A 288,358-nucleotide genomic window follows, 5' to 3' on the forward strand; every position below is an offset into this window, starting at 1 on the left:
TGTCAATTCCGTTCAGCTGTTCTTCCAGGTCCTTTGCTGTCGCTGACAATGTCATCGACGAACCTCAAAGTTTTTATTTCTTCTACATGGATTTTAATACCTACTCCGAACTTTTCTTTTGTTTCCTTCACTGTTTGCTCAATATACAGATTGAATAACATCGGGGACAGGCTACAACACTGTCTCACTCCCTTCCCAACCACTGCTTCCCTTTCATGCCCCTCGACTTTTATAACTACCATCTGGTTTCCGTACAAATTGTAAATAGCCTTTCGCTCCCTGTATTTTAGCCCTGCCACCTTCAGGATTTGAAAGAGAGTATTCCAGTCAACATTGTCAGAAAAGTCTACAAATGCTAGAAACGTAGATTTGCCTTTTGTTAATCTATTTTCTAAGATAAGTCGTAGGGTCAGTATTGCCTAACGTTTCCAACATTCCTACGGAATCCAAACTGATCTTCCCCGAGGTTGGCTTCTACCAGATTTTACATTCGACTGTAAAGAATGTCTTGAACTACACGGTTTCCGAACCACCCTATGGTCTTCCTCAGGGGTCAAGCTATCTCCATACGAAATTTAATCGAAATAAGTTCGGAAGATTAGTCGTAAAAACGTGACAGACAGTTATTTTTGCGTTTATAATATTAGTACGGTTGAAACTTACAGTTACAATATTTTTAATGATTCAGTTTTAATGAAATAAAGCCTATACGGTGCCCGAAGCAATGCTCATCTCACATGTGAAAAACTCCACGAAACAGATTAGCGTGTTCAGGCAGACAGACAGATAAACATATACAACGGGCTTAGATAAAACTCAAAAACACATTATCTTTTTTACCATCACCAAATTTTGATAAAATAGTGGCTTTGCGGTGTGCCAAGCTATACTCAGTTTTCCTGTGAAAACCCACGAAAATTCGTCTAGTTGTTATGGGGAAGCATTTTCAGACAGACAAACACAGACGACAGTTTTACGGATTCATTACCAGTACAGATAATCAAATCACATTCCAAGTCCATCAATCGCTCGTTAATCTGCACTACAATTTGTTTCTTAACTGTAACTCGCGAGAAACGCGTCGACTGATTGATAATTTCGCTGTGGATGACTGTTTGTACGTTTGGTTTACGGCTCATGATAATGCCGATGAATAGCGCATCGTCTACAAAAGTGCAGGCTCGAGTCCATGGTGTACGGCGAGAACGTCCAATACTTGTATGAATCTTGATGTTTGGTTGAAGAAAGAGAACGTTCAGAATGTCTAGTTATCACCACCTTCATGTGGGAATCTTGATGTTTGGTTGAAGAAAGAGAACGTTCAGAATGACTAGTTATCACCACCTTCATGTTGGGATCTTGATGTTTGGTTGAAGAAAGAGAACGTTCAGAATGTCTAGCTATCACCACCTTCATGTGGGAATCTTGATGTTTGGTTGAAGAAAGAGAACGTTCAGAATGTCTAGTTATCACCACCTTCATGTGGGAATCTTGATGTTTGGTTGAAGAAAGAGAACGTTCAGAATGTCTAGTTATCACCACCTTCATGTGGGAATCTTGATGTTTGGTTGAAGAAAGAGAACGTTCAGAATGTCTAGTTATCACCACCTTCATGTGGGAATCTTGATGTTTGGTTGAAGAAAGAGAACGTTCAGAATGTCTAGTTATCACCACCTTCATGTGGGAATCTTGATGTTTGGTTGAAGAAAGAGAACGTTCAGAATGTCTAGCTATCACCACCTTCATGTGGCAATCTTGATGTTTGGTTGAAGAAAGAGAACGTTCAGAATGTCTAGTTATCACCACCTTCATGTGGGAATCTTGATGTTTGGTTGAAGAAAGAGAACGTTCAAAATGTCTAGCTATCACCACCTTCATGTGGGAATCTTGATGTTTGGTTGAAGAAAGAGAACGTTCAGAATGTGTAGTTATCACCACCTTCATGTGGGAATCTTGATGTTTGGTTGAAGAAAGAGAACGTTGAGAATGTCCAGCTATCACCACCTTCATGTGGGCTGAGTATTTTCGACACCACTGCACTAGTTCTCAAACGGCGATGAGACCGTGAAAGGCATACGTGCGTTCTCTATACGGCTAGTTCGAAAAATGCAGGAAGTCTTTCACCAACTTGCGTAGTCAAGAAATCTACAACTATTGGTCATATTGACTTTACGGAAATAAACATCTGGGCACCAGACAGGTCCCGACATCCACTGCGGCTGACTGGAACAAGTGAGGTTCGCATGAAATGTGCTGGTTACCATGGATATGCAAATGATCGTTCCAGTGCAAATATAACCACTACACAGCAGAGTTCTCATGCAGAAATCGTATTTGAATGCCTGTTGTGCTAAGATCCTGTCATACCACGTGTAAGAAGTAGGAGCATCTACCAGCGACTGTAGTATTTTGACCCGCATCGCATACCGCGTCCAGCACTATACACTATCTGATCAAAAGTACCCGGGTACTGCTATGTAAGGTTTAATTGGCTGCTAGATGTCACGAGAGGCGGATTCACGGGCGCGCCAAAATAAAATGAGGCGAGGACTACTGTGTTGTCAGTGGAAAAGCAGTAACAGCCGAATGGGTTGGTAATGGAAGCTCAGTGACCTGGAACGTGGACCAGTAATTAGATGTCACCTCAAGAATAAATCCATTGGTGACATTGCAACCCTTCTGAAGCTGCTCGTGTCGACTGTTGGTGTTGTGATTCTGAAGTGAATCTAAACCAAGACCAGATAGACCTCATGTACTGGCGGAAAGAACCGTCGAAAAACGCCAAAGTCGGTCGTAAAAAAAGTGGCATGAAATCAGCAGAAGCAGTAACTCGTGAATTTCGAGGTGCTACCCGCGGGACAACTCATCGTAAGCCATACATTTCTGGGTTTCCAGCATGCTGAGTTAATAACAGGACAGCAAAATGTGTTAACTAGTTTGATGTAGAAAGCAGCCAAAGCTGCTAAATTGATGACAATGGATTCTGATACCTGAGACCGGTCATTTGTTGAATAAAAAGAACTGAACTTCGCAATTTTGGCTGTTTTCTACGTCGAACGACCCGTGCATATCTGGTAATCAGTGTTCAGTGACGCTTGAAGTGATGTAGAAACCAACGCCACTGGAAAGCAGTTGATTGGGAACGAGTGACTTGGAGTGCTGAATCACGCTGCAACCTATGGTAAAAACAAATACAAAAATGGAAACGAGCGTATGGCATTTTTAGCCTGGATGCTCCGTTTGGAGAAGTGTGGTCGCCAAGTGCAAATCTTATTTCGGCCGACGCCACATAGGGCGACTTGTGCGTCGGTGATGACGATGAGATGATGATGATGAGGACAACACGAGACCCAGTCCACAACCGAAGGAAATCTCCAACTCGGACGGGAATCGAACCCGGGCCCGCTGCACGGGCGCAAGCACGTTACCACCGAGACAAGCAAGTGTACGCAACCTATGGTAGTCCGTTGGGAGGGTTTGGGTTTGGTTAATGTCTGGAAATGTAATGTTACCAATGAAGTACAAAGGAGGTGGCGGTACAGTAAAAGGTTGTTTTTCGTGACTATGGATAATTCCAATCCCAAAGAAAGCAGGTGTTCACAGATGTGAAAATTAACCGAACTATCAGTTTAATAAGTCATGGTTGAAAACCACTAACGCAAATTCATAACAGACGAACGGAAAAACTGTTAGAAATCGACCTTAGGAAAGATCAGTTTGGATTCCGTAGAAATGTTGGAACACGTGAGGCAATAATGACCCTATGGCTTATCTTAGAAGAAATATTAAGGAAAGGCTAATATACGTCTTTAGCATTTGTAGACTTAGAGAAAATCTTTTGACAATGTTAAGTGGAATACTCTTTCAAATTCTGAAGGTGGCAGGGGTAAAATACTGGGAGCGAAAGGCTATTTACAATTTGTACAGAAAACAGATGGCAGTTATAAAGAGTTGAGGGGCATGAAAAGGAAGCAGTGGTTGGGAAGGGAGTGAGAGAGGGTTGTAGCCTATCCAGGATGTTATTCAATCTGTATATTGGGCAAGCAGTAAATTAAACAAAAGAAAAATTCGGAGTAGGAATTAAAATCCATGGAGAAAAAATAAAAACTTTGAGGTTCACCGATGACATTGTAATTCTGTCAGAGGCAGCAAAGGACCTGGAAGAGCAGTTGAACGGAATTGACAGTGTCTTGAAAGGAGGATATAAGATGAACATCAACAAAAGCAAAACGAGGATAATGGAATGCAGTCGAATTAAGTCGGGCGATGCTGAGGGAATTTGATTAGGAAATGAGACACTTAAGTGTAGATGAGTTTTACTATTTGGAGAGCAAAATAACTGATGATGGCCGAAGTAGACAGGATATAAAATGTAGACTAGCGATGGCAAAGAAAGTGTTTCAGAAGAAAAGAAATTTGTTAACATCTAGTATAGATTTAAGTGTCAGGAAGTCGATTTCTGAAAGTATTTGTATGGAGTGTAGCCATGTATGCAAGTGAAACATGGACGATAAATAGTTTGGACAAGAAGAAAATAGAAGCTTTCGAAATGTGGTGCTACAGAAGAATGCTCTAGATTAGATGGGTAGATCACATAACTAATGAGGAGGTATTGAACAGAACTGGGGAGAAGAGGAGTTTGTGGCACAAGTTGACTAGAGGAAGGGATCGATTGGTAGGACATGTTCTAAGGCATCAAGGCATCACCAATTTAGTACTGGAGAGCAGCGTGGAGGATAAAAATCGTAGAGGGAGACCAAGAGATGAATACACTAAACAGATTCAGAAGGATGTAGGTTGGAGTAGGTACTGGGAGATGAAGAAGCTTGCACAGGATAGAGTAGCATGGAGAGCTGCATCAAACCAGTCTCTGGACTGAAGACCACAACAACGGTGCTGTCCTCTTATTGCGTTTAAGAAACGTTTAATGCGGACTGATGTGAACATATTTTACGGCATTGTGTGCTTCGGTGCTTCGTACAGCGGAGGAACGGTATGGAGACGATGATGGTATCGGTATGAAAATACGCCCTGTCGTAAAGCAGCATCAGTGAAGCAATGGTTTGTGGACAATATCAGTCCTAAAATGGAGTGGCCTTTGTCCCGGCCTAAACCCACTGGAGCACCTTTGAAACAAGTTAAAATGTCGAGTGCGCTCCAGATCACAGAATCCAATATCGCTACCTTCTATGGTTTCGGCTCTTGGGGAAGAACTTGTTGCCATTTCTAGACAGCCACTGACACAGCTCATTGAAACTGTCCTCAGCAGCGTTCAAGCCGTCTTAAAGGTGAAGAGTGGGCACACGCTGTGTTAATGTCAGTTAATTGGGTCCGTACACTTTCGCTAAGATAGTGTATTCACACTGACTACCGACATTCATTACAGCACTGTCACGCCGATTAGCTGCTGTACGGAAGACGGGAAAAGAACGTGTGCAGTGACTGCATAGGGTACACCATGGAGGTCATTAGATACGTGCGGACATGTCGCTCTATGATGTTGAAATATCAGAGTTACATTATTTGCAGCAACAGCTAGCACAGAGCTAGTTTGAAACTGACTGGTACTGAGTAGATTGTATGCGGACAGCACTTCAGACTGTTGTAGCAACAGCCTGGGGCAGGGGTAAAAGCTAGCACACAGCTAGTTTGAAACTGATTGGTCATGAGTAGACTGTACGCGGACAGCACTTCAGTCTGTTGCAGCAACAGACTGGGGGAGGGGTGCTGTGCAGGCGACAGCGCGGAGAATCTGCCTCGTGCCCGGAGACTTGCTTCAGTGTCTGGGAACCGCACGGAACGTGAGCTGTGGTGTCTGGCAGGAAGCATCGATTCAGGTACGGTACATCAGCAAAATGATGTTCTTAGTTCAGTATTTCACTGCATTTGTACGTCCAGAACACATCGACTAAGGAAATTTTGTGTCTCTGTGACCATCATATGCCAGTTCATTTACATCTACGTCTACATCTACATCTACGTGGTTACTCTGCAATTCACACTTTAGTGCCTGGCAGAGGGTTCATCGATCCATTTTTATACTACTTCTCTACCAATCCACTCTCGAATGGCGAGTGAGAAAAAGGAACACCTATATCTTTCCGTTCGAGCTCTGATTTCTTTTATTTTATTATGATGATCATTTCTCCGTACGTAGGTGAGTGCCAACAAAATATTTTCGCACTCGGAAGAGAAAGTTGGTGATTGAAATTTCGTAACTAGATCTCACTGCAAAGAAAACCGTCTTTGTTTCAGTGACTGCCACCCTAACTCGCATATCATATCAGTGACACTCTCACCCCTATTGCGCGATAACACGAAATGAGCTGCCCTTCTTTGCACTTTTTCGATGTCCTCCGTCAACCCTACCTGGTAAGTATCCCATACCGCGCAGCAATATTCCACCAGAGGACGGACAAGTGTAATGTAGGCTGTTTCTTTGTTAGGACTAATAATACTCACTTCTACACCACCAACTGAACAAGATATGTCATCTAGCCGCCGGCCGCGGTGGTCTCGCGGTTCTAGGCGCGCAGTCCGGAACCGTGCGACTGCTACGGTCGCAGGTTCGAATCCTGCCTCAGGCATGGGTGTGTGTGATGTCCTTAGGTTAGTTAGGTTTAAGTAGTGCTAAGTTCTAGGGGACTGATGACCACAGCAGTTGAGTCCCATAACAGCAGTTGAATCCCATAGTGATTAGAGCCATTTTTGTCATCTAGCCTGCTCTTACAGACGAATTATGTTCTGCTACTCCTCACGAGCTTTCTACGTTTTGTTTTGATGAGCGACAGAACATAAATTACCCATAATAAGAAGCTACGTGACATGGCTTTCCAACGGTATAAGGTAAAGTGTCAGTTACAAAGAATAGCAAAAATGTCGCATTGTCAATCGCATATGGGCAGCTAATGTCACACATTTAAAGGTATCCAGTGCGAGGTTTTTCTTTAAATAAGATTTTAGGAAATCGTTATATGAATCTATATTCTCTGTCGTGATGTTTTCGTACCTGAAGATGATTTGAAAGACCGAAATTAGTTGTGGGATAAAATAGCTATAGAATAAAAGCAGTTCTCCTAGTAACTGTTAGTGTGTCTATAAGTTATGAGTTGCGTACATTACGAAACTTCCTGGCAGATTAAAACTGTGTGCCGGACCGAGACTCGAACTCGGGACCTTTGCCTTGGTGGAGCACTTGCCTGCGAAGTTTCATATCAGCGCACACTCCGCTGCAGAGTGAAAATCTCATTCTGCGTACAGTACAATGTGAAACGCCACTTAGAAAAAATATGAGTTGTCCCAGCCCTATCTATAAAACTGCTTAAAATTATGTTTAGAGCTTGATCTCATTCTCTAATACTGGGCGAATATAGTCTGGGGAATTTGCGCGCAGCGAGTTACTCTGCCTCGAGACACATACGACGTTTCTAACTTTAATACTTTAGCGCGACAAACCTTCAACGTAAGATTGTTTGTCGTAATGACTAGACTCTGGGAGCATTTGAAATTTTTAATTTCGGTCAATAAGTATATACAATACTGAAAATCGAAAGTTTTGTTGTCCCTGGAAGCTGTTCGTCAGGCAACCTGCTACTAGGTAAAAAAATAATGAAGGTGCAGTACACTCGTAATCGATTTTGTATAAACATAAACAATTCCATTTGCACATTCTCTAGGCTCTCATACCTTTTCTGTAGTATGAATTTACCCAAAATCAAATAAAAAATACTTATGCACTTCAGAAAGTAAGCTACACATGTCGTCCAATGCAGACCGATAGTGGACAGTTTTAGTCGTTTATTAATGTATATATAGCAATTAAAACCGTTTTGTGTAAAATTACACAAATTCTTAGGTTGAAGGTTTAGACGGAACAGCAGCTGACAAGTGTAACGGGAACAGCTGTGGGCTTTTTTCAAAATAGATGTTTTTCTGCGAATATGTACATACAGTTACTCTGTGGAACAACTTTCTTATCATTTCTCCACCTTTCCACTCTCGAATTGCACGTGATAGAAATGAACACTAAATCTGATTTCTCTTACTTTTCCTATTGTGGCGAAATAAATAAAAAAATTAAATTTATTGGTTTTTGGAAAAGAGGAGAAATTATGGACATGGAACTGTAACTTTAGAATTTTGAAACGCTTTTTACGGACTGTATTGACCGGCTTGAATGCGGACAAATTCAGTGCTGCGTGAAATATGCCTGTAATATAATTTTACCACTCCGATTAATTACATTTTGAATTCTACGTCATTGTTGACTTAATCAGAGTTCTCACCTTAGGTGTAGAATTAGTCCTTCTGTCACAGTATTAATGCATTAGTCGGTATCGGTGTTCTTCTCTTTGTTGACCGTGTGTATCTTCCTGAGTCGGCATCGGTTCACTTCACGAAGACTGTTGAAACCAAGGAATACAATGCTACGTCGCTTTAAATAACTCTCGTAAAACTCAGATACTTCTCACTATTTTTTATTCACAATACAATAACTTTTGCTGTGCTCGTCGCACAAACCATAATTACTAACTATATGGCTGCCTTTCCGCACACTCCAAAAATTACGTCCATCCTCCACAAGGCAACAATCGAAAGTGTCCCTTAGCTCCTTCTTGGAGTATGAAACAAAAGAGAATCCAATGTGAACATTACAAAGATTATAATCTACATGCCTCTCAATTTAATCTTTGGCGCAGCTTTTAAGATATTGTATGTCTCTGCGTCGGAATGTGTCATTACAGTATCTAGAAGGAAATCAGCAAAGAATTTTGGCATTCGAAGGAGATAGTTGATAATTGTAATTTCGTGGAAAGATCTCGCCGCAACGAAAAAGCCTTAGTTTTAATGACACAACTCGTTTATAATATCTCTGACCCTCTCTCTCCTACTTGGTAATAAAACAAAACGATCTGCCCTTTGGAGTTTTTCCATATCCTCCGTCAATCCTATCTAGTAAGGACCCCATACCGCACAGCAATACTCCAGAGGAGAACGAATGAACTCAGTGTAGGACGTCTCTCCAGCAGATTTCTTGTCTATATCATTTTGTAATCCGTTTTGATCTGACGGCTTTATTAGATGGTAAACGGCAGCGTCATCTGTAGACAATAGAAGAGAACTACTTGTATGGTCTGCTAAATCGTTTGTGTGGATTGAGAATAGCATAAGGCCTATACATATAATTATAAAATTTGAGTCGTGCACTTTGTGTAGACATTAAAAGCAACCTAGAACAGTTCCCATAGTCGTTAATGTAAGCAGATTGACGCCAGTGATAGTTTATTATTAATATACCCTACACAAGTAGTCTGCAGTGGCTGCTTCTGTCACATAATGCTTAATATGAGTCGCCACACGTCCCTGAAGTCTCTTCTTCATTCCTTTACGACAGTATTTATGAACCACGATACGTGAGTAAGTGAATAAATTAATTAAATAATTTTTCTTTATTTGGAATTAGCTGCTGATATTCTTAGTTCTCTCTGCATGTAACTGAATAATCATTTGATACGTCATTACTTAGGCGCGACTGCACTACTAGGTAACAACAAGCCTATGATGTCTCATGGTTGATAATGTACGGCTTGCAGTCACGTGACATTGTGTCTACAGGTACTTGGACATTGTCACATTGGTGCTAATACTAGCAAACATCGTTAAATGTGCTTGCCATCAAGGCCGAAATATCACATTAATTCGAGATTAACTTTTGTACGTCGAAGATGGATAGGTTCCTGCTCTCTGAGTAGTTAAAAATAGACTGACATCGCTAAATCAATAAGGCATTGTGATTTCAAGGTAAGAGAGCTCCATAAAGTTTCTTAGGTTATCTCCTCTTTCTTTTTCTTTTCATTTTTTTACATTACAGATACTTGCTTACTTCTTCGTACAGCGAACGGAAAAGACCTCCGAATGTTCGTCGTAGTTTTGCATTTAAATAGGAAAGAAACAGAGGTAATCAAAAGACAAGTATATCTCTGCAGATTTATGATTATTTTCCCAAGTTTTTGACTCCAAGTGGTATTGTCTACGTTCTCGCTTGAAGCGCACTAGCGACAGCAGCCAGACAGCTTTCGCCCGTCTGCGTTATTCGTCGTGGCTGTCCACGTCTTCCTCTGCCGATTTCTCTGTGTGACTTCGCTCCCTCTGATTTCTCCGTTTCTTATACTGTCCAGGCAAGTTACTCAGCGTGACTTCTATTGATCACGGCTCATGGTTGACATGACCGCCCCGATAGCTGAATAGTCAGCGTGTCAGATTGCCGTCTTACGGGCTCGGGTTCGATTCTCGGCTGGGTCGGGGATTTTCTCCGCTCAGGAACTGGGTGTTGTGCTGTCTTCCTCATCATTTCATCCCCATCCGGCGCGCAGGTCGCCCAATGTGGCGCCCAATGCAATAAGACCTGCACCAAGGCGGCCGGACATGTCCCGTAAGGGGCCTCCAGCCAATGACGCAAAACGCTCCTTTCCATTTTTCCATTGTTGATATCTGGCTTGTATTCCTAGCAGTACCAGGTTCATCAACTGTTTGTTCTGAAGCTTCTTCTCACATTTCTTTCGAGCTATAAACAAATTAACAAGTATAACACATACAAATGGTAATAATATCTGTGGAGAAAACAAGAATTTAGTGAAGTACATCTTCAAATGATTACTCGATCTGTCTATATATAGTATGCCTTACACTACTAAAAAGTTCTTGTACAGTGTTTCAAGGCCATTACTTGTGGGATTTTGAGCTAATACGGAAGTCTTTAAACCCTCTCCAGTCTAACAATGAGAAAGACACAGTTCCCCTAAGATCTACATTCTAGTTACATTCGACCGGTGCGCCAAGTTTTATTTTGAATGTGAAGACTGTCTTAATGCAAAACACTAGTTTATTTACTCTCACCCAGACGTTTCGCTATCGTTCTGGCATGGTCAGTGTGTTGTCGTTTTATTGCCCTTACACTACCCTCAGATGAAAAAGAAATACTTTTTTTTAAATAAATCTGGCTCACTACAATTAAATCCACATTTTGCATGAGACGGCTCTAAGATTCGACTTGCTGGTATGTGCAAAGACAGAGAAAAGCTGTGAGTACTACTACAGCTGTTCACGACGACCTCAGTGTTCTTTATTTTTATAAATGGTGAGCATTAAGTTTACTTGTTCTAAGTATTTTCCTGTGTGAATACGATAAAGATCAGTAGTGGCAAGCGAGGTACAGACGCTTGTTGATAATTGGTACTTGGAGCAAACAATGAATGAAGCAGATCTGCGTCACATTTTTGGAGTACTACTGACTCTCTCAGAACAACCCACGCTGTTTGGTTTTATTTAAATGTTTAATGAAGCAATAATGAGTTCTTATAGCAAAGTGTAAAGCAGAAGTGTGACAGGACAGAATATGTGAAAGAATTATGATTGTATCCTTATTTGCATGGTTTGAATCGCGAAATAAAGAAATAGAGACACCTGACAACGAGAAGATTTCGTGTTATAATGGCGTCCTGAAGAGAATGTTAGATGTGATCCTCCTTCCATGAATACCACTAAAGTATGTTGCACGCATTTGTGTCTGGGAAACTGCCCGTTATAAATCGTCGCAGAACACTATGACAACACAGTTTCAGCGACAAAACAGGTGAAGCAGTACTTCGTACCTTTCTGCTACATCCCATTTCATTTCTCTTAAGCAAAGCTTTCCTGAGCCAAAAGTTGATTAATAGTGCACTAACTAGGCTGGTTGACAATTGAAACTGTATTTTGTAACAAATCAAAAAAATATTTCGTCCACAATATTTTTCCTCCAGATATTCGTTCTTCGTAACGGATGAGAATATATAAATCAGCATTGTCCTCTTATTTGAAGCTTCGTAAGTCAGTTCCAGTTATGCTACATTCTTCTGATAACGTAATTTCTCTATGTGATTATTCGTCACCTATTTACTTATTTATTTCTCTATGGCTGTTGTATTGGACTAATGTATGAATCAGTACAATTGTTCTCTTTTATGCCTCCATCTTTTGGTATTACCATTTTTAACACGGAAATAGCTATGTTTATGAGAAAATTTCCAACAATGTGATGGGTTACGAAGAACTAATGGAAGCAGAAGAGCGGAACAAGCAGTAATGAAGTTGTGAAGGAGGGTGCCTGGATAGCTCTGACGGTAAGATCATTGTCCGCGAATGGCAAGGTTCTGGGTTTCAGTCCCCATCCAGCACACAGTTGTAATCGAATTACTTGTGTTCTACGGAGGTGTTGTTCTCATTTCATGCGCAATATTTCTGTACTCGACAGAGTAGACTTCTTCAGATGCTACTAGTTTTGATGTTATGTGTACAGCTCGACTGGATTCCACTCAGATTGTGAACAATTGTTGACGTCACGCCGCTATTTATAGTCGAGTTCGACTCCCGATGCCCACTACGCCTTTTGATACTCTTCTGTTTTTCAGACCTCGCACTGATATTCTATGAAACGTAAAATTCCCTCAGTGTTCTCCGACTCTGGTGGATATGATGGTCGGCGTGGTCTTAATAAATTGAGTTCCACATCCATAACCTAATTTAAATTGATACCTGTCTTCCTGCTTATTAGGTTTTCTGACATATTTGTTTCGATATACTCCTCAATTATACTGTCCCAGGAACTTGGCGATTGCACCGTGATACTGGTATAATCGTATTTCATTTCATGTTCATATTCGAGGAAGCGCTCGGCAACAACTGATTTATTTGGTTGTCTTGCTCGGGTGTGTCGCAGATGTTCCTTTCAGTTTTCCTCGACTGTTCTCATAGACTGTCCCGTGTAGGACACAAAACAGTCGCATGGACTGCAATAAGACGCGGCTTTCAGAAACTACGTAGGTCGTCCAAACATTACAAAATATACTTCTATCTCATCTGAAGACAATGAAATACATTGGATGCCATGTTTCCATAGGACTTCACCGATCTTTTTGAATACTGGGTCTGCATAAGGTGGGTAGCGAATTTTGGCTTCTCTTCCTCCGTCTCTCGTTTCAGTCTTTCTCTCAGACGTTTTTGGTTTTGACTGCTTCTCCCGTTCAGTTTAATGATATGAATACCCATTCCTTCAGAAAACTATTCGTAGGTGTTAATTCTTCGGCGATGCTCTCCTTGTCCGAAAGTGTTCAAGCTCTGTGGACCAGAGTCTTTAGTACCGAATTTCTTTGTGGCAGACGGTGATTCTTCGAAGCGTGGAGACAGAGGTCAGTGTGCCTAGGTTTTCTATATACGCTGTGACTCGGGGATCCGTCCGCTCTTCTCTTAGCTAAACCGTTGAGGAAACACCGTTGGTCCTCTATCTGAAGTTCCATCGTGATTTTATATTACTACGGATAGAGTTTAAATGTTGAAGTAACTCTTCAAGCTTTTCCATTCCTTGGGGCTACACACCGACAGAAACTCGTTGGTTTCAACTTGGCCATTTTTAGTGCCTTTGCTTCGAGGTGTTCCATGTATAGGTTCGCCATACCATCGGTTTCTTCGTAATATTTAATCTGTCACAAAGTTTAAAAACAGCGTAGGCTCCACCGCAGACTGAAAGATTCATTCTGACTATTGGAATGGTAACGCTATAAGTCACTACAAATCGTACAACATTCGTTAATTATCAACAATCGCCGAATAGAGGCAAAAAGATCCTTTATCGTTTAGCTACAATATAGCAGGTCAGCTGCTGGAAGCAGTTAATTCTGTAAATTATCTGGCAGAAGGCATTAGGAGTGATTCAAAATGCAATGACCATATAAAATTAATCGTCCGTAAAGCAGATGCAAGACTGAGATTCACTGGAAGAATCCTAAGGAAATGCAGTACGAAAACAAAGGAAATAGGTTACAGTACACTTGCTCGCCCACTGCTTGAATACTGCTCAGCGGTGTGGGATCCATACCAGATAGTGTTGATAGAAGAGATAGAGAAGATCCAACGGAGAGCAGCGCGCTTCGTTACAGGATCATTTAGTAATCGCGAAAGCGTTACGGAGGTGATAGACTCCAGTGGAAGACTCTGCAAGAGAGACGTTCAGTGGCTCGGTGCGGGCATTTGTTGAAGTTTCGAGAACATACCCTCACCGAGGAGCCAAGCAGTATATTTCTCCCTCCTACGTATATCTCGCGAAGAGGCCATGAGAATAAAATCAGAGAGATTAGAGCCCACATAGAGGCATACCGACAATTTTTCTTTTCCCGAACAATACGAGACTGGAATAGAAGGGAGAACCGATAGAGGTACTCAGGGTACCCTCCGCCACACACTGTCAGGTGGCTTAAGGAGTATGGATGTAGATGTAGATAGTACGGGTTGTAGGGAAGGAATCAAGATTAGGCCTTAACTTACCAACGATAGTCTCTTGAGAGTCTAAGAAAGAAAACTAAATATGCCAGGAAGAAGTTGAAGAGCCATTGCAAATAATTAAAAAGTTTTATTAATGTCCAAAAAACTTACGCGGATGAAGTCGGGTAACGACCTTGCCAAACGCCGATTTTTCAACAGGTGAAGTTAATTCAGCATTCGATACGTCAGACGCACAAGTTATACTAATCATAACTGTGTTTCGTATGTAGTACGCCGAAGCTTTCTGATCACACTGACAATCTCAGAACGGTTTTTGCAAGTGTTCAACGTGTTTCCTTTTGGTGATTCTGCTAGTCAGTCTGTAATCATCCACATCTACATACGTTATCCGAAAGCCACCAACCACCATACGATGCATGGCGGAGGGAACCTTGTGCCACTGTTAATCACTGCCTTTCCTGTTACACTCGCAAATGGGGCCACCGATGAACGGGTGTCTACTCTTATCTCACCTTGTATTCGCGGTCCGTACACGAGATGTATGTTGGTGGCCGTAGGATCGTTCTACAGTATGTCGTAAAAACAATGTTTCGAAGAAAACGGTCTCCTCCTGTGGTGTGCGTACTGTAAGACCTTCGGTACACACAGCATCAGATTATTTGACTTGTCGCTCTAACGAAGTAGGCGAGTGCCAGCAATATGTCTCGTGGTCTTATCGTGGCGTGTTTATCTTCCACCGTTAGGTCAGACGATAGAAATGCCACTTGCACGCTTAGAGTAGCGGATTGACGGTGACCAACTTTAAACAGAACTTGATTAATTTTCACACACCTTTATTAAAATAATAACAAGCATACAAATAACTTTACTTGGTTCCGGATGCTATTCACAATTGACAATCTGAAGTTCCTTTGGTCTTGGTACGTTAATCTTATGCTCACATATCTCTGATACTTGACAAAAGTGACCATACATTTACCTTCATGGGTATGTACAGGAATATAGTAATCTTATTAGGCGCCGGCTGTAACTTGACTATAGACTAATGCAGACAAATGCAGACTGACTAATCGGAGGTCTGTACACTCGTTATAATAACTCGCGCGTTCAGGTATTACTGCGCGAGTGTGATCCGCGAGGAGAAAAGGTTCTACGTTAGCAGCAATCTCATTGGCTGCGTTACATATTAAAATACGCGGATCGGCGGAAGCAGAATTTGGTCCGTCTTTATGGCAGCGCCATTTCGTAGAGCGGAGACGGACGAGCGCTGCGCCCGAGCTGTTGTGCTTAGAGGGGCGCGCTCTAGTGGGAAAGTTGTGTACGCGCTGACTACGCGGGACTATGTACACAACACCTCCGCTCCAGGGATTTCCATTTGAGTTCATGGAGCACTCTTGTAACACTCGCTTGTGATCGAATCTATCTGTAACAAATCTCGAAGCACGCCTCTGAACTCCTTCTATGTCTCCCCTTGATCCGACCTGATGGGTCTTCCAACCACTCGAGCAGTACTCAAGAATGTGTCACAGAACTGTTCTACAGGCGGTATCCTGAACGAAAAATTCTCCCAGTTCTAGAATTCCCCAAGTAAACCGAAATCGAGCATTCTCCGTCCCTACTACTGTCTTCACGTGCCAGTTCCATTTCATATCACATTGCAACGTTACGCCTAGATCTTTAATCGACATGACTATCAGACAAAGAATTACAGATACTCTATTCGAACACTGCAGGATAGGTTTCTACTACCTGCATTAAGTTGCGTTTTTCTGCATTTTAAACAAGTTGCCATTCATCACACCAAACAGAAATTTGATCTAAGTCTTCCTGTATCCCTCTAAAGCCATACAACGACGACACTTTCCCATACCCTTCAGCGTCATCAGCAGACAGTCGCAGGCTGTTGCTCATCCTATCCGTCTCATCGTTCACGTATGCAGAGAACAAACGCAATGCTATGGCGCTTCCCTGGAGCACTCCTATCGATACCTGTGTCTCATCCCACACGCGACATAACGAATCCATCCCAAAGGAAGACGAAAGATTAGTGTTAACGTCCCGTCGACAAAGAGTTAAAGCTCATGACAGATTTACAAATCAATTTCTGTTTAGATCACAAAATAATTTTGTCATCTGCACTTGAAGTCATTTTAATGTATATACGGTAACGATCCTGGTCTTGCATGATGCTGCGGTGTACGGGAAGGTGTCGTCGTTGAGTTACTGTAGGAGGATACAAGATGATTTGGACAGGTTTTGTGATTGGTGTAAGGAATGGCAGCTAACTCTAAATATAGATAAATGTAAATTAATACAGATGAATAGGAAAAAGAATCTCGTAATGTTTTAATACTCCATTATGCGCTTGGCACAGTCACGTCGATTAAATATTTGGGCATAACATTGCAGGGCAATATGAAATGGGACAAGCATGTAATGGCAGTTGTGGGGAAGGCGGATAGTCGTTTTCGGTTCATTGGTAGACTTTTGGGAAGATGTGGTTCATCTGTAAAGCAGACCGCTTATAAAACACTAATACGTCCTATTCTTCAATACTGTTTGAGCGTTTGGGATCCCTACCAGGTCGCATTGAGGGAGGACATAGAAGCAATTCACAGGCGGGCTGCTAGATTTGTTACTGGTAGGTTTGATCATCACGCGAGTGTTACGGAAATGCTTCAGGAACTCGGCTGGGAGGTTCTAGGGGAAAGGGGGCGTTCTTTTCGTGAATCGCTACTGAGGAAATTTAGAGAACCAGCATTTGAGGCTGACTGCAGTACAATTTTACTGCCGCCAACTTATATTTTGGGGAAAGACCACAATGAAAAGATAAGAGAGATTAGGGCTCGTACAGAGGCATATAGGCAGTCATTTTTCCCTCGTTCTGTTTGGGAGTGGAACTGGGAGAGAAGATGCTAGTTGTGGTACGAGATACCCTCCGCCACGCCCCGTATGGTGGCTTGCGGAGTATGTATGTAGATGTAGATGTAGTGAACTTTCTTGCCCATATGTGAAATATCGCGAATGGCAGTAGGACGCCCTAGGGGCCAGATCATCGTATCTGCCGAGATTTAATAACGGGGTCAGTGCTACACGCAGAGAAAAATGCGGTCTGAAGAACTGTCAGCTCAAGAAGAACCGGTAGGCGCTGAATAATAGGACTGAAACATACACAGGGCCCAACTATCCCTTATTTTATGTGCCGCTGACAAGACAGTGCTATTTGACTCTTCGTCAGCTACATATTTATCTTGGTGGTGGATGTGGCAATGGTGATATGATTTAAGTGCGACTGACCCTAAACTGTGTTTGTTCTAATGAATCATACTAGTCTTGGCGACCAAGACAACTGTAATTCATGACAACCAGACATTTTCGCAGATCCCCTGAAAGAGGTCTTGTGTAAAGGGATGAGTGCTTGTTATTTGCAGTCCATGGTATTGAAAAGGACCACGCGACGATCTAGTTGTGTTTCGTTAACGCTGTACCTATCACACTCATGGTGTAGTCCGTGGAGACGAAAATTGAAGCACAGTTGCATAACAGGCATCTCGCTAACAAAGAAGTGGCGTAAAGAAATTTCTGGAAGAACTCATTCCTGCGACCCTACAGTGGCAGAGAGCCATTGTCCGTGTCAGCAACACCCTCCCTCGCCATCATGGTAAATGGCCAACCTAAAAAATTCATTTTGCAATTCCTTGTTACCACTGAAATTTGCTTTAACACAGTCGCTGGAGGTCGAGGATCAGTCTGAAAGCCATAGCTGTCGTTCTCTTGATTTCGTGAGGCACACGTTAAGGACACTGTCGTCAGCATACAAATTGGCTAGAAATGTACTAAATTCTTGCACACACAAATGATTAGAATTCAGCACAACGACACAAAATAGACGGGCGGAAAAGAAGAATCGCAGCACCAAGAAGGAGCTGTGTGGCCCAAACGAAAGTTGGTAGGCGTGCTGCTGTATCTGAACGATGATGTCCATTAAAATTCCGCGTCAGTCGCATACAAAAGGCGCCATGGGTTGCCAAGAGAATACCCATCAATGGCAACCCGAATAACTGCTTGCATAAGAGCCAGAGATGTTCAATGGTTCGAATGGCTCTTAGCACTATGGGACTCAACTGCTGTGGTTATTAGTCCCCTAGAACTTAGAACTACTTAAACCTAACTAACCTAAGGACATCACACACATCCATGCCCGAGGCAGGATTCGAACCTGCGACCGTAGCAGTCGCACGGTTCCGGACTGCGCGCCTAGAACCGCGAGACCACCGCGGCCGGCAGCCAGAGATGTACCAACGCGTCATTGACTTCTCAATTTGTAAACCTCTCCCTTTCGAATAAACTATTCAGTTTTTCTGAAACTGCAATCATTTGTTTGTCTGTACATGTATATCACGTCTACTAATGTCATCCCATTCGAATTGTTCCTTCGTGATGAATCGTTGTTTTCTTTTTATATATCCTTCCTGGAGTTGCATGTTTTCCAGCTGAGCATGTTCATTGGACGATGAGGTGGGTTGCGCTTTGGACTGTGATACAGATTACCCACACAGACTTGGATTTGTTTGTTTTATTCTCAAGAACTGTAACCAGTGCCGTTGTCACTCAGCGTTACGACAGCGCAAAGTCCTTCTTCTGCTGCTTATTGGGCTGCCTTCTCAACAACTGAGCTCGGTTCTGCGACCGCTCAGTCACATTACCATAGCGCAGCCTACTCTGTGGACTTGGATGTCTCCACATCAGCACTGTCAGCCCTTCTACAATTTTGCACTGTTCTCGTGAGAGAATCTGTCCTACAGAAAATTACCCCTACAGCGCAGTGTGTATCTACGTTACTGTGCTTTAAAATAAAGAATTCACATCATATGTTGTTACCAAGTGAGGTGGACTGGTGGTGAGGAGCCTGGCGTGGCAAAGGGTAGGACGGTGTTCCAAATTTACGTAGCTGTTCTGCATCGTTTAAGAGAGGATTTGCTTTGAAATGAACACTGCCGATTCCTCTCTCTGAGACAGAATGCCTGTCTGTCCAGACACTGGCAGGTAGGTGCCCGAAAGATATTCAGTGAATGGACGAGACGTCTTCCACCCTATACACCGGGCGCATGTGGAACCAGAGGCCAAGAAAGACGCCACAGGGTTTTCCCTAGCTTCTGTTGTGCTGTTTATCTGAGTAAGACTGACCGACGTCGGCCCACCACACGTTGTCAAGGTGGAATGTCGGTAGACATTTGTAGATGTAAAGGTGCTTTTCGAAGACAGAGAACACAAAAGGAGACTTCTACAGTATCTGAGACATTCACTAGTGTCGGAGTCCGCCCCGTTAGCTTGAATGGTCAGTGTGGCGGAATGTCACGCCCAGGGGCCCGGGTTCGATTCCCGGCTGGGGCAGGAGATTTTCTCCACTCAGGGACTGGGTGCTGTGTTGTCCTCATCATCATTTCATCCCCACCTCCGGCGCGCAAGTCGGCCTATGTGGCGTCGAATGCAATAAGTACTTGCCCCCGGCGGCCGAACTTCCCCGCATGGGAAACCCCCGGCCCACATTGCCGTACGCTCATTTCATTTTTTACTAGTATCGGAGAATACAGCTTGCAGGAGAGTCTTTATTGACGTTCTAGTTTGGTCTTATTACGGTGAGTGTGAGGCCAAAAAGGAGTTGTAAAATCGTTTTATCAAATGGCTCTGAGCACTATGGGACTCAACTGCTGTGGTCATCAGTCCCCTAGAACTTAGAACTACTTAAACCTAACTAACCTAAGGACATCACACACATCCATGCCCCAGGCAGGATTCGAACCTGCGACCGTAGCAGTCGCACGGTTCCAGACTGAGCGCCTAGAACCGCGAGACCACCGCGGCCGGCATCGTTTCATCGCTAGAAGTGAAACTTGAGCTGGCTAACTCGATACATAGCGCCGCCCATAGAGATCTTTACGGAACGCGATTAGAGAGATTTTTCCTACGAGACTCGAGAATAGGAACTTACCTGTCCGTCATCAGGTAGGAGACTTGCAGGAGACATTTGGGGGTAGTCAACACCTTGCTTCTGAGTGCAGTGAATGGTCTGCTGCGTCTCCAGCTGCATCAATGTGGCACACGAACCTCTCGGCCTGAGAATGATGCCGACCGCCACAAGTCGCACACCACTGTGGTAACGACACGCACTTAAGCACTCCCGTCATAGTCGGCCTGTCAAAATTCTGTTGGATTCTCATTAACACCACCTAAAAGCACTGGTAACGATCGTAAGAGGTTTTAATTCATAATGTACGTAGTATCACTTTCTTGTTCCATTAATAGTGATCGAAGACATTATTCAGAATGAGATTTTCACTCTGCAGCGGAGTGTGCGCTGATATGAAACTTCCTGGCACATTAAAACTGTGTGCCCGACCGAGACTCGAACTCTGGACCTTTGCCTTTCGCGGGCAAGTGCTCTACCAACTGAGCTACCGAAGCACGACTCACGTCCGGTACTCACAGCTTCTGTAAAGTTTGGAATAGTAGGAGACGGATACTGGCAGAAGTAAAGCTGTGAGTACCGGACGTGAGTCGTGCTTCGGTAGCTCAGTTGGCGCCGGCACGGTAGCTCAGCGTGTTCGGTCAGAGGGTTTAAATACCGTCTGTAATTTAAAAAAAACTGGGTGAACTGATCAATGAACAACCTGAACGGGTGTCATAAGACGTCCGCCCCGATCATATACAATGAAAAAAATGAGATCAACGAAGAAAAAAAAAGGTTGGTAGAGCACTTGCCCGCGAAAGGCAAAGGTCCCGGGTTCGAGTCTCGGTCGGGCACAGTTTTAATCTGCCAGGAAGTTTCGAAGACATTATTGTTTTGTTGGTGCATGAGTTCGAAGTCATTTTGTTTTGCATGTTGGTATTCCGGTTGCTATGGGTTTATTTATCGAGTCTCATTTTTTATTTGTACTTCACTGTTGCTATTTGAGTTTACGTGTTGTCCTTTGCCGGCCGCTGTGGCCTAGCGGTTCTAGGCGCTTCAGTCCGGAACCGCGCTGCTGCTACGATCGCAGGTTCGAATCCTGCCTCGGGCATGGATGTGTGTAATGTCCTTAGGTTAGTTAGGTGTAAGTAGTTCTAAGTCTAGAGGATGATGACCTCAGATGCCGAATGGCATAGAGCAGTTTGAACCATTAGTTGTCCTTTTGTCATCTGGAAGTAGTGAGTGAAGCTGTGGACGGTAGAAAATGGAGCGCCAAGTGGAGAAATCGCAACGTTTCCGACATATTCTTTTGTTTGAATTCAGTAGAGGGCTGACAACAGCGGAGGCAGCCAGACACATTTGCGCCACGTTTCGGGATAATGCCGTTGGATTGAACACGCGCCGGCCGGAGTGGCCGTGCGGTTCTAGGCGCTACAGTCTGGAGCCGAGCGGCCGCTACGGTCGCAGGTTCGAGTTCTGCCTCCGGCATGGATGTGTGTGATGTCCTTAGGTTATTTAGGTTTAATTAGTTTTAAGTTCTAGGCGACTGATGACCTCAGAAGTTAAGTCGCATAGTGCTCAGCGCCATTTGATTGAACACGCTAAAAGAATGGTTTTCTCTTTTTAAAAACGGTCGTTTTGACATTAGTGACCCTCCGCGTTCAGGAAGACCTTCGGTGTTTCATGAAGATCGTTTAGACGCATTAATCCACAATTATCCACGCCACTGTACTTAAGAACTGGAAATGCGATGAACTGTGATCATTCCACTATCGTGCGGCATTTCAGTGCAAACGGGAAGGTTCAAAATCGGGTGTATGGGTACCGTATGCTCCAAGTCAAATTCGCAATGCCCATATGCACATCTTTGCTTACTCGTTATCAATTGGCTCGTGAACAGTACTGACCAAATCTGTCCTGTATCGCTACGGAAGACGAGAAATGATGTCTTTAGACTAATGTAAAGAAAAGAAAGGAATGGCTGAGCTCAATCAAAGCAGCAACCCCCCCGCACAAAGACCTGTGCACATCCACAAAAGATAATGTTATGCATCTGGTGGGGCAGCAACGGTGTGGTGTATTAGGAATTGCTTCACTGAGCTGTTACCATCGCTGTTGATATTTATTGTCAAGAACTGAGACGCACTCCGAAAAACGACACCTTATTCACCTAATCTTGCGCCCTCATATTTTCAGATTTTCCGTTCTCTATCGTAAAACCTCGAAAGAACATGGCTTGACGAGTTCTTAGCCGTGATTTTTACAGCCGCGGAATCGAAAAATTTCCCCAGCGTTGGCAGACTGCTGTAAATAGTGGAGGAGAATATGTTATTGATGACTAAACTCCCTGTTGTGTGTACCTCTTGTTTTTATTAAACTTATGGAAAAACGCTAAGGACTGATGGACCAATCTAATACATAAGCGGGACCGAAACGAATGGGAAATGAGGCGTTTCGCAAATGGGTAAATCCTCAAATATAAGCGACTATTACAATGTGCAGGTTATTACTATGGTCTCATACGAGCTTCTCGGAAACAGCGAAGCTGGTCGGTTATTTGCGTCTCACAGTCGCGACCATCTATAGAAAATGCATAAAGGACGGTGAAACTAAGAGAAGGCGAGAAATGGGTTAGACGTCTACGCTTCATCGCAGGACATGAAGTTCGGCTGTTTATCCTCTCCTGAAGCAGTTTAGGCGGCGGTCAGTGGCAGATGTGAAACAGATTACAATGCCGGCGAAGGGACACGTGTTTCGTAGCAACACACCTTTCAGTGCACATTCTTGAACATGGGGTTTCACAGCATACGACGGAACCATAAGTGTGCATATGTTGAGCCGACGACATTACTGTTCCAGTGGCCACAAACCATAGAGTTTAGACTGGATCAATGGGAACATATCACTTGGTCGGATGAATCCCTTTTTTTGGTACATCAGCCGATGGCCGTGTTAGGCTATACTGTCAGCCAGGCAAACAGCTGCTCCGAACATGCAGCACGCCACGAACCCAGGCTGTCGGAGCTAGAATTATGGTACAGGGAACATTCATCTGGGCTTCCATGGGCCCTGTCGCCGCAATCTAAGGCACCATGACAGCTGCAGGCTGCGTGCGGACCACCTGCATCCCCTCGTGCTTGATCCCCGACGGCGATGGCATCTTTCAGCAGGATGACTATCTGTGTCACAAGGCTAGAAGCATGACAACTGACGTTGACGTCTTGGTCACTGAATTTGCCTGACTGGGACTTTCTCAGATGCCGCTTCCATGTCCACAAACCACCGGCTCGTTATTTACGGGGATTTGCGTGACCTGTGGTAGACATCTGGTGCACATTCCTCAGAAAACCTACCAACCTACCAAGTAATCATTGAATCCACGCCATGTAGAAGTGACACTGTATTGATTTCCAAAGATGGACTAATATAGATTTAAGCGTAATGTCTGGCACATCAGTGTATACACTGAGGTGACAAAAGTCACGGGATACCTCCTAATATCGCGTCTGACCTCCTTTTGAACGTCGTAGTGCAGCGACTCGACGTGACATGGATTCAACAAGTCGTTGGAAGTCCGCTGAGAAACACTGAGGCATGCTGCCTCTGTAGCCGTCCATAACTGCGAAAGTGTTGCCCTATCAGGACTTTGTGCACGGACTGGCCTCTCGATTATGTCCCATAAATGTCCGATGGGATTCATGTAGGATGGTCTGGATGGCCTAATCATTCTTTCGGATTGTCTAGAATGTTCTTCAAATCAATCGCGAACAACCGTGTCTCAGCGACATGGCGCATTGTCATCCATAAAATTTCCATCGTTGTTTGGGAACATAAAGTCAGTGAATAGCTGCAAATAGTCTCCAGTTAGTCGAACATAACCATTTCCAGTCAATGATCGGTTCAGGTGGACCACAGGAACTAGTCTATTCCTCGTAAACACAGCCTAGACCATTATGGAGCTACCACCGACTTGCAGAGTGCCCTGTTAACAACCTGGGTCCATGTCTTCCTGGGGTCTGTGCCACACTCTGACCTTACCATAAGTTCTTAACCATTGTGATCGAGATTCATCTGACCAGGTCACGGTTTTCCTTAGGGTCAAACCGATATGTCACGAGTCCAGGAGACGCGCTACAGGCGATGTACCTTACGCCTGACTTTGATTTCTGCGGTTATTTCAAGCACTGTTGCTTGTCTGTTAGCACTGACAACTCCACGCTAACACCGCTACTCTTGGTCGTTAAATGAAGCCCGTCGGCCACTGCGTTGCCCGTGATAAGACATAAAGCGTGAAATTTGGTATTCTCGTCACACGTTTGACAATATGGATATCGGAGTACTGAATTCCCTAAGATTTTCGAAATGGAGTGTCTCACGCGTCCAGCTCCAACTACCATTTCGCGTTCAGAGTCTGTTAATTCCCGTTGTGGAGCATAGTCAATCGAAAACCTCGTGCATTCGATACTAGCGTCACCCATATATGTGCATATGGCTATTCCATGAAGTTTGGCACTTAAGTGTACTCTACAATTAGTAAACATCAAATTATTCATTATTCAGCTTGGTTTGAAATCTCAACTTTGCTTTTTTTTTTAGATTGGCACTTTCTGAATTTTGTTGTCTGACGATGAAATACTTTGCATAAATGCTTCGCGAACTACAAAACACCCTTTAATTTCAGCTACGTTTACAACCCTCACTCTTGATTTAAACACTCGCACAGTGAAGAGGCTATATTTCGTGAAATATTGTCCTGTGGTTGATTTTTGTAAGCTCTTTCTCGATCTCTTCTAGTCTGTCGTTGCCTATTAGAGAGCGACAGTTATATGTACAGACTTGAAGAGTCTGTATCTTCTTCTCAGCACCTCTTGGTGTTTGGGACATCAAAATTGCTCCCACCCGGAGATCCGACTGTGGGGCTATTACTCCGGAAAATTTAACATTAATGTCACACAACATAATTCGAAGGTGCGAAGCATAATTGCCACGCTTGCTTCAGAACGGATTGGCGATATAATTTCCAGACCCCCCCTCACATGGGGTATAGACGCCTTTGGTAGGCCGCTCTACTAGAGTACAGACGCCACCACGTTGCTAGTTTTGGTCCACCCCGGGTATTTCATTTCCCCAGTGCCACTCATATCTGGTGAGCATTCCCCTATCCGCCACCTGGGGAGGTGCCCGATGGGAGACTAGCAAACCCACACGACAGACTAGAAGAGATCGAGAAAGAGCTTACAAAAATAAAAAAAATGGTTCTGAGCACTATGGGACCCAACTTCTGAGGTCATCAGTCCCCTAGAACTTAGAACTACTTAAATCTAAGTAACCTTAGGACATCACACACATCCATGCCCGAGGCAGGATTCGAACCTCCGACCGTAGCGGTCGCACGGGTCCAGACTGTAGCGCCTAGAACCGCTCTGCCACTCCGGCCGGATTACAAAAATCAACTGGAGTATTGGTGGTTTAAGCGAAGTAGGCCGAAAAGGGGAAGACTGTCTCCGTTTGCACTGTGGCAACTTGTTTTACTTTTGTGGCGACGCAGAAGGGAAACTCAATGGAGTTTGGTTCTTAATCAACAAGTATCCTTTCTTTCAGGAGTGCTAGTTCTGCAAGGTTCGCAGGAGAGCTTCTGTAAAGTTTGGAAGGCAGGAGACGAGATACTGGCAGAAGTAAAGCTGTGAGTACCGGGCGTGAGTCGTGCTTCGGTAGCTCAGATGGTAGAGCACTTGCCCGCGAAAGGCAAAGGTCCCGAGTTCGAGTCTCGGTCGGGCACACAGTTTTAATCTGCCAGGAAGTTTCAAGTTTCAACAAGAATATTGCTCATGGAGTATCTGTCTTAGAAGGAACTTCCAGCAACTTCCGAGCAAGATAAGTTTAAAGTCAGCCAAACGCAAACTCACAATCGGTAAAAAGCATATTATCGCACTCGATGGAAATGACAGTCGAATCACTGAAAAGGAGGAGGTTTTGAAGTTCATCAGCGACTTTTATAGCAATTTGTATAGCAATCCAAGGGAAAATTTGAGTGTATATAAGTTAAATGATGTACCTAGTGTTCCAGATATACTCACATCGGAAGTCAAGTGTGCTCTAGATAACATGAAGAAGGGAACAGTGCCGGGTAATGATGACCTCAGTGTTGACACCCTCAAACTGGCAGGAGAGGTAACAATAAATCACTTGGCAAAAGTATTTACTTCCTGCCTGCACTATGCGTCAATCACACTAGCGTGGACAAGGCTAAGATTATTTTGAAACAAAAGAAAGGAAGTATTCACAATATGAAAAACTACCGTCCTATCAGCTCTCAATTTTGTACAAAATTTTCACAAAGATCTTGTTAAACCGAATTAGTTCCACCCTAGACTCATCCCAACCTATAGAACAAACAGGATTCCGAAGCAATTTTAACACTATTGCCCACAATCTGACAGTTAGTGAAGTGATAAGCAGAGCGAATGAATACCAACTGCCTCTCTGCATTGCCTTTGTTGACTTTGAAAAGGCATTTGACTCCGTTAGCCATGTAGCTGTCCTCCAAGCTTTGAGTGAGCAAGGAGTGACAGCAGCATACATTGAAGTGCTCAGGAAAATCTACGAGAATTCTTCAGCTTATACATCGGCGAAATAACTCAAGAATTCCGCATCATGAGGGGTGTCAAGCAAGGCGATCCCATCTCCCCAAAAATGTTCTCTTCTGTATTAGAAATGGCTATGTCAAAGCTGAGCTGGGAAGCTAAGGGAATTAGAATTAATGGAAGAAGGCTTACCAACTTGAGATTTGCTCATGATATTGCCTTACTGGCCAAAGACTTCTCTGAGCTCCAAAACTTAGCTACAGATCTTGCATCGGATTGTCAGCAGGTTGGCTTGAACATGAACCTGTCCAAAACAAATGTAATGTCCAACAAATGGATCCCAGCTGGAGATGTGAAAATCAAGGACAGTCTATTATAAGAGGTCAGTGAATATGTCGACCTTGACCAGATTATAAATATGAAGGGAGACATAAGGCCAGAAATCTAACGACGCATCAAGCTTGGCTGGCAAGCATTTGGAAAGAATTCAACAGTATTCAGATCAAAAATGCCAGTAAATCTGAAGAAAGCAGTATTTGATCAATTCATTTATCCTGTGATGACGTATGGCTGCGAGACATGGACACTGAACTCATTTACAAAAGGGAAACTTAGGACAGCACAGAGAGCCATGGAGAGATCAATGCTGGGCTATGCAAGGAAGGATAGGAAAAAGGCAGATGACTTCCGGTCTGTGACGAAGGTTAATGACACCTTAGAGACAGTAGGTTCCTTGAGATGGCAGCGGGCTGGACACGTCGCAAGAAGAAAAGACAACAGATGGACGAAGCTAGTCCTGGAGTGGAGTCCGAGAGATCACCGAATGCCTAGAGGAAGACCACCAGTCATATGGGACAAAGACATCAAGAACATCGCTGGTAACACCTGGCAGAGAACTGCCCAAGACCGTCCCACTTGGAGAAGACTGCTGAAAGCCTACCTGAATCCACGACTCGAAGGGGTCAGATCGTTTAATGATTTAATTGACTGATGATGATGATGATTGCCCTGTGGAAGTTTAATCGAGAGACGGGTCTCCAATAGGAGAATGGAGACAATCCCATCCAAATCGGGACACCTGGTAACCCTTATTCCTGCAGCTGACGCGTCCAATCCCTTAATTTGTTACTATTCTACAAATACCTCACTGAAGTTCAAATGAATTATAAATAATAAATGTAATCTCTATTAAATCAAAATTCTATCACTATAAACTCCGCCTCTAATCACGTACTCTTTGTTCCTTCTTTTGTTCCTTCCATGTTGTGGAAATGGATTAGTGCCCCTCTGGCACTCTGATATATGTAGAACTAGCCACAAGCTCAGAACGTCTTAGATATACTAAAGAAAATCTAATAAGAGAGCATACCTAATCGTATACTCGTGTGGGTGGTTGAAAACTTGGAAATGACAAGGCCATCGAAATTGTCGAATCGTGAAGTTTTAAAAAATTGTTCAACAAAGTGCAACCTTGCAAAAATTAGCATTTCATTTAACACGTAAATCTAGTTGTCTGAAAGCAGCGCGAGACTAAGATTCACTGGAATAACGCTAACAAAATGTAATTACTCCACGAAGGCAGCGTAAAGGAGTAACGTTACTAACAAGCTAGGATTAATACAGGGGACAGAGAAGATCCGAAGAAGACAGAATATTTAGTTTATTTAAGAATGAGAGATTCAAGGATCTGCACATCAGACTCCAGTGGGTGACGCTAAAGGCAGTGGTTTACGGTTGAAATTCCAAAAGTGGACGCTCCGAGAAAAACCAGGAAACATACCACCTACTGCCATATACATCTCGCAAAATGAAAATCATAGTAAAATTAAACCATGTACGGAAACTGTCGAGAGTCGCTCCCATCACGCACCATTTGTGAATATAAAAGAGGAGTCATAATATTGATAGCAGGAGTATCCTCCGCCACACACCGCTAGGTGGCTCGCGGAGTTTGAATTTAATAGCATAGTTGTGAAAGGAACGGTTCACAAGAATCCCTTGTTATTCGAACGTCACTGTACACAGAGGTTAACCTGGGTGCAGGAACGCTTTTACTACATACTCGCAGCGCGGAAAGAGGATGACTAGACTAGTGAGTCTCGGTACTTTTTGTTTCTTGTAAGGACGCATCCGAGGCGGTGGATCTCAGGTACGTGAGAGCTACAGATGAGCTGCTGATTGTACAGGGTGTTTCAAAAATGACCGGTATATTTGAAACGGCAATACAAACTAAACGAGCAGCGAGAGAAATACACCGTTTGTTGCAATATGCTTGGGACAACAGTACATTTTCAGGCAGACAAACTTTCCAAATTACAGTAGTTACAATTGTCAACAACAGATGGCGCTGCGGTCTGGGAAGCTTTATAGTACGATATTTTCCACATATCCACCAAGCGTAGCAATAATATGGCGTAGTCACTGAATGAAATTACCCGAAACCTTTGACAACGTGTCTGGTGGAATGGCTTCACATGCAGATGAGATGTATGGCTGCAGCTGTTCAATTTTTTCTGGATTCTGGCGGTACACCTGGTCTTTCAAGTGTCCCCACGGAAAGAAGTCATAGGGGTTCATGTCTGGCGAATAGGGAGGCCAATCCACGTCGGCTCCTGTATGTTTCGGATAGCCCAAAGCAATCACACGATCATCGAAATATTCATGCAGGAAATTAAAGACGTCGGCCGTGCGATGTGGCCGGGCACCATCTTGCATAAACCACGAGGTGTTCGCAGTGTAGTCTAAGGCAGTTTGTACCGCCACAAATTCACGAAGAATGTCCAGATAGGGTGATGCAGTAATCGTTTCGGATCTGAAAAATGGGCCAATGATCCCTTTGGAAGAAAATGCGGCCCAGACCAGTACTTTTTGAGGATGCAGGGGCGATGGGACTGCAACATGGGGCTTTTCGGTTCCCCATATGCGCCAGTTCTGTTTATTGACGAAGCCGTCCAGGTAAAAATAAGCTTCGTCAGTAAACCAAATGCTGCCCACATGCATATCGCCGTCATCAATCCTGTGCACTATATCGTTAGCGAATGTCTCTCGTGCAGCAATGGTAGCGGCGCCGAGGGGTTGCTGCGTTTGAATTTTGTATGGATAGAGGTGTAAACTCTGGCGCATGAGACGATACATGGACGTTGGCGTCATTTGGACCGCAGCTGCAACAAGGCGAACGGAAACCCGAGGCCGTTGTTGGATCACCTGCTGCACTAGCTGCGCATTGCCCTCTGTGGTTGCTGTACTCGGTCGCCCTACCTTTCCAGCACGTTCATCCGTCACGCTCCCAGTCCGTTGAAATTTTTCAAACAGATTCTTTATCGTATCGCTTTTCGGTCCTTTGGTTACATTAAACCTCCGTTGAAAACTTCGTCTTGTTGCCACAACACTGTGTTCTAGGCGGTGGAATTCCAACACCAGAAAAATCCTCTGTTCTAAGGAATAAACCATGTTGTCCACAGCACACTTGCACGTTGTGAACAGCACACGCTTACAGCAGAAAGACGACGTACAGAATGGCGCACCCACAGACTGCGTTGTCTTCTGTATCTTTCACATCACTTGGAGCGCCATCTGTTGTTGAAAATTGTAACTACTGTAATTTCTAAAGTTTGTCCGCCTGAAAATGTACTGTTGTCCCAAGCATATTGCAACAAACGGTGTATTTCTATCGCTGCTCGTTTAGTTTTTATTGCCGTTTCAAATATACCGGTCATTTTTGAAACACCCTGTATTATCGTAAGGGGTGGGGGTGTTTACAGCGACAGAAACGGAACTGCTGATACACCTTACCTTTCCCATTGCCCATCAAGGGCAAACGACACTATAACCTTTTTCGCAGTTCACGTGAATGTATCTGTTCACTTTTAACATTACGATGAAGCTAATACATCCGTCCCCATTTCATTCTCCCGCAATTGCTGCCAAATCTGACAAACACCTGGCTTGACATTCTTTCTGTTTAATACATTTTGGATGCTGTCGAAAGCTATGTGTATTTGTCGGCTGTGTTCCTACTAGTGTCTGAAAACACTTCATTCTTGGCTGGGTAGGTCGCCTTCTTCAGTGTTTGTGCCTGGGTTGCAACGTACTTCTTTTTAAACTGGGCACTTTCAAGCGCTTTCGATAATGTGCAGTAGTGCTTGGTGACTACGGGCATTCGCGTGAACCGCCACGTATCATGTGTTGAAAAATAGGGTGTTGTAGCCAAAAGAGCGGGAAACAATATGGTGTATGAAAAGAGTGGAAAACAATATGAGCCCGCTTCTCGTGGTCGTGCGGTAGCGTTATCGCTTCCAACGCCCGGGTTCACGGGTTCGATTCCCGGCGGAGTCAGGGATTTTCTCCGCCTCGTGATGGCTGGGTGTTGTGTGATGACCTTAGGTTAGTTAGGTTTACCTAGTTCTAAGTTCTAGACGACTGATGACCTAAGATGTTAAGTCCCATAGTGCTCAGAGCCATTTGAACCTTTTTTTTTTTATAATATGATGTATTGGCGTCCTGAATACAAACAACCTGCTTTGAGAAAACATGCGTTGCATTACTTATTGAATGCCCCTTATCTTAAAACGGAGAGATGATTCCTACACGAACTTTAGAGTTAAGAAAGTAATACATTTCTAACGAAAAGAGCAGAATTAGTGAACTTCACCACAGTACTGAAATACAGTCAGTGAAGCGTTTAAAAGCGTTATTGTCATGACAGTATTACTAGAAGCTTATTTTTTGTTAATTATATACTAGTGATTTGGCGTACTTCAGAATAAAAGGGACCTGTGATAAAGAGTAAACAGTGCGAGTGGAGCCCAACAACTAGAATTGGCTTGCACTACAAATTTAATAAACACAGTATTCGTACATACTGCTTTGATTTAAAAAAGCAAATCGTCGCTTACACTCTGACCTCCAGGTAGTCCGATTCCTAGTTCGAGATCGTTTGGTCAGAAAATCTGGTACCACCCTTACAAAATGGTTCAAATGGCTCTGAGCACTATGGGACTTAACATCTGTGGTCATCAGTCCCCTAGAACTTAGAACTACTTAAACCTAACTGACCTAAAGACATTACACACATCCATGCCCGAGGCAGGATTCGAACCTGCGACCGTAGCAGTCGCGCGGTTCCGGACTGAGCGCCTGAACCGCTAGACCACCGCGGCCGGCACCACCCTTACAGTCGATCACACGCTTTTCGGGCGTTGTCTCTGATGCGGTGATTCATCAGAGCTACGTGTAAGACCAAAAGATTACCATATCGTTTCTACTGCATGCTAACGGACGCAAATCGCTGATTCTTGCTCATTCACCCCACTACTCTGGCACAACTAACATGGAAGCAGATTTTTATGCCACCTCGCATAACTGAGTGTGACTTGTTAAGTTTTAACCGCTACTTTCTCGTTGGCATCAATGAACAAATTTTTTGTTAGCTTAAAATGTTTATTTAAAATTTACATTTTTGTCCGCATCTCGTGGTCGTGCGGTAGCGTTCTCGCTTCGCGCGCGCGGGTTCCCGGGTTTGATTCCCCGCTGGGTCAGGGATTTTCTCTGCCTCGTGATGGCTGGGTGTTGTGTGTTGTCCTTACGTTAGTTAGGTTTAAGTAGTTCTAAGTTCTAGGGGACTGATGACCATAGATGTTAAGTCCCATAGTGCTCAGAGCCATTTGAACCATTTGAAATTTACATTTTTCATCCTGTTGTCGTTTCCGTTCGGTTGGGGTGACGCGAGTAACACACTAACACTTGTCATTTCTATCGCATAACAAATGGAATTTCCAAAATATGAGGTTCTCAGTCCTTTGTGACCTAAGGAAAGAGACAATTATAAGGCCTCTGCAGTTTTTCGCAGAACAGCGGAAGTTCACGTAACAGTAATTGGCACTTACCGCCCTTGAGCACGCTAAAATACACACTGCGGTCATGGTACACCATCGAACATGATGTGATGCAATGTATTAACTGCCGCTCTCCTAAAGCTGTATCCATCTATATAGACAAAACCATTACCAAAAAAGGGCAATGCTGGGGCACTGAAGGATCATCCTATCTTAGTAAAGAGTGTGAGCAAGTAAAATACTTCTCAGCTTCTTCTTCTGGCAGTCAAACTCAACTTCCAGTTAAACAATGGAGGAAAATTAAGCAAGGATAGAAAGAATGCCTAGTGTGTACAAAGAACAGAGGAGTCTACTTCTGAAGTTAGATCTGCAACTATTGACTGTCCTGTAATTCGTGGCATAGGACTCGCCTCTTCAGTACAGAACCAGTAAATCACAGAGATTATCGTGTGGACACTGCTACCTTATGTTGAGTCCTATACTGCTGCAGCCTGCTACCTACGTGGCCGGCCGTTGTGACCGAGCGGTTCTAGGCGCTTCAGTCTGGAACTGTGCGACCACTACGGTCGCAGGTTGGAATCCTGCCTCGGACATTGATGTGTGTGATGTCCTTAGGTTAGTTAGGTTTAAGTAATTCTAAGCTCTAGGGGACTGATTACCTCAGATGTTAAGTCCCATAGTGCTCAGAGCCATTTGAACCATTTTTGGCTACCTAAGTCTTTGCTCAGACACGGCGATAGATAACTACGTCTCTGTGAATAAGCCAAAAGTTAATGGTTGCTGGATAATAGAGGCAGTACTTTATAATCGCTTCCCTGCAACTATGAGTGGCAGTAAAATGAAAACCGAACACCCGTCACAATATGGCCATTGAAAGGCTCCATTTAAAAGCAATCACCACACACGTTAAGACATTTATCCGACTGGGAGACGAGGAGTTCCCGTTTCGTAGAACGTGGTCGGCCGTTGTCCGGGGTGTCTTCAGACAGGTCTTGAGCCAGGAACCTCATTGAATGGAGTAGAATTGTCTTCAGTGATGAGGCCCGCTTCGAAAATGGAGCGATGGCCAGCGAAGACGTGTCTGGAGACTCCCCGGAAGCTATTTCTCTCGAACAAATCATCCCGTTCTTCTGAAATTGTAACGGTTTGTTGATCTATACTTGTACAGCACATCTGTCGATTTCCGTCCCTTTGGGATAATACTTTCGTAGCGTTCAGCTTTTTTTTGTCTTAGTCTGAATTGTGATCCTAATTGGTTCAAGCTAAGTTACCTAACTCGCCCCTCAACAACTATGGAAAAAAATAAAGCCAGATCAGATGTTAAAAAAATGGTTCAAATGGTTCTAAGAACTATGGGACTTAACATCTGAGGTCACCAGTCCCCTAGACTTAGAAATACTTAAATCTAATTACCCTAAGGACACCACACACACCCATGCCCGAGGCAGGATTCTAACCTGCGACCGTAGCAGCAGCGCGGTTCTGGACTGAAGCACCTAGAACCGCTAGGCCACATTGGTCGGCTAGATAAGATATATCTACGACGAGTTCACAGCTATAAACTGCATAATATCTGGAGCAATTTCAGTTAATAATAACCTACTCTCCTGTTACTCAATATTCTTTTGACCATAGAAAACCGCTGCGTACAGTCAGCTGGATAATGATGGTGAAGGTGAACTTGAACGCTTACTGCAGTTCGGTAGCGTGCACTCTTGTCACTAGCCGGGGAGCGTGTGGGGGAGGGAGGGGGGGGGTGGCGGGGGGGGAGGGGGGGGGATGGGCACAAACCGGCCTGCATAGGCTACAACCAATGATTACACACCTGTTTTGTTTAGTCCATCCATTTGCCTCGAAGAGCTGCTCCAAGCTTTGGATGTCCGATCTCTGTCGCTTTAAGGCAAGAAGTGTTGCTAGTAAAGGATACTGCCCGCCGAACTGGTGTGCTCCAGAGGGACATATTTCGAACAGTCAGTAGCTGCACACTGACAGCGTCAAACGGGAACAAAGAGAAATTAGCATGGTCAGTGAGTGTGAAATATTCGAGGATGTTGTCTTTATGACTGTGGCTACGAAAGTTAAAAAGTCGGTCAAGAAGGCTAGGAGAGTATTCTTACTAGAAGGAGCAGATAAGCAGTTGTTAGCACCCCACTTAGTAAATGAATCGACTTCATTTAGTTCCGGTACGATGGACGTGGAAGAATTATGGGCAAATTTTAAACACATTGTAAATCAAGCATTGGACAAGTATGTGCCGAAGAAGTGGGTTACCGACGGAAAAGACCCACCGTGGTTCAACAGCGCAATTCGGAGAATGCTCAGGAAGCAACGACAGTTGCACTCGCAGTACAAGAAAGATGGGGGGAACGAGGACACGCAAAAGTTAGTACAGATTCGTGCTGGTGTAAAAAGAGCGACGCGCGAAGCATACAACCACTACCACCGTCATACCTTAGCAAAAGATCTTGCTGAAAACCGAAAGAAATTCTGGTCTTACGTAAAATCGGTAAGCGGGTCGAAGGCTTCCATCCAGTCACTCACTGGTCAGTCTGACCTGGCAACGGAAGACGGCAAAACGAAAGCTGAAATTTTAAATTTAGCATTTGAGAAATCTTTCTTGCGGGAGGATCGTACAAACATACCGCCGTTTGAGTCTCGTACAGATTCCCGTATGGAGGACATAGTTATAGACATCCCTCGGGTTGTGAAGCAGCTGAATGGGTTGAATGGTCCTGATGGAATTCCAATTCTGTTTTACAGAGAGTACTCTACTGCATTGGCTCCTTACTTAGATTGCATTTATCGCGAATCTCTCGCACATCGTAAAGTCCCGAGCGACTGGAAAAAAGCGCAGGTGACTCCTGTAAATAAGAAGGGTAGAAGGACGGATCCTCAGAATTACAGACCAATATCCTTCGGTTTGTTGCAGGATTCTCGAACATATTCTCAGTTCGAATATAATGAATTTCCTTGAGACAGAGAAGTTGCTGTCCGTGCATCAGCACGGCTTTAGAAAGCATCGCTCCTGCGAAACGCAACTCGCCCTTTTTTCACATGATATCTTGCGAACCATGGATGGATGGTATCAGACGGATGCCATATTCCTTGACTTCCGGAAAGCGTTTGACTCGGTGCCCCGCTGCAGACTCCTAACTAAGGTACGAGCGTATGGGATTGGTTCCAAAGTATGTGAGTGGCTCGAAGACTTCTCCAGTAATAGAACTCAGTACGTTGTCCTCGATGGGGAGTGTTCAGCGGAGATGAGGGTATCATCAGTAGTGACCCAGGAAAGTGTGGTAGGTCCGCTGTTGTTTTCTATCTACATAAATGATCTTTTGGATAGGGTGGATAGCAATGTGCAACTGTTTGCTGATGATGCTGTGGTGAACGGGAAGTTGTTGTTGAGTGACTGTAGGAGGATACAAGATGACTTGGACAGGATTTCTGATTGGTGTAAAGAATGCCAGCTAACTCTAAATATAGATCAATGTAAATTAATACAGATGAATAGGAAAAAGTATCCCGTAATGTTTGAATACTCCATTAGTAGTGTAGCGCTTGACACAGTCACGTCGATTAAATATTTGGGCGTAACATTGCAGAGCGATATGAAGTGGGACAAGCATGTAATGGCAGTTGTGGAGAAGGCGGATAGTCGTCTTCGGTTCATTGGCAGAATTTTGGGAAGATGTGGTTCATCTGTAAAGGAGACCGCTTATGAAACAATAATACGACCTATTCTTGAGTTCTGCTCGAGCGTTTGGGATCCCTATCAGGTCGGGTTGAGGGAGAACATAGAAGCAATTCAGAGGCGGGCTGCAAGATTTGTTACTGGTAGGTTTGATCATCACGCGAGTGTTACGGAAATGCTTCAGGAACTCGGGTAGGAGTATCTGAAGGAAAGGAAGCGTTATTTTCGTGAATCGCTACTGAGGAAATTTAGAGAACCGGCATTTGAGGCTGACTGCGGTACAATTTTACTGCCGCCATCTTATATTTCGCGGGAAAACCACAAAGGTAAGATAAGAGAGATTAGGGCTCGTACAGAGGCATATAGGCAGTCATTTTTCCCTCGTTCTGTTTGGGAGTGGGACAGGGAGAGAAGATGCTAGTTGTGGTGCGATGTACCCTCCGCCATGCACAGTGTGGTGGATTGCGGAGTATGTGTGTAGATGTAGATGTAGAGGAAGCTACGGAGCTCGCAGGAATGAATTTGTTGAGACGAAAAAGTTAGCCAAGGCCGAAGAGCTAAAGAAACGGTTTGCTAAGTGGATATTTCCACATGCAAATTACAAGAATTAGGACGGGAGAATCAGAGACTGAGAACAGAATTAAGGAAAATGAACATAACATATTATGCTCAAAGAATTGAAACAAACAAGTCGTGACGTCCTGATGGAAGCCCAGTTTCGTTTTACGGAAAGTACTCTTCGGCATTGGTCCCTTACGTAACTTGCACTTGTAGTAAATCTGTCGTCCATTGCGAATTACCAAGCGAATGGTATAATGTGCAGGTGACTCCTAGGTATAAGAAGAGTAAAAGAACAGACCTGTAAAATTACAGCTCAATATCCTTAACATCGGCTTGCTGCAAAATTATTGAACATATTCTGAGTTCGAATATAATAAATTCCCTTGAAATGGAAAAACTTCTGTCCACATAGCAGCACCGATTTAGAAACCATCGTTCGTCTGAAACTCAGGTTTTCCTTCTCACACATATTCTGCGAATCGTCGATGAAGGATAACAGACAGACTCCATATTCCTAGATTTCCGGAAAGCGTTTGACATGGTGCCGCACTGCAGACTAGGTTCCCAGATACGTGAATGGCTCGAAGACTCCTTAAGTAATAGAAACCAGTACATTGTCCTCAATGGCGACTGTTCAGCAGAAACAAGTGTATGTCAGGAGTGGCCCAGGGAAGGGTGATATGACTGCTCTTGTTCTCTATACACATGAATGATCTGACGGACAGAGTGAGCAGCAATCTGGGACTGTCTGCTGATGACACTTTACTATACGGAAAGTGTCTTCGTTGAGTGACTGTAGGCGGTACAACACTTCTTAGACAAAATTTCTAGCTGGTTTGATGAAGGGCAGCATGCACTATATGAAGAAAAATGAAAGTCAATGAAGAAGAACAGGGAAAAAAAACCATGCTACATTTTATCCACTAATGCGACAAATTGCCATCAGGCTCGAGCTCAAAGTGAACAGGTTCTGTGACAATAATTTTTGAAGACCTGTAGGTGACACCAAATCCTCTCGAAACCGGCTGTCGAAAATAATTAAATATTTCTGCGATTTTGGCTATAGAAAGACTTTTTACCGAAAAAACTCGTAATGTTCGAATACAGAATTAGGAGTTTGTTGCTTGTCGCAGTCACATCGAATAAATGTCTAGGGGTAGCGCTGCAAAGCGATATGAAATGGAACGCGCACGTAAGGACTTTACTTGTGAAGGCGAATGGTCTACTTCGGATCGCGTGTACAACACTTGTGTAAACCATTCTTGAGTACTCCTGGAGTATTTGGGATTCGCACCAGGTCGGTATTAAGGAAGATATCGAAGCAATTGGAGGTCATGCTGCTAGACTTGTTATCACTAGGTTGTATCAACACACGAGTATTATCAAGATGTTTCGTGCACTCAAATGGGAAAAAAATTAAAATTTGTGGTAAGTCCTATAGTACCAAACTGCTGAAGTCATCGGTCCCTAAACTGACACACTACTTAATGTAACTTTAATTTACGCTAAGGATAACACACACACAGCCATGCCCGAGGGAGATCTCGAACCGCCGACCGGTGGAAGCCGCGCGAACCGTGACAAGGAGCCCTGGACCGCTCTGTGTTTGACCGGTCACGGCTCGCCTGTTGATGCTGAGACCGAGCCGCTTGTCTCCGGCCCCACTCGACTCGGCTCGCTCACGTACTCGCCCCATGTCTGTAGTCCGGATTCCGGACACGCGGATAACCGAGCATGACCGGTCACCGCAGACGTTTCACTTCGCTTCGCCCCGGCTCGCTGCACTGTATTGTACAAATCCAACGCCTCTCTCTCTCTCTCTCACACACACACATACACACACACATATACACTCCTGGAAATGGAAAAAAGAACACATTGACACCGGTGTGTCAGACCCACCATACTTGCTCCGGAAACTGCGAGAGGGCTGTACAAACAATGATCACACGCACGGCACAGCGGACACACAAGGAACAGCGGTGTTGGCCGTCGAATGGCGCTAGCTGCGCAGCATTTGTGCACCGCCGCCGTCAGTATCAGCCAGTTTGCCGTGGCATACGGAGCTCCATCGCAGTCTTTAACACTGGTAGCATGCCGCGACAGCGTGGACGTGAACCGTATGTGCAGTTGACGGACTTTGAGCGAGGGCGTATAGTGGGCATGCGGGAGGCCGGGTGGACGTACCGCCGAATTGCTCAACACGTGGGGCGTGAGGTCTCCACAGTACATCGATGTTGTCGCCAGAGGTCGGCGGAAGGTGCACGTGCCCGTCGACCTGGGACCGGACCGCAGCGACGCACGGATGCACGCCAAGACCGTAGGATCCTACGCAGTGCCGTAGAGGACCGCACCGCCACTTCCCAGCAAATTAGGGACACTGTTGCTCCTGGGGTATCGGCGAGGACCATTCGCAACCGTCTCCATGAAGCTGGGCTACGGTCCCACACACCGTTAGGCCGTCTTCCGCTCACGCCCCAACATCGTGCAGCCCGCCTCCAGTGGTGTCGCGACAGGTGTGAATGGAGGGACGAATGGAGACGTGTCGTCTTCAGCGATGAGAGTCGCTTCTGCCTTGGTGCCAATGATGGTCGTATGCGTGTTTGGCGCCGTGCAGGTGAGCGCCACAATCAGGACTGCATACGACCGAGGCACACAGGGCCAACACCCGGCATCATGGTGTGGGGAGCGATCTCCTACACTGGCCGTACACCTCTGGTGATCGTCGAGGGGACAATGAATAGTGCTCGGTACATCCAAACCGTCATCGAACCCATCGTTCTACCATTCCTAGACCGGCAAGGGAACGTGCTGTTCCAACAGGACAATACACGTCTGCATGTATCCCGTGCCACCCAACGTGCTCTAGAAGGTGTAAGTCAACTACCCTGGCCAGCAAGATCTCCGGATCTGTCCCCCATTGAGCATGTTTGGGACTGGATGAAGCGTCGTCTCACGCGGTCTTCACGTCCAGCACGAACGCTGGTCCAACTGAGGCGCCAGGTGGAAATGGCATGGCAAGCCGTTCCACAGGACTACATCCAGCATCTCTACGATCGTCTCCATGGGAGAATAGCAGCCTGCATTGCTGCGAAAGGTGGATATACACTGTACTAGTGCCGACATTGTGCATGCTCTGTTGCCTGTGTCTATGTGCCTGTGGTTCTGTCAGTGTGATCATGTGATGTATCTGACCCCAGGAATGTGTCAATAAAGTTTCCCCTTCGGGGGCAATGAATTCATGGTGTTCTTATTTCAATTTCCAGGAGTGTATATACATATATCTCTTAATACAAAAGTAGCGTTTCCAAGAACGGGTACGTGACAGCTAAATTGGAAAGTAAAACGATATTTCAGTACAATCGCGGATAGAAGACGAGTGTCATTTCCAAACAGAAGATTTATTTTTACTCTCATTAATAAGAAACATTAAGTAAGTGCTTTCCCTGTAATGTAGAAGACAACGATCTCCATAAAGAAAGCATATAAAGAACATTAAACATTTACAAACGTACCTTGTCATACTTTTCACTTGTTTGCAACAGAAACAAAATTACAGTTATTGTCGATCAGTGGTAAATCACTAAAGCTTTCCGGATTTAATTGGCTGCGGCAGTTTGTTAGTAGCATGCCGGCTTTACTAAAGCATCTTTCACTAGGTCCGCTTGTTACTGGGGTACATAAAATACGTCTTGCAACTGCAGCCAGGCCTGATGTCATCATCATCATCTCCGGGGTGCATTAAAATTTAGAGATCTACTCCATCTGCTGCGGATGATCTGTTGTTCCTCCATTCCTTGAAACGATCTCTCTTTCTGGGTGGTGATGACACAGTACTTGAAGGATGTATGACAATAAACAAAAGAGACAAGTGATACAGAACTGATGTGGAAATCATCGAAACGTCCCCGCGAAACCGAGATGTTTTACGTTAATGAAATATTATACAAATTATAGCATACCCGTTGCTCTGTAATACACTATCCACCAACTATGCAAAAACGATTATGTTAATGATTGCATGTTGTACCTGCGTAAGTAGCACACATTTGTCGCACATTGCTAAGAATTTCCTGCTTTTCATTTATTTCAAGCATATTAAGATCACGGAAAGACGGCCAAAGAAACGAGGCAATTTTATCTCTGGAAGTGATCATAATCTTCTCCCAAACGAAAGCCAAGGCTCGATTTTTAATCCTTTGTACCTCCTGTTGAAAAATACATATCTGTTAGTACACATCAATTACGGTAGATAATTATAAATCTATCACGTATCACATGAAACAGTGCTTTTAACTGCAGTAATTACTCACCTGACAGACAATGTCATAGACACTGCAAATTTGTTGCAGTTTGTGAAACCAAAGAAGAAATAACTGGACTGTCGGTTCTTTTTCGCCTTCTAATTCATCTGTGGCCTCTTTAAATGGTCTCAGAAAATGCGCAATTTTTCAATCTGTAAGCGCCGTCAGCAAAGCAGCAACTTCGTTATAATGAGTGTGTAGTGTACAAGCTGCTCCAGAGAGTGCAGACCTCTTGTTTCAACGATGATTTCAAAGACGAGCAGAGGCCACTTTTCGTGATTACCTTACGATCCATTTTGCAGTATTTATTGTCGATGCGATGTTCGGGGCATGATTTAACAAGACGGTATCTTCATCAGAAAAGTGGCTAAGTGCTGTGTTTATACAGTGAGCAGCACAAGGAATCCTTTAGTGATTTTCCAAAGCCTTTATCACATTGGCACCCTGGTTGGATGTTTTATTACTGCCGGTATCCCTGAAGGAGGTGTACCTTTGCGAGGTTTCTTCCAACTGTTTCTTTAAATGAGTGGTTCCCGACTGGAAACACAATAATGTAGAGCAGTTTAGACAAGATACGTACCCAGTAGACGCACTGTTTTCGTCTACAACCAACAGAAATGCACTCCATACTTGGATTTTTAGACCTTCCAGTTTCTTCAAAGTGTAAACATTGGTTTCAATCTTATGTCTCACTGCACTGGTTCCTAGCGCTGCATGATTACATAGAGAGAGACACTACAAATGAGGAGCCCGTACTGGCTGCAATGTCACACGGGTAATGACATGTGTAATGTGTTTGAAGCTACGTGCTACATATTCGGGCACGGCTTCTATGCTCGGTCACAAAACTAGTGCGGGCAGCCTATCCAGTTAGGGTGTGCTCGCCCCACCTCGTATTTTGTGCTCGCTTACTCGGTCATGCAGGACTCTTAGAGTGTAGTACGACCTAAGGCCGCAGCGTATATTTCGAGTAAGTACCACCCATGTAAGAGAAATTAGGGCCCATTTGAAGGTATACAGATATTCGTCTTTCCCTCGCTCTATTTCCAACAGGAAACGAAATTACTAGTAGTGGTGCAAGGTACCCTCTGCCAGGCACCATACTGTGGCTTGCGGAGTATATTTGTATAAGATGTAGATGCTACTGTAACTGGCTAGTCCGCCATTGTGGAACAGAAACGAAATCAAGTAACCAATAATACTGTATAAACCTCTAATCCATGAAACGGACGCAACCGCGAAGTCCTCATCAAGGCACAGTGTGGTGCAACATGGAAGAGGCATACTACTGAAGGAAGCCATAATTTATCTTTACGTGAAGGCTGTGTACAGAGGCGGGAATCCGCCCACGTGTGGCAGCAGAGTGGGGGTAATATCACATGTAGACAGCACTATAGCTAAGCAACGTGCGGCCGAAGCGCTCGCAGTCTGGGCAGTAAAGGGAGGCGTCACAAGAAGTGACCACAAACGCGTACTTTTCAAATTGAAATGATGCATATGGGGAAGGGGATGAAGATTAAACAGTACACTGTAACATGAAAAAGGCTTGTTGGAGCCAATTTCGGAATGCAATTCTCTGTCTGTAACCCATAGTTATACGTGATAATATGGACATAAAAGCAAAACACCTAGTCAGAGTAATGCCAGTAGCAACATAACTAGCAATATCTGCAGTCAGGCTTACTCGACCAAGCAGACGAATTCTATGAAATGGAGCCTCCAAAGATTAAGTGCAGAGGTTAGAAGAGGAACAAGATTCTATCAGAGAAACCGCACCATGGAAGATCGAGCTCACAGACTGGAACTGAGAAGAACCAGAAGGCAAGCTTGGTTTCAGACGCCTTGCCGCGGTTGGCGTGGCTAACCCCGTCGGAGGTTCGAGTACTCCCTCGGGCATGGGTGTGTGGTGTCGTGTTGCGTTAGTATAAGTTACATTAATTAGTGTGTAAGCCTTCGGACCGATGACCTCAGCAGTTTGGTCCCATAGAACCTTACCACAAATTTCCAGAATTTCCAAGCTTGCGACAAGTCAGAATGGATAGCTGCAAGCAGTTTGTGTTACTGAATCTATGTCTTGACGCTTGAAACAAGCCATACAAAACATTTCATCAAAAAGTAAAATAACAGTCTAAGCTGTCGACTTCAATCAACGAGGATAGAATATAATTAAGAAATTGTAACGTCCATCATTAATGGGTAAGCTGTTCCCAGATGATGTCGGTGATGCTGACATTGCTGCACATACAACACACAAAAAAATTTAAAAAAATAAAAATAAAATGTTCCTTAGTCTTCGAGTAGTTCGTCAATAGGCGGAGGAGAAAGTCTAAGGAGAAATACTGAAATAAACAGAAACAAATCATAGGGTGTAGATGGCGTTGCCTTGAATGTTATATAGACTCTTCATACGCAGATTAGACCATGCTTCTGTCAGCTGACCAACTTATGCCCGCAACAGCTCTTAATACCAACAACAAATGGTTCAAATGGCTCTGAGCACTATGGGACTTAACATCTGAGGTCATCAGTCCCCTAGAACTTACAACTATTTAAACCTAACCAACCTAAGGACATCAAACACATCCATGACCGAGGCAGGATCCGAACCTGCGACCGTAGCGGTCGCGGGTTTCCAGACTGACGCTCCTCGAACCGCTCGGCCACACCGGCCGGCTCCAACAACAGTGAAAACGACAAACATGACTTTCTTTAAAGACAAGTGTGAACAAATATTCTCTAGCATTTTAGTGCGATATGCCAATCTGCCTGCTAGACATTTTATGGAAAGTTTTGGATAATTTGCTACGTAATTGTTTGTAGGAGTGAAGACTTTTGTGTGGAATCAGTCCTCATCAGTCTGGTATTAGGATAGGGATAAACGAGCCAGTAACTTTAACAAGAAACTATGCATCTAAACATATAGCGCCGATAACGATAGACAGAAAACTACATATACCAATTTGGTCAATTTGCGGGTGCTGGCGCAAGTGTGTAATGTTTAAATTTTGACCCTTTACTTTAGGATAGGTACAATATACCTGTTCTTCCGACATGTACAGAGATGGTAGCCAGGCTAAGGGCTACCCAAAACATTCGACTCCTAATTTCTGTGTTCAATAGAACTCGAGATATAACCGCCTGAAAAACCACATTATCGAGCACGGCTTTTTGGAACATATTGGTACCGTGCACTGTCGTGCACGGACTATTCCAATGTGATTTAGTACTGAAAGCATTCTCCTATTCTTTGTCATTATGCAAGTTGAGGTGCGTTGACATCCTTGGCAATACTCGGGATCTTTTTGCATAAATGGGGAGATGCTTCAACAGTTTACGAGAGCGTGCTGAAAAGCAATGCCTCCGAATTTTTTATGTGAAAACTCTTAGAGATCTTTACATAAAACAAACGTTATTAACATTCTACATCTTTATTCTTCATTTATACATATTTATTTCTCAATATTGTCACTCTGACGACGGACACATTTCTCCCAGCGAGATACCGTCACTGTAGAATGTTTGACTTTGTTGGTGGAGCCACAACCTCACCTCTTCTTGCACCACTTCATCACTATGAAATTGAAGTCTCCGTTCGAGTTCTTTAAATTCCGGAAACAGATGAAAATCGCTTTGGATCAGTTCGTGATTGCATGGAGGATGATCGATGACAGTGACTCAAGGGATCAGACTGCTGCAGATGTCGCGGCGCTTGTGTGTGGTCTGGACTTAGGTGCGGAAGGAGAGGATACTGCATGTGCAGACGAACTCTTTGAGTCGAAACTCATTTACAGTACGCTGTTTCTCATGCACCGATTTAGTTACTTTACACACTTTCATATAACAAGCTACAATTCAGAGCCCTGTAGCGGTAGATGGGCTGCAAATATATAGACAGATAGAATAAAGAAGTAGAATGTTAAAAACGTTTGTTTTATTTAAAAAAGCTTTAAGTTTTTTCGCATAAAAAGTTCGGAGGTATTACTTTTTAGTACGCCGTCGTACAATTATCGCCTTTTACTTCTTAAGACGAAATTAACTACTTCAATATGCATTTTTACAGCCACAGTCAGAACATTACAACAATTCTGAGTGGTCTCTTAACAAGGTATGGTTTAAGATTCATAGGTGCACTCATTTGGGGAGAAACTAGGGTAATCGCTAGTGACAAAGGAAGAATATTACTCCCTCACATTCTACCCATATACGCGCAGAAAACATGCTTTCCTATTAATTAACATTCACTACTGCTTAACACTCTTGAAGAGTCGGGAAGTAGCACTGCGTAAAGCGAAACCGGGAGCCTACGAAAACCTTGTTAAATCCAAAAATCACTGTGAAACGTAATAGCAACATAAAACTCGTCCCTGTCGTAACTGATGTAAAGTAAAGCAACTGAAAATGATAAATCCCAGAACTGACACATTCGGTTACCTTTCTCCAAAGACCAGAGTGATATGTTGTGACAGCTTACCCAGTTCAGCCAGAAGTGATTTAAGAACATCACTACCAGTGGGAAGGCTTCTCTGTCCTTAAAAGTGATGGGCTGGCGATGGAAAAGGGGGGGGGGGGAGGGGTTCACTTTCTCTATCCTTGTGGTCTGTTCCTTTCTCTGTCGTATCTAGAACGACCTTGGTCAGTGAACGGTTCTTCCAATGACACAATGACATATTAACCGCGGAGGGGGGGGGGGGGGGAGGGGGGGGGGGTGACAGATTCGTTGGAACTAGAACCCCCAGTCAGCTTTCTCGCTCCATGCTTTTACGCCCCATTCCTTTTCCTGCCTCTGTGCTACGTTAGTTTTCAAATACCCACACAATAATTCAACAACACTCACTCATCGAATCCAGGATAAAGAGAATTGAAAATAGCATCGGCAGGAAGAAGAAATGAAATAAAACACCTATCTTGGACAAACAAGCAAGTATAAAAGCTTGTTTCGTTAACAACTCACTTTACTTCTTCGTGGATTATACAGTTCGTCCAGCGATCCTCTAGCTTTTGCATCCAATCGGAAAAATACGTTCTGTCAGACTCTGCAAAATACTCGTTGACTAGCAAGCCAAAGTTTCGAGTTAGGGAAGAGGGAGAAGTTATTTGGGGCAAAGTCTGCTGAATAAGGTGGATGAGGAACCAGTTGAAAGCTGTGTTATTATCTTTCACCATTGTTGTAGCTGATGTGTGGGATGCTGCATTATTCCTGTGAAATACCAGTTTTAAGGGCGACAATTTAGTCGGCGGTCTTGCATTTCCATACCATGGATTTTGTCAATGGTTTCCTTTGTTGTGACCTCAAGTGGACAACCAGAGCGTGCCTCGTCTTCGGTGCTTGTCCGAGCACATTTATTTCATTAATCCAAAAGTAAATTGTCTTCAGTGATGATGCAGAGTCCGCATGAGCTTCATCCAGTCCTGTTTTGATTTGTGGAGCAATGCAACCTTTCATATGAAAATGTTTAATAACAGCATGATCCTCGGTCTCCTCCATTTTCAAAATGGCTCAAATGGCTCTGAGCGCTATGGGACTTAACATGTGTGGTCATCAGTGCCCTAGAACGTAGAACCACTTAAACCTAAGTAAGCTAAGGACATCACAGAACACCCAGTCATCACGAGGCAGAGAAAATCCCTGACCCCGCCGGCAATCGAACCCGGCAACCCGGGCGCGGGAAGCGAGAACGCTACCGCACGACCACGAGCTGCTGACCGCCTCCATTTTCAATCGCAGTCTACACACTGATCAATTCAGACGGCTGTCAACAAAGAAATGTACGCTGTACATTGCTAAGGGTTTTTATACGATCCTTGTAATAATCAAGCTTACCAAGCACGAAGGTGCAACTGAAATGTTCAATTCTATTATGGAAATTTACCAGACTTACCAAAACACTCTCTTATAACCATACTTTTTTTTTCTTAACTTTATAGTCGTTATTGCTGAGCTCACAGTGAGTGTAGAAATACTATTATAGACAAAACGTACTGACTATTGTAGAGTACTAGGTATTTGAAGGGCAAATAATTAATAAATAAAATAACAAATTCAGCCAGAATGGTCAGATACAGAACACGAAAACCTATTTCGTAGTGGTCGCCCACGTCCAATGACACCAGCTGATGACCGCTATCGACACGTTATGGCACGTAGGATCAGCAACAATACTGTTACAAAACGAAGCCATCTCCACACGATCGATTTGACCTACAGGCGTCCAATATGAACTACAGTACAAACTACCGAGCTTTGTGATACAGGAAAAAGGTGGGCAACTCAACACCGCTAATGGTACTTAGATGAATACCATCGAGATCTCTTCACCGCGCACAGCAAGATTTGTGTGACGCCCGACGATCACCATAAATGAGGCAGAGGTGGCCGGGTCTCAGTTGAACGCCTCAGGGGTGTAGTCCCTCGTGTTCATTATCTAGAGGGATTGGTCATTTTTTGGGCGAGTATCTTGTCCGACACTCTCACAAAATCCAGAGTGGTCTCAGGACTCTGCAGCATCAGGACATTATCCACCAACCTAATGTAAAATCAAACAGACAACATTTCGGCGGTAGATCCATCTCTCAATACGATAACAGACAAGCACAGCTTGCCGCAATGTGATCTCCACCCTCCAGAAGGCAGAAATCAATCAAATGGAGTGTCCATTGGTGTCTCCTGACGTTAACTTGATGGAACATGCTTGTAACACTTGACTTTCTCCCGGCGTATACAGGGTGATCCATTGGTCATGACCGGGCAAAATATTTCTCGAAATAAGCGTCAAAGAAAAAACTACAAAGAACGAGACTTGTCTAACTTGAAGAGGGAAAGCAGATGGCGCTATGGTTGGCCCGCTAGATGGCGCCGCCGTAGATCAATCGGATTTCAACGGCGTTTTTTAAAATAGGAACCCCCATTTTTATTACATATTCGTGCAGTACGTAAAGAAATATGAATGTTTTAGTTGTACCCCTTTTTTCGGTTTGTGATAGATGGCGCTGTAATAGTCACAAACTTATGACTCACAATTTTAGACGAACGGTTGGTAACAAGTAGGTTTTTTAAAGTAAAATACAGAACGTAGTTACGTTTGAACATTTTACTTTGGTTGTTCAAATGTGATACATGTACCTTTGTGAATTTATCATTTCTGAGAACACATGCTGTTATAGCGTGATTACCTGTAAATACATTAATGCAACAAATGCTCAAAATGATGTCCGTCAAACTCAATGCATTTTGGCAATACACGTAACGACATTCCTCTCAACAGCGTGTAGTTCGCCTTCCGTATGGTGCTTCGACGACCAATCCACCTGTCATGAAATGTGCTATTCAATGCTGCTCCAACCGCACGCGAGCTATCTGCTGGTCATCCATCATATTGGAAGTACATCGCCGTTCTGTCATGCAGTGAAACTTCTTGTAGTAACATCGGTAGAACATTACGTAGGAAATCAACATACACTGCACCATTTAGACTGCCATCGATAAAATGGGGGCCAATTATCCTTCCCCCCATAATGCCGATACATACATTAACCCGCCAAGGTTGCTGATGTTCCAATTGTCGCAGACATCGTGGATTTTCCGTTGCCCAATAGTGCATATTATGCTGGTTTACGTTACCGCTGTTGGTAAATGACACTTCGTCGCTAAATACAACGTGTGCAAAAAATCTGTCATCGTCCCGTAATTGCTCTTATGCCCAGTGGCAGAACTGTAAGCGACCTTCAAAGTCATCGCCTTGCAATTCCTGGTGCATAGAAATATAGTACGGGTGCAATCGATGTTGATATAGCATTCTCAACAGCGACGGTTTTGAGATTCCTGATTCTCGCGCAATTTGTCTGCTACTGATGTGCGGATTAGCCGCGACAGCAGCTAAAACACCTACTTGGGCATCATCATTTGTTGCATGTCGTGGTTGACGTTTGACATGTGGCTGAACACTTCCTGTTTCCTTAAATAACGCAACTATCCGGCGAACGGTCCAGACACTTGGATGATGTCGTCCAGGATACCCAGCAGCATACATAGCACACGCCCGTTGGGCATTTTGATCGCAATAGCCATACATCAACACGATATCGACCTTTTCCGCAATTGGTAAACGGTCCATTTTAACACGTGTGATGTATCACGAAGCAAATACCGTTCGCACTAGCGGAATGTTACGTGATACAAGTACTTAAATGTTTGTGACTATTACAGCACTATCTATCACATAGCGAAAAATTTGATCCAAGTAAAACATTCATATTTTTTTACGTACTACACGAATATGCAATAAAAAATTGTGGTTCCTATTTTTTCAAAAAGGCAGGTGATATCCGTTTGACCCATGGCGGCGCCATCTAGTGGGCCGGCCATAGCGGCATCTGGTTTCCCCCTTCAAGCTAGACGAGTTTCGTTCTTTTTAGTTTTTTCGTTTGATGCTTATTTCGTGAGATATTTGTCTCGGTCACTACCAATGGACAACCCTGTATAATGTTCAAACAACTTACGTGAAAGCAGCCGGTGGCCTCCAAACACAGGCGATCTTTTGACAGGTTCCCACCCAACCATTTTCAAGGCACAAGTATAACGAGAAAGCGTTGCGCAAGGAAATTTAAAATCTCGATAGGCTGGCCATTTGCCGAAAACAACACACTCACCGTAAACGCTAGCGCTACCACACAGCCAAAGGAGGCCTCTGTCTGAAATTATCGGTAGAGAGTATTAAATACCAAAAGACGAGGTAGCATTAACTCTGTCCCTCTGTCGTTTGACGAGGGAGAGAGCAGCATTCCGAGCAGAATTTAAACAGAAACCTTCAGCTCAGTTTATAAGGCTTCTTGATCATTTAATTTCATAACAATATTTCAGTAGCTATAGGTGCAAGCCAGACTCTCCGTGTTACATTACACAGAGTGACTGGTACCAAGGCAATGTTCAGCAATAGCAGATTTGGTCGGCTGTTGTAAGCGTGTGTGACGGTTATGCTCAATACACCGCTTCTCCACGGTGCTGCTGGTCCGACCAGTGTGTGACGTGGCACAGCTGGAAGGCAGTCGTTAGATATCCGCCTTACGCATACCAAGATCTTCCTTTACAAACCCTTTAAGGCTCTAATCTTAGACAGCGATCTAAAAACAAATCGTGTTTCCGCAGAATCGTCTGCTTATTGTTGTTTGGGCTCGTGGAAGTGAGAATTTGAAAAGATTTTTAGAATATCTGATTTCAGTCCACCCAATATTCGCTTCACAATGGAGGTGGAAATGATACGTCGCTCTGTCGATTTAATCTGTCCCCTGAGTGCTATTCGAAAAGATCAGCCTATGTGCGGCACCGGCTTTCACCCTCTCCATTCCGTTCATCCATAACAAATGACCTGTGGATGACATCGGAAGTTCACTGAGGCTTTTTGCAGATGATGTTGTGGTGTATCGAGAGGTTGCAACAATGAAAAATTGTACTGAAATGCAGGAGGATCTGCAGCGAATTGACGCATGGTGCACGGAATGGCAATTGAATCTCAATGTAGACAAGTGTAATGTTCTGCGAATACATAGAAAGATAGATCCCTTATCATTTAGCTACAAAATAGCAGGTCAGCAACTGGAAGCAGTTAATTCCATAAATTATCTGGGAGTTCGCATTAGGAGTGATTTAAAATGGAATGATCATATAAAGTTGATCGTCGGTAAAGCAGATGCCAGACTGAGATTCATTGGAAGAATCCTAAGGAAATGCAATCTGAAAACAAAGGAAGTAGGTTACAGTACGCTTGTTCGTCCACTGCTTGAATACTGCTCAACAGTGTGGGATCCGTACCAGATAGGGTCGATAGAAGAGATAGAGAAGATCCAACGGAGAGCAGCGCGCTTCGTTACAGGATCATTTAGTAATCGCGAAAGCGTTACGGAGATGATAGAAAAACTCCAGTGGAAGACTCTGCAGGAGAGACGCTCAGTAGCTCGGTACGGGCTTTTGTTAAAGTTTCGAGAACATACCTTCACCGAAGAGTCAAGCAGTATGTTGCTCCCTCCTACGTATATCTCGCGAAGAGACCATGACGATAAAATCAGAGAGATTAGAGCCCACACAGAAGCATACCGACAATCCTTCTTTCCACGAACAATACGAGACTGGAATAGAAGGGAAAACCGATAGAGGTACTCAGGGTACCCTCCGCCACACACCGTCAGGTGGATTGCGGAGTATGGATGTAGATGTAGATGCAAAATTGACACGACTCTATACAAATAATCATCAGGGCCATCCAGAGATACGCTCTTGAGATTTCATAATAGGTTCACGAAAGGCAATGGGAAACATCACTCACCCAGAACTGCTCTAAACACTGTTTTCTCATTGTGTAACTGACTTTCACTTGGAAAGTCATATATGCGGTACGTTAGCGCTATGTTTCAGTGTAGATTGTTGAGTCTTGTAAGACACGAGTAAGAGACGTCAATATGCGGTGTTTAGCTGCTTTCATCAGCGATATAGAGCAGACTGCTACGAACTGCAAGCACAGCGAATGGAAATTACTATTGGTTGGAAATTGTAGGGCAGATATTCTATCTTTTCTTCAACTGACTCCTGTACGTATAATTCAGAATGTCATCTACCCAAGATTTCTTGTCCAATATGATTTTCTCACTGTATAACAGATATCTTTTCAACCCATATTGCAGTAAACTGCAGAATCCGGCTGTAAAAGAAACTCACACAAGCCTCTAAGATAGGATCTAGCCACCGGTCTTAATATACCAGAAATGTTACGACTACCGTCTAAATGAGAAACGGAGGCGATGGTGTTCTAGTCACGTGGGACCATTGAGCTCCTGCGTGACCTTGAATAAGACCCTCCTGAACCCATCGGAGCCATATTCGCATGATGGCCATTGGATACTGCTAAACATGAGCAGCACTATTGTGCAATGACCAACAGTCTCGATATGCAGCGATTCTATTGCCGTCGAACTGCAACGCCGGCCGCTGTGACGGAACGGTTCTAGGCGCTTCAGTCCGGAAACGAGCTGCTGCTACGGTCGCAGGTTCGAATCCTGCCTGGCGCATGGATGTGTGTGATGTCCTTAGGTTAGTTAGGTTTAAGTAATTCTAAGTCTAGGGGACTGATGACCTCAGATGTTAAGTCCCATAGTGGTTGGAGTAATTTGAAACATTTTTTCGAACTGCAACATGTGCTGGGGCAGAAGATAACCTCACAAACAACTAGCATTCAAATGCAATTTCTGATTAACAAACCTGCAACGCAGCCTTTCCTTATATGCGGAAATATACATAATGTTTACAGCATTATTCCTACATCTGCAGCTACATGTACACGGATACTCTGCAAATCACATTTAAGTGCCTGGCAGAGGGTTCATCGAACAACCTTTTTAATAATTTTATATTATTCCAACCTCTTATACCACAACCTCTGCACAGTTCTGGTGTAATGTCTATCATTTCCATATCCAGGCATTTAAATACATTTTATGCCAATTTTACGTTTCTTGCATGCCTCTTCGTAGGTTTGCAGTTTTAGTGGTCAGGAGGGTATATTTGTTGATCCAATCATAGCTAAAGGTTTTTATTGATTTACTGATTTATTTATCGCTTATTTAATCTGAGGATATGAGGGTCTTAAGGCCCTCTCTTACATATGACCGGAAACAGCATATACCGAAGATATTACAGAAACATTTACAGGACTATAATAATAATAATAATAATAATAATAATAATAATGACACTATAAATCGTAATAATAACTAACAATAATAATGACTTCCTGGCAGATTAAAACTGTGTGCCCGACCGAGACTCGAACTTTGCCTTTCGCGGGCAAGTGCTCTAGCATCTGAGCTACCGAAGCACGACTCACGCCCGGTACCAACAGCTTTACTTCTGCCAGTATCCGTCTCCTACCTTCCGAACTTTACAGAAGCTCTCCTGTGAACCGGGGAGAGCTTCTGTAAAGTTTGGAAGGTAGGAGACGGATACTAGCAGAAGTAAAGCTGTGGGTACTGAGCGTGAGTCGTGCTTCGGTAGCTCAGCTGGTAGAGCACTTGCCCGCGAAAGGCTAAGGTCCCGAGTTCGAGTCTCGGTCGAGCACACAGTTTTGATCTGCCAGGAAGTTTCATATCAGCGCACACTCCGCTGCAGAGTGAAAATCTCATTCTGGAATAATAATGACACTGAATATAATAATTGACGATAATAATAATAGTAAAGGCCGTTAAGAATGCTATAGATTACTGCAGCAAATTTGAATATATGTTTTGTTTCATAGAAGCGGAAGGAATAAAGACAGAGGAGAACATTGAAATGAGAGTGACAGTGGCTGTTACGAAAGAACCGAATTTAAATTAAAAAAACCTACCCATACGGGAGAGGGAAAAGTTGTAGAGGAGGGGGGATTGACGAGAGTGGGCTGCAGTCTACTATGTGGGAGAGATGGCTATTGCGATAGAAAGGTAGGCCATTAACTGTCTTTTGAAGTTTGGAAGGAATTTGTCTCTTATATTTTGGGGGAGATTGTTCCCAAGTCGGCTTCCTAATGATTTAGAAGACATGACTGTGTTATTTGATGGCAGAGAAAGGATTTCACTTTGTTGAGAATGAGTACTTCTGCTGTGCTGTGAAGGTAATAACGAGTGCAAGGTGACAGAGCAGACGTAGAGTACGGCAGTATCTACGCTTATCGGCTTGCAGCCGTTTTAATTATTCATAAGCAGAAGTGATGTTGTTGAAATAGTGTACGTCACAGATATATCATACGCAAGCATTCATCGCCAGTTCTAGCCTGTGTGTATTTCCGTACTAAAGTCCTTGAAGAATATCACCACCATAGTCAAGAGGAGTATTAGTGACTCTACTAACTTCTTTTTAAACTCAGATACTTTTTTAAACATATTTATGTAGTGAAAGAAGTGACGCTGACACTTTATTATAGACTGCAGTTGGGCTTTCAGTCCAGTCTAAATGATGGTTCATAATTAGTGGTTCAAATGGCTCTGAGCACTATGGGAATTGACTTCTGAGGTCATCAGTCCCCTACAACTTAGAACGACTTAAACCTAACTAACCTAAGGACATCACACACATCCATGCCCGAGGCAGGATTCAAACCTGTGAACGTAGCGGTCCTGCGGTTCCAGACTATAGCGCCTAGAACCGCTCGGCCACCTCGGCCGGCGGTTCATAATTAATCCCAAGTTCTTTGCATAAGAGGTAAAGGTTATTTCTGTGTCGTCTAGAATCAAGGGTGGAAGAGATTCTCTGAGATGCATGGCAATAAGTCTTTTGTAGGTGACTAAGACTGTCTGCGTTTTAGATGGGTTAAGTTTCAGACCCGTGCTCTACGCCCTCTCAAATAAGGCAAACCTCATCTTGTAGTTAACGTTAACTGATGTCGTATCACTCACTACTTCATCGTATGTTGATATGTGTAACTTGCCCTCGCGCCCGTTGCCTATATTATTAAGTACATTTCAGAATTCTGGAGCAGTTGTTCGACTATTTTACCAAGAACGTACCGTAATCATAAACAACGAAAATGACTATCAAATTACATAAACGTACTTCAACCGCTTTCTTGCCGTTCTCATGAACCATGAGCTCTGTGTAGGTACTAGAAGGAGCTTGTACTTGAAAACGCAGAGCCGCCGCATAATTTACGTTGCGTCACCGGACCGAGACGCTCTGCATGTCCCTCGTGACTGTGCAGCGACTGCGCCTTTAAGACGTTGGCTGCTCAAACAGAAAGCGTAAACACCGATAGCCGACTCTGCGCATCCGTGACTCACTAGCAGCGTCTCCGGCAGCAAGGTCGCTATGAATGAAAAACAAAAACAGCCGTTGTTTATACTTTTCGTTAACCGGTTTTGGGCTACAAGAACATCAATAGGCAACAACGGGTCGTAGCAGCCAAAGATGATAGTGTGGCAGAGACCAGCTTCGACACTAAGCTAGAAATGTATTCGAAAACTTGAAACAACTATCACAATGCTGCATGAGAGAGCTTGCCGACAATCTGACTGCAGAATGGTTGTCTGCCATGCTAAACACAGGACTCACATCGATTCCCACCAAGTTCGGCATACAAACTTACGGCTTCCCACTTTTAGATGGTGGTGAAATCACGTATTTATGTTCACTTTCAATGCTTATTGTGCCTGATGCTGGAACCGCGCGACCGCTATAGCCGCAGGTTTGACTCCTGCCTAGAGCATGGATGTGTGTCGTGTCCTTTGGTTACTTAGGTTTAAGTAGTTCTAAGTTCTAGGCGACTGATGACGTCAGAAGTAAAGTCCCATAGTACTCAGAGCCATTTTTTTTGTTCCTGATGAACGAAGCCAATAGCCCGCATCTCGTAGTCGTGTGGTAGCGTTCTCGCTTCCCACGCCCGGGTTCACGGGTTCGATTCCCGGCGGGGTCAGTGATTTTCTCTGCCTTGTGATGGCTGGGTGTTGTGTGATGTCCTTAGGTTAGTTAGGCTTAAGTAGTTCTAAGTTCTAGGGGAACTGATGACCATAGATGTTAAGTCCCATAGTGCTCAGAGCCATTTTTTGAAAGAAGCCAATAATTTGTAGTTACTTTGCATACCTCCTGCAGAAACAGCCCAAATTGTGAACCAAACCATAACTTTGTCACAGTATTAACGGCCACGTGCGTGGAAAATGGACCGCAGTCGAAACGACTTTGATATCCTTACACACATTACGTTTTAAATAAATGTGTGAATCGTACCACTTGCTACTGATATCTAAAACTATGCCAGGTTGCACGTTACTACCATGTTCCTGCCTCGAACGGCTAGGAGCCAACAAATTTGTGACGCCGTTTGTTACATGAACTCACCAAGACGAAATCTATTCAACACAACAAGATAATATGATCCCCCGGGGTGCAAACACACTCACAAGTGATTATGCGCATATACTCTATTTCGCCGGCCGGAGTGGCCGAGCGATTCTAGGCGCTACAGTCTGGTGCCGCGCGACTGCTACTGTCGCAGGTTCGAATCCTGCCTCCGGCATGGATGTGTGTGATGTCCTTAGGTTAGTTAGGTTTAAGTAGTTCTAAGTTCTAGGGGACTGATGACCATTGAGCCATTTGAGCCATTGGGCCACAACTGTTAGCGATTCATTTGAAGAACGTTCTGGACAGTTCGAGCGAATGATTTGGCCACACAGTCATATCGAACATTTATGGGACATAATAAAGAGGTCAGTTTGTGCACAAAACCCTGCACTGGTAACATTTTAGCAACTATGGACGGCTGCAGAGGGGGTCAATGTTTCTGCAGGGGATTTCCAACGACTTACTGAATCCATGCAACGACGAGCTGATGCACTAAACCTGGGAAAAGGAGGTCCGACACAATATTAGGAGGTACCCCATGACTACTGTCAGCTCAGTATAAGTTCCACACGTGGCAGAAGGTAAAGCAAAGGATGAAACACTTCATGCAGATGTAAATAACCTGACTGTGCACAACTGATTCTCATAGTTTAGTAAGAGCTCTCTTTCGACAGACGTAATAATCCTCCTTGTAATAATACTGAGAGTTAATTGCAAACAGAAGTGCTCAGCTCACTCACATTGCCTTCTATGAATTCTGTATGCGAGAAGATCACGATCCAAGGCCGGAATGACTCAGTGCTCGGTTATTCGCGCGATGCTCGTTTCTCATGGTCATCGGCTGTGACGACAGCCGACTTCTTCTTCCGCATTGTCTATGAATGCAGCTCAATGGCGTCCGTTATATAAGCGTCCTGATAAAGTTCCTTGACATGAAAACATGCACATACAGAGACAAAAAAGTACTAATTACCATTTCTCAGCCGTACCAAAAATATGCTTCTTTAATTTTCAACTAGCTACTGTTTGAGGCGGTCTCATCGAAAAACTGATTTTTTTCGTTTATTGAAACTACTGCAGCTATCGTCACATAAGAGCCTTTTGTAGTAAAAGCGAGCTACGTTGCTAAACATGCAACATTCATCTGTTTCCGCTGCATCTCTTCCGTCACACTAATGTTATTCATAAAACAGCAATCTAGTTCACTGTTGAAATTTCTGCTCAAATTTCCTCTCGCACACTGATAGTACACTACTGGCCATTAAAATAGTTACACCACGAAGATGACGTGCTACAGATGCGAAATTTAACCGACAGAAAGAAGATGCTGTGATATGCAAATGATTAGCTTTTCAGAGCATTTACACAAGGTTGGCGCCGGTGGCGACACTTAAAACGTGCTGACATGAGGAAAGTTTCCAACCGATTTCTCGTACACAAACAGCAGTTGACCGGCGTTGCCTGGTGAAACGTTGTTGTGATGCTTCGTGTAAGGAGGAGAAATGCGTACCATCACGTTTCCGACTTTCATACAGGTCGTATTGTAGCCTATCGCGATTGCGGTTTATCGTATCGCGACATTCCTGCTCGCATTGGTTGAGAGCCAATGACTATTAGCAGTATATGGAATCTGTGGGTTCAGGAGGGTAATACGGAACGCCGTGCAGGATCCCAACGGCCTCGTATCACTAGCGGTTGAGATTAAAGGCATGGCTGTAACAGATCGTGCAGCCACGTCTCGATCTCTGAGCCAACAGAAGGGGACGTTTGCAAGACAACAACCATCTGCACGAACAGTTCGACGACGTTTGCAGCAGCATGGACTATCAACTCAGAGACCGTTATGTGGTTATCCTGGACGTTACATCAAGGACAGGAGCGGCTGCGATGGTGTACTCACCGGCGAACCTGGGTGCACGAATGCCAAAACTTCATTTTTTCGGATGAATCCTGGTTCTATTTACATCATCATGATGGTCGCATCCGTGTTTGGCGACATAGCGGTGAACGCACATGGCAAGCGCGTATTCGTCATCGCCATACTGGTGTATCACCCGGCGTTATGGTATGGGGTGCCACTGGTTACACGTCTCGGTGACCTCTTGTTCGCATTGACGGCACTTTGAACAGTGGCGAGGTACATTTCAAATGTGTCACGAACCGTGGCTCTACCCTTCATTCGATCCTTGCGAAACCCTACATTTCAGCAGGATAATGCACGACCGCATGTTGTAGGTCCTGTACGGGCCTTTCTGGATACAGGAAATGTTCGACTGCTTCCCTGGCCAGCACATTCTCCAGATCTCTCACCAACTGAAAACGTCTGGTCAATGGTGGCCGAGCAACTAGCTCGTCGCAATACGCCAGTCACTACTCTTGATGAATTGTGTTATCGTGTTGAAGCTGCTTGGGCAGCTGTACCTGTACACGCCATCCAAGCTCTGTTTGACTCAATGCCCAGGCGTATCAAGGCCGTTATTACGGCCAGAGGTGGTTGTTCTGGGTACTGATTTCTCAGGATCTATGCACCCAAACTGCGTGAAAATATAATCACATGTCAGTTCTAGTATAATATATTTGTCCAATGAATACCCGTTTATCATCTCCACATTTTCTTGGTGTAGCAATTTTAATGCCAATACTGTATTTCTCAGAGACGTTCGTGGAAGTGTATAAACGTTACTACTATAACTTTCTCACACGTTCGATACAATGACAGTAGATCAATTACATTAATTATTCAATAGAGCCATACCCAGTGGAACATCAGTAATGTCCCATATGTCAGAGAGACAAAATACAAAACACATATCTCACAGAAGAACTGATGTTAAAGTTCATTTAACAAATCCCAAATGAGGTGGGCCTCACTGATGTGGGACAAGTAAGAAACTGAAAAAGATTTTAACTTACAAATTAATAATATAGTTGTGATTAAAGTATATGTAAACAAATACTGTTAATTACAATAAACTAACAACCATTCCCTATGTTATTTTAGGTAAGAGTCGAGAAAAGAAAAGAGTTAACAGTATTAATTCAAACTGATAACGTTCCTGTACTTAAGATATACCATATATACCATTGCAAATAACTCACAATCCGGATATTGTTAATGTTTGGATCAATTAACTTCGATAATAAATTCGTGGACTAGAAGGAGTTGGCCGCCAATAACTGGCTCAGGCTGCTATTAAACGGACCATAATACTTGATATACTTCTTGTGCTTGCTAGTTATTTGTAGGTAATGTCCCGAATAATTGGCATCTTTTCTTGACTAAAGCAAGCGGCTCATGTAGACTGACATTAGTTGTTAGAGGTAAAAATACACACGTGCAGAATTCACTATGAATTGCAGCAAAGAATAAACAAATCAAAACACCATCCGGCAGGCCTTGAAGGGTCAACAGTACCGACCGGCCGCCGTGTCATCCTCAGCCCTAAGGCGTACCGGATGCGGATTCGGAGGGGCATGTGGTCAGCACACCGCTCTCCCGACCGTTGTCAGTTTTCGTGACCGGTGTCGCTACTTTTCAATCAAGTAGATTCTCAATTAGGCTCACTGGGGTTGAGTGCACCCTGCTTGCCAACAGCACTCGCCAGACCTGGACGGTGAGCCATCCGAGTGCCAGCCAAGCCCGACAGCGCTTAACTTCAGTGATCTGACATTCTCTCCCCCCCCCCCCTCTCTCTCTCTCTCTCTTTCTCTGTCTCTCTCCTTCCCTTCCTGCATCTTTACTCGATTCAATTTTTTGTGCATTTCTGTATTCATACGGTAGCGTCCTTTGTCTGACAGTTATCTCGCTGGTTCTTAAAACAACCATCAGCTTCCTCTTCATTCCTGAATTTTGTATTTTCAAACACTACCTTATCGTTCAAAATGGTTCAAATGGATCTGAGCACTATGGGACTTAACATCTGAGGTCATCAGTCCCCTAGAACTTAAAACTACTTAAACCTAACTAACCTAAGGACATCACACACATTCATGCCCGAGGCAGGATTCGAACCTGCGACCGTAGCGGTCACGCGGCTCCAGACTGAAGCGCCTAGAACCGCTCGGCCACACCGGCCGGCTCCCTTATCGTTCTGGCATTCCACAAGTCCCCCATATTTGGAATTCTCTTTTTTGTCTGGTAACTTGGACGATGAGGAACGTAGAAAAGAATCGAGTAGAAGCCTTTAAGATGTTTTGGTACTGGAAACTGTTGAAGATTATATAGTTTGATTGTGTAAAGAATGAAGAAGTGCTGCAACGAGTTAATTAGAAAAAATGCTTAATAAAATAAAATAAATCAAAAAGAAAGAGTGGTTGAGCACTTTTTAACAAATTAGTCGACTCTGAAAAGGGTAACTTATGAGATGGTGACAGGAAAGAATCGCAGGGGCATGTCTAGATACACAGAGTAATTCTAAATGATTGTCGTAGTTGCGTGATTCCCTTTAGAGGCAATGGAAACATATGATTATTTTCATTTCAGTGACACACAAACTCTCAAAGTTTTGTTGTGATGCCTCAGTTACTGACAGATGGCAGTTACAACAGAGTTTACAAAATGACCCTAGCGGTAAGAGGAGAGCATCTTGTATTCTTGAATGTCATCAGCATCAGCCCGTTATCACAGTCAAGAGCCATTTTCATGGGAAATACGGGAAAGCCTCTTCCCACGACAACTCTATTGGCAGAAAGCATCTGTTGAAAAATATTGTATATATGTAGAGCAAAATAGTGGACATCCCGCTGTGTCTGAAACAGTAGTAAATCGGGTAAGAGACAATCATGTCTGTAGCTCTAAGAAATCGACTGTAAGAGGCAACAGAAAACTGAACGAATCTCACACGACATCGGAGTGTCAGAGCGTTGTTAAACCAACAACTGGCACAGCGACGGATCGGACGCGACCCAGTCATCAGATGCTTCATCAGATGCTCTTGCCTCGGCCATCACATTCACCAGACCTGACACCGTGAGATTTCTTGATGAGAGTTTGTATTAAAGATACCAACGACTGTTCTGGAACTGAGGCAACACGTCCCTAAATAGCACCATTGACATGTAAGAACGTGCGTGAGAAGAGATGTATCATGGCGTAGATGCATAAGTATCAAAGGTGCACATGAAATGAAAGTAAAAAATAAATAAAACAAAAATACAGATAACTTCGTAACCCTATGTAAAAATAAGTTTATGAGCTTTGGTTCACAATAAAATAAGATTTGAATTCCTATATCAACCACACTGTGTACGGGGTGAGTCTGGAGGAAAGGTACACGCTTGAAAGTGTGATAGTTTTGGTGATTCTGAACAAAAAATTTCAAATGAACATTTGCCCTTTTCTTAAGCATTTCAATGCGCACGTCACTTGGGAATGGTGGGGCGCCCTGTCCTGAAACTATACACGGTCTTTACTTCACGTCTCGGTAATGCAGTAGTTCCACCAGTATACTACAGTTTGTTACGTGTACAGTCAAAACAGTATGAGTCAGTGTAGTGAAAATGCCACAGGTCTTCACACTTCCAGAGTATGGGGACTTGATCTTTGTCTACAGATATTGCAATGGGAAGTCCAGAACCGCTATTCACGAATATGATCGACGATTTCTTGAAAATGGCTCAAATGGCTCTGAGCACTATGGGACTTACCTTCTGAGCTCATCAGTCCCCTAGAACTTAGAACTACTTAAACCTAACTAACCTAAGGACGTCACACACATCCATGCCAGAAGCAGGATTCGAACCTGCGACCGTACCAGCAGCGCGGTTTCGGACTGAAGCGCCTAGAACCGCTCGGCCACGACGATTTCTTAATCACAGAATTCAGGATAGTTGGGTATTTGCCAGAATGTTTGACAAATTGCGTAAGCATGGTACTTTTCCCAGAGTTCATATTGTATCTGACCGTCCCGTCCAACAAGATTTTAGTGATGTTGAGAACTATAGAACGCAGCCCAAGTACCAGAAATACGTGTGATGCGTACAGTACTTCAGCAGTATCTGCATGCAGGAGACGATGCCAAGCAAAAGGAATTATGTCACTGGGTCACTGCCAATGAACGCTGTATTCCATGTATTCTGTTCACTGAAGAGTCAACATTCACCTGCAAAGGCGTAAATAACAGACGCAACTCTCCCGCGTGGGCAAATGAAAATTTGCGTGGTACTCCATTAACCAAATTTTCAACGACGTTTCTTAGTGAATGTATGCTGCGGTATTATTATTGACAAATTCATCGGTCCACTTGTTTTAGATAACAATCTTAATGGAGTACGATATTTGATTTCCTTCAAAATATGTCACCAGAAAACATGGAGGATATTTCATTGACAACACGACGTCGTATGTACTTTCAGCGCGACTGCATATTCCTGCATATTACGGACGGTCAGTGACACAGTGTCTCAATGAAACGTACGCTGGGCGTGGGATCTGCCGCCTTGGAATCGTTTTTCGGCCACCAATCTCACCGGATCTTACTCCATTAGATTACTGTTTGTGGGGTTGGCTTAAGAGCGAAGACTACAAGCGCAGAGTGGACACAAAGAAGGAACTTCTCTCTCGTATTTTACATTTGTGTGCTCAAGAAACGAACCGTACGAATTTGTTCAGATCAGCAACACAACAGCTGTCTACGAGAGCTGCAAAATGCATTGCAGTTGAAGATGGACATGATGAACATATCTGTTGAGGAATCGTACACAACTAAAAAAAGAGTTAGATCACAATGTTTCATTTATTATCATCTGCACTCCCCGCACTTTTCATTAGTTTCCTCTAAAACGTACATATGTTCGCATAACTTTTTTTTTGGAGAATCACTACGGCTGTCTCCCCTGAAAGCACGTGCCTTTCCTCCGGATACACCTTGTATATGTCCGACCCTGGTAGCTGAGTGGTCAGCTCGAAGGAATGTCATACCTAACGGCCCGGGTTCGATTCCTGGCTGGGTCGGAGATTTTCTCCGCTCAGGGTCTGGGTGTTGTGTTGTCCTTATCATCATCATTTCATCCCCATCGACACGCAAGTCGCCGAAGTCGCGTCAACTCGAAAGACCTGCACCAGGCGAACGGTCTACCCGACGGGAGGCCCTAGCCACATGGCATATACCTTGTATGTGGTTTTTTCACTGATAATTCGCATTTGACAGTTGTTGTTCGTTTGTGAGAAGATCGTGTTGCGTCTCGTGTAAGAAGCAGAGACATCTACCACCACATGTCGGAATCCGACAGTGTCAGCCCGTGGTCTACTGAGACTGCAGTTTACCGTTCGGAGACACTGCTTCTCGCAATTGTCAGGACACTACGACTGTCAAGCAGGTATGGAATCAATGAGTTGAGGAGGTCTATACTAAACGGCATGCAAGCTTAGCACCCCAGAGGGCGAACACAATAAGAAAAAAGGAAAAAAACGACTCACCACTAAGGAATTATCCGAATGGGGCGGAAATCAGTACACGTGACATATGTGTCACACTGTGAAGCCACACATTTTCGCAGCGACGCTTGAGGTGGCGTTAAGAGCGAAGCCACTGGACAAAAGCTGTAGCAAAGGAGTGATCTGGAGCTTTGAATCAAGCAACACCTGTGACAGTCCGATGGCGCTGTGGATCACGCGATACCTGTGGCAATACGATGGAAAGATTATGAATTTGGCAAATACCATCTTGTCTGGTGTCAGCAGTCAAACACGGAGGAGGCGATATTGCGCTATGGGGCCGTTTTTCGTGGCTAGTGTGAGTGGCCCATAGTTCTTTTAAGATAGCGCTAAATGCGGAAATATATGAACATCTTGTACGGTATTGTGCACTGTAGTTTGTATCAGCAGGAGAGTGCATCCTGTCATAAAGTAGCATATGCGAGGCAATGGTTTGTGGATAAAACATTCCTGAAATTGTAACACCTCCGTTTTTATCCCGATCTGACCTGATCGAATAGCAGTCCAATATTTATTATTAACATGACCGTGAACCTAATGGGGCTGGTAATCGGAATTGACTGCTACGGAAGTTGTTACTTTCCAGTTCGTCCTGTTCAATACTATAATACTGAATGTATGGTGATAAGGAACACCAACACAGTTTTACTAATTACGAACTTACATTCTCGTCAAAACACAAAAAGGAGACAGCCACTGCCTTCGTCATACATATCTAATTACGGCTAATCTCAGCACAGGCTTTCTTCATTTTCCATTATCGCCACACGCTTATCCATCACTGCATCCAACACTGCAATCCAAGGTTAGGCCGGCGCGGTAGACGCGAAACTAAATGTCGGCACTGTAACGTCACTGATCACTTTCATAAAGATACCTCATCACTTTATTTATTATTTAGGGGTCTAACCACGGCGAAGGTGACACCCTCCTCGGTTAAAAACCATGTATTCCAATAATGGCCTCCACACACACTGGCGCATCCCGACACTCGCCCTCGCAACACGTCACAATTGATTGTTCGCCTTATCGACCTGTGCCGAGCGCAGAGTTATAGTAAGGGCCTACGGACCCCCAACAAAATGGACTGGTCTCCCCAGAGTCCCGATCTGCGCCCAATGGAACACCTTTGTGATGAGCTAGAACGTCGACCTCGCTCCAGACCCTTGCGTCCTTTATCTGGATTCGGCTAGTAAGGAAAAATGTGCTGTTACTCCTCCACAGACATCCAGAGACCTCATGAAATCTTCTCCAGAAGAAATAAAGCCGTCAGGAATGCGAAGGCTAGACACATCCTCTCTCAGTGCAGTCCGGACATGTGCGAAATAAGGAAGTTGGGAAGAAACTGCAAAAATGTGGGAAATTAAGGAGATGGGACCTGGATAAACTGAAAGAACCAGAGGTTGTACAGAGTTTCAGGGAGAGCATAAGGGAACAATTGACAGGAATGGGGGAAAGAAATACAGTAGAAGAACAATGGGTAGCTTTGAGGGATGAAGTAGTGAAGGCAGCAGAGGATCAAGTAGGTAAAAAGACGAGGGCTAGTAGAAATCCTTGGGTAACAGAAGAAATATTGAATTTAATTGATGAAAGGAGAAAATATAAAAATGCACTAAATGGAGCAGGCAAAAAGGAATACAAAGTCTCAAAAATGAGATCGACAGGAAGTGCAAAATGGCTAAGCAGGGGTGGATAGATAACAAATGTAAGGATGTAGAGGCTTATCTCACTAGTGGTAAGATAGATACTGCCTAAAGGAAAATTAGACAGACCTTTGGAGATAAGAGAACCACTTGTATGAACATCAAGAGCTCAGATGGAAACCCAGTTCTAAGCAAAGAAGGGAAAGCAGAAAGGTGGAAGGAGTATATAGAGGGTCTATACAAGGGCGATGCACTTGAGGACAATATTATGGAAATGGAAGAGGATGTAGATGAAGATGAAATGGGAGATATGATATTGCGTGAAGAGTTTGACAGAGCACTGAAAGACCTGAGTCGAAACAAGGCCCCGGGAATAGACAACATTCCATTGGAACTTCTGACGGCCTTGGGAGAGCCAGTTCTGACAAAACTCTACCATCTGGTGAGCAAGATGTATGAAACAGGCGAAATACCCTCAGACTTCAAGAAGAATATAATAATTCCAATCCCAAAGAAAGCAGGCGTTGACAGCTGTGAAAATTACCGAACTGTCAGTTTAATAAGTCACAGCTGCAAAATACTAACGCGAATTCTTTACAGACAAATGGAAAAACTGGTAGAAGCCGACCTCGGGGAAGATCAGTTTGGATTCCGTAGAAACACTGGAACACGTGAGGCAATACTGACCCTACGACATATCTTAGAAGAAAGATGAAGGAAAGGCAAACTTACGTTCCTAGCATTTGTAGACTTAGAGAAAGCTTTTGTCAATTTTGACTGGAATACTCTCTTTCAAATTCTAAAGGTGGCAGGGGTAAAATACAGTGAGCGAAAGGGTATTTACAATCTGTGCAGAAACTAGATGGCAGTTATAAGAGTCGAGGCACATGAAAGGGAAGCAGTGGCCGGGAAGGGAGTGAGACAGGGTTGTAGCCTCTCCCCAATGTTATTCAATCTGTATATTGAGCAAGGAGTAAAGGAAGCAAAAGAAAAATTCGGAGTAGGTATTAAAATTCATGGAGAAGAAATAAAAACTTTGAGGTTCGCCGCTGACATTGTAATTCTGTCAGAGACAGCAAAGGACTTGGAAGAGAAGTTGAATGGAATGGTCAGTGTCTTGAAAGAAGGATATAAGATGAACATCAACAAAAGCAAAACGAGGATAATGGAATGTAGTCGAATTAAGTCGGGTGATGTTGAAGGAATTAGATTAGGAAATGAGACACTTAAAGTAGTAAAGGAGTTCTGCTATTTGGGGAGCAAAATAACTGATGATGGTCGAAGTAGAGAGGATATAAAATGTAGACTAGTGATGGCAAGGAAAGCGTTTCTGAAGAAGAGAAATTTGTTAACATCGAGTATAGATTTAAGTGTCAGGAAGTCATTTCTGAAAGTATTTGTATGGAGTGTAGCCATGTATGGAAGTGAAACATGGACAACATATAGTTTGGACAAGAAGAGAATAGAAGCTTTCGAAATATGGTGCCACAGAAGAACGCTGAAGATTAGATGGGTAGATCACATAACTAATGAGGAAGTATTGAATAGGATTGGGGAGAAGAGAAGTTTGTGGCACAACTTGACCAGAAGAAGGGACCGGTTGGTAGGACATGTTCTGAGGCATCAAGGGATCACCAATTTGGTATTGGAGGGAAGCGTGGAGGGTGAAAGTCGTAGAGGTAAACCAAGAGATGAATACACTAAGCAGATTCAGAAGGATGTAGGTTGCAGTAGGTACTGGGAGATGAAGAAGCTTGCACAGGATAGAGTAGCATGGAGAGCTGCATCAAAGCAGTCTCAGGACTGAAGACCACAACAACAACAACTGAGTTTCCTCTACATATAAACAAAAATGCATATCAGCCAGGCAAATTACGTGAATCAGAAAATGGGAAAAGCACTTAGCTTGAAGGAAATTGTTTTCTGCATCTTCGAGGACATCGAAGCAGGTTTTACAGCACGACCTATGAATCTATAGTTAGAGCTGCAAAAGAGCATGGCATTAAGACTACAATACGTAGATGAATTAAGACCACAATGAGTAAACGAAAGGTAGACGCTACTGTGAATGAGAAAATACTGATGAGTCCCACGATAGGGTAGCGGTGATCAAACTCACCGAAGAGTTAAATACAAGATATTGCTTTTGCCAAGGGTACGCAGACGATTTATTCATAGTTGATAGTACAGTTAGGAAATGATACAATATGTACTGAACATTGTGTAAATTTGTGCAGGAAACAGGGTCAGACCCAAGAAAACTGTCCACGAGGCAGCACATCCAGGACACGGAATCTAACAGAGGGGCGCTGATGTGTGTGGGGGGTAACCATGGACCGGAAACTATCTTGGACCCAACACATAAGGAATATATACTCATCAAAAAAAGTTTTGAATCACCTCGGTTCCGAGATTTCCGTAAACCGTACAGAAAATTGGAATAGAGATCAACATAAACATCATTTCCGGCCTTTTCATTGCTCATGAAAACCACAAACTGCATGTTGTACCACCATAAGCGAGATCGCCAGAGGTGGTGTTCCAGTTTGCTGTAAACACCAGCACCTCTAACACCCAGGAGCACGTCCTCTTGCATTGATGCACGCCTGTGTTCGTCGTCGCATACTACCCACAAGTTCATCCAGGCACTGTTGGTACCGATGGTCCCACTCATCAACCCCGATTCGGCGTAGATCCCTCAGAGTGGTTGGTTTGTCACGTCGTCCATAAACAGTCCTTTTCAATCCATACCAAGCATGTTCGATAGGGTCCACGTCTGGAGAACATGCTGGCCACACTAGTCGAGCGATGTCGTTATCCTGAAGGAAGTCATTCACAAGATGTGCACGATAGGAGCGCGAATTGTCGTCCATGAAGACGAATGCCTCGCCAATATGCTGCCGATAAGGTTGCACTATCGGTCGGAGGGTGGCATTCACGTATCGCACAGCCGTTACGGTGCCTTCCTTGTCCACCAGCGGCGTACGTCGACCCCATATAATGCCACCCCAAAACATCAGGGGACCTCCACCTTGCTTCACTCGCTGGACAGTGCGTCTAAGGCGTTCAGCCCGACTGGGTTGACTCCAAACACGTCTCCGACGATTGTCTGCTTGAAGGCATATGCGACACTCATGGGTGAAGAGAACGTGATGCCAATCCTGAGCTGTCCATTCGGCATGTTGTTGGGCCCATGTGTACCACGCTGCATGGTCTCGTAGTTACAAAGATGGACCTTGCATGGCCGTCGGGAGTGAAGTTGCGCGTCATGCAGCCTATTACGCACAGCTTGAGTCATAACACGACGTTCTGTAACTGCACGAAAAGCGTCATTCAACATGGTGGCGTTGCTGCCAGAATTCCTCCGAGCCATAATTCGTAGAAAGCAGTCATCCACTGCAGTAGTAGCCCTTGGACGGCATGAGCGAGGCTTGTCATCGACACTTCCTGCCTCTCTGTATTTCCTCCTTGTCCGAAAACATCGCTTTGGTTCACTCGGAGACGTCTGGACACTTCCCTTGTTGAGAGCCCTTCCTGGCACAAAGTAACAATGCGGACGCGATCGAATTGCAGTATTGACCGTCTAGGCATGGCTCGAATACAGATCACTCGTGCCATGTACCTCCTTCCTGGTAGAATGACTGGAACTGACCAGCTGTAGGACCCCCTCCGACTAATAGGCGCCGCTCATGCATGGTCGTTTACATCTCAGGGCGGATTTAGTGACACCTCTGAACAGTCAGAAGTACTGTGTCTGTGAAACAATATCCACAGAAAACGTCTATGTGTAAGAGTCCCTGGGAACAGGGCTGATGCAAAACTTTTTTTGATATGTTTATGTTCCAAGACAAAAGAAGTTCTTACGTGCACTAGAAGAAACTGCTAAAAACTGGGATCTAAGTCCCAGGAATGTGTACTGGTATTACACCACTATATAAGAGCTATTATCAGTTGTGGGCTTACAGTACGGTAGAATAAAGTAGAACAGAGGGTGGCTGCTATCGAGCTTAGCCGTTAACAGGTGGATGTAGCAGCACACCCACTGCTGGAATGGACACCATACTGGTAACTTGCCCACTATAACTTTGCGTTACAATAGAGGGAGCAGCAAGTGCATACAGGTTAAACGCTGGAAATAACTTGAAACCTTTAGGAAATCGAGATTCTCACACAGTGTAGTGAATGTGGTAAATATAGGAATGGTCAAGGAAATGTCAGCTGACTATACAGTAACTTCCGACTGATTCAGTAAACCTTTCAATATAACAAGGTGGAAGAAGGGGCTGTGGAAGAATGAACGACAACATAGTCTGGTTTACTGATGGATCGAAAACATACGACGGTTCTGTGGCTGGGGTATACGGGGTCCAGCCTAGTCCAGAGAGAGCAATCTGTCCAGGGAAGCTGCCACGATCTTGCAGGCGTAAATATCTGCTATCGGTGCACGGAAAAGAATTTGCGTAGGTACCACGAATGTCGTGGCGTCACTCAGGAATTAATGGCAATGGACAAGCTGTCAGGCTGGCCAGGACAAGAGCGATGACTCCATTTGTTACACGAGAACCTGTCTTAACCATCACTAAGGCGATCGTAACAAAAAATCTACGTAGCTGGATTAGGATGCAGCACGCGGAATAATGGACTAAGGTCCAAAAACAGAAACATGGCAACCTAATGATGCCGAAGCTATGTTTCAAGAGAAGGTCTCTATTCCTGGGATTACACAGGAGACAAATTAAACTCATGGCAGGACTGATGACTGGCCATGAGATCTTTAAGAGACACTTACATATATTAAAGAAACACCTGCGCACGATGTTTGTAATTACATAGTGGACAAATTACATCCAGTTACCTCGTCTTTTCACAACTATTTTCAAGCAACTTTTTTCCGTGAAGTACTTGCTACAAACGTCACAACTGTACTCCATTTTCGCATTGTGCTTTGTGCTTTGAGTGAGATTCAAATGCTCACTGATTCGAGAAATTCATCCCACTTTCTCACACTTCACACAATTCAGTTTGTGTAAAAGTGAATTTATTTGGAAAATAAGGCTACTCCCGCAGCTATTTGCAAATATTTTCCCGCGACTAATAAACAGCACACTAAACAGTTATGACGTCAAGCTCGTCCAAAGCAGTTGGGCATTACGAAATATCCACTACTGGCCATTAAAATTGCTACACCACGAAGATGACGTGCTACACACGCCAAATTTAACCGACAGGAAGAAGATGCTGTGATATTCAAATGATTAGCTTTTCAGAGCATTCACACAAGGTTGGCGCCGGTGGCGACACGTACAACGTGCTAACATGAGGAAAGTTTCCAACCGATTCCTCATACGCAAACAACAGTTGACCGGCGTTGCCTGGTGAAACGTTGTTGTGATGCCTCGTGTAAGGAGGAGAAATGCGTACCATCACGTTTCCGACTTTGATAAAGGTCGCATTGTAGACCATCGCGATTGCGGTTCATCGTATCGCGACATTACTGTTCGCGTTGGTCGAGATCCAATGCCTGTTAGCAGAATATGGAATCGGTGAGTTCAGGAAGGTAATACGGAACGCCGTGCTTGATCCCAAAGGCCTCGTATCACTAGCAGTCGAGATGACAGGCATGTCATCCGCATGACTGTAACGGATCGTGCAGCCGCGTCTCGATTCCTCAGTCAACAGATGGAGACGTTTGCAAGACAACAACCATCTGCACGAACAGTTCGACAACGTTTGCAGCAGCATGGACTATCAGCTCGGAGACCGTGGCTGCGGTTACCCTGGACACTGCATCACAGACAGGAGCGCCTGCGATGGTGTACTCAACGACGAACCTGGGTGCACGAATGGCAAAACGTCGTTTTTTTTTTTCGGATGAATCCAGGTTCTGTTCACAGCATCATGATGGTCGCATCGGTGTTTGGTGACATAGAGTTGAACGCACATTGGAAGCGTGTATTCGTCATCGCCATACTGGCGTATCACCCAGCGTGATGGTATGGGGTGCCATTGGTTACACGTCTCGGTCACCTCTTGTTCGCACTGACGGCACTTTGAACAGTGGACGTTACATTTCAGATAAGTTACAACCCGTGGCCCCACCCTTCGTTCGAGCCCTGCGAAACCCTACATTTCAGCAGGATAATGCACGACCGCACGTTGCAGGTCCTGTATGCCCCTTTCTGGATTCAGAAAATGTTCGACTGGTGCCCTGGTCAGCCCATTCTCCAGATCTCTCGCCAACTGAAAACGCCTGGTCAATGGTGGCGGAGCAACCGGCTCGTCACCATACGCCAGTCACTACTGTGGTATCGTGTTGAAATGCATGCGCAGCTGTACCTGTACACACCATCCAAGCTCTGTTTGACTCAATGAGAAGGCGTGTCAAGGCCTTTATTACGGCCAGTGGTGGTTGTCCTGGGTATTGATTTATCAGGATCTATGCATCCAAAATGCGTGAAAATGTAATCGCGTGTCAGTTCTAGTATAATATATTTGTCCAATGAATACCCGTTTATCATCTGCATTTCTTCTTGGTGTAGCAATTTTAATGGCCAGTAATGTAGCAAAGTCTTCGTCCCAAAGCCTCTGACACATTTTGCTTTCGGCATCACTGCTTAGCAGGTTCGCCTGAAGGGCTCCTAAATCGAGATGACCGGCTCGTGACTGAGGCTCGCGTGTCGCTAGCTGCGGCGCATTGTTTCAACCGGCATCCGCAGGCCGCGTTCCGGTTCGCTCTGCCGCGTTGCGCTGCGGAAGCGGGTTGCTCCGCCCACAGGAACGTACAGTGTTGCGCAAGGCCGCTTGCGCTGGCCGGTGTGCCTGCCAGCGGCCAGAGCGCTAAACGTCGCGCGACGCCTCGCCGCTCACACACGACATCCGGACGGCCGCGCAAGTATCTCGTGCCGCCCGCACTTAACGTGTTGTTGCACTACCCTGTTTGTGCCACTCATCGCATGAATAGGCCTTAATTTTTGGGCATCACTGAAGCACAACAAACATACTAGTTAGTCACTTATTTACTCACGAAGCGCTTCTAGTACTGCTGCTGCCAAGTCTACACTCCGCAACGCACCTTCAAATGTATGGCTGAGGGTATTTTGATTACCAACGTAACTTGCCCGTTTCTTGTTCTTGATAAGCCTACGAGGCAGCTAGAATCTCTTTAACCCTCGAGTTCTACATCTACATTTATACTCCGCAAGCCACCCAACGGTGTGTGGCGGAGGACACTTTACGTGCCACTGTCATATATCCCCTCCACGCCCACACCGGCATGATGACCAACTCAGTAGGTCTACTGCCAGCTCTGCATAACGGTTAGTTGTCACTAAAGTGAGGCGTCGCAGGATGTGGGTACTGCGATGTTTGCGTACGTCTGGTTAAGATTGGTTCAAATGGCTCTGAGCACTATGGGACTCAACTGCTGAGGTCATAATTCCCCTAGAACTTAGAACTACTTAAACCTAATTAACCTAAGGACATCACCCACATCCATGCCCGAAGCAGGATTCGAACCTGCGACCGTAGCAGTCGCGCGGCTCCGGACTGAGCGCCTAGAACCGCGAGACCACCGCGGCCGGCCGTCTGGTTAAGGTTAACCATTAATAAGCGCTCATCTGGAGACAGATTGGGTCGAAGTCGAACGAAGGGTAGCGGTTTGAAGGGCAGAGGAAAAAAAATGCCAAGGAAAGAGCCAAGGGAAAAAAAACTCTGCGATAGTTAGGTCGGGTGGTAAGAGCAGTATCGGATGTCTTGCTGCCTGCGATAGGTCGTGCAAGGGTAGGCTTTGTCAGCAGTGGGTATCAACTTTGACGTTGTGTTGTGGTGTTGCTCGGAGGCTGGCGCTGGGTGCCGGTGTAGAGTCCTCGATCAGCGTCAGCAACCTGCAACAGTTAGGTTTATTATCGTTTTTGTGTCCGATAGGTCATATACCGGAAGCACAGTGTGAGGTAATGTTGGCGAATTGTTTGTGCGTCAGTGGGCCAGCTCGTCGGTGTCCCTGCTGTGGCCTGTTGGTCGGCTCTAATAGCAGCTGGTAGTTACCAGTCAGTGTTGCTGGTATGCAAGGGCTTTCCGACGTTTGCCGCTTGTTTGCGTGTGTTAGTTTACCATAGGTGGCTATGCCCTAGCTAGCAGTCTCTTTGGTCGCTTGTGCTTCCACCTATGGTTGTGATCATAGTTTCCCAGAGTGAGGATGAAAGAATTGTTCGAATGTCTAGAGTTCCTGTATAGACGTGTGGCGTGTTTTTTGAATACTTCCTCGAGGGTATCAAGGCGGTGAAGATCTACGGTGCGTGTGTAGCGTGGAGCGTTGCTAATGATTCGTAGCACTTTGTTCTGTATGACCTGCAGGCGGCGCAGTCGTGTAGGAGCTGCATGTCCCAGACGGGAGCTGCATACGTCATCAGAGGTCTAATCAGTGTCATGTATATGGACCTCGACACCCTCCTATTCAGTTTTGCTTTCCCTGTTGAGCATTGGGTAGAGCTGTTTGAGCCTCGCGTGCGCTCTGTTGGCAACGTATTCAATGTGGTCCCCCCACCCATGTAAGTTTCCGGTACATCCAGACACCTAGGTATCTGACTTTCTCTCGGAAACGTATTGCGCGTGTATGTAGTGTTATCGGTCTACAGTGCTGATGTATGCGCAGTAGTTTCGGTCTACGTATGAACAGAACTGCTTAGTACTTGTCGACATTTACTTTAATACGCCATCGCTTCAACCAAGGGTCAGCTGTTATCAGTGCTGTCTGTATTCGTGAATTGATGTTAGACGGTTTCCAGTCTCGCGCAAGGATGGCGGTGTCATCCGCGTAGATGGATAACGTCGTGTTTTGTGTTGCTGGGAAGTCATTAATGTACAGGTTAGACAAGATAGGCCCTAGGATGCTTCCTTGGGGTACACCAGCTTGGATACCATGTTGTGTTGACTGTTTATCCTGCACGTTAGTGTTGAAACACCTGTTCGTGAGATATGAGTGTATGAGACGTACGAGTCCGTCCGGGAAACCAGCTTCGCTTAGTTTGCGTATGAGGCCGTTGTGCCAGAGACGGTCGAAAGCATTTTCGATGTCCAGGAACACGGCCCCTGTGCCCTTTGTTCATGTTGTAGCCGATGTTCGACTACGCGGAGGAGTTGTTGTGTTGTCGAGTGGTGATTCCTGAAGCCGAATTTCTCCGGTCTTAGGGTGTCATTGGAGATGCAATGCCTAGTGATACGTTTTAATATTACCTTCTCAACAATCTTGCTGAGCGAACACAGCAACTGACGGGTCGGTAATTTTGTGGGAGGAAGTAGTCTTTCCCTGGCTTCCAGAACATCAGGACCTTGGCCGCCATCCAAAATTCTGGACGTATAAGTAGGGGGAAGCAACATATTCGATACCTCATCCAGAAACGCAGCCGGCCGCGGTGGCCATGCGGTTCTAGGCGCTTCAGTCCGGAACCGCGCTGCTGCTACGGTCGCAGGTTCGAATCCTGCCTCGGACATGGATGTGTGCGATGTCCTTAGGTTAGTTAGGTTTAAGTAGTTCTAAGCTCTAGGGGACTGATGACCTCAGATGTTAAGCCCCATAGTGCTCAGAGCCATTTGAACCAGAAACGCACCATCTCGAAACCTGGAGCGCCTCTCTTGCAGAGTCTGCCACTTGAGTTTGGTAAACATCTCCGTAATGCTATCACTCTTACCAAATAACCCTGTGACGAAACGCGCCTCTCTTATTTGGATCTTCTCTATCCCCTGTGTCAACCCGACCTGGTTCGGATCTCACACTGATGAGCAATACTCAAGTATAGGTCGAACAGTGTTTTGTAAGCCACCTCCTTTATTGATGGACTACATTTTCTAAGGACTCTCCCAATGAATCTCAACCTAGCGCCCACCTTACCAACAATTAATTTTATATGACCATTCCACTTCAAATCGTTCTGCACGCATACTCCCAGATATTTTACAGAAGTAACTGCTACCAGTGTTTGTTCCGCTATCATATAATCATACAATAAAGGATCCTTCTTTCTATGTATTCGCAATACATTACATTTGTCTATGTTAAGGGTCAGTTGCCACTCCCTGCACCAAGTGCCTATCCGCTGCAGATCTTTCTGCATTTCACTGCAATTTTCTAATGCTGCAACTTCTCTGTATACTACAGCATCATCCGCGAAAAGCCTCATGGAACTTCCGACACTATCTACTAGGTCATTTATATACACTCCTGGTAATGGAAAAAAGAACACATTGACACCGGTGTGTCAGACCCACCATACTTGCTCCGGACACTGCGAGAGGGCTGTACAAGCAATGATCACACGCACGGCACAGCGGACACACCAGGAACCGCTGTGTTGGCCGTCGAATGGCGCTAGCTGCGCAGCATTTGTGCACCGCCGCCATCAGTGTCAGCCAGTTTGCCGTGGCATACGGAGTCTTTAACACTGGTAGCATGCCGCGACAGCGTGGACGTGAACCGTATGTGCAGTTGACGGACTTTGAGCGAGGGCGTATAGTGTCGCGACAGGCGTGAATGGAGGGACGAATGGAGACGTGTCGTCTTCAGCGATGAGAGTCGCTTCTGCCTTGGTGCCAATGATGGTCGTATGCGTGTTTGGCGCCGTGCAGGTGAGCGCCACAATCAGGGCTGCATACGACCGAGGCACACAGGGCCAACACCCGGCATTATGGTGTGGGGAGCGATCTCCTACACTGGCCGTACACCTCTGGTGATCGTCGAGGGGACACTGAATAGTGCACGGTACATTCAAACCGTCATCGAACCCATCGTTCTACCATTCCTAGACCGGCAAGGGAACTTGTTGTTCCAACAGGACAGTGCACGTCCGCATGTATCCCGTGCCACCCAACGTGCTCTAGAAGGTGTAAGTCAACTACCCTGGCCAGCAAGATCTCCGGATCTGTCCCCCATTGAGCATGTTTGGGACTGGATGAAGCGTCGTCTCACGCGGTCTGCACGTCCAGCACGAACGCTGGTCCAACTGAGGCGCCAGGTGGAAATGGCATGGCAAGCCGTTCCACAGGACTACATCCAGCATCTCTACGATCGTCTCCATGGGAGAACAGCAGCCTGAATTGCTGCGAAAGGTGGATATACACTATACTAGTGCCGACATTGTGCATGCTCTGTTGCCTGTGTCTATGTGCCTGTGGTTCTGTAAGTGTGATCATGTGATGTATCTGACCCCAGGAATGTGTCAATAAAGTTTCCCCTTCCTGGGACAATGAATTCACGGTGTTCTTATTTCAATTTCCAGGAGTGTATATTGTGAAAAGCAATGGTCCCATAACACTCCCCTGTGGCACGCCAGAGATTACTATAACGTCTGTAGACGTCTCTCCATTGAGAACAACATGCTGTGTTCTGTTTGCTAAAAACTCTTCAATACAGCCACACGGCTGGTCTGATATTCCGTAGGCTCTTACTTTGTTTATCAGGCGACAGTGCGGAACTGTATCGAACGCCTTCGGGAAGTCAAGAACAATGGCATCTTCCTGGGAGCCTGTATCTATTATTTTCTGGGTCTCATGGACAAATAAAGCGAGTTGGGTCTTACACGATCGCTGTTTCCGGAATCCATGTTGATTCTTACAGAGTAGATTCTGAGTTTCCAGAAATGACATGATACGCGAGTAAAAACATGTTTTAAAATTCTGCAACAGATCTATGTCAGAGATATAGGCCTATAGTTCTGCGCCGGTTCAAGGTATTTTCGCGAAATATACGTAGGAGTTAGCAATAAATATACTGACTCTTCTACAAACGTACGCTCTCGAAATTTTTAAAAGTAATTCACTCCCTGGTCCACAACACCTTTGGGAATATGGCTTTAGGTTATGTTAGTTTACCTGCGCTATACTGGGTGATTCCTTTGTGATGTGACATAATTTCAGGGTTAAAGCAGAAGAGTAAATGTACCAATTCCTACATCCACATTTACATCTATACTCTGCAAACCAGAGGGTACGTTTCAATGTACCAGTTATTAGGACTTCTTCCCGTTCCATTCACATATGGAGCGACTTAAGGACGATTGTGTGAATGTCTCTGCGCGTACTGTGATGTTTGTAATCTTGTCTTCACGGTCCCTATGGAAGCGATACGTAGGCGGTAGTAGTAAATTCCTGGAGTCACCATCTAAAGCCGGTTCTTGGAACTTTGTTAGCAGACCTTCTCGGGTTAGTTTACGCTTGGCTTCAACAGTCTGCCCGTTCAGTTTCTTCAGCATCTCGGTAACACTCTCCCACGGGTCAAACAAACCTTTGACCATTTGTGCTGCCCTTATCTATATATATTCAATATCCTCTGTTAGTCCTACTTGATGTGTCCCAAACGCTTGAGCAATATTCCGCAAGGGGTTGTACGAGTGCTTTGTAGGCAGTCTCTTTTGTAGACTGCCTTTGTAGATCTTCCCCAGTATTCTACCAATGAACCGAATTCTACCACATGCTTTACCCACAACTGAGCCTATGTGATCATTCTATTTCTTATTCCTATAAAGTGCTACACCCAAGTATTTGTATGAACTGGTCGATTCCAATTGTCACTCATTGATATACTGTAGTCATAGGATACTACGCTTTTTCGTTTTGTGAAGTGCACAGTTTTACATTTCTGACCATCTAAAGCAAGTTGCCAATCTATGCGCCACTTTGAAGTTATATCAAGATGTGACTGAATATTTATTCACCTTCTTTAAGACGAAACTTCATCATAGATAACGGCATCATCTGAAAAACGTCAGAGGTTACTGTTAACATTTTCCCCTAGGTCATTAATACACAATGTGAACAGCAAGGGTCCCAAAGCATTTCCCTGGGGCATACCTGAAGCTACTTCTACATATGACGATGACTCTCCATCCCAGACACGCTGCATTCTCCCTATCAAAAAGTCCTCAATCCACTCATAAATTTACTTGATATCTCATGTTATCGAACTTTTGACAAATAGAGAAACCTGATCCGGAAACGACCAAGTCGACAGTTATAAGCGAAAAATGTTGTGGAACCTCTGACAGTAGATCTCTTCTACTGCATGCCCTTTGCTTTCCATAAATTTGGAGAAAATAGTAAGTACTAAAACAAGAAAAAAGATCCAGTACAAATGGGCTCTAAAATACAATCTTTAAGAGCTGTGGGCACTTGTTCAATACAATAGAGCTGTTTCACAGTAGCAAGATGAACAAGTGCTCATAGCTGTTAAGGTATTCAGAGACCATGCTTAACGGCCTTTCTTTTGTTTTTGTCCATGGTACCTCCTCCCAAAATAGGAGAGCAATGAGCTTGTAGCAGAACGGGTCCAATGTCGGAGATGTCGGAACAATGTTCGCTTCTAACTTTCTATTCGTTCGTTGTATGTGTGCGCTACTTTCCGTTTTCGGTTGTTCGTTCAATTTCAACTGGGAAGATCGCTCAGGAAATCGAGAAATAACAAAACAAAAATACTTGCATACATTGCGTCGTTTACGCTTGTCCGTACACTAAAAATATTTTTATCCCGAGAGGTTCGATGAAAACGAACGAACTCCGTCTATTGACTGGAAGAGGTCTTGGTGTGCAATGAAAAACTAAAACGTTTTCCCTCTCGAGGAAAAAATACAAAGTGATTCGCAAACATATAAGGGTTGACGTGGTCAAGAATGTTGAAAAGCAATCTTTCTTTTCAAAATTACCTTTATTTGTCTAGATCAGAAGTTGATAACATAATATGAGCGGTTTTGATTGTGCTAGTAATCATCTTCAGAGCATAAAATATCGTTACAGAGTGTAACACATCACATGTTGTACAATCGAGTACTGAGTCACTGAAAAGTTCTGAGGACTCAGTACTTGATTGTACAACATGTGACTTGTTACACTCTGTAACGATATTTTATGATCTGAAGGTGGTTGCTAGCACTATCGAACTGGTCATATTACTTTATAAACTCGTGACTAGACAAATAATGACACAAATGAATAAAAAAAATTAAATGAATCCCATCTGTAATGTTACTCTTCAAATGAAAAATTATCTGTCCTCGTTTAAAACGTGATATGTGGTCATTGTTGACCTAGGTGGAGATCCAGTTTTATGTATTTCGAAGCTACCTCCCCCCAAAAACGTATATTCTATTTGCAATATTTAGTTGTTTCTGTTGAACACACAGTTCTGTAACGACGGCGTGTCAGAGTGTAACCGTAAACAACGAGAAGTCTAGAGTTCTGTGAATATACACTAATATGCTCGTAATAGGAGAACTATATTTACGTTTTTCTAATTTTACACTGAAACGAAGATAGAAGTCACTAAGCAAAATCTTGCTTATTAGAATGCACGTGTCACCACTCTAATGTACAAACGTAAAGCCTCAAATACTTGAAATGACCATCATTTCACTAAACTATCGCACTTACCGAAGTTCCTTTATTAAGAATGGTTAATAACAAAAACATTAATTCATAATGAGATGTAATCTTTAAATAAAATTTTAAAACACTGAATCCATAGCCTTTAAGTAAATAACGAAATTAGAGTACGGTTTAACTCGGTGACGAGGTCGATGTAGACGGAATGCAAGCTTAAATCTAATAGAAACCAGGATAAGTCTAAACCAGGATTGCTATCCCGAGATTTCAACCCCACCACTTCCTACTGCGAGTCCTGGGTGTTAACTGTGCCATAATCTCGCTCGACGTGCTTCACTGGTCAAAATAAATGTTATAACTGCAGCTTTTACCTACCATATGATGCGTGACATCGATAGCGGAAAGTAATTACATTGCATCACATTGCTGATGGTTAGTTAATGAGTTGACTAGTTGATTGGTTGTCCAGGGTAATTCATTACGAAGTCAAGCATGTCAACAGGATTTCATAGCCGAAATACATTTCCAGCGTCTATATGATTTCGTTATGGCTTAAAATTTAAAACAAGACGTTGGTGCAAAGTCCGGTGACCAGGAGAGTGCCGGCCGCGGTGGTCTAGCGGTTCTAGGAACCGCGCGACTGCTACGGTCGCAGGTTCGAATCCTGCCTCGGGCATGGATGTGTGTGATGTCCTTAGGTTAGTTAGGTTTAAGTAGTTCTAAGTTCTATGGGACTTATGACCACAGCAGTTGAGTCCCATAGTGCTCAGAACCATTTGAACCATTTTTTTGACCAGGAGAGTAGGCACCCCTTTGCTGTCAAACACTGGTATTCGAATACTGCATAGCCTAATAACACATTATCATGTACTAGTGATCTTGGATACAGAAGCTATTTATTTATTGGTATTTAGCCACTGATGTCGATTAACTCCAATCATATTCACAACTTTTACGAGGGGTGTCTAGAAAGTAAGTTCCGATAGGTCGCGTAATGGAAATCACAGTGAAAGTCCGTTGCAGATTTGCACAGATGTGTTGGGCAGTGTCTCTAGTATGCCTGCCCATCATGTTACGTCGCTCCGTTCAGTTCTCCACGCACAATGAGCTCATAGATGTCTAGAAAATAGTGTATCCCGCCAATTATGAGGGCCTGCTGAGAGACTTCGCCTGATTTTATGCAGCCCACGGAACATAACTGCCATGCATTCCCTTCATGAGAATTCTCGGCCGCACATTGCAGGGCCAATGAAGATGCTCCTGCAGTGTTTTCAATGGAAAGTGTTTGATCACTCACTATGCAGCCCGGACGTGGCTCCCTTTGATTTTCATCTCTGCTCACATGAACCGCTGGCTTTGAAGACAATACTTTGGCACAGGCAGTGAGCTCCAGACCATCGTAAAGAATTGGCGGAAAGTGCAGGCGGCTACTTTCTATGACGGGGGTATTGGAAAGTTGGTGCAGTGCTTCGGCAAATGTCTAAATCGCAGCGTGACTATGTAGAGAAGTAGCTGGAAGGTGTAGCTAACTGTTGCAATTAAAACATTTTTGATTTTCACTGTGGTTTCCATTCCGCGAGCTATCAGAAGTTACACTCTATACAACTACCGTACTACATAAGGACATTTGGTACTGTCGATTTAGATCTACATTTACGTCTGTATAACATTCCAGTGAGGTGCATGATAGAGGGTACTTGCTGCTGCACCCCAATGATTGCTGAAAACACTCAGTGCACTCTGTAATTAAACTAATCTTGCCTTCGTGACCCCCTACAGGAGCAGTACATAGGGGTTTGCAGTATTTCCTAGATTCTTCAGCTGATGACAGTTCTTGAAAATCTGAAAGTATGCTTTCACGGTGTAGTTGGATATATCTTCCACCGTTCATCAGTTCCTATTATTCAACGTCTGCGTGGCGCTCTCCCGTAGGCCAAACAAACCTGTGACGATGTGTGATGCCTTTCTTTGTATGAATCCAATACCCCCTGTTATTCTTATTTGGTATGCATTCCACGCAGTTGAGCCATGTTCTAGGATGGGTCGCATGCGTATTATGCAAGCAATTTTGTTTGTAGACTGATTGCATTTTCCTAGCATCCCAGCAATGAATCGTAGTCTGCCATCTGCTTTGTCTACGACTCAGTCAATGTGATCATTCAATTTCATTTCCACACAAACTGTAACATCCAAGTATTCATATGAATTAACTGATTCGAACTGCATTCCATTGAAATCTTTTTACGTTTCCCTAGTGTACAGATTTACATTTCTGAACATTTAAAGCACGTTCCCGGTATTTGTACCGTTCCGAAGTCTTTTCAAGTTGTGACTAATGTTTGTGCCGGTTTTTTCCGGCAGTACTTCGTTAGTAATCCTGTATGCGATTCACTACATTGAGGTCGTCAGTTTCTATTAGAGTGTGATGCTACTGGTTTTGGCCCCCATTTTTTATACTAGTATCAACTGTACCAATAAAAATGCTACACTGCACGTGCATTTAACACAGTAATGCATACGACGCAGTAGCGATCTGTTCCATCATTTCTTGGGCATAGCCTCGAGACACCATTATTTCCATTCCCAATATTTTAGTTGATCTTCCACGCACTGTCAACATAAGTCGTTCTCAATGGTTGGAACGTTCTCAAACGAAATACTCAAGGAAGAAATAATTATACTCACGCTTCATCCACGCAAACGGACAGTAAATTTTTTAATCATTGAGTCACAGAATACTGATAGTTCAGCGTAAGACTACAGTAAACCAGCTACGCTACGATCTCTTCAAGAGCACCATGTGAGATTTCCACATCTGAGCAGATGGGTCACCAATCTTACGGAGCCCATCAGGAGGAACAGTAAATATTTGAGCACACTACATCACGGTAGATTGTTAGTGGGAAACCTGATGGATATAAGTGTCTGTTTTCCAACAGCTATGGAGTTAGAGCTGTTGGAAGAAAGAAACAAGGAGAGTTAGACGTCTCAACGGTAACGGCCCCTACAGAGGTAGTACAACGAGGAAGTAATCGGTCCTGTTGTTGTCGTGAAAACTTACCGCCACCAAGTGAACCAAGACAAACCTGCACCAAGATTCCAAGTGCGCTTCCGCAAATACGAGTCCAGTGCCCTAACCAGTAAGACGCATCGCAGAGGTTATTCATAGTTGGCGCATGTGCGAGGCACAGCCTATACTGACGGCTGGGCACGAAGTGCCATTTTTTACATCACTTCTTGCGTGTTGTTCGATTACAAATATGTTTAACAATGAGCACATATTAAATCTGTTCCAAATAATATTATAGTGTTCTTTTAAAAGTCTTGTTTACGAATCCGATTTTTAGCTAGAAAATGTACCATATACACGGTGGTCCATTGATCGTGACCTATGTCACAACTAAAACATTCATATTTCTTTACGTACTACACGAATTTGTAATAAAAATGGGGGTTCCTATTTTAAAAAAAACGCAGTTGATACCCGTTTGACCTATGGCAGCGCCATCTAGAGGACCAACCATAGCGCCAACTGGTTTCCTCCCTCATGATAGACAAGTTTCGTTCTTTGTAGTTTTTTCGTTTGATGCTTATTTCGTGAGATATTTGGCCCGGTTATTATCAATGGACCACCCTGTATAGTTGCCAAACATTTGGGTACAATATTCAAAAATGGTACTTGTGTTTCCTGTAAACAGTGTGAAATAGATATAGTTACGAGAAGACACATTTGTTCTGTAAGGGCAAATGAGCAACACAAGCATGACTAAAGCTGATGGGAAACTGACAGACACGCAGAAGAATATATATATATATATATATATATATATATATATATATATATATATATATATATATATAAAGAGAGAGAGACGCGTATGACGACCATGACACCAGTTGACAGTTTTTCTAAATTTATCCACTTCAGAAGATTACTTTCTTGAGCATGACAGCAGTTACAAAACATAAACATACTTTACACTTGAGTAACACCAAGACGGCTGAGCCAGACACTTCTATAGACTGATGACTCGCCCTCAACGGTGTAGTATAGTCTAGTGAATAGAAACTGTTCAGCACTTAACTTCCTCGTATTTTCAAAATCTAGAAAATGAAAATTTTATTTATGTTCCTTTAGTGATCCATGACAAGGGCTAGTAGAAATCTTTGGGTAACAGAAGAAATATTGAATTTAATTGATGAAAGGAGAAAATATAAAAATGCAGTAAATGAAGCAGGCAAAAAGAAATACAGACGTCTCAAAAATGAGATCGACAGGAAGTGCAAAATGGCTAAGCAGGGATGGCTAGAGGACAAATGTAAAGTAGTAGAGGCTTTTCTCACTAGGGGTAAGACAGATACTGCCTACAGGAAAATTAAAGAGACCTTTGGAGATAAGAGAACCACTTGTATGAACATCAAGAGCTCAGACGGAAACCCAGTTCTAAGCAAAGAAGAGAAAGCAGAAAGGTGGAAGGAGTATATAGAGGGTCTATACAAGGGCGATGTACTTGACGACAATATTATGGAATTGGAAGAGGATGTAGATGAAGATGAAATGGGAGATACGACACTGCGTGTAGAGTCTGACAGAGCACTGAAAGACCGGAGTCGAAACAAGGCCCCCCGAGTAGACAACATTCCATTGGAACTACTGACGGCCTCGGGAGAGCCAGTCCTGACAAAACTCTACCATTTGGTGAGCAAGATGTATGAGACAGGCGAAATACCCTCAGACTTCAAGAAGAATGTAATAATTCCAATCCCAAATAATGCAGGTGTTGACAGATGTGAAAATTACCGAACAATCAGTTTAATAAGTCACAACTGCAAAATACTAACACGAATTCTTTACAGACGAATGGAAAAACTAGTAGAAGCCGACCTCGGGGAAGATCAGTTTGGCTTCCGTAGAAATGTTGGAACACGTGAGGCAATACTGACCCTACGACTTATCTTAGAAGAAAGATTAAGGAAAGGCATACCTACGTTTCTATCATTTGTAGACTTAGAGAAAGCTTTTGACAATTTTGAGTGGAATACTCTCTTTCAAATTCTGAAGGTGGAAGGGGTAAAATACAGGGAGCGAAAGGCTATTTACAATTTGTACAGAAACCAGATGGCAGTTATAAGAGTCAATGGACATGAAAGGGAAGCAGTGGCTGGGAAGGGAGTGAGACAGGGTTGTAGCCTCTCCCCGATGTTATTCAATCTGTATATTGAGCAAGCAGTAAAGGAAACAAAAGAAAAATTTGGAGTAGGTATTAAAATCCATGAAGAAGAAATAAAAACTTTGAGGTTCGCCGATGACATCGTAATTCTGTCAGAGACAGCAAAGAACTTGTAAGAGCAGTTGAACGGAATGGATAGTGCCTTGAAAGGAGGATATAAAATGAACATCAACAAAAGCAAAACGAGGATAATGGAATGTAGTCGAATTAAGTCGGGTGATGCTGAAGGAATTAGATTAGGAAATGAGACACTTAAAGTAGTAAAGGAGTTTTGCTATTTGGGGGGCAAAATAACTGATTATGGTCGAAGCAGAGAGGATATAAAATGTAGACTGGCAATGGCAAGGAAAGCGTTTCTGAAGAAGAGAAATTCGTTAACATCGAGTATAGATTTAAGTGTCAGGAAGTCATTTCTGAAAGTATATGTATGGAGTGTAGCCATGTATGGAAGTGAAACATGGACGATAAATAGATAGGACAAGAAGAGAACAGAAGTTTTCGAAATGTGGTGCTACAGAAGAATGCTGAACATTAAATGGGTAGATCACATAAGTAATGAGGAAGTATTAAATAGGATTGGGGAGAAGAGAAGTTTGTGGCACAACTTGACCAGAAGAAGGGATCAGTTGGTAGGACATGTTCTGAGGCATCAAGGGATCACCAATTTAGTATTGGAGGGCAGCGTGGAAGGTAAAAATCGTAGAGGGAGACCAAGAGATGAACACAGTAAGCACATTCAGAAGGATGTAGGTTGCAGTAGGTACTGGGAGATGAAGATGCTTGCACTGCATAGAGTAGCATGGAGAGCTGCATCAAACCAGTCTCAGGACTGAAGACCACATCAACAACAACAGTGATCGATGGGTGAATGAAAATCGGAATGTTCACTGCTGGCACATTGACTTCCGGCGTGACAAACTTACGTTCTATAAGAACTCCTAGATGGTCTCCGAGAAACACCACTTAACGACGTGAACGTCAGCTGTGTGCTTTCCAAACTTTTAGCTCTCCTGTTGTAAACTATTTCAGCGTTTTTGCATCAGAACATGTGTTAATAAATCAGTTTTCTCCCGTCTATCGTCTTTATAAGTTTATTTATCTGTGATAATCGAATTTCGGCGCCCACAGAATTTTTCCCAAGAGATTCTAAAGTTGCCAGTTTTGATATTTCCTGAGCTTGAAAACGTGTCGAACACAACCAATTAAATTTGATAATATGTACAAAAAACTTTCTGTTTCTCAGGCGGCTTATCCTTACCCTCCACGTACCTTTAAGGTGGGTAACTTTGATAGCTAAACGATTAGCATATTTCAATTTTATAAGCTAGATTCATCTTTTCATGTTATTAATGTGAATATGTGTACTACCTTTTTGATTAATGATCTGAAACTATATCCTCTTATAATTAAATCCATGGTATTCAAAGAGTTGTGAAATATTGTTAGGGTGATAATTGTGGTAATTGATTTAGGTTGAAATATTTCGTTTGATGCAATTATTGTAATATAAATAAATAGAACTAATATAATACCAAGAAATGTTAAGAATAAATTATATGATAGTCAATAGCTTTCCCTATATATATATATAAACAAAAAATACCTAAATTGGAACAAATTAATTCAAAATAACCAAAACAATATATTCACAAAAAATATTCATATTCACATAATTTGACCCTGAAACTGAAAAGTAGATATCAGAACGATTGAGACTTGAAATAAAACTAACACTAATAGTATTAGTTAATATCCCGTCCCTCTGATCACATGACGTCGATGTCATCGTGCTCCCAGCTCTAGCAAGAGATACAAATGAATTTTCCGTGTCGCTGTTAAGTTGCGCAGCTGTTATAAACATATCCTGTGCCCCAATATCCTGAACAGAGGCCTTAAATTCAGACGTGAACATCTCAAACGTACGTCACAACGTATCTCCCTACCTCTATCTAGCTACACACACACACACACACACACACACAGACACACACACTACCTCGTTTGTATTCTTTTCTGACACGTCTGGCTATGCAAATGACCCAGAGCTAAACACGTATTCTTCTAAAACACTTTGCCCCTTTCTTTGATATGGAACATCGCCCTGATACAAAGCACAGACACATGATATCACAGTCCTAACATACCTACGTAGAAAACAGGTGCCTATTGTTAGTCTCTCATGCATGACGAAGTTTTCAGTTCTGCTTTTGGTTAGTTGGTATGTCACCATGCTCCTTGCACAACAAAACTGTAAACCAGGCTTTTGATATTATCATAATACGTGGCAGTGTGCCTCAAATTAAGCTCTAGAAGGAAGAAAGATTACAGGTTAACGAACAACAACAACGGGCTCTTTAGAGACGGAATACAGGTCCGATTGGGGATGTATGGAGTATAACCGACCATACCCTTCCATAGGATCCGTTGCGGCATTCGAGTTACGCTAAATCAAGGCTCACATTCAGGTTATCACACAAAATTTGTCACCACTCAATTAAATTTGTTTGCAAATTTACAAAACACAGACAGTCCACAATATTTAGCAACACAATGTGATCCAGCATCATACGGGGAATTTGTCTGCGCACTGGCGGCAGAATGTCTAATTTGTTTATGATTGGCTCACTGTTGTAGCTAGTGCATTACGTTAATTCGAAAATGTAATGAGTGTAGTGACAAATATCTTGTGAAGTCCGTAACAGTACTGTGTGACGGCGTAGTTCGTTATATAAGAAGCAAGACGTTAATATGTTACATCACCTGTGACAGTGTCCGCCCCGATAGTTCAGTGGTAAGCCGGCACGGTAGCTCAGCGTGTTCGAGCAGAGGGTTAGCTGCCCTCTGTGATAAAAAAAAAATAAAAAATAAATAAAACTGAGTCAACGGCTCAACACTGAATTTGAACGGGTGTCCTGGGACATCCGCAACGAACAAATGCATCGAACAACTTCGAAAAAAAAAGTGGTCAGCGCGACAGAGTGTCAATCCTAAGGGCCCGGGTTCGATTCTCGGCTGTGCTGGAGATTTTTCTCCGCTCAGGGTCTGGGTGTTGTGTTGTCCTAATCATCATCATTTCATCCTCATCGACGCGCAAGTCACCGAAGAGGCGTCAAATCGAAAGACTTGCGCCCGGCAAACGGTCAGCCCAACAGGAGGCCCTAGTCACAAAATGGTTCAAATGGCTCTGAGCACTATGGGACTTAACAGCAATGGTCATCAGTCCCCTAGAACTTAGAACTACTTAAACCTAACTAACCTAAGGACATCACACAACACCCAGCCATCACGACGCAGAGAAAATCCCTGACCCCGCCGGGAATCGAACCCGGGAACCTAGTCACACGACATTTACATTTTACCTGTGACAGTTCCAGACAAGGAATCTACAAATTTTCGGTAGATGGCAGCTGCAGCAACGTATATAATATGTTATGAACCTAAGATACTCAAAGGTATTCTGCTCTCCCGAAGATGGGATTAGCGACGAAGGCGTTGTAAGACATCAAAATATAAAGCGACACAGAAGAAATCTGCTGCTTAAGGTGTCGGGGTATCACTCTAACTGACCGTATTTCGCAGTTACACTCAAATTCTCCTTCTCGGAACACTATGCAACAATCTGTAATGCTGTTTGGTTGTCTTTCACAGTAAGTATTTGGCTCGAAATAACAGTTTTTGATTTAGAATGTCGAGCGGTGATGACGGGAAAATAATAACAAACGGACGACGGTCATGGTTCAAATGGCTCTGAGCACTATGGGAATTAACTGCTGAGGTCATCAGTCCCCTAGAATTTAGAACTACTTATACCTAACTAACCTAAGGACATCACACACATCCGTGCCCGAGGCAGGATTCGAACCTGCGACCGTAACGGTCGCGCGGTTCCAGACTGTAGCGCCTAGAACTGCTCGGCCACCGCAGTCGGTACAACGGTCATCCAAAGAGAGAATTACGACACGCAAAAATAAAAACATCGCTTGTGTTACATCATCAATGGTGCTTTCGTACACGTAAGTACGTATCTTCCAGTGCCTGAATACAGAAATGTTTCCATTGTTGGAAAGTCACACACTTACAGTAGCGTGGGATCGCTTTTTGTATTGTCTCTTAAGCCAAATTTAATGCTTGTTACGATAACGATTTTATGCCACATTGCTCGTAAATCGTCTGTAAATGCGCAATTTTTGTTGCTGCGAAGCGTTTGTTCCCTCCACTCTCTGCACGAAACATTTCCAGGATGCCCATCAGTTTTCCTATTCATCACAGACTTGGTGAACTGAATATTTGATTGTCTGAGTAGAACCTACAAATAGTTCATTCACATGCCGCCCCTTTCCTGTAAACGTCACCAATTTTCGACGAACGTCTGATGCGCTGTGTACTTTGACAAAGTTCCCGAAACCCCCACGTATACGTAAGACGTGTAACACACAGAATTCATACCATCGGTCTTCTACTGAAGGTAGTAGCATCAGATGTTGGCTCTGCCTTCCAATTTTAATTAGTTACCATGTTGAAAAACATGGTTCAAATGGCTCTGAGCACTATGGGACTTAACATCTGAGGTCATCAGTCCCCTAGAACTTGGAACTATTTAAACCTAACTAACCTAATGACATCACACACATCCTTGCCCGAGGCAGGATTCGAACCTGCGACCGTAGCGGTCGCGCAGTTCCAGACTGAAGCGCCTAGAACCGCAAGGCCACACAGGCCGGCAGTTACCATGTATTTACATGATTTCCCAGCTAAACGATCCCGTGGAGAATCGCGCTGCTCTTCGTTGGATCTTTTCTATCTCCTCTATCAGCCCTACCTGATAGGGATCCCACATAGATGAACAATACTCAAGAATCAGGCGAACAAGCGCTTTATAAGCCACTTCCTTCGTGGATGAGTTACATTTCCTTAAGATTCTTCCGATGAATCTGAGTCTTGTGTCTGCTTTTCCCACAATCTGTTTTATATGGCCATTCTACTTAAGGTCACTCTGGATACTTACACCTAGATATTTTACAACAGACGCTGTCTCCAGCTGTTTGTCATCAATAGTGTAGCTGTACAGTAGTGGGTTTCATTTCCTATGTATGCGCAATATGTTACATTTATTTACGTTCAGAGTCAACTGCAAGGGTCTGCACCATTTATCAGTTGTCTGCAGGTCGTTCTGCAATTCCTTACTAACTTCTGGGGTTGCTACTTTAATATAAACAACTGCATCATCTGCGAATAGCCTTAAAGATCATCCGACGCTTTCTACTAGATCATTTATATATATTGTGACCAGCAACGGTCATATCACATTTCCCTGTGGTACTCCGGATATTACATTTACATCTGGCGATTTAGTTCCGTTAAGGGGGGTAGGACGTCAAACGGGCCGACTTGGAGCAGGAGAGGCACCACAGGACATTTTAATTTACACTGTCTACAGTTTTACAAATAAACGCATATAACTTTGTCAGCATGACCAGGAAGGATTCAGGGTTCACACACATAGCAGAGGAAGTTCAAAAACATAACAAAACAAAATTTTTTACACGTGAAATTTCATCTTTTTTTCACTTGGTATTGGCTGCATTTGTTGCTGTAGGTACACTTCTCTTCATACGTAAGAGAGATTCTTCGATGAATTTTTCACAGCATACAAACCATACTTACAGGTGTATGAAACTCTAGAATTTCCCAAATCTGTTAAAAACTGTGAGATAATTAACTATAAAATTCGAGTTTTCTCTGTTTAAAACGTAACAGCCCATTCATTTTTCCATAGATTAAATAAATTCTAGAGTTTCATACACCTGTAAGTATGGTTTGTAAGCTGTGCAAAATTCATCGAAGAATCTCTCTTACTTATGAAGAAAAGTGCACCTATAGCTATAAATGCAGCCAACAATAAGTGAAAAAAATCATGATATTTCACATTTAAAAAATATTATTTTTCCGTGTTTTTGAACTTCCACTGCTATGAGTGTGAATCCTGAATCCTTCCTGGTCATGATGACAAAGTTTTATGAATTTATTTGTAAAAGTATAGACAGTGCAAATTAAAACGTCCTATGGTGCCTCTCCTTCTCGAAGTCGGCCCATTTGACGTCCTACCCACCTTAAGAGCGACGTGTTGAGTTCTATCTACAAGAAAATCTTGAATCCAATCACAGGTCTGCTCCGATACCCCGTAAGCTCGTATTTTTTCAGTAAACGGCAATGTGGGACGGTTTCGAATGCCTTACTAAAATCAAGGAACACGGCATTAGCCTGAGCGCCGTTGTCCACTGCGCTGTGGATCTCATGGCGGAACAAAGAGCAAGCTGAGTTTCGCAGGATCTCTGTTTGCGAAATAATGATGGAATAATCCTGAATACCAGTCGAATAATAAATAATTTCTACGCAGCTTAAAGGTGTTGTTTAAAATAATGTCAGTTATCAAGTATTGTTTCCAGAATGAGATTTTCACTCTGCAGCGGAGTGTGCGCTGATATGAAACTTCCTGGCAGATTAAAACTGTGTGCCCGACCGAGACTCGAACTCGGGACCTTTGCCTTTCGCGGGCAAGTGCTCTACCATCTGAGCTACCGAAGCACGACTCACGCCCGGTACTCACAGCTTTACTTCTGCCAGTATCCGTCTCCTACCTTCCAAACTTTACAGAAGCTCTTCTGCGAACCTTGCAGAACTAGCACTCCTGAAAGAAAGGATATTGCGGGGACATGGCTTAGCCACAGCCTGGGGGATGTTTCCAGAATGATATTTTCACTCTGCAGCGGAGTGTGCGCTGATATGAAACTTCCTGGCAGATTAAAACTGTGTGCCCGACCGAGACTCGAACTCGGGACCTTTGCCTTTCGCGGGCAAGTGCTCTACCATCTGAGCTACCGAAGCACGACTCACGCCCGGTACTCACAGCTTTACTTCTGCCAGTATCCGTCTCCTACCTTCCAAACTTGGTTCGCAGAAGAGCTTCTGTAAAGTTTGGAAGGTAGGAGACGGATACTGGCAGAAGTAAAGCTGTGAGTACCGGGCGTGAGTCGTGCTTCGGTAGCTCAGATGGTAGAGCACTTGCCCGCGAAAGGCAAAGGTCCCGAGTTCGAGTCTCGGTCGGGCACACAGTTTTAATCTGCCAGGAAGTTTCATCAAGTATTGTTTGTCCACGATAAGTTGATGATCGGCGCGGTGGCTGTCGGGAACAGCCGTGCCCCCCGCATTAGGCTGCCGAGGGGAGGAGAAGACAGCATCTTGCTGCCACTAGAGGTCTGCCATTATCTGCGATTTTTACCGGCGAGTCCCTCTCGCCACTCTGGCTCTCGGGAGTATACAGCCGAGGTCCTCTTCCAACGGCTGTGGGCAGCCGATCACCAGCGCTCGGCCGAGGTCGACAAACGCTCGGCCGGTCGCCAGTAACCGGTGGACTCAGTGCCAGCGAGCGGCGCTTCGTCACACTCCTTGAGATCAGAGGCCACCGCTTCAGATTAACCACTCACTTACTTCCTTTACAAATGTCTTTCATTGTTTACTACCAGTTCTATGACCTAAATAATACACGTGTATACGTTACATTTGATGTTTGTTAATATGTTGCAGATTACTGGAGTTTCATCTTTGAGGTTATCATGTATTCCAGTAATTGTAACGTTAAAAACTGTAATGTCTGTATTTAGTATTTTGTTCCGTTCGGTAAACAAACGGGAACACAGTAGTCTAATCGTGGACTATGTGTAGCCTATCTCCAAACTCGGCCACGTATACGTTGTACAAATATTGAATGCAGGATCGGGAAGGAATGACGGAGTTAAAAGTAATACGAAATTTTGTTGCACAAACGTTAGTTTCTGAACAAATTACGACCTGTAAATAACGTTACAAGTGAATCATGACTATACAATTGGTTTTTCGTCTTTGGCGCTCCCTGATACACAGGCGTCATTTGTGTTCCTGGAGCTATTACTACATCTGGAGGTTTGAACGTCTACATTTATAGAGTTTGAGGAATGTTTCCTTTCTTGTGATTCCGTGGTATGTTGTGAATACTTACGTAATTGTGATGGATCAATAAGAGATCATCCACCCTGTCTGATACCAGGCGCGATCTTTTGCTGGACAGCATGTGACCGGCCTGGCCAAAATTTCTCCCGCTGGCAGTACTAGTGGCAGGAATACAGAGTACTCTTCTGGCTACTACCGACAGCCTTGGAAATAACCCCGCGTGCGTTTTCCACCACTGCAAAATTTGTCCTTCGGCAGCGCTACAGTCGGATTTGGAGAGCGAAAGGTACCTGTCGAGTTCATTGGTAGCAACTGTGTGTCCATCTTCGGGGTTCTCGTCCGAACTCCAACCCATCCTGGACTTTTTCGTGGGAAGAACGTGGTCACTGTTTGCTTGAATGGATTCTAAACACGAATGAAAACATCCGTAAGATATTACTGTCACCTTCAAATGCGTATACACCGTAGTTAGAATTACTGGTTACTAAACGACTATATTTACGGTGACATTTTATATATATCGCACAAATTACATCAAAACTCATTGTGGAATGTTTAAGCTGCGAAACCTTTCCCAAATATCACATTGTAGACCTAATAAATGTTGATCTAACGAAAAATGGCAGATTAGACAAACAAACGATCGTTTACTAATTGGTTTCGGTGAATGAACCTTACCAATTAGGGGCAGTTCCGAGTACAATCGTCGAATCTCAGCATACGCGGTTTGCTTTTCGTCTGCTGTGAGTTTCTTCAAATGACGCCGTGATGGCCATAGAACCGTGGATAGCCTCAACTTTGCACTTCTCTGTGATGAAGTATGCTGCTCTCCTTTTTATTTTCGCCATGAGCTGAAAAGGAAACCTAATATACATAACTGCACTCTGATAATTCAACAGTAACCTATAGAAAGTTTCTTGCCTTGTTGTCACTGTTTATTGGTTCACAATGATGTAACAGACTCTTGTACCACGGCAGCACACGTTCCAGCGTTGTTATCTTTGCAGTTTCCAAATCCAAACTCGCTTGTTGAAAGGGGGTTAGGAAAGCGACAACGTCTCGTACGCACCCTTCTTGGAAGGTTTCTGAGAGTGTCGATTGCCCCCGAGATTCTAGTAGATCTCGAATATCGTCGATTTGACTGATGACGGAATTGAGCATTAACAGTATACTGATCCACCGAGTTACAGCTTCTTGCTTCACAGAGAGCCGCAGGCGCCCCGAGTGACCCGATCTCTTCAAATAGCCTACTAGAGCTCTTGCTGATAGTAGACGCAACAGGATTTCAGGGGCTTCGTCTTCTAAAAACGTCTCTTGAAATGTGTGACGAAGCGCAGTCATCAAGCAGTGATCGAAGCAAGGCAAACGGTCGTAAGATTCAAGTGCCTTCTTCATATTAGCTCCTTGGTCGGTAACACAGTAACATTTCGGAAGATTATTCTTAATTCCTAACTCAAGCATCCGCTCTTCGATTTCGTGCCGTATGTTCTCTCCTGTCTTAGGTACGTCCAGAAACTTGGTTGTTAACAAAACAAGCGTTTCTAGCCGCCACTTATCATTCACATAATGCGACGTCGCAGTCAAAAAATTTCTCTTCTTGTAGTTATCAGACCACAGATCAGCGTCTAAAGCGTACATTTTGTTTTTTAAGGCACATATTAGCTTGGGCACCATTGTCACCCGTATTTTGTCTGCCTTTTCTTTAATATGCCGCAATACAGTGGTAGGGTGCGCAAGAACATCTTCTATACTGACTTTGCCGTAAGTGGTGCCAACATTGACGAGCTCCTGCGAGTAATTCCTGCATCCAATCTTACTACAAGTATTTAACGGTAGCAAATCTATTCCATTCATATCGACCAACCTATCAACAGCAACTTTCTTTATGCTACTTGGTACTGCTAGTGGCCGGTGGACTTCTGCTCCGTATTTACTTTTGCAGTGCCTATTCATACCTGTTGTGCTTGACTGGTACGAAAGTATGGTATCACATGTGGTGCATTGCACGAAACCAGCAGAAGCCTGCGTGACAAGATCCACTACAAGTTCAAACGATTTCGAAGCTTCACTTTCGCCTCCTCTTCCGACATGTCTTTCTTCTTCAGGACTAATGAGCCGCTCCTAATTCTCCACAATACTTATCTTCGTTTCATGAATGGAACGTTTACGACCTATACTTGGTTTCTCCATAACGCTGTCTGCGCTGCTCAAAGCCAGGTCGTCAACTGCGTTTGCACACGGTTTCTAATGCGATTCGGCACTGTAGAGCGCGCGGCGGTTGTATTGTCACCGGCCGAGATTCCGAGATTGTGAGTACGCTCGAGGGCCAGGCACTGCTCGACAGTCCAACCGATAACCGAGAGGTGGAGGACAACCGGGCACATGGTGCATTAGAAGGCCACAGCCGTATCGCAGCGTGGGCCTTTCCCAGCCGTCGAGCAGCGGCACGAAATGGGAAATGCTCGAGCGGTTGTTTTCATCGAAATGCAGCGCTCTAGCTACCACCACTACCCGCGTTTTGCGCTTAACACAAAAATCGGAGGCGGTACTCGCGGAAATATTGCCCGCTTAAGTGGCGCTTCCATTGGATCGGAAATCATCTAATTTGTTGACATATTCATACTCTACAGTCTTCTGTATTATTTATGTACCGCAAATAATGAAAAATGAAAGTAGATAAATGTACAACTTACGACACTATGAATCGAAAGTCAAAAAAAGATCTTTGGATTCTGTTTGCACATTGCAGTTATTAAACACAGCACAGCGGTAATATTTACAAAGTGTAATTAACTGTGCCTGAAAGAACTGTCAAAATGATGTTCACTGCATATCACTGTCATTTGTGTTGGATTCAAGATCGTCATCATCATCATAACTTGAGTGCGTGGTATTGAAGATAACTTAATCGATGACCATTCCCATTATTCCAATTCATGCCAAATACTCTTGCTCCAGCTGCTGCACTTGCGTTCCAGTCCTGTGCAGTAACTGAAAGGAAAGCAGTATTAACAGATTCTGCAATCTTTCCTTCGGCTTGTCGTCAGTGAAATTGTTCTCCCTGCCAATTCTATACGATTTATATCGCAGTAGTGGGGCGGTAGACGGACTGTTTTGTGGCTTCTGCTCTCAGCAATTTTATCCACAACATACACTTTCACGGCTGGTTTGTTTTCGTTTATAGACAACAATTAAGTCTTCCTCATGGAGTCGTTGCAGTTTATTTGCCTGTATCGCAACCACTCTAGCATCGTAACCCTGGAATCATATTTATTCGGCATTCTGACGAACTTCCTTTCATCGTATGGCGTATTATCGTGCAATCACAGAATTGTGTACAATGTAGGAACTATCATATGTGCAAACACCCCCCCCCCCCTCCGTCGACATAACGCAGTTTTGTTAATTTCAAGAAATTCCATGTTCGAGCCCCGGTCTGGCACACAGTTTTAATTTGTCATGAAGTTTCAAATCAGCGCACACTCGACTGTAGGGTGAAAATTCTTCTAGTTTCTTACATCTTGCTGCAAGTACTTGCCAAATTTGTCATTATGTGAACATTTTTCTCAAACCTACTGAAGATGTGCGTGTTCCCGATGCGAAAATGTCAGTGTCGAAAATGAGAGTCGGACAAAGACAGACGAGCCGAAACAAATGTACCATTGGAACCCTCAAATACATATAATCGGCACCACCAGTCAAAGAAGTGCGAAATGAGTTTATCAATCAATTTGTTTCACTGGAAGGAAAACCAGAATGGCAATAGAGACGTCTTTAAATTTTAGCTGATTTTTCGTAATGTTACCGGAAACATAAATGCATTACATTTTTGGTAAACGTAGTAAATACTGCTTGCAAAACTCGAAGGCTCATTAAAGGGCAGACTCTTGGTGAGATACTGCGCCCCATTTTTCTTTCTTGTTATTCAGTATTTGACCGTACAAGAGATGTTCGAGATTTGCATATAATAACGTCAAAGTCTTTAATCTAAGTGAAATGTTCCTATTTTAATTAATTGGCTAATGTTTCTTGTGATAACAAGTGTGGCAACAAGTGAACACTGTTTGGATTTTAAAGAATAACTGCACTTCTGCAACAAGTACTTGCAAAATGTTCCTGAAATATACATGGCCCAGTGACATGGACAAGCAAACTTGAGTAAGATTTCATTCTAATGTAAACACCTCAACAAGTGCTTACATAAGGTTCTTGCTAGTAAACACAAGCCTTTCCTAATACTTCGCGTCCAGGGGCAGGTTGACGTTGGCAGCGCTCAAAGACAAATGAATATCTTTCAAGTGGTGCCGATTTCCACCGCTTCTGGCAGCACTAGCGTAGTTGTCAACTTATTTTGGAACACGTATTATGTTCGAGTATAATGTCTTTTCTGGAGACTAGAAATCTACTCTGTAGGAATCAGCATGGGTTTCGAAAAAGACGGTCGTGTGAAACCCAGCTCGCGCTATTCGTCCACGAGACTCAGACCTTAGACACGGGTTCACAGGTAGATGCCGTGTTTCTTGACTTCCGCAAGGCGTTTGACACAGGTCCCCACAGTCGTTTAATGAACAAAGTAAGAGCATACGGACTATCAGATCAATTGTGTGATTGGATTGAGGAGTTCCTAGATAACAGAACGCAGCATGTCATTCTCAATGGAGAGAAGTCTTCCGAAGTAAGAGTGATTTCAGGTGTGCCGCAGGGGAGTGTCATAGGACCGTTGCTATTCACAATATACATAAATGACCTGGTGGATGACATCGGAAGTTCACTGAGGCTTTTTGCAGATGATGCTGTGGTGTATCGAGAGGTTGCTACAATGGAAAATTGTACTGAAATGCAGGAGGATCAGCAGCGAATTGACGCATGGTGCACGGAATGGCAATTGAATCTCAATGTAGACAAGTGTAATGTGATGCGAATACATAGAAAGATAGGTCCATTATCATTTAGCTACAAAATAGCAGGTCAGCAACTGGAAGCAGTTAATTCGATAAATTATCTGGGAGTACTCATTAGGAGTGATTTAAAATGGAATGATCATATAAAGTTGATCGTCGGTAAAGCAGACGCCAGACTGAGATTCATTGGAAGAATCCTAAGGAAATGCAATCCGACAACAAAGGAAGTAGGTTACAGTACGCTTGTTCGCCCAATGCTTGAATACTGCTCAGCAGTGTGGGATCCGCACCAGGTAGGGTTGATAGAAGAGATAGAGAAGATCCAACAGAGAGCAGCGCGCTTCGTTACAGGATCATTTAGTAATTGCGAAAGCGTTACGGAGATGATAGATAAACTCCAGTGGAAGACTCTGCAGGAGAGACGCTCAGTAGCTCGGTACGGGCTTTTGTTAAAGTTTCGAGAACATACCTTCACCGAAGAGTCAAGCAGTATATTGCTCCCTCGTACGTATATCTCGCGAAGAGACCATGAGGATAAAATCAGAGAGATTAGAGCCCACACAGAAGCATACCGACAGTCCTTCTTTCCACGTACAACAGGAGACTGGAATAGAAGGGAGAACCGATAGAGGTACTCAGGGTACCCTCCGCCACACACCGTCAGGTGGCTTGCGGAGTATGGATGTAGATGTAGATGTAGTTATGTATCGTGTGTGGAAGCTGCGGAGCGTTACGCATCCGAAATGTTCCTTCGAGACGTGTGGAGATGCTGAGATGTACACAGCCCACACTGGCCTGTTCACGACTGGAGAAACAGTGAACTCTACAAAATTGTAGTAATAATATAAGTTCACCATTACACAGCTATTTCGGATCGCCAAAAACAACTTGTGAACATTTTCCATATCAAAAAAATACGTGCCTAGAATTCGATGGAAAATCAGCATTGGGCGTATTTGTTGTTTTATTGTCCGCAAAATCGATTTTCGCTCACTTAGTGACCATCCTCAGTGTTGCAATATCGAATTAAAATTGGTAGGCACTGGTATCAAGCTATAACCACAAGCTGAGAGCGATCACATGAACTGACACAAACTGACAATAAACGGGCAATAAAACAACAAAATACGGCCAATGCTGATTTTCCTTCCAATTCTATCCACTATTTGGTCGTGGTGCATAGAACACTCCATGGAGTCGCCAATAAAAAAAAATATAAAAAAATAAAAATAAAAAGTGTTATGCAAGCTACAAGGGTGGTGTACAACAAGTCTAGCTTTTCATCTTTTCCACCAGTTGAGACTGAAATTATTCTAATTCAGCTGTGTATAAAAATGACAGTTATTGTATGCACGTTGTATTATTCGACTGGGATAAATCTTAACCCTTAATTTCAATAAATATATTTCAAACCCAAAAAGATAAAACATACCGATAATCTGAAAACAACACAACGATTCAGTACCGAAATTCTTCGAATTCAACAAGTAAATTCTCAGACACCACTATGAAAAAAATCCTCAGGCAGCACTGTGAATAGCATAGGAGTCTCCATGATTGCATGAAATTAACTGTTTTAGTCGTTACCTTTGCATCTTGTCCAGTTGTAAGACATTAGAGCACTAAAACTGGTGAGGAATGATTTCAGTTTCGTTATTGCTTCGACAGAAGCTGCCAGCATAGTAACGAATCCTTTATCTCTACAATCATCCTGAGTCATTTATCTTTACTGTCATCCTTTCAGCGTAGAAATAGGAAATCGTATGACACCTGTGTTGTAGGTGCTACGGATTGGGAAAATTCTTACATTTGTTTAGAGCTTACCTTCTCAATGGTATCGTTGCTCCGTGCTCTTCCTGCAAGCCTCGGTTTTCATAAGTCTTTGCTGTCACTGGGAAAGACACATTCATGTTGCTCGCCAATCGACTTATCTCGTACTGGAGAATTGCGTCACGTCGTGGTTTGTTATTTACTCTTAAGAGGATAGTCGGGAAATTATCGCCATATACTTAAGGAGCCTACTGCCTTAGGACTCGAAAAACAATTAATTGAATCTATGGATTCAAAGGTTCTAAGTGTGAACCAATGTTGCGGCCAGGGCTATAACGGATCATCCATCCGTCATGAATGAGGTGTGGAAAAAACTTAGCGCTTAAGACGCTGTAGAAACTAAATAAGGAACAACCATTAATTCGATACATTTGAGAGTAACTACACTGAAAAAGAGTTTCATTGATATTCTCAAGGTTCTAACGCAATTTTAATAAATTAGAAAATTACGAATGAATTGTAGCAATAGGTCTTAAAACATTGCTAAATCCTTTAAGTTCGTTGCCCAGTGCAAAGTACTAGAAAGTTACAGTATGGATCCTACTGCCTTGAAACCTGATGGGCGTTGTAGCTACGTATAACCTCTCAGTATCGATGCTGTCAGGAAGTACAATTCGACAAAAACAACAAAGAAGCACTTCGACAAATTTTGCGAGAACAGGAAGCCGAATAGCCCGTAACCAGACTTAGAATGACTATTTATTTATCCAATGGTTGGCAAAATTTATTCGCAACTAAATACCTGGTTTTAAGGATTCCTATGTCATCTGCTCATGACATTTCTCTTACGTTGACAGCATAGGTAACGTACATAATGACTTTATTTAAAATACGTTTCGAAACTGTTATGGTACTGCAGCAACCGCTTCGAAATTCTCCTGATACATATACACTACTGGGCATTAAAACTGCCCACCACGAAGATGCTACAGACGAGAAATTAACCGACAGGAAGAAGATGCTGTGATATGCGAATGATTAGCTTTTCAGAGCATTCACACAAGGCTGGCGCCGGTGGCGACACCTACAACGTGCTGACATGAGGAAACTTTCCAACCGATTTCTCATACACAAGCAGCAGTTGACAGCGTTGGCCCGCATCTCGTGGTCGTACGGTAGCGTTCTCGCTTCCCACCCCCCGGGTTCCCGGGTTCGATTCGCGGCGCGGTCAGGGATTTTCTCTGCCTCGTGATGGCTGGGTGTTGTGAGATGTCCTTAGGTTAGTTAGGTTCAAGTAGTTCTAAGTTCTAGGGGACTGATGACCATGTTAAGTCCCATAGTGCTCAGAGCCATTTGAACCATTTTTGACAGGCGTTGCATGGTGAAACGTTGTTGTGATGCGTCGTGTAAGGAGGAAAAATGCGCACCATCACGTTTCCGACTTTGATGAAGGTTCTATTGTAGCCTATCGCGATTGCGGTTTATCGTAACGCGAGATTGCTGCTCGCGTTGGTCGAGATCCAATGACTGTTTGCAGAATATAGAATCGGTGGGTTCAGGAGGGCAATACGGAACTACGTGCTGGATCCCAATGGCCTCGTGTCACTAGCAGTAGAGACGACAGGCATCTTAACCGCATGGCTGCAACGGATCGTGCAGCCACGTCTCGATCCCCGGTTCAAAAGATGGGGACGTCTGCAAGACAGCAACCATCTGTACGAACAGTTCGACGACGTTTGCAGCAGCATGGACTATCAGCTCGGAGACCATGCCTGCGGTTACCCTTGACGCTGCATCACAGACATGATCGCCTGCAATGGTGTACTCAACAACGAACCTGGGTGCACGAATGGCAAAACGTCATTTATTCGGATGAATCCGGGTTCTGTTTACAGCATCGTGATGGTCGCATCCGTGTTTGGCGACATCGCGGTGAACGCACATTGGAAGCGTGTATTCGTCATCGCCGTACTGGCGTATCACCCTGCGTGATGGTATGGGTGCCATTGGTCACACGTCTCGGTCAATTCTTGTTCGCATAGACGGCACTTTGAACAATGGACGCTATGTTTCAGATGTGTTACGACCCGTAGCTCTACCCTTCATTCGATCCCTGCGAAACCCTACATTTCAGCAGGATAATGCACGACCGCATGTTGCAGGTCCTGTACGGGCCAGTCTGGATACAGACAATGTTCGACTGCTGCCCTGGCCAGCACTTCTCCAGATCTCTCACCAACTGAAAACGTCTGGTCAATGGTGGCCGAGCAACTAGCTCGTCACAATACGCCAGTCACTACTCTTGATTAACTGTGGTATCGTGTTGAAGCTGCATGGGCAGCTGTACCTGTACACGCCATCCAAGCTCTGTTTGACTCCATGCCCAGGCTTATGAAGGCCGTTATTACGGCCAGAGGTGGTTGTTCTGGGTACTGATTTCTCAGAATCTATGCACCGAAATTGCGTGAAAATGTAATCACATGTCACTTCTAGTATAATATATTTGTCCAATGAATACCCGTTTATCATCTGCATTTCTTCTTGGTGTAGCAATTTTAATGGCCAGTAGTGTACATATTCGTAGCAGCGTATCGTACTTTCCTCTTGAGTGTATAGCTATAATTTATTTTACGTTATTAGCTTTCATTACTTTGCGACATATATTTTTTGTTTGTTTGTGCAATTTATGTAATTCGCATACTGAAAACTGCCTATTTCACATACGGTTCAAAATTTGATCAATAATATGATGTCATATTCGACATGTTGATTATGTAGTCTGACGCATAGTCACGTAGTTCATGCATAAGTAGTGAAAGTAAACACATGGTATCGTAATCTAAACATAATACTTTTTTCTCACAGCACTTATGATATTCTTGTGGAGTTTTTTTAAAGGTTGCCTAGGTCGTTCCGAAACAACTGAAATCAAGCTCTAGATTATTTTAATAAATATAGCACCCAGCCACTATGTTATGTATTTTTATTTAACCTAATACGCGTTTCAGGCTTTCACCTATCTTGAATTAGCGTAAAAGTATAAAAGCGTACGCTTCCATAAGAGCGAAAATCGAAATAACAAGCAGAGTAGAAACGCATCCGCAGCATCCAGTTTTCTGTCCACGTTTTAACTATGTACTGACCGAAGACCTAAATATATAGTACGCTAATTGAAGATGGGTGAAAGCCCGAAACGCGCTTTAATGATTTCTTAGTCTACAATCTAGAGCCGAGCGACCGCTACGGTCGCAGGTTCGAATCCTGCCTCGGGCATGGATGTGTGTGATGTCCTTGGGTTAGTTAGGTTTAAATAGTTCTAAGTTCTAGGGGACTGATGACCTCAGAAGTTAAGTTTTATGGTGCTCAGAACCATTTTGATTTAGTCTTTATTTTATTGTTAGCTTTGGTTTCGTGACACACTGCAAATGTTCCATGACGACTTAGATGTTTTTCCAATGAGAGTTCTTTCACAAAACAGGGCAGACATTTTAAAACAAAAATTGATTTAGGTTTTAAGACATCTGAAAAAAGAAATAGACTATACTGTGCATAAATAAGAACAGAAATTGATAACAATTTTCATTAAACGAACTTTTTAACAGTGAAAAAGTCAAGTCTACAGTAGGAAAAAACAAAGTTTGTTGACGTCCTTTAAGACTTAGAAAGAAAAAAACGCAATTTGTAAAGTAAGGAGGCCCTATGTGTTGTCTTCAAATATTGCTTGATATATAAGTAGGTACTGCATATATTTTCTGTAGCAAATAAATGTGGATATTTTGAAATCCCTAGACGACACATTTCCTATTCATATTTTACTGGCAACGGGGTCCATAGATAAAATATTTTTTGAATGATAATCTGCTGCACTGGCTGTGGTAATTTGCACTGGGATATTCTTCTGTTTCGTCTTTTGCATTGATGTCCAGTTCCGGCTGTCTCCATATTCCAGTGCGTTAAGGTGTATCTTTTCAAAAATAGCGATCAAGCCGGACAATAATATGGACATGTTCGTGTTACAGTTTCACTTGGGCATACTTTGTTAAAATATAGCTAGACTGGAACCAAGTGTTTCTTGAATAACTGTGCCGTAACAGGTTATTCAGTGACGAATGTTACTTAACAGCTGTTCAAGAAACATTTGCTTTCATGTTGTTTATTTTGAGGTCCAACCGTCAAACTGCATGTTAACAGTGTATGATCAACGTTTACATTTGGCTTTAACCCAAATGTGTCCGATTTACGGGTTATACGAGGACTGCCCAGAAAGTAATACACCGCATTTTTTTTCTCAGCTGAAAACAATGCCACGAATGCGAAACGTTACGTATGTATTATTTGAAGTCTCCTGAGTGACCGCGTCTAGTTGCCGTCACTGTCGGCCGGTGTGACCGATCGGTTCTAGGCGCTTCAGTCTGGAAGCGTGCGACCATTAAGATCGCAGGGCATGGATGTGTGTGATGTCCTTAGGTTAGTTAAGTTTAAGTAGTTCTATGTTCTAGGCGACTGATGACCTCAGATGTTAAGTCCCATAGTGCTCAGAGCCATTTGAACCATTTTTTTCCGTCACTACCGACGGATAGCACAGCTGCAGGACAGTTTCAAAATGGCGTCTGTAGGTGATATACGTTACAAGTAACGTGCCGTCATTGAACTTCTCACTGCAAAGAAAGAAACTGTGGGGAATATTCACAAACGCTTGTGCAAAGTCTATGGAGCATCCGCTGTCGACACGAGTACAACTTAGTCACTTGACACGGAGGGTGAGGTCATTAGAAGGCAGTTCGGTGGAGCTCCACGATTTGCAGCGGTCGGGGAGACCAGCCATTGCTGTCGCACCTTACATGTTGCAATGAGCTGATGTTGTCATCCACGAGGACAGATGATTAAGACTCGGCAGTTGGTGTTGCTTCTATCAGTCAACAAAGGAAGTGTGGATGCAGTTATCCGCATCCTTGAACATTCAAAAGTGTGTGCAAGATGGGTCCACGGAGGCTAAAGCCCGTCTCACACGGAGCAAGATTCGCTGCAAGTTTCCTTGCTGGCTCGCGCGGCGGCTACCTTGAGGGCTCCGTCGTCTGCTAGCGGGCTACCTTGCTGGGAACCTTGTAAGATCTCCAGGATAGGGTCGGTGCTATTTTTCTTGCAAGGTTCCCTGCGTGATACCTGCTTTGGCCAATCATGAGGCGTTTCGTTTGTGGCGTCAGACGCGGAAAGCTTGGGCGGGAAGCCTTTGTTGATAGTCGCTTTTCTGCTGTTGTGATGTGCGGTAGGAAGTTCTTATAGCTATTAAATAATGGCGCCGCAGTGGTCCAAGGAAGCGATTGAAGCATTGATATGTAGTCATAGGGAAGAACAGTGTCTGTACGTCGTGAAAAGTGCAAACTATTATAATAAACACTTGCTTGCAGAAGCAGTCGAAAGAGTTGCAAGTGCCGTGTGTCTTGTTCGACCATATACGACGAGCAAGGAGTGCTATAGCAAAATGCACAATTTACGTAGTCAGTTTAAAGTGGAGTACGCCAAAGCAAAATCATCGAAAAGTCATATACAACAGTCATTATTGGTGTATTTATGAAGTCAAACAGTAATGAAGTGGTGATACTTTTAAACAAAAGTAGGTGTTATACGAACTAACCTGAACTCTTTATGAAGCATGGAGAGCACACCTTTTCCAGCGTTTCTCCTCTTAGTCCAGTTTTTCGTCCGTTCTTTCTTTCTTCTTCTCTCATTAGCATGCATTTCTGCATCGTTTAGCACCAAAACAGCTAATAACGGCAGTTTGCTCTGAACATCTGTACCTGAAGCAGCCATCTTCGTTCGATACAACTTGCAGCCGATCACAACACAAGTAGCTGCCGATCTTGCGCCGTGGGAGAGCTTCGGCATGGAAGATAACCGGCTCCTTTCCCTGCAAGCTGGCAGGCATGCACGCCATCTCGCAAACTTGCGGCGAACCTTGCTCCGTGTGAGACGGGCTTAACGGTGGATGACAAATCACCCAGAGACAAGATTTGTCTTGATTTGTTGCAACTTTTGAAACTGAGGGGGAGGCCTTCTTTTTCTGGATTGTAACAGGTGATGAAACCTGGGTTCGCCATTTTGAGTTCGAAACAAAACGACAGTCGATGGAATGGCGTCATTCCCACTCCCCACAGAAGAAAAAAATTCAAAGCAACTGCTTTCGCTTGTAAGGTAATGATCACCGTGTTCTGTGACTGTGAAGGTGTGATTCTCGTTGATATGATGCCAAAGGTGGTACCATTAATTCAGAAACACATGTCAACGCATTAAAAAAACTCAAGCGCTTCCGGTGATTTCGGCACCACAGCAACCCAGGAGGTGTTTTGCTGCAACACGGTAACGCTCGGTCCCACACAAGTCTGAGGACTGCTAAACACATCTCAAAACAAGGTTGGGCAGTGTTACCCCATCCACCCTACGGCCCCGACCTAACCGCTTCGGACTTGCGCTTGTTTGGGCCATAAATGGATGCCATTCATGGAAGACATTTTGAAGATGATGAGGAGGTTATCCGCACAGTGGAGCACTGTCTCCGCCACCAGGACAAGGATTGGTACCGACAGGGCATACCCGCCCTTGTTTAGAGCTGGACGAAGGCCATAGAAGGGGATGGGGAATACATGAAACAATAGGGTGCGTAGATAAAACACCATTCTTTCGTGTGTGTAATTCTCATTATGTCCAATAAAGAATTGTTGAAGAAAACAAATGCGGTGCATTACTTTCTGGGCAACCCTCGTACCATGTACCTGAAAATGTTTAGTTGTAAAAAAAGGCAGAACAAAATCGGTCCGTGCACGACAGTTCCAAAAAGCCGGGCGCAAAAATTCGGTTTTTCAGGGGAATATAAATCGGGTTCCATTGATCACATTGATAAGGGGTCGAGCATTTGAGATAGTCTTTGAACACTTGTTTACCTATCGGAAGAACGGGCGTACTGTAGCTATTCTACAGTACAGAGTCAAAATTAAAACGTTACACACTTCCTCCAGCCGAGGCAAATTGCGTAAGTCGGAGGGCTCTTTAGTACTGGATGTCGTCTAAGTTGGACCGTCGGTGGCTTCTGAAAACACAATTTGTTCAAGAGCCCGATTGTTAAGGGCGAAAAGTACCAGTTTTGTTGATGGCGACTTCACCAGTTCTATTCCCTGATAAAACATCGAAATTTTTTCCATATATTCTTAAGATGATGTTCTTAGGGAACCTCGAAACGTTTTCCAATATCATTAACCTTTACGGAAATCCACAGGTTCTTATTTATCGTACTTATGCACGTAACATCCGGTCTGAAGAGCAAATGTCGTTACAACTGATGCAGTGAACGCATGGTAAGGGTTCAAAGATCACTGCAAGGATTTTGAGACCACACAACTGCGTTTTTAGTCAGCATTTTTTCAGTAATAAAACATTATGACGCCCTGTCTCTGTATAATGAGACGCAACAGCATTTATACTCTTTTAAGATACAAATCATAAGCCGGGTATTTGCGATGAATTGAGACCGATGAGGAAAAGCTTCCAAGAAACTGTAAGGCAAAAGACTTTATGTTAACTTTATACATTGAAGCGCCAAAGCAACTGCTATAGGGATGAGTATTCAAATACAGAGATATGTAAACAGGCAGAACACGTCGCTGCGATCGGCAACACTTATACAGGGTGTTACAAAAAGGTACGGCCAAACTTTCAGGAAACATCCCTCACACACAAATAAAGAAAAGATGTTATGTGGACATGTGTCCGGAAACGCTTAATTTCCATGTTAGACCTCATTTTAGTTTCGTCAGTATGTACTGTACTTCCTCGATTCACCGCCAGTTGGCCCAATTGAGGGAAGGTAATGTTGACTTCGGTGCTTGTGTTGACATGCGACTCATTGCTCTACAGTACTAGTAGCAAGCACACCAGTACGTAGGATCAACAGGTTAGTGTTCATCACGAACGTCATTTTGCAGTCAGTGCAATGTTTACATATGCGGAGTTGGCAGATGCCCATTTGATGTATGGATTAGCACGGGGCAATAGCCGTGGCGCGGTTCGTTTGTATCGAGACAGATTTCCAGAACGAAGGTGTCCCGACAGGAAGACGTTCGAAGCAATTGATCGGCGTCTTAGGGAGCACGGAACATTCCAGCCTACGACTCGCGACTGGGGAAGACCTAGAACGACGAGGACACCTGCAATGGACGAGGCAATTCTTCGTGCAGTTGACGATGACGCTGATGTCAGCGTCAGAGAAGTTGCTGCTGTACAAGGAAACGTTGACCACGTCACTGTATGGAGAGTGCTACGGAGAACCAGTTGTTTCCGTACCATTTACAGCGTGTGCAGGCACTATCAGCTGCTGATTGGCCTCCACGGGTACACTTCTGCGAATGGTTCATCCAACAACGTGTCAATTCTCATTTCAGTGCAAATGTTCTCTTTACGGATGAGGCTTCATTCCAACGTGATCAAATTCTAAATTTTCACAATCAACATGTGTGGGCTGACGAGAATCCGCACGCAATTGTGCAATCACATCATCAACACAGATTTTCTGTGAACGTTTGGGCAGGCATTGTTGGTGATGTCTAGATTGGGCCCCATGTTCTTCGCCCTACGCTCAATGGAGCACGTTCTCATGATTTCGTACGGGATACTCTACCTGTGCTGCTAGAACATGTGCACAATTGAGCTCCTGCACATTTCAGTCGAAGTGTTCGTACGCTAGAGACTCTTCGTGCTCGTATTGTGGACAGCTGTGATACAATACGCCATTCTCCAGAGCTGTATCAGCGCATCAGGGATTCCATGCGACGGAGGGTGGATGTATATATCCTCGCTAACGGAGGACATTTTGAACATTTCCTGTAACAAAGTGTTTGGAGTCACGCTGGTACGTTCTGTTGCTGAGTGTTCTCATTCCATGATTAATGTGATTTGAAGAGAAGTAATAAAATGAGCTCTAATATGGAAAGTAAGCGTTTCCGGACAAATGTCCACATAACATATTTTCTTTCTTTGTCTGTGAGGGATGTTTCCTGAAAGTTTGGCCGTACCTTTTTGTAACACCCTGTATAAGACAACCAAAATCCGGCGCAGTTGTTAGACCGGTTACTGCTGCTACAATGATAGGTTATCACGATTTAAGCGAGTTTGAACGTGCTGTCATAGTAGGCGCATGAACAATGGGACACAGCATCTCCTAGGTAGCGATGAAGTAGGGATTTTCCCTTACGGAATCCGGTAAAACATCAAATCTCCGACGTCACTGTGCCTGGAAAAAGATCCTGCAAGAACTGGACCAACGACAACTGAGGAGAACCGTTCAGTGTGACAGAAATGCAACCCTTCTGCAAATTGCAGCAGATTTCAATACTGAGCCATCAACAAATGTCGGCGTGCGAACCATTCAACAAAACATCATCGATATGGGCTTTCGGAGCGGAAGGCACACTCGTGTACCCTTGATGACTGCACCACACAAAGCTTTACGCTTCAACACCGACATGGAACTGTTTATGACTTGAAAATGTTGCCTGTAGGGCGAGTCTCGTTTCAAATTGTATCGAGCGGATGGACGTGTGCGGGTATGGAGACAATCTCATGAATCCATGAACAATGCATGTGAGCAGGGGACTGTTAAAACTGGTGGAGGCTGTGAAACGGTGTGGGCCGTGTGCAGTTTGAGTGATATGGGACCCTCTGATGTGTCTAGATAAGACTCTGACAGGTGATACGTACGAAAACATCCTGTCTGACCACCTGCGTCCATTCATGTCCATTGTGCACTCCGACGTACTTGGGCGATTCCAGGAGGACAATGCAACACCCCACACGTCCAGAATTGCTACAGAGTGGCTCCAGGAACACTCTTCTGAGTTTTAAACACTTCTGCTGACCACCGTACCCCCCAGACATCAACATTAGTGAGCATATCTGGGATGTCTTGCAACTTGTTGTTCAGAAGAGATTTCCACCCCATCGTACTCTTACGGATTTATGGACTGTCCAGCTGGATTCATGATGTCAGTTCCCTCCGGCACTACTTCAGACATTAGTCGAGTCCATGCCACGTCGTGTTGCGGTACTTCTACGTGCTCGTGAGGGCCATACGCGATATTATGCAGATCACCACTTTATTTGACTCTTCATTGTATTATGCTTACTTATTTGTTATTTACACTACTGATCACTAAAATTGCTACACCACGAAGATGACGTGCTACAGACGCGAAATTTAGCCGACAGGAAGAAGATACTGTGATATGCAAATGATTAGCTTTTCAGAGCATTCACACAAGGTGGCGACACCTACAACGTGCTGACATGAGGAAAATTTCCGACCTATTTCTCATACACAAACAGCGGTTGACCGACGTTGTCTGGGAAAACGTTGTTGTGATGTCTCGTGTAAGAAGGTGAAATGCGTATCATCACGTTTCCGACTTTGATAAAGGTCGCATTGTAGACCATCGCGATTGCAGTTTATCGTATCGCGACATTGCTGCTCGCGTTGGTCGAGATCCAATGACTGTTAGCAGAATATGGATTCGGTGGGTTCAGGAGGGTAATACGGAACGCCGTGCTGGATCCCAGCGGCCTCGTGTCACTAGCACTCGAGATGACAGGCATCTTATCCGCATGGCTGTAACGGATCGTGCAGCCACGTCTCGATCCCTGAGTCAACAGATGGGGACATTTGCAAGACAACAACCATCTGCAGGAAACGTTCGACGACGTTTGCAGCAGAATGGACTATCAGCTCCGAGACCATGGAGAACATACCTTCACCGAAGAGTCAAGCAGTATATTGCTCCCTCCTACGTATATCTCGCGAAGAGACGATGAGGATAAAATCAGAGAGATTAGAGCCCACCTGAGTGCACGAATGTCAAAACGTAATTTTTTCGGATGAATCCTGGTTCTAATTACAGCATCATGATGGTCGCATTCGGTCACCTTTTGTTCGCATTGACTGCACTTTGAACAGTGGACATTACATTTCAGATTTGTTACGACCCGTGGCTCTACCCTTCATTCGATCCCTGCGAAACTCTACATTTCAGCAGGATAATGCACGACTGCATATTGCAGGTCCTGTACGGGCCTTTCTGGATACAGAACATGATCGACTGCTGCCCTGGCCAGCACATTCTCCAGATCTCTCACCAACTGAAAACATCTGGTCAATGGTGGCCGAGCAACTGGCTCGTCACAATACGCCAGTCACTACTCTTGATGAACTGTGGTATCGGGTTGAAGCAGTATGGGCAGCTGTACCTGTACACGCCATCCAAGCTCTGTTTGACTCAATGCCCAGGCGTATCAAGGCAGTTATTACGGCCAGAGGTGGTTGTTCTGGGTACTGATTTCTCAAGAATTTCTCAAGAATTATTTATTCTTGGTGTGGCAATTTTAATGGCCAGTAGTGTACAAAAGTCATAGTGTATAAATACGTCCAAGTTTGTACATAAACTGTCAAAAATTTTCTGGCCTATAGAATCATTTTAAATAAGTAGCCCCGTCTACTGTCTGGGGGAAAAGAAGAGAACTAGCGGAAAAATAATCCTGTGACAGCACAAAATATGCGAATATGATCCTCTTTAAAAGACTTTGACAGAAAATTGAGCAACCAGCTGCCTCAATCCTCATTCCGCGTACCTAACCAAAAATTTTGACAAGTGAACATTATTGCAGGTCTTTGCGCTGAAAGAGAGTAGCAGAGACAGTGACCGTGGAACAGTGAGGAGACAGTGATGATGGGAGAGAAAACGTGGTAGTGAAAGAGTAACAGAGATGTCTGGAGACAATCATAGTAGGAGCCAAAGAGAGAGGAGATACTGATGCTTAGTGAGGAACAGTGGCTGTAAAAGAGAAAGAGAGATTGGGGGAGATAGAAAATGTGGGAGCGAAAGAGGGAGTAGACAATGGAAAGAAAAACAGCAGTCTCCGGAGGACTAGACGCTTCCACACCGACGAACTTTAACACGTAGATGCTGGGCAGGGCGCATTCTGGACGGAGCTTTTAAAGACTGGGTGTAGGAGAAAAAGTAAGTTGGACCACTAGAAATTTTGAGCTGCGGTACGGTAGAAACAGTGGCAATGGGAAAGAAGGACAAAAGGAGACAGTGTAAGTAAGAGAGCAGACAGTGGCAGTGGGACATACTGTACATCAATGGAAGAAAAAGGAGACAGTGGGAGAGAGAAATGCTTGCAGTGATCAGCCAGAGCATAATGACCACTCACCGAACAGCATGGATAACTGCGGCGACGCGTAGTGGCATGGAAGCAATGTGGCATTGGTAGGTAGCTGGAGGGAGTTGGTACACCTGCACACACAAAGCACTTTTGCCCATATGTTCTGGGGAGGCCGCTGCTGAGTTCTGACGCCACGATCAATCGCGTCCATCGACCGGGTTAAGATGTGGCGAGTTGGAGGGCCAGCACATCAGTTGGAGCTCACTCCATCATACTCCTGCACTCGTGACATAGCGCATTGTCTTGCTGAAAAATGCCACTCCCGTCGAGAAACATGATCGTCATGAAGGGGTATACGTGGTCACCACCAGCTTGTCTCTGTCGCACAGTACAGGTGCAAGGAGCTGTTCCCCCAGAAGACGTCAGGTTGGCGCCCTCCAATCGGCATGATGAAGATTCAGCAGACCGTGCAATGCTCTGCCACTGCGCCCACACCTAGTGCTGACGGTCACGTGCCTATTGCAGTCGTAGTTGCCGACGTCGTGGTGTTAACATTGGCACATGCATGGATCGTCGGCTGAAGGGGCCCATTCTCAGGAGTGTTCGGTGCGCTGTGTATTCAGACACACTTTTGCTCCGCCTAGCAGTTCGCCGCCTGTCGTGTTTTACCAGTCTGCCCAGTCAATGCGGTAGATTATCGCCATTCAAAAAACTTTTCGTACAGTTTTACGCCTCGGCAGTTTGCCATACCTACTTTGTTAAGAATATCCGTTATGAATTTTGCTACAGCCATTAGTAAATTTTATCACTGTTAGTTTCTTAATTCGGATATGACATTCCAACTTCCGTATCACGGATGGAATCCCATAACCTTTCTTTAACAATTCGGTACTGACATAAGTGAAGTGCCGTTTTGTTCGCGTTTCGTCTAGAGTGAACACACACCTCCACGTGACGGTAATGTCACCTCCATTTCCGTCGACGTCCAGTGTGAATCCAGGCGTGGATCCGGGTTCAGCTCTTTGCCGTCACAGGTTATTACCACCACACGCCCGACCGCCGCCGCACCTCAGCCCACACACAAGGCTTTAGGGTTTGTCACATGGAGATCTCGTTACAGTGTATGTCCCCAAATGACCCCAATTCCTGTGTACACCTGTACTAATCAGGGTACAAGTGAACATGTGCAATGACGAGATAGAGTGTACCGAGATTATATATATATATATATATAAGTTGGTTATACACTAATGTTGTTGGGGGGAACTAGCTCATAGCTGACTGCACTCAGCGGCATCAGAAAGGTTGAGAAGCACTGGTTTAATTTATGAAAAAACAGGTTGCGCTGTCTTGTAATCTGTCCACGTTCTCGCATGGAGTCGAGCTTTTATCACTACATTAAAATGCTTTACTTGTTTATTCTTCTTATTGTTAAAATCTTCTCGTCAAAGGGACATATCTGGGTTACAGTCAAAATGAAAATGTTGATCATACATTTTTAAAATGCAGATGGGCGGTCCGACTTCAAAATTAACAATATGAAACCAAGTGTCTTTTAAACAGCCGTGGAGTAACATTCGTCACTAAGTAAGCTGTTACGACACAGCTATTTACAGTCCAGCCAACCTACTGCAGTTTAAAATGTATGACCAGGTTGTAACTGTAAGCCGAACATGCCTATACAACTATCCGTCTTGATCGTTATATATATAATTATCTGTTGCCAGGTGAATAATGAAGCAGTTTTTGGTCTACTGCGGAAACTACTTACAAATCGGAGAAGGCATTTTGATGAGATATCAAAGCATATGTGATATACTGTATATGTATCAACTTTCCTGTCATAAATCCGTGGCACAGAATGTAATGTTTGTGTTGTGGTTGGCAGGAGAGCCAACCGTGTTAGTAAAGGAGGCCGAAATGCACACGTTTTAGCTCACGCAGGCTGGCGTGAGGTCTGCACCATGACAAGGGAATTAGAATTGAGAAAAACGGACGTAGCTGGTGGAATACTTAACTTTAATCCATTATTGACGAACGTCGCTCTTGACATTACATGATTTCACAATATCAATAGTACTAATAATGGCGCCTTGTTAGGTCGTAGCAAATAACGTAGCTGAAGGCTATGCTAACTATCGTCTCGGCAAATGAGAGCGTAATTTGTCAGTGAACCATCACTAGCAAAGTCGGCTGTACAACTGGGGCGAGTGCTAGCAAGTCTCTGTAGACCTGCCGTGTGGCGGCGCTCGGTCTGCAACCATTGATAGTGGCGACACGCGGGTCGGACGTATACTACCGGACCGCGGCCGATTTAAATGCTACCACCTAGCAAGTGTGGTGTCTGGCGGTGACACCACAGTCTGTGTGTAGTACGTGGCTACGTGAGGAAGGTGTTCATAGATTCAAAAATGGCTCTGAGCACTATGGGACCTAACGTCTATGGTCATCAGTCCCCTAGAACTTAGAACTACTTAAACCTAATTAACCTAAGGACGGAAGACAACACCCAGTCATCACGAGGCAGAGAGTTCATAGATTCGTTTCATGGGTTTCAATCTCAGCCGCGCGAAGTGGCCGGGCGGTTTTAGGCGCCATGTCATGGACTGCGTGGCCCTGTCGCCTGAGGTTCGAGTCCTATTGTTGAGTGTGTTGTTCATAGCACAAGTTAGTTTAAGTAGTGTGTAAGGCTAGGGGCCGATGACCTTAGCAGTTTGGTCCATTAGAAATTCACACATTTCAATCTCAACCAAATTGTGTCCCTGGCTAATGCTTGTATTTGAAAAAAAAAAAAAAGGATAACGGCTGAGAGTGGGAATGAGCGTATGGCATCGTTGGCAGGGAGGCCCCATTCGGGGAAGTTGGGCCGCCAAGTGAAAGTCTTAGTTCAGCCGACGCCACAGTGAGCGATTTGCGCGCCGGTGATGAGGATGAAACGATGGTAGAGGACAGCACAACAGCCAGTCCCCGAGCGGAGAAAATCTCCAACCCGGCCGGGAATCGAGCCCCGGTCCGCTTGCATGGGAGGCGAGAACGTTGCCACCCAGCTAATCAAGAGGAATGAGAAGTTAGTTATCACTGCTGCGGTATTACAAAATAGTGATAATATTAATTCCTGCATAATAATACTTCCTGCATCTAACCATTGACATCAATACACAAACACATTGTTTCAAAATTTATAGGAAACCTACAACTTCAGGCAGAGCAATATGTTCTTGCACGCAGTACCCAGTAACACACAAATATGCTTACAGTCAGTGGTGAATAGTCTCATAGCTCTTCCGATGTCTAAGGATTTTCAGGCGGAGTTAGACATTACGATATTTAGTACCTCGAGCAATGGCTACAATCCAGTCCTGATTCACAATATCTTGCATAGGAAACGACGTCGAAAATTATTACCCCTCATCAGCATGTTTTTCTCAATGGAGAGACGTCTACGGACGTTAAAGTATCCTCTAGCGTGCCACAGGGGAGTGTTATGGGACCATTCCTTTTCACGATATACACTCCTGGAAATGGAAAAAAGAACACATTGACACCGGTGTGTCAGACCCACCATACTTGCTCCAGACACTGCGAGAGGGCTGTACAAGCAATGATCACACGCACGGCACAGCGCACACACCAGGAACCGCGGTGTTGGCCGTTGAATAGCGCTAGCTGCGCAGCATTTGTGCACCGCCGCCGTCAGTGTCAGCCAGTTTGCCGTGGCATACGGAGCTCCATCGCAGTCTTTAACACTGGTAGCATGCCGCGACAGCGTGGACGTGAACCGTATGTGCAGTTGACGGACTTTGAGCGAGGGCGTATAGTGGGCATGCGGGAGGCCGGGTGGACGTACCGCCGAATTGCTCAACACGTGGGGCGTGAGGTCTCCACAGTACATCGATGTTGTCGCCAGTGGTCGGCGGAAGGTGCACGTGCCCGTCCACCTGGGACCGGACCGCAGCGACGCACGGATGCACGCCAAGACCGTAGGATCCTACGCAGTGCCGTAGGGGACCGCACCGCCACTTCCCAGCAAATTAGGGACACTGTTGCTCCTGGGGTATCGGCGAGGACCATTCGCAACCGTCTCCATGAAGCTGGGCTACGGTCCCGCACACCGTTAGGCCGTCTTCCGCTCACGCCCCAACAACGTGCAGCCCGCCTCCAATGGTGTCGCGACAGGCGTGAATGGAGGGACGAATGGAGACGTGTCGTCTTCAGCGATGAGAGTCGCTTCTGCCTTGGTGCCAATGATGGTCGTATGCGCGTTTGGCGCCGTGCAGGTGAGCGCCACAATCAGGACTGCATACGACCGAGGCACACAGGGCCAACACCCGGCATCATGGTGTGGGGAGCGATCTCCTACACTGGCCGTACACCTCTGGTGATCGTCGAGGGGACACTGAATAGTGCACGGTACATCCAAATCGTCATCGAACCCATCGTTCTACCATTCCTAGACCGGCAAGGGAACTTGCTGTTCCAACAGGACAATGCACATCCGCATGTATCCCGTGCCACCCAACGTGCTCTAGAAGGTGTAAGTCAACTACCCTGGCCAGCAAGATCTCCGGATCTGTCCCCCATTGAGCATGTTTGGGACTGGATGAAGCGTCGTCTCACGCGGTCTGCACGTCTAGCACGAAGGCTGGTCCAACTGAGGCGCCAGGTGGAAATGGCATGGCAAGCCGTTCCACAGGACTACATCCAGCATCTCTACGATCGTCTCCATGGGAGAATAGCAGCCTGCATTGCTGCGAAAGGTGGATATACACTGTACTAGTGCCGACATTGGGCATGTTCTGTTGCCTGTGTCTATGTGCCTGTGGTTCTGTCAGTGTGATCATGTGATGTATCTGATCCCAGGAATGTGTCAATAAAGTTTCCCCTTCCTGGGACAATGAATTCACGGTGTTCTTATTTCAATTTCCAGGAGTGTATATAAACGACCTACTAGATAGTGTCGGAAGTTCCATGCGTCTTTTCACGTATGATGCTGTAGTATACAGAGAAGTTGCAGCATTAGAAAAATGCACCGAAATGCAGGAAGATCTGCGGTGGATAGGCACTTGGTGCAGGGAGTGGCAACTGACCCTTAACATAGACAAATGTAATGTATTGCGAATGCATAGAAAGATGGATCCTTTATTGTATGATTATATGATAGCAGAACAATCACTGGTAGCGGTTACTTCAGTAAAATATCTGGGAATATGTTGAAACTTTCCCGTCTAATATTGGATGAACGTTTGCTTGCTGACTGAACGCTGCGTCTCTTAAAATCTTTTAACTGCTGCTCTGTCAAGACTACCTGCTGATTATTACGACGAAACATAAAATGTGTTGTCGCCGTGGCCCTCAGTCGTTACCTGAAATTATTAAGACTGATTCTTGCCTTTAATTATTTATACTGGATCGCCATCTGACTGCTACAGCAAACTGTGGAATGAATATACTTACTTCTCTTTAACATAATTATAAGCTGCTGGTGGAGTTTCATAATACTTTGTGACTGGAATTCTTTAAGTTGAAGTTAATTTAGATTTGATAAAAGCTGAAGCTCAGTTTAGACTTTTCTTTTAAGATAACAATAAATTCCGTAAAGCATTTACGTGAATGATTTTGGGATAGAAAATTCTTAATGCATTTAATCTGGTAGAAGTTAACTATATTCTGAGAACGATCTTGACAAACAATTACAAGGGGTATAGTTCTTTACAAAATTTCTTAAAAAGTAGCGTTGCGCTACATACCTAATTTTCCATCAAAATTACATAACTATATTCTGAGAACGATCTTGACAAACAATTACAAGGGGCATAGTTCTTTACAAAAATTCTTAAAAACTAGCATTGCGCTACATATAGCGAGTGGCTGGCGAGCACACCGCTTCTTTCAAAGTGTTAATTCATACCTCGCTTACAGCGACCTCCTCTCATGTCTCGCTAGCTACGACTGCCTCGTCTCACATCTTACTCGCAACTGCTCGCTTCCAACGCTCAATGCTACAAAAGTGCGGTCTCGCCGCCAACAATGGTTTTTGGTGCAGACAATCCCTGCTACCATTACAGATGTATTACTGCGCGCTGTTTCCCGCTCTTTCTCTAAATGTATCTATGCGCGGTTTCCCGCTCTTTCTCAATAATACACAATGCAATTTAATTAACAAAACAATTTAAATAAGAAACAGTTCAGATAATTACAAGCTAAAACAGTTTAAATACGCCTATTACATAATTACAATGTGTACGGAACGATCTGAAGTGGAATGATCATATAAAATTAATTGTTGGTAAGGTGGGAGCCAGGTTGAGATTCATTGGGAGAGTCCTTAGAAAATGTAGTCCATCAACAAAGGAGGTGGCTTACAAAACACTCGTTCGACCTATACTTGAGTGTTGCTCATCAGTGTGGGATTCGTACCAGGTCGGGTTGACGGAGGAGATAGAGAAGATTTGGTAAGCGTTATAGCGTTACGGCGATGTTTAGCAAACTCAAGTGACAGACTCTGCAAGAGAGGCTCTCTGCATCACGGTGTAGTTTGCTGTCCAGGTTTCGAGAGGGTGCGTTTCTGGATGAGGTATCTAATATATTGCTTCCCCCTACTAACACCTCCCGACGAGATCACGAATGTAAAATTAGAGAGATTCGAGCGCGCACGGTGGCTTTCCGGCAGTCGTTCTTCCCGCGAACCATGCGCGACTGGAACATGAAAGGGAGGTAATGACAATGGCAAGTAAAGTGCCCTCCGCCACACACCGTTGGGTGGCTTGCGGAGTATAAATGTAGACGTAGATGTAGATATCCTGCTCTTGCTGCTCCTTCCACTGTCTGCAGGAAGTGACGCACAGTGCCATACCTAGGACAAGTATCACAGAGTGTAGCGACAACACTGAAATTCGCAAATATAGGATTTCCTACTGCATCAGGAACTCGCACGGCACAGTGCATTGTCTGTAGCAAAGATAATACCCAATTACAGTCAGCAGTGGCCCATGCAACTCTAATTGTTCTGATAGTAATATGTTTTATTTCGTTAATCTGGCAGAGACATAGCAGTTAGGATGGCTGAAAATGAACGCAGCTGGAGGTTGCAGAATTATGACTCCATATTTGCTGAGCATGTACTGAGCGAGAGCCACAGCTACCACCCACAGCCCCGTGTCCTTCACTAAACGAACAAAGGCCCAAAACTCAAACTGTTGAAACCAGGGTAATCAAAAAACACCTAGCCCACAGTCTTGATTTGATATTAAACGACCGTACATAGCTCAGTACTTCCCCACTTCTAAACTTCACTTAATGGTTCAAATGGCTCTGAGCACTACGCTACTTAACTTTTGAGGTCATCAGTCGCCTAGAACTTAGAACTAATTAACCTAACTATCCTAAGGACATCACACACATCCATGCCCGAGGCAGGATTCGAACTTGCGACCGTAGCGGTCGCTCGGTTCCAGACTGTAGCGCCTAGAACCGTATGGCCACTCTGGCCGGCTAAACTTCACTTAATCCTCACAGTTTTCTGGTTGCTTCCACATTTCCTGTTCTTTTCTTTTTCTCCGTTTTCCTGTTCGGATTTATTTTATTATAATTGCCTATGTACCCCATTTATTTCGTTGTTACAACTGACAATTCTGCCTTTTACTCTCTTCATGTATCCCGTTCTATCTGTAATACCCCTTCAAGCCATTCTTTAATATTCTCGTCAAGTGCTAATTTTATTATTTTTTGTTATTAATTTAATTTAAATTGTTACGTAGGCTCCGTTTGTCGTGTTTGGTGTTAATGTTTTTCCTGGTTTTCTCTTAATATTTATTTACTGTTCAACTTGTTAACGTTTTAACTGCATTAGCTCTGCAATAAAAACGATAACATTTTCTGTGTGTTCATGCCTCAGTCTAGATGAATAACATCTATCCCAATATTGTTTGCAAACGTTGTAATTTCTTTGAGGACGACAGTTGAATGAAGTCTGCTGCTGACTTTGTAACCCGAAAAGCATTTAGAAAAATAAATAACATAAACAGGCGAAATACCCGCAGACTTCAAGAAGAATATAATAATTCGAAACCCAAAGAAAGCAGGGATTGACAGATGTGAAAATTACCGAGCTATCAGTTTAATAAGCCACAGCTGCAAAATACTAACACGAATTCTTTACAGACGAATGGAAAAACTAGTAGAAGCCGACCTTGGGGAAGATCAGTTTGGATTCCGTAGAAATGTTGGAACACGTGAGGCAATACTGACCTTACGACTTATCTTGGAAGAAAGATTAAGGAAAGGCAAACCTACGTTTCTAGCATTCGTAGACTTAGAGAAAGCTTTCGACAATGTTGACTGGAATACTCTCTTTCAAATTCTAAAGGTGGCAGGGGTGAAATACAGGGAGCGAAAGGCTATTTACAATTTGTACAGAAACCAGATGGCAGTTATAAGAGTCGAGGGGTATCAAAGGGAAGCAGTGGTTGGGAAGGGAGTGAGACAGGGTTGTAGCCTCTCCCCGATGTTATTTAATCTGTATATTGAGCAAGCAGTAAAGGAAACAAAAGAAAAATTCGGGGTAGGTATTAAAGTCCACGGGGAAGAAATAAAAACGTTGAGGTTCGCCGATGACATCGTAATTCTGTCAGAAACAGCAAAGGACTTGGAAGAGCAGTTGAATGGAATGGATAGTGTCTTGAAAGGAGGATATAAGATGAACATCAACAAAAGCAAAACGAGGATAATGGAATGTAGTCGAATTAAGTCGGGTGCTGCTGAGGGAATTTGATTAGGAAATGAGACACTGAAAGTAGTAAAGGAGTTTTGCTATTTGGAGAGCAAAATAATTGATGATGGTCGAAGTAGAGAGGATATAAAATGTAGACTGGCAATGGGAAGGAAAGCGTTTCTGAAGAAGAGAAATTTGTTAACATCGAGTATAGATTTAAGTGTCAGGAAGTCATTTCTGAAAGTATTTGTATGGAGTGTGAAACGTGGACGATAAATAGCTTGGACAAGAAGAGAATAGAAGCTTTCGAAATGTGGTGCTACAGAAGAATGCTGAAGATTAGATGGGTAGATCACATAACTAACGATGAAGTACTGAATAGGATTGGGGAGAAGAGAAGTTTGTGGCACAACTTGACCAGAAGAAGGGATCGTTTGGTAGGACATGTTCTGAGGCATCAAGGGATCACCAATTTAGTATTGGAGGGCAGTGTGGAGGGTAAAAATCGTAGAGGGAGACCAAGAGATGAATACACTAAGCATATTCAGAAGGATGTAGGTTGCAGTAGGTACTGGTAGATGAAGAAGCTTGCACTGCATAGAGTAGCATGGAGAGCTGCATCAAACCAGTCTCAGCACTAAAGACCACAACAACAACAACGCAATACTGTGTTTTTATTTATAAATTACACTAATCCTAAAAAGCTACGCCCCACGAAGGAATAATCCGAATGGGACGGAAATCATTAGATGTAAGGTACGCGCACAGACAAACGAATGATTACAGTCTCAGAAAAATAGGATGATTTATTCAAGAGGAGGAACTTTACAAATTGATCAAGTTAGTAATGCGTTGGTGGACCTTTAGCTGTTACGCAAGCAATTATTCCATTAGCATTCACTGACAGATTTGTTTGATGTCCCCCTGAGGGATATCTTGGAAATTCTATCCTACTGGTGCATTTTACCGTCAAAATCCCGAGCTGCTAGGTGGGTGCTGCCCGTAATGCTTCAAACGTTCTCGATTGGGGAGAGATTATGGGACCTTGCTGGTCAAGGTAGGGTTTGATAAGCACGGAAACAAGCAGTAGAAACACTCGCCGTGTGCTGGAGGGCATTATCTTGCTGAAATGTGACCCCAGGATGGCTTGCCGTAAAGGGCAACAAAACAGTGAGTAAAACATCGTCGACGTTCTTCCGCGCTGTATAGGTCCGCGGATGACAAACAGAGGGGCCCTGCTATGAAAAGAAAAGACGTCGCAGACCATCATTCCTGGTAGTCGGGCAGTGTGGCGGCAACAGGCATGTTGGTGTCCCGTCGGTCTCCGGGCCCAGACACGTCTTCGGACTGGAATAACATTGAACGGAGTAGAATTGTCTTCAATGGTGAGTCCCATTTCGAACTGAGCCCCGATGGACAGCGATGGAATACCATCTTCAACGTTGCTCGCCATACGACCGGACAACCAGGAGTGATGGTCCAGTGTGCCACTTCTTTTCATGGCAGGACCCCTTTGGTCGTCATTCGAGGCAGTCTCACAGCACAGCCGCACGTCGACAATATTTTTACGCCACATTTTGTTGCCCTTCATGGTAAGCCATCTTGGGATTACATTTCAGCAAGACAATGCCCTCCCGCACACGGCGAAAGATTCTACTGCTTGTTTTCGTGCTTGGTCAGCAAGGTCGCCGAATCTGTCACCGGTCGAAAGCGTTCGGAGCATTATGGGCAAGACCCTCCAACCTCGGGATTTTGACGATCTAACTCGCCAATTGGACAGAATTTGGCACCATATCCCAAGCCGAATAAGTGCTTGCATAAGTTCCAGAGATGGACCAACGAGTTGTTGACTTGCTCAGTTTGTAAAGCTATTTCTCTCGAATAAATCATCCATTTTTTCTGAAATTGTAATCATTTGTTTGTCTGTACATGTACATCAATTTGTTTTGAGAATGTATGTTGTATTACCAAGAGGCAACTGAAGAATCAGTTAACATGATTCATTTAAAAAGTGTAGCAACAGTAAACTTTCACAAACTAAACAACGTCATAATTTACACCAACTAAAATCGAAATATGAGCGTACAATTCTACGTGTTTCACTGAGCACTGCAACTGTGAACGTATGTCTGCAGACTTTGGCTTTGCGAGCGTGTAAAGGAAGCGAATGCTGTTTCTTTCAGCCGTTCCTGCCTAGATCGGAAAGTTAGTCGTCCAGTTAGTTTTCTTAGTCTAAGTTCCTTCCCTCCCTGTCTTCCATTACTTGACAGTCAACTATTGTAATTTATCGATTCTACCTGTTGACTCCGAACTGTGTAGGATTTGTAGCTGACAGCAGGCATGGTCAGTCTGTAAATGTGCTCTTTTACCTGGCTGTCATGTTACTGCCAAGCCGTAAGCCTGTTCATATGGGCAGGTCCTCACGAAAGCAATTTTAAAAATCCGTAACTTTTTATCCATTTCTGACAGTGTTTCTTCCGTGACCGTATTAGTCCCGTATGATAAGGAACAACCGCCGTAAGTTACAGTCGTGATTTTATTTGAATGCACGACGCGTTTCGAGTCCTGGGGGCACATCTTCAGGTGCTGTGACGGTCTACATCGATTATTTTTCCAGATTTAGGTTAATTCTAGTCCTAGTAAGAATACAGTGGTAAATTACAAAGGGGGCACATTGTGAATATAACTTTACAAGACTCATACTGATCGAAAAACAAGTTACTGTCTCCAGCCATGGATACACGATTTTTGAAGTACAGTTTGAGTAATCATTTTTATGTATACAGGGTACAGTTTATGTATACTATTGCCACCAATCACAACTCCGAAAGTGTGATAGGAGCTGAAAAGTTTGTGCGACAAAAGTTGAATGGGACAACGGGGGCCATAATATGACGTTAGCTTTCTGTTGGTAGGTGGGATCGCGTCAGAGATATGGTCAACTTTGTTTTTTTAAATGGGGTGCTATAGTTTGGTACTTACTTTCTGATAGTGGCTATCGAGACGAATCCAGTGGTGTCTAACAGTAAGGTCTTTGAAAATCAACGAAGGTCACAAAGGTGGCCTTAACGTCCATTCCATTCACAGAAGGTGTTCGAAGTGATGACCATTGGTATCAATGTAGTCCTGCAATCCTCTTATCGTGGATTGAGTGGTATTCCTTATCACATCGGCACTTATCGAAGCACATGCTCTGACAATTCTCTCTCGCATATGTTCAGGTCCAGTTGGGACGTCTTTATAAACAAGGTCTTTTACGAATCCCCACAAGAAAAAAATCCAGAGGCGTCAAGTCTGGTGAACGACCTGGCCACGACACATCTCCTCCCCGTCCAATCCAACCATTTGGGAATTGTCTCTGCAACTCATTGCTAGCCATCAGCGAAAAATGAGCCGGGCACTCATCTTGTTGATACCACATTCTGTCCCTTTCTCCTAAAGGTATTTCTTCCAATAACAGAATAATGTTTCTTGCAGGAATGTGTTGTACTTCACACCATTAAGATTTTCTTCCATGAAATAGGGTCCTATAATTCTGTCCTCCAGAATCCCACACCATACATTCACCGACCACGGTGTTTGGTGTGCAACTTGCCGCAGCCAACATGGATTTTCAGTTGCCCAATAACGCATGTTATGCAAATTATGATTTCCATGATTCGTGTATGTAGACTCGTTAGTAAATAAAATCACATTAATAAATGTGTCATCTCTCTGAATCTGAAGTTGAACCCATCGTCAGAATTCAATTCGACGCATACAACCCGTACCAGTTAATTCTTGGCGGAGACTGATATCGTAAGGATGATATTTATGGCGATGCAGAACACGAACAACACTACTCTGGCTCATGCCAGATTGCCTTCCGATTTGACGCTAACTAACACAAGGATCTCGAACCACAGTGGCAAGAGTACCAATTACCATTTCCTCTTTAGTAAGTTTTCTTTGCCGGATATATTTTCGATGCGTTAAAGACCCAGCTGTTCGCAATTTATCATACACATATTTAAATGTAAGACGTGTAGGGTTAGTACATTGAGGATATCTCTCAGCGTATAAGTCTCTAGCTCTCACTGAATTTCGTTGACATTCTCCGTAAATGAGAAGCATATGGAATTGTTCCTAGAAGGAATATATCATTCGCATTCGCTTGATTCGACGACACTAGTCTTACCGTTCCTATTAGTGTTGTATTGCGAAACCGTCGAATGGTGTTTACATCTCCATGGCACGTTAGATGGATACGCCGTATTCGGTGAATATTTACCATTTGCACGATATACGAGAGCGAATTGTCAGAGCATGTGCTTCGATAAGTGCCGAAGTGATACGGGATACCACTCAATCCATGATAAGAAGATTGCAGCAATGCATTGATACCAATGGTCATCACTTCGAACACCTGTAAATGGACGATCATGCCACCTTTGTGACCTTCGTTGACGTACAGAGACCTTACTGTTACGCATCATTGGATTCGTCTCGATAGTCGCTATCAGAAAATAAGTACCAAACTATAGCATCCCATATAAAAAACAAAGTTGACCTTCATATCTCTGAAGCGACCCCACCTAGCAACAAGAAACCAACGTCATATTATGGTCCCCTTTGTCCCATGCAACATTTGTCCCACAAACGTTTCAGCTGCTGTCATACTTTCGGAGTTATTCTAGGAGGCAGTAGTTAGTGACTCACCCTGTATACATATATTTTTCATTCTACAGTACATTTTGTAAAAACAAGTTAAAGAATTTCAAATGTAAAGATGCAGCATTTAATAGTGCAACCATTTGATAAGATATAATGAAATTTTCACTCTACAGCGGAGTGTGCGCTGATATGAAACTTCCTGGCAGATTAAAACTGTGTGCCGAACCGAGACTCGAACTCGGGACCTTTGCCTTTCGCAGGAAAGTGTTCTACCAACTGAGCTACCCAAGCACGACTCACGTCCCGTCCTTACAGCATTAATTCCGCCAGTACCTCGTCTCCTACCTTCCAAACTTTACAGAAGCTCTCCTGCGAACCTTGTTCGAGTCTCGGTCCGGCACACAGTTTTAATCTGTCTGGAAGTTTCATTTGATAACATAATCGACATTTGACATATTCACAAATATTTGTTTTGAAAATGATATGTTTAACTAACAATATAATGGCTTTGATTAACTAACAATATAATGGCTTTGATTAACTAATAATATAATGGCTTTCTTTCTTCTTTAAATAATAACACTTTTGTATCCATAGAATTTCGCATTTTTTCATTTGAAATTCTTTGACTTGTGACTTCAGTCTATAAAATGTTCTGTAGAACGGAAAGTGTATGTATGTACATGAAAACATTTTTTTCATACTGTGCTTCAGAAAACCTGCATCCACCACTGGAAACCGTAAGTTATTTTCCCATTTGTATTGGTTTTGTAAACTTATATTGACAATGTACCCAAAATGTAACACCATTGTAATCTTGCCAGGAGCAGAATTAACCTAAATCTGGAAAAATAATCGGTATAGACTGTCGGAGCTCCTAACGATGAGCCTCGAAGACTCGAAATGCATTGTGCATTGAACTAAAATCACGATAGTGACTGAAAGCGGTTGTTCCTATGTTAAATATAGTTAGTAATTTCTGGAATTCCTTACCACTTTCGTAAGCTTAGATTTCATGATACTTTATTCTACTAAAGTTACCTGCGAAATTTTGAAACTGATGTGTTTTTGCCGGCCGGTGTGGCCGTGCGGTTCTAGGCGCTTCAGTCAGGAACCGCGTGACCGCTACGGTCGCAGGTTCGAATCCTGCCTCGGGCATGGATGTGTGTGGTGTCCTTAGGTTAGGTTTAAGTAGTTCTAAGTTCTAGGGGACTGATGACCACAGATGTTAAGTCCCATAGTGCTCAGAGACATTTTGTGGTGTGGTTTTTTTTGGAAGGGGGGGGGGAGTTATAAGGCAAGATTCACCCCCCCTCCCCTTCCTTCCCCAGTGTTCCGCCCTACGTGAACCGACGTTTAATCGGTGCTGTCGAGTGTTCTGCACCTGTCGATCAGGTCGTTAGTCATCCGGAAGCGGGGAAGGGTGCACTCGGCTCAAACGGGTCCGCCCACTGACTCACGAGACAGCGCGGCCGGGCCGTTCACTCGCGCATTATCCGCTAGCGAGGACGCGGATTAGAGAACGCCTCGGAACAGCTAGCGCTCGTTGTGTAATCGAAACAGAACCAGTGCGGCCTCTCTCAGACTGCTGACTCACGATTTGTATGTGTAATAGGGTAACAGCGGCGGCCGATACCGGAACGGGCGGCGGTCTTCGTGGGGTTTCCGCGAGCTGGTCTGCTCGCAGCGTAGCCGCACACACACAGACGCAAGGTGAGCGAGCCAGCGTGCCCGCGCAGCCGCGCCGGGTCGATGACGCACCAGTAGATGCGTGGCCTTGCCGCCGTCACCACCACAGGCACCAGCTGGGCGGACGCCCACAGTCGCCTCTAGCGTGCTGGCGGCTGCAGTCGGCCGCCTTCTCCAGAGGACCGGTGGCCATGGCGTCGAGCGCTCCCGTGTCCGTGCTGCTACTGCTGCTGGCCACTTCGGCTGCCTCGCCGGTGCTACACGGCTATGACGAAGTCGACGGGCACTCCACTACCACCCTCCACGATCCGAGTGACTCCACCTCGCGCCAGGAGACTGTCGGCTTTGGACGCAGCGACTCTGTATCCGTAACACACAGTCAGCCTACTTCACGAGGAAGCCCAGATGGAGAATACGCTCCTCCTCGAGAACTGAACGCTGTCAGTGGGTGGAGTGACGAAGCTACGGACGACAGCCTACGGAACTTCATTGTCAGTCCATCAGATACGTATGAGCATGACGAACAGCAGCCACCAATTGCTGTTGGCAAGAACGGATCACCTGTTGACGAATTCACTGATGATCCAAATTTCGAAGACGCCCATTTTGGTGAGAGGGTCACAAACTGGGAAGAAGGCACTGGTATTTATCTGGACGGGGGAAATTACAACAAGAGTGTGCAGGCATCTGGTGGGGAAAGCTTCGAAGGAGGGATGGGCGAGCAGACAGCTGCACCGGGGAGGAATGCTAGCAAACTCGGCCCGGAGGTGGGCAGCGAGGAGTTCGAGCAGTCGCTGGGTGCCGCGCTGAACGAGACGCTGCGCAAGATGGAGGAGGTGCTCGCCGGGTCTGCTCCCCAGCAGGATGGCCAGGAGCGCCGTGGCTGGCTGTCGGCGCTGTCGCGGCTGCGCGTCAAGCGCAGTGGAGACCAGAGCGAGGACGCAGGGGAGCTGCCGGTCACCAGCCTCAACGACATCGTCGACGTGTTCCTCATCATAGCGCGGCAGTCCCTGGAGGACCGCGGCCTCGACCAGGTGAGCGTCATTACACCGTGAAAGAACGAGTTAATGGGGGTAGGACGTGAAACGGGCCGACTTGAGGCAGGAGAGGCACCACAGGGCATTTCAATTTCCACTGTCTACACTTTTACAAGTATATTCATAAAACTTTGTCAGCATGACCAGGAAGGATTCAGGATTCACACTTGTAGCAGCGGAAGTTCAAAAACATAACAAAATAATTTTTTTTACATGTGAAACTTCATCATTATTTCACTTACTGTTGGCTGCATTTGTTGCTATAGGTACACTTTTCTTCACAAGTAAGAGAGATTCTTTGATGAATTTTGCACAGCAAACAAACCATATTTACAGGTGTCTGAAACTCTAGAATCTATTTAATTTATGAGAAAATGAATGAGCTGTTACGTTTTAAACTTTATGTTTAGAAAAAAATCAAATTTTGTAGTTAATTATCTCAATTTTTACCACAGTTTTCAATAGATTTGGAGAATTCTAGAGTTTCATACACCTGTAAGTATGGTTTGTATCCTGTGCAAAATTCATCAAAGAATCTCTCTTACTTGTGAAGAAAAATGTACCTATAGCAACAAATGCAGCCAACAGTAAGCGAAAAAATGATGAAATTGCATATCTAAAAAAATTATTTTGTTACGTTATTGTACTTCCACTGCTATGAGTGTAAACCCTGAATCATTCCTGGTCATGCTGACAAAGTTTTATGAATTTATTTGTAAAATTATAGACAGTAGAAAATAAAATGTCCTGTGGTGCCTCTCCTGCTCCAAGTCGGCCCGTTTGACGACGTACCCGCCCACCCCTTAATAATCGACTCTGTACTGTAATGGGCATGTAAACTAACCAATAAGTCTGTAGGCCCTTACCAAACAATCTTTTAGAGAAACTGACACTCTGGCATCGCACCGAGCGAGGTGGCGCAGTGGTTAGCACACTGGACTCGCATTCGGGATTACGACGGTTCAATCCCGTCTCCAGCCATCCTGATTTAGGTTTTCCGTGATTTCCCTAAATCGTTTCAGGCAAATGCCGGGATGGTTCCTTTGAAAGGGCACGGCCGATTTCCTTCCCAATCCTTCCCTAACCCGAGCTTGCGCTCCGTCTCTAATGACCACGTTGTCGACGGGACGTTAAACACTAACCACCACCACCACACTCTGGCATCATCGACTCAGACTGCTTTGAGATGTTTTTGTTGTGGCTCAAATGGCTCTGAGCACTATGGGACTTAACTTCTGAGGTCATCAGTCGCCTAGAAGCTAGAACTACTTAAACCTAACTAACCTAAGGACATCACATACATCCATGCCCAAGGCAGGATTCGAACCTGCGACCGTAGCGTTCGCGCAGTCCCAGACTGAAGCGCCTAGAACCGCTCGGCCACCCCGGCCGGCGTTTTTGTTGTGGTTTTCAGTTCAAAGACTTGTGTGATGCAGCTCTCCGTGCAACTCCCTCCTGTGCAAGCCTCTTCATCTCTGAGTAACTGCTGTAACCTACATACTTCTGGATCTGCTTACTGTATTCATCACTTGATCTACTTCTACGATTTTCCTCCCCTCCTCCACCACCACCACACTGCCCTCCAATACTAAATCGGTGGTCCCTTGTTGTCTCAAAATGTGTCCTATCAACCGACTCCCTCTTCTAGTCAGGTTGTGCCACGAATTTCTTTTCTCTCCAATTCTGTTCTGTACTTCCTCATTAGTTACGTGATCTACCCATCTAATCTTCAACACTCTTCTGTAACACCACATTTCAAAAGCTTCTGTTCTCTTCTCGTCTTAACTATTTATCGTCCAGGTTTCACTTTCATACATGGCTGCACTCCGTACAAATATTTTTAGAAACGACTCCTTGGCACTTAATCTATACTCGATGTTAACAGATTTAAATTTCTCTTCAGCAGAAACGCATTTCTTACCATTGCCAGACTATATTTTATATCCTCTCTACTTCGGCCGTCACCAGTTATTATGCTGCCCAGACACCGAAGCTTTTCTACTACATTTAGTGGTTCGTTTCCTAACGCAATTCCCTCATCATCACCTGATTTTATTCGAAAATATTCCCTTTTTCTTTCTTTTGATTTTGTTGATTTTCATATTACAGCGTCCTTTCAAGGCAATTTCCATTCCGTTCAGCTGTTCTTCCAAGTCCTTAGCTGTCTCTGACATAATTACTATGTCATCGGCAAACCTCACAGTTTTATTTCTTCTCGCTGAACTTTAATTCCTTCTCCACATTTTTCTTTGGTTTCATTTACTGCCTGCTCAATGTTATGTACAAAGCATTCTTGATAATCAATCTAACTATTAGTGAAAACCATATCAAAATCCTTAGAGTAGTTCCTGATATTGGCCTTTAAATATACACAGAAAAACCCGGCGCGGAACTTTAATTTACAGTACGTGTCGATGTTAACAACTTTCTCGTTTTTAATAAGCTTTCTTCCTATTGACATCCTGCATTTTACGTAGAAGATATTTATTTGTACACATTCAGCACATATATGTTCACAAGTTTATAATGTGATTCTTCATGCGTGTAGGTAATATATATATATATATATATATATATATATATATATATATATATATATATATATATACTCCGCTAGCCACCAAGCGGTGTGTGGTGGAGGGCACAATTGTATTTCTCCCCTTTCTCCCCCTCTGTTCCACTCGCGGACCGCTCGAAGGAAAAACGACTCTCTCAACGCTTCAGTACGAGCTCTTATTTCCCTTATCTTTGAATGGCTATCATTACGCGATTTGCAAGTTGATGGTAATAATATATGGTCTACATCCTCGGCGAAGATCGGATTTCGGAATTTAGTAAGCAGCCCCTTCCTTTTAGCGCGTCGTCTATCTGTGTCCCACTTCAAATTATCTATAAGATTTGTAAAGCTCTCGCGATGGCTGAATGTACCAGTCAAGAATCTTGCCGCTCTTCTTTGTACCTTCTCAATCTCTTGAATTAGACCCAACTGGTAAGGGTCCCATACAGACGTATAATACTCTAAGACTGGACGAACTAACGTATTATAAGCAATTTCCTTTATTGAAAGATTGCATCACTTCAGGATTCTACCAATAAACCGCAATCTAGAGTTCACCTTGCCCATTACTAGTATAATCCGATCATTCCATTTGTGATCATTTCGAATAGTCACATCCAGATACTTGATGGATGTTACCGCTTCCAAAGACTGGGCATTTATTTTGTACTCGAACATTAAAGGGGATTTTCGCCTTGTTATACGCAATAGGCTACACTTACTAATATTGAGAAATGACTGCCAGTCATTACACCACGCATTTATTTTCTGCAAATCCTCACTGATTTGTTCACAACTTTCGTGTGATACTACTTTCCTGTAAAATACAGCATCTTCGGCAAACAGTCTAATGCCGCTGTTAGTACCATCAACCAGATCGATATAATAATCCACCATTTAAAGCCCACAATCGTACGGCATGTTCAAGTGGGAACTCGAAAACGCAGCCCTCATTCCCTCCCTATAGGTTACCCCGAGGGCTTGGAGCCCGGTTGTAAGAGTAAACAATAGATCACCCATTCGTTCGTCGTGTAATTTGGACTTAACCGTGAAAGTTGCCTATAGTGTACTTAATACTGGCATGAGGTAGTTTTTAACACACGTAATGGACCTTCAGAAGGTTGAGAGTGTGTCAGCCTGTCAGTGAAGAAACGAATGTGTTTTTTTTTATGTTTTGCTTGAAGACTTGTAACTATTATGTTCACCGAGAAACGTCGTAAATTTTCTCGCTGGGTCACTGAAGAACATACTGACTGAATTTCTTTTCGTACGTCTGTTAGAAGAAAAATTTTTCGTATGTTCATCAAGAAACGTCATCCGTAAGAGGTAAATTTCAAATACTCTATTAGTTTGATTACACCTTAAGAAGCTGATGTATTCTGTTTCACATCAAAACAAATTCATCTGCAAGGACTGTAATGTTTCTTATTTTAACTAACCAGTCGTAGGAGGGAGCTGTCTTTTCACGAAGGATCACCTTATTGAGAAAAAAACTTCTTTAGCGAAGAGCTAACGCCGATGATGGCGATTTTTGCAAGAGGTGGACTATAAGGGCAGGATAAAAAATGCGAGTATTTTTTTCGCCGATCTCGGCGAAGATCAGTTTGGATTCCGTAGAAATGTTGGAACACGTGAGGCAATACTGACCCTACTACTTATCTTAGAAAATAGATTAAGAAAAAGCAAACCTACATTTCTAGCATTTGTACACTTAGAGAAAGCTTTTGACAATGTTGACTGGAATACTCTCTTTCAAATTCTAAAGGTGGCAGGGGTAAAATACAGGGAGCGAAAGGCTATTTTCAATTTGTACAGAAACCAGATGGCAGTTATAAGAGTCGAGGGTCATGAAAGGGAAGCAGTGGTTGGGAAGGGAGTGAGACAGGGTTGTAGCCTCTCCCCGATGTTATTCAATCTGTATATTGAGCAAGCAGTAAAGGAAACAAAAGAAAAATTCGGAGTAGGTATTAAAGTCCATGGGGAAGAAATAAAGACGTTGAGGTTCGCCGATGACATTGTAATTCTGTCAGAGACAGCAAAGGACTTGGAAGAGCATTTGAACGGAATGGATAGTGTCTTGAATGGAGGATATAAGATGACCATCAACAAAAGCAAAACGAGGATAATTGAATGTAGTCGAATTAAGTCGGGTGATGTTGAGGGTATTAGATTAGGGAATGATACACTTACAGTAGTAAAAGAGTTTTGCTATTTGGGGAGCAAAATAACTGATGATGGTCGAAGTAGAGAGGATATAAAATGTAGACTGGCAATGGCAAGGAAAGCGTTTCTCAAGAAGAGAAATTTGTTAACATCGAGTATTGATTTAAGTGTCAGGAAGTCGTTTCTGAAAGTATTTGTATGGAGTGTAGCCATGTATGGAAGTGAAACGTGGACGATAAATAGTTTAGACAAGAAGAGAATAGAAGCTTTCGAAATGTGGTGCTACAGAAGAATGCTGAAGATTAGATGGGTAGATCACATAACTGATGAGGAGGTACTGAATAGAATTGGGGTGAAGAGGAGGTTGTGGCACAACTTGACAAGAAGAAGGGACCGGTTGGTAGGACATGTTCTGAGGCATCAATGGATCACAAATTTAGCATTGGAGGGCAGCGTGGAGGGTAAAAATCGTAGAGAGATGATTACATTAAGCAGATTCAGAAGGATGTAGGTTGCAGTAAGTACTGGGACATGAAGAAGCATGCACAGGATAGAGTAGCATGGAGAGCTGCATCAAATCAGTCTCAGGACTGAAGACAATAACAACAACATTAATTTGATCACATACTGGAAAGGTGTAAATAACAAAAAATGGCTCTGAGCACTATGGGACTGAGGTCATCAGTCCCCTAGAACATAGAACTACTTAAACCTAACTAACCTAAGGATATCACACACATCCATGCCCGAGGTAGATTCGAACCTGCGACCGTAGCAGTCGCGCTGTTCCTGACTGAAGTGCCTAGAACCACTCGGCCACGGCGGCCGGCTGTAAGTAACAAATGACATTCTTAAGTAAATGTAAGTTAAATCTGTGTGCTGGACGAATAATTCTAACTCAGATATCTACCTTTTTGTAGGAATGTTATCCTAATTCACTGTACGGGGATCAGGGTAAATTGGAACCGAGAGTTATTACGCAAGGCGTTCTCCGATGGCTCAAATGCAAAAGTACTGCCCTTGCACGGCACATATCCCGCGTTCGAGTCTTCGATGTTTTCGCATGTCTTCAAAGCAACGAATTTTCATAGACTCTCATCATGAACATTGCCAAAAATACGTACATATTTTTAATTAATCGTATTTGTTTACTGTTTATTCGTTGTAATTGTTAACAGTTTGAAGGTTCACTGAAAATCAGAATGATATTTCCTCATAGCTCTACGGAATGTGATACGGTCTTTCCTTCATCCAGTCTAATTGTATCAAAGCAGTCAGCCAGCTACTAAGGAATCTGCAATTCTGAACTACAAATCACAGCCCAACTTCACATTGTAATCTTCATGAATCGTTGCCTAAACTGAAAGCCGCAAGTATCATAAAAGAAAAAGAAAATCCCTCAATTACACAGAAACGTAATCTAAGCTTTTAGATCAGGAACTGATAGCTGAACATTTAACCCTTTGACACATAAATTGAACGTTCAGAAGGTTCATCATACAACCTAACTCGTCCACTGTCATAACATGTTTAATTTGCAACCAGCATATTGTTTTTCATCGTATCAATCTGGAGGAGAGGGCAGACTATTCTTTACTCGGACACTGCCAAATCGGCTTTCGTTATTACTTTATGCTTCTTCTATTGCATTTCTTTTAAAAGTATATATAGCTTTCGTAAACAGTTTGCGTAATTTAATACAGAGATTTACAAGTTCAAAACAACTGTGTGTACCAGACCTACTGACACTTATGCTGGTGTAGGTTATCCAAGCAGGCAGAATGTTAGTTGTTAGTTGAGCATCTCTCATATATTGTTGTAAATAGCACGTTGATATAGATTCCTTTAAGCCCGCAAACGATGTTATTTGCAACATATCGCATGATTGTAGTTGACCAAACTATTAATAGATTTTAGTCTTAAGATCTTCTGAAAGAACTTAATTAGAGTATAAATGCTGCGACAGTTGCTACTGTAACATTTTTCACTTATTTTTCTACTAATTAAGGGTTGCTCTCACCTCCAACTCTGAAACGTTGTGAATAGGTTACCGAGTTCTTTCGCTGAAATTCCACAATGCAATGTCTTAAGACGGTACACATGCCGATCTGGTGCTTTACTGCTGCTTATCAGCTCCTATTAGCTCTGTTTACGAACCTTGGCCAGTCCCTGCAGCTGACTACCGGCAATAAACGTTCAGTACCACCCGCACATCAAAAAGGGTAACGTTTTTGAAAGATGTACAGTGCGTCCTGGTCTCTTTTCGGGTTGACGATTCTTTTTTCCTCTACAGTGTAAGCACATTGGACCTAAAAATTAGACCACCCCCAGTAGACGTTACGCTAATATCGTGTAACACAGTCTCTAGCCTTGATAATGGACCCAGTTCACCAAGGAGAGACCACAAGTTTCTTCAGCTATGCCATATCTAGCTACTCATTGGTGACTAAACCCCGTAGTGCTAACAAATTTCAGGGATATTGGTCGCTACGTTTCACGTGCTGTTCGAAACAATCCTGGATATGAGGGGTACTAAAAGAAACCGAACTTATTTCTTAGCTTATTTATTCACATTTTAAGCACGAGACTTCAAAAAATGGTTCAAATGGCTCTGAGCACTATGGGACTTAACATCTGAGGTCATCAGTCCCCTAGAACATAGAACTACTTAAACCTAACTAACCTAAGGATATCACACACATCCATGCCCGAGGTAGATTCGAACCTGCGACCGTAGAGGTCGCGCGGTTCCAGACTGAAGCGCCTAGAACCACTCGGCCACCCCGACCGTCCACAAGACTTCAATCCCCTTCAAAGTACTCTCCACTTGCACTAATACACTTGTCTAATCTTTTATTCCATTTTTGAAAACATTATTTAAATTCATCTTTTGTGAGGCTTGACAGCGCCTCTGTCATTTTTTCTTCACCTCAGAAACATCACCAAAACGCTTGCTTTCATGTCTCTTTTCGTTCTAGGAAACAAAAAAAAGTCGCGCGGGGCAATATCGGGTGAGTATGGGTGTTTGAGGAACAGGGGTCATACCATTTTTGGTCAAGTCACCCGACTGCCACAAATCATGCCGCACCCGCCGCACACAGTTTCGCAGTCTTTTCAAAACTACAGTACGAAGCCTCACCCTGTGCAACAAACTCTGAAAAGACGACTCCTCTCACGTCGAAAAAAAAAAAAAAAAAAAAAAAAAAAAACAAATCAGCATTGTGAGCTTCCTTGGGGCGAGGAGAAGCTGAAGTTTTCCACTGACTCAGTAGTTGCTTTGATTCACGATCGCAAGCATAGCACCAAGTTTCGTCACCTGTGATAATTTTTGAAGAAAAGTTTTGATCATTTCGGATGTCTTCTTTAAAGCACAACGTTCTTCCACGGGTCACCAATTCGAGAGCCATCCTTTTCATTCCCAAATCATCTGTCACGGTCCGCTGCACTGAACTCGAACACTCTCCTGACAGCTCCATAAATTCTTCAATGCTCCGTCATCGATCTTCGTTGATGACTGCGTAGAAGTTTTCAACACCTTTGTGTGTTTGGGACGTGGCAGGAGGGCCACAACGAGGTTTGTAGTCAATTGACATTTAACCAATTTTAACCGGGAAAACCACTCAGACATTTGAGTTTTGCCCACAGCACCGCCCTTGTACGCCAGTTTTAACAGTTCAAGAGTTTCTGTTCCACATTTTCCGAGCAAAAATGAGAATTTCAACGTTGTAGGCTGTTAACTAAAATCAGCCATTGCAAAACCGATGTTCTCACAAAACACTTTTCCTATAAACTCTGCCCAAACTAGTACTGACCTTCTTCAGCTATAGCACTCGGGTTGCTGTATCTGTAATGTGGGCTCTAAGCGCCTTAGTGGGGATACAAAGTAGTACAAAAGCTCCTCCCACCAAAGTATTAGTTCTGTTGCTTTTGTATTTCATCGGATTAAGATCATGTGATTTAGGGGTCAGTTGACGTGGAATAGAATGCATGAGAATTCGTCCAGTGAGGAAAGTGGACGTGCAGCGTTGTGAAGCGACTGTGGTCATTTTCGAGGAATACTCCTCTTGAAGATATAGAAGAAAGGGCAACATTCGGTCACCGAGAATGTTGAAATAAACACTCTCGTTCATGCTCACAGCAACGTGAATGAGTGGGCCCAAACTACAGTACAAAAAGCACCTGCAAAACACCACATCACATCACATTCCCAGCCTGAACTACATCAAACCACACTGCGGGTTAAATCTTCATTGGATCGTCGTCCACCCCCGGTAGCTGAGTGGTCAGCGTGACAGAATGTCAATCCTAAGGGCCCAGGTTCGATTCCCGGCTGGATCGGAGATTTTCCCCGCTCAGGGACTGGGTCTTGTGTTGTCCTAATCATCATCATTTCATCCCCATCGACGCGCAAATCGCCGAAGTGGCGTCAAATAGAAAGACTGCCACCTGGCGAACGGTCTACCCGACGGGAGGCCCTAGTCACACGACATCTATATTTACAATGGATCGTCGATATACTCTACGCCTTGCATCATTTGAAAAGAGGCAAAATCGCGCTTCTAGTCGTATAATACCCAGTTTCTGCCTTCTTTGATTCAAGGAAGACGTGCAGTGTTTTTATGCCACTGTGAGCAATGGCCTTGTTTGAGGTGTCAGTCTCCAGATGTCCAGCCCATGCAGCTACCTTAGCAGCGCTCGCTAGGAAACTGCTTGAGACGGACCTGCAGTCACAGACAGCAACAATCCATGTCGAGTTTGCAACTGTTTTGTCACTGACAGGGCGCGACTCTCGCTTCCAGTCCCTGCCGCTTAGTACGTTCTTACGCCTACTTACCTTGCTGCAAGTAGTAAACCAATGCTTCTGTTTGCGTCAAAAAGATCATATGCCAATACTGGCCAGGAGGCTAAGTCTGTCATTGTTCGGGCGCCTGGTGCAAGTCTTTCTATTTGACACCCGTTCTGCAACTTACACGTCGACAAAGATGTGATGAATGATGAGGTCTACACAAACACCCAGTCTCCGAGCAAAACAAATCTCTGACTCGGCCGTGAACCTGGAAGCCCGCGATTTAGAGGCAATGACGCTGACCACTAGCCCGCGAACTGAATCCACATTGATCTAAATCTATATGGATACTCTGCAAATCACACTTAAGTGCCTGGCAGAGGGTTCATCGAACCACCTTCACAGTCCTCTATTATTCCAATCTCGTAAAACGCGCGGGAAGAACGAACACTTATATCTTTCCGTACGAGCTCTGATTTCCCTTATTTTATCGTGGTGATCGTTTCTCCCTATATAGGTAGGTGTCAACGAAATATTTTCGCACTCGGAGGAGAAAGTTGGTGAGCGGAATTTCGTGAGAAGATTCCGTCACAACGAAAAAAGCATTTCTTTTAATGATGTCCAGCCCAAATCCTGTATCATTTCTGTGACACTCTCTCCATATTTCGTGATAATACAAAACGTGCTGTCCTTCTTTGAACTTTTTCGATGTACTCTGTCTGTCCTACCTGGTAAGGATCCCACACCGCGCAGCAGTATTCTAAAAGAGGACGGACATGCGTAGTGTAGGCAGTCTCCTTAGTAGGTCTGTTACATTTTCTAGGTGCCCTGCCAATAAAACGCAGTCTTTGGTTAGCCTTCCCCACGACTTTTTCTACATATTCCTTCCAATTTAAGTTGTTCGTAATTGTAATACCTAGGTATTAGTTGAATTTACGGCTTTTAGTTTAGACTGATTTATCGTGTAACCGAAGTTTAACGAATTCCTTTTAGCACTCATGTGGATGACCTCACACTTTTCGTTATTTAGGATTAACTGACTCTTTTCGCACCATTCAGACATATTTTCTAAATCGTTTAGCATTTTGTTTTGATATTCTGATGACTTTATTAGTCGATAAACAACAGCGTCATCTGCAAACAAACAAAGACGGCTACCAGATTATCTCCCAAATCGTTTATGTAGATAAGGAACAGCAAAGAGCCCATAACACTACCTTGGGGAACACCAGAAATCACTTGTGTTTTACTTGATGAGTTTCCGTCAATTACTACGAACAGCAAATCACAAATCCAGTCACATAACTGAGAAGATATTCCAAAAGCACGCAATTTCACTACGAGCCGCTTGTGTGGTACAGTGTCAAAAGCCTTCCGGAAACCCAGAAATACGGAATCGATCTGAACTTCCTTGTCAATAGCACTCAGCACTTCATGTGAATAAAGAGCTAGTTGTGTTTCATAGGAACGATGTTTTATAAACCCATCTTGACTGTGTGTCAATAGACCGTTTTCTTCGAGGTAATTCATAATGTTCGAACACAATATATGTTCCAAAATCCTGCTGCATATCTATGTTAACGGTATGGGCCTGTAATTGAGTGGATTACTCCTACTGCCTTTCTTGAATATTGGTGTGACCTGTGCAACGATCCAGTCTTTGGGTACGGAACTTTCGCCGAGCACACTGTTGTAAATGATTGTTAAGTTAGGAGCTAATGCATCAGCGTACTCGGAAAGGAACCTAACTGGTATACAGTCTGGACCAGAAGACTTGCTTTTATTTATTGATTTAAGTTGTTTCACTACTCTGAGGATATTTAATTTACGTTACTCATGTTGGCAGCTGTTGTCGATTCGAATTCTGGAATATTTACACTACTGGTCATTAAAATTGCTACACCTGGAAGATGACGTGCTAAAGACGCGAAATTTAACCGACTGGAAGAAGATACTAGCTTTTCAGAGCATTCACACATCGTTGGCGCCGGTGGCGAGACCTACAACGTGCTGACATGAGGAAAGTTTCCAACTGATTTCTCATACACAAACAGCAGTTGATCGACGTCGCCTGGTGAAACGGTGTTGTGATGCCTCGTGTAAGGAGGAGAAATGCGTACCATCATGTTCCCGATTTTGATGAAGGTCGGATTGTAGCCTATCGCGATTGCGGTTTATCGTATCGCGACATTGCTGCTCACGTTGGTCGAGATCCAATTACTGTTAGCAGAAGATGGGATAGGTGGGTCCAGGAAGGTAATACGGGACGCCGTGCTGGATCCCAACGGCCTTGTATCACTAGCAGTCGAGATGACAGGCATGTTATCAGCATGGCTGTAACGGATCGTGCAGCCATGTCTCGATCCCTGAGTCAACAGATGGGCACGTTTGGAAGACAACAACCATCTGCACGAACAGTTCGACGATGTTTTCAGCAACATGGACTATCAGCTCGGAGACCATAGATGCGGTTACCCTTGACGCTGCATCACAGACAGGAGCGCCTGCGGTGGTGTACTCAACGACTAACCTGGGTGCACGAATGGCAAAACGTCATTTTTTCGGATGAATCCAGGTTCTGTTTACAGCATCATGATGGTCGCATCCGTCTTTGGCGACATCGCGGTGAACGCACATTGGAAGCGTGTATTCGTCCTCGCCATACTGGCGTATCACCCGACGTGATGGTGTGGGGTGCCAATGGTTACAAGTCTCGGTCGCCTCTTGTTCGTACTTTGAACATTGGACGTTACATTTCAGATGTGTTACGACCCGTGGCTCTACCCTTCATTCGATCCCTGCTAAACCCTACATTTGAGCAGGATAATGCACGACCGGGTGTTGCAGGTCCTGTACGGGCCTTTCTGGATACAGAAAATGTTTGGCTGCTGCCCTGGCCAGCACATTCTCCACTTTTCTCACCAATTGAAAACGTCTGGTCAATGGTGGCCTAACAACTGGCTCGTCACAACACGCCAGTCACTACTCTTGATGAACTGTGGTATCGTGTTGAAGATGCATGGGCAGCTGTACCTGTACGCGCCATCCAAGCTCGGTTTGACTCAATGCCCTGGCGTCTCAAGGCCGTTATGACGGCCAGAGGTGGTTGTTCTGGGTACTGATTTCTCAGGATCTATGCACCCAAATTGCATGAAAATTTAATCACATGTCAGTTCTAGTATAATATATTTGTCCAATGAATACCCGTGTATCTTCTGCCTTTCTTCTTGGTGTAGCAATTTTAATGGCCAGAAGTGTATTTCGTCTTTTTGTGAAGGCATTTCGGAACGCTGTGTTTAGTAACTCTGCTTTGGCAGCGCTGTCTTCGATAGTATCTCCAGAGAAGGCATTGATTGTTTCTTGCCGCTAACATACTTCGCATACGACCAGAATCTCTTTAATGATACACCAACCAATGACGCAACTTTATTCACGCTGTGCTCATGCACAAAAACATAACAGCCCATTTCTGTCACTTCTACCCGTCGGACCATGTTACTGTTCTGAGTTGATTCCATACAACCGAGTGCCATAACTAACGAAAGCGTTGGATGCTCAGGCGACCGTCTGGTACCAATTCTACACTATGTAGCGCTCCAAAGCTACCGGTGTGATGTATAAAAAAGGGGCGACTAATATTTTACCGATGATAATATCGACTGGTCTATCCGTGCTTCCTAGGAGCTGTGAGCGAAGGTATTTAGACATATCCTGTGCCAGTCTCTGTGAAGATTAATATAACCGTTGCTATTTCGAAATTTTGTTCAGAAGAACGGTATCCTTAATCCGGCCGGACACTCGGAAATACCTTTATACCTTCCATTACTTACACTTAGAAATCCTCAGCAGTCGCAGTTAGGGGATTTATTATCCATAACGGACCGTCAAGCAGACAATGTAGTGGTGGTGGTTAGTGTTTAACGTCCCGTCGACTACGAGGTCATTAGAGACGGAGAGCAAGCTCGGGTTAGGGAAGGATTGGGAAGGAAATCGGCCGTGCCCTTTCAAAGGAACCATCCCGGCATTTGCCTGAAGCGATTTAGGGAAATCACGGAAAACCTAAATCAGGATGGCCGGAGACGGAATTGAATCGTCGTCCTCCCGAATGCGAGTCCAGTGTGCTAACCACCTTGTCACCTCCCTCGGTCAGACAATGTAATTAATCCAGAATGAGATTTTCACTCTGCACCGGAGTGTGCGCTGATATGAAACTTCCTGGCATATTAAAACTGTATGCCAGGCCGAGACTCGAACTCGGGACCTTTGCCTTTCGCAGGCAAGTGTTCTACCAACTGAGTTTCCCCAGCACGACTCACGCCCCGTCCTCACAGCCTAACTTCTGCCAGTACCTCGTGTCCTACCTTCCAAACTTTACAGAAGCTCTCCTCGCAGGAGAAATTCATTGTTACACAACTGTAACGCAGTAAACCATTGAACAGTGCCAGGGCACTGAAACACTTTATTCCCTTAGTTTCTGCCTAAGCGCTACAACAAATATTTTCTTTGGTAATAAAAGAGTGACACACGTGTTTAGTTGTGTCCTGAAAGACGATTTTGTATTATTTGATCATTATCTTTACGAATGCTGATAGTACATTGCGTTTTATTTCCGAAACAGTTTTAAATGTAGTGTCATATTACAATATCCGAGCAAGCACTTCGGTGATAAAATACTTCTACCCGTTTTCAATACAAAGTAAAAATGCTTCACATGAAAATATAGCATGCGCTCTAGACATTGTAAAACGTAGTTGATAATCGTCTATAATTTTAACGTGAATGTTATAGAGGGCAGGATACCCACAGAGCAGGAATGTTAATGTAAGATACAGATATGAGATAATTTACCAACAATCTTCGTGAATAAAAAAATGAACAAATTTCGTAGTCAATCTAACACTTACACTTTGCAAATTATTTTCATTTACGTAAATGTTTGGAATTTTCATGCAGTTCATTTCTGTATTCATATGGTAAGTTTCATTTACAGCGCATCCTCCTTTTGAGCCTGTGCTATTTCACTAGTAAAAAATTAATGCTAAACTTAAGTATATTTCGTTTTTTCACTTACTTTGCATTTTAAATACCAACCAAAAGGAAATATCACTTACATTCTTATGTCCTTATAAATTGCTCAGATATGCAACATTTGAGGAGAAAGTAAAAAGTAGTTAGTCCTTCAAATTAGACATCAGTACATCAGAACGGAATACATCTGTCTCTAGTTACCCTACCGTCGAAGGGGCGCTCAAAAATAAAGATATAAAGGGTGATTCAAAAATAACTCTGTATACGTCGTAGGAGTAATGTGTGCATCAAAATAAGCGTAAAATATTACATCTACGTGATTACTCTGCTATTCACTCTCGTACGGCGCGCGGGAAAAACGAGCACTTTCATTTTTCTGTGCGAGCCCTGTCTTCTTATTTGATCGTGATGATCATTTCTCCCTATGTAGGTGGGTGCCAACACAATGTTCTCGCAATTAGAGGAAAAAATTGGTGATTGAAATTTCATGAGAAGACCCCGTCGCAACGAAAAACGTCTTTATTTTAATGTTAGCCACTCCCATTCACGTGTCATGTCTGTAGCACTATCTCCCCTACGCCGCGATAGTACAAAACGAGCCGCCCTTCTTTGTGATTTTTCGATTTCACCCGTCAGTCCCATGTGATGCGGATCCCACACCGCGCAGCAGTACTCCAGAATGGGGCGGATAAGCGCTGTGCAAGTAGTCTTTTTAGTAGACCAGTTGCACCTTCCAAGTGTTCTGCCAATGAATTGCAATATTTGGTTGGCTCTACCCACAACATTATCTATATGATCATTCCAATTTAGAGTATTTGTAATTGTAATCCCTAAGTATTTAGTTGAATTTACAGCCTTCAGATTTATGTGAGTGATCGCGTAATCGAAATTTAGCAGATTTCTTTTAGTAGTCATGTGAATAACTTACACTTTTCTTTATTCAGGGTCAACTGCCACTTTTCGCTCCACACAGATATCTTATCTAAATCATTTTGCAATTCGTTTTGGTCATCTGATGACTTTACAAGACGATAAATGACTGCATCGTCGGCAAATAATATAAGACTGCTACTGAGATTGTCTCCTATGTCATTAATATAGATCAGGAACAATAAAGGGCCTATAACACTTCCTTGGAAAACACCGGATATTATTTCTGTTTTACTCGATGACTTTCCGTCTATTACTACGAACTGTGACCTCTCTGACAGGAAATCACGAATCCAGTCGCACAACTGAGGCGATATTCCACAGGCACGCAGTTTGGTTAGAAGACGCTTGTGAGGAACGGTATCAAAAGCTTTCTGGAAATTTAAAAATATGGAATCAATGAGTAAAGGTAAAGGGCTATTTGTGTTTCGCAAGAACGATATTTTCTGAATTCGTGCTGACTATACGCCAAGAAATCGTTTTCTTCGAGGTTCTTCATAATGTTAGAATACAGTATATGTTCGAAAACCCTACTGCAAATCGACGTTAGTGATATGGACCTGTAAGTCAACGGATTACTCCTACTTCCCTTTTTGGGTATTGGTGTGACTTGAGTAATTTTCCAGTCTTTAGGTACGGATCTTGCTGTGAGCGAGCGGTTGTACATAACTGCTAAATATGGGGCTATCGTATCAGCATACTCTGAGAGCAACCTGACTGGTATACAGCCTGGCCCGGAAGCCTTGCTTTTATTAAGTGATTTAAGCTGCTTTGCGACACCGAGGATATCTACTTCTATGTTCTTCTTCTTGGCAGTTGTTCTTGATGGAATTCAGAAATATTTACTTCGTCTTCTTTGTTGGGGTTTTGGAAACTCGTGTGTAATAACTCTGCTTTAGTGACACTGTCATCATTGACTTCACCGTTGTTATCGCGCAGTGAAGGTATTGATTGCGTCTTGCCACTGATGTGCATTATGTATGACCAGAATCTTTTTGGGTTTTCTTCCAGATTTCGAGACAGTGTTTCGTTATGGAAATTATTAAAAGCATCTCTCACTGAAGTACGCGCTATATTTCGAACTTTGCCAGTCTTGGGGATTTTGCGTTCTTTTAAATTTGGCATGCTTTTTTCGCTACTTTTGCAACAGCGACCTGACCCGTTTTGTGTACTATGGGGGCTCAATACCATCACTTATTAATTTATGTGGCATATATCTCTCAATTGCTGTCGATACTATCTCTTTGAAATCATTCCACGATTTTTATACCCTTACATGATCAGGAGTGCTGACCGTCTCTTAAAAATGAGTTAAGAGCATTTTTATCAGCTTTTCTAAGTGGATATACTTTGCGTTTCTTTTTGATGGTTGTAGGAGTTACGGTATTCAGCCTAGCAGCTACTGCTTTGTGGTCGCTAATCCCTATATTCGTCACGATAGTCACTATTTGACCCTTCGAGTGGGCTCATGAACTAATTGTTCAAAATAATTTTCTGAGAAAGCATTCAGAACAATTTCAGATGACGTTTTATGCCTGCTTCCAGCTTTAAAAGTATAATTTTTCCAGCATATCGAGGGTAGATTAAAGTCACCACCGACTATAATTGTATGAGTGGGGTACCTATTTGAAATGACACTCAAGTTTTCTTTGAACTATTCAGCAACTATATCTTCTGAGTCGGAGATCGGTAAAACGACACAATTGATAGTTTGTCCGATTGTCAAGTATAACCTCTACCCATACTATTTCGCAAGAACTATCTACTTCAATTTCACAACAAGGCAAACTACTTTTGAGAGCAATAAACATTCCACCACCTTTCTGAACACTGTTAGATCGCTTGAAAAAATTTCTGCTGAACTTATTTCCGGCTTTAGCCAGCTTTCTGTACCTATAACTATTTGAACTTCAGTGCTTTCCATTAGGGCTTGGAGCTCTGGTTCTTTCCCAACACAGCTACGACAATTTACAACTACAATACCGATCGTTTCTGCAAATAACGTACTGTGTTTTATCTGCCCCTTTTAGACGGACGCCCTTTCTGTGATTCCCTGAGGCCCTCTAACCTAAAAATCGCCTAGTTCCTTCCACACAGCTCCCGCTAGCCGTGTAGCCGTTTCCTGTATGTAGTGGACTCTTGACCTATTAAGCGGAACCCGGAAACCCACCACCCGATGGCGCAAGTCAAGAAATCTGCAGCCTACACGATCACAGAACCGCCTGAGCCTCTGATTCAGACCCTCCTATCGGCTCTGCTCCACAGCCGGTTCTATCGACGATGCTGCAGATGGTGATCTCCGCCTTAATCTCACAAGCAACACTGGCAGTCTTTACCATTTCCGCTAGCCCCCCAAAACCAAAGAGAATCTCCTCCGATCCAAAGCGACATACGTCATTGGTACCAAAATGAGCCACCACCTGCAGTTGGCTGCACCCTGTACTCTTCATGGCATCCGTAGCAGCCTTTCCACCTCCAGAATGACTCCCCCCGGTATGCACACGGAGTGCACACTGGCTTCTTTCCCCTCCTTGGCAGCCGTGTTCCAAAGGGGGCCCCATTACGTGCCTAATGTTGGAACTCCCAACTACCAGCAAACCCAGCCTCTGTGAACACCCAGACCTTGCGGGCTGAGTAGTTTCCCCTGTACAGGGTGGACGACTGCATCCGGCTCAGAGACATCGTCAGCCACAGATAACGCGCGAAATCTGTTCGTCAAACGAACCGAGGAGGCCATATGATCAGCCCCTCAGAAAGTTTTTCACTGCCTGCCAGAATTTGGAATGATCTTCCACTGTATCACAGGTGAGGGGTCAACATCAATGCAGGCAATATCCAGGGCAGACACAGCAGTGGACCAAACAGGGGACACGTGGGATGTGCTAGACGTCTCTCGCATCCCCGCTTCCAACCCCACATAGTGATACCCATTGGCAGCAGCCTCACGCTGTTTGAAGGAAGCCAACGCAGCCTGGAGCCGTGAGCGAAGGGTCGCCAACTCAGCTCGCATCTGTAAACGGCAATCACATTTCCTATCCATTACTGCAGTCGCTCCCATTTGAAGCTCATAAAAATATGCAACAAACGAACGGTGTACTTGGCTTATTAGCAGCAGGAATTCGAAGTGCTCTCTCACCAATGGTATAAACGTCACTGAGGTACACTAACCAAAACAAACAAAAGCCTGTACGACCCGAGAGTCGATATAAGGGTCGATAGCAATAGCGGTATGGTACGCTACACTGTTATTAAAATAAAAGCTTGTGCCCAGTAAGCACTCACATACGCAAGAAATTACAAAAATAACTTAGCAACTACACAGGTATCTGTAAGTAAATAAATAAATAAGTCGCTCCTGCTGGAAGCTCGTAAAAATATACAACAAACTAACGGTGTACTCGCCTTGTTAGTAGCAGGCACACGAGGTACTCTCTCACTGACGGTTTATTAAACAAAGTTTTGTCTGAAATTGCTTTATTTCAGAGTGATGCAGTAGAGAATCGATTGCAAGTGCAAAACAAAAAAACACAAAACTAATTGTTATCAGAAAGCAACGATACGAAGGAACCTGAAATTCAACCACAACTACGTACCGTACGTTTACACCAGAACATGTTTAAACTGATTTTCATGTAGCTGGTGACAGTGATGTTCTCGACGTCTTTCCGCTCTCGGAATGTTGCAGGCTCAGTTCACCGCATTCTGAACAGCTGCACAACCATTTTTAGTTCGCTGCTGTAGTTGTGCTACATTCGCAATTGAAACACCACACACGAGCTAATTGCGACGGCCCCAAATGTAGAAGTCCTGGCGATCAAGACCTAGAGAATCAGCAAGCCAAGCAACTGGTCCTGCATATCCTATCCATTTATCGGGATAACCAACACTGAGATACTTTGTTGCTTCCTAACAGAAAGGTATATGACACACGCGTGCATAAACCACAAGTTGGTTCGTGTAGCGAGTGAGACATCATGAATCATAACACCCATTTCATGTTTCATAATCTGTCCATACACTCTGTGAGTCAGGTGCTGTGTAATAACATTCGGTACGAGTAACCCATTGTCTACTGTATCACACCAAATGTTCACTGCAAAACGATTTTGATATCGTCGTACTACTGTTGCGTGAGTATTCTCAAGCGCCCTCATATGCTTCATGTGAGGTTCATGATACCTGCGTGGGTGAAGCAGCTCTCATCCGTAAACAGTAACCGACGACCGAACAGTGTATCAGCAACACGGCACTCGCGTAGCCACTGACAGAAATTCTGACGTTAGGGTAGTCTACAGGTATGAGTTCCCGTATATTCTGCAGACGGAATGGGTGAAATTGCTGTCTCCGAAACAGGCACCCTAAAGTTTGATTGGAGGAACCCCTACAGTAGCACTAATACAGCGGGTAATTATGGTCGAATCTTCACCTACCATTTCTAGGATGTTCTCAACACCTATTCATCCACTCGAGGCCCACCTGCCTGTGTCTCACCACGAATGCCGTATTCCCTTAAACGTCTCTCCACAGCTGTAAAAGTCTGACGGTTTTGTACTATTGTGTTTGTAAATACTTCCATACGCCGTCGTCCTGCTGATCGTCCATTGCCTCCTGCCACGTTGTAAAGAAGGCGTAGATCCGCCTGTTCACCGTCTGTGTACGCCATAGTACTGTACACAACGAATGCACTCTACGGACTGCTGAAATAGTGAATGTACGTAGTACATCTGGTACCGCAACACTACAACAGTGCCATAGAGTACAACTGACCGTATCGACGTCAAGTAAAGAAAAGCATTTCATACGAAAATCAGCCCAGTACTGTAGAGGGGAGTACGAAGCAAGAGAATACGAGAGGCCAAAAGCCAGCACTGGCCCATGATTTAATGCCTACCACAAATGCCATTACGCACTATAACCCAGAAACAAGGCAATTTCAGACAAAACTTTATTTAATATTTTATTTTGATGCACGCATTTCACCAAAGAAATGTGTACAGTTTTGATTCACCTGTATGTTGGGGTGTACAAACTTTTTCGTTTTCACGGAAGTATAAGCATACGAAGCTGCTATCCTTTTAGACTGCATACGTAGGAAACACAATGTCTCAAACAAAACAAATGAGACTGCAAAAATGACTCTGAGTACTATGGGACTTAACTTCTGAGGTCATCAGTCGCCTGGAATATAGGAATAATTAAACCTAACTAACCTAAGGACATCCCACACATCAATGCCCGAGGCAGGATTCGAACCTGCGGCCGTAGCGGTCTCTCGGTTCCAGATTGTAGCGCCTAGAACCTGTAGTAGGAAGAACAATAGTAAATTTTAAGGTGATAATGAGAAATGTAGTACACAGAGCAGTCACTTTAGGCAGCAACACCAGCTCTATCACGGCTGGACAACGAGTCGAAGTAAGCTTGGATGACAGATACGAGCACATTATTCCATGCTGCTTCAACTCGCTGCCATAGTTCGTCAATCGTATTAAAAGGTGACCCATGCTGTACCAGTATCTCTGCAACCCATGACCAGATGTTTTCAATGGGTAAGAGATCTAGAGAACGTGCTGGCCACAGCAAAAACGGTGAGGCGAGTTCGTTCTTCGCACCTCTAACTGATCATTCCGCCCGCGATGCCTCAATACGCTTCTTAATGTTTATCTGCTTCACTCTATGCTGGTAAATAGTTGTTCAGTCTACAAAAAAAGGGTAGAAGAAAATTCAACTGAATACCTACAAAGGCCGTATAACCCAATCTTGCACGCAGCTCTGTAATATCGTGTTATGTATGAGGCGGAACTATGGGCCTCATGAAAAAAGGGTGACCCGGCTGAGTCACGCAATTTGACTCTGTCTGATCACGAGGTGTGGCCATTAATTGAACGCGTTGATCACGTAGGCTGACGTGAGCATCAATGCACTATACGTGAGGGATGTATCTGGAACATCTTAGGTGCTTAGGGTGATTAGAAAGTTAGTAGGCAGGAATACAATTAAATACTTAGCTTTAATTCAGCATCAGCGGTGAACGTCGATTTTGGCTTTGTACAATAATATTTACAAGTGCAGTTATAGACTGAACTGCGAATACTTCCTTACAATTCTGATTGCTTCACACCTATAGATAAATTGTCAATTCATAAACTGTATGTGGCGCCTGGCTAGGTCGTAGCTACTGACTTAGCTGAAGGCTAGGCTAACTGGCGTCTCTGCAAATGAGATCTCTGAAACTATAACAAGTGAACCATTCCTATTAACCCTGTGGTGCATGAATTTCACTGCAGTGGACAACTTTTAATGGTCAATTCTCTGGAGTTTTCAATCAATCATGAGGCTGCAAATGCAGGCAGGTTGGTTCAAATGGCTCTGAGCACTATGGGACTTAACATCTGAGGTCATCAGCCCCCTAGAACTTAGAACTACTTAAACCTAACTAATCCAAGGACATCACACACATCCATGTCCGAGGCAGGATTCGAACCTGGGACCGTAGCGGTCGTGCGGTTCCAGACTGAAGCGCCTAGAAGCGCTCGGCCACACCGGCCGGCAATGCAGGCAGGACTCAACACCAGTGGGGAGTGTCCACTGCAGTGAACTGTGTGCATTTGCAACCTCAGGACTGATTGAAAATGCCAAACAAGCGATCATTAGCAGCTGTCCATTGCAGTGAACACTATGCGCCACAGGGTTAAAGTCGGCTGTAGAACTGGGCAGTGCGCTAGCTTGTCTCGTAAGAACAGCCGAGTGGCGGCGCTCGGTCTGCTAGCGTCGACAGTGGAGACTCGAGGGTCCGATGTGTACTGACGGACCGCGGCCGACTTGAAGCCTACAACCTGGCCAGTGTGGTGCCTTGCGGTGACACCACATATCGGTCGTGCGGTATTTTACAGTACTTTGCAGGGAAGTATTTGATTGTCTCGTAACTTCGTTCGTTTTGCTCGCGCATTCCATTTATAGCGCCTGCATACCGTGCACCCGCCGTACCCCCCAGGGTAACACAGTTAGTTGTCTATCCGCCCCTACCACGAAGAGGTCGCCAACCTCAAGTGCAACTGGAGCGCCATTGGATATGTTAGTGTGTGTTTCTGCATCGATACTCCGCAAGCTACCGTACGGAGCGTGGCAGAGGGTACTCTGTACCACTACTAGTCATTTCGTTTCCTGTTACAGTCGCAAATAGAACGAGGAAAAACCGATTGTCTTTATGTCTCCGTATGAGCCCTAATTCTCATATCTTGTATGTTGCGGCAGTACAATCGTTCGGGAATCAGCTTCAACTGTCGATTCTCTAAATTTTCTCAATGATGTTTCTCGAAAGGAACAACGCTTTCTCTCCAGAGATTCGCGTATGAGTTCGCAAAGCAACATCGTAAAACGTACGTGTTGTATGAACCTTCCGATAACAAATCTAGCAGCCGCTGAACTTCTTCGATGCCTTCCTTCAATCCGACCTGGTACGGATACCAAACACTCGAGCAGCACTGAAGAATAGGTCGCACCAGCGTCCTATATGCTGTCTACAAAATGACAAGTACTCTTGCTCCATAATAACTTATGGAACAGAATTTAAATCAGGAGACTGATGATCCGCAACTGTATGCCACCGCCTTCTGTAACAAAGCTCTCCAGGCACTGCCTGACCTTAGTAAACTGAGCTCTGGGGTGACAGCTTCCTCCCCTGTTCGTGACCCAGAGACATCAGCTTCCTGCAGTACTTGGGACAGTGATTAACCTTACCCTCTCGCTTTATCACTGGACTTACGATCAAGCGTCTAATAAACATTGCGGATAGACGAGGAGATTACAAAGTTAAGTGGGAATCATAGAGCGGCTAAAATAAATAATGATATTAGATGAAACCCTCAATTAGATACAAGAAATTCACTTAATTAATTAATGTGATAACACTGAAATGATAAGCAAAGCGCGCTTAAACTGCTCAATCTTTGGAGGTTATTGGACTAGTAGTAGCTGCCCAGTCAACAGGACAAAATCACACACAATCATTATTGTAATACATTGGAAGGCACTTGTAATACAGTGGTCTGCATATGCCAAACTGAGGAATCTTTGCTAAAGTATAGATGTCAGAATGCAGTACAGTGCAATATGCTGCGAATACATAGAAAGAAAGATCCTTTATCATTTAGCTACAATATAGCAGGTCAGCAACTGGAAGCAGTTAATTCAATAAATTTTCTAGGAGTGGGCATTAGGAGTGATTTAAAAAGGAATGACCATATAAAATTAATTGTCGGTAAAGCAGATGCCAGACTGAGATTCATTGGAATAATCCTAAGGAAGTGCAGTCCGAAAACAAAGGAAGTAGGTACACTTGTTTGCCCACTGCTTGAATACTGCTCACCAGTGTGGGATCCGTACCAGATAGGGTTGATAGATTAGATAAAGAAGATCCAACGGAGAGCAGCGCGCTTCGTTACAGGATCATTTAGTAATCGCGAAATCGTTACGGAGATAACACATAAACTCCAGTGGAAGACTTTGCAAGAGAGACGCTCAGCAGCTCGGTACGGGCTTTTGTTAAAGTTTCGGGAATATACCTTCACCGAGGAGTCAAGCAGTATATTGCTCCCTCCAGCGAAGAGACCATGAGGATAAAATCAGAGAGATTAGAGCCCACACAGAGGCATACCGACAATCTTTCGTTCCACGAACAATACGAGACTGGAATAGAAGGGAGAACCGATAGAGCTAGTCAACGTACCCTCCTCCACACACCGTCAGGTGGCCTGCGGAGTGTGGATATAGATGTAGATGTAGACATGGACCGTTCCTGAGTCAACTATGTTTGCCACTTGCTATATGAAACTAGGCAAACGAGAGAGAGAGAGAGATTAAGCTGAGAGATGCTACGAAAGCAACAGGACGTTTAGTAATAGAGTTGTCTCATCGAGCGAATGACAATATGCTTAAAATGTTTGATACTCGGAAGCAGTCAGCCTCCTCCAAACTTGTAAGGCTTCACAATCAGGAGCACTCCTACATGTCGCGTAAACTGTTGGTCCATATAGGCTGGAGGCTGATTATACCTGTCGTTGGAACGTGTATTGCCTTCTTGACAGTGGTTCAAAAAGAGCAAGTCACTGTTCTACATCTACATCTACATCCACACTCCGCAAGCCACCTGACGGTGTGTCGTGGAGGTTACCTTGAGTACCTCTATCGGTTCTCCCTTCTATTCCACTCTCGTACTGTTCGTGGAAAGAAAGATTGTCGGTATGCCTCTGTGTGGGGTCTAATCTCTTTGATTTTATCCTCATGGTCTCTTCGCGAGATGTACGCAGGAGGGAGCAATATACTGCTTGACTCCTCGGTGAAGGTATGTTCTCGAAACTTCAACAAAAGCCAGTACTGAACTACTGAGCGTCTCTCTGGAATTTATCTAAATTACTAAATGATCCTGTAACGAAGCGCGCTGATTTCCGTTGGATCTTCACTATCTCTTCTATCAACCCTATCTGGTACGGATCCCACACCGGTGAGCAGTATTCCAGCAGTGGCCGAACAAGTGTACTGTAACCTACTTCCTTTGTTTTCGGACTGCATTTCCTTAGGATTCTTCCAATGAATCTCAGTCTGGCATCTGATTTACTGACGATCAACTTTATTTGGTCATTCCATTTTAGATCATTCCTAATGGCTACTCCCAGATAATTTATGGAATTAACTGGTTCCAGTTGCTTACCTGCTATATTGTAGCTAAATGATAAAGGATCTTTCTTTGTATGTATTCGGAGCACATTACACTTGTCTACATTCAGATTCAGTTGCCGTTCCATGCACCATGCGTCAATTCGTTGCAGATCCTACAGTGCAGTCTTCCTCTGTGAAACAGCTTTGGAAAAAGACATTTAGTATTTCGGCCTTTAGCCTGTCATCCTCTGTTTCAGCACCATTTTGGTCACAGACTGTCTGGACATTTTGTTTTGATCCACCTACCGCTTTGACATAAGACCAAAATTTCTTAGGATTTTATGCCAAGTTAGTGCATAGAGCTTTACTTTCAGATTCATTGAACGCCTCTCGCACAGTTCGTTTTAGGAACTGTTTAAAACCCGGTTCCTAAAGAATGCAGTTGACAAGCATATAAGCATGTTGATTTCCGACAGGTTCCACTGTCTTGCTGATACAATCATCGCCTCCGAACTGCTCTCGTACTGTACACAGTACACAAAGTTGTAACATGTCCGCATTTTCCGTTTTGTTAATCGCAATCAAAGGACAGACCATAACCACGAAAAACAACCCCATACCGTAACACCATCTAATGCGTACTTCACTGCTGGCACTACACACGGTGGGCGGTAACGTTCTCCAGCCATTCGCCAATCGCAAGCCTTGCCATCGTACTACCACAGGGCATGGCGTGATTCATCACTCCGAACATCTCGTCTCGAGTCAACCAGACTCCAGCAGCGTCTCTCTTTATCCACCCCAAGTGTCGCTTAACATGGACTGCAGAAATGTACAGCTTATGAAGAGCTGCTCGGTCATTGTATCCCATTCTTTGTAACTCCCTACGCACAGGCATTGTGCTAGATGGACTGCTGGCAGCACTGATGGACTCGCGAGTGATTCTTCACACTGGTTTCATTCCATGCTTTAGAACTGCCATCCACAACACTCGACGGTTCCTGTTAGTCAGAATACAATGTCTGTCTGGTCTTGGTTTAGTTGGAACTGTTCCTTCGTTTTTCCACTTCACAATCACCTCACATCGATATGGGCAGCTTTAGATGTCTTGAAATGTCCCTGATGGATTTGTTACCTAGATGACATTCACTGACCGCTCCATGTTCGAAGTCACTGAGCTGTCCTCACCGACCCGTCCTGCAGCTTCGTTTTCTCTACCGACAACACAATACTTTCTGCCTCCCTTTATACTGGCTGGCATGCCTCTGCTGAAATACTGGGCTATCTGGATTCTGTAGATCAGCTAGCGTATAAGTGACATCGGCTGTTGACGTTTTTAATACATTAGTAAATGCAAGCAAACGAGCACATGTGGTTCGAAGAAGGCTGGAAGAAACGGCCTTGAGCCGAAATGTGAAGGAATTGGTAAGTCTTGTCTGGGCTCCGCCGAGGTGAGGAAGTTTCCCTATTGCGCAGAGCCCCAACTGCCACCGGACATGGTCCGTGTCTGAGCCAGCAATGCTTGTTGCCTGCTAGCCGAGATTAGATTTCACCTTCGTACGAAAGGAAAAGGCAACCAGCCGTCCTTGCGAGCATCCCAGCGAAACCTCAGTTTGTAGGACTGCTTCTGTAATCAGCTAGTATGTGTAACTTTAGATAAATCATTTTTCGCCATTCGGAAGCACGTACGAATATCAACCCGAACTGAACCCACCATATACCCCACTGTAATTTTTTATGAAACATATAGAGTTCTAATCTGAAAGAACTATCTCTTTTCTTGGAAATACTTTGGTGTCTAATATGATTCCAAGTCTCGTTGTAATACAGTTTCCTTATGATAAAATCTCAAAACAAAAGTTGGAAATGATATTTAACTTCCGTCTTATAGACGTCAGAAGAAGTCTTAAGGATGCACCGCTCTAGCGTAATTTTTGCATCACAGTGACACTAAAATTTGTATTTTCAGAAGGTTAAAACCATGTTTTCCGAATTCTGTAATAATAGTCACGACATAGTTGCCAGCGTCGATTATGTATGTATCATTATATTTAAAACTTACAGAACAGTGAATCATTCCCCTATGTGTGGGTATCACATTTACAACGAATTCGTGCACCATTGCGTTTAACGTCCCGTCGACATCGGGGTCATTAGAGCTGTAATTCATACTTTTATGCCTAGCAGAGGGCTCATAGAACAACTTACGCACTGTATCTCTATGGTTCCACTCTCAAACAGCGTGTGATAGAAATGAACACCGAAACCTTTCCGCGCGAGCTCTAATTTTTCTTATGTTATTACGATGATCATTTCTAGCTGTATAGTTGGACGTTAACAAAATATTTTCACATTTGGATGACAAAGTTGACCATTGAAAGTTCGTGAAAACATCTCGTTTCGGAGAACAACGGCTTTGTTTCAACGATTTCCACCCCAACTCGCTTATCATATCCGAGACACTCTCACTCCTGTTTCGTGATAATACAAAATGAGCTTTCCTTCTTCGAACTTCTTCGACGTCATCCGTCAGTCCTACAGGGTAAGGATCGCGTACCGCGCAGCAGTATTCTAGCAGAGGACGGAGAAGCGTAGTGTAGGCAGTCTCTTTAGTGGATTTGTTGCATCTTCTTAGTGTTCTGATAATAAGACGTAGTCTTTGGTTCGCCTACCCCACAATATTATCTATGTGATTGCTCTGGCGGGGTCAGAGATTTTCTCTGCCTCGTGATGGCTGGGTGTTGTGTGATGTCCTTAGGTTAGTTAGGTTTAAGTAGTTCTAAGTTCTAGGGGACTGATGACCATAGCTGTTAAGTCCCATAGTGCTCAGAGCCATTTGAACCATTTGTGATTGCTCCAGCTTAAGTTGCTAGTGATTGTAATCACTAGGTATTTACTTGGATTGGCAGCTTTGTGATTGCGTATCAAAATGTAACGGATTTCTCGTATTTCTGTGGATGACATCACACTTCGCGGTATTTAGGGTCAGTTGTCACCATATCTATACGAGCATCTTGTCTAAATAAGTTTGCAGTTGGTTCCAACTTTCTGATGTCTTTAATAGGCAGTAAATGACAGCATCATCTCCAAACAATCAAAGAGGGGTGCTCAGACTGTCTCCTAAATCGTTTAGATCGATTAGGAGCAGAGGGCCTAAACACTTCCTAGGGAAATTTCAGATAGCACTTCTGTTTTACTCGATGAATTTGCGTCGTTTACGTTATGAGATTAACAAGAGTTTGTCTCAATAGTTCTAAGTTTGGGTCTGATGATGACAGAACTCGAAACATGCTTTGAAATAATGCAATGAATTAAAAATTAGTAAGCTCTCTGGACAATATTGTTCGTAACAGTTTTTAGTAGTCACGGGCGCATTTCAGGAATTTCCTTCCTTGGAATGAATCATACTGACAAATAAATTGCTAATTGTTGAAGAACCCGTAAACATGAGTTAGGTTAAGTTATCTGAGGCTTTCTCGACTTGGCTGCTCGTAAACTTCAGGTACTATTTCATGATGTAATGTGCTTACGGATCACATGTATCCAACTTGCTCTAATCCCCACGGACACTGCATATTAGCTTTCTCATTGTTGATATTAAAACTAAACCTATGTCCATCTTCAAGCGCTGAAGAGCACGCGCTAATGATCGGTTGCCGTGTCAGTCTCCACCAATTTGTAATTTGGATGCAGCTCCGAGGGACGAGAAAAAACGTCTGTGGAAAACTCTTACAATAAGAAGTGACAGGATAACGGGACATCTGCTACAGCGTCCAGGAATGATAAATTTGATGCAGCAGTTGGAAAAAATAGCAGGAACTCGGCACAGAATGGATTACGGAATACGTTGAGTGTAGTAGTTGCATAGAGATCAAAGGATTAGCACAAGAAACGAGAAGTTTATTGATGATTAAAAATGGAGTGGTGTATCGTCAGCACATAACTTTCCCAGCAGGTTGTCAGTCTTGTGGCTTTGTAGATGTCAGGTTGTTACTGAAGTCGCTCCTCAGTTGCCCTCAAACTGCAGCGTGCACTCAGTTCCCGCACTCCCGCCAATGAAAATATCGCGATAGCATCGAGAATCGAACAAATGTCCTCTTCGTGGCAGTCACTCACAGTGACCATGCAACTACCAAAACGGACTTTGTACCACATTAGAAATCAAAAATAAGAAGCAGATGAAATAATTTCCGTTTCTCAAAAACAAGTAAAACTGAAGTGTTAACATTTATACTAACATTATGTAAGTATTGACTAGGAAAGGCATATGCTCTCATGTGACAACACAAGCAATCGTGTCTTGACTATTCTGAACTCTGCAGGGAGTCAAAAACCATTCAGTAACAATGAGTATACCCAAGTACGAAGAACATCTTAGGTACTTCACGAAATGTTGCCTGTTCGTTTAACGGATAACTGTCGCTTTATCCACGTGCATCGAATAATTACTAACAGCAAAATTCAGGCTGTGTCTCTAGATACGTGGAAAACAGCAACGAACAAAACGAAATCTGGGAAAAGTAAAGGAGTGATTCATGTCCGTTACCTACTTATTCCCGGTAACTTCATAGGAAGGAGCTGTAACGATATGACGCTGACATGTCATCTGTTGTACTCGTTCGGGGTTCTAGGGATTGGCTGAACGGTCTCTTCCGCATTTCAGAGAATCCATCGAAGAGTGCGAGGAATCCGACAGCCGGTTTGCTGTCGCATGACGCAGAACATTAGTCTGCTACTGCAGTTAAGCAATAACTCTCCCTCTGGTATGCCACGCCCACTATCACAATATAGATCACATCGTGTCTCTCAGTATTTATCTTTAAGCCCTGGACAGTTAGGAGATACTGAACAACTACCCTTGAATTTTTGAAAGCATTCATTTCTGAAGTGATTCGTGTGTAAAGTGTTATATTGTTCTGCTGCTTTTTCTTTTTGTGAATCAAAGTATATCAAGAGCGAATTAAAACTGTTCAAGATCATATAATAATGTAAGATATGTACTGGGATCTACCAAAGGAGCATAAAAATGTATGAACAAAACTAGAGCCAAGCGAAAAACTTCATTGTGATGTTCTCGTAACTTATGACTCTTAAATACGGCCTACTAGCGTTGCCATGCGCCCGGCAAATTATTTCGGATGGCGGAAGACAATATTAATGTGATGGTGTAAAAGACAATTCAGAGTTTAATGTCATTAATGATGTACTTATGGATCAGAATATCCAACGTGACTACAATTCACAGTCTGTAATAAGTTCGATATTGTGGCACCGAATGCGAGTATGAAAGGAAAACATGACCCATTCGTTGAAGAGTGATCGCTTTATTCTGCAGATATTCTACTTATTCATGATACTGTACTATTACTTCACGCGTACGCTCAGAAACTGAAAGGTCGTCAAAGAAGTAATCGAGGTTTGCCAAGTACTGTGACTACCATAAGAGTGAGTCTTACTTTACGGTGTACTTAATGTTCCTTAAAATATTCACAAGTCTCTTTATTGTAGACACTCATTGCAGTACTGCTTCGCTCTTTTGCTGGACACAGATTACGACTTAATGGTGGCTTAGGAGCACGCAGCAAGAAACGTGTGCTATTGTGTTTCTCTGCTGGTTATGTTTACAAAAGCAGACGACAGGTGAACATATCTAGAAATGGAATCGAGAGACGATCAGTCACAAAAGGAAGGTAATTTAATGCTTTCTGTAGTGACTTTTGCAAAGCTAAATCTTTCTTATTTTAACACATTTCCCAGCACTCTCCTAGAAATGCAGTTTAATAGAAATTTACGGAATGCAAATACACCACAGTCCCAATGAAGAGATGATACAACGAGTGAACGAAGATGTAGCTCGCTTTTATTGAAGAATTTTAATTTGGATGCTAAAGAGTCATATAAAGTCACTAGTATCATACAATGAGCAAAAATTAGAACATTTGCAGTGTGTGCTCTTATTATAAAACATGTGGGATGGACATTCAGCAGTGCGATGAATGCCAGGGCATAGACTTTGCACGCACCTAAAAATAAAGCATTTTGTGCATCTTCCAGAGCCAAACTGATAATTCTTACAGTACATGCCTTAGAAGATCCTACTTAACGCGTCCCTTTCAAAGACTCCTACTCTTGTTTGTTATTCCGTACAAACCTCCACTTCATGTTTATCTTTCCAATTCACATTTAACACTCATCTATAGGACCACATTGGATTTTCTTCTTCTTCGGTTTTATCTGTCACTTCCATTGAATGCTGTGTCTCAAAGGAACTGTTTCAGAAAAGTTTTCCCTAATATGACGTCAACATTTTATACCAACGAAGCTCTTTTGTCGAAGGGATCTTTCTTCGCATGAATAAGATTGCATCTGATATCATTCTCACTTTACTCTCCTTACATTCTTGCTTCGTAAACAACAGAGTCCCTTCCTTCTCTCTTTCTGCTGTCTCTTCCTCAGTTTTGGTCATAAGCAGAGTACTACTTCCCATTTTCCCACTTACTACTCTTCATTTCTTTTCTATTTGCTTTGCTAAGCGTTACCCATTGTATTCAAATTTCTTCTGTGTTTTCTAGAAATGGGCAAATTAGCGCTTTTTATGGAACCATTCCTTTTGAGATAGTTCTTCATACTAAACTTACTACATAGTTCATTTTTAATATTAAAGTACTGATAAATAAGAGCACTTAAAAAAGCCCTTGAAGTAACAGATTAGAAAGTAAAATTTTATTTCCTACAAATATTGAATGACCTTTAGGAACAAACCTAGCATGCATATTTCTAAGAACTTTCCTTCTTGTCAGAAAGGATTGAGCACTTTCAATTTTAACACAGGCCTTTACTTTGAAACCTGGTTAGTGGGAAGCAGTAAAGATTAAGTTATTCTCACTGTCCCACATGCAGCTACTACCAATCTGTAGGACCTAACAGCAACTGTGTTAAAACAGGTGGCGTATAGTGAGGGTCAAGGTAGCGGAGGTGAGAACCGGAGACTGAACTGAGCTAAGTGAACTAACGGAACAGTTTGGGTCATTCGATCCGGTGCATTTCACACAGTTCGGATCTAGCGGAACGGTTTTAATTTTCTAATCAGTAGAGTTCACACAGTTCACCGTTATGAGTTCAGAATTACTAACGCTCTCATGGGGTGGGGCGTACTCAGCATCAAGGGAGAGGAGATTTGTGGATGCGCAGTCTAACTTCCAGAAGGTAGGGGAGGCGAGGAATAAAAGAACAATAGTTCACTAAAAGAAAGACTACTTTGAACAGTTCCTTTCGCGGAATGGTTCGTTTGAACTAGTGCTTTTATGAACCACACATCGCTAGTGTTTCCCTGCTACCTTCACATTAACAAAAATCTCATTTCATTTTATAAATCTATGATGGTAAGTCAGTTACCCGTTGTTAAAAGTGGTGAATGCCTGAAATGGATGAGTCGTCTATAAAGGCGGAAATGGAAGGTGTTACACAATGAAACATAATTTCAACACTTTATTGATTTTTTTATATCAGTCACTCAACGGATAGTAAGTGATTAAACGTTCATTCTAGTCAGAAATGATATCCATCATCAGTATGAGATGTCACCGCCTCGGGCACGAATACACTCTTGCATTCTTTTTGTCATCTTCAGCAATTTCTTGTCATACCTGAAACAAATGCTGTGTCACATCGTGAAGATTACTGGCTGGAGGCTTGTATGAAGGTAGAAGATTACTGGCTGGAGGCTTGTATGAAGGTATAAGTCTTCCTCTCGCACTGCAGACATGCTCAATGAATGATGTATCAGGAAACCTGGCACACAAATCAGGTTTCGTACATTGCTCGAGGCATTTGCCAGTTTTGCTACAGTGTGTGGTCTGGCATTATCTTGCTGAAAAACACCACTGGGTACTCTGGTCACGAAGGATAAGACAAATCGGATTTACCGTTCTTGCCACAACTGGCAAGCGTTCAGCCCCCCCCCCCCCCCCATTAAAAAATCGAAAATCAATTCTGTTTTCATTTCAGATAGCTCCCAATACCATGATTCGAGAAATTTGAGAGGTATGGAACCAAATAATCGCTGCTCCCCGTGTCTTTTTACCAGATTCCCTCCAGAAAACGTTGACATCGAGCTGACAGCCACAAACACGAGCGGGACTCACCGCTTAACGCCACAGATTGCCACTCAATTTCCCAATTTGCTCTCGCTCCGCACCACGCAATCTTCGTTATCTGTGGTATGCTGTCAGCGGTAAACAACACATTGCAGCTTGAGATCTCAACCCAACTTCCAGTAATCTAGAACTGAGTATTCGTGGTGGAGGGTTTACAGCTGTTGTCATCAGTCTATGCACCAGAATCAGTCGAACAATCCTACCATATTCTCGTAGTGCAGCGGTTCTGGAAGGATCAGTGCCTGCTCTTCTAGCCATTCTGTTTTCCTCAAACCATCTTGTCGACGCTCGTTGTGACACAACCAACTGTCTGTCTGATCTGCAAGTATTATGTTCTCATACCCTCATACTGTATTGATGACTTCTTCCGACTGGCGAGGTTTCTTTTAAAAAATTGTTTTAGAATCATAAGTAAAATGTTGACGAAACAAGGTCTCAACACTTTGTCGACAGCAAGAGAACAATGAAATCATGAAAATGTAGACTTAAGAATTGTTCTTGTTGTTGTTGTTGTGGTCTTCAGTCCTGAGACTGGTTTGCAGCTCTCCATGCAACTCTATCCTGTGCAAGCTTCTTCATCTCCCAGTACTTACTGCAGCCTACATCCTTCTGCATCTGCTTAGTGTATTCATCTCTCGGTCTCCCTCTACGATTTTTACCCTCCACTCTGCCCTCCAGTACTAAATTGGCGATCCCTTGATGCCTCAGAACATGCCCTACCAACCGATCCCTTCTTCTAGTCAAGTTGTGCCACAAAATTCTCTTGTCCCCAATTCTATTCAATACCTCCTCATTAGTTATGTGATCTACCCATCTAATCTTCAGCATTCTTCTGTAGCACCACATTTTGAAAGCTTCTATTCTCTTCTTGTCCAAACTATTTATCGTCCATGTTTCACTTCCATACATGGCTACACTCCATACAAATACTTTCCGAAACAACTTCCTGACACTTAAATCTATACTTGATGTTAACAAATTTCTCTTCTTCAGAAACGCATTCCTTACCATTGCCAGTCTACATTTTATATCCTCTTTACTTCGACCATCATCAGCTATATGGCTCCCCAAATAGCAAAACTCCTTTACTACTTTAAGCGTCTCATTTCCTAATCTAATTCCCTCAGTATCACCCGACTTAATTCGACTACATTCCATTATCCTTGTTTTGCTTTTGTTGATGTTCATCTTATACCCTCCTTTCAAGACACTGTCCATTGTGTTCAACTGGTCTTAAAAGTCCTTTGCTATCTCTGACATAATTACAATGTCATCGGCGAACCTCAAAATTTTTATTTCTTCTCCATGGATTTTAATACCTACTCCAAATTATTCTTTTGTTCCCTTTACTGCTTGCTCAATATACAGATTGAATAGCATCGAGGAGAGGCTACAACCCTGTCTCACCCCCTTCCCGACCACTGCTTCCATTTCATGTCCCTCGATTCTTATAACTGACATCTGCTTTCTGTACAAATTATAAATAGCCTTTCGCTCCCTGTATTTTACCCCTGCCACCTTCAGATTTTGAAAGACAGTATTCCAGTCAACATCGTCAAAAGCTTTCTCTAAGTCTACAATGCTAGAAACGTAGGTTTGCCTTTCCTTAATCTTTCTTCTAACATAAGTCGTAGGGTCAGTATTGTCTCACGTGTTCCAGTGTTTCTACGGAATCCAAACTGATCTTCCCCGAGGTCGGCTTCTACCAGTTTTTCCATTTGTCTGTAAAGAATTCGCGTTAGTATTTTGCAGCTGTGACTTATTAAACTGACAGTTCGGTAATTTTCACAGCTCTCAACGCCTGCTTTCTTTGGGATTGGAATTATTATATTCTTCTTGAAGTCTGAGGGTATTTCACCTGTCTCATACATCTTGCTCACCAGATGGTAGTGTTTTGTCAGGACTGGCTCTCCCAAGGCTGTCAGTAGTGCTAATGGAATGTTGTCTACTCCCGGAGTCTTATTTTGGCTTACGTCTTTCAGTGCTCTGTCAAACTCTTCACGCAGTATCATATCTCCCATTTCAACTTCATCTACATCCTCTTCCATTTCCATAATATCGCCCCTGTATAGACCCTATATATACTCCACCTTTCTGCTTTCCCTTCGTTGCTTAGAATTGGGTTTCCATCTGAGCTCTTGATATTCATGCAAGTGGTTCTCTTTTCTCCAAAGGTCTCTTTAATTTTCCTGTAGGCAGTATCTATCTTACCCCTCGTGAGATAAGCCTCTAAATCCTTACATTTGTCCTCTAGCCATCCCTGCTTAGCCGTTTTGCACTTCCGGTCGATCTGATTTTTGAGACGTTTGTATTCTTTTTTGCCTGCTTCATTTACTGCATTTTTGTATTTTCTCCTTTCATGAATCAAATTCAGTGTCTCTTCTGTTACCCAATGATTTCTACTAGCCCTCGTCTTTTTACCTACTTGATCCTCTGCTGCCTTCACTATTTCATCCCTCAAAGCTACCCATTCTTCTTCTACTGTATTTCTTTTCCCCATTTCTGTCAATTGTTGCCGTATGCTCTCCCTGGAACTCTATACAACCTCTGATTCTTTCTGTTTATCCAGGTCCCATCTCCTTAAATTCCCACATTTTTGCAGTTTCTTCAGTTCAAATCAAATGGCTCTGAGCACTATGGGATTCAACTGCTGAAGTCATAAATCCCCTAGAACTTAGAACTACTTAAACCTAACTAACCTAAGGACAACACACACATCCATGCCCGAGGCAGGATTCGAACCTGCGACCGTAGCGGTCGCGCAGTTCCAGACTGTAGCGCCAGAACCGCTCGGCCACCAGCGGCCGGCTTTCTTCATTTATAATCTACAGTTCATGACCAATAGATTGTGTTCAGAGTCCACATCTGCCCCTGGAAATGTCTTACAATTTAAAACCTGGTTCCTAAATCTCTGTATTACCATTATATAATCTATCTGAAACCTGTCAGTATCTCCAGAGTTCCTCCATGTATACAACCTTCTTTTATGATTCTTGAACCAAGTGTTAGCTATGATTAAGTTGTGCTCTGTGCAAAATTCCACCAGGTGGTTTCCTCTTTCATTTCTTACCCCCAATCCATAGTCACCTACTACGTTTCCTTCTCTCCCTTGTCGTACTACCGAATTCCAGTCTCCCATGACTATTCAATTTTCGTCTCCCTTCACTATCTGAATAATTTCTTTTATCTCATCATACATTTCATCAATTTCTTCATCATCTGCAGAGCTAGTTGGTATATAAACTTGTACTACTGTAGTAGGCGTGGGTTTCGTGTCTATCTTGGCCACAATAATGCGTTCACTAGCTATTTGTAGTAGCTCACCCGCACTCCTATTTTCCTGTTCATTATTATAGCTACTCCTGCATTACCCCTATTTGATTTTGTATTTATAACCCTGTATTCACCTGACCAAAAGTCTTGTTCCTCCTGCCACCGAACTTCACTAATTCCCACTATATCTAACTTTAACCTATCCATTTCCCTAATGCGTTGAATTCTCCTGCTTCGTCTAATATCTTGACTTGATTACATATCTATCATCCTTATGAAACTGAAACATCAGGCACAGAAGTCGTTGACGAAGAGCGGAGAAATTTGCTGACACAAAACCGCGTTTTATGTTAATGGTCAGAGTTCGTTAACATTGTAAACTGCAGGCTCGAATGCTTCACACTGAAATTTTGAAACAATGGCGCTCGATTGTGACGCCACCAAAACAATCACTTCGAACCAATTGGCAGTTTGAAAATACATAAAAGTTTTTGGATTAGTGGGGCATGGTGCTGATTACATTACTTAAGATAACATATAATGCATTTTTAAAGCATTTAGTTGCAGAGCCTTCTCTTCTGGAAGCAAAACAAGCGTGAACTGTACGTCGCGTTTGCATTTTAAAACAACAGAACAACGATAATTGCACAGACAGCTGAATACGCACAAGAGATATACTTTCTACAGTACAGTTGAGTCTTTGACATCGAGGCATAATGATTTGTTACAATAGCAATGAGTGGACCTTTCTCAGAGTTTGAAAGATGGAAGAACCTGCACGTGTTACGTCGTCAGGCCATTCTGTGTTGCTTCAAATGGTTCAAATGGCTCTAAGCACTATGGGACTTAATATCTGAGGTCATCAGTCCCCTAGACTTAGAACTACTTAAACCTAACTAACCTAAGGACATTACACACACCCATGCCCGGGGCAGGGTTCGAACCTGCGACCGAAGCAGCAGCGCGGTTACGGACTGAAGCGCCTAGAACCGCTCGCCCACAGCGGCCGGCTTTTGTGTTGCTCTTTCCACCTGAAGAGATACAGCACTGTTAGAATAACAGACTGTCATCATGTACTCTCACCGTTGTTTATCCACTGAAATAGCCTTTTCTATACTAAAGATAATCTCGTATAAGGATGAAATATGTTAAGCAACATATTCCACTGGTACGAAAACACTAGAGTACCGGTTTGGTAGCGCTCAAGGTGTCCATTGTGTAATACTTTCCCTTTTGGTCAGGGCATATCAGGTATGATTATTTAGATTCCTGGATTGGCAAGGGCAGTAGCCGAGGAAGGCCAGGGTTCGGATGCGATTCGCGATCTATAGTCAGCAAGTTCGTTAATAGCTACGTGAACTGCTTACAGATACAAGGATAATTGAATTTTTATCTAACAAAATATTATCGGCTTTTCAATCGGCGAATTTCTTTCAGGAACTGCAGTCTGTCGCTATCGGTAGCTACTATCAGTGTGAAACAGCACTGGCCATGATCTGCAGCAGCCTTTAGCTTCCGTTGCCCGATAGGGACATCGCACAGGGTCGCAATTCGACTGTTAGCCTTTGTTCTGTTTCCTCTTGTTTACGAGGGCCAACAGCCGTTTGGTGTAACGGTAGCATCCACGCTCTGTTAATCTGCAGACTTTCGTCCATCCAGTTAAAACTGTTATGTAATTTACTTTAGTACTCTCTCTAATTAACCACGAGTGTTAATTTTTGTAACTTCGGTCTCAGCTTCGTGCTACTGAAATGGTTTAAATAACAACTACGTTAAGGTATGTCCGACGGCGTCATAGTTCTTGGTGTCTCTCAACTTAAGCAGTCTCTTGTGTTTCAGAGCAATAGTGTTTAAGCTAATACCGTTATTATGAAATATATCTTACTGCTGCATGTACTATCTCGACACAATAGTTTCATTTTGATATTTTCACTACAGTAAATTGAGGAATTCCTTGATTACTGGGTAATTTCCAAGAATGATTGCCTATCGAAGTCGCTAGGTCCAAACGATACATATCGAACGTGCGACTCCGGTGGCGGGCGTTGAGATCAGTTATTTGTGATTGTCATTTTATCTGTTTCCCGTAGTTACTCTAAACTAGGCGATTTATGTTGTTAGTGAATGAGATGTCTGGTGTTCTTGACGTTTATTCAGTGGATTCTGTCACATGGAAAGATCTAAATCCATGTTTATTCAGCGTAGATAATTGTTTGATTTTTTTGTTGCAAATATGGAGTACTACCGGGCGAGGAAAGAAGGGAGTGTGTAGACTGTGGTAGTGCGAAGTGTGTAAAACTACGTAAGAACAGTTTCGATGCTGAAATACCGTTACAATTTCATTGCGGACAGAGCGGAAAACGAACGAGTATCAGTAAGAATACATGGTTTGACTCTTTAAATTATTCATCCAGACCACTCTAATGGATTTCAACATGATGACAACACCGACGACGAGAAGGTAAGTCGCCTCCTTTTCAATTACAGGTATTTCATCGTGAACATACTCATAACGCCCGCCACCAGAGTTGCATGATCGAGTTACGATCGCACATTCGATATGTATCATTTGAACCCCGCGACTTTGATAGGCAATCACTCTTGGAAATTACCGATTACTGTTCTACTAACGACTGACGAAGGATTTTTTTTAATTCCACACGATAATAACAACAAAGGTTCTGGAATACACGCAGTTATTGTCTTGTTAGCAGCATTAAATGTTAGTTGAGGTAACTACCATCGTTGAGTAATGATATTAACACAATTACAGTAGAAGTAAAATGCGTTAAATGAACGATACTCTTCGCAGCAGATACGCAAATGAGATGCGATGCGAAAGGATATCTTTCTGCTTATCACCAGATCTGGGACACACAATTTTCTCCTTGACTTGTACATAGGTTTAATATTGTTTCGCGAATCGTCGTATATGCGTCCTCGCCAACGAATCACCAAGCAGTCCAAATCATAAGCCCCTCCATATGCACCGTGCATAAGACAGCATCGGTGAAGCAATGGTTTCTGTACAATGACATTCCTGAAATGAGCTGGCCTCCCCAGAGCTCCAACCTGAACCCAATGGAACACATTTGGGATGAGATAGAATGTCGACTTTCTCCAGACCGCAGCGGCCAACATCACTACTTACTTTGTTTTCGGCTCTTGAGGAAGAATGGGCCGCCAGTCCCCCATAGACATACAGACACTTCACTGAAAGTGCCCCAGTAGAGTTCAAGACGCTATGAATGCAAATGGTGGACACACCCCGTATTAATGTCCACTAGTAGGTGTCCGAATCAGACAATGTACAACAAAAATGACATGCCAGCTGTAGCGGTGCACAGCATGTGATTTTTGTTATTTGAGTACGATGATGAGTTCACATCCATCTGTGCACTTTAAAATGAACGTACACTTGAAAGTGGAATACTGCTTAATAAAGTGTTCATTTAAAATAACAGCCCAGCTTTTAAGTTTAATGGAGTTGTTTACCTGTGTGAACTTAAATAAAAAGCTGGCTACACGTGAACTCTTACCCTGTGAGATGGCTACTTATCCAGCGACAAGACTGCCAGTGTGACGTCAGAGATGCAGTCAGTGATCGCGCTCACGCCTGCGCACTACACAGAGCAGTAGGCTTGTGGCGGCGGTGCGGAGCAGGGCCCGCTATAGTGGCTCCATCCGCCCGGTCTCTGCTTCGGCACGAAGGGGTCAAGGCCATGCGTGCCGACTAAAGCAGACCTCCAGCTCATAACGGTCACAAATGGTGCTAGGACCCCTTTAACATTGCAAGACTCCAAGTAAATTAGTCACAAACTGTTCATGCAAAGGTGCAATGATAAGTCCAGTCTATTTCTACCAAAAGGTTTACAAATGGAACAGCAACTAGCCACAACTATGATTTTAAAAAGTGTATCTGAATCAAACCATGACAGGGTTGAGACTTCTTACAAATCCATCTTCAGATGGTTGTTACAGGTTTCCTTGCGTCCTTGCTGGGGCTTCGTTCTGCATTTGTTGTTGATTTCTCGAACTAGGACAGATGGAAAAAATTTTGTTCACAATTTGGTAAATTTACTGGAGATTTAGTTCTTTTGACCTCTATCAAAACGCTCATGAAAAGATTTTAAATTATTAAAACGTGAAATGTGATGAAAACTTACGTGCTGTTTGATTCTGTGTGACGAGATCGTCCTGCGTTTTAGTTAAGAATTTTAAAATTAACACAGTTGTGGACGTGAACTATGTGAGTGCTGCTCAGTTTACTAGAAAACTCTCTACATCACATCATTCTCTGTTTAATAACAGCACACAGGATATACATTTACAAAACGTAGCCCAGCTTCGCATGAGTAACATTAATAATATTTTCAAAGATGTTACAGTGGTAAAGATGCTACGTTACCGATGCTGTGAGAGTGTATGGGTGCAGTAAAATATGTTTTTGCTAGTGCTGTAAAATAAATTTAAAAATGTAAAAGAAAGAAAAAATTTTTATAATCCTTTCTAATAAAATAGTGTTTAAGCTGGTACCGTTATTGTGAAATATATCTTACTGCTGCATGTACTATCTCGACAGAATAGTTTCATTTTGATATTTTCACTACAGTAAAGTGAGAAATTCCTTGATTACTGGGTAATTTCCAAGAATGATTGCCTATCGAAGTCGCTGGGTCCAAACGATACATATCGAACTTGCGACTCCGGTGGCGGGCGTTGTGATCAGTTATTTGTGATTGTCATTTTATCTGTTTCCCGTTGTTGCCGTAGTTACTCTAAACTAGGCGATTTATGTCGTTAGGTGAGTGAGATGTCTGGTGTTCTTGACGTTTATTCAGTGGATTCTCTCACATGGAAAGATCTAAATTCATGTTTATTCAGCGTAGATAATTGTTAAATTTTTTGTCGCAAATATGGAGTACTACCGGGCGAGGAAAGAAGGCACTGTGTAGACTGTGGTGGTGCAAAGTGTGTAAAACTACGTAAGAACAGTTTCGATGCTGAAATACCGTTACAATTTCATTGCGTACAGAGCGGAAAACGAACGAGTATCAGCAAGAATACATGGTTTGACTCTTTAAATTAGCCATCCAGACCACTCTAATCGATTTCAACATGATGACAACACCGACGACGACTGTAATATCATAACAGCCATACTTCGAAAGTTGCATTTATCACCTGCAGTTTGAAAACATAGTCATGTGATGTAAAATTCATTTATTGCAGCAAGGACATGCACCACGGCACTTTGATTTGCACAAAACATTTTTGTTTGTGCCAGAGTATCTCAGAGTCTTATATTTTTACTGGCAGTTGCATTTGAAGAGTCCATGGCAGCTTCCCATCGGCTGAGACGTCGTAACTGTCCTCAGGGCAACAGTTTGCTCTGAACTTCCTCCATTGAGATTGTTCGTAGAGGGCAAGTACTGAACTGGGACCTGAAACAAAATGTTGTAGTTGTAGCCGCAGTGGCATATCGTATCGCCCCTTCCATAAATATTTAGAAACAAACAATTTATTACCATGCGTATGGTTGTCTCAGCACACCAGCTCTCGTCCCGATTCGATAGAAGCCATCGGCCGTTGTCTCGAGGACGGCAGCCAAGATCGACCTAGCATCTTTCTCTATCGAAGTCGGGAACTGCAACTCTCACAGTACAGCCCTTTTCCACTGTTGGAAAGCAACAATCTGAACACTGCCGCATTCTTTGTGCTTGTTCTTCTAAGCACTTGTACGCTTCAGTTCTGTGTTTTTTAATAGCACGAGTTGACTCGTCTAAATCAGTCGCCCAGTAGTCATTATTGTATCAGGAATACTTTCTTTTCTCTGTTCTCAACCTCTGTTCCTATTGGTACGTTATCTTCTTGCAATGGAGATTTACTGTGCTCATTATCCTGCAACGGTTCAGTCCCTATCTCACTGCTAACTATCACTTGAGTAATTACACTTTCAAGGTCATCCTCAGAATGAACGTCCATCAATGCTTCAGGAGGCAAACTCTTTGGAGACAAACCACGTATAAGAGGGCAGCCAAACATCATATCGTACGGAGATCTTTCAATTCCAAAATCTGCAACGCTATTCTTCAGTAGGTGCACAAATTTTAATGCACGGCTCCACACCGCGGTGTTGTGCTCCTGCATCCATGTAGTTAGGATATTTTCTATGTCCTGATTTGCTCACTCTACGCTGCCTTGGCTCTGACTGTGTCTAGGTTTACCTTGAGCAATTTTAAAATTTGGCCATAGTGCAGTTAATCTGCTCATTATTTTGCTAACGAACTCTCTACCACTGTCACACTGTAAAACTGAGGTAGTACCTAATAACATAAAAATTTTAGTAATGGTATCGCGTACCTCTTCAGCTGTTTTGGGTTTCAATTGACTGACAGCAACGAATTTAGTGAGGTGGTCCTGATCAAGCATTACGAATTTGCAATCTCCATCTGATTGCGGTTTGAAGTCGATGAGATCAACTTGACATCTGGAATTTAGCTCCTTGAACAGCAGTGGCTCACTACTATTCCTTAGGGGCCGATGACCACCGCAGTCTGGTCCCTTTAATCCCACAAACCAACCAACCTACTATTCCTTTTTTCTGACTTTTTTGCTTTTGTAAACAAGGCTCACACAAACTAAGATAAATATTGATACCTCTGTATGTTATATTACAGATCTTTGACTTCAAGCGTTTCATCATTCGGTCACGTCCACCGTGGCCAGTCATTACATGAGCGTCATACAGAATATCATACAGTTCTTCATCATAAACATAGTATTTAATCTTACCTTCTTCAATTACAGGTTGTATTAATTTGGTTACTCCATTCACTTCCAACACTTCATGTCTCTTCATAAACTTGTAGTTGTTGCCGTCCCTCTTCGTCCACAGTTTAATGAATTAGCCTTGCTAATAAGTGACTCGCACTTTTCTCTGCCCATGAAGACAGAATTATAACTCAGATTTCCCTGTTCCTCTCTAAGACGTTCGTAGAACTTTACTGGTTCAACCTTAGCTGCACTGGTGTGATCCGTAACTGCACTACTACACTCCTGGAAATTGAAATAAGAACACCGTGAATTCATTGTCCCAGGAAGGGGAAACTTTATTGACACATTCCTGGGGTCAGATACATCACATGATCACACTGACAGAACCACAGGCACATAGACACAGGCAACAGAGCATGCACAATGTCGGCACTAGTACAGTGTATATCCACCTTTCGCAGCAATGCAGGATGCTATTCTCCCATGGAGACGATCGTAAAGATGCTGGATGTAGTCCTGTGGAACGGCTTGCCATGCCATTTCCACCTGGCGCCTCAGTTGGACCAGCCTTCGTGCTGGACGTGCAGACCGCGTGAGACGACGCTTCATCCAGTCCCAAACATGCTCAATAGGGGACAGATCCGGAGATCTTGCTGGCCAGGGTAGTTGACTTACACCTTCTAGAGCACGTTGGGTGGCACGGGATACATGCGGATGTGCATTGTCCTGTTGGAACAGCAAGTTCCCTTGCCGGTCTAGGAATGGTAGAACGATGGGTTCGATGACGGTTTGGATGTACCGTGCACTATTCAGTGTTCCCTCGACGATCACCAGAGGTGTATGGCCAGTGTAGGAGATCGCTCCCCACACCATGATGCCGGGTGTTGGCCCTGTGTGCCTCGGTCGTATGCAGTCCTGATTATGGCGCTCACCTGCACGGCGCCAAACACGCATACGACCATCATTGGCACCAAGGCAGAAGCGACTCTCATCGCTGAAGACGACACGTCTCCATTCGTCCCTCCATTCACGCCTGTCGCGACACCACTGGAGGTGGGCTGCACGATGTTGGGACGTGAGCGGAAGACGGCCTAACGGTGTGCGGGACCGTAGCCCAGCTTCATGGAGACGGTTGCGAATGGTCCTCGCCGATACCCCAGGAGCAACAGTGTCCCTAATTTGCTGGGAAGTGGCGGTGCGGTCCCCTACGGCACTGCGTAGGATCCTACGGTCTTGGCGTGCATCCGTGCGTCGCTGCGGTCCGGTCCCAGGTCGACGGGCACGTGCACCTTCCGCCGACCACTGGCGACAACATCGATGTACTGTGGAGACCTCACGCCCCACGTGTTGAGCAATTCGGCGGTACGTCCACCCGGCCTCCCGCATGCCCACTATACGCCCTCGCTCAAAGTCCGTCAACTGCACATACGGTTCAAGTCCACGCTGTCGCGGCATGCTACCAGTGTTAAAGACTGCGATGGAGCTCCGTATGCCACGGCAAACTGGCTGGCACTGACGGCGGCGGTGCACAAATGCTGCGCAGCTAGCGCCATTCGACGGCCAACACCGCGGTTCCTGGTGTGTCCGCTGTGCCGTGCGTGTGATCATTGCTTGTACAGCCCTCTCGCAGTGTCCGGAGCAAGTATGGTGGGTCTGACACACCGGTGTCAATGTGTTCTTTTTTCCATTTCCTGGAGTGTATCAACCACAGCTGCATACTGTAAACCGTAATTGCACTGCTGTTAACGATAACTTCACTGCTGTATAACATAACGATACCGAGCTGACAACAATTACACTCACGCTGATGCGTGGTAGTATTGTTAGACGCACCGTTAATAAAAAAAAAATCGTGTGACGAGGGCCTCCCGTCGGGTAGACCGTTCGCCTGGTGCAGGTCTTTCGATTTGACGCCACTTCGGCGACTTGCGCGTCGATGGGGATGAAATGATGATCATTAGGACAACACAACATCCAGTCCCTGAGCAGAGAAAATCTCCGACCCAGCCTGGAATCGAATCCAGGCCCTTAGGATTGACATTCTGTCGCGCTGACCACTTTTTTTTTTATTAACTTAAGTAGGTCAGGGGACAGATTGGGCAGGGGTCGTACTTGGAGGCCTGGCCAAGGTGCCCCAGTCTCCTGACAGGATTAATAAGGGAGAGGCAGCGGGGAGAAAACATTGTACATTGTAATTATTTTGTTAGTAACAATAATATTTTATTTATTCATTCATTTTTAATGTCCCAAAAGAAAAATCAAATATAAAAAAGAAGGGAAAGAAATATAGGGCGAAGAGACATGCTCGTCACTTCACTGGGAGTAAATCCTATCCATCGAAACAACGTAAACCTGGGACTCCCCACCGCTTCGGGGGGTTATGAAACATGCTGCCTAGAAAGTTCGCAAAATGCGTTTTATATTTAGAGTGGCGGCGGATGATCTCGTGTTGTTCTAGTAGATAATGCCAATAGTCCATGCCCGATATCAAGGTCCGCGAGAGCACGTAGTGCGATGCGTGTCCTCCAATCCATCGGATAGCCGATGTTTTTTGTGAGGGGAAAAAGACAGCGTCAGGGAAAAATAAAGCGTCCGTCGTGATCGTGGATTCGTCGGTGCGTCGGTGGGGGGCCATGATGCGTTGCGTCAGCCGCCAAACATCCGTTGCCTCACCGCACTGCAGAGAATGTTCGTCGGTGTCCTGCTTGCCACATATAAGGCAGAGCGGAGAATCTACCATGCGGATGTCGTACAATCGTTGGCGGTTGACGGTCCGGTTGATTAATGTATACCATGACGATCGCGCTGCTGTGGTAAGAAAAGGTGTATGGACAGCTCGCCAAACCTGCCGCCAGTTTCGTGTTGGGTGTTTAAGTTCGACAACATTGCTGCCATGATGACGCCGCAAGTATCGATATACCTCACGGGTGGTGGAGATTCTTGTAGAAGGTATCTGTAACTGAACATAACTAAAATCAACAAAAAAACGCGCGACGTGAGAAAACGAGGGCGAGATTGTGCCTACCGCCACGGGTGGTTCAAAGGACGTGGGAAGAAGCACATCCAGGATGGCCGACGTGATGGCGTGGTGCCGTTGCTTCCAAGTTCGTAGCGTCGCTCGCAGGTATAGAGATAGAGCCTTGTTCTTCACATCCGTGAGGTTAAGTCCTCCAGAATGGTGTGGAAGAGTCAAAGTCTTGTATTTGATCTTAAACAACATTCCTTGGCTGACATAGTATCCAAAGGCCGCCATTAATCTGTCAGCAATACCATGTGGCATTGGCAGTTCCTGTGCCAGGTGCGGCACTCGCGAGGCCAGGTGAACATTAGTGTAGTCCACCCTTTGGAGCAGGTCGTGCGTTCGGAGTGAATTGTTGCGTATGTGCAGTCGGACGTTCTGGAGGAGACGTCGATAGCTCGCCGTCGCTGATTGCCGTAGCGATCGGGTGAACAATACACCTAAGCATCGCAAGATGTCCACCGTCGTAAACGGACTGTGCAGAGCGTCCAGCCCTCGACCGATGTGCATGATCTTGGTTTTATTCATGTTGACCCTGCTTCCCGCAGCTACTCCGTACGTAGTAAGAAGGGTAACCACCTGATTTACTTCGTTCTCCGACCGGACGAGTATCATCAAGTCGTCGGCATATGCACGACAAGTGAAGGAGCTCGCACGGAATTAAAGTCCGTCTAAGAGTCTGCATCAATGGTTCTAGCGCTATTGTAAACAGTATCATCGACATGGGACATCCTTGCCTAACTGAGCTGCAAACAGGAATCGGTCCTACCTCCCTGCCATTGACTCTCACCGTCGAAGAAGCGCCGCGAAGGATCTGCACGAGGACGGTAATAAAATCCCGTGGTATCGCCATGCGTCGCATGGTCGAGTCAAGGAAATCATGGTTAATCCTGTCAAAGGCACGATCAAAATCCACCGATACGAACGCCGATGGCATGCGGCAAGCTTCCGTCAGGGAAATTACGTCACGGTATTCGCCGAGGATAGAATGTATGTTGCTCCGAACCCCTAGACAAGCCTGGTCTGGTGGTATTGTCTTGGATATTACAGTCTTGAGCCTTGCCGCCAACATTCGCGCAAAGATCTTATAATCAGTATTGAGCATCGTGAGCGGTCGAAATTTATGGACGCTGACACTCGATGTCGGAGTATTGGTATAAGCAGTCCCGCCATGAACTGCGATGGAACGTCCGTGTCAGGGCTCAATAACTCATTATACATCAATACCAACTGGAACATCATTAAATCCGCAAATGCGTGGTAAAATTCGAGTGTCAACCCATCTGGCCCCGGGGATTTATGCAATGCACCCTTCGCGAGTGCGCCCCGGATGTCATCTTCCGTTAGGGGTTCCAATAGCGCCTCTGTATCCGTACCATCCACCTCCGTTTGCATCTGTCGCAAAATTTCTTCTCCTGTCCGATTGTCCGTCGGCGTCCCAGTGAAAAGGCGGCGGTAATGTTCCAGAAACTCAGCAGCAACGTCCTCTTGTGACGTCAAGGCCCGACCATCGTCATCATGGAGGACTGTGATTAGGGATAGGCGATTACGCGCATGTCCCGTGGACACATGATGCATGCCAATACGTTCCCCATCGACGAGCACGGATCGAAAGTTCCTCCAGTCGACGTCTCGTGATCGATAAAATGCAGGCCTGAATGCGATGGACTTCCGCTTGACGCTCGGGCGATAGGGCCCTGGAAGACAGGTCGCGGAGCACCATGTAGTAATAATTAAGTGTATCTCGGAGCCATTTCGCTTTTTCCTTGCCATACGTTATGAGAGCTCGTCGTATCGCCGGTGTTGCACACTGCAGCCACCATGAAATAACCGTACGGTGCAGCGGCAGACGGCGAGTGCAAGTCTGCCATGTTTCTTCGATCCGCTGGCGACGTTCGAGATCCACCAATAAGGATGAATTAAGTTTCCAGGAACTACGACTCCGCCAGACCCGCTCCCGTGGGAGGGTTAACGTGCAGAAATATGCAAGGCGATACGTAAAAGCTGTGGGCCAACGTTCAGCAGCCAACACGTGAGCCCTTAACCCGTCAGAACATAAATCCTATCCAGCCTGCTCGCCGAGTGGCTAGTAAAATAAGTGTAGCCCTCTCGCTGCCCATGGATCTTTTCCCACGTGTCCATTAGGCCCATGTCCCGGTAGATCGTGTTCGATGCGTCGCAGGAGCTGAAATTAGGAGTTTGATCCTTCGGTGTGAGTACACAGTTAAAATCCCCCCCTACCAAGATGTGGTCATACCTCCCATGGAATAGGGGGGAAATCTCCTCCGAGTAGAATCGTGCAAACGCCTGACGATTGTCAGATCCGGAGGGTGCATAGATGTTGACGATACGAATGCCGTTCACGGTCGTAGCCAAACCCCGGGCCGAAGGAAGATAATCGAGGTCACACATCGGAATCCCTTCCCGGACTAGTATCGCTGTGCCACGTCCTCCATCTGGAGTCGGCGCTACATAAGTGTTGTATCCATGCATGTCGAGAAAAGCAGCATTGCAGGTTTCCTGCATCAGCAGAATATCAACGTCTGTGGCGAAAATCATGTCCCGGAGAAGTTGCATCTTTGCAAGCGAACGTGGGGTGTTAATGTTCACTGTGCCCACCTTATGTGCTTGGTTCGTTGTCGTTGTCATGCTCGTGTCATGTCACTGAAAACTCCAAGGGCTGTAGTCCACTATTCGTGCTCAGAGGGGTGCCCGACAACGCGTGGCCCTCCTTTGTTGTCGTTCCGTGGTGTGCATCCTGTATGTGAGTGGCCATCATTTGGGGGTGGCAATTCCTGTATGTCTTCGACTGGTTCCGCCCAACCGCAGTGATCATCAATCCGAGAAACGTCCTCTGATGTATTTCGACGTGTCTGCCGGGACATTGGTGTCCCTGACTCCTTCGTCGGCAGCGCTGGATCAGTCGGTGTCAATGAAGAAGGACCATCTGTAAGGCAGGACATCCGGTCACCATCTGACGGAATCCTGTCAGCGTCCTCTAAAGACGTGTTCTGTATCAGACAGTTCTTCGGCTAGGATACCTTCCGTGTCCCCTAGGCCAGGGGGGGACGTGTCACCTGAACTATGGCGACGCTTTTTGCGACGCTTTGGCGATCGCTGTTTGCGGGCCCTGCCCTCTGCTGCCTCACTGTGTTCGTCGATCGTTCGCCGATCTGTTGCCGGCGCCACTGTCTCGATCTCTTCTTCCACGCCGCGTGCTACATGTGAGTTTTCGGAAGGGTCCTCCCTCGACTGACGTGACGTGGGTGTAGGGACATTCTCCGAGTCACCTCCATGCTCCCGTAACTCGGTCTGCTCTTGCATAAACACGTCCTTGTCACGCTCCGAACTTGGCAACACCTCCCGGCGGGCCACCGACACGTACGTCATCGGCAGTTGCGTGGGAACTTCTCGCTGTGACGCTTCTCCATGTGGCAGTTGCACGACGCGACGTTGTATGCGCTCCGAGCGGATATGTCCTTCTCCACCACAGCCAGAACAGGTGCGTGGCTGGCCATCACAAATCACAATAGCTCGACATCCTCCAATGTATAAATAAGAAGGGATATGTTTAGTAAGGACGATCCGCACCTGTCGGACGCCGTTTAGTACAGGATAGGTGCTAAAACTTGCCCAGCGCTCAGGCGTATGACTAAGTACCGCTCCATATGGTCGCAGCGATTTAGTAACCATCGATTTTGGCACCTCAAACGGCAATTCAAAGATCGGAATGACCCTCACACCCAATCCTGAAGGAGCTACTGTGACATCGCTGATATAGCTATCCGAGTGTCGAAATTTAAATCCTCTTTGAGCAGCGGAGAGAGTTCTTTCACACGCAGCTTCATCGGTATCTTTACGTACATTGTGCTGCTTACAATGGACAGCTGTATTCCAATGATGTCTGCAGCAGGTAAACGAACTTCTTCCCTCAAAAAACGCTCTATTTCGAAAGCTTTTGGTCTGGCAAATTCGTTGTCGAACGTAAATTGGAGCGTAGTCTTTCGAAAATTGTGTGCCATGTCGATCGAGTCAGACAACAACACGCGCGAGTACCGGCGGTGTAAACACTTCCTCGTCCACGCACGCCCGCCGCCAGGACAGCAGGTCCGTGCTGCGCCACCGCCTGAAGCATACTGTTTAAAATGGTTCAGATGGCTCTGAGCACTATGGGACTTAACATCTATGGTCATCAGTCCCCTAGAACTTAGAACTACTTAAACCTAACTAACCTAAGGACATCACACAACACCCAGCTATCTCGAGGCACAGAAAATCCCTGACCCCGCCGGGAATCGAACCCCGGAACCCGGGCGTGGGAAGCGAGAACGCTACCGCACGACCACGAGACGCGGGCAACCACTCAGCTACCGGAGGCGGTCGCACCGTTAATAACCCAGGAGTAGCGATGGTACACCTTCGCTAGTGGATTTTTTTTTCTGTTTACGGTAAGTTCTCACTGATCATTTTAGACTACTGGTCCAGTGTTTTGAGTCCTTATCAAGCAGACGTGACAGTGGACAGAGAAAAGATTCAAAACCGCGCTGCTAGAATTGTGACAGGTCATTATAACCAATACAACAGTGTAACAGAAATTCTTATAGAATTTAAATGTGAATCTTTGGGAGAAAGATGATGAAATTTCCGCGGAAACGTGTTGGGTAATTCCAAATAAAAGACTGTCTCTGATGCAATTATTATTGATTAATCAAGCGTTTCGCGCTCTTAGCACATCAGATTCGAATGTCGAATTGACCCTCTTGGAGGAGTTCGAAGTAACGAAACTTCGTAGATCATCTGGTCAGTTAAGCCTCAACAACCAATTCGTCAACAAAAACCAAATCTACTATGATACCATGATGTCAGTTTTGACAAAGTTTACTTGATTTAGTTTCAGATTTATTCTGTTTGTTTTTCGTGTCTCTCGCGCACTTGCACCACTTCCCCCCTCCCCCCCCCCCCTCTTTCACGCTGTTTTCGTTTTCACTTACGTTTGTCCTCCAAACTGTTTTTTTTTTTCAGTTCAAGCGGTTTCCTATTGTTTCCCCCCCCCCCCTACTTACAGCATACTCGTATAATCCCATTTCCCCTCCCTTTTTCCCCTCCTGTTTTCTCCTCCCATTCCTCATTTCCTTCGTTTTTGCTATTTCTTTTAATTCATTTATCTTAAGGCCTCTACATTCATTACTATTTTGCTAATGATCATTTTAGTGCTATTTATATCTTACCAATCTTGTTCTCACTGTCACTCAAATGATTCATATTATTCTTCATATTTTGCTTATATAACACGAAATGCTTTTATAGGCTCACTAATTAATTTCTCGATTTTATATCACTTCTTGTGTATTTCATTATTATAATATTATCAGCCTACATACGTCATTTAATTGATCTTACCATCAGTACTAACACTGCCACTCGCCGCTTCCCATCAACTTCCACTTTTATCTCACTTGACTCCACGTCCTCCACTCCTCACCTAAATTTGTATTGACTACAGTATTTTTTTGTTAGTGAGACACATGCCTGCGAACGCCGGCCTATCAACACTGTTTGATAATGGTGCTTGGTGAATTTATTTACCTCCCTTATCCTGAATACTCGGTTTCTGGTGTATTCTGTGGTTTTTCGTTCCTGCATGGCCGATCTCTTTCGTTTCAGGATTTTTATCTTCAGTTGACGATTGCGTTTTCCGTCATGGCTTTTAATTGTACCTTTTTAAGGTACGTTTGCATCCTTGCATCGTTAGTTTATTCTGCTACTCAATAGTTTGGTTACACTAGCGAATAATCAAAACTTTTATGTAATGTTACTCTGTCAAATTTTGCATTTAATCTGATAGTACACTAAGAACGCTAAACACTTTATTAAAAAATAAACATTTCAGCAGAGATTGTCTTTTATTTGGAATATGGAACCACTGTTGCTGCATCAGGCTAGAGCAGAATGGAGCAATTTGTACTTATTGAGCAAATTTAGATAACCTGTATTCGAAGAAAAGTGAGTGACCATTCTGTTGCTACTATAGTACAGGGTGTTTCAAAAATGACCGGTATATTTGAAACGGCAATAAAAACTAAACGAGCAGCGATAGAAATACACCGTTTGTTGCAATATGCTTGGGACAACAGTACATTTTCAGGCGCACAAACTTTCGAAATTGCAGTAGTTACAATTTTCAACAACAGATGGCGCAGCAAGTGATGTGAAAGATATAGAAGACAACGCAATCTGTGGGTGCTCCATTCTGTACGTCGTCTTTCTGCTGTAAGCGTGTGCTGTTCACAACGTGCAAGTGTGCTGTGGACAACATGGTTTATTCCTTAGAACAGACGATTTTTCTGCTGTTGGAATTCCACCGCCTAGAACACAGTGTTGTTGCAACAAGACGAAGTTTTCAACGGAGGTTTAATGTAACCAAAGGACCGAAAAGCGATACAATAAAGGATCTGTTTGAAAAATTTCAACGGACTGGGCACGTGACGGATGAACGTGCTGGAAAGGAAGGGCGACCACGTACGGCAACCACAGAGGGCAACACGCAGCTAGTGCAGCAGGTGATCCAACAGCGGCCTCGGCTTTCCGTTCGCCGTGTTACTGCTGCGGTCCAAACGACGCCAACGTCCATGTTTCGTCTCATGCGCCAGAGTTTACACCTCTATCCATACAAAATTAAAATGCAGCAACCCCTCAATTGCTGCACGAGAGACATTCGCTAACGATATAGTGCACAGGATTGATGACGGCGATATGCATGTGGGCAGCATTTGGTTTACTGACGAAGCTTATTTTTACCTGGACGGCTTCGTCAATAAACAGAACTGGCGCATATGGGGAACCGAAAAGCCTCATGTTGCAGTCCCATCGTCCCTGCATCCTCAAAAAGTACTGGTCCGGGCCGCCATTTCTTCCAAAGGAATCATTGGCCCATTTTTCAGATCCGAAACGATTACTGCATCACGCTATCTGGACATTCTTCGTGAATTTGTGGCGGTACAAACTGCCTTAGACGACACTGCGAACACCTCGTGGTTTATGCAAGATGGTGCCCGGCCACATGGCACGGCCGACGTCGATAATTTCCTGAATGAACATTTCGATGATCGTGTGATTGCTTTGGGCTATCCGAAACATACAGGAGGCGGCGTGGATTGGCCTCCCTATTCGCCAGACATGAACCCCTGTGACTTCTTTCTGTGGGGACACTTGAAAGACCAGGTGTACCGCCAGAATCCATGAACAGCTAAAGCAGTACATCTCATCTGCATGTGAAGCCATTCCGCCAGACACGTTGTCAAAGGTTTCGGGTAATTTCATTCAGAGACTACGCCATATTATTGCTACGTATGGTGGATATGTGGAAAATATCGTACTATAGAGTTTCCCAGACCGCAGCGCCATCTGTTGTTGACAATTATAACTACTGTAATTTCGAAAGTTTGTCTGCCTGAAAATGTACTGTTGTCCCAAGCATATTGCAACAAACGGTGTATTTCTATCGCTGCTCGTTTAGTTTGTATTGCCGTTTCAAATATACCGGTCATTTTTGAAACACCCTGTATATTTCACGTATTAATCATGAGAATAGGTTAATAGAGATTAGGGCGCGTACAGACGCATACATACAGTAATTTTCCGCCACTTGATAAGCGAATGGTATAGGACGGAAATTTGATACTGTTGTTACGACGTAACTTCCACCATCCACTGCATATTCGGTTGCGGAGAATGTATGTGTATTAGATTAATGAACCAAAACATTCTCACCACTTGCTTGGTATCGGTTTGGCCCACATTTGACACTAACACGTCAGCAGTCCTGTGTGGCATCGATTTAAAGAGTCCTTGGTAGGTTTACGGAGGTATGTGTGCACCGGATGTCTACGCTACACACAGGCGACGCAATTCCCATAAATTGTGGTTCCGTAGTTTGTAGGCTCGGAGTTGTTGCACCATAGCGTCCCAGATGTGTTCTATCAGTTCAGGTCATGCTCCTCAAACTACGCTAGCCTTGTGACATGAACAGTTATCCCACCGGAAGATACCGTCGCCGTTGGCATAGACATCAAACATGCTCACACAGTCCACAGCTGCCATGGTGTCTTCGATTACTACCACAGATCCAATTCACGACCAAGTAAATGTCTGCTACTGCATAATACAACCCCACCTGCCTGCTTGCTGTGGCGGGTCGTGCAAGTTGCCGCCATCTGCGTTATGGTACCATGGAGATCCCGTCAGTATGTGTGTCTATTGAACAACGAGTTTGGGCGTTATTCCCTCACAGAATTTTGCGTTGTATCGTAGTGTTGAGCTCCCTTAGTCACAAATACATTTCCATGTTTTATTTCCGCAAATGACATACGCATCTGTTTCATCTATTTCACTAGGGGTAAGATAGATACTGCCTACAGGAAAATTAAAGAGGCCTTTGGAGAAAAGAGAGCCACTTGTATGAATATCAAGAGCTCAGATGGAAACCCAGTTCTAAGCAAAGAAGGGAAAGCAGAAAGGAGTATACAGAGGGTCTATACAAGGGCGATGTACTTGAGGACAATATTATGGAAATGGAAGAGAATGTAGATGAAGATGAAATGGGAGATAAGATACTGCGTGAAGAGTTTGACAGAGCACTGAAAGATCTGATTCGAAACAAGGCCCCAGGAGTAGACAACATTCCCTTTGAACTACTGACAGCCTTGGGAGAGCCAGTTCTGACAAAACTCTACCATCTGGTGAGCGAGATGTATGAGACAGGTGAAATACCCTCAGACTTAAAAAAAATAATTCCAATCCCAAAGAAAGCAGGTGTTGACAGATGTGAAAATTACCGAACTATCAGTTTAATAAGTCACGAGTGCAAAATACTAACGCGAATTCTTTACAGACGAATGGAAAAACTAGTGGAAGCTGACCTCGGGAAAGAGCAGTTTGGATTCCGTAGAAATAATGGAACACGTGAGGCAATACTGACCCTACGACTTATCTTAGAAGCTAGATTAAGGAAAGGCAAACCTATGTTTCTAGCGTTTGTAGACTTAGAGTAAGCTTTTGACAATGTTGACTGGAATACTCTCTTTCAAATTCTGAAGGTGGAAGGGGTAAAATACAGGGAGCGAAAGGCTATTTACAATTTGTACAGAAACCAGATGGCAGTTATAAGAGTCGAGCGGCATGAAAGGGAAGCAGTAGTTGGGAAGGGAGTGAGACAGGGTTGTAGCCTGTCCCCGATGTTATTCAATTTGTATATTGAGTAAGCAGTGAAGGAAACAACAGAAAAATTCGGAGTAGGAATTAAAATCCATGGAGAAGAAATAAAAACTTCGAGGTTCGCCGATGACATTGTAATTCTGTCAGAGACAGCAAAGGACTTGGAAGAGCAGTTGAATGGAATGGACAGGGTCTTGAAAGGATATATAAGATGAACATCAACAAAAGCAAAACGAGGATAATGGAATGTAGTTGAATTAAGTCGGGTGATGCTGAGGGAATTAGATTAGGAAATGAGACAATTAAAGTAGTAAAGGAGTTTTGCTATTTGGGGAGCAAAACAACTGATGATGGTCGAAGTAGAGAGGATATAAAACGTAGACTGGCAATGGCAAGGAAAGCATTTCTGAAGAAGAGAAATATGTTAACATCGAGTATAGATTTAAGTGTGAGGAAGTCATTTCTGAAAGTATTTGTATGGAGTGTAGCCATGTATGGAAGTGAAACATGGACGATGAATAGTTTGGACAAGAAGAGAATAGAAGCTTTCTAAATGTGGTGCTACAGAAGAATGCTGAAGGTTAGATGGGTAGATCACATAACTAATGAAGAGGTAGTGAATAGAATTATGGAGAAGAGAAATTTGTGGCACAACTTGACTAGAAGAAGGGATCGGTTGGTAGTACATGTTCTGAGGCATCAAGAGATTATTAATTTAGTATTGGAGTTCAGGGTGGAGCGTAAAAATCGTAGAGGGAGACCAAGAGATGAATACACTAAGCAGATCAGAAGGATGTAGGTTGCAGTACGTACTGGGAGATGAAGAAGCATGTACAGGATAGAGTAGCATGGAGAGCTGCATCAAACCAGTCTCAGGACTGAAGACCAAAACAACAACAACAACCACAACACCTCTGACAGGTACGATCTTTCAGATACCCCACATAACAAATAATCTAATGGATTTATATCAGGGGATCTGGAAGGCTACACTTCTTGAAATTGCCTATAGATGATGAAGTCGTTACCGAAGGTTTCTCGAAGAAAATTTTTCTATTGGTAAGCAAGATGTGGTGTCGCCCCATCTAGTATGCAAAGAGTGGTGTCGGCACAGTAGCGTTCTTGCAAAACTGGAATCACATACTGCACAAGGGGGTACTAATAAAGTGCAGATAGCATTATACATCTAACAGGCCCGCGAGGTGTCATCTACTTGAAGAAAACGGACCGAGAAGAAAGCGCTTATGAAACCACTCGACACAGCCACATAAGCAGAATACAGTGGATGTTCGTGCACAACTTGTGACGCAGTGGAACCCCATACGCGACAGTTCTGTGCATTCACGACACCGTGCAGAGTACAATCTGCCTCAGCCGTCCAAAGAATATGCCCCACCCACATATATCCATTTCCACGCGTGCCAAAAACCGAACGGCAAAGTCATGGCGTTGTAGCCTATCTTGGGACGTCATGTTGTGCACAATCTGAGTCTTGTAGGGACACCAGTGTAAAATGCGCCGCAAAATCTTTTTAACTGTTGACCAAAGGAGAGACACTACCCTTTACACAGCTCGAGCACTGACTACAGAATTTGATAAATCTGCTGCATAGTAGCCTACAGCTACAGCAGTTTCGTCAGTAAGTGCCATGGTAATGGGCGGCCTCCACTTCCCTGCTGCACCACCTAATTCACTTGTTTCTTCTCTTCAGTTTTCTTGATCATATTGTTCAGCCCATTTATTGACACTTAGTTTCTTTGCAACTGTTTCTGTTGGAGATATTCACGCAATGCACCCGTGATACTCCTGCTGTTATAATAAAACAACTTTATAAACATTTTACACCAACAGTCACTTCACAAAAGAAATCAACACGCATGGCCAAGTGACAAACAACATACTGACGTCAAAACAAGAAAAATTTTTCGTATTCTGATTGCTTACAGCGCCATAATTTCACTGTGTGGCAGAAAGTGGAACTATTATTTTTTCAGCATACTCCTCTAGCGGTCCGATTAATGAACATACCTACGATGCTTCAACTTCCTGCGATTTCCGTAGCGCCGGCCGGGGTGGTCGAGTGGTTCTAGGCGCTACAGTCTGGAACCGCGCGACCGCTACGGTCGCAGGTTCGAATCCTGCCTCGGGCATAGATGTGTTTGATGTCCTTAGGTTGGTTAGGTTTAAGTAGTTCTAAGTTCTAGGGGACTGATGATCTCAGAAGTTAAGTCCCATACTGCTCAGAGCCATTTTTTATGTACTTAGCTCACATTACAGCACTTGTAAGCACTCGGTAACGACCGAGGTTGATTCTGTGCTTTCTATGACCATTCATAATGGTTCTTTCACCCTTCTCCCCGCTTTTTATCAAGGATGTAGCATGATAGAGCCACTGCCATATCAAGTGTAGAGTCAGAGGCGCGCAACACTGATTAGCGCACTGAATTCCTATTCTGGAGGAAGTTTGTTAATTACCCGTCCGGTCAACCTGATTTGTGTTTTCTGTATTTTTAATTCATTAATTCAGGCCATTGGCATCATAGTCCCATGAATAAGCACACGGAAAATCTCCTCCTGTGCAACAGTCCAAATGAGTAAGCACTTCGTCTGTTAATAACCAAGATCGGTGATGGGACAGTGAACAGCAACCTTCCTCTTTGAGGACAGCGAAATGACCTCTGAATCATTTGTGAACAAAGTGCAAGGCGCAATAGACCTATGGCATTGTGTGAAACATCAAGGCCGACCGGTCCGGTCAAGTGGAATAAGACTGATCTGTGGAAACGTGGTGATGTCAGCCACTAGGAAGCCATTACTCAACTCTTCTCCCAGCTATGGTTAAGCCAAGAGTAAAGTAAACTTCTTCGCTTACGAGCTCATCTGCCAGCCACATCTCTCCTCCTGAACATTTCTGTCCACAAGACACACGTTCGTTTCTTTTGTGGATACATTACCAATACACTAAATAATCGTCTACTAGCTGCAGTGTGATTCCTACGCTTGTACGTGGCAGCATTCGCAAAACTTGCATAGCAGTTGTTGTGACTATCTTACGCGATGATGGTATAAAGCGAGAGCCAACACGACCACAATTGCTTACGTTTTTGGTCACCAGTTTTCGTCTGTTTTGTGCCATTGATCAGATGTAACAGCTTATTCCGCCAATAGTGGAAGCAGTTACTGTTTGCTTGAAGTTCTTATCTCCTCCCAGTTTATCGCTGATTTTATTGCGCTCATGCAATTTGTTGTATTTCAAAGAAACGCATCATACGATGTCTTTGCCGGTTCCCAGGCATGATGCGTCTTCTTGTACAATGGACGGTGCCTGTCGGTACTGCAGAAAGTAAATAGCTCTACCCGAGGAGATTAGCCCATCAAATAGAGTGCTGGGCTATGATTACATCCATTTGCGTTTGGTTTCATGATATAGAAAATGAACTATATTTGCTCAACATAGTAAACGCTACTGGACATATTGGGATACACGTATGACTCTACACAGAAAATGAGAAATAACTTGCTCCGCTTCAGACTGCAGTCTGTCGTAAGTCGCAGAGGCGCAAAACCGCGTCGGTCAGTTGTAGAATTTTGGAAGATGTTTTATGCATCTGTATTATGAAATTTCTGGAGGCCAAAAATCTCCTCTATAGGAATCAGCATGGGCTCCGAAAACATCGATCGTATGAATCCCCGGCTCGCTCGGTCCGTCCACGAGGCCCAGAAAGCATTAGACATTGGCGGCCAGATTTACGCCTTCTTCCTTGACTTCTGGAAGGTGTTTGATGAAATCTCGCATCCTCACCTAACGAACAAAACGCGAGCATACGGAATATCAGACCGCTTCGTGATTAAATTGAAGACTTACTTTCATATAGAACTCAGAATGTCATTTTTAACAGAGAAAAATTTTCAAATGTAAAAGTAACTATGGGCTTACTCCAAGGGAGCGTCAAATGATCGTTACTGTTCATAATATACACTATTTGCTATTCAAATTGCTGCAGCAAGAAGAAATGCAGATGATAAACGAGTATTCATAGAACAAATATATTGTACTAGAATTGACATGTGATTACACTTTCACGCAATTTGGGTGCATAGATCCTGAGAAATCAGTACCTAGAACAATCACCTCTGGCCGTAATAACGGCCTTGATACGCCTGGGCATTGAGTCAAACAGAGCTTGGATGACGTGTACAGGTACAGCTGCCCATACAGCTTCAGCACGATGCCACAGTCCATCAAGAGTAGTGATTGCTGTATTGTGACGATCCAATTGTTCGGCCACGATTGACCAGACGTTTTCATTTGGTGAGAGATCTGAAGAATGTGCTGGCTAGGGCAGCAGTCGAACAGTTTCAGTATCCAGAAAGACCCGTGCAGGACCTGCAACATGCGGTCGTGCATTATCCTGCTGAAATGTAGGGTTTCGCAGGGATCGAATGAAGGGTAGAGCCATAGTCTCAGAGCTGATAACCCATGCTGCTGCAAACGTCGTCGAACTGTTCGTGCAGATGGTTGTTGTCTTGCAAACGTCCCCATCTGTTGACTCAGGGACCGAGACATAGCTGCACGATCTGTTACAGCCATGCGGATAAGAGGCCTATCATCTCGACTGCTAATGATACGAGGCCGTTGGGAGCCAGCACGGCGTTCCGTATTACCCTCCCGAACCCACCGATTCCATATTCTGCTAACAGTCATTGGATCTCGACCAACGCGAGCAGCAATGTGTCAATACGATAAGCCGCAATCGCGATAGGCTGCAATCCGACCTTTATCAAAGTCGGAAACGTGATGGTACGCAGTTCTCCTGCTTACACGAGGCATCACAACAACGTTTCACCAGGCAACGCCGGTCAACTGCTGTTTGTGTATGAGAAATCGGTTGGAAACTTTTGTCGTGTCAGCACGTTGTAGGTGTCGCCACCGTCGCCAACCTTGTTTGAATGCTCTGAAGAGCTATTCATTTGCATATCACAGCATCTTCTTCCTGTGGGTTAAATTTCGCGTCTGTAGCACGTCATTTTCGTGGTGTAGCAATTTTAATGGCCAGTAGTGTAAGTAGTTGACCTAGTTGATAACGACGGATGCGCTACGAGGCTGTTTGTGGATGATGCTGTTACATGTAGAGAAGTCACGACACTAGAAAATCGTAGCGAAATGCAGGAGGACCTGCAGAAGTTCGACACTTGGTCTTATATCTCTGGATGCGCCGCTCCTTGCGGCTTGACCGGGGATGCCGTCGCCCGTGGCGGCTATCGGAACTTCGCTCTGTCGTCGCCCTACATTGCCCTGTATCCTGCTATGACTCCAAGTCACACTCTGTTGTCGTACTGTGAATTTCTATCTGGCTGAAAGCTGCGAGATCTTTCTGCTATATGCCACAATCATTATAGAATCCTTAGTACACCCTATTTAATGTTTTGTTTTTCTACCCGACACCTGGCACCAGTTAAACTTTTCCTGTCGCGTCCCAAACGTCTTAGTCGCAATATGGTGACAGGGTTCGGCTAGAAGGAGAAACAGTCGGTTGGTCTAAGTGAGAGGGAGTGTTGACCTGACTATGTTTTTAAAATTACCTTATTCCAAAAGGTAAGGATTGAAATTAGTACTGAATAACGAACACTATGAGTGTTTTACAACTTCTGATTTTATTCAGAGAATAGCCTCAACCTAGTATACATTTGATCTAAATGAACAGTATCCACGAAAGACGGTGGCGGTAACTAAATACGTTTCGTCTGTTAAAAGAACCTGTCAGTTCTAACTGACACGAGAAGACACGCAGGAGTCCTCTGCTATCCAGAGTTTAGTTCAAAAAGGGGTCCACTACGCAGGAACACTCATCTTCAATAATTTGCCAGCAAACATAAAAAATTTAGTTACAAATAAAGATCAGTTTAAAAGGAGCCTTAAAAACTTACTACACCATTGACGAATTTTTTAATAGAAACAAATGATGTATTGTATATACTCATACTCTTAGTATTGTTATTTCAGCTTTAAAAAAATTGATATGTTTCACATCCACAAGGATCTCCTCAGCACGAATCCATGGAACAAAAAACTTATCTAATCTAATCTAATCTGGATACAACACAATTTGCAGCCTGTTAAAACGTTTACAGAAATACCCGTGGTGAAATTTTAATCGGATATTGCAGAGGCGAGGTGCCTAGATGTTGAAAGTGTTCGGGATTTTGTGGAATATGGAGCCAATGGGTGAGTTAATCCTTGTTTCTTGACTTTTGTGTCTTGTTGTTTCCTCCCATTCCCATTGCCAGTCTGTTATTATGCCTCTGTTTAGTTCACGTCGGCATTCTGAAATTGGGATTGCAGTTCAGGTTGTAGGTCCTGTCATTGCAGGTCCCTTAGTTAAGCAGCCGATTGCTCTGATGCCAGGGATCCCACCGTCCGATTTCACCCAAGTGAGGTTAACGGTATTGGCTCACACATCCTCGAGCCTTGGTCTTCGCAGACGTGCTCCTGCCTCGATACACCGCGGTGAGAAAAGTCATGGGATACCTCCAAATATCGTGTCGGACCTCTTTTTGATTGGCGTAGTACAACAACCCGACGTGGCGTGGACTCAACAAGTCCTTAGAAGTCTCCTGCAGAAATACTGAGCCATGCTGCATCTATAGTTGTCCATAACCGCGAAAGTTTTACTGGTGCAGGAGTTTGTGCTCGAACTGACCTCTCGATTATGTCCCATAAATTTTCGATGGGATTCATGTCAGTCGATCTGGGTGGCCAAATCATCCACTCCAATTGTTCTTCAAACTATTCGCAAAACATTATGGCCCAGTAACAATCCCATAGTTGTTTGGGTACATGAAGCCCATGACTGGCTGCAGATGGTCTCCAAGTAGCAGAACATAACCATTTCCAGTCAATGATCGGTTCAGCTGGACTACAAGACGCAGTCCATTCCACGAAATCACACGACAAACTATTATGGAGCCACCACCAGCTTGCACAGTGCCTTGCCTTGTTGACAACTTGGGCCCATGGCTTCGTGGTGTCTGTGCCATACTCAAACCCTACTGTCAGCTCTCACCAACTAAAATCGAGATTCAACGCCATGGTTTCAAATTCAAAATGGTTCCAATGGCTCTAAGGATTATGGGACTTAACTCGGTTGACCGAGCGAGGTGGCGCAGTGGTTAGACACTGGACTCGCGTTCGGGAGGACGACGGTTCAATCCCGCGTCCAACCATCCTGATTTAGGTTTCCCTAAATCGCTCCAAGCAAATGCCAGGATGGTTCCTTTGAAAGGGCAAGGCCGACTTCCTTCCCTAATCCGATGAGACCAATGACCTCTTTGTCTGGTCTCCTTCCCAAAACAACCCAAACTAACTTAACATTGGAGCTCATCAGTCCCCTAAAACTTAGAACTACTTAAACCTAACTAACCTAAGCACATCACACACATCCATGCCCGAGGCAGGATTGGAACCTGCGCCCATAGCAGCAGAGCAGTTCCGGACTGAAGCGCCTAGAACCACTCGCCACAGCGGCCGGCGGTTTTCCAATCATCTAAGGTCCAGCCGACATGGTCACGAGCCCAGGACAGGCGCTGCAGGTGATGCCGTGCAGGCGCGTCAAGCGTCTGCTGCCATAGCCCGTTAGCGCCAGATTTCACCGCGCGGTCCTAATGCATACGGTTGTCGTACGTCCTACATTGATTTCTGCGGTTATTTCATGCAGTGTTGCTTGTCTGTTAGCACCGACAACTCTACACAAACGCCGCTGCTCTCGGCCGTTAAGTGAAGGTCGTCGGTCAGTGTGGTGTTCGTGCTGGGAGGTAATGTCTGAAATTTGTTATTCTCGGCACATTCTTGGCACTGTGGATCTCGGAATACTGAATTCCCTAACGTTTTCCGAAATGGAATGTCCCATGTGTCTGGCAAGAACTATCATCTACATTCATACTCCGCGACCCACCTGACGGTGTGTGGCAGAGAGTACCCTGAGTACCTCTATCGGTTCTCCCTTCTATTCCAGTCTCGTATTGTTCGTGGAAGGAAGGATTGTCGGTATGCTTCTGTGTGGGCTCTAATCTCTCTGATTTTATCCTCATGGTCTCTTCGCGAGATATACATAGAAGGGAGCAATATACTGCTTGACTCTTCGGTGAAGGTATGTTCTCGAAACTTTAACAAAAGCCCGTACCGAGCTACTGAGCGTCTCTCCTGCAGAGTCTTCCACTGGAGTTTATCTGTCATCTCCATAACTCTTTCACGATTACTAAATGATCCCGTAACGAAGCGCGCTGCTCTCCGTTTGATCTTCTCTATGTCTTCTACCAACCCTATCTGGTACGGATCCCACACTGGTGAGCAGTATTCAAGTAGTGGGCGAACAAGTGTACTGTAACCTACTTCCTTTGTTTTCGGATTGCATTTCCTTAGGAGTCTTCCAATGAATCTCAGTCTGGCATCTGCTTTACTGACGATTAATTTTATATGGTCATTCCATTTTAAATCACTCCTAACGCCTAATCCCAGATAATTTATGGAATTAGCTGCTTCCAGTTGCTGACCTGCTATATTGTAGCTAAATGATAAGGTATCTTTCTTTCTATGTATTCGCAGCACATTACACTTGTCTACATTGAGATTCAACTGTCATTCCCTGTACCATGCGTCAATTCGCTGCAGATCCTCCTGCATTTCAGTACCATTTTCCATTCTTACACCCTCTCGATATAACACAGTATCATTCGCAAAAAGCCTCAGTGCACCTCCGATGTCATCCACAAGGTCATTTATGTATATTGAGAATAGCAACGGTCTTACAACACTCCCCTGCGGCATACGTGAAATCACTCTGACTTCGGAAGACTCCTTTCCATTGAGAATAACATGCTGCACTCTGTTACGTAGGAACGCTTCAATCCAATCACACAATTGGTCTGATAGTCCATATGCTCTTACTTTGTTCATTAAACGGATGTGGGGAACTCTATCGAACACCTTGAGGAAGTCAAGAAGCACGGCATCTACCTGTGAACCCGTGTCTATAGCCCTCTGAGTCTCGTGGACGGATAGCGCGATCTGGGTTTCACACGATCGTCTTTTTCTAAAGCCATGCGGATTCCTACAGTTATGTTCATGGACGAGTCCACGGTCACGTTCAAAGTCTTAATTCCCGTCGTGCGGCTGTAATCACATCGGACATCTTTTCACATGAATCAGCTGGGTACAAGTGACGGCTCCACCAACGGTCTGCCCTTCTATACTTCGTGTATGCTGTGGCCTTCTCCACCAGACATCACGACGCCTAGAGTATCAGCAACCAAACTGACAGTCTGCAGCCGCGCGTTGCCCGCGTCGCGGGCACACCGAAGCACTGCACAACCGACAGGCAATATTGACGAACGGCCACAGCAACAACGACAACAACAACACCACAACAAAGACACCAGCGGCCACCAGGGGCCACTACCGGCCCACATAAACATAAGGAAGAGGTCGCTGCAGATCCCGGAACTATTTTCACACGTCAAACCATGTGATGGAAAATAGTTCCGAGGTACTCATCCGCCGAAGCGCTACTAAGGCCGGCGTTCGGCCGAAAATAGACGTTCCCGTCGCTCCGGAATCTTCCTCTCCCTGGACCTCGAACGTGCTTATGACCGCGTATGGTATTCCAGTCTCCTCTTCAAGCTCCAAACCTTCTCCCTTCCCATTAACTACGTCCGTCTGATCGGCTCCTTTCTCTTCCACCGTCCTTCCTACGTCACCATCCATAACACAGATTCCTACACCTTTTTCCCCTCCGCCGGTGTGCCCCAAGGCTCCGTCCTCTCCCCCCTTCTGTACCTTTTGTATACGGCGGACATGCTGCCGCCGTCGCTCCCCGTCCACCTTCTCCAGTTTGCCGATGACACCGCCTTCCTTGCCCTTGCCCCCACCCTGCAGCGCTCGCAACACCGTCTCCAATCCCATCTTGACCGGTTCACCGCTTGGTGCAACCAGTGGTTGTTCAAGGTCAATTCCTCCAAAACCCAGGCGATCATTGTAGGCAAAACCACCCTTTCCTTCCGCCTCCTTGATTTCTATCTCACCATTTATGGCCGTCCTATCGCCCTCACTCCCACCCTTAAGTACCTTGGCGTCACCCTCGACCGTCGCCTCTCCTGGACTCCCCATCTCCGGACAATCCAAGCCAAGGCACGCTCCCGACTCCGTCTCCTCAAGCTCCTTTCCGGCCGTACGTGTGGTCTGGACCCCTCCACCATACTCCACACCTATAAATCTCTCATCCGCCCTATCCTTTGTTACGCTCATCTGGCCTGGATCTCCGCCCCCCCTACCTTTTATAAATCCCTCCAAATCCTTGAACGCCATACTCTCCGCCTCACCTATCGCATCCGTCTCCTCTCCCCCACATGGATCCTGTACGATTTCATCCCCTTCCCCCACCTCCTCCTTTTCTTTGAAAGGATATGGATCCTGTATACCTCCTTCAAACTCGATCTTCCTCACCCGCTTGTCTCACCCATCCTCTCCCACCACCGCCCACTGCCGTGCCTGTATCTCCACGTCCCACCCAGTCTCCATCTCTCCACCCTCCTTACCCTCTCCCAAGGTGGCTTCCGCCAGCTCCCCCTCCCTGATGATGTCCTCCTCCCCTCCATCTACCCCTCCTACCAACTTTGATCCTCCCTCTCTCTTCCTGTGTTTGCTCCTTTCGGCACCCTCCCTCCCTTCTCTCCCCCATCCCTCTGTCCTCCATTTCTCCCCACTCGTCCCTCGGGCTTCCCCTCCAGCCCTTCCTCCGTTATTTCCTCCGTGTCCTCCGCCATTGGCATTCTTGCTAACCCCTCTCCCTCTTACTCCTCTTTCCTCCCCCTTGGCAGGTCCCCGGACTTGATCTGTGTGCCAGAGATCATAGCCATCAGTTTCACGTGTGTGTGACGTCGTTTCGTGTTTTTAGTGTCTTCCGTCACGCTTCTACGTTCACTTGTGCCGTCGGATTCATCAGTGTTCTGTGCGCCGTGTCAACGTGTCTTCAGTGTCGTTATCGTCGAGGTGAACGGCTCTGTGTTTTTTGTGTATCTGTGACCACTATGTTTTGCCTGTCGCTATGTTCATTCCGATTCTCCATTCTGTGTTCTGTAATTGTCAACACTGTGGCTGAAGAGCGGCGTAGCATGCCGCTGACAGCCTACCTGATTTGTTTAGCTATGAAAATAACAATAAAGAAAAAAAATCGCAAATCGACCGCATCATCTGCCGACGCCATATTCCTATTCGGCTCCCGCAGGTGTTTGTCCTCGGTACCTCAGTCCCTTGAAGTCGTACTGTAAAGTACTTGGGCGTTACCCTGGACCAGCGCCTCACCTGGCGCCCCCACATCGATGACATGCGTCGAAAGGCGATAGGGCGGCTATGCCAGCTCTACCCCCTCATCAATCCAACCTCTTCACTCCCCACGCACCTTGCTGTTAGATTGTACACCTCCCTTGTTCGTCCCATCCTTGAATATGCGACGGTGGTGTGGGGCAATGCTGCCCCCACCCACCTCCGACGACTCCAAACCGTCCAGAACCGGGCTCTCTGGCGTCCCCTCCGCCTCCACTTCGACTTCCCTACCCAAGAACTCCAGATCCTGGCCTAGGTGCCTTTCCTTCAGTCTCGCATCCTCTCCGCTGCCACTTCCTTTTACCGGCAAACCCGCCACTCTACCAATCCTTTAATCCTTTCCCTGGGCACCCGTGCCCACCATATGGCCACCACTCGATGGCCTGACCTTCTCTTCCGCCCCCCCCCCCCCCATGACTCCACATTCACTAGCCACCTCATTTCATATCAATTACCCTTTCTCATATCATCGACCCATTTCCACACCACATCATGCCATTCAGCCCCCCCCCCTGAACACACCACCACCGGACCCCCCAATGCTGGCCTAATCCGCTAATCCGGACAGGCCCATCCTCTTTCACTTCTCCATCTGTCACTCTCTGACTTCTTTCTCTTTCCCCCCTCCCACTCCAACGGCTAGAGATTGTCTGCCACCGCCATCACCGACGCCGCCACGAAGAAGAGGCCAGGATAATGGCCTTTCGCTTTCATTTAACTCCTACTGTTCCTCCTCCTCTCCTTTAATCTGTCTTTTAGCTGTAATTCCCAGCTAGCCAATGGGCCGTTCAATTTCCTCACAATCCTACTGTCTCTTCGACTGTCCTGTCAGCTTTCATTTAAATACCACGCCGGCCAGTCAATGGGCCGTTCGTTTTCCTGCCTCTTCTACTATCGCTCTGACTATTATTTCAACTTTATTTTACAAAAAACACACAGCACAAAAGACAAGTCAAAAACCCAAAAACCATAACCACCATGTCATCTCCACACCACCACACCACGCAAGAAGGAGAAGCGCCCCAGAGGCGCCAAGACTTCACTCCCAGCAGAGGGTCCAAACCTCCGTCATGTGCGTCTGCGTCTGCACATTGACCGCCAGCGGACTTGGATAGCTGCCGCTCGGGCAGCCCGGCTTGGATCTTATCGCTGATCTCTGGATTAGGCTCTGTATATCGGAGATCTCTGGATTAGGCTCGGTATATCGGAGAAGTCTCCGGCGGAGACTAGTAGGAAATTATTTCAGTTGTTTTCTATCTTATTCTTGTATGTAGTTGTGATTCGAAGACGGATCACTGTTTTGTTTTGGTGTTATACTTTGAGAATTTGTTTTAGTTAATGGAACAGTCCGATAAATTGTTTTCGGACTTTGATCGTTAGCTTCTTCTGGCTACGCAGACATATCAGTGTACGCGATAGTAACGCCATCTGAGTGTTTGCATATTGCCGTCTCATGGCTTTGTAAAGTCGCTGTACTCTAGTACTGTTTAGGCAGGAGAGTAGTGGTTACGTAACGAGGTGGCGGCTGCCGGGCAGGTGAGCATCCCGCCGCTGGAGCGGACGTTCTCGCGCTCGCTGGGGGTGGGCACACTGCGCGGCTTCTTCCGTGGCGACGACGGCTGGGTGCGACGACTCACCACCGTACACCGCGTCGGCGACGTCCGTCTGGACCGCGGCCGGCGGCCTCCAGGTGAGCAGCTCCTTCTCCTTACCTTCTCGATACACTCACATTTCTATTTATCTGCTAGCTGACAAACCGGGCGTTGCTCGGCTGTTCATTTTGCCAATTTTCTATTAGAAACGAAAATAAAAGTAATATACAATCAGGACAATATTATGGAAATGGAAGAGGACGTAGATGTAGATGAAATGGGAGATATGATACTGGGTGAAGAGTTTGACAGAGCACTGAAAGACCTGACTAGAAACAAGGCGCCGGGAGTAGACCACATTCCATTAGAACTACTGACAGCCTTGGAAGAGACAGTCCTGACAAAACTCTACCATCTGGCGAGTAAGATGTATGAAACAGGCGAAATGCCCTCAGACTTCAAGAAGAATATAATAATTCCAATTCCAAAGAAAGCAGGTGTTCACAGATGAGAAAATTGTCGATCTATCAGTTTAATAAGTCACGGCTGCAAAATACTAACGCGAATTCTGTACAGACGAATGGAAAAGCTGGTAGAAACCGACCTCAGGGAAGATCAGTTTGAATTCCTTAGAAATGTTGGAACACGTGAGGCAATACTGACCCTACGGCTTATCTTAGAAGCTAGATTAAGGAAAGGCAAACCTACGTTTCTAGCATTTGTTGACGTAGAGAAAGCTTTTTACAATGTTGACTGGAACACTCTCTTTCAAATTCTGAGGGTGGCAGGGGTAAAATACAGGGAGCGAAAGGATAGTTACAATTTGTACCGAAACTAGAGGGCAATTATAAGAGTCGACGGACACGAAAGGGAAGCAGTGGTTGGGAAGAGAGTGAGACAGGGTTGTAGACTCTCCCCGATGTTACTCAATCTCTGTATTGAACAAGCAGTGAAGGAAACAAAAGAAAAATTCGGAGTAGGTATTAAAATCCATGGGGAAGAAATAAAAACTTTGAGGTTCGCCGATGACATTGTCATTCTGTCAGAGACAGCAAAGGACATGGAAGAGCAGTTGAACGGAATGGACGGTGTCTTGAAAGGAGGGTATAAGATGAACATCAACAAAAGCAAAACGAGGATAATGGAATGTAGTCGAATTAAGTCGGGTGAGGCAGAGGGAATTGCGTTAGGAAATGAGACACTTAAAGTAGTAAAGGAGTTTTGCTATTTGGGAAGCCAAACAACTCATGACGGTCGAAGTAGAGAGGATATAAAATGTAGACTGGCAATGGCAAGGAAAGCGTTTCTGAAGAAGACAAATTTGTTAACATCGAGTATAGATTTAAGTGTCAGGAAGACATTTCTGAAAGTATTTGTATGGAGTGTAGCCATGTATTGAAGTGAAACATGGACAATAAATAGTTTGGACAAGAAGAGAATAGATCTTTCCAACTGTGGTGCTACAGACGAATGCTGAAGGTTAGATGGGTAGATCACATAAGTAATGAGGAAGTACTGAATAGGATTGGGGAGAATAGAAGTTTGTGGCACAACTTGACCAGAAGAAGGGATCGGTTGGTAGGACATGTTCTGAAGCATCAAGGGATCACCAATTTAGAATTGGAGGGCAGCGTGGACGGTACAAATCGTAGAGGGAGGCCAAGTGATGAATACACTAAGCAGATTCAGAAGGATGTAGGTTGCAGTAGGTAGTATGGGATGAAGAAGCTTGCACAGGATAGAGTAGCATGGAGAGCTGCATCAAACCAGTCTCGTGACTGAAGACCACAACAACAACAAACACTCATGCTCATAAATTAAGGATAATGCTGATACATGGTGAAACAACGCTCTGGTGGGAGGTTTACGGGATTAAATCACCTCGCGCTATGACCATGCAGTGCATTTGACCTGCAGTCGTCGCACGGTGGCGCTGGTAGCAGTCCACATACGCAGAGGTGTGTTGGTGCAGCGAGTAAGTGTGGAGACATTTTCAGAAGTTCCAATGGTGACTGTGTGTTGAAAATGGCGTATTGATGACGTTAAAAGGGGTAAAATACTAGGGCGACTGGAGGCTGGTCAAACAAAGCAGATCGTAGCACGGGCCCTCCGTGTGCTACAAAGTGTGATCTCACGATTATGGCAACGATTCCAGCATAGAGGAAACGTGTCCAGGCGCTACAGTACGGGTCGTCCACTTTGTACAAGACCACAAGAAGACCGATATCTCATCATCACTGCCCGCAGACGGCAACAGAGGTCTGCAGGTAGCCTTGCTCGGGACCTCACCGCAGCCACTGGAACAGTCTACAGACGACTGAATAGACATGGTTTATTCGCCCGGAGACCTGCAAGGTGCATTCCTCTGACTCCTGGTCACAGGAGAGCCCGTAAAGCCTGGTGTCAAGAACACAGTACTTGGATCAATGGAACATCTACAACCATGGGCATCCGGGCTGTGAGACATCCTAGAGTGGACAATTAATAGTATGCACACTGTAATAATTGCTACACTCACGCTCATAAATTAAGGATAATTGCAGAATGTGGTGCCACACAATGTGGCACTACACAAAAATGGCACTAATATCATAGGCACTAGGGAACACACACGACACAGATCTGTAAGTCTACGGTATTGGTGATAAGTTGAGAAAACCGTCCCGAAACACATGTGGTACAAAACGCCACTGTTTCCAGCGCATGCACTCCGACATCAATATGGGATATGATCACCATGCACACGCACACAGGCCGCACAACGGGTTTGTCTACTGTGGATCACATGGTCAACTTATCACCAATACCGTAGACTTACAGATCTGTGTCGTGTGTGTTCCTAGCGGTTCCAGGGTATGTTCACGGACGAGTCCATGTATAGTCTGAACAGTGATTCTCGCCAGCTTTTCATCTGCAGTGAACCAGGAACCAGATACCAACCCTTTAATGCCTTGAAAGGGACCTGAATGGAGGTCGTGGTTTGATGGTGTGGGGTGGGATTATGATTGGTGCACGTAAACCCCTGCATGTCTTTGACAGAGGAACTGTAACAGCTCAGGTGTATCGGGACGTCATTTTGCACCAGTATGTCCGCCTTTTCAGAGGTGCAGTGGGTCCTACCTTCCTCCTGATGGATGATAACGCACGGCCCTGCCGAGCTGCCATCGTGGAGGACTACCTTGAAACAGAAGATATCAGGCGAATGGAGTGGCCTGCCTGTACTCCAGACCTAAACCCCATCGAGCACGTCTGGGATGCTCTCGGTCGACGTATCGCTGCACGTCTTCAAACTCCTACGACACTTCAGTTGCTCCGTCAGGCACTGGGGCAAGAAAGGGAGGCTATACCCGACCAGCTGCTCGACCACCTGATCCAGAGTATGCCAACCCGTTGTGCGGCTTGTGTACGTGTGCATGATGATTATATCCCATATTGATGTCGGAGTGCATGCGCTGGAAACAGTGGCGTTTTGTACCACATGTGTTTCGGGACGGTTTTCTCAACTTATCACCAATACCGTAGACTTACAGATCTGTGTCGTGTGTGTTCCCTAGTGCCTATGATATTAGCGCCATTTTTGTGTAGTGCCACATTGTGTGGCACCACATTCTGCAATTATCCTTAATTTATGAGCGTAAGTGTAGCAATTATTACAGTGTGCCTAGTATTAATTGTCCACTCTAGGATGTCTCACAGCCCGGATGCCCATGGTTGTAGATGTTTCGATAAAAGTTGAATGGTCTCCGTCAGTGCTGACAGCTTTTACAGCGTAGCCAACCAAGTCAACTATAATTCATAGACAACAGTGTGCAGTGCATTTCAGATAATTTCCATTTATGGTTCCGACTCAGTTGTACATTTTTAATTAGATTACATGTTTCGATAACTCATGATTATCTTCAGATCTAAGTAGTAGCTTCAGCAACTCGTCTCTTCTACTCAGAAGCACATTTCAGAGTACTGTGATTCTGATCTGAAGATAATCCAGAGTGATCGAAACAGGCAATCTAACTAAAAATGTGCAGCTGAGACGGAAGGATAAATGAGAATTATCTTAAATATCTATACAGCTGTTGGATCTCTCAAGACGATTGTGGCGACTATAGTGAACGTGCACTGTGTTCAACGCAACTGCGCAATCGTAAACGAAAACAGACGTAACAAACGGAATTATGAGTTCACTGTAATGGTATTGCCTATCTAACTAAATTTGAAATGGCTCGGATTTGTTGATACATTGGATGAAGATACTCTTTGCAGACACGGTTTAAACTTAAGGTTGGAAGATACCAGAAACAAAGGAACGTCGGTTCGACGTCATATGTCTTCTACCAACTTCTATCGAAACAGTTATTCCCATCCACGCACCGTAACTCATAAAACAGTGAACAAGTGAAAGGGTCGGAGGAAGAAAGTGCTAATTCACAGGAGCGTACATTTTAGTATTCATGTTGTATGTCTGGTTAAACTCAAAGGCAAGAACATATAAGTACAATAAGACAAAACAATTTACTATGTGCTCATAATGAAAGATCCACTTTCAAAACGCTGCAGAAAGAGAACCACTGCTCATAATGCCGTCAAATTTGAGCAGCATATTATTGGCGCAGAGGGAAACGTCATGGAACAATCAAAAATTTAATGAAAATTGTACCAGTAGATGCGGCTGTTTGCATCTTAACGTGTGTGGCGTCGGCTTAAAATGTCAATGAACCGCAATACGACGGCTAAGGTTTGAGTTGCACACTACACTAGGTAAGCCCATCCACCATGACAAAGTCGTTACACATCGGACAGGCCAAAAACCGCATAAAATGCAAAATGACATCGGTTTCTAGTTGTCATGAGACTTGCGCAAAACATGTTCAATGTGCTATCTACTGTTTTCTTCCACAAGCTGAAATCGAGAAACAGCATGTTCCACAACAGAATGGTGTGTCTTGGGCATCACGTTCAGAATGCGGTGCGCAATGAATGCCTTCAGCTCAGCTACGTTCATAATGAAGCGGTGAACACATCTTGCAGATAACCAAAAAATGTTCAAATGTGTGTGAAATCTTGTGGGACTTAACTGCTAAGGTCATCTGTCCGTAAGCTTACACACTACCTAACCTAAATTATCCTAAGGACTCGGGCATGGATGTGTGTGATGTCCTTAGGTTAGTTAGGTTTAATTAGTTCTAAGTTCTAGGGGACTGATGACCACAGATGTTAAGTCCCATAGTGCTCAAAGCCATTCTAAGGACAAACACACACACACCCATGCCCGAGGGAGGAGTCGAACCTCCGCCGGGACCAGCCGCACAGTCCATGACTGCACCGCCTCTGACCGCTCGGCTAATCCCGCGCGGCTCCAGATAACCCCACAGCCAGAAGTCACATTGACTAAGATCAGGTGATCTGGGCGGCCAAGCTGTAGGAAATGGAAAAAAGGTTGAAGGTTTGTAATGACGTTGGTGCGAAAAACACTCTCATAGCGTTTACTGGTGACGGTACAGGTAACAGGACCCGCACAACTCATCTCCTAGAAAAAACACGATCCTACGATAGGCGATGCTGTCAGCCAGCACTGCAAGGTCACCTCTACAGAATGAACTGATACTGGTTGATGTGCGTGTGGATTTTCTGTTGTCCATATTCTGCAGTTCTGCGTATGGACATGTCATTAGGAATCGAAATGTGCTTTGTCTGTCCACAGAACGTCCATGACTATTCATTGTCCACTTCCGTATGGGCTAGGAAGCAACTCCTGCACATGGGTGATTTTTTTTACGGATAGCAATGCTTAATGCTTCGTAGCATTTTATGCATTGTGCCTCCAACCGTGCCAAACGCTCGAACAATTCCCCGTGGGCTGTATTTTTGCACACACCGCTCCACCCCTCTTTCAATGCTGTGGCCATACCTTCGATAGACATCGGATCAACTACTTTCCTCCTTCTGCCACATTGCACTTCAAAAGAATCTGTCTTTTCGAATTTTGCAATCATTTTCTCCATATCCTTAGCAAACATAGGACCAATGCCTTTTTTAATACCCTTGAGTGTCCGGAACTCCTGCAAGGCTCCTAGTGCACACTCACCGTTCTTGTAAAAGAGCTTTACCAGCAGCGCGCTATCCTTCATGTAGATGAGTCTCGGAGGTAAACTGAGGAGCAGCCGTGTTCCACGCGCCTTGTTGGTCTGCATATTCCGACGCTTACAGCACCGACTATTGGTCAAATTTTCCCTTCCATGACGTTTCCCATTGTGTCAATAATACGCTTTCCAAATCTGATGTCAGTCTGAACGGTGGTTCTCTTTCTACAGCGTTTTGAAACTGAAACTTCAAATATGGATACACTGTATATACAAGGTGCTCGGAAGTTCTCATTGCAAATTTCTAGAACTTGTAGTGTGGAGTGGGTACATAACATTTTGAATAGGAATCCATATCCGGAAACGTCATCCAACGCTACAAAGTTAAAGTAGCCGGCGTCTGTGAATGTATGTATGTATAGGGTTGTTTCACGACGATTTTACAGACTTTCAAGGATGATGTAAAAGAATAAATGTATCAATAAATGTATCAACTTAAGGTACGGGTCCCTGTACCGGAAATGAGCAAGTCGAAAGTTATAAGCGAAAATCGTTGTGATAGCTCTGAGAGTGGAACACTTGTACCGGTACTGTTGTTGCTAAAACTTTAGGGTAGGTGACTTTCAGAGGTGGTAGTATGGACCAAAACAAAAAAAAGTCTAGTAGACATGGGCTTTGTACTATGAGCACTTATTTTATAAATGAGATGTGTTTCACTTTAGCGAAGATGAAGACGCGATCATAGCTCCTCAGATATGCACTTTAGAGCACACGTTTACTGGATATTTTTTCTTGTTTTGGGCCATTCTACCTCCCCTGAAAGTTGCATTCCACACTTTTAGTAACAACAGTACCGCTGCATGTATTCAACTGATAGAGGTTTCAAAATGACTTTTCGTTTGAAACTTTCGCATCGTTCCTTTCCGAACCAGGGACCCTTACCTCAGACTGATACAGTCGTCCTTCACCAGCATCCTTGGAAGTTTGAAACATCATCACGGAATCATCCTGTACACAGGACGAGAATTTATAAAATAGAACTGCAGGAACTGTTTTCCAGAAATGGACGGTGTGGGATCAATGACTACAAATCGTCCCAGAACACAGTACAGAGCTGCACTGCATCCGCACCACAACAGATGTTAAAGTGGCCTCCATGGGATGCAATTCACACGTTCGCACGTCGCATCGTAGAATGCCGCACTTCGGCTGATACAATGATGGCGGGCCACTTGCCTGGAGTTCGTATTAGGGTTCGTCTCGATACCCTGTAGAACTCGGTCCCCCAAACCTAGTGAATGCACAGTCCGCCGTCTCCCTGCAAGTTCGTCTGTCTGGAAGGATCCGTGACCACACAGACGCCCAAAAAGGGCTTGAAATGTTGTGTGATGTGGTTTGTGTCTGTGAGGGTACTTGTTCTGGTATAGCCGCGCTCTTCGTTGACCGTTTACGTCTGCTTGGCCGACCATCTCGGCTTGCTCCCGACACGAATACCTGATCCTTCTGCTTCTTACTGTACGCTGCATCAATCACACAGCCTGCAACTCACAAGGAACACAGGACATGTGGTCAGAGGAGAGTTCATTCATCAGCACCATCTACGGTGGCGACGATGCGTTTCCGGAGACATGTTCATAGGACCTCTGTCCCTCCATTACCAGTCGGGAATCCGCCCCTGCAGTTTTTTAGTTTTATTTATGTTCACCCTGTATGCGTACGGCAACGGCATTGTCACAGTGGATACACCGGTTCCCGTCAGATCACCGCAGTTAACGCTGTCGGTCGTGGACGGCACTTGGATGGGTGATCATCCGGGCCGCCAAGCGCTGTTGCGATTTTTCGGGGCGCACTCAGCCTCGTGATGCCAATTGAGGAGCTACTCGGCCGAATAGTAGCGCCTCCGGTCAAATAAAACCATCATAACGACCGTGAGAGCGGTCTGTTGACCACACGCCCCTCCTATCCGCATCCTCATCTGAGGATGACACGGCGGTCGGATGGTCCCAATGGCCCACTTGCGGCCTGAAGACGGAGTGCTGTATACGTACGTTTACAAGCGCCGGCTCCCATAACATTGACGATCTGTAGCGTTGCTGGATGATGTTCCCGCACATGGGTTCTTACGTAAAACTTGTCTCTACCAAGTTCCCTCTACAACCTATAGAAGTGTGTAACATGAATTGTGGAACAGCCTGTACATAGAAACTTCAGTTTAATTGTCACAACTAAAACATTTAAAATTCATTGTAATTAATCACCTTTATGTTTCTTCTTTTTTCGTCTCATTTAATTTTTATTGTCAACTGGATGAAGAGTGGGTTTGCTGTACCACTGATACCCCACCCGGAGCTCATATGGGACCCGGGGCTATGGGAAAAAAACGGAAGGAAGGAGGGCGAGGTCTGAGTTAGGTGAGGTCAGTATATTATAATGCCACAACTGGGTTTTGAAAGTGTGTGATCCAACCTGTGTACAATTGCGAATGCGTCAGATTATACACTACTGGCCATTAAGATTGCTACACCAATAAGAAATGCAGATGATAAACGGGTATTCATTGGACAAATATATTATACTAGAACTGACATGTGATTACATTTTCACGCACTTTGGGTGCATAGATACTGAGAAATCAGTACCCAGAACAACCACCCCAGGCCGTAATAATGGCATTGATACGCCTGGGCAGTGAGTCAAACAGAGCTTGGATGGCGTGTACAGGTACAGCTGCCCATGCAGCTTCAACACGATAACACAGTTCGTTAACAGTAGTGACTGGCGTATTGTGACGAGCTAGTTGCTCGGCCACCATTGAGCAGACGTTTCCAATTGGTGAGAGATCTGGAGAATGTGCTGGCCAGGGCAACAGTCGAACATTTTCTGTATCCAGAAAGGCCTGTACGGAACCAGCAACATGCGGTCGTGCATTATGCTGCTGAAATGTAGGGTTTCGCAGGGATCGAATGAAGGATAGAGCCATGGGTCGTAACACGTCTGAAATGTAACGTACACTGTTCAAAGTGCCATCAATGCGAACAAGAGGTGACCGAGACGTGTAACCAATGGCACCCCATACCATCACGCCGGGTGATACTCCGGTATGGCTATGACGAATAGACGCTTCCAATGTGCGTTCACCGCGATGTCGCCAGACACGGTTACGACCATCATGATGCTGTAAACAGGACCTGGATTCATCCGAGTAAAATGACGCTTTGCCATTCGTGCACCCAGGTTCGTCGTCGAGTACACCATCGCAGGCGCACCTGTCTGTGGTGCAGCGTCAAGTGTAACAGCATTCGCGGTCTCCGAGCTGATAGTCAGTGCTGCTGCAAACGTCGTCGAACTGTTTGTGCAGATGGTTGTTGTCTTGCAAACGTCCCTATCTGTTGACTCAGGGATCGAGACGTTACAGCCTGGCGGATAAAATGCCTGTCATCTCGACTGCCGGTGATACGAGGCCGTTGGGATCCAGCACGGCGTTCCGTATTACCCTCCTGATCCACCGATTCCATATTCTGCCAACAGACATCGGATATCGATCAACGAGAGGAGCAATGTTGCGATACGATAAACCGCAATCGCGATAGGCTGCAATCCGACCTTTATCAAAGTGGGAAACGTGACGGTACGCATTTCTCCTCCTTACACGAGGCATCACAACAACGTTTCACCAGGCAACGCCGCTCAACTGCTGTTTGTGTATGAGAAATCGGTTGGAAACTTCCTTCATGTCAGCACGTTGTAGGTGTCGCCACCGTCGCCAACCTTGTGTGAATGCTCTGAAAAGCTTATCACTTGCATATCACAGTATCCTCTTCCTGTCGGTTAAATTTCGCGTCTGTAGCACGTCCTCATCGTGGTGTAGCAATTTTAATGGCCAGTAGTGTACCAACTCAGGTGGCACATGGAAACAAAGGAATTATTAAGGAGAGGATATGCTGGCAGGAGTGAAGCTGTGGGGGCGAGTCGTGAATCTTGCCTGGCAAGCTCGTTCAGTGAGAGCCTTGTCCCGAAGGTAAGGTTCTGGGTTCGATTCCCGATCCAGCGCGCAGCTTTAACCTGCCAGGCTTCGGAACACGTTGCGTGCGTGATGCAGTGAGTGATAATGGAGGAATTGGTTGTGTCTGGACAGACGGTGAGCCGTGGGACCTGCGCTCGGTGTCTGTGGCGACCAGCCTGGGTCTGGAGGAGCTGACGGTGGGCTTCGAGAGGTACGTGGCCGACGTGCGCGCCCTGCCCACCGTGTCGGGCCGCCTGCTCGCCGACATCGACGAGAACGCAGTGAGTACCCGCTCCCAATCTACGCACCTCACTCTCACTCCGGCTCACAGCCTCTCTGTTGCACGCCACACCGGCGGCTTACTTGTGAACTCTATTTGTACATTCACTCATCAAACAGCACAAGCCTCAAATAACAATATATCGCCAGCTGGTATCTTCCGTGACCTCCCCATGGTCTTAGACTGTGTAGAACATGATACTCTTTTACAAGGTAAACTCCCCATCGCACCCCACCCAGATTTAGTGTTAAGATGGCCCAGTGGATAGCTTGTCGAAAACTGAACACAGATCAAGCATGAAAACAGGAAGAAGGTGTACTGACCTGCGAAAAAAGAAACAAAACAGAAACAGAGAACGACCCAAGGTCACGATTCGCAACAACGAGCGATTCGCAAGAATCGCGGCGTCATGGTGTTGGACGCCAAAGCGGGAGATCCGTGTTCAAATCTCCCCCTTGCCCCATTTTTATCCACGAAATTATAAACTTTCCGTCCGATCATTGACGTGTCTGTTCTCCCTCTGTAGTCTAGGCAATTGTGATACGATACATTGGTTATAGAATGTGAGCCATGTGGTGAGAATATAGTACCGTCGCAAGTAAATATGATGTATGGCGAGAGCATGCGAGATGCCACATAGACCTCTCAAAGAAATGAAAACAACAATTAAACGGCTGTGAAGTATATTATAACAAAGGAATTCGAGAGTCAAAACTACCAAAGCGGAACATAAGAGTCATAATAGGTACTAGTTGTCTAGAACAACTAGGAGGTAAGTACGTCTCGAGCTCTTTTCCTTACAGCTCGTTGTTGCAAACGGACATTACACCACGACACAGACACAAATTTGAACATAGCGAACAGACACGTCAGTGATCGGAGGGACTGTTCATAATTTTGTGAAAACAATTGGGCACGATGAATGGTTGAACACAGATTTCCCCCTTCGTAGTCCAACACCGTGACCATATAACCAAGATGCTGTGGCTATTCACATTCGCTCAGTGTTGCACATCATGATCTTGGACCGTTCACTTTTTCCATTTTGCTTCCTTTTCCACATTTCAGTACACTTTCTTCCTGTTTTCATGCTTGATCTGTGTTCAGGGGCATTATACCATAAAATTTGCGAGGGTATGATGGGGTGTTACCCTTGTCATGAAGACTCAAGTTCTATAGAATTGATGGCTTCACACACAGTTGGTTTGAATCATACTTGACAAAGAAAGTTGTCCAGAATAATTCAGACAATGTTGGAAAGGTAGAAAATTTTAATGACTGAGAATAAAATCACAAAGGGGGGCCCACAGGGTTCAATTTTGGGTCCACTTCTGTACCTTATATATGTGAAAGATCTTCCACTTAACGTCCAACAAGAAAAACAGGTACTTTTTGCAAACGATGGTAGTGTTATAATAAATCCCATTAGAGAGAAAGCAACAGAATAGTTAGTAAATAACATTTTCCAAAGCATTATTAAATTGCTCTCTCAGAACAGACACTTCCTAAATTTTGAGAAAACATGCTATCTTCACTTCCATACAACAAACAGTCATACCAACAACTGATGTAGCATGCGAGCTGGAGTCAGTAAGTAGAGTAGAATGCTCCAAATTTTTGTGTGTAAATACACTCCTGGAAATGGAAAAAAGAACACATTGACACCAGTGTGTCAGACCCACCATACTTGCTCCGGACACTGCGAGAGGGCTGTACAAGCAATGATCACACGCACGGCACAGCGGACACACCAGGAACCGCGGTGATGGCCGTCGAATGGCGCTAGCTTCGCAGCATTTGTGCACCGCCGCCGTAAGTGTCAGCCAGTTTGCCGTGGCATACGGAGCTCCATCGCAGTCTTTAACACTGGTAGCATGCCGCGACAGCGTGGACGTGAACCGTATGTGCAGTTGACGGACTTTGAGCGAGGGCGTATAGTGGGCATGCGGGAGGCCGGGTGGACGTACCGCCGAATTGCTCAACACGTGGGGCGTGAGGTCTCCACAGTACATCGATGTTGGGGCGGAAGGTGCACGTGCCCGTGGACCTGGGACCGGACCGCAGGGACGCACGGATGCACGCCAAGACCGTAGGATCCTACGCAGTGCAGTAGGGGACCGCACCGCCACTTCCCAGCAAATTAGGGACACTGTTGCTCCTGGAGTATCGGCGAGGACCATTCGCAACCGTCTCCATGAAGCTGGGCTACGGTCCCGCACACCGTTAGGCCGTCTTCCGCTCACGCCCCAACATCGTGCAGTCCGCCTCCAGTGGTGTCGCGACAGACGTGAATGGAGGGACGAATGGAGACGTGTCGTCTTCAGCGATGAGAGTCGCTTCTGCCTTGGTGCCAATGATGGTCGTATGCGTGTTTGGCGCCGTGCAGGTGAGCGCCACAATCAGGACTGCATACGACCGAGGCACACAGGGCCAACACCCGGCATCATGGTGTGGGGAGCGATCTCCTACACTGGCCGCACACCTCTGGTGATCGTCGAGGGGACACTGAATAGTGCACGGTACATCCAAACCGTCATCGAACCCATCGTTCTACCATTCCTAGACCGGCAAGGGAACTTGCTGTTCCAACAGGACAATGCACGTCCGCATGTATCCCGTGCCACCCAACGTGCTCTAGAAGGTGTAAGTCAACTACCCTGGCCAGCAAGATCTCCGGATCTGTCCCCCATTGAGCATGTTTGGGACTGGATGAAGCGTGTCTCACGCGGTCTGCACGTCCAGCACGAACGCTGGTCCAACTGAGGCGCCAGGTGGAAATGGCATGGCAAGCCGTTCCACAGGACTACATCCAGCATCTCTACGATCGTCTCCATGGGAGAATAGCATCCTGTATTGCTGCGAAAGGTGGATATACACTGTACTAGTGCCGACATTGTGCATGCTCTGTTGCCTGTGTCTATGTGCCTGTGGTTCTGTCAGTGTGATCATGTGATGTATCTGACGCCAGGAATGTGTCAATAAAGTTTCCCCTTCCTGGGACAATGAATTCACGGTGTTCTTATTTCAATTTCCAGGAGTGTATTAATAAAACCGTGAACTGGAATCTGCATATTACTGAGCTTCTCAAACAGTTAAGTTCAGCTACTTCTGCTCTTCGTATAATTGCTAATCTTGGAAACAAATGTATCAGCCTCTTGACATATTTAGCATATTTCCACTCAGTAATGTAGTACGGAATACTTTTCTGGGTAACTCATCACTTAGAAAGTATTTATTGAAAAAAAGCGAGTACTAAGAATAATATGAGATGTTCACCCTCTTCAAGGACTAGGCATTTTAACTGTGCAGTCACAATAAATACTTTCGCTAATGAAATTCGTCATAAATAATCCATCGCAATTCAGAAGAACAGTCATGTACACACCTACAACACTAGACAGGAAAATGATCTTCACTACCCATTGTTAAAGCTGTCGGCTGTCGTGACTCAAAGTGGAGTTCAATATGCAGCAATAAAAATTTTTCATCATTTGTCCAGTCACTTAAGCGTGTTACAGTTAGCAAAGCAAGTTTTAAAACTAATTCAAAATCATTTCTCCTGGGCAACTCCTTGTATTCCGTTGACGAATTTCTAATTAAAAATTGGTAGCCAGTAAAAAGAACAAAAAGATAATTGTTGTTTTCAAGTGTAGTTGCGTGAGTAGGAGTACAATGATAATATTTTTATTAATGTTAACAGTAATCATTTATACATGTTCTGTACACTGGCTTGTTCCACAACATTTCGATAAAAGAATTGTTGAAATGATCTATGGAACATTTATCTAAGTAACTAATTAACTAACTGAGATAAGTGCATCGTTTGTTGAGATCATTGCGAGAGCCAAGACAGGACAACTTCACTTCGAGTGAAGGTACGAGAGGATACCCAAAAGAGAACAGGAATAACATTGCCGTGACCGGAGCTTGTGTAGTACGCATTTCTGCTGCTAGGCGTTTATATTGCAACTCATTGCCAGTTCAGTGCCGCCTGCATTGTCGTCCTGACTAATTGTGTTCATCTGCAGTGATTGTTTTTGCTAGTGCTGTTTTGTTCTTGTTTCGATTTTTATGATGTCAAGTATAAGTGAACAGCTTTCAGCTGTTAAATTTTGTTTTCTACTCGGTAAAAATGTTGCTGAAACTGGTTTAACGTTGAAAACAGCATACCGAGATGACGCTATGAGAAAAATTCAAGTGTACAAGTGGTTTGCTCGATTTAAAATTGGCGACATGTCGATTGATGACCAACCTCGTTCTGGACGTCCATCAACTGCCCGAATTGACGAAAATATCGAAAAAAATTCTACAGCTTGACCTCAGAGACCGTCGACAGACAATAAATCTATTGTCAGTGGTTTTAAGAAGATTGCGCAATAGTCTTTGCCAAAAAAAGATCCGATTTGTGCCAGACATACAAAGCCATCCATGCCTGTTAGACAGTTTTTTGGCTAAAAATGGCATGATTCCGCTGCCCCACACACCTTACTCACCTGACCTGGCTCCGTGCGACTTTTCCTTATTTCCATGCATGAAAGAGGCATATAAGGACACCGACTTGAGTACATCGAAGAAGTCAAGAAAAAACGAGGGAGGAGCTGTTAGCCAATTCTACAGGTGACTACGAAAACTGTTTCGAACAGTCGGAAGAGAGGGACAAATGTGTTATTTGTAATGAAGATTATTTTGGACGGGATAAGATTGTTTTGTAAACAATTTGAAAATTATAGTTTTTAAAAAATAATTCCGTTTTTTGGGTACCCCCTCATATATCAGAGAGACGAAATGCCCTCAGACTTGAAGAAGAGCATAAAAATTCCATTTCTGAACAAGCAAGTGCTGACAAGTGTGAATATAACTTAACCATTGCAAAACACTGACACAAATTATTTACAGGAGAATGGAAAAACTGGTAGAATCGACCTTGGGAAAGTTCAGTTTGGGTTCTAAAGAAATAAGGGTAGTTGCGAGGCAAAACTGGCCCTACGACTTATCTTAGGAGTCATGTTGAAGGAAGGCAAATGAACGCTTGTAGCATTTGTAGATTTAGAGGAAGCTGTTGACAATGCTGACTCTTTGAAATTCCGATGGTAGTCATGACAAAATGCAGAGAGCAAATGTATGTCCACAACTTGTACAGAAACCAGACTGCAGTTATAAGAATCAAAGGACCACGTAGAACACCCCCATACCGTAATACAACCTCCTCCGTACGTCACTGTTGCTCCTACGCATGATGGCAAGTGACGTTCTCCAGGCATTCGCCAAACCCAAGATCTTTCATGGTATTTCCACAGGGCACAGTGTGATTCATCACCCCAGATGACTCGTTTCCAGTCATCTACAGCCAGTGGGTCACTCTTCACGCCACCTCAAGCCTTGCTTGGCATTGTCTACAGAGATGAGGACTTGCTCCACCATTGTACTCCCTCCACACGGTCATTGTGCTAGCTGGAACACTGCCACGTGGGGTAGCCACTCGGACAGTGGCGCTTTCTCGCGGTTCGCGCGGCATCCCCCGTCGGTGGTTCAAGTTCTCCCTCGGGCATGGGTGCGTGTGTTGTCCTTAGCGTGAGCTAGTTTAAGTTAGCTTAAGTAGTGTGTAAGCTTAGGAACTGCTGTCCTCAGCAGTTTGGTCTCATAAGATCTTACGACAAATTTCCAATTTGGAATGCTACTTCCAATTTGGAGATCATAAACGATTCCTTCCACTGATTTCACTCGATTTTTGACGACTACCTTCTGCAATGCTCGAGGTCTCCTGTCAGTCAGTACATGAGGTCTGCCTGATCTTGGTTTCGCTGTGGTTGTTCCTTCGGGATTTCCACTACACAGTCACATCACCAATAGTCGACTCAGGCAGCTTTAGTAGAGTCGAGATGTTCCTCTTGAATTTGTTACTCAGATGACATCCACTGATCAATCCGCCAGGGGAGCCGCGAGCGGTAACGCGTTGCTTCCTGGACTCGGGAAGGCGCGCCGGCCCCGAATCGAATCCGCCCAGCGGATTAACGACGACGGCCTGGATGTGGTTTTTAGGCGGTTTTCCACATCCTACTAGGTGAATACCAGGCTGGTCCCCACGTCCCGCCTCAGTTACACGACTCGCAGACGTTTTGTTGTGGTTGGCAGGAGAGCCAACACCGTGTTACTAGAGGAGGCCGAAAGGCACGCGATTTAGCTCACGCAGGCTGGCGTGAGGTCTGGAACAGGACAAGGAAATTAGTATTTAGAAACAACGGACGTAGCTGGTGGAATACTTAACTTTAATCCATTAATGACGAACGGCGCTCTTGACATTACATGATTCACAGTATCAATAGTAACTGATAATGGCACCTTGCTAGGTCGTAGCAAATGACGTAGCTGAAGGCTATGCTAACTATCGTCTCGGCAAATGAGAGCGTAGAAGTCAGTGAACCATCGCTAGCAAAGTCGGCTGTACAACTGGGGCGAGTGCTAGGGAGTCTCTCTAGACCTGCCGTGTGGCGGGGCTTGGTCTGCAATCATTGATAGTGGCGACACGCGGGTCCGACGTATACTACCGGACCGCGACCGATTTAAAGGCTACCACCGAGCAAGTGTGGTGTCTGGCGATGACACCACACATTTGAAACACATTCACACTCTTTCACGACTTACACTAGACGCAGACAGCTGAGGTACACTACTTCTGTCCGGGGAGGTATGGGGTGGCGGCAGGAAGGGCATCCTTAAAACTTAACCATACCAATTCCGTACTTAACCCTGCGCACATTGCAGGACAAAGGCAGTGCCAAAAGGAGAAAAAAAGATGACATCCAGTGATCAGCCCATGTTCGGAGTCACTGAGATTACCAGACCTGTTCTCCTGTTTCTGCTTCCCTGCTGACAACACAATCCTACCCACCTTCTTTTATACTGGCGCGTCCACCTCCCGCGACATTTCAAATGGTTCAAATGGCTCTGAGGACTATGGGACTTAACATCTGAGGTCATCAGTCCGCTAGAACTTAGAACTACTTAAAGCTAACTAACCTAAGGACATCACACACATCCATGCCCAAGGCAGGATTCGAACCTGCGACCGTAGCAATCGCGCGGTTCCAGACTGAAGCGCCTAGAACCACTTGGCCACAAAGGCCGACCCCTCGCGACATTTAGTGTTCGTATTACGTATCGGTGTCCAGATAGTTTTATCAGATATTGTATTATAAAGGACAGTTTTTATTTGCTCCTCTTACTGCCAGCAGTGTTAGTGGTACAAAGGACTATGGATAGGTTTATCAATGAATATCGGGCCGATGAGCTCCTCATGTAGAGTTTCACTGAATGCAATGAAAGAGCGGCACGACAATCGCTGTGGAGGATTCTTGCATTACAATTTTTGTTGTGTTGTACAGTCTGGTGATTGCATGTTGTAGGCTTTTTCACTGGTGTAAAGATATTTTAACAGAAACGAAGTTAATTGCGTTAAAAATCAAACAAATTATAAATAGATTACTTCTCTATAATGAGCCATCAGACACCACGGGTCCGTTGTACCAAAGTAATCAGAAAATATTCCCTAACAACCTCCGTAATTTTGTTGGTGGAGTTCACCCGGTATAGAGATAAGCCGCTGAGTATGACTCAGTATGGAGAGGTTCCTCGGAATGATACATCGTTGTATACCATATGGTGTCTAATAGAATCTTACAGTTTGTAGAATGTCTTTTGACAATGCTGACTCTTTGAAAGTGTCTACAATACTGTATATAGATGCAGAACAACAATACGGCTTTGTTTGTACGGAGGTGACGTGGTGTCTTACTGCTGAAGTGTGAGCATCATTTCAGAGGGTTACAGGAAAACTGCTTGACCACTATCTGCAGTCCAAAAACGTTTCTAGAAAGAGAACAACATTCGAGAACGTCCTTTCTTACCTCTTCATTGCATAAAAATGATGTGACAATAAAACGTACTGTTTATCGACTAATATTCTTTGAATTAAACTTACTTAAATACTTGTCTGATGTTTCGAACATCTCAGGCAACTGAACAATGGGATGTATTTACCTATTAAACTAGCGAAGCGAAGTATCGTGTATACCAGCACTTAATGCCCACTTTCCGAAAATATTGCAATCTAGCCATTACTTATATTTTAAAATAAATTTTGTTTTTCATGATTTCGTATACCAGACTCCGTAGGTTTTTTTTTTCCGGAATGTGGTGCTTCTCTCTATGTTCACATTACAGAATTTGCGTTGGTGCTGCTAAGATTGCGCTAAAAGATATTTTCAGGACCCTACATACACATCAGAACCCGTTTAAAAAGGACGTTCTTAATAAGGTTCTTTCTTTCATTTCTTTGTGGTGAGCATGAAGTACCCTCCCCTCCCTTCCACCACCACCACCCCTCCCGCTGAGGACGCGTTATGGGAAATACGTTGGTACTGCTAGGGTTAATGACCACGAAAAGATTCATGGTGAGCATCATCGTTCGTTCTTCCTAAAGCGAGCCTTGTTTTCATTCAGGCCTCTGCCCCGCTCAGCGGCAGCTAGTAGCGTAGCCTTGTGGCTGCTGCGTGCAGGCGGCAAGCCTGTGATCACGTGCCACACGAGCGCTCTCCGATCTGCTAATTACTGCCACCCTGCCGGAACAAACTGCCCCCAGAAATTACACGTTTCGCTCTCGGTGCTGTCCTTGCAGGAAACTCATCGTTCTATCCCTGGGAAGCGTTGACTTCTGTTAGGGTCACCTTAGGACATCACTTGTTTTGAGTTATTACAGGTAAACTCTACCTTTACTAGCGTGGAACATTCCAATTTGCAAACAAACGTCACATTTCGAGTGTGTGAATTCGACATTCCCAAAACCGGACAGAGGATCCCAGTGTATCAAAAACTGGTAGGGTAGATGTTCTTGCATGACGTATACACAGACATAATAATTAAAAAAAAAAAAACTGGTGATGGGATTAATGTGAGGCGTGAGATTTAATAGCGGGGGCTCTCTTTCTAACATCAGTCACACGCAAATGCTGCTTGAATGATCTGAGATCGAGGAAAGAGTTTGAATGATAGTTTGTGATTGATTGTGTGTTAATTTCTGTGCAATGGAGGCGGCACAATAGCTAAAGATAATTACAAAGCGACTGCAGTGCAAGAGAAGCAGAATAACATGCATGGACACTTCACGTAAATTACTACTGTAAACTCCCAAACCACTTAAAAATGAGAATAAATTCCTGAAACCTGTCGTGCTACGCATGAGGAAACCAAACTGGTGCACTACATCAGTGTTTAAACCTTTATCGGCACAGTTGCAGTAGTTCAAAAAAATATTGGTTGTGATGGGTAAAACAAAGCATCCAATCTTAATCTATTTATCCACAAGCAGTAGAGGGAAGTGGTGGATTTTGTATCCCGCCTGGAAGGCGGTGCGTGGGTTGGATCAGGAATTGAACTGAATTGAATTTGATCCTGTAATATTACATTGTGTACAGTAAATGTACGTGTAATATAGGACATGTCAAAGTGTTAACATTTCTTATCACTTATTTTTCTACACCTTTAACTTACATTTTTACATTACTGATAATGAATAACAATATATACAAATTTAATGGCATAAGTATTCTGCAACACTGTAAAACTCTTTTTCAATGAGATAGTCTTTAAGTTTCTTTGGAAAGTCATTGTGAAGTACACTATCTTTCAGGGTTTTGGGCAGACTTCTTAGTAGTCTGATACCAAAGTACTGGGGTCCTTTTTCTAGCATTGCCAGTCGGTGGGGTATGCTCCGTACTTCATTCTTCTTTCTTGTATTTTGGGTGTGTACACTAGCAATTGTAATCCAGCCCTCACTACCTTTTGTGATGTACATTATTGTTTTGTATATATACAACGATGAAACAGTTAAGATATTTAAATTCTTGAAACAGTTTCTGCATGTTTCAGAGGTCTTTCTTCTTAAAATGGTCCTAATTGCTTTTTTTTTTTAATGTGAACACTCGTTTTGTCTCTTGTTTGTTTGAGTTTCCCCACACAGTCACTCCATACTGTAAGTATGGTTCGAAAAGTCCATGATACACTGTGCACAGAAGGTTCTTGTCTGAATACTGTGATAGCTGCATTATTAAGAATATGACAGAGCTCAGTTTCTTACAGACATAATTAATATGTTTTTTTTTTCCATTTCAGTTCATTATCCACAAGAATACCTAAGAATCTAGCAGATTCTACTTCTTCCAGCCTTGTTCCATCAACCTGTAAATCCATGTCTACAGCCTTTTCCTTGTTTTTAAACACTGCATACATAGTCTTTTTTAGATTTATAACCAGTTCATTTTCCAACAGCCATTGAGCTGTGACATTTGCAGATATGTATGCTCTTCTCTCAAGCTGTTCCATATTTTGGTCACTATTTAGTAATGTCATGTCATCAGCATACAATTTTTTTTCTTCCTCCTCAACACCTATATCATTAACAAATACATTAAATAACAATGGCCCCATTACCGAACCCTGCGGCACTCCATATTTGGTGGATTTGGTTTCTGATTGGTACCAGTTTCCTAATGATACATACTGCTTGCGGTTGCACAAGTATGATTTTATCCATTCACCTGGTTGCCCCCGAATGCCATAGTTGCTTAATTTTTGTATCAGCATTTCATGGTCAATGGTGTCAAATGCCTTTGAAAGATCCAGAAACATTGCAGAGACAACCTTTTTCTCATCCAAGGACTGTAAAATGTATTCTGTTAGACTGACAATTGCTGATTCTGTAGATTTACCCTTTCTGAAACCATGTTGTGTGGGCATGAGAATGTTATGTTTGTCAGGAAAAGGTGAAACACGTCAATACTGCTGTATGAATTTAAATCTCCTTTACTCAAGCAATAAAAATACGTAACTTGGAATGATGTGCGAAGCTGAAGAGTAGTGTCGTGGCTGGCTGCACCTGATGAAAATGGGGCGAAGCTGACACGGGGCTCGTAGAACTCGACAGCACCGGCTAGAGGGCGCTGTTGTCTGTGTCTCGTGGCGGTGCCAACCTTTGAAACTATGCGTTGCTATCGATACCACAGTGGAAGATTGCTCTCCTATGCAACTTTACGAAATGATGTATAGTGATTCCTTCACACTAAGAGACGCAAATACGTAGACTTCTAGCTTCACTTCTAAACGGATTTTTCTTCTTTTCGAATTTAAAACTGACCAGCTAGTTAGTGACATTTACATGACTAGATCATATTCACAATAAAATATATGAATTATTTTTGTATATGCAGCACATTGTTTATTGGTGCATATGGAGCTGACACATAGTATTTTCCTCTACTGAAGAACTTATTAAAGACATAGAAACAGTCAGAGTGTGACTATTATTACTTGCTATAGCACATACCTCTACAGTGAATTTATCACGTGTTTTCTTTTTCTGGATATTTTATCATAAAGTATTTTTAGATATGGCCTAAGCATTTTTCTGATCCAAGAATAGACTGACATTTTCAAACTGGACAAGTTTGTTGCAAAAATTCCTGATGCTAAAAACGTGATATTTTTGTGGCTTCTTAAGAGACATACGCTGCCCGGTGTGAAAAATGTATCATTTCAACGACTGAAGAAAAATTTATTTTCAATATTCTGTTTTAAAGTCTGGTCATTTTTATGACATTAATCTGCTATTTTATGATAAAATGTTGTGACACGTATACATCTAGATATCTAACAACGAAAAAAGCCTAATATAAACAAATTAAGCCAGAGGTGTGCAACTAACACGAATGGATTTACACTTCAAGCAAATTTTGAGGAAGCTCATGAAGATAATCTGATCTGTTTCGATTTTCTTCACTTCACACTTCATAGATGTCTCTTCAAGTCTTCAAAAGATGTATTACCTCTTCTTGCAGCAATCACAGCATCCAGACTTTCAAGTATGCTCCTGATTAATGAATGCTGCGATGATCTCTTAAGGAAACTTTTTCATTTTTTCAGGATTTCTTCCCATAGGTCCTGTGGGATATCTGAATAGTGCCGATGGGCCCTTCTTTCTAGCTGTTCCAATGCATGCTAAATAGGATTCAAATCAAGGCTTTGAGCAGGCCAAGCCATAGCATGAATCTTCTCTTCATCCAAAAACTCTTCAACAATTATCGCAACATATTGACGTACACTGGTGTAATATCATCACCAATAAATGGAGCGAAAGGTGCAACATGCTGCAAAAGGACTTCCTCCAAATACCGATATTATAGGTTCCCAAACTCCACTCCTTGCATTCATACTGATTCCTGCCCACACCATCATGAAAAAGTTTCCTGGAAGATAATGTGCAAAGGCAACACCTTTCCCAGGATTTCTACAGAGCATCGCTGGCCAAATTGCGACTCATTGGTAAACAACACTTGCTCTCGTCGCTGCAATCTCCAACCGCGATATCCCCTTGACGAACGTAGTCAGCTCTCTGGCGAGTTCTGAGCGTGCAGCAGGTCTTCTGGATTGCAGATTAGCTCTTTCCAGTCTTCTTCAAACGGTTCTTTACCAACACTGAGCCCTCGAATATGGCAGAGTCGACTTATGCTTCAACAGCAGTGGTGCGACGGTTGCAGTGAATTTGAAGGTGTAAGAAGTGCTCTTCCTGATGTTGCTCCTCTCGGGCCTGATCCTGGCTTCCTTGCATGATCTGCAGTTTCACTGTATCTATCCGTGGAATGTAATGCATACTGAGATCATCTTCCAACAAAGCGACAGCTTTAACAGCGTCCTCCTTGCTTAACGGTGTGATTACTCCGGAAAACTAATTAAGATAATTGCAGAAAGATCCTATAAACGCGTGTGATTGAAGGGGGAATAAGTACTACAAGAGCGGGAAAACATTATTGCCTCACAGCCTTGTGTTTTTCATATTGCGCGAGAGAAAACAATTGAGATTAGTTCGATAAACAACTGTCGCTTCGTTATTTGCTCGCAAAGCAACGCCAAAAACTTACCAATAACGTACCCATCAAAAAAATGTACATGGGGTATTCAATGAGCCAATGAGAAATGCAATACATTCTTTTTCTTGGTCAGTTTCGGTTGACGTAATGCGGATTTCATTGTGAGACATCGATTCAGCCCCTATAACTTAATGAAGTTCCAATAGGTGGTGACGATATATGTAGCCTTCAAAATGGCGTCTGTAATGGAGGCGCACTTCACAGCAGCGAGCTGTCACTGAGTTTCTGAGTTTCTTTTTGCAGAAATCCAGAGCATCGCAGATAGTCATGGGCACTTGCAGAATGTCTACAGAGACCTGGCAGTGATCAAAAGCACGTTGAGTTGTTGGGTGAGGGGTCTGTCATCATTGCAACAAGGTCACACAAACCTGTTTGATCTCCCATGAGCCGGCCAGCTGCACACAGTTATGACTCCTGCAATACTGGAACATGTGGACATTCACATTCAAGGTGATCAACAGATCACAATCAAACATTTTGTTGCTCAACTGGATGTCTCCGTTGATAGTGCTAACATACTCATCCACCAGTTGAGGTACTCAAAGATGTGTGCCCGTTGGGTTCCCCACCATCTAACACAAGACGTAAAGGACAATGAAGGACCACCTGTGTAGACTTGCTTAAGTATTACAAGGTTTTCTGTTCAACATCATCACAGGCAATGAAACGTCCACCCCCAGTAGCTGAGTGGTCAGTGCGACAGAATCTCAATCCTAAGGGCCCGTATTCGATACCCGGCTGGGTCGGAAATTTTCTCCAGTCAGGAACTGGGTGTGGTGTTGTCCTAATCATCATCATTTTCATCACCAATGACGCACAAGTTGCTGAAGTGGCATCAAATCGAAAGACACACACCTGGAAAACAGTCTACCTGATGAGAGGCCCTAGTCACACAACATTTCCATTTATCACTTCCAACCAGAGACAAAATGGCACTCCATGGAGTGGTGCCACACCACCCTCTCCTCCAAACAAAAAGTTCAAATCTGCATTCTCAGCTGGTAAAGTCATGATGATGGTCTTCTGGGACTCTGGAAGGGCTATTCTGTTTGATGTCCTCCATCATGGTGTAACAATGAATTCTGAGGTGTACTGTGTTACCCTCAGGAAACTGAAGAAACTACTCAATGACAATGCAAAAACTCACACAAATCTGGGCACCTGAGAGGAGCTCATCAAAATTTCTTTGGGCTGTTCTTCCTCTTCCCCCCCCATCCCCTATATAGCCTGGATTTCTCATCTTTGGACTTCGATCTGTTTGGCCCAATGAAGGATGCACTCCACAGGAAGCAATATACGGATGTTGGAGAGGTTATTGATATGGCAAGACATTGACTCTGACGTCAACCAGTAGAACGGCACCATGCAGGCATACAATCCCTCCCAGTAATGTGGCGTAAGGGCGTCGCATTGAACATAGATTATGTAGAAAACCAGGATTTTGTAGCCAAAAGAGTGATAAATAATGTGGTGTATTGGAATCCTGAATAAAACCAACCTGCTTTCAGAAAAAATGTATGTTGCATTACCTATTTAGCAGCTCTCATAGTATAGAGTGCTACACTTTGATAAATCAGTAATTAAACATCATTTATTATGTATTGGATGCACAAGCCACTAAGCATATAAAGATTCTGTTTAAAGCCACTGGAACTTCCTCTGTCTACTTAAACTGTAAAAGTGCTAAAAATTGTTTTAGGCTTTTTCAATAATATTTTAGATGGAAATCAAGAATAAAAAACAACAGTTGAAAAACTATTAATTTACTCTCAGTTACACTATTTTCATTCTATTACACATGCAAACAGCTGTATCTTGGAAAACACTGAAGATAGAGCATATATTTATGTGATAATAATAATCAGCATGGTCCATTCTGTTTCTGCCTGAAATGCCGTGTGTAAAGTACTGTAGAAAACAGTTGACTGTTATGTATTGTCATCACCTACAATCACCAAATGAAAGATCAGCACAACTCATATACAATGGAGGGTGAAATATGGCCAAATTATGATGTTTGGAAATTTGTAAAGGATTAGTCCACTTGAATGTTTTATTATTATTATTACTATTATTATTACTATTATTATTATTATCATTATTATAGTACTTCAGACACAGTGAAGTATGTTCAAAAGACATGGAACAAAGAGAAGCAGACAAGTGGTGAATCAGAAAATGAATCACAAAATGTGACATTGTCACAGGATGACAAACAGACCACACACAGAGCTTTGACAAATGTAAAGCTTCATGTTGAGTACAGAAACAGGATTGTTGTACTGTTACACCTGTGGGCTGCCAAATCTGTTGTGTGATGCTTGTACATATTTCTTTGATGTCAAAATTCAGCATTTAGTCATGTGGCCTAATGGTTCAATGATTTCCACAGATGAAATAATGCACAAAATCATTAAACAAATAAACAACATTCATTCGTTCATTCATTCATTCATTGGGTTCCACAGTTTCAATCATGTACAACAACATTCAAGGGCATGGACTGCTTCAAGTTAATCATTAACAAAAGATAAGCGAACCACAGAAGCAATCTGTATACTGTATTAATAATAAACTATCAGTATACTGCAGTATACTGCTTAATGCTATTCGTGACCGCCCCCGGTAGCTGAGTGGTCAGCGTAACAGACTGTCAATCCTAAGGACCCGAGTTCGATTCCCGGCTGGGTCGGAGATTTTCTCCGCTCAGGGACAGGGTGTTGTGTTGTCCTAATCATCATCATTTCATCCCCATTGACGCGCAGGTCACCGAAGTGGCGTCAGATCACCAAAATTTGCATGTACCCTTACTGCATAAGTAGCTGAACTCAAACGTTTCAGCAGATCATCAATGTGTTTCTTCCAATTTAATCTCTCATCAAAGGACACGTCTAAAAATTTTGAATATTCTACCTTAGCTATATGCTTCTGATTAAGGTCTATATTTATTAATGGCGTCATACCATTTACTGTACGGAACTGTATGTACTGTGTCTTATCAAAATTCAGTGAGAGTCTGTTTACAAGGAACCACTTAGGAATTTGACAATTTCATCAGTTAATTCTTGTTTGTCAGGTGTGATAACTATACTTGTGTTTGGTTATTCAGATCATTCAAAATTTGCTTGGTGAAAGCATATATGGCATTTTCTGTAGAAAAACCTTTCTGGAAACCAAACTGACATTTTGTTAGTACTTCATTTTTACAGATATGTGAAGCTACTCTTGAATACATTACTTTCTCAAAAATTTTGGATAATTTTGGAGAAGGTAGATTGGACAGTAATTGTTGACATCAGATCTACCCCCTTTTTCATACAAAGGTATAACAATAGCATATTTCAGCCTATCAGGGAAAATGCCCTGTTCCAGAGAGCTATTACACAGGTGGCTGAGAATCTTACTTATCTGTTGAGAAAAAGCTTTTAGTATTGTGCTGGAAATGTCATCAATTCCATGTGAGTTTTTGCTTTTAAGCAAGTTTATTATTTTCCTAATTTCAGAGGGAGAAGTGGGTGAGATTTCAATTGTATCAAATTGCATAGGTATGGCCTCTTCCATTAACAGCCTAGCATTTTCTAATGAACACCTGGATCCTACTATATCCACAACATTTAGAAAATGATTATTAAAAATATTTTCAACTTCTGACTTTTTGTTCATAAAGTTTTCTTTCAATTTGATGGTAATACTGTCTTCCTGGGCTCTTGGTTGGCGTGTTTCTCTTTTAATAATATTTCAAATTGTTTAAATTTTATTACCAGAGTTGCTGATTTCAGACATGATACACATACATCTATTAAGACATGTGGGAATGACTTCCATGGTACTAGAGGGAGCTGTAGAGGGCAAAAACTGTAGAGGAGGACAGAGGTTGGAGTACATCCAGCAAATGATTGAGGTTGTAGGTTGCAAGTGATACTCTGAGATGAAGAGGTTAGCACAGGAAAGGAATTTGTGGTGGGCTGCTGGGCTGCATCAAACCAGTCAGAAGACTGATGACAAAAAGAAAAAAAATAGACAGAAACTTGTTGAATAGCTTTGAACTGAAGTACATAACAACACTCTGTATCTTAGACAAGAAGCCAAAGTGCACATGAAAAATATTTTCATGCTTTGTAGTGCAGTCGAATATGTTGCAATTCAGTTGAAAATGATTTTTATTGTCAATGAAAAAAATCATTAATCAAAAATGCACTGAAAAATATTATAAGGATTCCAAGATCCTTAACAGGGTTCCTCCAGACTATGCCATTATCTACTTTACACAATATTCTTGCTATTCAATTCTGCTTTGTAGATATTATATTTACTGTTGTTTCAGGTACAGTGTACACTCTAGTTTCTGAATTAGTTTCTGTAAGTGTTGATTTTGTTTTAATTTGTCATCCATCTGGACCCCAAAAAATTGTACCTAGAGTGTTGCATTTAGTGTATGACTGTTATTAATGTCTACTCCTGGTGCTAGCAGATCATTTTTGCTGTGGCCTGTGACCAGGGACTGTAGTCAGATGTGTGTGAATTGTGCTTGAATGAATGTGTGTGCATTTTCTACATTAGAAGAAGGCTTATTGGCTGAAAGCTCATATGTATGACAATCTTTTTGTTTTCGTTACCTGTAACTCAAGTTCTCCTCTATATGGTGAGTAGCAATCTATCCTTTTCATAATATTGTATTTTTTCAAAATGGGGGCTTTTCTGTTAACTTTTATTAGCTTAAGATTAATTCATGTAAGCTCAAACAATTTATACAAGCTTAACATCAGTAACAACTGCTTCACTTATTAAATATATTCTTGACTCTATTCACATCCCAAAAGGTTCTCCTTTATGATGGAACCCTAAAAACACAATGAATGAATGAATAATACAAATTCACATCATACCCATAAAATGTACACAGTTATTGATAAATACATCTTTGTGTATGCAAATATTACATAACTTTTCTTATTTGGTATAACTGAAGTAAAAACACACCCATCTAATGGAGTAGAAATAACAAACTTCTAAACTGTTGCTAATAATGTTAATACAGACTTCTATGTCATAATATTTATTTTTAAGAAGTAGACATTTAAGTCAGTTGTACTGCATATATGCCTTGTATATTTCTGAACATGAAATTAAAATATGGTTAAATGCATAATAGTAGGATTTTTCTTCTTGCACTCATTTCAGAGAGAAAATGGTTAGCCAATATGCATCTTTTGTAACAAAACATTTAATAAAATCTCTATCACAAACAAAAATCAAAACATGTGTATCTTGTAAAACAGCAGCTGGTAAGAGTTTGAAGTAACTGTTTATGTCAGTTATGTTCCTTTTTTCAGGTACTGCTGAATATATCATTTAGTAAAAGAGATGATGATCCAAAAGGCTGTGATGTGGTCCTACAAGAACTGGATATACAACGTTTGGAGGGAATAAATTTGAAGCTGACAGGCTTAGGTCCTTTTAATTGGCTCCTGTCACGTATAGCAACATGGCTTACGAAACATTCTCAGGATAAAGTGGCAGACGTTGTTGAAAAGGAACTGGCTCAAATTGCAAACAAAGAACTTCAAAACATACCTTGTGATGCTGATTTTATAACTGCAATAAGCATGCTTTGAGTCTGAACACCCATCAGTGAACTGTCTTAACAAATACTGACATGTGAATAATTGGGTGCCGACTGTCCCCATTCTGAGAACCAGGACAAAGAGTAAATACAAAGTAGACTGCAGGTATCCAGGTTGGAGAAAATTGCTGTATGAATGTGTTGCATCTGTCATTACAAATCTCATGTTTTATCATTAATCAACATACAAAAACATTTGTCTTATACATTGAAACCAAATAAATAAGTAAAATTGTGTGTTCCTATATTTTTTTTGATGTGATTATATTTACTTGATGTAATACAATATTTCTTGTTCTCATAATGGGCTCAATCCCAGCTGAGCATGATTTGTAACAAAAGTGTGCTCTGTTTCACTTTTTTAAAGCTCTTTGATACATTTTTTTATTTATGTCACATCACTTATACATCCCAAATATCTCTTACACAGTACAACATTTGAACATAGAAAACCAGCTCCAAGTTTTAAAATGTATATGCACAACACTTCAGACAAGCCACATGGTTTAATTCTTGCTGTTTGGTGCAAATTTCTTAACTGCTTTTACATATTCACTTTGTGAGTAACTGTGCAATGTCCAGCAGAGATTACTTTTACTGACATTGCTTCAACCCATTGACACTGTAGTGGAACAGGACAAGACAAGGCTGAAGAAAAAGAAGAAGAAGACAATGAAGACTTTTTCAAAGTACATTCAGTACCTTTCTGTTAGTACCTGCTCACTGATATTTTTCAGCATTTCCATTACATTCTCCTGCAGGTCAGTCAAAGTTATAACTAGTGTACAGCTGGTAGTTGTACACACTTAGTGTTCCTTGTCAGTCTGTTTTCATATTGATCCCACACACTTAAGCAGTATAGTCCACACTAGTACATCATAAAAATATTTTCTACAAGTTGTTTCCATAAGAGCATACAAAAATGCAGTAGGAGATAGAGAATGCTCCACTGAACATTTTGAGGTAGGGAACCTGGGGTCGGAGAAGCTCGCTTAAGGTGATATGGAAGTAAATTTGTCAACTGCTCTGTCTAGCATTACTGTTTTCCAGCTTATTTACTACTAACTTGCATACAAGTTTACACATGCTGTGCTGTTTATTTACATTTACATTCTTTATTTCCTGCAAGGAAACAAGGAGGAAAGCCTGATTATAAGAAAGTCATGATGCAGGTTTTGTTTACTTTACTTGTCCATAAGATGGCTCTGTTGTGTTTTATTTACATTGTCCCATAACAGAACGTGCTATGGATCTATGACAGACCCATTCATTACTCAGTGTTATTCAGAGACTTGCAGTACAATAAGATGGAGTAGTATTGGTACAGTTTCTAGAACTCACTGACATGCTTCTTGTGTATGGGGAAGTACATCGCTGTGCTCCCACTGCTGAAAGGCTGTGCAGGGAACAATTTGCTAACAGGCATTGTCCATCATGAAGAGTGTTTATTACTCTTGATCAATGAATGCAGGATACTGGTTAATAGAAAAGAAGAAAAGAGGGACCTTGCAACATGAGGACTACTCGCATACCCAATTTTGAAGAGCACTACAAGTACTCATCATACTGCACATGAAATGGGCACAGCACATGCTAGCATGTGGCAAGTACTGCACAAGCAACAATTACACCCATATCACCCACAGCGAGTTCATGCAATGCTTGTGACTAACTTTGCACCAACAGTAACATTGTGTCAATGGTTGCTACAACAACGGATTGATTGACCTGATTTCCTCCAGCTTGTGCTGTTAACTGACTTGGTCTCATTTGATCATAATGCTACTCTGAACAGCAGTAATAGCCATGTGTGGGATGCGGAAAACCCATGGGATGAGGAAAACCCTGATGCTGTAGTAGAGTCACACCATAAAGTATGTTTTGCTGTGAATATCTGGGCTGGCATTGTAGGCAACAGTCTCATTGGGCCATATCTTCTACCTGGCCATTGGAATGGTCACCTGTACTTGAGATTCATGCAAAGAGTTCTACCTGAGAGTTGGAAAACATACCCTTGGCTGTTCATGAGAGGATGTGGATACAACATGACAGCGCACCATCTCACTGCAATGTCAATGTCTGAAACCATCTGCGGTTTTTTTTTTTTTTTTTTTTTTTTTTTTTTTTTTTTTTTTTTTTTTTTTGCCTGGTCACTGGATTGGAAGGGGAGGTCCTATTCCATAGCCTGCAAAGTCACCTGACTTGAATCCCCTTCATTACTTCCTATGGGGATATCTAAAGTCACTTGTATGTTAGACTCCAGTGGATACAGAGCTGGAATTAGTTGTCAAAATTGTAGCTGCTCGAGACGTGCTTTTAAACACACCAGGGATATTTGTCAGGGTGCATCAGAATCATGTTTACCAGTGTCATGCTTGCATTGAGGTTGATGACCATCAGTTTCAGCACATTTCATAAGATACAGAATAAATGGTATGTTCAGTGTGTAAATAATGGCATTTGCAGTTAACTAAAAATAATGTAAATAAAAAAGTACACAGTAATGTGATTTTATTCCTATTATCTCCTTAAGTTGGCTTCTCTGACCCCATGTTCTCTACCTCAAATTGTTCAGTGGAGCATCCTCTATGTCTTGTCAAATTTTTGCAAGCTCTTACAGAAACACTCTGTAGAGAAGTTTCAGTATCTTACAAATACAGGGTGTCTCAAATCTTTTGGATCAAATTTAAGCAGGTGATAGTGGGTACACAACTGATTATATTAAGATAGGGGAAGTAGTGTTTGGAAATGCATATTTGTTGTGTTATTGACATGCATGGAGTGCACCACATAACACGAATGTAGCTCAAAGTAATTGTTCAAAGTGACGGCTGCAAGTCTCAGAGCACACATGCCAATGGCGCATGAAGTTTCGCTGCATTCTCTTGAACAGTAGTGTCTGTTGCACCAGGAGACAGGCAGCTTGGACTTCAGCAATCAGGTCTTCATCCACTTCTATGGGGTTTCATATACCAATTTCTTGATGTAACCCCAGAGTAAAAAGTCCAAAAATGTGAGATCCAGCGATCATGCTGGCTATGAGACAGGATCTCTGCTCCCAATCCAACAATGAGGATACATGTTGTTCAGGTGTTCACAGGCATTAACATCAATTTGGGCTGGTGTAATGTCAGTTGAAACAACACTCTTTCATGGACAACAAAGGGCACAGTCTCCAAGAAGTGTGGCAGAAGTTCTAGCAGGAACACCACATGACATGGACCTGTCAAGTGCAAAGGCAGCAAATTGGCTCCTATGAGCTGATAAGTGATCTTGGGCAAAGCCCACCCATACATTCACAGAGAATCATTGCTAGGGGCTATCAATGAGGGTACTGTGGGGATTGTCGTCACTTCAGTCATGGCTGTTGCAGCTGTTGGAAACACCATCACGGGTGAATGAGACTTCATCTGTGAACAATAAAAACTGTAAAAAGTTCAACACTACAACATTGTGATGGATAACCCATTGACAGAAGTGAATTTAGGGCTCACAGCCCATTGGTTCAACTATTTGCACAAGTTTTTTTATGACAGGGGTGTAATACCTGTTTCCACCAGTGCTCTCTACAATGTATCCTCTGAAGTTGCAAAAAAAGGTCATCAGTCCCCTAGAACTTAGAACTACTTAAACCTAACTAACCTAAGGACATCACACACATCCGTGCCCATGGCAGGATTCGAACCTGCGACCATAGCGGTCTCGCGGTTTCAGACTGTAGCACCTAGAACCACACGGCCACTCTGGCTGGCTTGAAGTTGCATTTCCCAAGCAAGTTGACAGGTGCTTATTACTGGGTGGTTGGCCACACAACCCAGCGCCATCTCCTCAAAGTATGGTATTTGGACATGTCTTTGACAGGAACCTTGGCAAGCTATCTGTGGTGTGAATGACCTTGTCTCTCATAAGTTAGTATCAACACAGTCTCTGTACATTTGTGCTGAATTATTAGCCACATTCTGGTGCACCATACATTAAATGTATGTCTGCCAACTACAACATTCCATCTTTGTCTATGCATCATGCAATGTACACAGTAACACATCTCACTACGGACAACATCACAAGCTACGTGATGCAATGGAGAACTGATGCCAGGGATAGTGATATCCATGAAGCAGAAATTAATGCGCTGGTGTGGTTCATGCAGTTGTCACATGACACACATGCTATGAGCTAAGTTGTGTACAGTATATTTGTTTGGTGGTCAATGGTTTACACTGTTTATCACTCGCTACCTGTTCCAGTGTACAAGAGACCTGGGTTCTTTGCAGGAGTGCAGCAGAACTGCATAAGCCTTTGCAACACATGCACTGAGACCGGCAGTCATTGCTTTGAACAATTACTATAAGCTACATTGCTGTTATGTGGTATATGCCCATCACATAATAAATATGCATTTCCATCCTTTGGTTACCCATCTCAGTATAATTGGTTGTGGACCCACTACCATCTGTTTCAATTTGACCCAAAAGGTTTGAGACACCTCGTATAACAAAGCCTGCTGCTTTTTGCTTTACCCATTACTTAGGTTTTCACTACGTTTTCTCTACATGGAAAGCCACATTTGACTCACACATGAAGATCTGCCAGAGGAATAGTATCCTGATAGCATGATCTGTATTGTTGTAAGGGCCTTTCATTGTGAAGGCCATAAAGTGTGTATGGAAATAACCAGAGCAAAATAGTTTAATAACAGAATGTAGGGTCTCACAAAATACTATAAAAAGAGAATATATTTATTTATTTATTTGTCCAGATAAATCTCTTTTTAAGTACATATGTTGTACACAGGATATTGGACAGAAAACCTTTTTAGCTATAGGATTTTCAAATGTCAAACATAAATTTTATAACTTTTTATGACAAATTGGATCTATACAGTTAATAATTACAAATTTTTGAAATACTGTACATTTATAACTTATTTCTACAGTTAAAGATACAAATTACATTTTTTATTGCATAAGATACTGTGAGACTGAACAGTAGCAGTTTTTCAAAAGGTAGGATGTCACAGACTTTTTAAAGCTTTGTAGTTCAGTAAGAGATTTTATATGCCTTGGTAATCTGTTGTAAAGTTTTATTCCTGCATTACATACACCTTTTTGGCATAATGTGATGTTACAATGATTAACATGTATGTCACTGTCTGACCTGGTACTGTAATCATGGACACTTTTGTTTTGAGGAAAAGGGTTTTCTTTTCTCAGTATGCTTTTTTTGACATGCATGACTACTTCCAGTATATAAATGTGGGGAAGGGGTAGGATCTTTAGATCTTTAAAGAAAGGTTTCAATCATTTTCTGCTGCTCACTTGTTTCATTATTCTTATAATTGCCTTTTGTTTCCTGAAAACTGTTATGGCCTGATGTACATTTCCCCAGAAAATGACACCGTACTTCAGTATTGAATGTACACGAGCAAAGTATACAGCCCTAACTGTTTCTGCACTAGTACTGTTGCAGAGAATTCTTACCACATAGCTCATTTTTGCCAGTTTTGAATTTAGGGCTATGATTTGTTCCATTTAAGATTTTCCTGGATATGAATCCCAAGAAATTTAGTTTCATTGACAGCACTATTGTTTTGGTTATCTATACATATTACAGGTTGTGCTGGTTTTTATTTTGATCAGTGTGGAAATTCATGAGTACCGTTTTTGGGGATTAACTATTAGTCTGTTTCTGGTAAACCATTCAGATACTCCTTTTGTAATATCTTTTGCAGATTTTTTTCATTGTTCCCTTCAATCAATAGACTGGTGTCATCTGCAAACAGTACTGGTTCAGAATCCCTAACGTGTGATGGGAAATCATTAATGTAGACCAAAACAAGAAAGGGACCTAAAATGGAGCTCTGTGGAACACCATGACTTAGTCCACATGGTTCTGAAAGGTGTACCTGGAGTTCATTTTCTTCCATGTACTTAATTTCAGTTATCTGAGAGTGATATTCCAAATATGAGTTTATCCACTGATTTGGCACACCTCTTACACCATATCATTCAAGCTTCCTCAGGAGTATAGAATGATCAATCACATTAAAAGCTTTTGTTGGGTCCAAGAATAAACCTGAGATATTTCTGTGGTTGTCCACTGTATTTAAGACATGGTTTATCAGATTGAAAGTGGCAGTTTCAATTGATCTCTGTGGTCTGAAGCCATGTTGACATCCAGAAATAATATTATTCTTGTCAAAGAATGTAATTTTGAAAGGAACACTTTTTCAATAATTTTCGAAAACCCTGACAATAGAGACAGAGGCCTATAGTTACCCATACATTGATGATCACCTTTTTTATATAGGGGTATTACTTTTGCCATTTTCAGTTGCTGAGGGAAGACACCACATAATAAGGATGAATTGCATATGTCCAATAAAGGTGAAAGTATTTGTCTTGCTGTTATTTTTATAATATAATCTTGAATATCATCGATACCAGTTGAATACTTACTCTTCAATGAATTGATGGTATTAAGAAGCTCTGCTGGGCTTACTGAACTGAGGCACATGGATATATTATTTATTTCAATAGATGAAAGTTCTTTCCATGTTGTATTAGGTGAATAGTTGCATAGTAGGAACTGAAACTGTTTGCAACTTCCCTAGGGTCAATGACATTCTTGCCATCATGTGATATCACAATATTTTTGTGAGTTGTCTTCTTCCTCGTAAGATCCTGCACAGCTTTCCACATGGACTTCGTTTTATTGGATGACTTCATAATATATTTGTCATTTTCCTTCATTTTTGCCTCCTTTATGACGTGTTTCAAAACTAGCTTGTATTTTTTGAAATAATTAATAAATTTTTGACTGCTGTGAGTTTTTGACTGCAGAAAAAGTTCCCGCTTCCTTTTACAAGATACTCTGATGCCTGGTGTAATCCAGTTTTTGAATCTATCTGTGCTTTTGGAAATAACTTTCCTTTGTGGAAAAGCTATGTCAAAATTTTGCTTGAAAATGTTCAAAAAATGTTCCATCTTTTCGTTAGTATTAGAGGTATCATATACTTCTCTCCAAGATTGTTCGCTGATTAGGTACTGGAAGTATTCAATATTTTTCCCACTATAAATCCTTCTATGGATTACATTTTCTATACTGGGCGAAATGTGATTTACAGGTATGGTCAGTAATTGCGAAAGGTGGTCACTATAGCTAGTATCAAAGTTTTGTGATGTACACTTGTATATGTTTACACATACCTGATCAAGGAGAGTGACACTAGTTTTAGTTACATGTGTTGGAGAGCTAACAGTAAGACAAAGATTGTACACTTTTATAATATATAAAAACGTTTCCCCGTGGCAGTTATGGCTCAGAAAGTCAATATTAAAATCACCACATAGTACCACTGTTTTCCCAGTTGTCTTAAGTTTGCCTAAAGCAAGGTCCAATTTTTTGAAAAAAACACTTATGTTGCTAACAGGACATCTATACACACATAAAATAATAGTGTTTTCAGACATTAACTCAACAGCTGAGATTTCAAAGTCTTTTTCACAACCAAGTTTGCAAACAGATGTTATACTCTTATAATCTACATTTTCTTTTACATATATACAAGTTACCCCATGTTTTAATTCCATTCTACAAAAGCAGTTTTCAACATTAAAATGTAATATTTTTAAGTACTGAAAATACTCATTTTGTAACCAATGCTCACAGAAACATAACACTGAAACATCTTTCCATTCACTATTGAGGAGTATATTTATTTCATCATCTTTGTTTGTTAATGACTGTACATTCTGGTGTACAATCTTCAGTGTATTTGCCATTTAATTCTGCATCACAGTCTACTTCCCCAAAAAATGTCTCAACCTTTTTATAAGACATCGCATCTTTCTTTATGACCCATTTGTGGAAAGTACTTTGGACTGCTTCTATATTAGGCCTATTGTGACTCCAATTTGCTAGACCACAGACTTCTTCAACCAAAACTTGTTTCCCACTGTGATTTAAATGAAGGCCATGGCTGGTGTGCATTGACCTGTCTAACATGCTTTCATTTATTAATTTCACATACAGAAACTTTTTGCATACAATAACTATCTATTTGTTTACTCTTTCTATTAATTTATTTACACATGCCAAGAAGGAAGGTCGTATCTATGTGGTTGATTTACAACAGCTACATTTGTGTTGCCTAATTTGGGTAGCACACTTTCAAGAACAGTGATGAGTTCACTATCTCTGGCAACATCATTCGTACCTGCACAAATTACGACACAGTCTTTTGGGTTACGGTTTTCATGTGATTTTACCACTGTTTTTGTCACTTCTGCAATGCCTGCTCCTGGTTTGACAAAGGCTTGGACACTTGCGTTAGTTTGTGTATCTGCTACCTTTTCTGCTATCTGACGTCCATGATTATCGGTAAAAATCAACACTTTTTGTTCTTTTTTGGACACTTGAGGCCAGTCGACTGATTTTTTTAATCATATTTCTTAGTTTAGGATGCGACATGCGCGAAAAATTTAGAGTACACGGCTGTTGTTGTTTGTAATTATTATCTGGACTCATATGTTCCTGATTGACATTGTTTGTGGAATCACGTTTGTCATTATAACTATTTGATGCACTTACTTTATTATTTCCAAGTTTTGTACTGGTTTCCACAGTAGTTCTTCCTTTGAGTACATCACTCGTAGCCGATATTTCTTCCAGGTTCAGACGATGCTCTGTTTGTTGAGTTTTACAGCCAAGATGTTGCAGCTGTTTCTCCAATAAGGCTACAGTCCTTTTAAGTTCACTGATTTCACTGTTTTTTGCAGTTAAAATGAGACGACAGTCATCGCAATATTTACATGTCGATGTCACTGAATTTGCATTTGCCCCGGTTTTTTCACTAGATTTTGATCTTGTAATGATTTCGTTTACGGTTTTTGCTTTAACTTCGCAGCAGTAACATTTTCCAGGTCGAACAACGATACTTTTTTTCGCACTGAATACATAAAGACTCATTCTTTTTTTACGTTTTTCGCGGAACTCCATTTTCGTGAACCTTTTTTCACCGCCATCTTGAAAAAAAAAGTCCTGTTGGGAGAGATCTGAATTCTGTGAAGGGGCTATCAAAGCATGTAGTGTAATCATAATGAAAGATTGAGATAAGCTTAGCCATTTGAAACATTGCCAAAGCAATAGCTGAACATGACTACAGCCTATGAACAGTGACCAATTAAAGTACTACCCTTTAACTTTTATATAACTCAATACTGTGTACTTTTAAACAAATAAAAATTACCTATTGGCACCAGATCGTTGACCTTAATGATTATGACCTAGTTATAGCCTCAGAGTCTAGAGATACAGAGAAAATGACAAAGGGTCAGAGCATTACAAGCCTAAATGTTCTCTCATGTTATGGTTTCTCTGGAATGTAGAGTATGACTGAATGAAAGAATTACCAGAAATGTAGTTTCTTTTTCTTTCTTTCCACAGAAATTAGAGTTCCATTTTGAAGCCCTGTTTCATTTAGCATATCAGATATCCAATAATGCATACACATTACAGACTGCTACTATCAAGTTATCCTAAAGACAGTAAATGTAACATATTGCGTAGTGTGTTTACACTTTATGGCGTGCACCGCAGCTATAACGATTATAAAGCTAACTACTGACAAACTTATTTGTGCACTGTTATACAGTTATTAAATTTAATAGTTTCAGTGGTGTTTTGTGCTGTTTGTGGTGAAATAATGATTTAATGAACTTTTGGAATCGTTCACTCACTGTGTTTTTTAGAGTTTTCTGTGCGTTTAAGTCATTTAGTAAATTGTGTGCTTTAGTTTTCAATTGATATTTCTTATTGTTTCTAGTGAAATATTTTAGTAAAATTTTCATTCAGTGTTTTAACATCGTTTAGTGTTCCAGTGGCCATTTGAATTTTTTGGTTTCAGCTAATAATTTTGTGAAGTTTTGTTGGTATTGGTATTAGCTATGATGTAGTATTATTAGTAGAAGTAGTGGCTTTCTTGGTTGGCAGAGAATTTTGAGACCATTATTGTTAGTTCTATAAATAGTTCTACTGGTGTAACTGACTTTGGTAATGTAGGCGTATAGCTTTTTCAGTAACTGTAAAATTTTACCATGAGTGAGAAGTGTGGGCTCTGTCATAGGTTTGTGAGTAGTAGGTTATGGTGTGAGATTTGTTCAAGGTATTTTCATTGGGGAGGGGGGGGGGATGCAGTGGAGAAGCCAGTGGTCATTTCAGTGAGATCTTCTCCTGAGAATGCAGAATCTGTAGTAGAAATAAATTGATAGAGGAGCAGGAGCGTAAGATCTGTGCCCTTCAGGTGCGGTTACAACGCGCAAACGAGGAACTAGGTAGGGTGAGGAGGGTGAAGGCTGGTGGGGAATGGGAACTGGTAGTTGGCAAGAAGGCAGCTAGGAAGAGGAGAAGAGGTATTCAGACAGTTTTACTTTGCGTATATGCAATAGATTTGACCAACTGTCACAGCTGAGTGGAGAGGAGCCTCTTGTAAATGTAGATGCAGCAGTCCTAAGCAATTAGGAGGCCTAGGTTACTTGCAAAGTCTGGTAGAAAGAAGAAGGTTCTGCTGCTAGCTAGTTCTCACAGTAGAGGTGTGGCCCGGCATTTGTAGGAAGTGTTGGGGAGTGAGTACCAGGTCACGAGCATTGTGAAGCCTAGTGCAGGTTTAGCTTAAGTGACTGACAGCATAGGGGAGTTTTGTAGGAATTTTATGAAGGAGGATCAGGTAGTGATAGTGGGTGAAGCAAGGAACACTCTTGATAGGGACAGGGAATACGATGTGGGTGGTGACCTGGCAAAGGTGGCTGCTCAAACTGGTGGCACTAATGTGCATTTCGTGCAACTGTTTCAACTTCATGATCGGCCTCACCTTAATACGGCATTAATTTGGGGCTGGGGAGGGTGCTGATAGCAGAGGGCATGGGTCACACCTCAATGGTGCCAGTTGGGTCTATCAGTAGATCGGATTTCACGAGACATGGCCTGCATCTCAATAAGTATAAATAAATTGACAATTCAGGGGCTTCCTTTACCAGGATACAGATTACCTAGCTGTTTCTCAAGGAGTTCCTTGCCAGTTGGGGAGTGGGTATGTATGTAAAAGCAGTATTCCAGCTCAAGCTGGAGAGGGTTCTTGATACACTTTGTAGGAAGTACCAGAAACTAGTTATATGTGGTGACTTCAGTATAAATTTTGTATACGATGGTGCAAGAAAGAGGATGTTGGTAGATCTCCTAAATTCATATGATCTGATGCAGACTGTGTTTTTTCCAACTGGTGTGCAGGGGAACAGTAGCAAAGCCATAGACAATATTTTTATTCATTCTTCATTATTAGATGGCCATTCTGTTAGTAAAAGAGTGAATGGCCTTTCACACCATAATGCACAAATTTTAACACTAAAAGGCTTTTGTACCGAAACCAATCTCATATTTAATTACAAACTATGTAGGAAAGTTAATCCAACAGCAACAGAGAGTTTTTTAAACCTTGTCAAGGAACAAGAGTGGCAGGATGTTGATAGTGGCGATAACATAGATGATAAATACAATGCTTTCCTTAACAAATTTCTCCTGCTCTTTGAGAGTTGCTTTCCTTCAGAACATTCTAAATGGGGTTGTTGTTGTTGTTGTGGTCTTCAGTCCTGAGACTGGTTTGATGCAGCTCTCCATGCTACTCTATCCTGTGCAAGCTTCTTCATCTCCCAGTACCTACTGCAACCTACATCCTACCGAATCTGTTAAGTGTATTCATCTCTTGGTCTCCCTCTAAGACTTTTACCCTCCACGCTGTCCTCCAATATTAAATTGGTTATCCCTTGATGCCTCAGAACATGTCCTACCAACCGATCTCTTCTTCTGGTCAAGTTGTGCCACAAACTTCTCTTCTCCCCAATCCTATTCAGTACTTCCTCATTAGTTATGTGATCTACCCATCCAATCTTCAGCATTCTTCTGTAGCACCACATTTTGAAAGCTTCTATTCTCTTCTTGTCCAAACTATTTATCATCCATGTTTCACTTCCATACACGGCTACACTCCAAACAAATACTTTCATAAACGACTTCCTGATACATAAATCTATATTTGATGTTAACAACTTTCTCTTCTTCAGAAACGCTTTCCTTGCCATTGCCAGTCTACATTTTATATCCTCTCTACTTCGGCCATCATCAGTTATTTTGCTCCCCAAATAGCAAAACTCCTTTACTACATTAAGTGTCTCGTTTCCTAATCTAATTCCCTCAGCATCACCCAACTTAATTCGACTACATTCCATTATCCTCGTTTTGCTTTTGTTGATATTCATCTTATATACTCCTCTCAAGACATTGTCCATTCCATTCAACTGCTCTTCCAAGTCCCTTGCTGTCTCTGACAGAATGACAATTTCATCGGCGAACCTCAAAGTTTTTTTTTTCTTCCCCATTGATTTTAATACCTACTCCGAATTTTTCTTTTGTTTCCTTTACTGCTTGCTCAATATAGAGATTGAATAACATCGGGGAGAGGCTACAACCCTGTCTTACTCCCTTCCCAAACACTGCTTCCCTTTGATGTCCCTCGACTCTTGTAACTGCCATCTGGTTGTAAATAGCCTTTTCCTCCCTGTGTTTTACCCCTGCCACCTTCAGAATTTGAAAGAGCGTATTCCAGTCAACATTGTCAAAGACTTTCTCTAAGTCTACAAATGCTAGAAATGTAGGTTTGCCTTTCCTTAATCTATTTTCTATGATAAGTAGTGGGGTCAGTATTGCCTCACGTGTTCCAATATTTCAAAGGAATACAAACTGATCTTGCCCGAGGTTGGCTTCTACCAATTTTTCCATTCGTCTGTAAAGAATTCACGTTAGTATTTTACATCTGTGACTTATTAAACTGATTGTTCGGTAATTTTCACATCTGTCAGCACCTGCTTTCTTTGGGATTGGAATTATTATATTCTTCTTGCTCACCAGATGGTAGAGTTTTGTCAGGACTGGCTCTCCCAAGGCCGTCAGTACTTCTAATGGAATGTTGTCTACTCCCAGGACCTTGTTTCGACTCAGGTCTTTCAGTGCTCTGTCAAACTCTTCACGCAGTATCGTATCTCCCATTTCATCTTCATCTACATCCTCTTCCATTTCCATAATACTGTACTCAAGTACGTCACCCTTGTATAGACCCTCTATATACTCCTTCCACCTTTCTGCTTTCCCTTCTTTGCTTATAACTGGGTTTCCATCTGAGCTCTTGATATTCATACAAGTGGTTCTCTTTTCTCCAAAGGTCTCTTTAATTTTCCTGTAGACAGTATCTATCTTACTCCTAGTGAGATAAGCCTCTATATCTTTACATTTGTTCTCTAGCCATTTTGCGCTTCCTGTTGATCTCATTTTTGAGACGTTTGTACTCCTTTTTGCCTGCTTCATTTACTGCATTTTTATATTTTCTCCGTTCATCAACTAAATTCAATATTTCTTCTGTTACCCAAGGATTTCTACTAGCCCTCGTCTTTTTACCTACTTGATCCTCTGCTGCCTTCACTACTTCTTCTCTCAAAGCTACCCATTCTTCTTCTACTGTATTGCTTTCCCCCATTCCTGTCAATTGTTCCCTTATGCTCTCCCTGAAACTCTGTACAACCTCTGGTTCTTTTAGTTTATCCAGGTCTATCTCCTTAAATTCCCACCTTTTTGCAGTTTCTTCAATTTTAATCTACCGTTCATAACCAATAGATTGTGATCAGAGTCCACATCTGCCCCTGGAAATGTTTTACAATTTAAAACCTGGTTCCTAAATCTCTGTCCTTGCATTATATAATCTATTTGATACCTTCTAGTATCTCCAGGATTGTTCTATGTATACAACCTTCTTCCATGATTCTTGAACCAAGTGTAACTATGATTAAGTTATGCTCTGTGCAAAATTCTACCAGGCGGCTTCCTCTTTCTCTTATTAGCCCTAATCCATATTCACCTACTATGTTTCCTTCTCTCTGTTTTCCTACTCTCGAATTCCAGTCACCCATGGCTATTAAATTTTGGTCTCCCTTCACTATCTGAATAATTTCTTTTACTTCATCATACATTTCTTCAATTTCTTCATCATCTGCATAGCTAGTTGGGATATAAACTTGTACTACTGTAGTAGGTGTGGGCTTCGTGTCTATCTTGGCTATAATAATGCGTTCACTATGCTATTTGTAGTAGCTTACCTGCACTCGTATTTTGTTATTCATTATTAAACCAACTCCTGCTACCTCTATTTACCCCTTAGTCAAGCAGTTAGGTTAGAAAATTTAAAAAGGGAAATGGATAGGTTAAAGTTAGATATAGTAGGAATTAGTTCGCTGGCAGGAGGAACAAGACTTTTGGTCAGGCGAATACAGGGTTATAAATACAAAATCAATAAATCCAAAACTGATGTCTGAAATACTTCTCTGTGATAGAGACAAGAGGGAGATTGAGTCAATAATTAAATCACTGAAGACTAAGGTCTCCTATGGTTATGATGGAGTGTCTAGCAGAATATTAAAATACTGTGCTGCACATGTTATCCCTGTATTTAGCCATATTTGTAATTTTTCCTTTAGGAATGGTCAGTTCCCTGAGTGATTTAAGTACCCAGCAGTAAAGACACTTTATAAAAAGGGAAAAGGGGTAATGTAGCTAATTTTAGACCTATTTCTATGCCAGGCTGTGTATGAAAAGGATAATTGATCGTTGTATATCACACAATTTGTTATCAAATGTACAGTTCACATCATTTCTTGATTACTGCTGATAAAACTCTAATTTCCTCATTTGGAAACAATTCCATGAGCAAATATTCATAGTTTAAGATACCGGTATCAAGAAATCACTTGGAGATGGAATTTAGAGTAAGCCAATAAGTAACTCTGAATGTAATGACATACCTCATAAGAAACCCCTTAGGTTCCTTTTCTTTTAGTAAATATTTCATTTTTATTCATCTTACATATTTAAAAAAATTATTTGTGATTAAAGTTTTCATTTCCCAGAATCTTCCATTTTTAACTATTGCATATTTTCAAAATACAGTTACCTAGTTTTGTAGCCCTAATTTTTCTGTCTACAGATATGCCCACTTGTACAAGGAATATTAACAATCTAGTCCACATACTTTAACCAGTTTTCTAGTCATCTAATTCTTAGATCAACAAATTTACTTCTTGACTCATTGCAGTTTAATATCCACCATATTTTGATCTTTTTCCACATTCCTCATCATCATTATTTATTGCGTTAACAGGTCTTTAAGGCCTACAAAAGAAAAATAAAAGAAATTTTTCCCATTACAAATCAAAATTTAGTAAGCCAAAATCAATAGTTCTTGAAACAATCTTCTGTAAGTAGAACCACTGGTCAATGGCCCCAGTCAGTCTGTGAGTTTCAGGCACTCCATCTACGTCTCTGTGTTAAAGACCTCACATAGCTCTCATCTTGTGAACATCTATGTAAAAATATTTTTGTGACTCACACTGCAAGTAATTAATAATTGATATTCATCATATAAATTGCAGTTTATGGACGTCTACTACATGCACATGTGTGATATGTTTATTATTGAAACTGTTCATGAAGTATGTTGCCACTGTCAAAATTTGTTAAGTGTAGCTGCTGGCCTATGTTATATGAAATACATGTAAATTCAATGGAAGAAGCTGATCACCATAGTGATTTTTGAGAGTAATAAATGTGGAAATATTTCAAGTTTATCTCCACAGTGTTGTATCATTTATTTAACACTGAGTTTGCTAAGCCAACGAGTTTCAGGAAAGAATGATAAGAAGAATCACTACCAAGGAATTATCTATAACAGGCCAGGATACTTGCAATCTCAGTAAGATATTGAAGCTTTGAGGAACATGTAGAAGAACTGTTGCTCAAATTTAGAAGAACACGTGAAGCCTTCAACAATTACTATAGCAGAATATTATGGAAATATCTCTCACAAAACCAAAAAAAAATCTGGTCATATGTGAATGATGTTAGAGCAACCAAAGACACTCATGTATGATACGGAAGTTGAAGGTGAGGGTATCAAAGCAAAAGCAGCAATGCTGAACTCAATTTTTAAATTTCCAAAAGTAAGCCCAGGCATATATTGCCCACATTTAATTCTTGCATCATTGCAAAGATTAGTTAATAGATATTAGTGTGAGTGCCCTTGAGAGACAGTTGAAATCACTAAAATTAAACAAGGTTCCAGAACCAATCAATTTCTGTAAAACATTTGCAGGCAGCTGAATCAGTCCCTTCTTTAACTATAACCTACTGTAGAAACCTTCAATAAAAAACTATACCCAATAGTTGGAAGAAAGCACAGGATATAGTAGAAGTGATTCACCAAACTATTGTCCAATATCCTTGATATCCACCTCCTGTAGAATCTTAGAGCATATTCTATGATTAAATAAAATGACTTACCTCAAGGAGGAGCACTTTTTCCATGCTAACCATCTTGGCTTCTGAAAACATTGGTCATGTGAAATCCAACTCATGCTTTTCTTACATCCTTAGAGTTATTGACAAGCCAGTCAGGTAGCTTGAATATTTCTTGATTTCCAAAATGCATTTGACTAATTCTTGGTGGGGAGGACACACCTTTGAGAAAAAGCCATCAGCAAAAGTAGAAATAACTTTAGACATGCCCCAGGGAAGTGTGTTAGGATCATTATTATTCATGTTGTATGTTAATGACATGGCAGACAATATTAAATGTAAACTCAAATTTTACGCAAATGAGATAGTTATCTATAATGAAGTATTGGCTGGAAAAAAAGATGTGTAAATGTGCAGTTATATCTTGATAGAAGTTGAAATAACTTTTAGGCATGACCTTGGGACGTGTATTGGGATCCTTATTATTCATGTTGTATATTGGTGACCTGGCAGACAATATTAATTGCAAACTTAAACTTTAAGTTAATGAGGCAGTTATTTATAATGAAATATTGTCTGAAGAAGGTGTGTAAATATGAAGTCAGATCTTGGTAAGATTTCAAAGTAAAACAAAGATTGGCAGTGAGTTTTAAATGTTCAGAAATGTAAAATTGTGAACTTCACAAAACTAATAATATAATATCCCAGGGTGACAGTATTAATTAATTGCATTTAGTTTCAGTAAACTCATAGTCCCCATGAACCATGGACCTTGCCGTTGGTGGGGAGGCTTGCGTGCCTCAGCGATACAGATGGCCGTACCGTAGGTGCAACCACAATGGAGGGGTATCTGTTGAGAGGCCAGACAAACATGTGGTTCCTGAAGAGGGGCAGCAGCCTTTTCAGTAGTTGCAGGGGCAACAGTCTGGATGATTGACTGATCTGGCCTTGCAACATTAACCTAACCGGCCTTACTGTGCTGGTACTGCGAACGGCTGAAAGCAAGGGGAAACTACAGCCGTAATTTTTCCCAAGGACATGCAGCTTTACTGTATGATTAAATGATGATGGTGTCCTCTTGGGTAAAATATTCCGGAGGTAAAATAGTCCCCCATTCGGATCTCTGGGCGGGGACTACTCAGGAGGACGTCGTTATCAGGAGAAAGAAAACTGGCGTTCTACGGATCGGAGCGTGGAATGTCAGATCCCTTAATCGGGCAGGTAGGTTAGAAAATTCAAAAAAAAGGGAAATGGATAGGTTAAAGTTAGATATAGTGGGAATTAGTGAAGTTCGGTGGCAGGAGGAACAAGACTTTTGGTCAGGTGAATACAGGATTATAAATACAAAATCAAATAGGGGTAATGCAGGAGTAGGTTTAATAATGAATAAAATAAATTGGAGTGCAGGTAAGCTACTACAAACAGCATAGTGAACGCATTATTGTGGCCAAGATAGACACAAAGCCCATGCCTACTACATATATGCCAACTAGCTCCGCAGACGATGAAGAAATTGATGAAATGTATGATGAGATAAAAGAAATTATTCGGGTAGTGAAGAGAGAAGAAAATTTAATAGTCATGGGTGACTGGAATTCGTCAGTAGGAAAAGAGAGAGAAGGAAACATAGTAGGTGATTATGGATTGGGGCTAAGAAATGAAAGAGGAAGCCGCCTAGTAGAATTTTGCACAGAGCACAACTTAATCATAGCTAACACTTGGTTCAAGAATCATAAAAGAAGGTTGTATACATGGAAGAATCCTGGAGATACTAAAAGGTATCAAATAGATTATATAATGGTAAGGGAGAGATTTAGGAATCAGGTTTTAAATTGTAGGACATTTCCAGGGGCAGATGTGGTCTCTGACCACAATCTATTGGTAATGACCTGTAGGTTAAAACTGAAGAAACTGCAAAAAGGTGGGAATTTAAGGACATGGGATCCGGATAAGCTGAAAGAACCAGAGGTTGTACAGAGTTTCAAGGAGAGCATAAGGGAACAATTGACAGGAATGGGGGAAAGAAACACAGTAGAAGAAGAATGGGTAGCTCTGAGGGATGAAGTCGTGAAGGCAGCAGAGGATAAAGTAGGTAAAAAGACGAGGGCTGCTAGAAATCCTTGGGTAACAGAAGAAATATTGAATTTAATTGATGAGAGGAGAAAATATAAAAACGCAGTAAATGAAGCAGGCAAAAAGGAATACAAACGTCTCAAAAATGAGATCGACAGGAAGTGCAAAATGGCTAAGCAGGGATGGCTAGAGGGCAAATGTAAGGATGTAGAAGCTTATCTCACTATGGGTAAGATAGATACTGCCTACAGGAAAATTAAAGAGACCTTTTGAGAGAAGAGAACCATGTGTATGAATATCAAGAGCTCAGATGGCAACCCAGTTCGAAGCAAAGAAGGGAAGGCAGAAAGATGGAAAGAGTATATAGAAGGTTTATACAAGGGCGATGTACTTGAGGACAATATTATGGAAATGGAAGAGGATGTAGACAAAGACGAAATGGGAGATAAGATACTGCATGAAGAGTTTGACAGAGCGCTGAAAGACCTGAGTCAAAACAAGGCCCCCGGAGTATACAACATTCCATTAGAACTACTGACGGCCTTGGGAGAGCCAGTCATGACAAAACTCTACCAGCTGGTGAGCAAGATGTATGAGACAGGCGAAATACCCTCAGACTTCAAGAAGAATATAATAATTCCAATCCCAAAGAAAGCAGGTGCTGACAGATGTGAAAATTACGGAACTATCAGTTTAATTTGTCACAGCTGCAAAATACTAATGCGAATTCTTTACAGACGAATGGAAAAACTGGTAGATGCTGACCTCGGGGAGGAGCAGTTTGGATTCCGTAGAAATGTTGGAACACGTGAGGCGATACTGACCTTACGACTTATCTTATTAGAAAAAGGATAAGAAAAGGCAAACCTACGTTTCTAGCATTTGTTGACTTAGAGAAAGCAATGTTGACTGGAATACTCTCTTTCAAATTCTGAAGGTGGCAAAGGTAAAATACAGGGAGCGAAAGGCTATTCACAATTTGTACAGAAACCAGATGGTAGTCATAAGAGTCGAGGGGCATGAAAGGGAAGCAGTGGTTGGGAAAGGAGTGAGACATGGTTGTAGCCTCTCCCCGATGTTATTCAATCTGTATATTGAGCAAGCAGTAAAGGAAACAAAAGAAAAATTTATAGTAGGTATTAAAATTCATGGAGAAGAAACAAAAACTTTGAGGTTCACCGATGACATTGTAATTCTGTCAGAGACGGCAAAGGACTTGGAAGAGCAGTTGAACGGAATGGACAGTGTCTTGAAAGGAGGATATAAGATGAACATCAACAAAAGCAAAACGAGGATAATGGAATGTAGTCAAATTAAATCGGGTGATGCTGAGGGAATTAGATTAGGAAATGAGACAATTAAAGTAGTAAAGGAGTTTTGCTATTTAGGAAGTAAAATAACTGATGATGGTCGAAGTAGAGAGGATATAAAATGTAGACTGGCAATGGCAAGGAAAGCGTTTCTGAAGAAGAGAAAGTTGTTAACATCAAATATAGATTTATGTATCAGGAAGTCGTTTATGAAAGTATTTGTTTGGAGTGTAGCCGTGTATGGAAGTGAAACATGGATGATAAATAGTTTGGACAAGAAGAGAATAGAAGCTTTCGAAATGTGGTGCTACAGAAGAATGCTGAAGATAAGGTGGATAGATCACGTAACTAATGAGGAGGTATTGAATAGGATTGGGGAGAAGAGAAGTTTGTGGCACAACTTGACTAGAAGAAGGGATCGGTTGGTAGGACATGTTTTGAGGCTTCAAGGGATCACAAATTTAGCATTGGAGGGCAGCGTGGAGGGTAAAAATCGTAGAGGGAGACCAAGAGATGAATACACTAAGCAGATTCAGAAGCATGTAGGTTGCAGTAGGTACTGGGAGATCAAGAAGCTTACATAGGATAGAGTAGCATGGAGAGCTGCATCAAACCTGTCTCAGGACTGAAGACAGCAACAACAACAACAACAACAACAAACTCATACATTTACCTAGGTGTAACAGTTTGTACAGATAAGGAACAGAGAGTCATATAGGCTCAGTCATAGGCAAAGGGAATGACAGACTTCCACTTAGCTCAGTCCAGAAGAGAGATTGTTTCAAAATACTCCTGTGACCTACCCTACAGTTTGCTCAGGTGTATGGGACCCATACCATGTAGGACTAACAGAGGATATTTGAACATATACAAAAAAGGACAGCATGTATGGTCACAGATTTGTTTGACCCTCAAAGTTTGGATTTTGTCTTAAGATTTTAATGCTAAATACTATTTAGCTTGCCTTTACTCTTAACCATGACTGTGTTAATTTATTGACGTCTTTCTTGAATTCTCTAGTCATTGCTGGAAGATAAATATTCAGCAGAATATTTGTTCCCGTAAGTAAATAAGACTCTTTTCCAGTAAATGTTCCATATATTCTTCAATTGTAATACAGTTATCTTGTAATGATGAACAGTTGATTCTACAAGAACATCAACAATAAAATAGTAACTTAGAATGTGAGAATAAATGCCAGCTTGACAGTTTGGAATCATATTATAATACAATCTTTTGTTCCATTTCCTTCCCCTCTCCCACCAAGTTCATCCTAGTAGTGTTCAGCAATCGCTTTTATTCTAGGACCAATGTGCTGCTTCAACCTGGATACCTGGATTGTGCACAAACATTTAAATAGGTACTTCCTCTCATGAAGTTACTATGATTGTTATTCTACCTAGAAGACATGCGTTGTCTATCAATATGACTCCCCACATGAAAAATAAAAAATAAAATTGCACAATATTTGTGCTCTTCTATACGCCTATAATAATTTATTAAATCATGTTATTCTTTGCGAGTTTGTGGGAAAGATAAATGTAGGGCTACATGTCACACTTCCACATTGATATGTAACACCATAAATTTCACCACTTACCTAATTGATCTTGTGACAGATTCATTTGTTATAATTTAGTCACCTGTTAAGTCCTGTAAACAAGTAACTTCCATAAGTGCAGTCAATACCTTATATATAAATCTCTATCTACCACCACCTTATAAAAGTCAACATTTTCATTTTAATAATATATGAGGGCATACTGAAAACTAATGCCTCCAAATTTTTTATGTCAAAACCCTGAAAGCTTCTGAAGTACAACAAATTTTATTTACATCTACATCTGTATGCTTCATGTCTACATATTTGCAGCTCTCTGCTGCTAGAGTGCTCCAAATTCTGCATGTAACATTGTAGAATGTAATGTAACTATGCTGGTGCATGAGAAACAGAGTGCTTTAATCATGTTTCAAATTCTAAGAGTTCATCCACTCATGGATCAGCCTGTCCTTCAGCATGATGATCTCAGAACTCATACGTGTGCTGTGACATCTGCAATAGCTCGACACCTTGTATTCACTGTCATAAATCATCCTCCGTCACTCCCAACTTGGCCCCGTCTGATTTTCTTCTGTCTCCAAAACTTAGAGAGCACCTTTGGGGGGTTCACTTTGATAGTGATGAAGCACTGCAAGCAAATGTCCAGTTGTGACAAAGTCAAACATTCTACAGTGACAACATCAATAAACTCTTTTCTCACTGGAAAAATTGCAGGCTGATTTAAATAGAATATCACAACTTTGAAAATCGAGAGTTCTGCAGAGAAGGAAAGGAGAACTATGCTCTGTATGTCATCACTTGAAGCAGGCTCTGAAGTTTCATTTTGTTGCTCATTTGGGCACTAGCTGTGCTGTTGCCCAAGTAACTTTCATTCATTTTGTCAGTGCAATGATGGCAACTACTCAACAAAAAGGTTTTTATGTTATCAAATGTGACAGAAGAGAATCAACAACAGTTGTTCAGCATAAATTTCAAATCAAGTATAGTGTTCAGCTTCCGAATAGGTGATGTATTATACATTAGCACAAAACATTCACAAAGAAAGGGTGTTTGTGCAAATTGAAAAGTTTTGGAAGGCCGCACTTGAGTGAAGAAAATTTTAGCCACATTCAGGAAACATTTGCTTGCAGTCCAGGAGAATTGACCCTCTGAGCTAGCAGAGAGCTGCAAATTCTGCAACCGATCATTTGGACAGTCATACGGTAAAGGTTAGTAATGAAATCTTTTCATCTACAATTGGTTGAAGCCCTTTCTGAAGCTGACAAGGTAAAAAGAATTGAGTTCTGCAACTTTGTCTTTGAGCAAATGGAAGCAGATGACAGGTTCATTTTGAAGCTAGTGTTTAACAATGAAGCAACATTTCACACAGCAGTGAAAGTCAGTTGGCACAATGTCCATATATGGGACACTGAGAATCCACAGGAAACAATTCAGCATGAACATGATTCACCTAAGGAGATCATTTTCTGTGGCACATTAGCCAATACATTTTTTAGTCCTTTTTATCTTTGGAGATGCAACTGTAGCTGGGCAAACCTATCTGGAAATGCTGCAGAACTGGCTATTCCCACAACTCACTAAAGAAACATATCATTTCACATACCTGTAGGATGGGGCACCACTCCATTGGCACTTATATATCTGTGACTGTTTGAACGTAAGGTATTCACAACAATGGATCAGCTCATGTCAGCACCCTCCATCACTGGCCTCCAAGAAGCCCTGACTTCAACCCATGAAATTTTTTTCTATGGGGGTGTGTTAAAGATATGGTGCTTCAACCACAGCTACCAGCTAATATTGAAGAACTAAAAGAAGGAATAACTGGAGCTGCCCAAACCATTATGCCAGAGATGCTACAGAGAATGTGGAATGAGTGAGTATCAGGTTGATATCACTTGAATGTCTGGAGGGCATAGTATTGAACATTTATGAACTCATTTGCTACTGCAGAAAGCTTTGTTCAGTACTCTTCATATTGATTAATTACCCAAGGTTCCATCAAGTTTCTTTGATTAAATACAGATTTTCAAGGTTGTGGTATTCTTTTTGAATCACCCTATATATTCACCACCAAGGTGACTATGTTGAGAAATAAATATGGGCACATAAATAAAATAGAAAGAAACTTCCACATGCAAAAATATATTAAAAACAAAGATTCCAAGACTTACCAAGTGGCAAAGAGCCGGTAGACAGGCACAATAAAATAACACGCAAACACACACACAAAATTACGAGCTTTCGCAACCGGCGGTTGCTTCGTCAGGAAAGAGGAGGGAAAAAGGAAAGATGAAAGGATGTGTGTTTTAAGGGAGAGGGTAAGGAGTCATTCCAATCCCAGGAGCAGAAAGACTTATCTTAGGGGGAAAAAAAGGATAGGTATATACTCGCACACACACACACACACACACACACACACACACACACACACACACACACACACACACACACACACATATCCATCCATACATATACAGACCTTTGCTATCTCTGACATAATTACAATGTCATCGATGAACCTCAACGTTTTTATTTCTTCTCCATGGACTTTAATACCTACACCGAATTTTTCTTTTGTTTCCTTCACTGTTTGCTCAACATACAGATTGAATAACATCGGGGACAGGCTACAACCCTGTCTCACTCCCTTCCCAACTGCTGCTTCCCTTTCATGCCCCTCGACTATTATAACTGACATCTGGTTTCTGTACAAATTGTAAATAGCCTTTCGCTCTCTGTATTTTACCCCTGCCACCTTTAGAAATTGAAAGAGAGTATTCCAGTCAACATTGTCAAAAGCTTTCTCTATGTCTACAAATGCTAGAAATGTAGGTTTGCCTTTCCTTAATCTATTTTCTAAGATAAGTCATAGGGTCAGTATTGCCTCACATATTCCAACATTTCTGCGGAATCCAAACTGATTTTCACCGAGGTCGGCTTCTACCAATTTTTCCATTCGTCTGTAAATAATTTGCGTTAATATTTTGCAGCTGTGACTTATTAAACTGATAGTTCGGTAATTTTCACATCTGTCAACATCTGCTTTCTTTGGGATTGGAATTATTATATTCTTCTTAAAGTCTGAGGGTATTTCGCCTGTCTCATACATCTTTATGGTATACAGTCACTGTAAAGAAACTTTTAAAGAAAAAGAGATTGCTTCATAATAGGTGCAAAACCGAGAGCAGGGCTATAAATAGAAAAATACTGAATTAAATGCAACTGGCTGTCAAGAGAGCTACACATGATCCTTTCCATGAGTACCACAGCTGAATATTGTCAAGTGATCTTTCATAGAATCCAAAGAACTTCTGATCATACGTAGTCTATTAGTGGCACCAAAGTAGTGTCCAGTCCCTAGTGAATGAGACAGGAACTGAAACTGAGGGTGGAAAAGCAAAAGCTGAAATGCTTGACTCCATTTTCAAATGTTCCTTTACAAAGGAAAACCCAGGACAATTGCCCCAATTTAATCCTCATACCACAGAAAAGATGAATGAGATAAGTATTAGTGTCAGTGGTGTTGATAAACAGCTAAAATCATTAAAATTGAACAAAGCTCCAGGCTGCAATGGGATCAATGTCAGATTCTATACTGAATTTTCAGCTGAGTTAGCCCCTCTTCTAAATACAATGTGTCATAAATCTCTCAAACAAAAAGTTGTGCCCAGTATTTGGAGGAAACCATAGGTCACACTCATCTACAAGGAGGGAAGTAGAAGTGAGCCACGAAACTATCATCCAATATCCTTGACATTGATTTGTTGTAGAATCTTAGAACATATTCTGAGCTCAATCATAATGAGGTGTCTTAAACAGAATGAGCTCCTCAATGTCAACCAGTAAAGATTTCAAGAACATCTATCACGTGAAACCCAACTCGCACGTTTTTCACATGACTTACTGAAAGCTTGGGTTCAAGGCAATCAGGTAGGTGCTGTATTTACTGATTTCTGAAAAGCATTTGAATCAGTACCACACATACACTTATTGTCAAAAGTATGATCATATGGGGCATCATGGGAAATTTGTGACTGGATTGAGGACTTTTTGGTAGGGAGGACACAGCATGTTATCTCGGCTGGAGAGTCATAATCAGATGTACAAGTAACTTCTGCACTGAGGCATTCAAACAATCATTCTTTCTGTGCTCCATATGTGGGTGGAACATGAAGAAACCCTAATAACTGGTACAGTGGGACATACCCTCTGCCATGCACCTCATGATCGTTTTTAGAGTATAGATGTAGATGGAAGAATTTACAACTTGTTCAACATGTTGATGAATTTTTCTGCCTTTTTTTTTTTTTTTTTTACCGAGAAAGGTGGCGCAGTGGTTAGCACACTGGACTCACAGTCGGGAGAATGACGGTTCAATCCCGCGTGCGGCCATCCTGATTCAGGTTTTCCATGATTTCCCTAAATCGCTCCAGGCAAATGCCAGGATGGTTCCTTTGAAAGGGCATGGCCGACTTCCTTCCCCATCCTTCCCTAATCTGATGAGACCGGTGACCTTGCTGTTTGGTCTCTTCCCCCCCAAACAACCCCAACCCAACCCTCAAGCTTTTTGTTATTTTGTTCCTGTTATTGCTGACATGTTTTTTTAACCTTTTCATTCTACTGCATTGCGTTTATTGATGTGCAAAACATGTGATGATAAATCAGATTACATTCCCTCTATGGACGACATATTTTTGTAGGAGAACATAAAATTGCCTGATAAGAAAAACAAATGTAGAACTCATAATTGCACAAAAGTTTTAATGCATAAATTACACCAAGAAAGGAATCTGCTGAAGAATAAATAACCACTGATGTGCTGCATTTCTTATGTTATTAAATAAGTTTGTAAGCAGAGGACACTAGAAACTTTGCACTCAAGGTATAAATAACGCCAGATAATCCTTTTAAGGGAGTATAAATAATAGCAGGTAATCCACTCCCAGGACGTACACAGCTTAATGATGCAAAATTCTCTCAAGGGGATATAGGTACAGACATCAACATCACTGAAAGGGGTGGGGAGTGGGAGGTGGGGTGTGGGGGTTGTCGATGGATATACAGTTACATGTAATGACCTGTACTGTTAATTCCCTCAAGAGGGTGATGCAGGTAACAACATGCAATTCTCTTAAGGGTAAGATATAGGTAACAACATGAAATCCTCTTAAAGGGGTAGAGGCAATGACAAGAAAATCCCTCAAAAAGGAGATACAGGTAACAACGTGGAAATCTCTCCAGGTGGCATAAATAAGGACAAGAAAATCTCCTTTTAATACACACTGCAATGGAATGTACTCCATTTGTTATTCATTGAGTGAGTCAATAAGCAGAGGGTACTGTTAACCTTCTGTTTCCTCTAGAGATGGGTCATTTGTGAACTAATGGGTCCAAAGGCCAAAGGAACGGTTCATCAAGATGAAGGGAAGGAGTGAGGAACAAATTCTAAGGAATGGTCTTTCATATTTCACTTCGGTCGTGGCTTTCTACTTGTAGCTCCTGGGAATGGGAAATGGTTGGTCTCATTTCTGCAACAGCAGGTCGACCAATCTCGTTCCTGCTTCAGTCCTGTTCCCATCTGTGTCAGTCTCAGTCTTTCTCGGCCGGACTCATACTTCTTTGCTCGGCCACTCATTGCAGTTCTACTGCTGACTGCTCCTAGTTAGTTCAGTATCAAGTTGTTGTTTATTTCGTTCAATGCACATGCCCATTCTAGATCTGTTTCAAACCTTTTCATAGCTCTGGACTTCTGATTCATTTTGTATTCTATCCAGCATCCATGACCAGTAATTAAAATGTATTTTATAATCATGTAAATTACATAAAAATTGCATGGTATGTAATACATACATATTTTCAGGCATATCAGCTTACGTCACTATTTTGATAAACAGCAGAAGACATACTTACAAAAAGGCAAGGTTATTTTTTTTTTTTTTTTTTTTTTTACTACACGTACAAAGGAAGTCAGCATGGCACACACAAGTGACCATTTTCAGTCTTTTTTTGATTCAAGGTAAAACAGCACATTCATTGTTATGGAAGCCTACGCACCATAATTGAGTGTCTGGTTTCACATTTTGTAAAGAAAATATGATAACTTCTACAATATTATTTCAGTGGTACAGGGTGGTGCACAAAAAATTGGTCCCAGGCACTAAACTGCTAGCTGTCACCCACAAATCATCATCTATTGTTTCTAAGTTGTTGTTTGCATTAGTTTATCTGTTATTTCTTTACTGCCTAATTATTACATGTTTATCTGTTCTGCTCATAGCAGTCAACAAATCATGTTTAATTGGCAAGCAATCTGTACTCAGGGCTAGTTTTTTGTGCACCACCTTATATTACTTCACCGTGATCAGCCACATAACACTACAGTTGGCTAAACAACAGGTTTTGCAGAATCATGAAAATTACTTTTACAAGTGTGTAAGGATTCTGTAATGAATAAAAACTCTACTCCAGATGGGAGGCAAGTGCCCCTCTTGGCACCTTACATCTTCAGTCACCTATGCTACTAATTTTCAATTTTTCATAACAACCATATACCATGCACATATGAATAGTAAACGTCTAAAAATGAATGGTTCCCAAAAAAGAGCTATGTCCAGTGAACTAGTTTCCAAGGATGAATGAGTTTGTCCATCTCTAGTTTCCTCAAAGGCGCATGGACACTGACCTGTAGTTCAACCAAGAAATTATAGACAATGACGTAGAATTACCTCAAGTTGTTATAGAGAGTGGTGTATAATTCTCTCACAATTGGGTTGGCAGCATTAAGGACATATAATTCTGTCGGAGGGGAAACAATTAATGACACCAGAATCCTTTAAAAGTGGTTACAAATAATGACACATAACTGCCAAAATTTCAAATGGAGGCTAATGTTTCAAATGATTTTTTTGTAGTTCATGCAATGTTATAAGGAAGTTGAGAGAAAAAATGTTATTTCTATTCAATTCTATGTGAAGGAATACTATTCTAGTGCCAACTGTAAGGTACTTGCCTTACTTTGTCAAGTAGTAGCAACGTAATACACAATATCACGTTAATGGGATAACTTGTTAACAAGATAAATAACAAACTTTTGCAGTGCAGACCACTGTGAGAATTGCAGGAAGAGAGTCAGTGGTGTTTTATAAGGTACTGACAGGCATGTGGAACTACGCCAACTCCAATACCACAGCCAGTTGTGCTAGATTTCTTGACTGAGGATTCATGGTGCAAACAACCCAATCAAAGTGGTCCCATGAAATCTCAATTGGGTTTAAATCTTGGAAGTTTGGGGGCCAGGGGAGTACAGTAAACCCTTCCTGGTGCTCTTCAAACCAAGCATGTAACCTGTGAACTGTGCGACATGTTGCAGTGTCCTGCTGATTGAGGCCATTGTGCCAAGGAAACACAAACTGCTTGTACAGGTGAATAGGGTCACCAAGGATAGATGCATACTTGTGTTGATCCATTGAGCCTTCCTAAATGATGAGATCACCCAGAGGATGCCCTCCAGCCTGGATCCTATTGACAGTTGTTGCAGGGTGCTTGCTTTCAGACATTTCATGCCATACATACCAATGGGCATTTGTCTGACAGAGCATAAAATGTGATTCATCTAGAAGGGCCACCTGTTACCATTAAGTGGATGTGTTTTTGCAGTACTGGCATGCAAATTGTAGCCTTTGTTGTCAATCAACAGCAGTCAGCATAAGTGCATGAATCAGGTGCCTGCTGCAGAGGCCCATATACAGCAATGTTCACTGAACAATCATTCAGGAGACAATGTCAATAGCCCCTTGGTTCATGTTGGTGGGCAGCTGTTCAACAGTTGCATGTATATTCACTCAAACAAATCTCTACAGCCATCATTGATCCCTGTCATCCTTGTCACACCACAGTTGCCTCAGTACTGGTTTCAGATAGTCTCATTCTGCCAACCATGAACAGTTTACAAACTTAGGCATTTAATAAATCTTTCCACATTTGGCCCAAGAGTCAACAGTTATGCCCTTTTGTATGTCAGATACATCGCTCCATTACCGCATTATGACAATGACTGCACTGTTTTCCATGTCCCCGCCCCAACATGCTTTATATATCATCCACTGCTAGTGTTGCCACCTGTAATCTGTGAGTGGACCATGGCTGGCCTGTGTAGTTACTAACAAAAGATTTTGTGTAACATAGGTGTTATTACCAAGATATTTTTCATATCTGAAGTAATGCATCACAGGTGATTCTGCATAACCAGTTTCATCACATTTAAGTAAGAAGTTACTTAGGGATAGTAGAAAGAAGTTTAATTAAAGTGTATGCAGTAGTAGAAGAGGAAGATCATAATACAGAAAACAATACAAGAAGAAATTCATTGACCAACTTGGGTCCTTGTAGGCATCACTCTACAAGATTAACAAATAATGTGAATCCCCTGATGACTTAGCACACACCTATGACCACTTTGTGCTAGTGGCATAGAAAACTGCATTGCAGTATGCTTCTCTGGATACAGATATTGACCCTGAAATATTACTGTATCTCATTGTTACCTATCAGAACCCCTCAGAGAGCATTAAAGATAAACACCAGTCCTAATTGTCCAATTGTAAAGTGACATGTTTCCAAATTACATACAAAAATAACCACTATTTCAGTATACATATAATTCGAAAACGATGCTTTGCCGATTAACATTGTTCTTATGTGAGAAATATAATATAAATGTGAAATTAATACTGTAAGTAATCAAAAGAAATGTAGCACATGGTCAGGATGTACCAGTAAACCCATCAGTATAAAATTACTACACAAAATTAAGTAGAACATACAAATAAAGCATGTTAATTGAATCTCCGATATATGTTAGCACTAAAATTCAGGCACTAGTTGATTTATTATAAACAAATTTACAAATGTAATTGTTACCTGTAACATAATAGTCTGAAAATGTTATATTAACTTGTAACTAAGTTCAAAATAGGTTCACCTTATTCAGCACTGAGATTGTAAATTTTTAGAATTGTGTATCTCATATTCGGTTTAACTTTTAATTGTGATTTTACAGAAAATTGTAATTTTCATTGTAGGTTAACAAAAGTATAAATAGAGGTCATGCAGGCACCTTGGAGCACTCGTTTTTTGGCTAGGGTTGCGAGCAAATGTATTGTAGGCACACTAGTTTGTTTATTGTTGTTAACTCTGTGTCGTTTGATGTCAACTTTGGGTACATCTGATGTAACCGATACAATGCACCAGGCTCGGATACCAGAGTCCTGGAAATATATTGGTATTAAAACTGCACTGTACTTTGGAATTTATTTGGGAGTCTTCCGCAATCCTTTTCGTAGGCTGCATAGCGACGAGACATGAATTCAGGAATTTTACAAAATCCTGAGAACTAAACAACTCTCAATGTTGGTAGAATTGACATGAAAACAACAGTGCATCGACTGGGCATTTCACTCAAAACATACGCAACGCAGAGGTGGGAAAATACACTCCTGGAAATGGAAAAAACAACACATTGACACCGGTGTGTCAGACCCACCATACTTGCTCCGGGCACTGCGAGAGGGCTGTACAAGCAATGATCACACGCACAGCACAGCGGACACACCAGGAACCGCGGTGTTGGCCGTCGAATGGCGCTAGCTGCGCAGCATTTGTGCACCGCCACCGTCAGTGTCAGCCAGTTTGCCGTGGAATACGGAGCTCCATTGCAGTCTTTAACACTGCCGCGACAGCGTGGACGTGAACCGTATGTGCAGTTGACGGACTTTGAGCGAGGGCGTATAGTGGGCATGCAGGAGGCAGGGTGGACGTACCGCCGAATTGCTCAACACGTGGGGCGTGAGGTCTCCACAGTACATCGATGTTGTAGCCAGTGGTCGGCGGAAGGTGCCGTGCCCGTCGACCTGGGACCGGGCCGCAGCGACGCACGGATGCACGCCAAAACCGTAGGATCCTACGCAGTGCCGTAGGGGACCGCACCGGCACTTCCCAGCAAATTAGGGACACTGTTGTTCCTGGGGTACCGGCGAGGACCATTCGCAACCGTCTCCATGAAGCTGGGCTACGGTCCCGCACACCGTTAGGCCGTCTTCCGCTCACGCCCCAACATCGTGCAGCCCGCCTCCAGTGGTGTCGCGACAGGCATGAATGGAGGGACGAATGGAGATGTGTCGTCTTCAGCGATGAGAGTCGCTTCTGCCTTGGTGCCAATGATGGTCGTATGCGTGTTTGGCGCCGTGCAGGTGAGCGCCACAATCAGGACTGCATACGACCGAGGCACACAGGGCCAACACCCGGCATCATGGTGTGGGAAGCGATATCCTACACTGGCCGTACACCTCTGGTGATCGGCGAGGGGACACTGAATAGTGCACGGTACATCCAAACCGTCATCAAACCCATTGTTCTACCATTCCTAGACCGGCAAGGGAACTTGCTGTTCCAACAGGACAAAGCACGTCCGCATGTATCCCATGCCATCCAACGTGCTCTAGAAGGTGTAAGTCAACTACCCTGGCCAACAAGATCTCCGGATCTGTCCCCCATTGAGCATGTTTGGGACTGGATGAATCGTCGTCTCACGCAGTCTGCACGTCCAGCACGAATGCTGGTCCAACTGAGGCGCCAGGTGGAAATGGCATGGCAAGCCGTTCCACAGCACTACATCCAGCATCTCTACGATCGTCTCCATAGGAGAATAGCAGCATGCATTGCTGCGAAAGGTGGATATACACTGTATTAATGCCGACATTGTGCATGCTCTGTTGCCTGTGTCTATATGCCTGTGGTTCTGTCAGTGTGATCATGTGATGTATCTGACCCCAGGAATGTGTCAATAAAGTGTCCCCTTCCTGGGACTATGAATTCACGGTGTTCTTATTTCAATTTCCAGGAGTGTATAAACTTCACAACCCACATGTCCTTTCGTTTAATATAAAGGCCATCTATCTTCTAGCTTAAATCTTACTTCCCATTTCTTTTTGATCCTTTTGAATCTCAGTCTTTTCTTTCCATCAGTAAGTTCCTCGCTTAATGCTAATACTAAGTTATAATATAAAATTCTATATGAAAACCACACATTTAAGATAATCAGACTGTTTCAAGTATGTTAGAACGTAGAATCCTTTTTTTTATTAAAGATTGTGGACTCTTATTCTAATATATTTCTATATCAAAATGAAACATTTCAGATAAAATGAATCAGATTCTAACAGACAATCAAATTCATTGCTGTTAGTTCTGTAACATTGACAACATCCATTTACCTATGTGTCCCACTAGTTAAGTTGTACTGGCTATTAAATTTACAAAATTTATCCCATGCAGATCCTTCACATAAAATACTCAATGAAAGACATAAGAGACCCCTGGCATATTTGGAAAGGGGCTACATGTCACTACAGATGTGACAGCCATAGGTAGCTCCACTGTATGGAAGGGTCTTCTTTGTATAGAATGGTTGGCAGTTGTCAAAGTGGAGGTTTGCTGGTGGTTGGCAAGTTTGATATTGACAGAAGTACTGCTGTAGACATCTTTTAAGGTGGAGGTCAACATTAAGAAAGGTGGCTTGGGTTGAGGAGGACCAGGTGAAGCTAATGGGGGAGAAGGTGTTGAGGCTCTACAGGAAGATGTGACTGGACTAGATGAGGTTAGCATGTGTACACTGGAATAAGAGAGGACAAAGTGCAATGGGGTAGGATGTAGAGGGTTGGTGGGATGAGGGGCAAGAGTGTGTGTGACACCGGAAGAGACAGAAAATAAAACGTGAAAATACATGAGATTGAGACAGGAAGAGTGATCAACTCAAGGTTCTACAATTTATTACATCAGCGGGAATAATGTGGGACATGAGGTCCTACGCCAACAATCAGTATGGTCGTGTAGTCATGTACTTTGCACAGATGAGACACATAATAAGTGTAAGTCAGAGTAAAACATAGGAAACAAAGAAGAGAAAGAAAGGAACAGACACTGACTCAGGTTATGCCTTAAGATATAGTAACAAAGGAAAACAGTAGTGGGTTGCAGGATAGAAGAAAAACTGTCAGGCAAAATCAAACAGTGGAAAATCCAGGATGGAATAATGACAGTATTATGAAAAGAATACATTGCACTCACCATATAGAGGAGATGTTGAGTCCCAGACAGGCACAACAAAAATATTACTAAACATGTCCCTGGCCTCTGAGGTTTGACAGCGAGCAGCTCCGCATGATCGGAGAAGCAGTCTGGGTCGTGACATTAAGGAGGAGGCTAAGGTATGGACGGCATCTTGTATAAAAGAAACAAGCCATTTCCTACTCTGAGTCTCTACAGATCCTTTTATTTTACCACAGAGTGCCCTGCTCATCACTGTTAATACCTCATCCCTTTACACCAACATCCTTAATACCCATGACCTTGGCGCTATTAAATACTACCTTTCCCACTGCCCAACTGACTTGAAACGTACAACCTCCTTCCTGGTCACCATGACCAACTGTATTCTCACCCACAATTACTTTACTTTTGAAGATATCGCCTACAAACAAATCTGTGGAACAGCAATGGGCACCCACATGACCCCATACTATGCCAACCTACTCATGGGCCATCTAGAGGATTCCTTCCTAACCACACACAATCCCAAACCCTCACATGGTTCACATGCATTGATGACATCTTTGTGATGTGCATTGAGGCTGAGGACAACCTATCCCCATTCCTCCAGAGCCTCAACACCTTCTCCTCCATTATCTTCACCTGGTCCTCCTCAAACCAACAAGCCACCTTCCTCAATGTTGACCTCCACATCAAAGATGGCTACATCAGTACCTCTGTCCATATCAAACCTGCCAACCACCAGCAATGCCTCCACTTTGACAGCTGCTATCTATTCCACACAAAGAAAGAAGACTCTTCCATACAGTCTAGCCACCCATGGATGTCACATCTGTAGTGATGAGCAATCCCTTTACGAATATACAAGAGGTCTCGCTGACCTTTACAGGTTGAAATTACCCTCTCAGCCTTGTACATAAACTGATCTCTCATGTCTTGTCTCACCTACCACCTCCCAGACTCCCACCATCTGGTAACAGAGCAGCATCCTCCTCATGACTGAGTACTACCCAGGACTGAAGCAACTGAATCTCATTCTCTGTCAGGTTTTCGACTACCTACTGTTGTGCCCTGAACTGAGAAATGTCCTAACCACTATCCCTCCTGCTGCCTCCACAGTGGTACTCCATCACCCACCAAACCTACGCAATATTTTCCCCACCCTCACTCCACCCCTACTCCCAACCCTTGCCTCATAGCTCATATTCCTGTATTAGACCTAGATGCAAGACCTATCCCATATATACTCCCACCACCAACTACTCCAGTCTGGTCATAAGCATCACCTGTCCCATCAAAGGCAAGGCAACCTGTGAAAGCAGTCTTTTGATCTACAAGCTAAGCTGCAACCACTATGCTGTGTTCTACAAAGGTCATTTTTAAAGTAAGAACATATGGTGCATTGTGTCCTTGCATTCTGTCACATAATGTCCATTTATAGTCAGCCAATCTTGGCCAGTTTCTTACTATACCACCATTACATTTCATGTCACTGCTGGTGTTGGTTGTATGGTTACACTGCTTCACTTGCCACCATGTCAACCAGTAATCCCACCAACTGTGAAGTGTGCTTGGTTATTCAGTTCTTAAACGCAAAACAAGTTTTTCCTGCTGAAATTCACCAGCAACTTGTTGAAATTTATGGTGTGGGTGTAATGAATGATGGAAACATGTACATGGTGGGGGTTGTTCAGTGGAGGAAAGGAAGAACAAATATTCATGCTGAAGAATGATTTCATTGATATACTGTCATGACTGAAGACTTGGCACCATGATGAGGCAATTCAACAAAACAGGCACTTCACTATTGATGAGCTACATCAGAAATTTCCACAAGTTTCAAGATCAGTAGTTTTTCACATTGTTACTCACACACACACACACACACACACAAACACACACACACACACACACACACACACACACACACACACACACACACACGCATAACCACCGTCTCTGCCCAATGAAGCCAGGCTGTGAGCAACTGTCCAATCAGGGTGGCGGTGGTAAGGAGGCACTACCAAAAAATGTGTGCCAAAACTGTTGACAGAAGAACATAAAGTGATTGGCATGTTATTTGTCCATTTTGGTGCACTATCGCTAGGATGGTGACAAGTACTTGATCACATCGTGACTGGTGATGAAACGTGGATTGTGCATTACACACCAGAGCATAAACTCCAATACAGTGAGTTTCATCACTCAAACAGCCTGATGAATCCATGAAATTTCAAACAATAACCTTCAACATGGAAAAAATCATGATAATGTTTTTTTTGGGATCAAAAAGGCATTCTTCTGTTAGACTTTTTTCCAAGAGGAATGACAGTAAAAGCCAACAGGTACTGTGAAACATTATTAAAGTTTATGCACGCTATTCATAATCACAGGCAGGAACTGCTCTCTGGCGGTGGCATTCTGCTTATGACAATGCTTGGCCTCAGGTTGTGGTATTATTGGATCATCCACCATATGGCCCTGACTTAGCACCATCAGACTTTCACCTGTTTCCAAAACTGAAGAAATTTCTTGTTGTAAAGCACTTGGAAAATGATGAGATATTGAAAGTAACTGTTACTAACTTATTTAACTGTCAGGCACAGAATCTTTTTATGCTGGGATACAAAAGCTCGTGCTACGGATAGACAAATGTTTAAATGTTCATGGTGGCTATGCTGAAAAGTGAAAAATGTACATATTGTAATTTGTGGTATAATTTACATTCATAAATAAAATTTCTCTTACTCCATCACAAATCTGTTCTTACTTTAAAAATGATCCCCATACATGTGGGTGACAACCAAGCTGTCTGTCTGCATGAAAGGCCACTGACAAACTGTGGCCAGAAAACAGCTGGAGCACCTAGCTGCTGAGGGTGCTGCACAACACTACGGTCTTCATTTCAGTAATTGCTTCACATCTGGATCCTTCCTGCCAATACCAGCTTTCCTGGATTGCACAGGTGGAAACTCTCCTTGTAATATATCCTTTGTTCTCACAAACCATCTGACCACAATTTTTGTTAGTCGCTATCCTTCACCCACCTGCCCTTTCCCTACACCCACTTTAGCACTACACAGCCTTCTGCCCACCAGCATACCCACACACTTTTTTCTGCTCCTCTACTTCTTGCCTTTCCTGCCCTCCCCCTCAATTCTCAAGCTAATCTCCTGAGAGCACCTACCTGCCCTACCCTGTGCCCATAATGTCCCTGCATGCTCCCACAAACAGCACTTTACAATCTCCCATGCATACCTTGCTATTCGTCCACCTGCCTGCGCAGCTTCCTCCTTACCCCCGCCACCCTGATTGCACAGTTGCTCACAGTCTGGCTTCAGTGGTGAAACTGTCGTTCAACTATTGTTATTTTGTAATAAAACCTGACATAGTTCAAATAAAGTAGTCACTTTTTTTGTATATATATATAATAGTTAAATTCCTTCAGGTGGCTTCAGTTGTCTAATATGAGTATGATTCCAATAGTGCCATTTGTTGGATGCAGAAGTTCCGCTGTTCACCGTGTCTGTCTCAATTTGGGTGTTTCTAATACCATTTTTCTTTCTGGATATGCTTGCTTGCTGCTGCTTGATATAAAAAGTAATACGAAAAACTCATAAGTTCATCATTCACTTTCGATTTATTTCACAGGGAAGTACAACTTTGTTCCACGACTGCGTCTCAACCGACCACAGCCAACTCTACAAGTGACAAAGAATGACTCTAGCTTCAAAGATATTCCACTCGACACCCGAACTTCCTCTTGTAATAAGTCTCTTTGATATTGTTCGTCATATCCACCAATATCAATCAATATATTGCAATTTTTAAACATAATAGTAAATTAACATAAAAAAAGTAGATTATAATTTATAAAAATTCCGACAAAAATATAAGAGAAAAACATTCACCACTTCGCCCACTAAATTCGGTATCGATAACTTCAGTTGAAAATAATACATCTCCCAGATCCATTACAGTGGGCAGAGATAGTGGTTTTATGTGTGTGTGTGTGTGTGTGTGTGTGTGTGTGTGTGTGTGTGTGTGTCATACTTGAGTCATTATGTGTGTGCTGTATACTTTAGAATAAGGCCTTTTGGTCGAAAGCTCACACGTTTAGCAGTCTTTTTGTTGTGCCTGTCTGAGATTCAACCAACATCTCCTTTATATGATGAGTAGCAATCTATCCTTTTCATAATATTGTCATGATTCTTCTCAGATATATCTATATATATGCTTCAAGTGTAACATAGTTATCTCCTTGTGATGAACAGTTGATTTTATGAGAACATTTTGAAAGTAACAGAAGGGGATGACACATATTGAAGAGTGTGTGTGATATAGATCATATTGTAACATCTAATACTAACTCCTGATGTGTATGTAGATTTACATAACTTAATGAGCACACATTGTAATGATATTAGTTGACTGGACTCATGAAATTGAAGAACTTGGAACTAAATAATAATGAAGAATAGCAAAATTATGATGAAATGTAGTTTCTATTTGAAAATATCTGTAACAAATGACAAAGCTACATATTAAAAGAAGCTTAGATTAACAAAAATTTTACACAGAAATCTGATTGTAATATTGGTTCAGATATACACGGTGTATCAAAAACTTTCATTCAATTTGGCATGTCTGTATTCCTGAAACTAATAAACATACGAAATTAATTTTGTTTTTTGATGAAAGGGAAGCTCAAAAAGTTTTTTTTTTCCATACATTTCCATAGGTGATCAGTATGCCCCCATGAGATGCACAGCTTACATCAATGTGGTATTCAAATTGTTCCTGCACTGCAGCAAGTATGTCTTCAGGTACAGCTTCCACAGCTGCTGTTATGCAATCTCAGTTCACTCGTTGTTGTTGGTAAATGGAGGCAGTTTGCAGAGGCTTTTATTAGCCCCCCCAAGAAATAATCACATACAGTCAGGTCTGGTGACCTTGGAGGCCAGTAATGGGAGGCTAAATCATTTGACCCAGTGTGACCAATCCATCATTTAGTAATCCTTTGATTTAAAAACTCCGTCATTTCCAGGTACCAGTGTGGAGACCACATCCTGTTGGTAAATGAAGTCATTTGAATCAATCTCCAATTGTGGGGAAAGAAAGTTATCAAGCATATCAAGGTATGCCCTTCCTGTAACGTTGTTCTCAGCAACAAAAAATTCACCCTACTTTTAATTCATTAATGTCAATAGGCACTGTTCCATTTAAAAAAGTGCATGTTTGCACAAAAATACACTTTATATGTATTATTACAATTTGTTGATTGACTAACAATATGAGCCTCTGACTGCTGATACATTCTGTGAAAACTACACACTAATAGCAATTTCCATTTCTGCAATATCTGTGGAGCTTGTTTTAGGTCATTCATCCTCTACACAATCACTAACTATCATTTAATCCCTCAGTATAATCACTGTCAGTCTTTTCCTGAAACACTGTATTGTCTTGGGTCAGGTATTTAAGATCTCTCTTGGGTTGTTCCAGTGCCTTTTCCCTTTACCTTCAAAAGAAACTCTGCCATACTCCTGTTCCAGTTGTAAAAGGACATCCTCCGACAGCATTACATTTCCTCAACAGAAGCAGATGAAACTAGAAAAATTTTCTTGAATTTTTGACAGATCATTATTATCTCAGCTGTTTTTCTGAAATATTTCATATAATTTTATTCAGAATATTTTATATTTCAAGCTAAAAATTATGAAATTGAATTAATTTATTTTTGTTGTTACAATTGATATGTACTAGCTCTGAATATACAGAAAAAAACATTGTAACTGTTTTAGACCAAAAAATTTCAGCTGTTCAGGAAATTTATGTGATCCAAAGTCTGTGTACGAACAATGGTATTGCATGGTCCAAAATTCCTATCAAAAGTTTTCCATCAGATAATTTAAATTTAGTGGATTTTCTGCGCCACTGTAGAGATAGTTTTGTGTCAGGCATGAAAAACAATCAAAAGCTCTGTCACAAGTAAATTTAAATTTAAGTCAGTAAGAAACATATCAAAGTCTTGAGAAAAGTTTTTTAAATATATTTTGGTCAGAAGTTGAACAGGGGATAATCAAAAGTGAATTTTTGAATAGTCTTAATTACAGGAATAGGAATGGTTCTTTGAAAGCCTTTTGTAACAATCAACTTAAAAAGTTAAAATATCTTGACAAACCATTTTACAAAATGACCTTGATTGATGCACTTAAAGGGAGATTACCAGAAAGATTGCAATGGGATTTAATACATGTCTTGAACAATTTTTACAATATGTTGACAGGTTGGATAGTGCAGTAAAAAAAGTATGTACCACAATAATCAGAGTGATAGAAATCACAGTGGGAGTCATTACAGAAACATAGATAACAGTAACTTCTATCAGGATCAAACTGTCAATATAAAGAGAAATTTTGAACATCAGTGAGATAGGAATAATGGTGGTAATCATGGGCATCTTAATAGAAGAAACAACCACAGAATTAACTACTCATGAAATGGCAGTTTGCCTCAATGAAGGTCCACAGTTTTGGGGCAAAAAACACAACAGGCAAAGAACCCCCAAGTTACACTTGCAATTAGACAATAAGTACAGTATTAATGATATGGCACATGTTCCTGAAATTGAACAGACATAATATCAGTTTTCTCATTTATGTTTTAATCAAAAGTTCTGGGATACTATGTAGGTGCTACTCACAACACAGAATGTGAGAATTTTAATGTAGTATGTATGAATGATTTCTTCTCTTGGTCAGAAAACAATGTTATTGAGTTACATAAATCAGGTGATGACTGTACTGGATCTGAACAAGTTAATATTTTTTATGTAGATGCAAATGAGAGATGTGAAATAACTGAGGTTGGTAATTCTGAAACTGATGGGTTGTTGCAAATGAACATAGGGGAGGTAAGTGAATTTGCCAGAAATGAGACTTGTATTGTTAGTGATGTTGTTGATCAGGTACTTTTAGAGGAATATGATGATGATGAGTATCAGGTATTTGTGGAGTTCAAGAATAATGAAGTTTCAGAGTTCTTTGTGAACAATGTTCACAATACAGGTAAGGAAAGTGATGTATGTGATGTTGAAAGTGAGAGTCATGGAAAACCAGTCCGTCAAAACAGTTTTTCATAAATATCATGGAGAGTGGTGACTCAAACAGTAAAGGTGAGTTTTCTGTGAGCCTAGAGAAAAAAGATGAAAACTTCCTGAAGTTTGGTTGGGAGCAGATTGATAGTAACATAGATAAATGTACATTCTGGAATAAGGTAGCTATGGTTGGTCAGAATTTGTATCCAAACTAGTGGAATCAAGTGAAAGAGGATCTAAGCAGGGTGTAATTTTGACAGTATGTGTTTTGTGTTCCTTCTGTAACACGTTATGTTAGTTGTGTCATGGAATCCATTCATTGTGTTCATTCTGAGTAAGCAAAGTAATGCTATGATTCCAATAGAGTTGGTAAAACTCTGTGAAGACAGTGTACATGTAGCATTTGATTAAATTGAGAGTGATCTTTTGCATGAAGTGTCTGACAACAGAGAAGATGATTCAGATTTTGAGTGTCCTTACATTAAAATTAAAATTGATCAGTGGAAAGGTAACTATTATATTGATATAGGTAGTCTGATTTGTGGTATCTCTGAACAATTTAGATGCAAGATCCAGTATACTAAGAATTTTGTGGAATGTTCATTGTGTGTGTAAATATAAGAGGAGCTACGGGTAATCAAAGCAAATTGTTAAAATATCCAGCACTGTTAACTTTTATTATAGAAGACAAGACCTTTGAATGTGGATGCTTAATGATCCCTAGTCTGGGAGAAAATATACATTATGATTGCAAATTCAATCGACTATATAATTCTGTTTTGTTTGTTAAGAATGTAGCACCAAAGATGATGTAATTTCTAAAGTTCTGTCTGATCTATTGACTGAGTTTAAATCTATGCTACACTATTTTGTAATAGATTTGTGCTTTAGAATTTGATACATGCATGTCAAGATTTTAAATGAGTAGGTCCTTTTACAATTTTCAACTGGGACAATGCCATTAAATATCCAGTAATTAATTTTCATATCTGGTACTGTAAAAATTAGGAAGTGTATCTTAGTATATCTGTGTATATCACCTTACTAATTCATTTTTTCATTGCCTGTAGGTCTGTTTGTTAAATTTTCATATGTGAAAAGTTTTTAATCCAGTCTGATGTAAACCTTGTATACTTGTTTTTACAATACAAACAGGCAGAGCATATGCCATGTGATGCAAGTGAGGTATTGAACAGCATAAAACATAAATACTATCACAAATAAAGCTGACTGAAGCCATACTGCAAGCAGCAGCCAAATGACTCTGATAAACCTAGAGTGATGCACCCTAGTTGCTCCCCTGCCACCCCACGCACTTTTCCTTCAAATGTGTCTGCTCTGTCCTGAGCAAACCCTACAAGATGTGGCTGAGAAAAATGTGTTTCTGTAAATTCATGATGAGTTTCCTTAAGCCATTGTGTTGTGTTGTATGTTGTGTATTGTAGATTAGCTATTAGCCTTTCCATCATCTTACTGATCTTGATGTTAGACTGGCCAGTCCGTAATTATCATCAACATGTGGATCAACTCCTTTGTGCTTGGCAATCAGTATAAGATACACATAATTGTAGGAGTAGACTGTGTGAGATATCAGTAGCAAGTTATTACCGACTTTAAAGTTATTGCCATAGTATTACAAGCACAATTTGGCTGGAGCCAGCACTCTTCTTTCCTAAGCAAGAAGGATAGCCACATCAGAGACATTTACTATTCGCAAAAATATTAACTGGAGAAAGAGTTATTTACTTCTGGAATGAAACATGTTGTGGATAAAACACTAATAGAGTGAATCACAGTTATCTTCTGGTATTAAATATAAAATTGTGGCTTGTGAAGCATTTTGTAAAAGCTTTAAATATAAACACTTATGCATTAACTAACATCAAAAGTTTCCCAAATTCATGTTCAAAAACTGGAAGCAAGTGTTAATCAAAGCTTTTTGGGCTTCCAGCCACATCAAGTGTACTGCTGATTGTGATGTCACTAGAGCTTGCTTCTTCACCAAATATGGTGATATTTTTGTCTTGCACCAATCCACTTCAATCTCATGATGACAAGATTGTGAAGGAAGCTGAGACACTCTTCAGTAAACACATATTTGTATGGTACTGACTCTCCTCAGTCATTGTCAGATAGTAAATGATTGCCATGTAACCATGGCCTTGTCATTATATAACTGTACTGCTGGTTGTGATGTCACTAGAGCTTACTTCTTCACCAAATATGGTGATGTTTTTGTCTTGCACCCACCCACTTCAATCTCATGATGACAATATTGAGAAGGAAGCTGAGACACTTTTCAGTAAACACATATTTGTATGGTACTGACTTTTTCACAAATATGATCTGTATGATCCTTCTATGACAGATGTTCATCCATATAATAACCAAACACTAGTGTTTTTTGTGCAACTAAGTGCCATTGGAGGTGTAAATGGATTAACATTTATATTTAAATTATAGCTGAGTAGGAATTGCATTGCCAATGTGTTCTCTTTGTTTACAAGTAACGTATTTGCAGTAAGATAAGTTGACAGAATATTGTAGCTGATTTTATTACTGTTGTCAGCAGTTTGCATATCACTACAACAGTAGACAAAGGATGTGTCTTCCATATATCTTACAACACAGGAATTTTGGGATTCAGTTAAATCACTAATACACAAAAAGGACAGGAAAGGTCCTTAATATACTTATTTGAGGCATGTCAGAGTGAAGTGTCCTATACATTGACTTAGTTGTTTGCAACAGTTCATTTCTTTTATACATTATCTTAACACACTGTCTCCTGTCTTTTAAAAATGAAGTAAGTAGTTCTAAGGCTACTCCTCTCATCACATACTCATCTAATTTATGCAGTAAAATTGTATGATTCATAGTGTCAAAAGCTTTACTCACATCCAGAAAAAAAGGCTGTTGGTGCCAGTTACCTTGTCTCCTTTATCCAGTTTGTTTAATATTTCATGTAGGAAAGTTTCTGCAGCTGCTGTAGTAAGTTTTCCTTCTCCGTAACTGTTGCTGTAGATTGTTCAAGATATTATGTTTGATGAAATATGCTTCTGATTGATTTAATATTACTTTCTCTAGCAAATTTTCCAAGTTCTGACATTAATAATATTGATCTATAGCTTTTGCATCCATATTTAATCCCTTCTTCTACACTTGTACAATTTCAAAGAGTTTCAAGAGGTTTGGCAATTCTTCATGGCAGAGGGAGGTATTTTTAAGATTTGTCAATGGATTCATTAATTCTCTTCTGTATTCCTTTATCAGCTTAGATGGAATGTCATTCCAGTTTCAAGACACTTTAGCTTGAAGTTTTGAGATGATTGCTAGGAGGTTCCTCTCAGTGTTTTTAACATTGAAATTGAGTGCTCAGACCTGTGTTTCACTTTGCCAATTGTACTGAACTTTAACACAAATTTATCACACATTTCTTTTGGGTCACTTATTATTTCATTATTTTTTTTTTTAAATGTTAGGCTGTTGTGTTCACAATATTGCTGATTTCGACACTCTTTATACCTTATTTCCCAGATTGTTTTACTAACACAACAGGAGTTGCTTATTAGATATGTATGTTTCTGGAGCAGTATACTTTTTTAAAAAACTATTTAATTTAGTCTCATCACCTTTATGTGCCTTTCTATAGAATAACTTTATGAGCTTGTACTTGTTTAGCCTGTTTCCATATGATTCATTTTCCTTGCAAACCTTGCACTCACTATGAAGAAATGCGGCTTAGTTTCATTTAGATATATGCCCCAACAGCTCTTCTTTATTCATTATATACTGAACATTTCCATAAGTTAGTTGAGCTTTATTTTCCAGTGTAACACAATCACCTGCCAAGGGTTAATTTGCTATAGGCCTACTTTACTATTGCTTTTGTGATTGAGAATTTTGTTTACATCATTTTTTCTGTGATAAATTAGCTTATTTCAGTAAAAAAATATTTTTGCCTTTGAAAATTAAATGCATCCCGTGCTTGATATGTAAGCAAGTCTCCAGTTTACTTATATCCACTAGTTCGCATTTTCCAAACAAAGCACGCGTTTTTTTTTTAATGTCCATTGTTCATAACATTTTGTTGTATATTAGGACATACCTATGAGGTAGCATTGTGTTCTGGGATTTTTTAATTTCTAAGAATTTTTCAAGCTTTCTAAACAATTTTGTGGCTTTTTTCTTGCAATATTGTTGATACCAGCTGTGCACAATCCTGTCGAAGACACCAAAATGCCATGTACTCATGAGAGACAGCATTATTAGCACCTGACAGAAGGTTAAAGGGGCCTCGGTTTCCACTTGACTGGTTTGTCAAATTGTGCAATATCGAGATTTGTGGTGCATATGGATGTGAGAAATCAAAACGAGGATGATGGAATGTAGCCGAATTAAGTCAGGTGATGTTGAGGGTATTAGAATAGGAAATGAGACACTTGAAGTACTAAAGGAGTTTTGCTATTTGGGGAGCAAAATAACTGATGATGGTCGAAGTAGGGAGGATATAAAATGTAGACTGGCAATGGCAAGGAAAGCATATCTGAAGAAGAGAAATTTGTTAACATCGAATATAGATTTAAGTGTCAGGAAGTCTTTTCTGAAAGTATTTGTATGGATTGTAGCCATGTATGGAAGTGAAACATGGACGATAAATAGTTTGGACAAGAAGAGAATAGAAGCTTTCAAAATGTGGTGCTACAGAAGAATGCTGAAGATTAGATGGGTAGATCACATAACTAATGAGGAAGTATTGAATAGGATTGGGGAGAAGAGAAGTTTGTGGCACAACTTGACCAAAAGAAGGGATCGGTTGGTAGGACATGTTCTGAGGCATCAAGGGATCACCAATTTAGTATTGGAGGGCAGCGTGGAGAGTAAAAATCGTAGAGGGAGACCAAGAGATGACTACACTATGCAGATTCAGAAGGATGTAGGTTGCAGTGGGTACTGGGAGATGAAGAGGCTTGAACAGGATAGAGTAGCATGGAGAGCTGCATCAAACCAGTCTCAGGACTGGAGACCACAACAACAATGGATGTGAGAGTTGCCCTATGTTGAACTGCATGGAAACCAGAAGCCAGGCATACTTGTCATTGAGGTTCCAGTCAACCACTTTTAACCAGTATAAAAAAAAAGTGAAGCACCCAAAATGGAAGGAGGAAGCAAACGAAACTGCACAGGTTGGGACAGCATGTGTTGTTACTCCAGAGATTACATAATCAAGTCAAATTTATAAGGATTTTGGCAGTATAAACCTATAAATCATTATGACATTGTGACCCTTCTTGCCTGGATGCTTGCACTGATTTGATTGGGAAGGCATCATAAATCCATTGTATCCTCTCTTGAGGCAAGCCAGCCCACAACTACTGTGACTGATCCTTGACATCTCGGATGCTGGCACTAAGAGTGAGTTGATGTCCAAGCTGCTTCCACACATCTACACATGTCATGTTCTATGTGGGGTAGGTCTAGGGATCTTGATGGCTACAAGAGTACCTCAACATGGTACAGATGGTTAATACAGACACATCTCATATGTGGATGAGTACTGTTCTGATGAAAAATGACACCACGATACTGTCAAATGAGTGTAACACAAGAGGATTCAGAATGTCTGTAACATACAGTCGTGCAGTCATAGTTCCCTAAATCACAACCAGCCATAACCTGGAATAAAACCCTTGGCTTCCCACACCATGATACCAGAAGTAACATCACTGAGCCTCTCAGAAATATTGGAAGAATGGGATTTCTCCACTGGTCACCACCATAGTCACTGACAATGGTCATCCAGGGCAGTGCAGATCCACAATTCATTGCTGAATGTAATGTGACACCATTCATTAGTAGTCCATGCACCATGGTCACTGCACCACTCCAAACACAGCTGTTTGTTGGTCACTGCACCATGCCAAACACAGCCGTTTGTGTTGTCTTAATAGCAGCTGACCTGTGAGAGGGTAATTTCTTAATCCAGATGCCACTAGTCTCTGATCAATGTTGTGGGATGACACAGAATCTTGCAGAGAGTCCATTACTTGTTCTTGGATGGTAGGCCAAGGTGTGAAATTGTTACAATGAGCTTAGTGCATGATATGGCAGTCCTCTCTTGTGGGGGTCAGGCATGGTTGGCAGCAACCTTCACAATGAATATGTCTGCCCTCGCATCCCCATGAGGTCCAACAACAAGCCATTGTCATGTGCAAATGACCCACAAATCTGGATATTATACAATTCAACTAGCCAGGCAAATGGTGACTCAAAATGAGGTCCCTTTCAAACTCTGTCAGATGCTCATAACACCATTTCGCACAAGAATGTGCCATCTCCTTGTCCCTAACAGTGATCACTCAACATCTGACTCTGTTCATGCCCCTTATATACCCTACCAGGCCTGGTAACAATGCTGAAAGTGAACAATGCTAATGCATTCTGGTGGCCATTCCACTTGTCACAAGAGTATTGCTGCTCTAATCATTTACATGCCTGTTGGTTTGTACATGTTCACAGTTACATTGACATCCAAGCATGTCTTCTGCGTACTTCACTTCTCATTTTTGAGGCTGTGTATATCAAGACATGACCTGTTAATTTAGGGGTCCTTTCTCCATGCTTCTTCCATCAAATTGAGGAGTTTCTATGTTCATTCTAACCTCTGTGATATGTTTTGTACTAGTTACAATCTTGCTACATTCAAATATGCTCCTCATTATGAACTCAACTCTCACAATGTCAACCAGTGCAAGAGTTGTATATTTTCTAGTCAGTTGACACACTGAGATACTCCATTTGCTGTGGTGACTGGAGTGGTCTCTCTCCAACTCTAGCCTTCTCCAATTAATAGTTTATGAATGTCTTTTACAATATATTGAACATTTCCAAATAACTCATGGGAATGCAGCCAGCTGACATCATCAACAATTTCTGATATTTCAACAGGAGTGCACCTTGCCATTTTCAAGGCATAACAGCAGCAACTAAGTGCTGTGCAAGGAAATTTAATACCTCAATTTTCACGGAAACTCTGTAAAGATAACAGTCACACACACTATAAACACTATCACCAACATAAACCAAACATGACTTATGTCAGAAGTTATCAATAGTGAAATTAATAATCAACAGGTGAGGTAGCATTAACTCTGTCCCTCTTTTTTATGACAGGGGAGAGAATTGGATTCCATGTAGAATTTAAATATCTATATTTACCATGTTGCTTGCTAATTTAATTTCAACAGTTTCCTCAATAACACTACCCTAAAAGCTGGAAGTGCATGCCAGAATCTCCGCATCATTATGTAACATTTCTGGCTTTGCAGCCATCATATTCAGGTACAAAAAGCTCTTCTTAGAGCAGCTGAGAAGGCAGAAGTGGCAAGATGATGTAATGTGGTGTGAGGTACCAATGCAGATGGTTTATTCAGTATGGATATCATGGGAAAGACTGCCTAGATTGTGGTCCATCTACGCGGTTGGCTGCTGCATTTGGAAGTTGTGCACCAGATCTCCTGTTACTAATATTAGACAAACTAAACAGCACCTTCACTTCCATTTCAAACTGAAGCATCACTCAACAGTGTGCTATCATTCTATTAGTTCACAAGTATCAATAACCAGCAGAATAATAAACAACTGCCAAACAAAAAAGCACATGAAGCACTTCGGTGATCTTTGAATCGTGCCTGGCTTGGATGACAGGCAAAGTGGTTCTGCTGTAAAATCAGAGCTGGTTCAGCAGTCTCAGAGGACAAACATGTTGTCTACTGCAGTCAGTGTCAAGACTTTATTATCAAAGTCTAGTTTGTAAATGTGAGAGCTGTAATTATGGAAATACTGAGTTCATTAATTTGTTGAAGAACAGAAATTATTTGAGATTCTAAAGTAGAACGTAATTGTGCACTTTCTCATGTTCTGCCAATATAATGTGACTGGCATCCAATATAAACAAACTGATTGGAAATTTAATTATTTCTAAAACAACAGTTCCTCACTAAGAATTTCTTACAGCCCCAAGATAACAGATTCATGACGTACATGCTGTTTTCTGAGGAAGGGACAACTATAGAAGACTGCAGGTTGGTGAACATTTATTAGAACTTGTGCATTCCACTCAGGGTGGTGTAAGCAAATAGGCACCTTGCATGTACTGCAATCTTACTACAAGTGAGATCAGTGACACATTATCTGTGGTAACATATCAGAGGTATGAATGAGAGATATTTTGAGGGAAGCTGTTTTTCATATGCATGTATACAGGGTGTTACAAAAAGGTACGACCAAACTTTCAGGAAACATTCCTTACACACAAAGAAAGAAAATATGTTATATGGACATTTGTCTGGAAACACTTACTTTCCATGTTAGAGCTCATTTTATTACTTCTCTTCAAATCACGTTAATCATGGAATGGAAACACACAGCAACAGAATGTACCAGCGTGACTTCACTTTGTTACAGGAAATGTTCAAAATGTCCTCCGTTAGCGAGGATACATGCATCCACCCTCTGTCGCATGGAATCCCTGATGCGCTGATGCACCCCTAGAGAATGGCATACTGTATCACAGCCGTCCACAATACGAGCACGAAGAGTCTCTACATTTGGTACTGGGGTTGCGTAGACAAGAGCTTTCAAATGCCCCCATAAATAAAAGTCAAATGGAATTGATCAGCCTCTACCAATCCATCGCTCACCGAATCTGTTGTTGAGAAGCGTATGAATACTTCGACTGAAATGTGCAGGAGCTCCATCGTGCATGAACCACACGTTGTGTCGTACTTGTAAAGGCACCAAAGTCAACATTATCTTCCTTCAATTGGGCCAACTGGTGGTGAATCGCGGAAGTACAGTACATACTGATGAAACTAAAATGAGCTCTAACATGGAAATTAAGCGTTTCCGGACACATGTCCACATAACATCTTTTCTTTATTTGTATGTGAGGAATGTTTTCTGAAAGTTTGGCCGTACCTTTTTGTAACACCCTGTATTTATGCATGTATATATATTCTGGCATGCACTTTCAACTTTTGGGATAGTGTTATTAAGGAAACTGTTGAAATTAAATTAGAAAGCAACATGATAAACAGAGATGTTTAAATTCTGCATGGAATTCTGTCTCTCCCTCCCACTCTCTCTTTTTCAATTTGCCATAATTATATTCCACAGAATGGCCATTGCCAAGACAATGTTCTGCCATGGCAGATTTGCTCATCTGTTGTAAGCGCATATGTGATGCATATGTTCAGTACACTAGTCCTCCAGAGTCCTGAGAGTCTGATGAATATATGACATGCCACAACTGCAAGGAATATGGTAGACACCTGGTTTATGCAAACCAAGTTATTTGAACATTATATACACTGGGAGAAACTCAGGTCTCATATCTAACATTATTGAAACTGATAATTTCTAAATGGTAGCACAAAATTTTAATTGCATTCTTTTGAATCAGCTTACAGGTACCAAGTTCAAAAATGTATTTTGACAAAGTTTACATTATTTTCAGGATCTCTTTATTTTCTTGTGATTCAAGAACATTCACAGAATTGCACTGCTGGCCATTAAAATTGCAAGATCAAGACAGACAGCATTTAGCAAAACTGTACTTATTTTACAGGTACAAAAAAACATAATAAGGACAATTACAGCTTATCATCCTGTCAACAGCACAGTAATAAGAGATGGAGTAGGAGCTCAGATTATTAAAGGATGAGGAAGGAAACAGGCTGTGCCTTTTTCAAAGGAATCATTCCGCTGTTTCCTGGAGCCATTTATGGAAATCATGCGAAACCTAAATCTGGATGACCGGATTGGGATTTGAAGCATTTTCCTTCCAAATGGAAATCCAGAGTGCTAATCAATGCACCTTTCTTGGTGTTAAATATGCATTGTAATAGGAAGAATACACATGTAAATTATAGGTGATTTTGTAGCATACATCACAGCCATATAGGCAGCAACAACTGCTCTAGCCCAGCTGGGCATCTACTTGAGCTGAGCGTGGATGGTAGTTACAAACACACTACTTCATGCTGCTTCAGTTCTGTGCCAGAGTTCATGAATTTTGTAGTAGCTGGCAAGTGGTGACATGATGTATCAATCTCTTCGTAACCCATGACCAAATTTTTTTCAGTGGGTTATAGATGTGGAGAACATAGTAGCCAAGAAAACAATTGACTGCCCTCTGAATCTAGGTAGGTCTGGTCAATGGGGACAACATGTAGTCTTGCATTATCTTGTTGGAAGATAATATCATGGAGATCTCAGAGATACAATACAGTCATAGAAGTTGTTGGCAAGTGATGATTGAAGAGATCATTGTGTCAAAAATCTATGGATACCAGTCACTGAATGCTGGCACTGATTTTGACTGGAGCAGATGTGGGTTTCTTCCAACACTTCAGTCAAGGGTCTTGAATATGGTGTAATGTAGTGTTGGAACATCCAGCTGTTTTAATGTATATTTAAGCATTTATATTGTTGTCTTGATAAGGCTCACTTTAGATCTAAACACAGTGAACACATATAAAACCTGTGAAGGATTTGTATAGCCCGATCACTGGGGAGTGTTGGGTAAAAAATATTGATCACTCAGTAATTGTAACTGGTGATGGGTGGCACAGCACTGCTTGGCTGTATAATGGTGAGTGTGGGCTGCCTCTGACACAAGAATCCAGTTACATCAAATTGATGCAAGTACAGAAACTACTGTGTGTGTGTGTGTGTATATATGTGAAAAAAGTGGAAGTGATAACTTATTTCAAATCTTCAGTACTACAAAGAATAACATGGGCATTTATTTCTTGTCAAATTCATTTCGGTAATTAGCCTATTCGAAGACTTGATTACCAAATTATTAATAGCATGTTTAGGTAAAGATACATCAATTACAAACTTGTTATGAAAATTATGAATGGTGGTCAGGATGATAGTATCTGCATTGAATGGAGGAATGGTCATGCGACCAGTCCCTTAAATAAATGTGTGGGGTAGTACTTCTGGTCTTGCATCTGCCATCTTGCATCTGGAGTGTTGGTGAGGTATTTAATCTGGAACTGGTAATGGTATGGGTGGTGAGTATGCTGCAAATGTTCTTTTCATGTTCTGGGACTTGTACGTTGTGATTTAATACATGCAGCACATCTGCACAAAGTAATATTAAAAATTGCACTGGTGATAGGCACTGTTCAGTTATTCAATGAGTTATTTGTTTGTGCCACAATTTGTGTATGTTGTGCTTCTCTAAAATATAACTAAAAGGGGTTTATATAAAACATAAAATCATTCTGTTTCAATCAGTGTTATTGTTCTTCACAATTTCGACCAACTGATCCCACGTCAGTACAACTTTTATTAAGTTATTCACTAATGTCTCACTACTAATATAAGGCTTCAGTATATTATTATGTTGTGTTGTTGGGCTAAAGAGCGATGGTGTATGGCCACCCCCAATTGATGTTAGTGAGCCATACTCAAAATGGCTGTACCTAGCCAACACTATGGGCAATGGATGAAAACATTGTAATCCCCCATGCCTAGCTACCCAGCACCTCCTATCCCATTGCCTGGCCACAGAGGAGCATTCCCCTCATGTCTCAGTACCAACCAGGACTGTGGCAACTAAACCACATTCTCCATCAGGGTTTCGATTACCTCTCGTCATGCCCTGAAATGAGGAGTTTCCTAACAACTACCCTGCCCACTCCTCCCACAGTGGTATTCTACTGCCCAACAAACATACACAATATCCTCATCCATTCCTGCTCAGTCACTACTCCCAATCCCTTGCCTCACGGCTCATACTCCAGTAATAGACCTAGGTCAAAAAGCTGTCCCATAGACCCTCCAACCACCTCCTACTCCAGTCCAACAAGAATTACCTATCCCATCAAAGGCAGAGTTATCTGTCAAAACCAGTCATGTAAGCTGCAACCCCTCTGCTGCATTCTACATGTTTGTGGCAACCAACAAGCTTTCTGTTCACATGACTGGCCACCGACAAACTATGGCCAGGAAACTGGTGGACCAACCACTTCCTGAGCTTCCTGCCCAATACAGTGTTCTTTATTTCAGTGACTGCTTTGCAACCTGTGCCATCTGGATCCTTCCTACCAACACCAGCAATTCTGAATTGCCCACGTGGGTACTCTCCCTGAAATAATCTTCCCAGAATCATACTTTATTAATCATTGTCCTTCACTCACCTATTACGTTTTGGGACAAAGAAAGCTGGGATAATTTTAATTCCCCTTTGTTTTGCCACCTGCTTCCTTAAATTTGTTTTGTTACTTTTAATTATTTACCATTAGCATATGTGAATATAATCTGCATTTTCATATGAGAGAAAGACTGACCCTCAGTTTTAAAAGAATTTTACATCAGATCTAATTTTGTGTTTAATTTTATGTATATAATTGATTTCCTAATTTATTTTGACTATTTCTAGTTAGTATCTTTCATAATAGGTTGAAATCCATAACTTAAATTCTATTATTGACTTACAAACAAATATAAGTTCTGTACCAATTACAAACATTTGGGAGACAAAACAATAGCATTCTTTAAGTATTTATTTGGCTTTATTTGGAAACATGTTAGCAAAGCCAGCTGTTAATTAATTCCAAAGTAATTTCCAGTTTTGTCAAAAGTATTGTTAGCATACTTATGTTTGTTAATTTCATCATTTAGACAAGTAATTTGGCTTTACCCTTGTAGTAGAAGAAACTGTTGAAAAGAACCAATTTTTTTATGTATTCAGTTAATTTAATGAGTTAAGTTTTAATTGTAATTTCTGTAAAGTTAACTCTGAACAATGTGTAGTTTCAGTACCTATTATTGTGATGATATGTAAGGGCCTGATTTTGGGTCACAAGACGGTCAGTCCATGGCCGAGTTTCAGACGAGTAACCTGTGCTAATTCGGACAACAACAAATTCACTGTGGAATAAGTGTTAAACAATGGTTATTCTTCAAGCAATGTGAACTTTGTGATAAGGTTTTACTGCTCATAGATGTAGTAGTGTGCTGGCCATATAAATGTGTATAAGGGTGGTTGTGAAAAGTGAAAGTAAAAGTAAAAGACAGTGAAACACAACTGTGCATCTGTTGTCTACATTATTTACAGTAGTGACCAAATTACAACCCCATAAATGCAACCAGCACGTCGACCCTGAGGACAACAAACGAAGAAATAAAAGCAGATGGAACTGGTACATTTTCCTGTTCCTACTCCAGACATACACAGCCTTCTATTTCACCATTGTATTCACAATATTTTCACTTCTCTCCTTTTACTGCTCCCTGCAACTACCCTCCCTCCCACCCACCCACCCCACACACACACCCTCTATCTAACCTCCTCCTGACTGCACCTAGCTGCCCTAGGCTCTCTTCACCTCATCCCTGATTGCTACCACAAGTAGCACTTTACTGTCCCTCACCCCTACCCTGCTATCCCCCCCACCCCAGCCTTCACCTTACCTCACCACCCAGATTGCTTCTTCGATCATGTGCCAATGCTCGTAGTCTGGCCTCAGCAGCCAAAGACAGTGTTCATGTGTGTGTGAGCTGCATTTGAATAAATGTGCATTGTGTCCAATTCAGAAGAGGACCTTTTGGCAGAAATCTTATTTCTTTAGCAGTCTTTTTGTTGTGCCTGTCTGTGACTCAATGTCTCCACTATATGGTGAGTAGGAATCTATCCTTTTCATAATACTGTCAGGAAGTGTAGATTATAAGGTTGTAGCCTCTGTATGCAAACTAGATTGTGAAAGAGACTTTGAAATCTCAGCTGTTGAGTTAGTGTCTGAAACAACCATTGTTTGATGTGTGTACAAATCTGAAGCAATATAGGCATTTTTTTTTTTTTTTTTTTTTTTTTTTTTTTTTTTTTTTTTTTTTTGTCAAAGCACCTGGATCTACCTTTGTGCAAATTCAAGATAACTGGGAAAACAGCGGCATTGTGTGGATATTTTAACACTCATTTTCTGAGCCATAGTCCTCACAGAGAAATGTTCTTAAATATTATAAAAGCCTCCAATCTGTGTCTGATGTAGGCCCTCCAACACATATAACAAAAACTAGTGTCACTCTCCTTCATTCGGTATCTGTAAACATGGACAAGTATACATTAGAAACCTGTGATATCAGCTACAGTGACCATCTTTTGAAATTATTGATCATACATGTAAATCACATTTCAATCAGTGTGCAAAATATTACCCATGAAAGTACTTATAGTCAGAAAATTAAGGGAACACTTCCAGTATCTAAACAGTGAACAGTCTCAGCGAGAAGTATATGATATCTCTATTACCAATAATAAGGTGGCAAATTTTTTGAACGTTTTCAATATTAACGTTGATACAGCTTTCCCAAAAAGGAAAGTGATTTCCAAAAGCACAGACAGATTAAAAAACTGAATTACATCAGGCTTTATAGTATCTTGTAAAAGGAAGTGGGAACATTTTCTGCTCTCAAAAGCTGACAACAGAGCAGAATCTCTTAGTTATTACAAAAAATACAAGTTATTTTTGAAATGTGTCATAGAAGAGGCTAAAATTATGAAAAATGGCAAGTCCATTATGAAGTTATCAAATAAAACTAAGTCCAAGAGGAAGGCTGCACAAGATCTTATGGGGAAGAAGACAGCTCGCAAAAATACTGTGACATTGCATGATGGAAAAATGTCACTGATCCTACAGCAGTTGCAAACAACTTCTGTTCTAATTGTGCAACTGTTGCTGGAAGATTAGCGGATGGAACATTTGGTAATCAGCTCAATAAAATATTGAAAGAACTTTCATCTCTTAAAATAAATAATGTATCCATGTTCCTCAGTTCAGCAGGCACAGCTGAACTCCTAAATACTATTAATTCACTGAAGAGTAATTATTCAGCTGGTACTGATGATATTCTGGATTACATCATAAAAGTAACACTAAGACAATATACTCCCTTCTATATTAGACATATGCAATTCATCTTTATCAAATGCTGTCTTCTCATAGCAAATTACGTTAACTACAGGCCTGTGTCACTTCGGACAGACTGGGCTATCCCCCTGATTGCAACTGAAATTACGTACATGGAAGGAAATTAACTCCAGGTACATGTTTCAGAACCATATGGACTATGTCATGGTGTTCCACAAGGCTCTATTCAAGGTCACTACTTTTAGACAACCTTTCACAACTCACAACATTCTTCAACAAGAATAATAATATTTCTGGATGTCAATGTCACTTCAGATCACAGCTGTCAACTGAAACAGCCACTTTCAACCTAGTAAATCATGTCTTAAATGCAGAGGACAACCATAGAAATATATCAGGTTTATTCTTGGACCTAACAAATCCTTTTGTTGTGACTGATCATTCTGTGCTCCTGAGAAAGCTAGAACAGTGTTACGTAAGAGGCCATATGAGTGGATTAAATCATATTTGAAATATCTGACTCAAGCAATGAAAGTACATGGATGGAAGGAAATGAACTCCAGGTACATCTTTCAGAACCATGTGGATTATGTTATGGTGTTCCACAGGGCTCTATACTAGGCCCTTTAAAAAAATCAGAACCAATACAGTTTGGAGATGATGCCAGTCTATTGACTGAAGCAAATAAAGTAGACGATCTTACTTCATCTGTGAAAGACACTACAATAAATGGGCTAATATTAAGTCCTCAAAAAACAATACCCATGAATTTCCATACATATAAAAATAAAAATGCAACACAAACAATAATATACATACATAACCAAAACATTAATTCTGTCACTGAAATTATTGGGATTCATATCCAGGAAAATCTTAAATGGAGCTCTCATATCACATCTTTAAATTCAAAACTAGCAAAAATGAGCTATGTAGTAAGAATTCTTTGCAACAATACTATTCCATGCACAGTTAGGGCTGTATACTTTGATTGTGTACATTCAATAATGAAAAATGGTATCTTTTCTGGGGAAATGTACACCAGACCAAAACAGTTTTCAGGAAACAAAAGGCAATTATAAGAATAATGAAACAACCAAACAGCAGAAAACCAAGCAAACCTTTCTTTGAAGATCTAAAGATCTTATCCCTTCCCAACATTTATATATGGGAAACAGTTATTATGTCAAAAAGCTATTTTCCTCAAAACAAAAGTGTCAGTGATTACAGAACTAGGTCAGACAGTGACATACATGTTAGAAAGGCAAGATGGCGGCATGTATACAAGTTGTAGAAAATTGCTCCGTAACTATGAGTTTTTATCGTCAGTTAAGTGTCGCTCGTGTGGTGAAAAAGTGATGGCGGCATGTATACAAGTTGTAGAAAATAGCTCCGTAAACTACGAGTTTTTATCGTCAGTGAAGTGTCGCTCGTGTGGTGAAAAAGTGAAAACCGGTGTTAGAACGTGTCCAGTAAAACATACATGGTACCATTCAAGCTGCTTCGCGAAAGTAAATCGTAATAATGTATTTTCGTGTGACTGTAATCATCCGTGTAACGGTCGAGAAGCTGCCACAGAGATGTGTAACTCTGAACTCCGACTAAGTGTGAAAAATGAAGTACTCAAAGACTTAAAAAGCAGCTAGAAAGTACATTAAATTATTAGAAAATATGATTCAGCTTCTTACTGAACCCACTGAAACATCAGTATTTACGCCAAAAACATCGTACTCTGCCAACAGCACAGAAAATGAGGTAGGCCTAAATATTTACTCTGATAGCCATGGACGCTGTCTTGCGAAAATTATCAATAATCATCATGGCTTAAAAGCCTACAGTTGCGTAAAACCTGGCGCCCCAATGCAGGAAATTATAAAGGCCCTACACGAAACAGAAAGGTAACTCAGCGTTTTTTATGTTGAGTGACACGAGAGAAAAACAGTCAAAATCATGTGAAACATCTCTCTCGTGTATTAAACATGGGACTCCAGCGCCACAAGTAGAACTAACTAGTATACGGAGAAAAAATACCACAAACAAATATACAAATGTAAAGGTGAGCAAGTCTCAAACTTTGTCTGTATTTCATCAAAATATAAGACGTCTGAAAAATAAAATAGACCAACTGCTAATTCACCTAAGTGATGAAGAGTGTGGAAGTGAACCTGATATATTGTGTTTCTCTGAACATCATATCACAGACGGAATCAACATGTTACAGATTGAAAACTTTTGTTTAGCTGCCCACTATTGTAGATCTAGTATGAAAAGGGTGGTGTCGCAATATTTATTAGGAATAATGTAGTGTATAAATCTCTAGATTTAAGCAAATATTGTGTGGAACAGCACTTTGAGGTGTGTGGTATTGAGATAACAACAGACAGTGCAACAGTTATTGTGCTTTCAATTTACAGGGCTCCTGCTGGATATCTGAACGTTTTCATGGGAAATATTGAATCACTCTTGTCCCGCCTGTCTAGAAAAACTAAATCAGTCATTGTAATGGGTGACTTTAATGTGGACTTTTTAAAAGAAAACAGGAATAGAACAGATCTTGAACACCTGATGTGCTCTTACAATTTAGTGTCAGTGGTAAACAGTCCAACTAGAGTAACAGCCAGTTCTAGTACATTAATAGATAATATATTTATAGATAAGGATGCATATAATAATTTAAGTGTAAAAAATGTTACAAATGGCCTATCTGATCGTGATGGACAGTTCCTCACCATAAACCAAATAAATGTACAAAGGAGAGTAAATTTCATTTGGAAAAACATTAGGATTACAAACACACACAACATGGAAAACTTTAAACATAAACTACAACACATGGACTGGTCTTCTGTGTATGCTGCTATTGATATAAACTCCAAATTTAATATATTTATCAACAAGATTACAAGTATTTTTGAAGAAACATTTCCTAAAAAGTTAATTAGAGAAAATCTGTATAAATCAGATCACAGGCATTGGGTTACTAAGGGCATCAAAATTTCCTGTAGAACAAAACGGGAGCTTTATGCAGGAGCCAAGACATCAGATGATTCACATAAGATTCAGCATTACAAATTGTGCAGTAAAATTCTTAACAAAACCATACAGGCATCAAAGAACATGTTCTTAAAGGCAGAAATTGATAACTCGAACAATAAAGTATAAACTATTTGGATTTTTGTAAAGAAGGAAACGGGAAAAGTGCAGTTCACAGTGAAAATATTCAAATAAAAAATCAGGATCATATTGTTAGTGTTCCAAAAACAGTTGCTGATATGTTCAACAAACATTTTTTAACAGTAACAGAACAAATTGGATCGCAAGGCTCCATAAATCAAGCCATTAGTTTTCTGCAACCCAGCGTACCTGGCACAGTACCACAAACCAAAATAACAACAGTCACTATTCCAGAAATTGAAACAATAATTAGATCCCTGAAAAGTAAAAACTCCACTGGAGCTGACAACATATCTAGCAAATTATTAAAATACTGCTGAAGCCACTTAAGTAGAATCCTTTGCCACATTTTTGATGCGTCACTTAAGCAAGGAATAGTGCCCAAAAGACTTAAGTATGCAGTTGTGAAACCTCTGTATAAAAAGGGAGATAAGGCAGATACTGCTAACTATCGGCCAATCTCACTACTGACGAGTTTTTCTAAGGTTTTAGAGAAACTAATGCATGCCAGGATTGTTAATCACCTCATTGAATATAAGATCATCAGTAAAAGTCAGTTTGGATTTCAGAAGGGGTCATCAACAGAAGATGCAATATTTGCATTTGCTGCCAATGTTTTGGAGTCCATCAACAAAAAGATGAAGATAGTTGGAATATTTTGTGAACTCTCAAAAGCGTTTGACTGCGTCAGTCATCAAATACTTTTGCATAAAGCTTCATATCTAGGCATAAGTGGGGCAGCAGGGAAGTGGCTCCATTCTTATCTTTCAAACAGAAAACAGAAAGTTGTACTGGATAGTCAAGAAGGTGCATCAGCATCATCGGAATGGGGAACAGTCATCTGTGGAGTGCCTCACGACTCCATTCTGGGCCCCCTACTTTTTATTATTTTTATTAATGATCTTCCTCTATGTACAGATTTTTGTAAATTCACCATCTTTGCTGATGACACTACGCTACTGGTTGATAACTCAGTGGATGAACTTGAGGTGACAGCTAATAAGGTTTTTAGTGATATTGTGAACTGGTTTAATGTAAATGGTCTTTCTATTAATCACAGTAAAACAAACTATGTCCAGTTTCAGACAGTCTCTAAAGAAGATGAACAAGAACAAAAACTAGGTGACATGCAGATAGCTAAGGTCGATAGTACAAAGTACCTTGGGTTACATATAGATAGCAAACTAAACTGGTAAAAACCACAAATTGGATCTCTGCAAAAGGCTGAATTTGGCAACTTATGCTTTACGCATTATCTGCTCTTACAGAAATACGGAAACCAGTAAATCAGCTTATTATGGTTATTTTCATGCCATTATGGCATATGGAATCATATTCTGGGGAAATCAGCCACTTGCTAGGAAAGTGCTATCTGCACAGAAAAGAGCCATAACAATCATGAGTGGAGCCCACCCTAGAGCCACATGCAGAAATCTTTTTAAAGAACTTCAAATCTTCGCATCCATTGCACAATATATATTCTCCTTGATGTGTTTCATAAGGGAAAAAAAGCCCCTCTTCAAACCTAATAGTGTTTATCATAATCATGATACTAGAAGAAAAGATGATATCCACTATGAGCATGCAAACCTGAGTAAGGTACAGAAGGGGGTCCACTTCAGTGGTTGTAAGATTTTTAATGCCCTCCCTTCACAAATTAAGTGTTTGGTAGATGATGAGTTCTCGTTTAAGAAAAGCTTAAGGCAGTTCCTATTGCAAGGGTCATTTTATACTATAGAAGAGTTCCTGAACAATGATGAATAGTACCCTAGTACCTGTACGGATAAGTCTCAGATACATTTCCCACTCTTCATCTGTGATCCTGTATATCTATTACTCGTAAACATCTTAAGTTTTCAGTAGTATATTCTCTGTATGTACGTGTATAGAGTCTGTAATACTTAACTTTGTAACATTTATTTTTTGGTGATTTTAATTTGTAATGTTAATCTAAGCCATATAATTTTAATATGAATAATAGCAATACTTGCAAAATACCATAATAAGTTTGTAAAACTGACACAGGCGTGAATGGAGGGACGAATGGAGACATGTCGTCTTCAGCGATGAGAGTCGACTCTGCCTTGGTACCAATAATGGTCGTATGCATGCTTGGCGCCGTGCAGGTGAGCGCCACAATCAGGAGTGCATACGACCGAGGCACACAGGACCAACACCCGCATCATGGTGTGGGGAGCGATCTCCTACACTGGCCATACACCTCTGGTGTTCGTCGAGGGGACACTGAATAGTGCACGGTACATCCAAACCGTCATCGAACCCATCGTTCTACCATTCCTAGACCGGCAAGGGAACTTGCTGTTCCAACAGGACAATGCACGTCCGCATGTATCCCGTGCTCTAGAAGGTGTAAGTCAACTACCCTGGCCAGCAAGATCTCCGGATCTGTCCCCCATTGAGCATGTTTGGGACTGGATGAAGTGTCGTCTCACTTGGTCTGCATGTCCAGCACAAACACTGGTCCAACTGAGGCGCCAGGTGGAAATGGCATGGCAAGCCGTTCCACAGGACTACATCCAGCATCTCTACGATCGTCTCCATGGGTGAATAGCAACCTGCATTGCTGCGAAAGGTGGATATACACTGTACTAGTGCCAACAATGTGCATGCTCTGTTGCCTGTGTCTATGTGCCTGTGGTTCTGTCAGTGTGATCATGTGATGTATCTGACCACAGGAATGTGTCAATAAAGTTTCCCCTTCCTGGGACAATGAATTCACGGTGTTCTTATTTCAATTTCCAGGAGTGTATGTTTATACAGACTGCCAGGTGGAAACTTCAAAGTTTCTTAACAAAGTTTTGTGACATGACAGAGAATGTTTTTATATCACACCTGAACAAGTTAGTAATTATAGGAGATTTCAACACAAATGTATTAGCAGATAAGTTACACACTACACTATTGAAGAATACTCTGCTTGAATATAATGTAAGATACCTGATAAACACTGCAACCAGGGAAACCGAAACATGCCAGTCTGCAATAGATAACATAATCACTGGTATTCGTCTTTACGATCTTACATCTTCTGTTATTATAAGTGCTTTGTCAAACCACAGAACTAAGTGTGTACATAAAAATGGTTACTATACACAGTCGCTATAGATATATTAGGATGAATACAGACCAAAATATAACTCAGTTGAATAATATGCTAAGGAATGTGGACTGGAAACAATGTTCCGAATTCATAGTTATGGCAAATTCTCAAGTGAACTATTCTACATTCTTAACCAAGCCTGCCATTAATAAAAAAGAGAATTCGGTCACATGCTGCAACCCGAAACTGGATATCAAGTTCAGTCACTGAGGCTAGAGAAAAACTAAGATGGCATGAGTATGCTATGTTAAATGACTTGAGCAATAAAAAATTAAAAGAAGAGTTCAAAAAGTATCAGAAATACTATGTAGATCTCCTAATTTCAGAAAAACAGAAACATTTTGAGAGTGTCATTCAGAACTCAAATAATATCTCCAAAACATCATGGTCATTAGTAAATAGAGAAATAGGTAAATCTGGGAACCATACAACTGAAAATCACTTGCTGATAAACGGCACAATAGAAACTGATCTGAGTAAGACAGCAGATCTATTTAACAATTACTTTGCTTCTGTTGGTTTCAGCAAAAACAATCAGCTTAAAAATCATAAATACACATTCAGAGGAACACCAGTGTCAGGAAGTATATTTTTGATGCCAACAAGTAAAGAAGAAATAATTAAAATAGTGAGTAGCTTAAAGAATTCCCATGCAGCAGGATATGATGGTCTTAGTCTGGACACTCTTAAGGAATGTATACATAAAATGGCATCACCTTTATGAACATTTATCAATTCTCATATGGAAGATGGTCTATTTCCAGATGAGTTGAAAATTGCCCGAGTTGTGCCTATTTTTAAAAAAGGAAACAGGAATTTAGTAGAAAACTTTCGACACATTTCTGTTCTTCCAATAATATCCAAAATCTTTGAGAAGGTAATATACATAAGAATCTGGAACTTCCTGGTACGCAAAAAAGTGATTTCTATGGGGCAGTATGTGTTTGTCAAGGGGTCATCCACCATTACAGCAGCATCCAACTTAATCAAAGGTGTCACTCAAGCAATAGATAATAAAGAACATGTATTTGGCATCTTTCTAGACTTACAAAAAGCATTTGACTGTGTTGATATGCACATATTCCTGGACAAACTGTGGAACTATGACATTCGAGGCACAGACCATAATCTGATGAGGTCCTACTTGACAAATAGGGAGCAGTTTACGTCTATTAACACTGCAGAGGGAGCATACAAATCAAACATCACTGACATAAATTTTGGTATTCCACAGGGGTCATTATTAGGACCACTTCTTTTTATTATCTACGTAAATGATATTCAGTCCATAACAAACCATGCAACAGCTATCTTATATGCAGATGATACCACATTAATACGCAGCAATCCAAGCTATTCACAGCTCGAAGTGGAATCCA

General features: G+C 42.8%; 1 protein-coding gene across 1 annotated transcript; it reads left to right on the top strand.

Moving 5' to 3' along the window:
* The first annotated feature begins 5,786 nt into the window (after positions 1-5,786).
* On the top strand, positions 5,787-225,436 carry LOC126335406 (uncharacterized). Its single transcript, XM_049998674.1, has 5 exons — positions 5,787-5,837; positions 126,612-127,711; positions 196,184-196,337; positions 206,452-206,600; positions 224,910-225,436. Exons 2-5 carry the CDS (start codon positions 126,869-126,871, stop codon positions 225,189-225,191), a joined length of 1,428 nt encoding a protein of 475 aa, XP_049854631.1. The 5' UTR covers positions 5,787-5,837; positions 126,612-126,868; the 3' UTR covers positions 225,192-225,436.
* The last annotated feature ends 62,922 nt before the right edge of the window (positions 225,437-288,358 follow it).

This window comes from Schistocerca gregaria, chromosome 2 (genome assembly GCF_023897955.1).
Source record: "Schistocerca gregaria isolate iqSchGreg1 chromosome 2, iqSchGreg1.2, whole genome shotgun sequence".
In the NCBI taxonomy this organism is placed as follows: Eukaryota; Metazoa; Arthropoda; class Insecta; order Orthoptera; family Acrididae; genus Schistocerca; species Schistocerca gregaria.

Bases quoted from the DNA above. Each gene is read 5' to 3' on its own strand.
- LOC126335406 (XM_049998674.1), top strand. From the start codon at position 126,869: ATGGCGTCGAGCGCTCCCGTGTCCGTGCTGCTACTGCTGCTGGCCACT. The intron at 127,712-196,183 runs GTGAGCGTCATT...GCTGCCGGGCAG, and splicing joins AGGACCGCGGCCTCGACCAG to GTGAGCATCCCGCCGCTGGA. The intron at 196,338-206,451 runs GTGAGCAGCTCC...GTGTCTGGACAG, and splicing joins CCGCGGCCGGCGGCCTCCAG to ACGGTGAGCCGTGGGACCTG.